Source organism: Macaca thibetana, chromosome 20 (genome assembly GCF_024542745.1).
Source record: "Macaca thibetana thibetana isolate TM-01 chromosome 20, ASM2454274v1, whole genome shotgun sequence".
Lineage (NCBI taxonomy): Eukaryota > Metazoa > Chordata > Mammalia > Primates > Cercopithecidae > Macaca > Macaca thibetana.
This window is the reverse complement of record NC_065597.1, coordinates 33,195,755-33,401,549: the sequence shown is the minus strand read 5'-3', so window position 1 is coordinate 33,401,549 and position 205,795 is coordinate 33,195,755. Positions and strand designations below refer to the sequence as shown.

Genomic DNA, 205,795 nt, shown 5'->3' with positions numbered 1-205,795 from the left:
CAAGTGGGAATGGCTGCAGGACTGCTAGCTAGAAGGTGGCCCTGGGGAAGGGGTGTACAGAAGAGGGCTTGGGTGAGGGGCTATCCTATAAAACTAGGTGTTTCTACCAATATGAAAAGGCTCTTCGGCAGAGTAGTTAAAGGTGTGGGCTTGGAGATCCAGGCTCAAGTCTTTGCTCCACCACTGACCAGCTGTAAGACTGTCAGCAAGTTAAGTCTTAACTTCCTTAAGCCTTGGTTTTCTCATCTGTAAAATGGGGATAATCTAAATTCCTACTTGATGGGATTGTAGTTGCAACTATATAGAACCTTTCAGATGGATTTGCAGTCCATGGTGAGCCTTTGAGGCTTGCTGATGATCGTGCTTGTTCCTATGAAGAATGAGATGGAGGAAGGGCAGGTGTGTGTTCACAAGGGGCACAGTTGATTCTGGATTAAGAGGGCATTGAATGTGGTGAAGGTCACTGAAATCACTTAAGACCTTAGACTCTTGCTGATTCACTACAGGAAAAAAATCATACAACGAGATTTTTTTTTTTTTTTTTTTTTTTTTTTTTTTTTAAGGAGGAGTCTCGCTCTGTCACCCAGGCTGAAGTACAGTGGTGTGATCTCGGCTCACTGCAAGCTCCACCTCCCGGGTTCAGGCCATTCTGCTGCCTCAGCCTCCCAAGTAGCTGGGACTACAGGCGCCTGCCACCATGCCCGGCTAATTTTTTGTATTTTTAGTAGAGATGGGGTTTCACCATGTTAGCCAGAATGGTCTTGACCTCCTGACCTTGTGATCCACACGCCTCGGTCTCCCAAAGTGCTGGGATTACAGGCGTGAGCCACCACACCCGGCCATACAATGAGATTTAAAGCAGACAAAGCCGGCCTCCAGAATCTATTAAGAAAAAATAAAAGGTAGGGGGGTTGCTCCTGGTAAACCAGTTAGCTATTGCTGCAGTACTATTCCCCTCCTCTGCCTCCTATTTACCAGGCACCCACTAGCCCAACCAGGCGCAGGATGCAATGATGAAATGCTGGCACTTGGGGCTTGTGGCTTCCTGGACACTGACCACACTGTTATCTCAGTTGTCTCATCACCCGAACAGCAGACTTTTCAAGTTGTGCTCACTAGTCTAGGGAAGACTTTGATGTAGATCCAGCTTCACTTACCTGTGCCTCCAGGGTGAGGCATCTGCAGAACCAATGTCAATTGACATGGATCCAAGAACAGTTATGGTGATTGGAAATTGATCAAAATACAGAGATCAACAATGCTCAATAGGAGGAAGTGAGAGATGGTGACGTCTGGGAAAGCTCGTTCCTTTAATTCTCAGGGTCTTAGGATGGAGGAGAAGGAGCCTGGAGACAGGACTCTGGAAGTCCAGGACTCTTCCCAGGGGCCCCTGGACAATCCCCAACAGAGCACTTGGTCTCTAGTTTCTCACAGTGGCCACCTGCTTTGGACTCACTCGGGAAACTTATTAAGGACACAGATGCTTTGGTACCCTCGTCCCCAACCAACCAGGGCCCCAGGGTCAGGACTCAGGGGCTTTGTGAGTCACAAGGTCTCCAGATGATTCTGAGACCTTCAACCAGGGGCTTTAAAGTAGGGAGGAGAAACCAAGATGCCTGTCCTTCAGCTTTATGTGCTAACACTTGCCAAATGCCTTCAAATCTGAGGAAAAGGGAGGGAAGTGTTCAATTCAAGAAGGGGAAACTGGCCGGGCGCGGTGGCTCAAGCCTGTAATCCCAGCACTTTGGGAGGCCGAGGCGGGCGGATCACAAGGTCAGGAGATCGAGACCACAGTGGGTCTCTACTAAAAAATACAAAAAAAAATTAGCCGGGCGCGGTGGCGGGCGCCTGTAGTCCCAGCTACTCAGGAGGCTGAGGCAGGAGAATGGCGTGAACCCGGGAGGCGGAGCTTGCGGTGAGCCGAGATCGCGCCACTGCACTCCAGCCTGGGCGACAGAGCGAGACTCCGTCTCAAAAAAAAAAAAAAAAAAGAAGGGGAAACTTTGGCGATGACCTGGGGTTTTCACTTTTATTTTCTAGAATTCCATAATGTTAGCCATGGTTTTAAGCAACTGCTCGACTCAACTATTGCCCATTTTATAGACATGGAAACTGAGGTGAAGATGACCCAACTCCTGCCTAAAACCCAATGAGTCCTGCCTGTGGAACCCTGGGCTACTCGTCTCCTCGTGCTCTTTCTTCCAGGAGTTTGTGATCCAAATGCATGCACCGTCAAAAGCTCATTTTCGGCCGGGCAGTGGCTCACGCCTGTAATCCCAGCACTTTGGGAGGCCGAGACGGGCGGATCACGAGGTCAGGAGATCGAGACCATCCTGGCTAACACGGTGAAACCCCGTCTCTACTAAAAATACATTTAAAAAAATGAGCTGGGCGTGGTGGCGGGCGCCTGTAGTCCCAGCTACACGGGAGGCTGAGGCAGGAGAATGGTGTGACCCGGGAAGCGGAGCTTGCAGTGAGTGGAGATCGCGCCACTGCACTCCAGCCTGGGTGACAAAGCAAGACTCCGTCCCCAAAAAAAAAAAAAAAAAAAAAAAGCTCATTTTCAGTGTTTGCTCTCCCTCAGGCTCTGTGCTCACTGTTTTCTGTGCACTCTCATTTAATCTTCATCATGATTCAATGATGTAGTTAAAGAGAAGGAAAATAATGCTCAGAGAGATTCAGCAATTTGCACAACGTCACACAGCTCCAAAGCTATGGGATCCCACGGTCCTCAGGGGCCCTGCTCCCAACCTTAACTCTAGATCTAAGCACCTCTTCCCACCCCCCTGGGTGACAGAGAAGAAGAAAATGACCCTTGCTGGTTACACTTTCAGTTACAAGACCCAGAAGAGGCAACGCAAATAGGTTCAACCATGAGTGCTTAAACCTCCCTCCCACATACAACACACACACACACACACACACACCCTCCTCTCAAGACACACACCCACATGCACACACACACCATCCACACCCCCTATGCCACCCCTGCACGTGTCAGGGTGAGGGCCTGGCAAGCTTGGAATTCGCCACTACCCTTGCTTTGCTCAGCAAGTCAGGAGCCTGCTGAATACGTCAGCTGGCTTGGCAAAGAGGAAGCTGTGCTCACAAGGTGGTTCTGGTGGGTGGGACAGGGGACAGGCTGTGCCACACACCAGGAGCCTGCAGAGACCCAAAGAGGCAGCGGCTGGAGGGGAGAGCAGAGAGTAGGGCTGGCAGGGGGTTGGGGGGCAGCCATTGATCTTCTCCAGGGGACACTGAGGTCACAGCTCTGGCAGGCAGCATCTGGACGCCTGCAGGAGGTGGGTAATGGCCCATAAATAATGCACCAGGAGAAGACAGGGGCAGCCAGTGGGAGTGGGCGACTCTGGACTTGGAGGCAGGAGACCCCAGAAGGAATCCCACCCTCATCTCGGACAGTAGATGGGTGGGTGTCTCCCTTTCTGGACTCTGTTTCCCAAAATGTGAGCCAAGGGCACTCATGATCATAACCAGCCACTGGGAGGATGACAAGAGAAAACAAGAGAATGTGTCATAAACAGAAAGGCTTGATCCAAATGGGAGGTGGTATTGTAGGGGAGGGAAAAAAGATTCTTTTTCCTTCCATCCTCCTACATTTTCTGGCTGGAGTCCTGTAAACAAGGCTGACAAAAGACAGATTAACAAGAAAAAAAACAAGCAGAAGTTTATTAACATGTGCATCATGCATACACATGGAAATACTCAGGGACGAGTAACTGAAAGGAGTGGCTAGAACTTGGGCTTATGCAGCATCTTGACAAAAGAACAATAAATTATTAGAGAAGTGACAAGACAAAGTGAAAGGATTTAGAGCTCCTAGGGAGGCAAGTTGTGGGAGGGTAAATACACGGAGAAACTAAGGGAAGATAGGGTGGGTGAGTCAGGTTTGTTTTGTAGATTCCTCTGTTGCCCTCTCTGGGCTAAGGGTCCAAAGTTGTCTATGTTGATTAACTTCTGTTCTTCCTGGCAGAGAGTGAAGAAGAGCTACCTTTACACATTTATATCCTGCTTTTAGGCAAATAGGGGGTGGCCAGAGAGTTTTTCTTGTATCTGCTTCTTCTCAGTTGACTTCAGTTCAAAATAACCAATGTGCTAAAATGGTATATTTTGGTACTATAATTATTAAATTGTTATACTATTATACTTTTATATTAATAGATACATAATTATGATGTAATTATTATTCCATCTAGACAGGCAGTAAAGCATAGTAGTTAAGAGACCCACAGCTGAGCCTGGTGGCTCAGGCTGGTAATCTCAGCACTCTTGGAGGCTGAGGTGGGAGGATCGCTTAAGCCCAGAGGTTAAGGCTGCAGTATGATTGCACCGTTGCACTCCAGCCTGGGTGACAGTAGGAGATCCTGTGTCAAAAAAGAAAAAGAACAGAGACCCTGGGCCCACACTGCCTTAGTTCAGACCCAATTACTGGCTATGCGAGTGGGAAAGTAACTTCCTTTCTAGGCCTCAGTTTCCTAATCTGTAAACGGGACAATGATGGGAGTCATCACATGGGGCTGTTATGAGGACTGAATGGGTTAAGGCTGTGCCACTCTTGGAACAGTGTCCGGCACAGTGGAGGAGTACACAAGGGCTGGCTGTTCTTTCCTCTGACAGGCAGGCAGCATCATGTTGCCTACACAATGGGCTATTGGGCTGATGTTACAGGGAGCTTAGGATCCTGTCTGGCAGAGGGTCTAGACTCAACGCATGGTGGCCCTAATGATTATGCAGGGACCCCAGGCCTGAGGCCATAGGTGGTCCCAGGATGCTGACATCTACTCGTCCAGCATCACTGCTCACTCACCGGCCTATGACTCCCTTCCCTCAAAGGCCCCTGGTGTCACTCTCTGTGATCCATCCAGCCCAACCTGCTGAGCTAATGGTTCTGTCTCAGGACCAAATTCTGACCCACCTTGAGACCTCCCAGTTAGACCCCAATATATAAACTTTTTTAAAAGCACTTTGTTTAATGTATCTTTCCTGATAGTAAGGGGGTGCTTATAGCAATACTCCAGTGCAATTCAACCATCATGTCATAAGTGACCACTAAGGGTCAGATGTGATTCTTGGCATCAGGGATAGGGCATTATATTCATTTTTTTATGGTAACTGTCAAAAATCACATTTGTGGGCCGGGTGTGGTGGCTCATGCCTGTAGTCCCAGCACATTGGGAGGTGGAGGTGGGTGGATCACCTGAGGTCAGGAGTTTGAGACCAGCCTGACTAACATGGTGAATCCCCGTCTCTACTAAATACAAAAAAAAAAATTAGCAGAGCATGGTGGTGCATGCCTGAAATCCCAGCTACTTGTGAGGCCAAGGCAGGAGAATCGCTTGATCCTAGGAGGAGGAGGTTGCAGTGAACCAAGATTGTCCCATTGCACTCTAGCCTGGGCAACAGAGCAAAACTCCATAAAAAAAAAAAAAAAAAAAAAAAATCACACACATTTGTGGCTTAAAACAACACAAATATATTTGCCTACAGTTCTGGAGGTCCTCAGTCTGAAATGGGTCTCTCTGTGGGCTGAAATCAAGATGTCAGCAGGGCTGTCCTTCTTTTGGCAGCTGTAGGGAAGAATCCCCTTCTGTCCCTTTTCCAGTTTCTAGAGCCTGCATATGCTTTCCTTGCCTTTGTGGCCCTTTCTCTATCTTCAAATCCAGCAACATTGTCAAGCCACATCCTTTTCACACTGCCATTTCTTTTGTTCCCTCCTGCCTCCCTCTTCCACTTTTGATGACCCCCGTGATTACTTTGGACCCACCTAGATAATCCGGGATCATGTCCCTATTTAAAGTCAGCTGATTGGCAACTTTCATTCCATCTGCAACCTTCCTTTCCCTCTGCCAAGTAACATAACATTTATAGGTTCCAGGGATTAATATTTGGGGTGGTGGGGATTATTCTGCCCATCACAGGTACGAACATTTGTTTATTCCACGGTCCATGGTATCCCAAGCTTGCATTGCCACTTTACAAACATTCATCTACTCATTCATTCATTCATTCATTCATTCATTCATTCATTCAGCAAGGACTGGTGGAGGCCTCCCATCTACTGAGCCCGTACTAGGTATCTGGGGCTAAACGGTGAACAAGCTTCCTTGCTCTCAGGAAGTTCATCGTTCAGGGCACAGATGAAATTGCACACAGACAACCACTGTACAGAGTGAGGGAGGGCGGTTGAGCCACTTGCTTCACTTCTGTGTGTCTGTTTCTTCTTCTGTAAAATCAGAAAAATAAAGCCACAGCTAACTCTCTAACTATTGAGAGAGTCAAAGGAGATAACATATGTAGGTAATGCCTTCTGCATTATCCCTGGTGCAATAAATGGCAGATTATTATTACAACTAAGCATGGGGCTCAAAGGGGGCTCAGAGGCGGGGAGTCAGGGAATGAAGGGGTTAGTTGAGGTCTAAATGGACAATCCAGAGATAAATGGGATTAGCCAGGGGAGGTGTAGAAAATGGAAGGAAGAGGTCTCCGGACAGAGAGAATATACATGCAAAGACCCCACGGTGAACAAGCCCCTCAGTCCTCACAACCCCAAAGCCCCACCAGCTCTCTTCTTGTCATGTGCATGAGTTGTACCCCCTCCCCAGAAGTCTTGAAGCCCCAGAACCCCCCTGACTTCTCAGCACCCAGTTCCAAGGTAGCTGGATGTGTCACAGCACCTACTGCACTCATCACAAGGATTCTGTTTGCCCCCACGCTTTGCACCTGAAACTGCATGATTCATCATCCGCACAGCTTCTAATCAATGGAATCAAACAGGGCACCAGGCCCTGGGCTGTTACCCACTCACTAATTCCCCAAAGCTTTATCATTAGACCCACTTGAGAAACAGGGAGATCTGCAAGGTTAGGTTATTTGCTCAAGGTCATCCAGGTAGTGGATGGTGGAACCCAGGGCTGTCTGTCTCCAAGCCTTGAAGCCTGCATAGACCAGCAACCTAGGCCTTTAATGCTCAGCTCCATGCATGCAGGATATATGGTGAGGAAAGCAGGATGAGTTGGGACCTTAGAAGGATAGCTGTTCTGGCCAGGCGCAGAGGTTCATGCCTATAATCCCAGCACTTTGGGAGGCTGAGGTAGGAGAATCGCTTGAGTCCAAGAGTTTGAGACCAGCCTGAGCAACATGGGGAAACCCTATCTCCACAAAAAATACAAAAACTAGCCAGGCATGGTGACACGCATCTGTAGTCCCAGCAACTCAGGAGGCTGAGGTGGGAAGATCGATTGAACCTAGGAGGTTGAGACTACAGTGAGCTATGATCACACAACTGCACTCCAGCCTGAGCAACGGAACCAGACCCTGTCTCAAAAAGAAAAAAAAAAAAGAATAGCTGTTCTATTCTAGAGTCATAGAGTCAGCCTAGTAGGGACCAGAGCCTGGGGCACGGGGCAGGGCAGAGGCCAGAGTACCTGCTAAAAAAGAAGAGACTCCCTTCTTTGACAGAATAAGTTGTAACAGTAACAAGTTCCAAAAAAAGAAAGGACAAATGGCTTAGATGCTTAAGGGAGGAGGGTGCCACACCATGCCCCCCATTCCCAGCAGGGCCTGGTCCTGCCCAAGAGTAGGGACATCTGACTCAGAGCCAGCACAGGAGCGGAGGCAGGGCTGAGCCTCTCAGCTCATCCCTTCCTTGACTGGAGACAAAGGTGTGCAGACAAACAAGAAAAAAAGCCCATGTCGGGTTCACGGTGTACACTTGTGGCTTCTGGTCCCTTCATTTTCATAGTCAGCAACATCAAGTTAACTGTTTTCTCTTGGAGAGCACAGACCTCCACCCACACTGTCGTGACGTCCAACCTACCTTCTTGGCATTAAATCTTTCTTTTATGAAATCATGGTGCTAACAGATGATTTGTGTGTGTATTAGGTAAAATAAATGATTGACATCTGACCAGTAAAGAGTTAGCTCAGAAGGCTGGTATTGCTCAAACCCTGCACATTCCAAAAAGGAGCTGGTCCTTGACTCCTTCTAGGAGATAAACCTTAGCCCTTGTAGCATCCTGTTTGATAACAATGTTTTTGTATGTCTGAGGCCTTGGGCCACACTGTATCAGTTTGACCAGAGTTTATACTAACAATGTAACTTGTGATGAATGCCTGTTTTTATTTGTCTGAGGCCACTGTATCAGTTTGATCTCTGGGGGCCTGGAGACTGGTGGCTAAGGTTGGTCATATGGGTGATGCATACTTACATGACTGACCTCAATAAAAACCCTGGATACTAAGGCTCAGGTGAGCTTCCCTGGTTGTTAACACCTTGCATGTGTTGTCATACATTGTTGCTGGAAGAATTAGTGTGTTCCCATGTGAATCCACTAGGAAGGGACACTTGTAAGCATGCACCTGATATCCCTGGGACTTTGCTTTTGTACCTTTTCTTTTTACTGATTTTGATGTGTATCCTTCCACCACAATAAATGATAAACACGAATACAATGGGTTTTCTGAGTTCTGTGAGTCCTAGCAAATCATGAAGCCTGAGGATGATCTTGGAGACTCTCAAGCCAGCATTCTAAGTTGGCTCCCCAGTTTCTGTTATGTGGAAACTTGCTTGAAACCTCTGATTCAACCCAACCCTGTCGTCATGGTGCTCAGGACACCGGGGAAACTGCAGCCCTTGAGAACGGAGAGTGCCCCTGGGTGGTGAGTCATAGAACTGAGTCTGCCCCAGGTCTGGGGAGAGGCCCATGCCCAGCTCTGTGGATGGCTTTAGCTCAGGCCCAAGATGAGGCTGGGCCAATGACACCCCAAGAAGGCTGAGCCTGCCAAAAGGGGACCCCTATCCAGCTGACCTTCAGGACAGAGGTTTCTCTGGACACATGGGTTTTCCTAAGGAAAGAGAAGGCTTTGCTCAGCTCCAAAGAGCAAATCTCATCTTTTCATCTGCTTTCTGCCAGATTCCTACCTGTCCTAGAAACTCCCTGGAGCCCACAAGGGAAACCGTGCCTCCCCTTTTCCCCTCCAGGTTCTCCCCTCCTGCAGAGAGCAGGGTAGGTCAGCCCCTCAAGCACACACTTGGGCTGCAGGAGCACTATGATGGCAGAGAGCCTGGATGGTCACCCGCCACTCTCCATGAGGGGTGCTTTTCCCTAGACCAAGTCCCACCCTTCAAGGGAAACTGAGACGAGGAAACCTTAGCTCTGGTGACAAAGTGTAGAGTTTAAAACAGAAGCTTCTGGGCCGGGCGCGGTGGCTCAAGCCTGTAATCCCAGCACTTTGGGAGGCCGAGACGGGCGGATCACGAGGTCAGGAGATCGAGACCATCCTGGCTGACACAGTGAAACCCCGTCTCTACTAAAAAATACAAAAAAACTAGCCGGGCGAGGTGGCGGGCGCCTGTAGTCCCAGCTACTCGGGAGGCTGAGGCAGGAGAATGGCGTGAACCCGGGAGGCGGAGCTTGCAGTGAGCCAAGATCACGCCACTGCACTCCAGCCTGGGCAGCAGAGCGAGACTCTGTCTCAAAAAAAAAAAAAAAAAAGAAGCTTCTGAAACTGAGGTCAAATAGTTCATTCCCAGGCCTACCTCAATTTTTGTTGTTGTTATTTTGAAATGATTGTAGATTTACAGGAAGTTGCAAAAAAAAAATAGTACACAGAGGTCCAGTGTATGCTTCACTCAGTTTCTCCCAATGATAGCATCTTACATAACCATAACAAAGATCAGGCTGGGCACGGTGGCTCATGCCTGTAATCCCAGCACTTTGGGAGGCCAAGGTGGGTGGATTGCTTGAGGTCGGGAGTTTCATGACCAGCCTGGCCAACATGGTGAAACCCTGTATCAACTAAAAATACAAAAATTAGCTGGATGTGGTGGCGTACAACTGTAGTCCTGGCTACTCCGGAGGCTGAGGCAGGAGAATCACTTGAACCTGGGAGGCGGAGGTTGTAGTGAGCCAAAATCAAGCCACTTGTACTCCGGTGTAGGCGACAGAAGGAGACTCCATCTCAAAAAAAAAAAAAAAAAAAAACAACCACCACCACCACCAAAAAAGCAAAAAGAACAAACAATAAAACCACACACACACACACACACACACATCATAATACAAGATCAAAACAAAACCTCAGCCTTTGAAATGAGGCGGAGGTTGTAGTGAGCCGAGATCACGCCACTGCACTCCAGCCTGGGCAACAAGAGTGAAACTCCATCTGAAAAGAAAAAACTAATACAATGTAAATGCTGTGTAAATAGTCGTTATGCTGTATTGTTTTTATTTGCATTATTTCATAGTTATATTATTTTATTGGTTTTTAAAATATTTTTGATTTGTGGTTGGTTGAATCCATGGATGTGGAACCCATAGACACAGAGGGCCACTGTATGTATGTATGTGTGTGTGTGTGTGCGCGCGTATATAAAGTGTTGAAGGTCAAACCCCCAAAATGTTAGCACTGGCTATTGTTAGGCAGTGGAATTATTAGTGATTTTTATTTTCCCCCTGCATAAGGTTTATGCATTGAATATATTTATTACAATTTGTAAAAAAATATTATCAGTTCCACTTCTTGCCTTGACTCAGCACCAACCGGGTTTCCATGAGTCTGCTAAAGTTTCCAGGGCAGGTGGAGGGGCATTTGCAAAGGGCACTAGAGGGGGTTCTACTGTCCTCAGGAACAGAGGAGATAGTGGGGTGTCCAGAGTCACCACATAGCAAAGGGCTGGCCCTGCAGGGAGGAGGGCCCTTACATATCATGGGAGAAAGGGGATTGCAATATAACCAGTGAGTCGTCCACAGTGGCCCAGGAACAGGGAGCAGATAATCTGGTAACTGGTGAAATTCCAGAGCCAGGCTGAGGCCGGGCACTCTCCCCTACCACTTCCTTGTTCCAGCTTCTGCACCATCTGCTCATGCATACCTAGGCTTCTCCACCTCAATTCAGGGGCTCCTGTTGAGGGGCAGGACTGCACTGTGCTTAGCTCTGTGCCTCCCTGAACTCAGCACAGAGCCTGGCTGACCCATTGTAGGAAGGATGGATGGATGGATGGATGGATGGATGGATGGATGGATGGATGAATGAACAGATGGATGAATGGATGTTCTCTCCCTTTCACCCGCCTCCCATCTCCATCTGCTGATATTCCACCTCTAGGGGGCTCAGGTGCCTCTTCCTCCAGGAAACCCTTGCTGAGTCCTCCAGGCCTCCACTGCACTCCATGGTAACATCAATTACTCATCTTAGCCGAGTCTGCCTGGTACTGAGGTTACGGGACTCTGAGCTGGTTTCCATTTGAAGGCAAGGTCAATGTCCTGATCAGCTCTGTTCTCCATTGAACCCCACAACACCAAAGAGACACTCAATCAATAGTAGAAAGGAAAGAAAGGAGCCTCTCTTCTCTCCCTGAGGCCATGTGGCTCAAGATTCTGGAGTAGGGAGTGTTAGTGGGGAGGGGGAGACAGTTTCTGCTTCCCCCACCCCTGCTGACGGATGAAGATTCAATAGCCCCAGGTTCATCATCTGCACCTCTGACTCCATCAGCTGGTTCTTTTTACTTGCTCCCAGTCATGGTCACGAGGGGATGATGACTCAGCCCAATTCATCACCACAATGGAAAAACCCAGTCACCTGTCCTCCTGGCAGCAGGACCGGAGCTGCCTCTATCTGTGGAAGGGCAGCAAGCCATACTGTTTTCAAGGTCCTTTTGTCTTTCATCTGCTGAAAAATCAAAAATTTAAAGAATGGAGGAGTATCACTGGTTTACATTTACAGTGTGGTATGAATCTCAACGACAGGGATCGTTGAGATCCCTGTGTTCCCTCCATGCCAGGCTCCAAGTCAAATGTCCATGTGCATCATCTCACAACAGTTTCACAAGACCATTGTTATCTAAAGTGGTCACTGGTCACTCTTGTCCCCCAGCAGCTGACACACCCTTTCTACAAGGCAGAGCCCACCTCCCACTAGAGAAACTGAAAACATCTTTCCCCAGCTTTGCTTACTGCTTTGCCAAAGTATATGACCTGGGCTCCTCCAATCAGACATTCCATTCTTTTTATTGATTGATTGATTGATTAATTGAGACGGAGTCTCGCTCTGTTGCACAGGTTGAAGTGTAGTGGTGCAATCTTGTCTCACTGCAAACTCCGTCTCCCAGGTTCATGCAAGTCTCCTGCCTCAACCTCCCAAGGAGGTGGGACCACAGCCATGTACCACCATGATTGGCTACTTTTTGTATTTTTTGTAGAGACGGGGTTTCGCCATGTTGCCCAGGTTGGTCTTGAACTCCTGGGCTCGAGCAATCCTCTTGCCTCAGTCTCCCAAAGGTCTGGGATTACAGGTGTGAGTCGCTGCACCTGGGCATGCTCTGTTCTTGGTTAATTAGAAACTAGCCGGGCGCGGTGGCTCACGCCTGTAATCCCAGCACTTTGGGAGGCCGAGGCGGGCGGATCACGAGGTCAGGAGATCGAGACCACGGTGAAACCCCGTCTCTACTAAAAATACAAAAAATTAGCCGGGCGAGGTGGCGGGCGCCTGTAGTCCCAGCTACTCGGGAGGCTGAGGCCGGAGAATGGCGTAAACCCGGGAGGCGGAGCTTGCAGTGAGCCGAGATCGCGCCACTGCACTCCAGCCTGGGCGACAGAGCGAGACTCCGTCTCAAAAAAATAAAAAATAAAAAAAAAAAAAGAAACTAGAGGCTCGAGGAAGCCAAGACCATGCAGAATCCACTGTGGTGAGGACTGGGGAAGCAGCAGCGGAGATCCTGATGTCAGTGCCCAGTGGCCATGTGCAGGGGTGGCACTGGCTGCAGTTTCTGTGCCGGGGGATGGCAGTGGTGGTTTTAACATCAGGGCAACACTGCAGTGTCAGGCCTGGCACCCGACATTCCAAGAGCTGCCCACCCTCCTTTTTGTTTCTTTTTCTTTTTTGAGATGGAGTCTTACTCTTTTGCCCAGGCTGGAGTGCAGTGGCAGGATCTCAGCTCACTGCAACCTCTGCCTCCTTGGTTCAGTCAATTCTCCTGCCTCAGCCTCCCGAGCAGCTGGAATTACGTGTGTGGTGGCGCTTGTCACCACACCTGGCTAATTTTTGTATTTGCAGTGAAGATGGAGCTTCACCATGTTGGCCAGACTGGTCTCGAACTCCTGACCTCAAGAGAGCTGCCCGCCTCAGCCCCCCAGAGTGCTGGGATTACAGGAATAAGCCACCATGCCCAGCCTATCCTCCTTTTAACAAAGTCTTTTTCTGCTTCAATTAGCCAGAGTAGGTCTCTATTTCTTGCAATTAAACACCCTGACTGATATATCAGCCCGAGTTTACAGATGAGAAACTGAAGGCTCATTTGAGATCTTCAGAAAGGTTATCTCAACTCCAACCTGGGTGCAGGCCAGTGATCTTCTGCCCATTTTACAAGGCAGTGTAAAAGGAAGCATGTTTCAAGTAATTAGGAGCAAGGCTGGGGGGACACTTTGTTAGAGGCCTCCTGTTCCAGGCAACAGCTCAGCCTTCTGCACTGTTCTACTTTCCACTGTTAATCCAACCTGCTCCCAAACATCACGCCTCCTCCCCAGGGTGCTGAAGATGAAGAGAGCCTAGCGGCACAGGGGACCCAGAGCTTGCCCTTCTGCTGACTCGGCAGTGACTCCTCTGCCTGGCATGACTGATGTTTCCAGAAGGGTCAGGGCCTCCTCCACCTGCCTATTCCCTAAGCACCTTTGCTTGACACAACAGCCCTGGGAACCCTCACAATTACATTTCTTCATCATCTATTGTCTCCACTTTTTTTTTTTTTTTTTTTTTTTAAACTCTGTCACCCAGGCCGGAGTGCAGTGGCGCAATCTTGGCTCACTGCAACCTCTGCCTCCTGGGTTCAAGTGATTCTCCTGCCTCAGCCTCCCGAGCAGCTGGGATTACAGGTATGTGCCACCACGCCCAGCTAATTTTTGTATTTTTAGTAGAGATGGGGTTTCACCATGTTGGCCAGGCTGGTCTTGAACTCCTGACCTCAGGTGATCCACCTGCCTTGGCCTCCCAAAGTGCTGGGATTACAGGCATGAGCCACCACGCCCGGCCCTATTGTCTCCACTTTTAGGAGTTCAAATCCACAATCTGACTCACTGGAATGCTCACAGGAGTTCATGAACTATCTGAGCTACATGGATAGTCTGCATGAGTTCAAGGTCACTGCAGACACCGTGTCTCATACAGACAGGTGTGTCATAGTGTCAAAGCTCCTGTTAGGAAGCCTGCAGAACAGCCTAGGCCCCGCGAATTACGTCATTAGAACATCAACAATTTTGTCCAATGACAAAGTCTTTAATGACTGAAAAGGGTAGGACTTAGGTAAGCCTGAAAGAATCTCTCATGCGATAATAACAATTTCATCACGAGTAATAATAATGACCATTTATTGAACACTTAAACTTAAGTTATGTGTCTGGCACTATATTAAGCATTTTCTTTATATTCTGTTATTTAATCTTTACAGGAATCCTGAGGTCAGCATCATCCCAATTTCACAGAGTATGACATGAAGTCTCAGAGAGGGTAAGCAGCTTGCCAGACATCCCACAGCCAGGAAGCAATAGGACCAGCCTGTGCTCCTAAGGACTGGCTCCTGGCTGCTATATATAGAACTAAGCCTGGTGGAGGTGTCAGAAATAGAGGTTCACTTCTGTCATCACCGACCTCCCTCCACCCCTTTGCAAAGGAGGAAACTGAGAGGCAGGGATTTCCGCAAAGCAAGGAACCCAAATTGCTGCCTCCTGTGATTTATACACTGCACCCCAAGCTGTAGGGGTAACCCAAGGACAAAGCTGTAACCCAAGCGGGAACATGTGCCCCACCTGGGGCCACCAAAATCTTACCAGCTTTCTCAGCTGGTGGATGGGTTAATTCACGGCCACAGCCCCCTGGAGATGGAGGAAAGAAAAGCCAGGGCCTCTCCGCAAACCAGCCCAGAGAGAGGTCTGCGGAAGGGCCCGGAAGCCTGAAGGCCCCTCTGCACCCTCAACCCCACTGCCATTCAGGACCTCCAAGATGACCTGCATGGAAAAGGCTGGAACCCAGGGAGGAGCAGAGCCCCGCCCAAAGTCACAGGCCGAGCCTGAACAGAACCCGGGTCTCCAGGAGTCCTGTCTTGAGCTGTCTTGCCCAAATAAAATTTTTCAGGCCATCAGATTTCCATACTCCCCAGAGTGGGACTTCATCTGGGACCAAAGGCAGGGTGGTGAGGGGTGTGGCAGGAGGGAGGAGTGCCCCGGGGTCCCGAGCAGGATGAGCCTGAGGAAGACACGGGTCCCCATGTTCCCTTTCCCGCTTAGGTAATGGATGTGAATTGAGGGGAGCAGGGACCTCCCCATCTTCAGGGTGGGACCCTGAGGGCCCGGGACACCTTTGCTAGGGGATGTCCCTCCCCACTCCTGCACAAGTTCCCCAAGGGCACCCTCGGGCTCCGAAAACGGGGGGAGGGGGACGACGCCCCAAGGGCCCCTGAGCCCCTTGTTCTTCCCGACCCCCACGGCTTTTCTCCCTCGGTTCCCAGGCGGCGACGGCGGGTGGCGCGGAGCAGCAGGCGCAGGGGCGGTGGGGTAGGGATGTCTCTGCAGGGCTGAGGTTCCCCTCGGGAGTCTAAACAAAGACTAAGGCAGCGCCGTCCCCTCCCCCGGGAACCCGACGCCGCGCGGCCACAGGGGGCCTGGAGGGGCGGGCAGGGCCTTGCAGCGCACCCAGCACAGTCCGCGCGGCGGAGCGGGTGAGAAGTGGGCAGGGGCGCGGATCGATCAGGGTGTGCCCCCAGGCTCCGCGTCGCGGTCCCCGCCCGCCCACCGGCCCACCGGCCCACCGGCCCACCGGGCGCACTAGCCGCGCAGGAGGCGGAAACCGCGCGCGAGGTACCGTGGTCCGTCCGGGGCCAGCCCCAGGTCGGGCGCCGCCCCGCTGGCCGAGCGCCCACACCCGCCAAACCCACGCCGGCACGCCCCCCACGGCGCACCGCCCCCAGCCCGGCCTCCGCCCCGGCAGCCGCGGGCACGCGGAGGGGCTCCCGGCTGCCCGCACCTGCACCCGCGCGTCGGCGGCGCCGAGGCCCCGCTACCCGCCTGCGCGTCTGTCTCGCCCGCATCTCCACGGTGAGTCGGCGGCGCCCTAGCCCCTGCGCCCAGGTTCCGTTCCTCTCGCCGCCGCGGCTGCTGCGCGCGTCCCCGCCCAACCCAGCACAGTGCCGCGCACGACCCCAGCCCCGCGCACAACCCCAGCCCCGCGAGCCCCGCACCCACTGGCTCCCGCCACATTTCGCCTCCGCAGGGACGGCGCCCCCTCCTGCCCGCGGCCCCCGCTCTCCCTCTTCGCCTTCCCAGCTGCGCTGGGGACACCCAGCCGCCGTCCGCGCGCCCCCAACCGCGACGCCCGGAGGCGGCGGGTCTCTTTGTTCGGGCGCCGGGCTCGGGGGACCCCTCCCGCGGTGTCACCGCACCCACCCCGCGCCCTCCCTCCGCCTCCTGGAGTTCACCCGGACCAGGTGGCGGCGGGTGCCTTTTGGGGGTGCGCGGCCATGCAATTGGTGGATTTTTTTAAACCGTTTTGGAGGGGGGAGCGCGGCGTTGGGGGCGGGAGAGCGCTCCTTGCTGTGAGCTGCTCCTCCCGCTTTGCTCCGCGCTTTCCTGCCGCTCCGCTCCGGGTCTCCCGCGCTCCTCTCCCCGGCTCGGCGGAGCGCGCTGCCCCGACGCCGCCACCCAGAGCCGGGCCGCGCCAGGCGCCGAGATGAAGGTGCTGGGACACCGGCTGGAGCTGCTCACAGGTACCGCCCGCCTGCCCCGCAGCCGCCCGCCACTTTCCGAGTTGGAGCGGGCTCCGGGCGCGGCCGCCGGGGACTGGGGCGGCTCGGGTCCGAGCAGGAAGGGGTGCGGATCCTCACTGATTCCTAGTTTTGTGCTACCTGTTTCTGTGCGGAGCCCGGCCCGGGGAGAGGACTTGAGGCTGTGGCGAGTCCCTTGCGCCGGCGTCCGGGCTGCAGGAGCACCGGTCAGGGGGTGGCCCCTTGGGGTCTCTGACCAGCGGAGCTCGGGTCAGGACCCTGAAAGCTAGCTCAGGGCTCTTGCCCTCCAATCAGTGTCGCTTGTCCTCTAAGAAAGGACCTGTGGGCTCCTGGCAGGACCCGCGCCATGAACCTCTTATTTCTGCCCCCTGTGACAATCTGGGCCGTCTTTCTCTGGGGGGGAGAAGTTTCTTGCTGGGAGCGGAGGCCAAGTGGCCTGGGAAGTGGGAAGCCAGATTGGACCCTACTAACTGGGGACCCTCAGCCTTGGAGTCCCTCTGGAGACGTGATCAGTTGCCCTGCTGGAAACTCACATCCAGGGGGCAGTGGCTGGAGAGCAAGAGAGAACGGTCAGGAAAAGGAGGTGGGAAAGGGACAGGGGAGGATTCGAGGAGTGACTTCTGTGTTCTCCCCGGTGTGGAGAGACCCAGACAGGAGGAAAGGAAAGCAGCCCGGCTTCCTCCAGGCCTGGGACTTGTAGGTGCTCCATCCATGTATGTCAGATGAGCACAGATTCCAGTAAGTGTCCTCCGACACTTGGGGGAGGGGGCTGATCACTGCCTTCGAGGACATTAATGGCCGATGAGGGAGCAGAGCCCAGGAGCCCTGTTACAAGGCTGTGGGTGCACTCAGGAAACAGGGTGGAATCTGAGTCGGGGGCAGCTTTTGAAGATCTCGAAAAACAATTTCTGTTAATGAAGACGGAGGTGGCATTATGGGTTCAGGATCAAGGGACTGGCCCATGCTCTGGGCTGTGAGAGAGGCTTGATCCGGGAGAGGTATGGAGGCTGAATGGCCTGGAATGTGCGTGTGTGTTGGGGGGGAGGGGGCTAAAAGGTGGGGGTGGGGGTGAGGTTTTATTAAATCAGCAGTAGCAGGCCAGGCGCAGTGGCTCATGCCTGTAATCCCAGCACTTTGGGAGACCGAGGTCAGAGGATCGCTTAAGGCCAGGAGTTCAAGACCAGCCTGGGTAGCATAGGGAGACCCCATCTTTACAAAAAAATAAATAAATAAAGCAGCAATAGCTCGTGACAGACTTGTAGAGAAGGGAAGGTGCAGGCTGTTCCTGGGACACGGGAAACGGGCTGGGTGCTCAGAAGTGCCAGCGCTGTGCCCAGTTAGCCACGGGGCTGGCACCCCCTCCAATCCCTTGCCAACTTTTTCTTTGTGGAGCCCACTTAAGGCAGGCCCAGCTCACCCAGCTTGGAAGGGAACAGCACAGGCCGCTGAACTTGTTAACCCCCTAGGAAGGCTTACAGTTCCATGGGTTGTTTGTTTGTTTGTTTTGTTTTGAGGTGGTGTCCCACTCTGTCACCCAGGTTGGAGTGCAGTGGCATAGTCTCGGCTCCCTGCAACCTCCGTCTCCCAGGATCAAGGGATTCTCCTGCCTCAGCTTCCCGAGTAGCTGGGATTACAGGCACGCGACCATGCATGGCTAATTTTTGTGTTCTTGGTAGAGATGAGTTTCACCGTGTTGGCCAGGCTGGTCTCAAACTTCTGATCTCATGTGATTCCTGCTCCCAAAGTGCTGGGATTACAGGCGTGAGCCACCGCACCCGGCCCCCACCATGGGTTTTTAGAGCCCTGCATGGTGAACGGATCTCCTGGTTCCTCTCTCCTCCCCCTCTTCCTGCCCCCAAAGGGCCTGGATGAGAAATGCTCACAGGAGACATGTGTAGGGGGCTCAAGGAGGGGTCTAGGCTTTGGAGACCCCATGCACTGTTCCCTCATCTCCTGGTAGAGGAGTCAGGACCCTTCTTCCCTCACCAGATGGGCTCACCGGATTCTGGTGGACTTTCTAAGTCCCTGGCCAGGGTGGATGAGGCCCCTCTCAGTCACTATCATCAGTCACTGGCTTCCATTGCACCTGCAACCCGGCCCTGGGAGACAGCCCATCCTCTCTGTTGCTGTTTTGTGGTCTTCACAGCCTTTCCTCTCTGTCCTCTTCCTTTTCTCACAGGTCTGGATTCTAAATCCAACCCCATCAGTAGCCAGCTGTGTGATTTCAGACATTTTCCTTAACCTCTCTGACTTCAGCCCTCTCATCTTAAAGATGGAACTGTTGGCCCCTGTCTCTAAGAGATGGTGTGAGGCTTGCTCAGATAGTGTAGGCGACACATGTGGTTGGGACCTAGACCCTGGTGGGCACCTCTTGGGCCCCACCTGTTCTGGCTGGTTGGCCCCTAGAGCATTTGGATCTGTCCCCACCCTCCTTTCTCCCTGCTCTCCTGCATCTATGAGATTTGACCCATCACCCCCATTGGATGACAAGCAGGTCACAGTCTGGGAGGTGGCCACTTTATTGTGGTGGCACACAGCAAATGCTCGAGGGTTGCTGACTGAGGCTAGGCTCACACGGCCCGCTCAGCATCTATGTCTCTAGGATAATTCTGTAGAGGCCTCTAACTCCCTGCCCCAACATCAGCCTTCAGAAATTGTTTTACTGAATTTTAAAAACTCATATTGAAGGCTAGGCGCAGTGGCTCACACCTGTAATCCCAGCACTTTGGGAGGCTGAGGCAGGCAAATCACCTGAGGTCAGGAATTCAAGACCAGCCTGGCCAACATGATGAAACCCCTTCTCTACTAAAAATACAAAATCAGCTGGGCGTGGTGGCGCATGCCTATAGTCCCAGCTACTTGGGAGGCTGGGGCAGGAGAATCACTTGAACCCAGGAGAGGGAGGTTGCAGTGAGCCGAGATTGCACCACTGCACTCCAGCCTGGACAACAGAGCAAGACTGCATCTCAAAAAAAAAAAAAAAAAAAAAACTCATACCGATTTAGTTCTGTGTACTTTTCACATTCTCCTATTTTATTATCTTGCCTGTCTTGCCAGTGAAGTCAGTGACTTCCTCACGTTCCTATTTCTCAGAAGAGGCAGCGCTGGATTCAGAACCGAGCCCTGAACCGGGAGTTGTCCCATGGCATTCTAACTGCCTGGCTTTAGGACAGTCTAATAGCTGTTCCACACTTCACTTGCCTCATCTGTAAAATGGGATCGTCGTGGTGCCCAGCTGGCTGGGGCCTTTGGAGATTAGGTGTGAGTGTGTGCAAGATGCCAAGTGCAGCTTCTGGCAGGCGGACAGTAGATGAGAGTCGCGGAGCTGGCGTCCTCAGGCTGCCTCCCCAGTGCACTCCATCACGGTGCTGGGGGCCCCTTCTCCTCCCGCTGTGCTCCAGTTTCCAGATTCCCTCCCCCCAGGGTGTTCCAGTTCCTTCACTGGGTTCTCACACCAGTCCAGGCCTCTCTGAGATGTGTCTCTGGGGGACCCTACTTAGGTCTCAGGTTCCTGTGAGAGGGGCATGGCCTCGGGGTGGGGCCCTTCCAGCCAGACACCTACAGCTCTGACATCGTGGGGAAGGCCAGGTACCCCCTCACATATGGGACTAGAAGGAGACCGTGGGTTGTCGTGCCCAGACCCAGCATGTCTCTTTGTTCTGGGGAGAAGAGGAGGCTGTTGGGGTCCATCTGGAGGCTTCATAAATCACGAATGCTTATCGAGGCCATTTCCAGGCCCCTCAGAGGGGTCTTGCTGCAACAAGGACAAGGAAGGCAGGGGTTTTGGAATCGGAGGATGTGAATTTCAGGGTCTCCTCTCTGCTTCTCAGCTCCCGGGCAATTCTTACCTTCTTTCAGCCTCAGTCTTATCAGTAAAATGGGAATAATAGCCCTCATTAACAGTGTGAGGCCAAAGCAGTTGGCTCATGCCTGTAATCCCAGCACTTTGGGAGGCCCAGATGGGTGGATCACCTGAGGTCAGGAGTTCTAGACCAGCCTGGTCAACATGGCAAAACCCTTTCTCTACCAAAAATACAAAAATGAACCAGGCTTGGTCGTGTGTGCCTGTAGTCCCAGCTACTGGGGAGGCTGAGGCAGGAGAATTGCTTGAACCTGAGAGGTAGAGGTTGCAGTGAGCTGAGATTGCATCACTGCCCACCAGGCTGGGCAACAGATTGAGTCTCAAAAATATATATATTGTGGGGAGCCCAGGACACGGTCACACCTGCACACGAGCTCATTACAATTCTCAGAGGGCAGATTCCTGGTGCCTTCGGTAGCTGGGTGATTTTTTTGTTTTTTAGTGTGATATGTGAAAGTGGGACACTGGTCTTTTCGCAAGTAGGAAGGCAATTGTTTCTGCACGTCGGCACTCGAGCAGTATGTTTCCAAAATGGTTCAGAGTCAGAGCTCTAAAATGGCAGATCTGGGCTCTGAAATGGTCCCTGGGGAGCCTCAGTAGTGGATCTTGGAAAGTTTTAAAAATATACTTGATGTGTGATTAAGAAACAAAAGTTTTACCTGTTGTTTAGAATTTTGGTTTCATTTGAATCCATGGAATATCTAGCCCCAGTCAATTTTATAGACGATTTTAGTGTTTGTTGGCAGATGTGTTGACCCACATTTTACATATGTGGAAACTGAGGCATGGGTTTGCCCTAGGAGGCTGAAAGCAGGACCCTGAATCCTCATTTCCAGTTCGTCTGCTTCTCTGCTTCACTGGGGTGCTGTGATGTTGATGTGGGGGCACATATATGGTTGAGTAAGGAAATGTGGTCCCTTGGAGGAGAGGGGAGACATGAGGGTCATTGGGTGTGCCCAGGGAGGGTGGGTGTGGGGAGAGGGGCATGCTGTTCCACTGGGTAGAGAATTATAAAGGTCAGGTTGGCAATGATGTATCAATAGCTTAAAAATATGTGTGATCTCTGACTCAGCAGTTGAGTTTTTAGGAGCAAATAAAGATGTGTGCAAAGGTGTTTGTTCAAGGATGGTTATCCCTTCATTGTTTATAGAAGCAAAAAAGAAAAAAACTGGAAACAACCTAAATGCCTAACAGTAGAGCAGCAGTGCATTCATACCAGAGAACCCCAGGTAGCTACGAATTATACTGCCAAAGGTTATCTATCCGTCTGAACAGATGTCCCCTTAAATAGTGTAATACTAATGGTGATGACAGCTCACACGTATATGGCATTTGCTGTGTGCCAGGCACAGTCTTAACCACATGCTGTATGTTAACTCATCATCATAACAACCCTAGGAGGTATGTGCTATCATTTCTTCTTTTTTACAGATAGGTAAAGTGAGGCACAGAGGGGTTAAGTAACTTGCCAAAGAGCACACAGATGGTGAGTGGCTGGCTGGAATTTGAACCAGAATATCTTGACTCCAGAGTCCAACAGATGTTTCGAAACATATTTTCTGTTGGTTTGTATTAGAGACACATTAATAGCGGCTGCTTCTATTAACAGGATTGCATGCGGTTTTTACTTTCTTGTTTTTGGTCTTCTGTTTTTCTCATTTTTCTCAGTGAATGTGTGTTACAAGAAATTCAAATTCCGTTTTTAAAAACGAAAAAATTCTCATCTGGAGGCTAATATTTAAAAAAACTAAAAATTAATGCTAAGCACTAGATGCTGATAAGAACCAATCCCGTGGGAATTCTGAAGACGAGCTGGAGTCCAGTGGACAGAGAGGAAAAGGACAGGAGGAGGAATGGTTCAAGGCAGATGGGAAGTTGGCTTTCCTTAAAGTCTAAGGAGGAGGAACTAGCAAAGTGAAAAACAGAGGCAAAGGTGGAGCCGTGGAACTTTGGAGGGAGGGCGTGCTGGGCTGAATAATAGCCCCCAAAGATATCCTAATCGCTAGAACTTGTAAATGTTACCTGATGTGGCAAAAGAGGCTTTGCAGGCATGATTGAGGATCTTGAGTTGGAGCTGTTTTGCAGAATTATTCAGGCAGGCTCTAAGTGAAACCACATGTGTCTTTATAAGAGAGAAGCAGGGCCAGGTGCGGTGGCTAACGCCTGTAATCCCAGCACTTTGGGAGGCCGAGGTGGGTGGATCACCTGAGGTCAGGAGTTCAAGATTGGCCTGGCCAATCATGGCAAAACCCCATCTCTGCTAAAAATACAAAAATTAGCCAGGCATAGTGGCACGTGCCTGTAATCCCAGCTATTAAGGGGGCTGAGGCAGGAGGATCGCTTGAACCTGGGAGACAGAGGTTGCAGTGAGCCAAGATCATGCCATTGCACTCCAGCCTGGGCAACAGAGCAAGACTCCATCTCAAAAAAAAAAAAAAAAAAAGGGAAGCAAGGGATATTCAAAAACAGAAAAAGAGGAGATATGATTGCTTCAGCAAGAAGCTCTGCTGTTGGACTTGAAGGTGAAGGAAGGGGCTGCCAGCCAAGGAATGCAGCTCTGGAAGCTGGAAAAGGCAGGGGAACAGATTCTCCCCAGAACCTCTGGAGGGAGACAGCTTGCCAACATGTTAATTTCAACCCAGAGAAATTGGTTTTGGACTTCTGACCTCCAGAACTATAAGAGAATGAACGTGTGTTGCTTTTTTTTTTTTTCCTTTGGAGACAGGGTCTTACTCTGTTGCCCAGGCTGGAGGGCAGTGTGGCACGATCTCAGCTTGAATGTGTGCTGCTTTAAGCCACCAATTTTGTGGTGATTTATTATAGCAGCCACAGGAAAGCAGCAGGGGTGTGTGCAGATCAGACTCATGCCTCAGCCTGCACTGGGGGCAGCACCGTGGGTTGGAGTCTGCAAGCCTCATTCTGATCTCTCTGACTGTGTTACCTTGACCTGAGCCTGGCTTTGCCCCCAGGGTAGTCAAGGGATCAGCTGGGAGAGCACCATGACACTGTTATGTAAACTGAAGAGCATCACACAAACCTAAGTGGGATGAGCACTTCCACCCAGCCTAGCATAAACCTGGTCTCCTCACAGAGCCAGGAAAGCTCTCATCATACACCACCCCCTCCCCGCCTCTTAATCGTCAGTGCTTTAGATTCCAAACCACAGGTGGAATGTATCTGCCAGTCAGCGTGATTGGGTGTCTTAATCCCCATAACAAATACCCCTGGGGCCCTAGATGCTGCTTCAGTTCACCTGTTGGCAGGGGTGGCAGGGCAGGTGCTGTGTGTCTGCTGATAGGACCCGTCCTAGGCAGTGAGATGGGGAAGGTAGGGAGCCAGCCTCTTTGGAGGGGACAGAGGGAATATTTCTGGGGTGTCTTCTCCCCAGAGAGAGAGAGAGAGTGTGTGTGTGTGTGTGTGTGAGAGAGAGAGAGATAGCAGGGAGTGGAAGAGTCCCATAACCAAGTCCAGGGTTTGCAATCCCTAGGATCATACTCTGTGCACCCCAAATTGTTTCCTGACAGCTCTAGGGGTGCCAGAAGTGACTTTTAACAATGTTGGCCACGTGGTGTTCTGGAGGATAAATGTGCTGTTGGGGCCTGGGCTCTGGGGTAGGGAGAGGGAAGCCAGCAGGCTCCCCTTCAGGTTTTTGGAAGAGCTCTCGCACCAGCCTTTGCCTCTTCCATAAAGGAAGTGCGCTCAGCCCACTGCGCCCAAAGTCTTTACCAGCTGCAGAGTATTCACACTGTGCTTGGCCCATGCGGACAGAGCAGAGGAGCCATTGTCAGGGATGACCCAGAGGTCCCCTGCAACCCACAACCCAAGGTGAGCACCCAGGAGGATGACCAGGATGGCCTGGGGGTGCTTTTCCCCATCACAGCTTAGTGTAAGTGCCTGGGTTGGGAAAGGCCTGAACTACCCTGGAGTGGAGCATGGTGTTGCCGTTCGAGCGTGGTGGGAAAGGCCTGCCATCAAGCACGTAGGGCCCTCTGACCCTGCACTGGGGCCCGGCTGCCTGTGTGTGATTGCCAAAGGGAGAGGCGGGATGCTGGCTTCACCCGGCCCCCCAGGACCACGCAGGAGAAAATAACTTAGAAGGTACGTGAGGTGTCTTGGGCGCAAGTGACAGAAACCGAACTTAGAGTGATACAAAGAGAGGAACATGGGCTGTCCCCGGCCAGCACAGTGGACACAGGGCCATCGGGCTCTGTCTCTCTCTCCCTCATTCCTATTAGTTTGGTTCTCTGGATTTGTTGAGCTCTAAGTCAGGCCCTTCCTCGCAAGGGCAGTGTGGTTGCTGGCTCACAGACTATCCTCCTGAAAACCCCATTGCTGGGGAACAGCTTCCCCTCTCCAAGGATTCCAGCAAAGGCCTTTGGGATGGGGCCCAGGGCTCGGTCCACTTGGTTTCCAGGCCACTCCACCCCTCGGTGGTGTCTGCTGCCTCGGTGGCTTCTCACTGGCTTTGCTGCTTTCTCCTCATTGCCTTCTGGGGCTCAGTGCTGGGACACCTTCTTCCCTGTCCTCGTTCACTCCCTAGATGACCTCATCTATTCTCTCTATGGTATCTTTGAAGTGGTTCCTCCCAAGGTTCTGAAGTACAAATTGTTTTTTTAAAACTGTATTATGTATTCTCCTTCCCTCCTCTCCCCTCCATTCCTCCTCCTCCTCCTCCTTGCTCCCTTTCTCTTCCCTTCATTTCTTTCTTTAGGAAGACAGGGTCTTTGTTGCCCAGGCTGGCGTGCAGTGGCATGATCACAGCTCACTGCAGCCTCGATCTCCCGAGCTCAAGTGATCCTCACACTTCAGCCCCCACCCCCAAGTAGCTGAGACCACAGGCATGCATCACCACGCCCAGCTAATTTTTAAATTTTTGTAGAGACAGGGTCCCACTATGTTGCCCAGGCTGGTCTTGAACTCCTGGGCTCAAGTAATCCTCCCACTTTGGCCTCCCAAAGTGCTGGGATTACAGGCCTGAGCCACTGTGCCAACCTGAAGCACAAACTCTTACATCCACCTGCCCATGGGCAGCTCCACCTGGCTCAGGTCTAAAACCACACCGCTTATCTTTCCCCCAAACCTCTTCTTCACAAGTTCTTCCCTAAATCATAAACGGTAGCTCTACCTCTCCGTGGCTCCACCAAGTCACCCTAACTCCTCTTCCTCTCCCGCCCATGTCCGATGGATCCATGAGTCCCTCTAGCTTTACCTTCAGAACATACCAGAAGCTGAGGACTTCGGCCACCTCCTGCACTACCGCTGTGTGGCAAGCCAGCAGCGCCTCAATAACTGGTCTCCCCATTTCCGCCCTAACCCCCCAGGTCTATTCTGCACATTGCAGGAGGGGGAGTCCTGCATGATGAAAATTGTATCACATCACCCGTCTGCTCAAAACCCTCCAGTGCATGTTTATACTCTGAGTAAAAGCCAAAGTCTCCCTAACAACCTTCAGGGCTGAACGGGACGAGCACCCTAACCCTTACCACCCCTGTCCTCATCTCCTCGCCTCCTGGCTCGCTCTGCTTCAGCCACCCTGGCTTTGTTACTTTTCTTTTCTTTTTATTTTTTGAGAGAGAGAGAGAGTCTCTGTTACCCAGGCAGGAGTCCAGTGGTGCAATCTCGGCTCACTGCAACCTCTGCCTCCCAGGTTCAAGTGATTCTCCTGCCTCAGCCTCCCAAGTAGCTGGGATTACAGGTGTGCATCACACACCACATTCCCGGCTAACTTTTGTATTTTTAGTAGACACGGGGTTTCACCATGTTGGCCAGGCTGGTCTCGAACTCCTGGCCTCAAGCCATCTGCCTGCCTCAGCCTCCCAAAGTGCTGGGATTACAGGCGTGAGCCACTGTGCCTGGCTGGCTTCCTTTCATTTGCTCAAACATGCAGGCGCCTGCCTCCTGGCATTTGCACTTGCTGTTCCCCCTGCCCTGAGTGCCCTTCCCGACATCCCAGGGCTCACTCCTGGATCTTCTTCAAGTCTTGCTCGCATCCCCTTCTCAGCAGGTGGCTTCTCACTCTTACCACCCTGTTCTACATCCCTCCCTCTCCCCTCCTGTGAAGCTGCTTCCTGCTTTGCTCTTAGGTCGTCTGACATGCCTTGAATTTACCTAGGTTTGTTGATTGTTTGCCTCCCCCCCAGCACCCAGAAAGCTCCCGAAGGTAGATATGTTTGTCTATAATGGTCAGTATTTTATCTCCAGTCCTAGAATGCAGTAGGTGCCAAATCAGTATCTGGTGAATGAATGAATGCCTTAGGCCTGGGCCACTCCTGGGGTATGGTCATTCAGGCCCGAAACACATGTACTGAGCATGGGGAAGGGAGGTTTCCCAAAAGGAAACCCAGGTGCTGTTAGAAGAAAGGACCTCGGTGTCAGGTGGGGACCAATGCAGGTAGCCCCCTCTGCAGACATTGCATTTGAGGCAGGAAAGCTCTGGGAGTTGCTTGGAACAGAGTCCCTCTCTGCCAGATGAATGTCATTCCTCAAATGCTAATAAATTAGGCATTTCAGAGAAGTATGGGGCTTTCCGTGACAAAAATGCCCAGTAAGAAAGATGCCCCTCAGGCTCTCTGTTTACTGGAGACTGTATTGCAGACTCCTGTGCCAAAGAAGATTCATTGCCTCAGTTTACGTGTTTGAATCTTGCACAAAGATCCAGGATACGTGTATCTGGGAAATTTGCCAGATTAGGCGAAGATACACAGCTGAATTGCGTGAGGCACCCGTGTAAAAGAAATGTGAGAATTTGTGACAAAAAGTGCCAATTGCTTTTACCCTTTTAATGTAGGTCATGGTTACCCATGTCAGTACAATTATTGTGAGCTTGTGAGGTGTGGGTTACGAGGGAGGGGCTGCTCGCCGGTTTAAACTGCCGGGAGAGAATGGCATCATGGATTATGCTGCCTGCCGGAGAGAGGAAGTTGCAGGTTCGCTCTAGCATTTCCCTGTTTTTCTTTGGGAAAGCCCCACCCTTTCCTTTTTCCTTGACTTCCTTTAGGACGATAGGGTGGGTCTCCAAGAAAAATATCCCAAGTTCAGATTAGCGTCAACTGTGTGTAACAGTAAACCCATGATAATAATAAGCAAGATAAAAGTATATTTTTCTCTTTCATAACCAGGATCTCAAAATAGAGGATTCCCAAATCATGGCTTCATGATTCTCAGGTAGCTTGACTCTTTATTCTATATCGCTACTTTACCACCTTTAGAATCCTGCCTTTGAGCCTAAAATGGCAGTTCAAGCTCCTGCCATCACATCTGTATTCCAGCCAGGAGGCGGGAAGAGGAGTCAAAGAATGGCGTGTCTGCCCCCCCCGCTTTTTTTTTTAAGATATAGTCTCACTCTGTTGCCTAGGCTGGAGTGCAGTGGCATGATCTTGGCACAGTACAACTTCTGCCTCCCAGGTTCAAGTGATTCTCCTGCCTCAGCCTCCCGAATAGCTGGGATTACAGGTGCCAGCCACCATACCCGGCTCATTTTTGTATTTTTAACAGAGATAGGGTTTCGCCATGTTGGCCAGGCTGGTCGTCTTGAACTCCTGACCTCACGTGATCCACCTGCCTTGGCCTCCCAAAGTGCTGGGATTACAGGCATGAGCCAGCGCGCCTGGCCGTGTCTCCCCCACTTTTTTTTTTTTTTGAGACAGAGTCTTCTGCTACCCAGGCTGGAGTGCAGTGGCATGATCTCAGTTCACTGCACCTCCATCCCCCGGGTTCAAGCAATTCTCCTGCCTCAGCCTCCCGAGTAGCTGGGATTACAGGCACGTGCCACCATGCTTGGCTACTTTTTGTATTTTCAGTAGAGATGGGGTTTCGCCATGTTGCCCAGGCTGGTCTCAAACTCCTGACCTCAGGTGATCTGCCCCCCTCAGCCTCCCAAAGTGCTGGGATTATAAGCATGAGCCACCATGCCCTTTTAAGAACACTGCCTGAAAGTCCCGTGCTTCCATTTATCTCTCACTGGCAGAACACCACGTCATCATAAACTTTCTTCCCATCGTCCACCTACTCATCTAAAATATGGGGATTGTTATTCAGGAAGAAGGGGAGAACAGATATGGGGGGACAATTAGCAGTCTCTGCTGCAGGAGGACTCTTTCACTAGTTCCTTATAGAAGCTGCCCAGATGGAATGTGTTACTGGAATTCTAGTTCCATCTCCCTTGCCCTTGGTCTTAGAATTAGAGGCCTGTTGTGTCTACTGTAATGTCTGTGCGTAACACCTGGAGTCGTGTTGTGTAGAGAAACAGTTTACACGTTGGTGCTATATATCACCTTCTTACTTTATGAAAGAGCTATGTTATGTCCTTTCTAAGATGCACCTTTTTTTTTCGTACTTTAACATCTCTAAGATTGGGATGCATCATACAGTCTCTGTTGGCAAGGGGGGCATCATGCTGTTACTGCCATCACACGAACATCAGAATTTGTGAGTGGATGTCGGCAGCTCAGAAGGAAATCCCAGAGATAGTAGTAGAGCATTCTTGATGCTGGAGAAGCCCAGGCTGTGTGGAATAGCACAGCATTAAAAACTCCAAGATAGAGAGATTAAGAGACATTGGACTCGAAATGTGAAAAGGAATCCCTTAAACAATTTATTTCAGTTATATTTGCCTTTTTAAAAATTTACAAGAGCGATAGATGCCTTTTTAAAATCTGGATCTAATATATTCTAAAAGAGTTCTTTCAGTAACTACAAAAACACCCTGAATGACAGGGAACTCATCATAGAAGGAGCAGTTCTGACACTATTTTGAATGTATCCCAGAAATGAACAAATAAGCAGAAATATTATGGGTGAGAGCCAGGTTTCTCACCACTGGAGAAAAAAAAATTGCAATCAAAGTGGGGAAGCTAGAATGCACTCTGTGGTGTTGAAGTAGAGTTAAAGGTATCAGAATAAATTCCAGATTGCAGATGTATATATATCTGATATATATGGAGAGAGAGATATATATATTTAGAAGTAAATTGTGTGTGTTAGTATCTTGCATACGTTTCATAGCTCTGCCTGCTGAGAGGGCCTAGACCAATGACACCGCAGTAGCAGTGAGCACACCTGGTGTCCAGATCTTGGTTTCTAAACATCATTCTCCAATAAAGGGAACTAGGGCTCCTTGGAGAAATGGTTGATTTCACGGTTGAGGCAGAGAAAGTACAAGATGAGTTTAGAACATGTAATGAGGCTAGAATATTTGAAACTCAAAAAATAATGGGTACATGTTGAAAGCATTCAAGAGCCACCTTGAGGGAACTCCCAGTGGCCAAACCTGGCCCAGTTTGAACAATGAAATAATGATAGCAATGGCTTTTAACCCACAGGGTAAAATAAATATCCATGAATCCATATTGATGTAAATAAGTAATTGAATAAAGGAGGAGAAAGGACAACTCTTTTTTTTTTTTTTTCCTTTTGAGACAGAGTCTCGCTCTGTCACCCAGGCTGGAATGCACTGGCACTATCTTGACTCACTGCAAGCTCCACCTCCTGGGTTCAGGCTATTCTGCCTCAGCCTCCCAAGTAGCTGGGACTACAGGCACCCGCCACAATGCCTGGCTAATTTTTTGTATTTTTTAGTAGAGACAGGGTTTCACTGTGTTAGCCAGGATGGTCTCGATCTCCTGACCTCGTGATCTGTCGGGGGAAACCCCACCCCCGATATTTATCGTGGGTTCTTTTCTATTTCCTAGGTGTCTCGGCTGGTTTGAGAAATAAAGGGAAAGAGCACAAGAGAGAGAAATTTAAAGCTGGGTGTCCGGGGGAGACATCACACGTCAGCAGGTTCTGTGATGCTCCCTGAGCTGTAAAACCAGCAAGTTTTTTTTTTGTTTTTGTTTTTGTTTTTTTTGAGACGGAGTCTTGCTCTGTCGCCCAGGCTGGAGTGCAGTGGCGCGATCTTAGCTCACTGCAAGCTCCGCCTCCCAGGTTCACACCATTCTCCTGCCTCAGCCTCCTACACACCTGGGACCACAGGTGTCTGCCACCACGCCTGGCTAATTTTTTGTATTTTTAGTACAGATGGGGTTTCACCATGCTAGCCAGGATGGTCTCGAACTCCCGACCTCGTGATCCGCCCGCCTCGGCCTCCCAAAGTGCTGGGATTACAGGCGTGAGCCACCGCGCCTGGCCAACCAGCAAGTTTTTATTAGCGATTTTCAAAAGGGGAGGGAGTGCACGAATAGGGTATGGGTCACAGAGATCACATACTTCACAAGGTAATAAAATATCAGAAAGCAAATGGAGGCAGGGCGAGATCACAGGACCACAGAATGGGGCGAAATTAAAATTGCTAATGAAGTTTCGGGCACATATTGTCGTTGATAACGATAACATCTTATCAGGAGACAGGGTTTGAGAGCAGACAACCTGTCTGACCAAAATTTATTAGGCGGGAATTTCCTCGTCCTAATAAGCCTGGGAGCGCTACAGGAGACCGGGGCTTATTTCATCCCTTTGGCTTCGACCGTAAAAGGCAGCTGCCTCAAGGGGGCCGTCTATAGACCTACCCTCAGTGTGCATTCTCTTTCTCAGGATGTTCCTTGCTGAGAAAAAGAATTCAGCGATATTTCTCCTATTTGCTTTTGAAAGAAGAGAAATATGGCTCTGTTCCACCTGGCTCACCAGCAGTCAGAGTCCGAGGCCATCTCCCTTGTTCCCTGAACACTGCTGTTAATCCTGTTCCTTTTTTCAAGGCACCCACATTTCATATTGTTCAAGCACACATGCTCTACAAACAATTTGTGCAGTTAACACAGTCATCACAGGGTCCTTAGGCGACATACATCCTCCTCATCTTACGAAGATGACAGGATTAAGAGATTAAAGTACAGACAGGCATAGGAAATCACAAGGGTATTGATTGGGGAAGTGATAAGTGTCCATGAAATCTTCACAATTTATGTTCAGAGATTGCAGTAAAGACAGGCGTAAGAAATTATAAAAGTATTAATTTGGGGAACTAATAAATGTCCATGAAATCTTCACAATTTATGTTCTTCTGCCGCGGCTTCAGCCAGTCCCTCCTTTCGGGGTCCCTGACTTCCTGCAACAGTGATCCACCCGCCTTGGCCTCCCAAAGTGCTGGGATTACAGGCATGAGCCACCGCGCCTGGTCAGGATGACTCTTTCTTACAGGATAATTCTAATAAGCATAGAAGAGATTATGGAAATAGAAAATTATCTTTTTCCTTTTCCTCAGCAGGAAAAAAAAGAAAATTATCATTAGGCAACCATCCAAGTAATAATTGCTGTAGGCAAGAATCAATAGTTGTTAAAATTAGCAGGGGTAAGGGGGTGGAGGGGGTGAGGAAGTATGATGAGACATAGGATGTTTACATAGTGTCAAAGTATCTTCCCACACTGCTTACAAAGGGAAAAATAGTAACATTTCAGTGGAGAAACCTGGCAGAGAGCTCCTTATCAAGGGATCAAGGTTAACATCCTCTGTAACAAGACGGATTGACATAATGTGCCTGCTGATACAAACCGAGAAGGGCACCTCATTCTGTCATATTCTTGCCAAAAATTTATAACCTCAGTCTAATCATGAGAAAACAACAAACAAACCCAAAGCGAGGACATTCTACTGATTAACTGGCCAATACTTTTCAAAAGTGTCAAGGTCGGCTGGGCTGGTGGCTCACGCCTGTAATCCCAGCACTTTGGGAGGCCAAGGTGGCTGGATCACGAGGTCAGGAGTTTGAGACCAGCCTGGCCAATATGGTGAAACCCTGTTTCTACTAAAAATTCAAAAATTAGCTGGGCGTGGTGGTGGGCACCTGTAATCCCAGCTACTCAGGAGATTGAGGCAGGAGAATCACTTGAATGCAGGAGGGAGAGGTTGCATTGAGCCGAGATCACACCATTGCACTCCAGTACAAGACTCCATCTCAAAAAAAAATAATAATAATAAGTGTTAAGGTTATAAAAGATGGACTGATAAACTATCCAGGGAGACATACCAACTAAATATGATGTGGCATCCTGGGTTGGGTCCTAGACCCAAAAAAGGCATTATTGGGAAAACTGGTAAAATATATGTAAGTTCTGTATATTACCTAACAGTATGTATCAGTGTTTAATTTCCTGGTTTCTCAATTGTATTGTGGTTCTGTATCATGATAACATTGGGGGAAGCTGAGTGAAGGGTATGTGGGAAATTTCTGCATTTCTGTGCTTTTTTGGTTTTGTTTTTTGTTTTGTTGTAATTTTTTTGCAAGCCTAATGTTTTTCAAAATAACTTAAAAGGGGGAAAGTATTATGTCTTAATTTAACCGGCGGTGGGTTTTTTTTTTTTCTTATTGATTCATAAAAATTAGTGTCACTTGTAATCAGTGATATCTTAGATTTGATAAAATCTGGTGCACCGGATTAAAAAAAGAATCTCCCTTTTATACCCTTCCCCATATCCTTCCCCAGAGATAAGCATTGTTACAGTTTACCCTGAGTCTTTTGAGGATTTTTTTTGGAAGTTGCCAATATATATACTTGTTCAATGCATATAATTTTTATATAAATGAGATTATTTGGAGACAGAATCTCACTCTGTTGCCCAGGCTGGAGTACAATGGCGCGATCTCGGCTCACTGCAACCTTCGCCTCCCAGGTTCAAGCAACTCTCCTGCCTTGGCCTCCCAAAGTGCTGGGATTACAGGTGTGAGCCTGCACCCAGCCATAAATGGGATTAGTTTTACACATTATTTGGTGACATGCCTTTTTTTCTTAATTGCATATTTTAGAATGCTTTCCCGCTCTGTTTGAGTGGAACTGCCTTGTTTATTTAATGGCTGCATGGTCCTCCAGTGCGTAGATGTTCCATAATTTATTTCACCATCTTCCTGGTGCTCACTGAGGTGGTTTCCAGATGGCACTGCTCCACTCAGCTGTGCGGTGAGCACCCTTGTGTGCTGCCTCTTAGTGTACACGTGGGTGTTTTTCTTTAGGATAAATACCTAGACACAGAATTGCAGAATTGACAGATATTTGCATTTAACAGACTACCAAGTTGTTCTCCAAATAAAGCTGAACCCACTGCCATCCAGCCAGCAGCATGAGGGTGTGCCCATTTTCCCAGAACCTCACCAACCTTGCATATTATCCATCTTTTAGTAATTTGTGGTCTGTATGAAGAATGGTTCATTCGTTCATTTACTTATTTCATTGAACAGAAATGTTGAGTGTCTGCCCTGTGCCCAGCACTGTCATAGACACAGGGGACATCCCAGTGAACAAAACAGATGTAGTGCTTGTCCTCTAGGAGTGTCTGAGAAGCTGCGGTCTGAGCAGGTCATATTGCTCATTGTTTCACATGCATTTCTCTGACGGCCAGTGAGGCAGGGCAGATGCTTTGCCCTTGTTGTTTCTTCTCTGAATTCCCATCCCAGACCTTTGCCCACTTTTCCATTGAGTGCATAGTATTTTCTTTCTCCTTATTGAGCCCTAGAATGGGAGTGCTTTAAGGGATTTTGGCAAACGCCATGGGGAGACTGGAGACACAGGTAGGATTTGAGAGGAAGGAGAGAGCCCAGACCAACCTGCAGGAGGTGGGGAATGTGCTGAGGCTGCATCTGCCCCTCCAAGTTTTCTTTTGTTTGTTTGTTTGTTTTTGAGATGGAGTCTTGCTCTGTCACCCAGGCTGGAGTACAGTGGCAGGATCTCGGCTCACTGCAACCTCCGCCTCCCAGGTTCAAGTGATTCTCCTGCTTCAGCCTCCTGAGTAGCTGGGATTACAGGTGCCTGCCACCACACCCAGCTAATTCTTGAATTTTTAGTAGAAACAGGGTTTCACTGTGTTGGCCAGGCTGGTCTCAAACTCCTGACCTCAAGTGATCTGCCTGCCTTTGTCTCCCAAAGTGCTGGGATTACAGGCATGAGCTACCGCGCCCAGCCCTGCCCCCTCCAAGTTTTGTGGCCAAACTTACTGCCCTGGAAGCCTCTTGACAGCCAGCCCCATCAAACAGCCTCGTATCAGAGTGGCCTCACCACATTGGTGGTGTGCATTTGAATACTGTTTTATGCCTATAACTGACATTGGAACAGTGACATTTGAGCAACAAAAATGTTTATCCTGTGCTTTCCTATAGCTTTTGTGGGCGGGTCAGCCATGGAGATTTCTGGCCTGTCCTACATCTAATTTCCCAGTTATTAAGCCTGTGTGTGTTTGGACTCTGATGGGGTTGGACAGATGAACAAGATCAGGTCGCTGTCCTCTGGGAGGTGACAGTAGGGAGATTAAACCACTCATCCATGCATCAGTGGGTTAGCAAGACCATAGAGTCCCAGCCTGGCCAACATAGCGAAACCCCATCACTACTAAAAGTACAAAAATTAGCTGGACCTGGTGGCAGAATTCTGTAATCCCAGCTATGTTGGGAGGCTGAGGGATGAGAATTAACTTGGAATCAGAAGGTGGTGGTTGCAATGAGCTGAGATCGCACCACTGCACTCCATCCTAGGCAACAGAGTGAGACTCTATCTTAAAAAAGAAGAAAAAAGAAAGATGATAGAGTCCACACATGAGCATATGAGCTCCAGACCCAGACATCATGGGTTCAAATCCAGGTTCCGTCACTTACCAGTCGTAATACCTTGGGCTGGTGATGTCACCTCTGTATGCCTCACTTCCTCAGCTACAAAAGGAGGACAGTAGTAGTACCTACCTCTATGAGGAGTCAGGAGGAGTAAACGAGCTTATACATGTAAAATGCCTGGAACACGGCGTTCAGGAATATTAAGGACTGTTTTCCATATTGCTCCCCTTGTAGGGATATGGTGGGGAAAGGCATTCCAGGCAGAGGGAAGAGCATGAACAAAGGCATGTGCTTCCCGTGGGGAGGATGCGCCTACTGAGTCAGCCCGGGTCTTTAGCCAGGAGTGCCAGAATCCAAATACGGCTGCCTAAGATGGTGGAATGTGCTGGGGGTGTGTGTGTGTGCGCACGCGCATGTATGCAGGGTGGTGGTGTGGTTGGTGGGGGCATAGGGATTCATAGGCTCAACCCAAGGAAAAAGCAGAACTGGCCAAGTTCAAGTTTGGCGTAAATCAAGGAGCCATACCTAGAGAGAGAAATGGAGCCTGGGCTAGAGAAAGTAATGTCGCCCGCATCCTCCCATCCTGCCACCCAGCCAGGGAGGCAGAATGCATGTAGGCGGGTGGGAGCATGCACTCTGGATCCCCAGCCTGGGTCGGCCACAGGAGAACTTGCATCGGTCAGTCGCTCCTTCCTGTGCCTCTTATTTCTCATCTGTGAACTGGGAATCCCGAGAGAAGATGGAGTCCCTATCCCTGTCCCACCCTCAGTGCTGTCCCAGGCCTAGGAGATCAGGATAAGGACAGGGAGAGTAATAAGAGAGTCCAGCTCCCTGGACAGTTCCAGACCCCCTATATAGTGCAGTTGGAAGGTGATTCCCCAATTTCCGGGGTCCCAGATTTCTGGGGCTTCTTTTCCAACCAGGCACTGGTGTAGCGTCGGGTAGGGATGGTGGCCCGTGTATCACTGAGCACCAACTCTGATCCAAGCAGTAGAGATACACCAGGTCTGCGGTGCCTGGGTGCACAGGCCTGGACATGAGTCACACACTCCCACTCAGCCACATCCGGGGGAGGTACGGACCCCTCCCCCAGGGTGGAGCTGGCCAGACCTGGGTATGGCTCATTTCATTTGCCTGTCATTTCTCATAATAATGAGACCTTTTAACTCAGGAGTGTGGCATACTCAAGGCAGCGTGGACCAGACCTTGCCCCTGACCTGTGGGTCCCCTTCACCCCTGTGGTTGAAAGAACACTAGCCATTCCACAGTTCTACCTCTTCTTATTTGGTCTCTTCCTGTCCCACAGGCCTGGTTCCTCTGTCTGGCTTCTCCTGTATCCTCTAACTTCACTCCATTTATGTCCTACTCTCTTCTCTTTCAGTTCTAGCGTTTCTCACTGTGCAGCTATGGGGGCTGGCGTGGGGAGTGATCCTTCATGTGTAGCACTGTCCCCACATTGCATGACCCTTCTCACCCGTGGTCCCTGGGCACTGAATGTAGGACCCTCAGTCACTGAGACCACCCAAATTCTTCAATGTATTTTCATTTTTTTCTCTTCTCTTCTCTCTTTCCTTTCTCCCTCCCTCCCTCCCTCCCTCCCTCCCTTCTTTCTTTCCTTCCTTCCTTCCTTCATCTTTCTTTCCTTCTTTTCTTTGTTTTCTTTCCTTTCTTTCCTTCCTTCCTTTCTTTTCTTTCTTTTCCCCTCCCTCCCTCCCTCCCTCCCTCCCTTCCTTCCTTCCTTCCTTCCTTCCTTCCTTTCCTTCCTTCCTCCTTCCTTTCCTTCCTTTCCTTCCTTTCCTTCCTTTCCTTCCTTTCCTTCTTTCCTACTTTCTTCCTCAGAGTCTTGCTTTGTCACCCAGGCTGGAGTGCAGTGATGCAATCTCAGCTCACTGCAACCTCCACCTCCTGGGCTTAAGTAATTCTCCTGTCTCAGCCTCCCAAGTAGCTGGGATTACAGGCACCCACCATCACGCCCAGCTAATTTTTGAATTTTTAGTAGAGACAGGGTTTTGCCATGTTGGCTGGGCTGGTCTCGAACTCCTGGCTTCAAGTGATCTGCCTGCCTTGGCCCCCCAAAGTGCCAGGATTACAGGTGTGAGCCACCGCGCCCGGCCCCCCAGTGTATTTTCAAACACCCCCACCATCTCCTAGGACTACTGCACTTGTTCTCCCGATTCAGCAATTGCTTTTTTCTGTAGGATGTGTAACTACTGCTGATCAATTTAAGCATTTATGGGATAGTTCCAGGAATGACCATAGTCATTGCTTCTATTTTTAACCCTAATAAATCAGAGGATTCACCTGGCTGGGGTCTCAGCATGGAATCACAGTTACAGAAGCATAGCGGGAGGGGCCTGCTGGCTGCATGGTGGGAGCCGAGTGCTCCTGTTTGCCTTGAAAAAAGAAGAAGGAAAGGAGAAAAAACACAAATCAGCAACCAGAAGTGATTAAACTGAAATGCAATTCCTCTTAAGGAATCCACCCACACTAACACAGCACAGGAGCCCATTTCCACAGTCCCCGGTGCGCTTTTGCCCTTCAGGGGCCTCTCACATGTCACTGTCCCCCAGCCAAAGGGGCTGTTTCCTCTCCCTCATCCCTTGTACCATCCCTCCCCTGTGTACATCAGCTTCGCCCCTCTGCGTGCAGCTATGAATCTAACAGAAACGAGGAAAAAAACAAAAAACAAAACTCCAAAGTTATCTTAAATCGGCAGGGAAAGGCAAGGAACACCCTGATCATCTATGTGATTTTTGTTCCATTCAAATATGTACAAAAATCTTTCATTTAAAAGGCATTTTAGGCTGGGCATGGTGGCTCACACCAGTAATCCCAGTGCTTTGGGAGGCTGAGGTAGGAGGATTGCTTGAGCCCAGGAATTTGAGACCAGCCTGGCCAACATAGTGAGACCCCATCTCTACAAAAAATGAAAAAAAATAGTGGGGCTCTGGTGGCACACACCTGTGGTCCCAGCTACTTGGGAGGCTGAGGTGGGAGGATCACTTAAGCCCAGGAGTTTGAGGCTGCCGTGAGCGATGATTGTACCACTGTACTCCAGCCTGGAGTTCGCTTAGAGCAGAGCCAGGGTTTGTTTTGACCAAGACCCTCTGAGCAAACAAAAAAAGGTCATTTTTACACTTTAGGAGGCTGAGGCAGATGGATCACCTGAGGTCAAGAGTTCAAGACCAACCTGGCCAACATGGCAAAAACTCATTTCTACTAAAAATACAAAAAAAAAAAAAAGCTGGCGTGGTGGCAGGTGCCTGTAATCCCAACTACTTGGGAGGATGGAGCAGGAGAATCACTTGAACCCAGGAGGCAGAGGCTGCAGTGAGCCGAGATCATGGCACTGCACGCCAGCCTGGGTGACAGAGTAAGAATCCGTCTAAAAAAAAAAAGTTATTTATATATTTATTGTTTCTGTTGCACCTCAGACTTTTCTGAGGTGGGCAACATGATCTCATATTGCAAATAAGTGAGGCTTTGAGTGATTTGCCCAAAATAAAGCTAGCCATTGAATGATAGGGTAGAAATGATGGCCTGGCTTCAGTGGCTCCAGATCTTACCCCTGAGAAGTAGAAGCGCTGGGACTTACCCCAGGCCCATTCGGTGTTTACAGCTTCTGCCTGCCCAGCAGGTCCCTGCACACGCGTCTCCTGGAAGAGCTCTTGTCTTTGCACTGGGGGCTGGACAGGGCGGCTCCCGTCCCTTTAGGGAATAAGAGATCAAGAAGGGGGAAAGCATGACAGAGTGGAAAGAGCCATTGTTGGCCGCTTCATAGACCCTGGCGTCTTCCCACTTCTGTGCTACTTAACTCCTTGGGGACCTTAGCCAGGCTTCATGAGTACGACTCTCATTTTCTTATAACTTATCACATAGCTTCTTAAAAAAAAAAAAAAAAATCGTAACTTTCTTTAAAAGAAACTTCTCTGCCACCCTGCTGTGGAAATGTCTGCTCTGGCCTCTTTGTCCTGGAGCCCCGCAACTCCAGCCAAGCCCTGGACTGTCTGTTTTTCATGGGCTGAGCCATTCCCTGTTCTCTGGATGATGAGGTCTCTCTCTGCCCCCTTCCCCGCCACCACCTCCGTCACAGGCCATCTGTCCCTGCACTGCCCACTCTCAGCCCTTTTAATAGCATGGTCCTTGGGGAGGATGGTGTCCAGGGTGGTTTCATAACAGGCTGGGGGTGCGGGGCCACAGGGACACCCCAGGGCTACCAAGGACTTTAATTGAGATGGGTGTTCAGGAAAGCAGGTGGCTAAGATGTCCTGATGCAGAAGAGTTTTCCAAGGAGGCGACCCTTCTTTCAGCTCTCCCAGCCCCCATGCCCTGGATGGATGGGTGAGCGTGCACACATCAGAAAGGATGGAAATGGGAGCGGGAGAGCCTCAAGGATGCCTTTCTAAAAATACAGCCCATCTGCATTGTGTTAGCTGGTTTCCTCGGAAACCACTGGGAGCCGGGACTCCGGCATGGCACGTGCACAGGGACCCAGGCCTGCTTTTCTATTTATTGTAACAGGAATTTTCTTATTATATTAAATCATCTTTTATTATTGACACACAGTTTATCTTGTACCCTATTGATAGACTTTTTTTTTTTCAATTTTTTTCTCTATTGTAAATGGCACTGTGCTGAGAATTCTTATAGATAAATGATTTGTTGCCATCTCTGGTTTCTTTAGGCGATTTCTCCACGGGAGAGGATTGCTGAGTCTGAGAGTATGAACCTTTTAAATGATTTTAATTCATTTGCAAAACTGCCCTCCAAAAATATATGTCCATTTATATACTTACAAGCCATATAAGAAGTGCCTGTTTTAGTACACCTTTGCTAGCCATGTAAACTTTGCCAATGCCATTGGCAAAAAAAGAAAGAGCTATCCATTCATTCATTCGAGACAGGGTCTTGCTCTGTCACTCAGGCTGGAGTGGAGTGGTGTAATCATAGCTCCCTGTAACCTTGAACTCCTGGTCTCAAGTGATCCTCCCACCTCAGCCTCCTGAGTAGCTGGGACCATAGGCTGTCACCACCACACCCAGCTACTTTAGTTTTTTTCGTAGAGATGGGGTCTTGCTATGTTGTCCAGGTTGGTCCTGAACCTCTGGGGTCAAGTGCTCCTCCAGCCTTAGCTGCCCAAAATGCTGGGATTATAGGCATGAGCCACGGTGCGTGGCCAAAAAAAAAAAAAAAAGTATCTTAATTTAAATTTCTTTGACTTCTAGTGAGCTTGAATATTTTTCCATGTAGGTACTGGCCATTTTTAATTCTTTTATGAATTTCTAGATCATGTTCTTGGCTAGTTTTTCTCTTGGTGCATTCTGACCTCTGCCACCCTGAAATTGAGGGATGATGGTGCCGTTCCTAGAGGAATTATGGGGTCCTGGGACCCTCTGTCTTCCTTCCTCTACCACTGGCTGCTGCACACACACACACACGCACACAGACACACACACACACACACACACACACACACGCACACAGACACACACACACACACGCCTGCGTGTATGACCCATTCTTCTTCTGAGGTTCAGAAACCCTTGGAATTTCCCAGGCCCACCCTCTGGCAGCTGAGCAGCCCCTGTGTGTCACCTCCTCCCTGCTGGTGGCCTGAATTGAGACCTGCACCCCCGCTCTCAACATCCCTCAACCTGTGACACCACCAGAGTCTCTACTCCCACCCCTCCCTGGCCCATCTTCACACAGGCTCGTCTTGCGAGCCCTCCGGGGAGCTCTCAGCTCTGTTCCTCTCCAGTCTCTCTATCCTCCAGAGCCCCACTGTCCCCTTCAGACAGCAGAGGCCCTCGGCAGGGGACTCTGTCTGCGTCTGACCCTGTGTTTGGCCTCCCCGCACGTACCCTTCTGCTTCTCAATAAAGGCAGAATTTTGCTTGTAGTTGTTTTAGGAATCATGACGTTGCTTTTCTCTTTTATTTGGAAACATGTTTTAATTTTTAAGAGCAAATAATAGGCTGGGCGTGGTATCTCACACCTGAAATCTTAACACTTTGGGAGACCGAGGCGGGTGGATCACTTGAGGTCAGGAGTTTGAGACCAGGCTGACCAACATGTTGAAACCCCGTCTCTACTAAAAACACAAAACTTAGCAAGGTGGTGGTGCACACCCATAATCTCAGCTCCTTGGGAAGCTGAGGCGGGAGAATCGCTTGAACCCAGGAGGCGAAGGTTGCAGTGAGCCGAGATTGCGCCACTGCACTCCAGCCTGGGCGACAGAGCGAGACTCAGTGTTAAAAAAAAAAAAAAAAAACAAAAAACGAGAAAACAAATACTATAATGGTATCCCCCAAGCCAGACAGGCCGGGCTTGCAGATGGAGGCCTGGGGGCCCTGAGTGCCTGGGTGGGCAACGCTTGGGGGCCAGGGGGACAATGCGTCTGGTCCCCGCGCTCCTGCCCCAGCCCTGGCTTGCGCTGTCCTTCTCCGCCCGGGCGTCCCCGCCGCAGCAGACCTCAACCTTGCCCTCCCTCCCTAGGCCTCCTGCTCCACGACGTGACCATGGCCGGGCTGCAGGAGCTGCGATTCCCTGAGGAGAAGCCGCTGCTGCGGGGCCAGGACGCCACCGAGCTGGTGAGTTGGAGTCGCGCCTTTGAGGTCTTAGGGCCGAGCGCGCCACCTCGTGGCCAAGAGGGAGACCGCGCGCCTTCCCTGCAGCTGACCCTCCCCAGGGCCGGCCACCCCAAGAAGCCCTGTCCCTGCCTCGGGAGGGGGAGTTCCGGGAGGCCTGAGTGCCACGCAGACCCAGCCAGCCTCAAGGTGGCTTCAGCCATCTTTGAGGCTAAAGGTGCTACAGGAGAGTTATTCCCGCTTTAATGACAAGAAAACTGATGCACAGAGAGGTGAACCCAGTTGGCCAAGGTCACACAGCTAGTGGGGGAATGAGGCCGTATCAACCCCTGTTTGTGGACAGCCCAGGAGCCCCAAGAGGTAACAACCGGGCAGTGCTGGCCCCAGCAGAGCACGCTGCTCCCCCGTCTGTGCGTTCTTTTCCTTATCAGCCTCCCAAGCCTCTGTGGCACCTGGGCAGGTCTAACCAACAGTGCCACCCAGGGCAGTGGGACAGAGGCATCACAGGTTATGATTTTGTCCCAAAGACCCCTCCGTCATGGGACAAGGTGTTAGAGGCCAGAGTGACTTCCATGCCACCCTTTTTTGTTGTGACAACACCCTGTCCACCTTCCCTTTCCCTCCCTCCCAGTGCCATCATACTGGTGACTGTGACAGAAACCACTTTGCAAAAAGTATGGGTTCCCTGCTTGTTGGATTCTGAGGCATCAGGGCTGGGGTCCCTGCAAGTTATGCTGCCTAGACCCCCTCCTTTTACAGATGGGGAGGCCAGGAGCCCAGCCCCTCAAATCTACAGGGTGCTGTCCTCTGCCCTGCCCTGCCTCCCCAGCCTTCCATCACAAGGAGAGGAGCCCAGGAGCTGCTGAGCAGCCAGGATTGGAACTGTGCAGCCGGCCAGGGATCCAGGGATCCAACCACATGAGGTGGCAGTCCTGCCCCCAAGAAGAGTGCAGTGTTATCTTACAGACAGAACCTTGAGTTAACTGATAAGACGTGGCTTATCCGAGAGTAGCCACAGATAAGCTGCCCTGGTGGGGTGGCGACTGCACATTTTTCAAGTCCTTTATTCTAAGTTTACTTGCTCCCTGGTCTAAGCCTCCATCGGCTGTTGCCCCAGGATTCTTGCAGGATCCTCCTTGATAGTCTTTTTGCCTCTGCCTTTGCTCCGTACCCTTTAAAAATAAGCCATGAGCTGGGCATGGTGGCTCACACCTATAATCGCAGCACTTTGGGAGGCCAAGGTGCGCAGATCACATGAGGTCAGGAGTTCGAGACCAGCCTGGCCAACATGGTGAAACCCTGTTTCTACTAAAAATACAAAAATTAGCCGGGTGTGGTGGTGGACACCTGTAATCCCAGCTACTCAGGAGGCTGAATCACTTGAACCCGGGAGGTTCAACCCCAAGACTGCACTGCTGCACTCCAGCCTGGGCAACAGAGTAAGACTCTGTCTCAAAACATAAATAAATAAAAAGCAAGCCGTGTCAATTCTCTGCTTAACAAGCCATCTCAGTCAGAAATGGAACCCAGGATGCAATCTGCACCAGCTCCCCAGCCTGTCTCCCAAGCCCGTCCCCAGCTTGCTTCTCTCTAGCCTCCTTGAACATGCCCATCACATTCCCAGTGTATCTGCCTGGGATACACTAGCCCAGAAATTTGCAGGGCTGGCTCCACTCCTTGTTTTATTCGGGCCTCTGCTCAAATGCTCCCTTCTCAGAGAGTCCCTCTCTAACCCCTGGGTCTAATATTGAAACCCCAACACGCTCTGGCCCTGGCCGTGTCACTTAGCCTGGTTTGTGTGTGCCCCGCCCCACAGGTTCCCAGGACAGAGATCTATTCTGTTTTGCACCCCCAGGTCTCCCCAGTGCCCCACACAGCACACAGTGGGTTCTCAGTAAAAACATGGGCTGGGTGGAGGCCACAGATGGTGATACAGCTCTGAAGGAAGAAGTTTCTCAGAACTTTCTAAAAAGTCCCTCCTGCCCACTCCTGCCTGTGTCTTTCTTTCTGACTTCTCTTTTCCTTCTTTCTTTCTTTTTTTTTTTTTCTTCTGAAACAGGGTCTCACTCGGTCACCCAGGCTGGCGTGCAGTGGTGCCATCATAGCCCACTGCAGCCTCAGCTTCCTGGGCTCAAGTGATCCTCCTGCCTCAGCCTTCCGAGTAGCCAGGATCATAGGCATGTGCCACCACACCTGGCTAATTTTTCCATTTTGTAGAGATGAGTCTTGCTCTGTTGCCCAGACTGGTCTTGAACTTCTGGGTGCAAGTGATCCTCCCACCTCAGCCCTCCTAAGTGCTGCGATGACAGGCCCGAGCCTCTGTGCCTGCCTGCCAGCCTATCTTTTGAGGCATGAAAGCAGAGTTCTGCTGTGAGGGGCCCTCGGGGACCCCTGCATCCCATCACAAGTGCTGAAGTGTGCAGGTTGCGGGACAGCCGCACACAGGTGCTGCCTGCCGGTATGGGGTGTGCCTCTGTGCCCCGGCAGGGCCCCCTAGCACAATGGGGAGAGCTGAGGGCATCTTGGCCTGATAACTTCCATGCCTGTCTCTTCCAGTGCCCACCTCAGCTGGGCACCCTTCTCTGCCTCATTCTGGCCCAGCCCTCGCCGCCCCTCCCTCCCTGACTCAGCAGGCATACTCCTGCCTGTTCGTGCCCACTGAGCAGCCTGGCGCCACTGCAGGTAGTGTCTCTATCCACCCATCACCAGGACCAGAGTTTGCCACCATGACATCCTCACCCCTGCATGAGGGTCTCCGTTTCAGATCCTGTGGAGGCTTCTCCCCTCCTTCATGAGTCAGCACAGGCCCCAAGCTGTGGACCTGGGCACATCTGCTTTTTCCAAAGGCACCCTAAAAGCCCCATTCCTGCCAGACATGTTGGCTCACGCCTGTAATCCCAGCACTTTGGGAGCCCAAGGTGGGCCGGTCACCTGAGATCCGGAGTTCAAGACCAGCCTGGCCAACATGGCGAAACCCCATCTCTACTAAAATTACAAAAACTAGCTGGGCGTGGTGCTGTAATCCCTGCTATTCAGGAGGCTGAGGCAGGAGAATCGCTTGACCCTGGGAGGTGGAGGTTGTAGTGAGCCGAGATTGCACCACTACACTCTAGCCTGGGCGACAGAGCGAGACTGTGTCTCAAAAACAAAACAAAAGCCGACCGGGCATGGTGGCTCATACCTATAATCCCAGCACTTTGGGAGGCTGAGGTGGGTGGATCACTTGAGGTCAGGAGTTCGAGACCAGCCTGACCAACATGGTGAAACCCTGTCTCTACTAAAAATACAAAATTAGCCAGATGTGGTGATGAGCTCCTATAATCCCAGCTACTCAGGAGGCTGAGGCAGGACAATCACTTGAACCCGGGAGGCGGAGGTTGCAGTCAGCCCAGATATCGCCACTGCACTCCAGTCTGGGCGACAGAGTGACTCTGTCTAAAACAAAGCCCCACCCCATGCCCGACACAGTCTCCTGGATGCTGCGACATGGCACCCCATGCAGTCCTACCCCCTCTCTCTGTCTTCAAGAGCTAGTCTGGTGCTCTCAGGCAGGATTCTCTGGCTCTCACAGACAGATTCTCCTTTTTCAGCTGCAGTGCGGAAGCATCCATCCTTTTCGCATTTTTTTTTTTTTTTTTTTTTTTTTTTTTGAGATGGAGTTTCGCTCTTGTTGCCCAGGCTGGAGTGCAATGGCGCGATCTCAGCTCACTGCAACCTCCACCTCCCAGATTCAAGCGATTCTCCTGCCTCAGCCTCCTGAGTAGCTGGGATTACAGGCGTGCGCCACCACACCCAGCTAATTTTGTAGTTTTAGTAGAGATGGAGTTTCTCCATGTTGGTCAGGCTGGCCTCAAACTCCCTACCTCAGGTGATTCACTCACCTTGGCCTCCCAAAGTGCTGGGATTACAGGCGTGATCCACTGTGCCCAGCCCCATCCTTTCCACTTTCTATTTATTTTTTATTTTTGTTTGGAGATAAGTCTGGCTCTGGCACCCAGGCTAGAGTGCAGTGGTGTGACCATAACAGCCTCCTCCTTCTTCAAGGAGGCTAGAGAGGGCTCAAGCGATCCTCCCACTTCAGCCTCCTGAGTAGCTGGAACTACAGGCATGCACCACCATGCCTGGCTCATTTTTCTATTTTGTAGAGACAGGTAATCTTGCTATGTTACCCAGGCTGGTCTCGAACTCCTGGCCCACCTCAGCCTCCCAAGCAGCTGGGATTACAATCGTGAGCCACTTCATCTGGCACCCTGTTCACTTTTTAAACGTTCTGCCGTTTGCCAGGTATAAATTCTCTCAGTCCAGTGGGAAGTGAGGATTCCCACACATTTACTCACAGCCTGCCTGCCCGCCACTGGAGCCTGGCTTTTGCCTTTGGAGACTCCAGTGCCTGGCCTGTCTGTGGATCCCTCTGCGCCTGTGTCCCCATCCCGCCTCCCACACACCACTCCTCTGCCTCCCTCTGCACACCCTGCATTTTCTTGGCCTTTGGGTCCTTCCCCTCCCACACCCTTCATCTCCTGGGGCCCCCAGACCCAGAGAGCATACAGCACACCCTGCCATTATCTGCTCCAACGTGTGTGTGTGTGTGTGTGAGAGAGAGAGAGAGAGACAGACAGACAGACAGTCAGGGTCTCACCCTGTCACCCAGTCTGCAGTGTAGTGTCACAATCCTAGCTTACTGCAGCCTGGACCTCCTAGTCTCAAGTGATCCTCCTGCCTAGGCCTCCCAGAGTGCTGGGATTACAGATGTGAGTGACCACACCCGGCCTTCTTTTTTGTTAGCTTTTGCTTGTAACAAAACTGCCTCCTCTGTCCTTCTCTGAGATAATGGCCCTCTTAAGGTCCCGAGTATAGACATCTCCCCTGTCTTCTCCTCAGCCCCTTTGTGCAAGGTGAGAGGATCCATTCATCATCAGCCCCAGGCCCTTGTCCTCCCCCTCCAGCCCCATCCCTTCCCTCCTCTCCTCCCCTCCTCCCTGCAGAGCCCCCACAGGCCTGGAAGGAATCTGCAGAAGCCTGAGTGGGTGCGGCCATTCTCTATGTGACAGTCACAGGCAGCCCAAAGCCTGGCTTTCCTCTTTGGGTATGGGAACCCCCAGTTCCTTCTGATTTTCTCCACCACCTGGCCTGCTGGAAAGCAGGTGGCTGAACTCTTCCTTGTTTTGGGAAAAATGGCAGAAATACTGGTTTCATTCTTCTCCCTCCCACTCCTGTGATTTGGGGTCATTTTCCTCCTTGTACTTTCCTAGCTGACTGCTTCCCTCTTCCTCCCGTGGCACCCTATTTCTCATGTGACTGTCTCGGTCATCCGTGGTTTGTTTTTTTGTTTGTTTGTTTCTGATTCAGAGTCTCACTGTATCACCCAGGCTGGAGTGCAGTGGCACAGTCTTGGCTCACTGTAACCTCCGCCTCCCAGGTTCAAGTGATTCTCCTGCCTCAGCCTCCCTAGCAGCTGGGATTACAGGCACGTACCACCACACCCGGCTAATTTTTATATTTTTAGTAGAGACAGGGTTTTGACATGTTGGCCAGGCTGATCTCGAACTCCTGACCTCAGGTGATCTGCCTGCCTCAGCTTCCTAAAGTGCTGGGATTATAGGCATGAGCCAGCATGCCTGGCCAATCCTTGTATTTATTTATTCCTTAAAAGAATCTGTAGCAGGCACAGTCCAGCGCTGGGATACAAAGGGCAGAATGATGGGCAACACCAAGCTTCTCCTGTAATCCTCACAACACTGAGGCTTGGAGGCTGAGTGACCTGCCCGTGAGTTCACAGCCTCGCAGAGCAGGGCACAGAGGTTTCTAGGCAGACACAGGGGAAGGCAAGGCAGGACCTGTGAGTTTTCCTTTACCCGGACGTGTGCCGGTTCCTGATTAGTTTCCCTCCCCAGGCCCGAAAGTGGCCCAAGTTTGAGCTGGCCAGCTGCCTTGTCATACAGATAGGGAGACGGACCCAGAGCGGGTGAGTCGCACAGCCACCCTCCCCTTGGCTTCAGGGAGAGCCTGGCAACTCAGATGTGGGGTTCCAGCCCCCGCTCCTCCCCTGGCCATCTGTGCAGCCTCGTAACCTGTGGGCGCATTTTGAGCCTCTCTCCCCTCATTGGTGAAGCCTGATTGTTCATCCAGATCTGTTTGTGTCTGGCGAGCCCCTTCCGTGCCAGCTTCATACTGAGAGCACAGCCAGACGTAGTCCCACCCTCGTGACGCCCGCGGTCCAGTGGGCAGAACAGGCACTAGCCAGACTCAAACGGTTCACTGTGAAGTAAGCTCCAGTGATCTGAGGCGCAAAGCGACCAGGTCTGGAGAGGTGGGAGCAGCTGCCACTGTACCTTTGTGTGGACTGGAAAAGTCCCCTCACTGTGTGGGCCTCAGCTGCCCCATCCCTACACGTGGGCATGTTAGTCACGCCCACCTCTCCCCTTCCCTCCCTTTCTTCCACCCTCGTCCCCTGATGGTCAGAAAAACATCTACGGTAGCAGGAGGGCAGAGTGACCAACAGCAAGGATTTGCAGTGGGAGATTCCAGCACTTTCTAGCCTGTGAGTCAGCCTCTCTGAGCCTCACCCTCGTGGCCTATAAGATGGAATACTCATATCCTTAATGAGGACGCTCACAGGCTCCTCCACCAAGTACTTGGTGGCCAATACCTGGCACCTTGGTGAGCCCTTGGTCAGTTTCATTAACATTGAGACAGACTGGTGGGCTGGGCACAATGTTTCATGTCTGTAATCCCAGCGCTTTAGGAGGCCAAGGCAGGAGGATCATTTGAACCTAGGAGTTTGAGGATGCAGTGAGCTGTGATTGTGCCACTGCACTCCAGCCTGGGTGATAGAGTGAGACCCTGTCTCTTAAAAAAAAAAAAAAGAAAGAAAGAAAGAAAGAAAGAAAAGAAAATACAGATTGGGACAGAAATTGAGTCTGCTAAGGCCCCATGGGCTCCCCAGACCAGCTAGGGCCTAACTTGCCACCCCCTCTGTTTGCCTTCCCCTAGGAGAGCTCTGATGCCTTCCTCTTGGCTGCAGACACAGACTGGAAGGTAGGTCAAGGCTCAGACCCCCGAGATGTGGGACTGACAGCTGGCCAGCCCCTCTCCCCACCTGGCCAGGTCCCAGAGGAGGGTCACAGCCCTTCTGTGTGCCCCCAGCCTGTAGCAGTTGCCAGGACCACCCCCAGAGCTCATAGCGGCCCTGCCTGCCCCCTGCCTAACAGAGAGATGCTGGGGTGGGAGGTGAACTGGCCCTGCTTCTCTGAATAGCAGGGAAGAGACGGGGTCTCTAGGGGGACTGAGGATGGAAAAGAGAGTGAGGGATGTTGTCATCTGAATCAGCATTTTCTTCCAATGAAAGGCAGGTTGACTCTAAAATAGCTCCTGTTTCCATGACAGCTGTTGCCAGGACAACCCTGTCCTCTTTAGTTGATGCCAGGTTCTCGGTGAAAACTGAAACCGCCCTTTGTTTTTATTCCTCCGGGTGATGATGTTGCTCACTCGGCCAGTCATGTCTCTCCTCTGAGTCCCACAGTGGCCGTTGATTTCCGAGTTTGGGAAAATGCCTGACAGCAGACACAAGGGAACCCTGCTGGGTTCCGGGGCCCCGCTGGCCACCCCAACATGCTGAACCAATTACACAAGGGAGCCCTGTTGGGTTCTGGGACCCCACTGGCAATCCCAACATGCCAAACCAATTCAGACCCTTCCTTCTGTAAGGTGGAGCCAGCCCCCGGGTCACTGTCCTTGCCTGGGCCTGACCTGGTTTGGGGTCAGCCTCCAAGCCCCGTGACAGCACCAGCCACATGGTCTGGACGCAGGGCTGACACGGAGGCGGGGCTCCCTGTTGGCTCCTCCCCCAGTGGGAGCTACGTGAGGATCAGTGTGAGAATCTGGGCCTGTGTGCTGGTCCCTCGGTCACGTGCCACTTCAAGGACGAGAGGGGAGACTTCAGGGCAGCCAGTGTACATGTGATCAGATCCCCTGGGAATGCCATCTGCAAGCAGAAAGGGCTCTGGAGCTGGAAGGAGAGGCCGGGGTTCCAGCAGTGGGGAGTGAACGGGAGCCCGGGAGGAGGGATGGGAAGGAAGTGGTCGGGAGCCCGCCCAGGCTGGTGGAAACGGACAACTGGAGATCAGGACAGGCTCACCAGGGGATTTTCTTTGTCCTCCATGCTGCACATGAGGATGGGCCGTGCAGGCAAATGGGCCCTGGAGGAAGGGGTTGGCCAAGTAAAATCCTAGAGCACCCAGCCAGTGCCTCAACACACTGATCCCACAGCGTGGGAGGCTGACAGCAACAGTGCTGATGCCAGCCCCAGCACACAGGCCTACGGTGTGGGGGACAGGCAGAGGGCATTCCTGGAGTTGTGGAGGAGACCTCTGGGTGCCCAACTGCTGCTGTGAAGCTGACTCTGCCCACCGAGCCCTCTGAGCTGCAGCCCTGGAGTTGCGGGGCCCGGGTTATGTGGACCCCGGTTCTCAGGACCTTTGCTCGGTAAAAGGCAGGTTGCGTTAAAAGGCACCTTCCTGTCCCCTCCTGTCACACCACATGGAGGCAGCATTGTTTTCGTTTTTTGTTTTAGAAAAGCAGCCACAAGAATGGATGGTTGTTATCTGGGCCAAAGCCTGGCAAGGATTTTATCTCCTGCTCACCATGGCAGGCGTTGTCACTGTCCCCTGCCTCTGTGGGGGCAGCCAGTGGGGGAAGTAGTGTAGCAGAGGGACTAACATGAGCCAGACAGACCTAGGTTCTGGCCTCGCCACTTCCAAGCATGTGACCTCCAGCCCAAGTCACTCCACTCATCCACCGCATTTTCATGGAGACAGGCAGCACGGACTTCCCGAGTGTATCTAAGGCGATGGTGTCCACGGGCCCCTCATATGGACACTCAGCTGACCGTGACGAATGACCACTAGAGTGTGGAGTTAGCACCAAACTGCCTGGGTGTGGTTCCTGGCTCTGTGCCCACTAGCTGTGTGACGTTAGGCAGATTACCAAACCTCTCTGTCCTTATCTGCCTCATTTGTAAAGAGGGTATTAGGAGATAAAATGAGTGCTTGCCCCAGCAGCACATATACCAAAATTGGAGTGATACAGAGAAGACGAGCATGACCCCTGTACAAGAATGACCCACATATTCGTGAAGCCTTCCATACTTAAAATAAAAAATATCTTCCAAAAAGAGGATACAGGCTGGGTGCGGTGACTCATACCCGTAATCTCAGCACTTTGGGAGCTGAGGCAGGTAGATCACTTGAGGTCAGGAGTTTGAGGCCAGCCTGGCCAATATGATGAAACCCCGTCTCTACTAAAAATACAATAATTAGCCAGGTGTGGTGGCAGGCGCTGGTAGTCCCAGCTACTTGGGAGGCTGAAGCAGGAGAATGGTTTGAACCTGGGAGGCGGAGGTTGCAGTGAGCAGAGATCGCACCATTGCACTCCAGCCTGGGCAACAGAGCAAGACCGTGTCTCAAAAAAAAAAAAAAGAGGGATAGAGATGGGTAAAGTGCTCAAAGAAAGCCTGTCACCTACAGGACGTTTGAACATAGTGTTTACCACTCTTGATTCTGAGACCTCAGGCCCACCCAGAGTGCTGAGGTACTAGTAGCTGCCGCTGCTTACTAGCCAAGTGACAAAATTACCTAATGTCTCCATCTCTCAGTTTCCTCATCCTTTCTCTAGGTCCATGAGGATTATATGTATTATCCTTGCAACTGCCTGTGCAGTAGGCACTGCTGTTTCTCCCATTTACATATGGAGGCTCAGAGAGGTTGACTGACTTCCCCACGGTCACACAGCAAAAAAGTGGCAGAGCTATGAATGGCATCAGGGTTTGGCTGGCAAGACCTGAGGCTACCTTGTCTGGCCACTATAACTGCACAACCACCAGAAAAAAGGGCCAACAATTTGGAGAGGCACACAGACTGCCCCATTTCTCCCTTGCCAGGGCCTGGGCAGGGATGGGGTCAGATCTGGAATGATTTGTGCAGTTTTTTCTGATTCTCACAGCAGGCTGGTGAGAAAGGCACACAGTCCCTGCTTTACAGTTAGAAGCCTGAGGCACAGAGAGGTTAAAAAAAAGTCTTGCCCAAGGTCACCCAGCTAATAGGGGGCCAGGAGGGACTTAAACCCAGGTCTGTGAGTTTGCAGGCAGTGAGCTGAGCAGTCATGGAGGCTGTGGCTTGGAATGGTCAGTGTCGCAGTTCAGCTTGTCACCTGGGTCCAAAGGTGGGGAGAGGCCACTCAGGGATCAGAAGTTGGAGTGGGCATAGGATTGGGTGGGGCTTTGGGGGACATGGGAGGGCTTTGTGGGCAGAGCAGAGGGCAGGGCTGTGCCTGTTTTGCAAGCCTCTTCCTGTGCCACAGTGGCTGCAGGAATGGGGAGCATAGCCAGGAGGTGATGGGCCAGGGGGACTCCCCATTGTACTTCCCTGCTGCCCTGGGGAGCACAGGGCCTATCAGTCTGCCCTAGGTCTCCAGAGTGAGAGGTGAGAGATGGAGTAGGTGCTCCCAGGCAGAGGGCATGGCCAGCAATAGTGTACATAACAGGTATCGACCAGGTCACCAGGTACCCAGAGATGAGGAGATGACCACTTTCTCTAAGGGCAGTCGGCCAGCATGCAGGGCTGTCAGCATGGGCTGGGGTGAGTGGTGTGTTCCTTCTTCAGCAAGACAGGGAGAGGAAGCCGGATAGGAGGCAGCTACTATGCCCACCTCCTGTAGACCCACCCGGCCCTCGTTCCTGGAGGCAACCAGTTTGGGGCTTGACTCTCGGGTCTCTGGGGAGCAGGACACTAGGGCTATCTTAGGCTCTGTGCCCTGATCCCACCCCTGCCCAGGCCCTGGCAGGAGAGAAATGGGGCAGTCTGTGTGCCTCTCCAAATTGTTGGCCCTTTTCTGGCGGTTGTGCAGTTACAGTGGCCAGACAAGGCAGGGTCAGGTCTTGCCAGCCAAACCCTGATGCCACTCACAGGTCTGCCACTTCTTTGCTGTGTGACCTTGGGCAAGTCAGTCAACCTCTCTGAACCTCCATATGTAAATGGAAGAAACAGCAGTGCCTACTGCACAGGGAGTTGCAACGATAGTACATATAATCCTCATGGACTATATTTGGGAGCACGGGCACGCAGCATCCCCCTTCTCTCTGTGGCTCCTGCTCTCCCAGCCTTAGGCCCCCTCCTCTGCTCCTCTCCCTGGCCTATTTCCTCTCCTCCCGTGCACTTCTTGGTCTTTATTCTCCTCTGCTCACTCCACCTGCAGACCTCGGGTGAGCTCACCACCCAGATCCTTGCTTCCCAGGAGGATAGGGCACGGAGCCTGAGATAGCCCTAGTGTTCTGCTCCCCAGAGACCCGAGAGCCAAGCCCCAAACTGGTTGCCTCTGGGAACGAGGGCCTGGTGGGTCTACAGGAGGTGGGCATGTCAATGTCAAGAAGCTGCCTCCTAGCCCCGCTTCATCTCCCTGGTGGCCTGGAGCCCCTGTCAGCAGGGTGAGGGTGGGGAGGACAGAGCTGGTGTGTGCCTGACCATACCCTTGGCCCTGCTATCTGCCCAGGGCCCCTGGCCCCCAAACTCCACTTTCAGTGTGTGGGGAAGCCCCCTGCATCTGCGTGGGCAAGGTGGGAGAAAACCCTGGTGGGTGGAGGAGCAGCTCTCTGAAGCAGGGTGATAACCCAAGTTGCCCCAGAAAGCAGCAGCTCCCCAGGCCTCCTCAAGGTTAAGCGATGCAACCTTCCTGATGGGGAGGCTGGGCCTGGGGATCTGGTCCCCAAGATCCTGTGCTTGGGGCCCTCTCCGGCCCTCTATACTCCCCAAGGTGTGGGTCAAGGGCTGTAGCTGTCTGGGCAGTGCCCATGCACCCTGCCCTGCCCCGCATTGGTGAGCTGTGCATGTCCGTGAGGACCCTGTGTGTACCTGACATGGGTGAGTTGGTACGTGTGACCTCGGCTCCTGTATTTGGAGGATCCTATATGAGCTGCAGCTCTTGGCGTGTGCCTGTGTGCTGGGGGCGGATGCAGGGGCTGGGGACCATCAAGGATGATATGTGGCTGGGGTGGGAGGAGCAGTGACAGGGCTGGGGCAAGGAGGACTTCAGAAGCCAATTGGAGCCAGGCTTGTCTCCCAGCAGCCAATCTGGGAGCCGGGGCTCCGGGCAAGCGAGTGGCTGCTCGGAAACCCTGCGGGGAGGAGGGGCCAGCTAGGCTGGGCCAGGATCCCTGTATAAATGGCCCAGGAGCTGTGCCCCATCACAGAGCCGACCATCTCCCACTCAAGCTGTCCCCGCCCTCTGGACCCGAGTGACTCAGGCCTTTGTTTGTCCTTCCTGGTAGAGGCGGGTTCCCTCCCTCGGCAAGATGCCGGAGTGCTGGGATGGGGTGAGTGAGAGCGCTACGGGCAGCGAGGTGGGCCGGGAGGATGGTGCATCCTTATGACCCACTGTAGGGAGGAAGTGCCCCCCTCAGCCCACATCTGGTGGCAGCCCTGCCTTCAGTAGCCTCATCCTGGGGTCCCTGAGACACGGCCAGAGGGCTCCAGGCTCCCTGATGATCCTGTTTGCAGGAGTGGCTGGGGGCAGCTGCTAGTCAGAGCCCATAGCAGGGGCTGGGGGAGTGGGTGGGTGGGGGGTGGGTGACATATCTGCAGGAAATGGAACACGGAAGGCACAGTCTGATTTGGCTGCATTGCCGTGTGGACCCGGGCGCCAGTGCCTGCACGTCCCACTGACCGTGTGCCCTCTGGTGTGCGCTTGGATGGTGTCTGCCTTGGTGGTGCCTGGGGCCATCAGGCCAGGGGGCGGGGGGGTTTTTGGTCAGCCCCCGAGGCTGTGTACCCAGTGTGCGTGCAGGGTCTGTGCGTGCAGGGGCTGCCGTCCGAGTGGGCGGCCGTCTAGCTTGTTTGGATGGCTGTGCCAGTGTGATGGGAAGGACGGGCAGCCTTTTCCTTAGGAGTTGCCTCACAGTTCCCAGGGCTCTGCTGCGCCAGCCGGGCAGAGGCAAGGAGGTCTGGGCCACACAGGAATGATAGCCTCAGGCAGGGGTCCCTGCTGGAGAGGAACGAGGAGGGGTTGCCTGCGTGCCTTATTTTGTAGGTGGGGGAAGGCAACGCTGGAGCCGTGAAGCTGGCAGGGCTAGGGGACCCCAGGTGGAACCCAGGGCACCTCCTCTCGCCGGGGCATCAGGTACCCCGGCTCCTTTCTTCCTCAGGAGGGAGAGGCAGGGGCAGACTCACCCCCCACCCCCGGGCCCCACACGCCTGCCCTGCCGGTTCCGCAGACCATAGGTCACCCCGCACACCCCGAGGCGACGACGTCAGCACCTGCCCGCCCATGCAGACCCTGTCCCCTGAATTATTGATGCGGCTGACAGGCCGAACCACAGCAGCACCACCACCAACTCCCACACCGGCGGAAAGCCCGGCTCAAAGCACTCCCCCCCCGTCCCCTGCAGTGCTCAAGGTCACAGGCGAGGGGAGACGAACAGGCCGAGAGGAGCCGCCACAGCCCCCTTCCCTGCTGCCGCAGTGCTTCCCGCCTGCGCCCACCTGGAGGCGGGGCCGGCTCTGACGTCACCCAGAGCCAATGGGAGTGCTGGGCCCTGAGGGTTGGGGGCCTCAGAGTGCACCGCACTGTGTCGCCCTTGGGGCGCTGCCCTTGCGCAGTGCTCCAAGGGACGGGGATGCTTGGCTTCGATTGGGCTGAACTGAGTCCTGAGCTCCCCGCAGAGGGTCAGAGAAGGCGTTAGGGAGGTGGGCAGCAGGGTTCAGCGAAGGTCACTGGGCTTTGTAGGACAGGCAGCCCGGCGACGCCCAGGCCCAGCCCCAGCCCCAGTACTTCCCATCCTGGGAGATGAGCCCTAGTAGGGTCTGACCACGTCACCTCAGAGGGATGGGGACGGGGCGGCCACACCAGGGGTGGGAGGAGACAGTCGGAACCTGCTCAGCAGCGGAGGGCAGACACCCCTCGCAGCCCTCACGTTGACCCGCAGGCTGCGGATCTGGGTTTGGAAGACACCGCCCTGGGCTCTTGACGTCTGAACCCGGGAGGATAACTGTCCTTTATGCAGCCGGAGGCGCATTGCAGCTGTTCTGCAGTCCCACCCTCCAGAGCTGAGAGAACTCACAGGGTGCTGTGAAGGGGCTGCCTGGTCAGGAGCTCCCTCGCGTGGAACCTGATCTCCTGTGAACATGCAACCTTCAGTGCACCGCCCTGGCCCCTGAGACTGGCACCTGGCAGGGCCACCCTCCCTACTCTGGGATTGACCTTGGGCAAGTCATTCCTCTTTCCCAGCCTCAATTTCCTCCTCTATGGCTTGGGTCTATGTGGGAAGTAAATGAGAAAAGTGTGGGTCGGTGGTCAGTGACTGGGAAGTGTTCCTGGATTTGATGGGCCCGGAGAAAGGACAGGCTCTGGGATGGGAGGGACTGTGTGGCCTGTCCCCTCTCAGCCCTGGTGTGGCCTCCTCATCCCCTGAGCCACATGGCTCACCCTAAGGCTCATTACCAGGGCCCTCCTGGAGGACAACAGGGAAATAAACAGGGCCTGTAAGCCAAAACGTGGCCCCCAGGGTAGAGCCTTTGGCCACCAGGTTGGTGCCAGCTTGTCACTCCATACTGGAGACATAGGCCTGGACAGTTGTCCTCTGAGACCAGACCCACTAATGCCAGCCCCTGAGCAGCTGTCTCCCGCTGTCTAAATCTCCTTTCCCATTCGGAGGCAGCAACTCAGGTTCTTTCTAAACCAAAGTATCCTCATCTGCAAAACACTAGGGTTCCTGTCTCTTGGGTAACGTGCAGGAAGCCTGGCACACAGTAGGTGCTCAGTCACTTGATGTTTCTTTCATGTCCTTGACCCCAGCCTTATCTCCAACTCACTGGGCCACTCACATGGTTCCCAGGGCTCACGATGATGCAGAGAGGATCTGTTTATTCAGCTCAGACGGCCCCTCTTGAAGGTTGCCCATCCAAGTGTCTAAGAATGCCCAGTTTGCAAAGGGACCAATGAGGAGGGCATCCCCCCAAGGCCCAGGGATGCCCTAGCATAATAGCCCCTTTTCCGGGACTTTCTCCAAGTGCTAAATGCTCCACAGATGTTGGCTTGTCTAGTTCTCACAAAGTGCCTATGAGGTGGTTCTGGATGGAGAGGCTGAGGCACAGCAGAGAAGTAACGTGACATGCTCAGATGCACAAGTAAGGGGTCGAGCCAGGTCTTCCTGAGGAAGTAATGACCTTGAGCAGCAAAACCAAAGTTGTGAACTCAAGAGGATCCCAGAGGAGGCTCTGCAGAAGGCCTCTAGAGGAGATGGGGACGGGGGTCTGACCGGGCCTGCCTGAAGGGAGCCCTTGGGGATGCTGGGCTCACAGAGAAGGGCGTTCAAGGTGGAAGCAACCGCATGTGCAAGAGCCTTAGAGTGGGAGCCAGGGGCAGTGTGGGGGCCGGGGCTAGGCTTGGCTGGCATGGGGTGTTTACTGAGGATTCCAGGCAGGACCACTGAGGCCGTTCCCCTGCAGCAGCAGGAAGCGCCTGAGATTTCTGAGTGAGAGAGGGGCTTGGGCTGGGGAGGCAGAGCTGTCCAGGAGGGGCTGCTGCAAGATGGAGAAAAACAGCCTCCTTGGACCCTCAAGGGCTGAGGACAGTGGCGGCACAAACTGCTGGTTGGTTTGCAGAGAGGTCCAGAACTTCCCCACGCAGACCAGTTCATGTCGTCTCTGTGCTGAACAGGCCTGAGAAGGGGTGTTCCATCCATTCAGTCCTCTCTGGGGGCTTCTTGGGGTGATGAGAACAGGATGCCCCAAGTAGGGGTTCTACCACATGCCTGACAGGCACCAGGCTGCACCACCTCATTCCCCAGAGGAGCCAGGAGCGGGGCTGCCCGGTGTCCAGCGCGGTCTCTCCCCTCCAGGAACATGACATCGAGACGCCCTACGGCCTTCTGCACGTGGTGATCCGGGGCTCCCCCAAGGGGAACCGCCCAGCCATCCTCACCTACCACGATGTGGGCCTCAACCGTAAGTGCAGCCCAGCCTCAGTCAGCCCTCCTCTGCCTCCCATCAGCAGTGAGGCCCGCGCCCTCCCCACAGGGCCCTGTCAATCCCACTCGCACTTAGCTCTGTTGCCTTCGCCCTCTGGGCCTCCATTTCCCCGATGGACCTGAGGCTGACACTTCTGCCTTGTGAGCCCTCTGGGGGCCTGGCCTCCCTTCCAGTCCCCCGGCCCCTCTGCTCAGCCATAGTGGAGGTGTGTCTTTGCAGACAAACTATGCTTCAACACCTTCTTCAACTTCGAGGACATGCAGGAGATCACCAAGCACTTTGTGGTGTGTCACGTGGATGCCCCTGGACAACAGGTGGGGGCGTCGCAGTTTCCTCAGGGGTAGGTACCCGGAGCCCCCTCCGCCTGTCTCCAGCTCTGCACCCCAGGCCACACCTGGGCCCTGACCTCCTGCTCTGCCTGCAGGTACCAGTTCCCCTCCATGGAGCAGCTGGCTGCCATGCTCCCTAGCGTGGTGCAGCATTTCGGGTGAGTGCTAGGGCCCAGGGGTGCCTACCCCGACTGCAGAGCCACCCGGCTTCAGCTGAGGGCTTCAGGCTGTGGGCAGGGCCTGCTCTGGGTGACATGTATGGGAAATGGCACCCCTAGCCCTAGAGTGACCAGCCTGTTCTGCACCAGGTTCAAGTACGTGATTGGCATTGGAGTGGGTGCCGGAGCCTATGTGCTGGCCAAGTTTGCAGTGAGTGTCCCCATGCCCCCATTACCCCAAACACCCGGGCAAGCCAGGGATCTCCCTGTGGTGGGGACCGGGGAACCCTTCAGCCTTGAGGAACTGTCTCTGCTCTTGCTTCTCCTCCTCCCACCTCTTCTTTATGTAGAAAACCTCTTTTTTCTTTTTTCCTCCAGGGAAATTAACTTTTTTTAAAAAGAGGTTCCTTTCCATATGGTTTTCTCAAGAGACTACAAACTATAACTTGCTTAAACTATTATCCAAAGCCAGAATTTCTAGTAGCAACAAACTATACAACTAACTGCTGCTCTAGCCACTAAATAAGGATCGTCCTTCACTAATTGCCATGGTATTTCAACATGAATAATTTTTTCAGCAAAAAATTTTATTGTGGTTGGGAGGTTTAAAGAAGCACATTTCAAAAACATCATTATTGGATAGAAATTCACAAGCTTTTCATCTCTAAAAACAAGCCAAAAAAAAAAAAAAAAAAAAAACTAATTTTTCAGGATCTAAGACATTTCCTACTTCAAAAGAAATGACCAAGAATTTTCAATCCAGTTGCAATGTCAGCACTTAATCATTTTTTTTTTTTTTTTTTTTTTTTGAGACGGAGTCTCGCTGTGTCTCCCAGGCTGGAGTGCAGTGGCGTGATCTCGGCTCACTGCAAGCTCCGCCTCCCGGGTTCACGCCATTCTCATGCCTCAGCCTCCCAAGTAGCTGAGACTACAGGCGCCCGCCACCACGCCCGGCTAGTTTTTTGTATTTTTAGTAGAGACGGGGTTTCACCATGTTAGCTAGGATAGTCTCGATCTCCTGACCTTGTGATCCACCCGCCTCGGCCTCCCAAAGTGCTGGGATTACAGGCTTGAGCCACCGCGCCCGGCCTTAATCATTTTGTTAACTGGAGGCCATTCCCTGCCACCCTAGACAAGCTTGATGTGGCTATGCTGTTTTTCTTTAAACATGGTCTAACAGTTGAAGAGAAAATCCCTCTTTTGCAATGCCTAAGGCAAAATAGGCTTTAAAAGATTGATTTTTTTCTTAATTTATATCATGAAGGCTTCATTTTCTTTCTTTCTTTCTTTTTTTTTTTTTTTTTTTTTTGAGATGGAGTCTCGCTTTGTTGCCCAGGCTGGAGTGCAGTGGCACAATCTCGGCTCACTGCAACCTCCACCTCCCTGGTTCAAGTAATTCTGCCTCAGCCTCCTGAGTAGCTGGGACTACAGGCGCATGCCACCACGCCTGGCTAATTTTTGTATTTTAGTGGAGACAGGGTTTCACCATATTGACCAGGTTGGTCTCGAATGCCTGACCTCAGGTGATCAACCCACCTTCGCCTCCCAAAGTGCCGGGATTACAGGCATGAGCCATGGCGCCTGGCCAGGGCTTCATTTTCTATAAAAGCAAAAAAACAACATGCTTAAGATTTTAAGATGTTTAATACTCAATTTTGCAATAGCACCATCTTCAAAAATATATTAAGAGCTGATTCTGTTGAAAGAGCATGTGTGTGTGTGTATGTGGAGGGGTGGAAACAATGATAGAGATTCTAAATAAATCCAAGAACTGTGAAGGGTTGGGTGAGAGGAGGACAGGCAGGGCATCTGGACATGGGTATGCGCGCACGGACCCAGCTGCAGCCAGGCGGCTGATCAGCGGCACCTTGAAGACTTCACAGAGCATTTCCACCGTCTGCACCCATCCTGGCCTCGCCCAGCCCTGTTTCCCCTCTTACTGCAGCTCATCTTCCCCGACCTGGTGGAGGGGCTGGTGCTGGTGAACATCGACCCCAACGGCAAAGGCTGGATAGACTGGGCTGCCACCAAGGTGTGTGTGGTGACCAGGGATGGGGTGGGTGTACCTAGGGTGGGGTGAGGGGTGGCACTCACGCTGGCGCCCTGCTCCCTGCAGCTCTCCGGCCTAACTAGCACTTTACCTGACACGGTGCTCTCCCACCTCTTCAGCCAGGTAAGGGGGCGGGGCCTTCTGCGGATCTGGGGCACTCTGGGATTTGCCCCTCCCGGCTTGGCAGGAGGCAGGCGGGTGTACTTGGCATCTGACGTGGCTCACTCCAGATTGCATCTCCATGATGCTGAGGCATCTGAAAGACAGACATCCCCTCCCAAGGCCCCACCTCCTACTTGCCCACACTCTCTCTCCCCTGCCTGCTGAGTGGGGCAAGGGCCACTCTGGCAGTGACATCTGCCGGCCCCCTCTGAGCCTGCGTCCCTCTGTCTGTCTGCTCCTCTGCACGCCCCCATCTATCCCCCTGGGCCTAGGAGGAGCTAGTGAACAACACAGAGTTGGTGCAGAGCTACCGGCAGCAGATTGGGAACGTGGTGAACCAGGCCAACCTGCAGCTCTTCTGGAACATGTACAACAGGTGCGGGTGGGGTCAGCAGCCCTGGGACCCAGCACACCCCAGTGGGGGCCCTCGCACACTGCCCCCTGAGGGAGGCAGGCAGGCAACACCCTTGCCCTGGTTTGTAGATGGGCACCATATTGGGCTTCAGAGGAGGTCATTTCCTGCACAAGGTCACACCCTGTGAGGGGCAGAGGGGAACAGGTCTTCAGACTCCGGGCCTTGGGTTCTTCCACTTTTCCTCCTCCCCTGGGGGCTTCCTGCGTGGGAGTGTTGGGGGTGTTGGTGACATCCCTGACTGCAGTAACCCAGCCTTGATATTGACGTCTGCAAAATGGGGACGAGGTCGGATGAGCCTGTGGTTTGCAAGCTATGCTCCTTGGAGCCCCCTTTAGGGGCTGCCCTGCCCTGCAGGGAGGTGGCCAGGCCCCCTCACTCACCTGCCCTCCTTCTCATTCTTCTACAAATAGTAAGCACCTGCTGTGTGCATGGTGCTAGGAAAACAATAGAGAATAAAGAGACCCAGGGCCTGCCATCCCATATGGTCCAGGAGACAGACCAGTAGCAGAACCTCCCACAGCACAGGTGGCGGTACCCCTGGCTCTGAGGGGGATAGCAAAATTTGAGAGCCCACCTGGTATGTGCTGGGGAGTCCAAAAAGCCGTGCATAGGGGGCCTCCAGTTCATTTATGCAGAGCAGGTCCATGCCTCCCTGCTTTACCAGTTGGCAGTGTTGGGCTTGAGATGCCCCTCATCCTGTCCTGGGGTGCCCACCTCTGCCCCTCCCCTCCCCCTCCCCCACAGCCGCAGAGACCTGGACATTAACCGGCCTGGAACAGTGCTCAATGCCAAGACGCTCCGGTGAGTGCCTCCTGGCCCTCTGGCCTGCCCCAGCCTTTGCCCCCGTGACCCAGCCAGACAGCCCTTTTCCTCTGTATCTGCAGCTGCCCGGTGATGCTGGTGGTCGGGGATAATGCACCTGCTGAGGACGGGGTGGTGAGTGAGGGGCTGTGGGCTCACTGGGGGTGTGAGGTAGGGGTGAGGGGCTCATGGCCTCTGTCCAGCAGGGGCAATTCTTGACCCAGCCCAGGGGAGCCTCCAGGGCTGGCAGTGGATGGTGGGCTTCTCGTCCACTTCCCCAGTCTTGCCAAGCCTCACATCTGGCATAGCCCCCATCCTTCTGGCGGGGGAGGCCTGGAAATGGGGAGGGCTGGGGCCAGGGCCGGGCCATCAGAAGGTCCCCTCTTCCCTCCCCAGCAGCACAGCCCCAACTTGGTCCCTACCCACCTCAGGCCCAGGGCCTACGATCTCTCTTTTTTCTGAAATGTGATTGAGTCATTATAAATCATTAATGCATACAGCGGCACAGTCTCCCTTTCCCCATCACCTGCACCTGTTACGTTTGGGGACCACGTGTCACCCCTCCTGCTGGAACTCTGGGAGCAGGTGGCCTGGGGCTGTGAGGCCCCATCAGCACAGAGCTGCTGGGAAGCTGCAGGGTCCGGAAGTGCCCGAGCAGCCCCGTGCGCCGTGGAAATACCAGGCTTTCCCATGCCCACCGGGAGGTCCTGGAAGAGTGCGGTGGTGGGCTGTGCCAGCCCGCTCCACCCGGTCTCTTTCAGACCCTCGGCACCCCTCACCTCACTGCTGAGGGCCCCAGGACTTTTTCCCAGGCCAGTCCCACCACGGCAGCCCAGCCTTTGCCTGACTCCCACTCCTAGCAGTTGTGAGTGGGCTCCAAGGGTCCCAGGACCTTCAGGGGCGCTGCTAAACTGGTCTCCAAGAACGTGGGGAGCCCTGGGAGAAGCAGCCTGTCACAGGTGCTGGGTCTCCCTCTGCCTCCCTGCACCCCCTCTCCTCCCCAGCTTGGGGCATCAAACCTGCCTTAGCCACAGGGGTGGGGAGGGGCCGGGGCTGTTGCTGAAGCTGGCTCCTTGTCCCCAGGTGGAGTGCAACTCCAAACTGGACCCGACCACCACGACCTTCCTGAAGGTGAGGCTTTCTTCCCCAGCCCTAGGCCAGCTTCCCTAGCATGGGCCCAACCTCAGGGAGGGGCTTGCCTGGGGTCCCAGCCAGGTGGGAGCTTGTCCTGGAGTGAGGGCCCTGCTCAAGTCACCCCACTCTCTCCCTTGCAGATGGCAGACTCCGGAGGGCTGCCCCAGGTCACACAGGTGAGACTTTTGGCCCTCCTGCCCTTCCATCTATGGGGTGGGGGAAGCCTCTACCCTCCCCGCTAATCCTAGGCAGCCAATGAAAGCATGTGCTTGTCCTGCCCTCCGCAGCCAGGGAAGCTGACTGAAGCCTTCAAATACTTCCTGCAAGGCATGGGCTACAGTGAGTACATTTCCACCCCACCACACCTAGAGACCAGTGGGCAGTCAGTGCTGGGGTGGGGGGTCCTGTTTGCAGGGCTGGCACGTGGTGTCAGGGGGTACTGGGGAGCCCACAGGCATAGTTTTGTGTGACCTGGGCCCCGGATGCTGGGCCCCACAGATGCCACCTGAGTTGCAAGTTGCGCATCCCAGGCTGTGCCCAGCTCCCCTTTGCCCTTAGGGAGGACTTGGCACACTGTTCTGATGGCAGTGATGGGCATACTGGGGGAAGGGACCCTTCTCTCTGTGCTGAGGGTCCAGGTCCAAGGGCCACATCCTGCCAGGGAAGCCTGTCTGGGGGTGAGGCACACTCCCCTCATCTGCCCCAGGGCTTGGGGTCAGAGTTGGGCCTACGGCACCTGAGAAGGCCTTTTGAAACAACTGGTGGCTGCACCCAGGGCGTCATAGGAGTGGGCTTGGAGCCTGGGGCCAGGGAAGGCAATTGGGGCCGCCTGGGCATTCAGAGAGCTGAAAGCAGCTGAACCTGAGTTGGCAGATCTGAAAATCTGGGTCTGGGGTAGAACCAGGTACATACACACAGACACACACACCCCTTGGGTGTCTCCTCGACTTCCCCTTCCCTCTAAGACATACCTGTTTCCAGCTCCCCACTGCCAGGTGGCAAACTTCCTCTTCTCAGTTTGTTTTTTATTGCCCTCCAGACTTTAGCCTCTGGAGCTGGTATCTCCAGGGCAAACAGGGGGCGGCCTGTGGGAAGGCTGGGGAGGACACCCAGGAATACAGTGCTCTCTGGAGCAGGGCAGAGCCCTGGGGCCCGCAGGGGGGCTCTGCAGGAGCGCAGAGGCTGGGATCAGGGCACAGCAAGCATTTGTGAGGTGAATGGAGGAAGCTTGTCAGGCGCTGAGATGCGTTCTCAGGGTCCTGGGGAGAAACTCCAGCAGGCAGCCCCGAGCTGGGAGAGGCACAGAGGGGCAGGCCTCCCCAGTTCTGTACGCAGGAGACTGAGGCCCAGCAGAATGGTGAGGGGATAAGCACCCCACCGGCTGTCAGGGCTTCCTTGGGTCAGAGATCCTTCTGGGGACCACTGCTGGGTGGGCTTCCAGAGCCTCTGACCCTGCCCCCAGCCTCTCTGTGCCTGTCCTTTGTCCCATCTCTCCGGCTCATCTCAATGCCCTGGCCTCAGTGGACCACGCTGTTCACTGTGTTGTGTCTCCCCCACCCCGCCCCCTGTCTGGCTCTGTCTTCTCTCTTAGTTGCGTACTTGAAGGACCGAAGGCTGAGTGGAGGAGCAGGTAGCCCCACAGCCCTTCCCCTGATGCATGGACACCTAGCCTCCCCCTCCCCCGCTCCTGCTGCAGCCAGGCCGCATCTTGCTGTGGTTTGGAACCTTCTTGTGTCCTGTTCCACTCAGAAAGCCCACAGATTCTTGTGTTTCTGCAGACTTGGCCTCTAGGTTGGCTGGGCTGCAGAGCAGTCTTGCTTCTAGGTTGTCATGAGCTTCGTAGCTTCCAGAGCTCTGGGGATTGGAAACAGACCCTCCTTAGAGGTAGAGCCCAGGTCTGGCCCTGCCTGAGCCAGAGGTGGCCAGGAGCGTTCAGGAGGGTAGAGTTTGCTGCCCGCAAGTCTTGCTTGTGAAACTCCAAACAAGGGCAGAGTCTGAATTGAGGGTGACCACTGCTCCGTGTCCTCCTTTACAGAAGCAGTCCTACTTCTCCACCGGCATCCTCGAGGGAGGCACGGCTGGAAACCCAGCACCTCCCTGCACCAGCTGCTCAGGGCTGCCTGGTCAGCTGCTTGAGAGGGCCCTGCTGGCCACAGCCCCCTAGGCCCACTCACTGTCGCTGGCCCTGCATGCCCCCGGCCCGACAGCTGTCGCCAGCCTCCTGGCTCGGGAGGGGCCCTTTGTGCCTTCGAGAAACGGTTCGCTAGCCGCTTTGCTTGCAGCCTACTTTTCCCACCAGAGGCGCCTGGCCCTGCCCGCCAGTCCTCAGGCCCACCCTGTCTCTGTCCACAGTGCCCTCAGCCAGCATGACCCGCCTGGCACGCTCCCGCACTGCATCCCTCACCAGTGCCAGCTCGGTGGATGGCAGCCGCCCACAGGCCTGCACCCACTCGGAGAGCAGCGAGGGGCTGGGCCAGGTCAACCACACCATGGAGGTGTCCTGTTGAAGCCCTCGATCCCGCTGACGACGCCCACCTGTCCGCCCACGTCGAGGCCCCACCGCCATCCTTGCGCCGGCTCATGTTCCCTTTAGTTTATTTTTGTGAGGGCAAAGGGGAGGAAATGGGGTTCTGTTTGAAAAAAATGAGGGGATCTATCTTAGATCCTTCAGCGGAACAGTCTCCAGGTGTTTTGAGGGGCTCACTCCTCCCCACCCCATCTCACTCTCCGTGGTAACTTGGCCGACTTGACCCCTCTCATCTCACTCCCTGTGGCCCAGGCACAGGAGGGCAGGGCCATAGGGAGGGAGATTCTCTAAGGATCCAGGCCATTCCTGGGTGAGCCCTTGGGCAGGCAGGTTTGCAGATGGGAGAGGCTTCGAGAGGGTGGTTACTGGGCCCACAGGGGTGCAGGGCCAGCTCAGGCACTGGAGTGGGAGCCCTGGGAGACCCCTTCCTCCACTCTCCACCAAGCACACCCGTTTCTGTCTCATAGCACATGTGACAATCATCTGGACAATAGCCACAAGGGGGCGCTCGGACCAGGCAGCCACTTTCCTGGTGCTCTCTGGGCCCAGCTGGTGCTGTAGGGCCAGGCAGGCAGGGGCGTCGGGGTTTCTCTGCCCAAGGAAGACAGAACATGGAGAACCGTGAGGGCAGGAACCCCACAGACCGTCCCTTCCAGCCCACACTCTGCCACCTCCTGGCCCTCTCCCATTTCTGAGCCAAGGCCTCCCCGAGGCAGAAGTTGCCTGGTCGTCTGTCCCCACAGTGACCTGACTGGGGGTGAGGGAGAAGGAAGAGAGAGCCCATGTGTGGCGTGTGTGCCCTGAGAACATCGTGGTGACTGCCTTTGGGAGCCCGCAGGTGGCCAGAGGCAGGGGTAGCTGAGTTCCTGGAGACCCCTTTTTTGCCCCCAGGTTCCCCAGAGGGCAATGCCATCAGTAGCAGTGTGGTGTTTCAGGCAGAGCTCTGGCCAGGCTGTGCCAGCGTGTCCTGGAAGCATCACTAAGGAAGAGAGAGTTTATTCAGTCAACTGGCCCAAGGCAGCGAGACTTCTACAGTCCCATACCCCATAGCCCCCTGGGCTGGGGCTTACTGGGGGCTGATGATTCTGGACACGAACAAGAGCCAGGTAGAGGAGAAAGGCTTCCCCCACACCCCAGCCCCCTGCTGTCCCCTGAAGCCCAGGACTGTGTTGTATGCTTTCCATCCACCCACCTTACCCTATAGCATCTTGCGGCCCAGAAACCAGAGCCATTTGTCTCAGACCCTAAATCAATGGTCACAAACCTCAAAACAGAGAGGGGAGAGAGCAATGAAAACATGAAGGGCTGTGGAGGGGGAGGGTTGTGGCAGGTGTTCTGAGGCTGAGAGGACACCTATATGCGTATTTCCTCTACACACATCACCCCCCTTCTGTAATCTTAAGCCATGACTAGCCTGGTGATGTGTTAGTTTGTGCCGAGTTCTACCCCCTCATGTGCTGCTTCTGAATACTGAATGTGACTGGTTGAAAGCTGGTAGAATTCATCCCTCTTACTGTAGATAGCACTGCAAATCGTGGAATTTTTTGTTTGTTTTTTGCTGTGTTTCCAGATGAAATATCTATAAATATCTATACATTATATATATAGATGTGTGTGTGTGTGTGTGTGTGTGTGTGTGTACATTGGGTCCTCCCATGTGTGGTGGTCCTCCGGAGGCTGTCTCTTTGGTCAAGGTGAACTTTTAATGTTTATTATTTTCTTCTCCGCACAAAGAGCCTAATTCTGTGTATTCTGGTGGCTGCTGTCATGAGATGACAAAATGTAAAACAAAACTCTAGTCAACGTAGAAAGAGTTAACTGTGCTGAAAAACTAATAAAGAACCTAAGAATTCCAGTGTGGTGATGCCATGCCCATCGTGGGAAGCTTTTGGAGTGACAGAATGTTTGGGCAGGGGCTGCTGGTGCTGCTTGGTTTGGGGTGAGGGTGCTAGGAGAGGATGGTCTCCACCCATCTTTCTATTTCCAGTACATGTCACATTATTTTACCAGTGAGAGGAGAGTGTGACAAACATTAAAAGCCTTATGTGCTAATTTCTGCTTAAACCCCTGACTCTGTGACAAAATACAGCTCTCCTCAACCAGGCGCGGTTGCTCAAGCCTGTAATCCCAGCACTTTGGGAGGCTGAGGCAGGCAGATCACTTGAGGCCAGCAGTTAAAGACCAGCCTGGGGAACATGGTGAAACCCTGTCTCTACTAAAAATACAAAAATTAGCCAGGCGTGGTGGCACGTGCCTGTAATCCCAGCTACTCGGGAGGCTGAAGCAGAAGAATCTCTTGAACACGGGAGGCAGAGGTGGTAGTGAGCGGAGATCATGCCACTGCACTCCAGCCTGGGTGACAGAGTGAGACTCTGTCTCAAAATAAAAAACAAAATACAGCTTTCCAGAAAAAAAAAGCCTTAAAAACAAAACACCCCTGCCCTCCAAATCTCTTGCCTGAGTCACTACATTCCTTCAAAGATAAATGACCTGTTCTTTGCCTTCTCCTAAACATACGATCATGTCTGACAGGGTTAATGATTATACTTCTGCAATCTATAACCAGATATACTTATCCCTAAACTTTGATATGATTTTACACATACTAAATCTTCAACTACATATAACCTAAACTAAAATACCCTGTTACAGCAGCCTCACAAGATTACTCCTGGGCTACAGGCCTCAGTCACTATATAGTCCTCAGTAAGGCTTCTAAATAAAACTAATTTTAATTATTTAAAAACTTAATATTTTTTCTTTAGTCAACATACCAGTCCTTACATTAATCCTACAGGGTAGGTATTATCTTAGTTTCACAGGTGAGGAGACTAAGCTTCAGGAAAAAGGATCTGCCTTAATAATAGACCAGGCCGGGCGCGATGGCTGACGCCTGTAATCCTAGCACTTTGGGAAGCCGAGGCGGGCGGATTGCCTGAGCTCAGGAGTTCGAGACCAGCCTGGGCAACGCGGTGAAACCCCGACCCTACTAAAAATAAATACAAAAAATGAGCTGGGCGTGGCAGCCTACGCCTGTAGTCCTGTAGTCCCAGCTACTCGGGAGGCTAAGGCAGAATTGCTTGAACCCGGGAGGTGGAGGTTGCAGTGAGCCGAGACTGCACCACGCACTCCAGCCTGGGCGACAGATCGAGACTCCGTCTCCCCACCTCCCCAAAAAAGAAAAAAAAAAAAAAAACACTGAGTGTTGAGCTCCGGCGTTGCTTGGTTTCAAAACCCATTCCTGTAACCTCGTTTATTTATTCACAGCCTCGTTTTCTTAAATTTAACAGCATGCTACTTCCCCAGGTTTAACCACCATTTGTTTTATTCATTTATTTACCCAATAGGTAGATATTGAGTCCTTACTATGTCAGCTAATAAAACCCACCACGTGCTATGCAGTAGATTAAAAAACGAGGATGTACTGGCAAATAAGGGCAGACAGGATCTATTCTAGATCCAGGAGCCCTCTAGGCCACGCTATTCCGAAACACACACGAAAACTGCTCTGAACGCATACCACCAGTAAAACGATTCCATGGCCATCGGTAACAAGGAGTCGAGATCAGGAGGTCGCTGGCCGCCCAGATGCGTCGCTCACCACCGGCCGGCCGCCAGACCCTCGGCTTCCGATCCAGAAACCGTATTTTGTTCCTACACCCAGACCGCAAGAAGCCTCAGCCCTCGGGGACAGACCAAAGGCCAGGGTTGTACCTGGCTCAGAACCAGGCTCCAAGCGGCACGGGACGCTCCTTCTGCACTCTGACCGCGTGAGTGCAATTGGAGATCCTGGACTCAAGATGTTTTCAGTAGGAACGATTCCAGCCAGCGCTAACACCGGCCGGTCTGCAGCGTGGACGCCAAAACAGGCACCACGTGGTTCTGGCGCCGGGGCGGGGCCAGAGACGCCGGAAGTGGCCGCGCGCTCCACGGGCCCACCGGGCGGCGCGCTTTCAGACCATGGCGACCCAGACGAAGCGCCCACGGGTGAGTGGCGGGTGCGGGGTCCAGCCTTCTCCTTCGCGCCTCACCCCTCCTCCGCCCGCAGGGCCATGCGCCTGCGCCCCCTCCGCTCCCTCCCGCGGGTCCCGCGCCCCTCTCCGCTCGTCCCCACCTCCACCCAAAGCCCGTTCTGCGCGCGCGCGTCGCGGTCTCCTGCCGTTCCCAGCGGGCTCTCTGGGGCCGGGCCTGGTCACTGCGCGCACTTATCTCAGGTGGCGGGGCCTGTGGACGGCGGCGACCCGGATCCTGTGGCCGGTTTCCTGAACTGGTGCCGGCGGGTGGGGCTGGAGCTGAGTCCCAAGGTGAGCGAGCGAGCCGGCGGGCGGAGGACCCGCGGCGGGGCGCGGGCTGCCCTGACCAGCCCTCTTCCGGCTCAGGTGGCGGTCAGCCGGCAGGGCACGGTGGCCGGCTACGGCATGGTGGCCCGGGAGAGCGTGCAGGCCGGAGAGCTGCTGTTCGTGGTACCGCGGGCCGCGCTCCTGTCGCAGCACACCTGCTCCATTGGCGGCCTGCTGGAGCGAGGTGGGCACGGCGGCGGGCTAGGGCTCTGGGGCTGGGCGGGGCGGGCCCGCGAGGCCGCGCCGGGGCGCTCACACCTGTGTCTCCCTCAGAGCGAGGCGCGCTGCAGAGCCAGTCGGGCTGGGTGCCACTGCTGCTGGCGCTCCTCCACGAGCTGCAGGCCCCGGCCTCACGCTGGAGGCCGTACTTTGCGCTCTGGCCCGAGCTGGGCCGCTTGGAGCACCCGATGTTCTGGTGAGAACTTTGGGAGGGGTTGGGGAACGCCTGCACCGTAGCCTGCTGCAGGAAGTTTCCCCGCCACCCGCCCCTGCACCAGTCCTGCCCAGTAAAGTGTGTGAAGGGATGAAGGGAACCTGGGTGTGGGTGTCCCTGCAGGCCAGAGGAGGAGCGCCGGTGCCTGCTGCAGGGCACAGGCGTACCTGAGGCCGTGGAGAAGGATTTGGCCAACATCCGCAGCGAGTACCACTCCATCGTGCTGCCCTTCATGGAAGCCCACCCCGATCTCTTCAGCCTCAGGGTTCGCTCCCTAGAACTCTACCATCAGCTCGTGGCCCTTGTGATGGCCTATAGGTCAGTGGGTGGGGCCTCTGAGGACGGAACCCTTTTCTTTAGAACTGTAGAGAGGGACAAAAGGGGAAAAACAATGAAATCCACCCCCAATCCCTCACCCAAGACAGGACCTTAGCCAGGTTCTGTCAATGGCAGCTTTCAGGAACCACTGGAAGAGGAGGAGGATGAAAAGGAGCCCAACTCCCCAGTGATGGTGCCTGCTGCAGACATACTAAACCACTTAGCCAATCACAATGCCAATTTAGAATATTCTGCGGTGAGTGGAGTTCTTATTGGTGCACTAAGCATGATTCAAGCCATTGTGTCTTAGGCTCCATTCTCTTACTAATGCTACAAAATGAGTAGGTGAAATCAGCTCCTCCTGTATGTACTTTTAGTGTGCTTATTACTGTAGAATCATTTGAATGCAAAACATTTTAAAGTCCTCAAAGTAAGTTGGGGTTAACCCTCTGATAAACTATACTACCATCATTTATTTAGTGCTAGAGATTGGGTGGTCTGCATAGCCATGCTTCATTCCCTGCTGGCTGATCACATCAGTGAGCCCAGACTGTGTGTGGCTCTGTGGATAGCAGCCTGGAACAGTGATAGTCTCCGTGTTTTGTAGGGATGAGGACATTCACAGGCCAGAGGTCTAAGATGATCCTAGAACTGGTATAAAGCTGTGTTTTTACCAGCTCTGTTCTATACGGAAAGTTGCCTGAAAAGATGACACATTTATAGGATCGAAAATTAGTTAAGTATGGTTATTTCTTAATCCTTGCCTCCATTTTCCTTTCCCACTTTGATATGCGAAAGTTTCATTCCCCCGCCCCACCCCGCGCCCAGAAGGAGTCTCGCTGTGTCACCCAGGCTGGAGTGCAGTGGCGTGATCTCAGCTCACTACAACTTCCGCCTCCCGGGTTCAAGCAATTCTCCCTGCTTCAACCTCCCAAGTAGCTGGGATTACAGGCTCCCGCCACCATGCCCGGCTAATTTTTGTATTTTTTAGTAGTGACAGCGTTTCGCCATGTTGGCCAGGCTGGTCTTGGAACTCCTGACCTCAGGTGATCCACCCACCTTGGCCTCCCAAAGTGCTGGGATTACAGGTGTGAGCCACCGCACCCGGCCAAAAATTTCATTTTTAAAGCTAGCAACTTTTTAAGTGCTGAAGAGGACTGTGCAGAAATCCACCCACTTAAACATGAAGCTGGCCTTTGAAAGTTAGCCTAACCCTTTTTTGTTTCACAGTTCAGGGTCTAACAGGAACTAAAGGTAGAACTTTGGTAGCTAACAGCATCAGTCCCATGGCTGAACTACACCTGCTAAAGGCTCTTAAGTGGAAGTAATCTTCATGGGGCTGGCCCGTGAAAGGCATGGCCCCAGCTTCTCCCTTTCACCTCAGAATTGTCTTCGGATGGTAGCCACTCAGCCCATTCCTAAAGGCCATGAGATTTTCAACACTTATGGGCAAATGGCTAACTGGCAACTGATTCATATGTATGGTTTTGTTGAACCATATCCTGACAACACAGATGACACAGCTGACATTCAGATGGTGACAGTTCGTGAGGCAGCATTACAGGGTGAGTGTATTGTTAACTCAATATTTGACACTGATGGTGTGTCTATACCCACACCTCAGGTTAAACAGCTTTGCTAAATAGCAGTTGACTTTGTAGACTGGGTGGCAGACTAAAGAAAAAATGAGCCATTGGGTGTACTGAGCCTTTCACATTGCTATTTCATCTACAGGAACAAAAACTGAAGCTGAAAGGCTCCTAGCGTATGAGCGGTGGGATTTCCTATGCAAACTGGAGATGGTAGGGGAAGAAGGCGCCTTTGTGATAGGGAGGGAGGAGGTGCTAACTGAAGAGGAGCTGATCACCACACTAAAGGTAAAGGGCTGAAAATGGCCATTTAATGCTGATAATCTAAGTATTTAAAGCAAAACAGCTAGAAGATGAAATGTGGGGTTTTTAATAAATGCTAAGATGGGTTTAATCTCCTGAATCATTTTGGAAGTACAAAAGTAGTACATCCTAATTAAAGGGCTCTGTGGTTGTTTCTAGGTACTGTGCATGCCTGCTGAGGAGTTCAGAGAGCTTAAAGACCAGGATGGAGGGGGAGATAATAAAAGGGAAGAGGGCAGCCTGACGATCACAAATATTCCCAAGCTCAAAGCATCGTGGAGACAGCTGCTACGAAACAGTGTTCTATTGACCTTACAGACCTATGCCACAGACTTAAAAACTGACCAAGATTTACTCAGTAATAAGGAAGTCTATGCCCAACTCAGCTGGAGGGAACAGCAAGCCTTACAGGTTCGCTATGGTCAGAAGATGATCTTACATCAGTTGTTGGAACTGACACAAGTTGGCAGTTTCCCTGTTCCCTGAAGGAACAGCAATAAGAACTTTTATTCTAAGCTAGTACTCATTGATGTTTGAAAAAGGGAAAATTTGGATCTTTTTCTTATTAAACACCAAGAGGAAAAGTAGCAAACGTGGTGTGCTAGGATAAACTGAGGTAAGGGTGATGTGTTTTAGGATTGAGAACAGCAGACTTGGGAATCACTGCTAATTGTTAAAGCATGTTACAGCTATTTTGTTCTGTTTTAACCAAAGCCAGTGGAAATACGGTAGTAATAGGTCTTCCAGTTGTGTTTCAGCATTTCATAATAGACTTTGGAGGTAGACCCTGGTTTAAATCTAAGTCTAGTTTGAGGAAATCACTTAACCTTTATTTAAAAGACTGGATTTAATAAGCTGTGTAACTGGCACTCAATGATCAGTTACCCGAAGTTCACTCTAGATGGCACAAACCACCCCTCAGGGAATAAACCCTAAGACATCACTCATGGAGGACTTCAATTATTTAATTTTGAACTATTTTGTCCTCTCTGGCTGTAAAACTTGACAGTCATGAAAGGTAAGGCAAATTTTAAGTGGGTTAAGTTTTAAAATACACATCTACTCATTTTCTTTAAAAAGAAAAAATACCAAAATACCTGGGGGGTGTTAAAACTGGGCATTTTAAATTCTGTTTAACCAGAGAAACCTGCTCCAGCAATTTTCCAGTGTTGAAATAGGAAGAAAAACAGTTTCCTTAAACATGCCAGCTTAGTTAGTGGGAATGACCTATCATTCAGCAAGTAGTTGATGGTCCCCCATGGCCCCAAGGTCTGCAAGGCTGGACTGTCCACTTTTCCTCCTCACCACCAGCACTGGCTGCTGCTACTGAGAAAGGCACAGTGGACTCGTGTGTGTCATGACTTTAATGGTTAGCTACAGTATGCATACACATACAAGAAGTAGGGGAGCTGAAGCCCGGGAAAAGGCTACAAAATACAGCACAGGGACCAATACATTTGCAAAACGTTCAAAACCCTTATAAAAGGGGCTGTATTGGTCCTTTCAACTTTGTCATTATTCAGCTTAGCCTGTATGGCCATTCATTGGGGTAATGGGGAGAACAATTAATGAGATTTGGTTCCCTTTCCTATATTCCCACTGTTTTTAAGTTTCAGAAGAGGGATGTAGGGGTGAGGGTAGGGGGTGGGCTTTAGGCCTGGTCTAGTTTCCCTTTATTATAAAGAGCTGACCCCCATCTCACGCGGCTGAGGTGTGTAATCCCCAAAATAAGTAAGATGGTACAAATGCAGTCAGCTTTGGAATGGGTTTGGGTAGAGAAAAACAGAAACTCATGGGATTCCAATTGTGAGCCCTTCCCATGTTCCCAGACATATCAAATTCTAGCACATCCACATTTTTAATAACTTAGTGATTTTTAAGGTCCCCTGTCCACATTAAAAAAATAAGTTACATAATATTCAAACTGGCATTTGCTATTCTTTGGGACACCAGGAATGTCAGAGGACATGGAGCTATGCCCTCAGACAACTGCATGGCATCAGCTGCCTCTTTATTACAAGGTACCAGTTTATGTACTTGCCTTGGACACAGCTTGCACAAAGCCAAGAAGTTCCAGACAAAGGTTTTCTCTTTCATGTATTTACACAAGTTCAAAATGATATTCACAGCATCTTCTAAATTTTGGCCAAGAGTCAAAAAAATGCATTTAAACTTTGGAACGTGCCCACATAAAACAGGAGGCTGATCCCAACAGTAGTTGGGGCAGATACCCGCAAACCAAAGGGCTGGGAAAGTCAGGAAGAGCTGAAAGGATTCTTCAGTTTGTGAACTCGGTGCAGTGAGACCTCTAGGCTGACACACGTACAACGGAGATGCAGTTTCATCTAACTGGCACCTGTCCCTTCCATTACTTGCTGGGCCTGCTTCTGTCCCATGCAGCACTGTGCGACCGACTGGAATAACCTGAAGGATGAAGACAGTTACAAATCTGTGATTAAAGAGTAGGCCTAACAATACCCTGCATCTCATTCAACTACTAATCACTGACCCAACCTAGAAACAAATAAGGTTTTCAGTCTCCAGTCTCATTCCCAGACAATTAAAAATTACTTTGAACTCACTTTTCAATTTCTGGGGCACAGTGTACAAATTCATGGTTCCAGAACTTAAACGCTGGGTTTTTAATCAGCTCAATGAAGGTAATAAGAAGACCCCAAGGATGTGGCCTATTTACAATCAACCGTTCCAAGAGAACTCTGGGAAAGGGGAGAAAAGAGCTAGTTAATGCAGAGAAGCATACAAATTCATGATGATTCTTCCATTACCCTTTTTTCTAACTTCTCCCTGATTATTAAACCACAGGCAAAAGTTTTCACCTTTAGTAGTAAAGACAGGTGGATTAATCAATATACTCCAAATGGCATGGGATGGAATACCTGGGTTTGAACCTTGCTCTTAGCCCTAGAAGACTAAGTATTAATGTCAAGTGCAGATAATGGTATCTACCTCAGAACTGTTCAGAATAAGGGGTGATGGGGGAGAGGAAGCCACATAAAGCCCAGAGTACATGGCACACGAAGTTAGTACAAAAAGTAATTTCCAGAATAAGCTTCCAGGCCAGGCATAGTGGCTCATGCCTGTAATCCCAGCACTTTGGGAGGCTGAGGCAGGTGGATCATCTGAGGTCAGGAGTTCAAGACCAACCTGGCCAACATAGTGAAACCACGTCTCTGCTACAAATACAAAAATTAGGCATGGTGGCACATGCCTGTAATCCCAGCAGTCGGAGGCTGAGGCAGGAGAATCACTTGAACCTGGTAGGTGGGAAGTTGTGGTGGGCCGAGATCATGCCACTATACTCCAGCCTAGGCGACAAGAGACTCTGTCTCAAATAAATAAGCAAGCAAGCTCACTCTCAATGAAAAGTAAGGAAATAGAAAATAATAATTCTAACACTGCAGGCTGGACGCGGTGGCTCACGCCTGTAATCCCAGTACTCTGGGAGGCTGAGACGGGTGGATCACAAGGTCAGGAATTCAAGACCAGCCTGGCCAAGATGGTGAAACCCCGTCTCTACTAAAAATGCAACAAATTAACCAGGCGTGGTGGCAGGTGCCTATAATCCCAGCTACTCAGGAGGCTGAGGCAGAGAATTGCTTGAACCCAGGAGGAAGAGGTTGTAGAGAGCCGACATTGAGGCACTGCACTCCAGCCTGGGCGACAAAGCGAGACTGTCTCAAAAGAATTCTAACATTGCTAGTGCACGTGTAAATTCGTAAAATTTTTCTGAATGCCAGTATTGGCTTTTATATCCTTTCACATACCAACTGTACATGAAGCATAACAAAGATTACAAGCCCAAGGAGACTTACTGCAGCTTTATATAAACAAAATGGATCATCATCATCTAAGCATCCAATAAGATATTAGATTTTAGTACACAAAGGAATACCATATTTAGCATCATAGGTATTATTAGGCAAATGAGCAAGTTTTAAGAGTCTAGTCCAATTTTTAAAGTGTTTGTGTGTGTGTGTGTGTGTGTGTGTGTGTGTATATATCACAATCTCTCTAATGCTATATATAGTCTAGGCAATCCGGCAACAGATTCCTAACTATTGTTATTTCCTGTTATTGCTACTGCTTTCAACCCAGAGGTAATGAGGAAAAGTCCAAGGTCCTTAACACAGTCTTCCATAGGCATGCATGATTTAGGACTGGTTATCACCACCAACTCAGAGAAACTCCTGACCTTTAATCAAAATGTGCCTTGTGGTGTAAACTACTTTTCATTTAAGCCATGATTACGATTTATAATTCTCTACTTGTGATACATGTTCATCAGAATGAGTATTAGGAGGGCAGCAACCATCCCCATTTTGCTCACAATTGTATCCCACACTTAACACATTATTGGACATGTAAAAGATTTTCACTGAAGGCCAGGTGCAGTGGCTCACACCTGTAATGCCAGCATTTTGGGAGGCTGAGGTGGGCGGATCACTTGAGGTCAGAAGTTCAAGACCAGCCTGGCCAACATGGTGAAACCCCGTCTCTACTAAAATACAAAAATTAGCTGGGCATGGTGGCGGGTGCCTGGAATCCCAGCTACTTGAGAGGCTAAGGCACGAGAAAGGTTGAACCTGGGAGGTGGAGGTTGCATTGAGCCAAGATCGCACCATTGCATTCCAGACTCAGTGACAGAGCAACACTCCATCTCCCAAAAAAACAAAAACAAAAACACCCAAACCAACCAAACAATAGATTTTCACTGAACACTGAAAGCATAGAGAATTTAAAAAAAAAAAAGAATTTAAGATGAAAGGAAGAAAACCCTTTTGAAGCATTTAAAAAATAAGCTGCTTTCTTACCTTGTGATCTGTTCTTGGATGGCTTCCGTATTGGCCTCTGCAAAAAGGTACAGCATGGTGCAACTGAAGTAGTGAGTGTGGCTATTTGGGTACCGGAGCTGATTTGCAATTGCATTCAAAAAGAGATAGCGACCTAGAAATTAAGAAACCTTGACTTAAGACTTAGTCTGAAAGGCCAACATGGGAAAACAGTTCTAACTGGCTAGGGTTTGGGTTTCTGACAGAGGCTTTCAAATTAATCTTTGGTTTAAAGCAGTGGTTCTCGGGACCCCGAAGAGTTCTCATTTCTGTGAGTTTTATTTCAGTATTTTCCACATTAGAAATTAGGTTTTTTTAAATATTCATTTTTAAAAACAGACCCACTATATGCTAATATAAGTAACATGAACTATTTTCTGGTGACACTCATCACTACGTTTTTCTACATTTTGCAGATCTCTAAGTCTTGCTTAATAAAAGACAACTGGATTTTCATTTCTGCTTCTGTGTTCAACTTGTTACAGTATATTTCATGTAACCTCTGAGAATTCAACTGTACACATGACAGAATAGACCCAAAAATGTAAATGTTGTTTTATGATGAAAACAGTTTTGGGCCGGGCGGGGTGGCTCACGCCTGTAATCCCAGCACTTTGGGAGGCTGAGCCAAGTGGATCACTTGAGATGAGGGGCTCAAGAACAGCCTGGCCAACATGGTGAAACCCCATCTCTACTAAAAATACAGAAAATAAGCTGGGCGTGATGGCACGTGCCTGTAATCCCAGCTCCTCGGGGCTGAGGCAGGAGAATCGCTTGAACCCAGGAGGCGGAAGTTGTGGTGAGCCGATATTTAGCCACTGCCTTCCAGCCTGGGTAAGACAGCAAGACTCTATTGCTTTAAAAACAAACAAACAAACAAACAACGGTTTTTGACCTCACAGCCCTCCTAAAAAGGTCTTGACACCCTAAGGGTACCCAGCCCACATTTTGAGAACCATTAATCTAAACTACATCGGAGTAAGTATTATCTTAATTTGGTTTGGTTGTCTGCCTCTGCTTGACATTACTTGTGTTTGTGAGTCTATCACAGTGACACGTTTCTCTAAAGGCTTCCGTCCTTTCATTGCCGAGCTCTGGACGTGATGGTATTCAATTTTGTTATATCTTGAGTGAAGCTGTCTTAAATCCATCCCACATACAGGCATGCAGCATATATGCAACAATAATGTATCTCTCAAGAATCAATAAGCAAAGTTAAAGAGTAGTGTCCCCCTAAAATATATGTATGCAAAAACTGGACAGGACTGCACAACTAGTTAGCACCTAACTGGGGTCTCTATTATATAAGATACACATAGAGGACCAAAAGAAATGTAGCTCAAGCGGAAAAGCTGCAACCTGCAACAGGAGTTATACTGTGAGCTTTTTGCAGAACAGGAGAGTCCTATTTATTAATCTTTATACATGAACATTTAACAAGATACCTGCCAAACAGGCACCAATAAAAATGCTATTATATAAGGCAGCCTAACAAAACAATGTAACAAGAGCCTATGTTTAAAGGGACTTTAAGTTTATTTTCACACTGAAAAACTTCAGTCACATACACCAAAACTGATACTGCATGATTCTGGATAATTCTTTCCTTTATGCTTTTTTGTATTTTCTGCACTGAGCAGATAATGTCCAATTAAAGATAAAATAATCAGCCAGACCTGTAAATAAAAATACTGACAGAACATTCCTTCAACTATTGTGGCTTGAAGCATTTTTACATTTTTGTGATCAGACTGTAGCAAAAAGCACAGAGAACTCTACTCTGAAAACTGGCAGGCTTCACTCACCCTCAGTGTCCAAGTCCACAGCCAAATTCTGGAAGATATCCATGTGTGCTGAGTGAGTGATGGTGCTCATTGAAGGCGTGCTGCCCTTGTTGTGGATGTGTGCAATGGCCTGAGTCCCGACATAGAGCACCAGTGCATTGATAAGCTGGAGGTTGTAGCGATTCCCAGGTTCATTGGATACCTTAAAATGAGCAAAACAGTACTCTTTATGCTTACTCCTGCAGAGGACCAATTCTAGCACCAGTATTTCTAAACCCTTCTTACACCTTCATGGAAAGGCTGAACATTCACGGTGATTCACTTGCTCGAATTTTTGAGATTATTTAACAAATACACAGATGCTCCAAAGGTGGTTGTATCAGTAAGAGAAATGTGATTTCCCTCAGAAAGCCAAAGCTTCTATCACTGTACTCAAGGCACAACTCTAAAGTTTATAAAATCAAAATATGCACTGTGTCAAAGATTTGGAGAGAAAGTTGTAGTTGCATGGCATATACAGATTATAAATATATATCTTTCCAAATACCCTACAGAGAAATGTAAATCAGCATCCACATATTCAGAAAAACCCTGGAAGTACCAACAGCTAATGACTGTCAGTGGTCTACTCTTATAGGGCTGTCTCGTCCAAAGCTGTAGCAAAATATCACTGATGAAATGAACTAGTAAAATACATAAATCCAGTTAACCTCACCCAACTGATGGAAATGACAATAAAAGACTAACTCCCAAATGGACCACACACAGAACCATACATAGAAAGTGCTTTCTATGGAAGACATAGCTGAGTTTTAAGCCAAACCAATTAACCTGTAGGTTGCTGCGCAGATCAGACAGAAAAGTGACTGGTGATCGAGTTTTAAGATAGGAATCCAAATCCTTTTTGAACTGAGGTGGCATTACTCCAGTGAAATTGGTGAGAATCCGGGGAGCAATGTTAATTTCACTCAACATGTCCACCTGCCACAGATAAAATGCAAGAATCACAAGCAGAGTCATTTTTATTAGTAAATTACATCTATGCTAAAAAGTGATGGGACTGTTTTTCTAAAACTAGATACACTATAAATGCCTTGAAGGGCACAGCTGCCACATTTTATTACTTTAATCAGTCTTTCTTTCTTTAGAAGAATCTTGGTACAAAATGATAAAAATTTCTCACTCCATAATGTTTTTCCTTTCCAGAAGCAAGATACCTTTTGGGCAAAGGTCTAATTTGCACAACTGACTGACTTTTCCTGGACTTCGATTTCAAAATAATTATCCAGAATAACATTCCTCACTCACCAAGAGTCTTTGAAAAGAAGCCCCAGCAAGACAAGACATCACACTTACTCCTTTTTAAAAAAAAAAAAAAAAATGAAGCCGGGCGCGGTGGCTTACGCCTGTAATCCCAGCACTTTGGGAGGCTGAGGCGGGTGGATCACCTGAGGTTCAGAGTTCGAGACCACCCTGACCAACATGGAGAAACCCCGTCTCTACTAAAAATACAAAATTAGCTGGGTGTGGTGCCTGTAATCCCAGCTGCTCGGGAGGCTGAGGCAGGAGAATCGCTTGAACCCAGGAGGCAGAGGAGCCGGAGAACGCGCCATTGCACTCCAGCCTGGGCAACGAGCGAAACTCTGTCTCAAAACAAAAACAAACAAACAAATGCATGTGACAGAGTAGAGACTACATTTAAACTATAGCTGGGCTCTTCTAGTGGTGTGCACCTCTAGTCCCAGCTACTCTGGAGGCTGAGGCAGGAGGACAGCTTGAGCATAGGAGCCTGAGGCTGAAGTGCACTATGTTCGCACCTGTGAATAGTCACTGCCCTTCAGTCTGGGCAACACAGTGAGAACCCCCTCTCTTAAACAAACTAACTATAGTAGCCATGTCAGGGTGTTGAGATTTTAAGTGGTCCTCTCTCTCCTTTATTCCAATGACTTAAAAAAATACAGTGGGTTCTCCATACCCTTAGGTTCCATATCCAATTAACCTCAAATAGAAAATATGGAGGATGAAGGTAGAGGCAGATGATGGGGTCAATAAAAAATAATACAACAATAAAGGCCGCGTGTGGTGGCTCATGCCTGTAATCCCAGCACTCTGGGAGGTCAGGGCAGGCAGATCATGAGGGCAGGAGTTTGAGACCAGCCTAGCCAACTAGTGAAACCCCGTACTACTAAAACTACAAAAAAAATTAGCCAGGCATGGTGGCGGGCGCCTATAGTACCAGCTGCTTGGAAGGCTGAGGCAGGAAAATCACTGGACCCAAGGAGGCAGAGGTTGCAGTGAGCCGAGATTGCACCACTGCACTTTAGCCTGGGCAAAAGAGCAAGACTCCGTCTCAAAATAAATAAATAATAAAATAATACAATTAAAAAACACAAATTTTAGTAAGTTACTAATATAGTTTAAAATAGTTATTTCCATAATAGCATTACACTACATTAGGTACCATAAGCAATACAGATGTCATTTAAGGGGATACGCAAAGGTTATATGCCACTTTACATACGAGACTTAAGCTTACTTAAAATTCGATGTCCCAGTAGGTCCTAGAACCAATCCTCCAAGAACAGCAAGGGACCAAGGAACAACTCGCACAAACACACAGATACACAAAACTGTGAAATATGGAGACTATGGCAGGGCGTGGTGGCTCACGCCTGTAATCCCAACATTTTAGGAGGCCAAGGCAGGCAGATCACTTGAGGTCAGGAGCTTGAAACCAACCTGGCTAACAAGGCGAAACCCCCTATCTACTAAACACATACAAAAATTAGCCAGGTGTGGTGGCGCAATCCCAGCTACTTGGGAGGCTGAGGCGGGAGAATAGCTTGAACCAGCGAAGGGGAGGTTGCAGTGAGCCAAGATTGCACCACTGCACTCCAGCCTGGGTCACAGAGTAAGACTGCCTCAAAAACAGAAAAAGATTACAAAGGTCTGTTTGTTCTGCAATTCTTTGCCATGGGGGGCACACCCAGCAAATGACTGCCCAAACACCTAAGCTGGGGTTCTGTAAATAGAGCTAAATTTAATATCAAAAATTTTTTTTTTTTTTTTTTTGAGACGGAGTCTCGCTCTGTCGCCCAGGCTGGAGTGCAGTGGCCGGATCTCAGCTCACTGCAAGCTCCGCCTCCTGGGTTTACGCCATTCTCCTGCCTCAGCCTCCCGAGTAGCTGGGACTACAGGCGCCCGCCACCTCGCCCGGCTAGTTTTTTGTATTTTTTTAGTAGAGACGGGGTTTCACCGTGTTAGCCAGGATGGTCTCGATCTCCTGACCTCGTGATCCGCCCGTCTCGGCCTCCCAAAGTGCTGGGATTACAGGCTTGAGCCACCGCGCCCGGCCGATTAATATCAAAATTAATATGAAAACTAGCAACTAGAAAAAGACTGTGAATCAACATTCACCAGCAACAGCAATAGCAACAATATCATACCCTGTATCAGGCTTAATAACATGATTATTTCCTTTAAAGAGTACCCTTAACAGTATGCATGTTATGTGGGTAGGGAAGTGCGGAACAGTCTACTTATCAGAGAAAGGACTGAAATACTAAGACACAAGTTTTCCTTTAACTAGTTAGAACCTTACCTTTAGATTAGGAGTGAATGGGTCGGGGAGCCTCATGTTTCGTGGAAAGGCACTCAGGATCAAATTTCTTAACTGGATACAATTAGGTGGGATCACATCACAGAACCCATAATGGTAATCACAAAGGAACTCTGGGAAATCATGCAAAAGAACCAGCAGCACTCTTAAAGTGCCCTATTTTTAAAAAACAAGAAAAATATTTCCACACTAAGTAAGGAAAATGGAGTAACATTTTCCTATTATAACGTTAAGCTCCCCCCCCCACAAAAAGAATAAAGTATACTTTAGTAACATTTCTTAAAAAGTTTTAGGCTTTAATTAACATTATCACAGACAATTTATCAAATATTTCCATTTACGTATGACGAAAAACTAGGCATCAGGAGTTTACAGGCTGAAATGAATATGCTAGAAGAGGAGGCTGGACAAAAAACAAAGATAACAATGATGTAATAAGCATCTTCAGAAGCTTCAAAAAAAAAAAAAAAAAAAGAACTAACGAAAATCAAAGCAGAGTAAAAGCGTATAATAAATTTTTTAAAGTACCAAAAGGGAGAAAATCAAAGCCCAAGATAGTTATTAGAAAAAATAAATTGATAAACCCTAACCAAGACTGACAGAGAAAACACAAAAATTAATGTGAGAAGTGACACATTACAGATCCTACAGTCATAAAAAACAGTTTCAGAACATTAAATGATTTTATGCTCATAAATCTGACAATTCAGATAGGTGGAAAATAGAACACCTTAGCATGTTGAGACACGCAAAGATTTCCTACACAAGTCACAAAAAGCAACTTTTAATAAAAGTTTAAAAATCTGCAATTTTGACTACAATAAATTTTAAAGCTTCCGATCCTCAAAAGACACCTCCCCTTTAAGGGAGTAAAAGGGCAAGCTGTGAGAATGGGAGATGTCTGAATATACAGTAACAAAGGGCTTGCATTTAAAACATATAAAGAATTATTTAATAAATAAAAATACAAGAGCCAAGACTGGAAGAGGAACACCACAAAAAGGTGATATCCATGGCTGATCTACACATGAAAACCTCATTAAGAAATCATCAAGGAGGCTGGGTGCAGTGGCTCAGGCCTGTAATCCCAGCACTTCAGGAGGCTGAGGCGGACCGATCACTTAAGGTCAGGAGTTTGAGACGAGCGTAGCCAACGTGATGAGACCCCATGTCTACTAAAAATACAAAAAATTAGCCAAGCATGGTGGCACATGCCTGTAGTCTCCGCTACTAGGGAGGCTGAGGAACAAGAATCACTTGAACCTGGGAGGCGGAGGTTGCAGTAAGCTGAGATCACGCCACTGCACTCCAGCCTGGGTTTCGGAGTAAGACTGTCTCCCCCAAAAAAAAAAAGAGATAAATCACCAAGGAAATTAAATCCACAATGAGATCTCACAATACAACTGCCAAAATGGCTAAAATGAAAAACAGACAATACCAGATATGGCAAGATGTGGGAAAAAGAGTAACTCCTTTGTGCTGTTTAAAAGTGTAAACTGATACAAACACTTTGTAAAACTGTAGTATCTTCTAAAGTTGAACATACAAACACTGTACAATCTGGGTGCTGATTATGCAAGTACACTTGGTTTTTACACTTTTCTGAATGTATGTCTTGCCTTAAAGGCTTAATAAAAATAAGGCCTCAGATTCCTAAAGTGTATTTTTAAGATCTCAGTTATTTTAATTTGTAATAAATACAAGTTAATTACCTTGTAGAGGATTTGCATAGGTTTGGTGAGTTCCACATTTCTAAGGAAAGGCGCTAAATATTTGAATAAATCAATCAGTAGCTGTGCATACATAGGCCACCCCTGAAAGAAAGAAATGTATGAGTCATAATTATACTCAGCTGTTTTTCAGCCACTACAAGTTGCCCAAGCAGCTACACTGACTTAACTTCTTAACATAACAGAGGAAGTATCTCTACTAAAGATCAGCATTAAAGGCCAGGCACAATGGCTCACGCCTGTAATCCCAGCATTCTGGGAGGCTGAGTGCCGCTGGATCACCTGAAGTCAGGAGTTCGCGACCAGCCTGGCCAACATGTTGAAACCCTGTCTCTACTAAAAATACAAAAAATTAGCCAGGCGTGGTGCTGGTCACCTGTAATCCCAGCTACTCCAGAGGCTAAGGCATGAGAATTACTTCAACCTGGGAGGCAGAGGTTGCAGTGAGCCGAGGTCGCGGCACTGCACTCCAGCCTGGACAACAAGAGCAAAACTCCGTCTCAAAAAAAAAAGAAAAGAAAAAAGACTGGCATTAAAAAGATTAAAAAGGACCAAGTTATTACAGAGATAGTGGGAAATAATATTTGAAACAAACTGGCTCCAGAGATTTCAAGACATAATGGTCCCTGTGTACCTGCAGCAAAATTTAAAAATTTAAAGAGGAAACTTCTGATAGAACACAAAACAGTCAACTGCAGAAACTGACAACTAGAAATGTGTTTTCTTAATTCCTTATTAAGTCTCGGCCATTTCTTTTCCCTCTTTCAACTCCTCAACTCTTTGCAAATAACCTTGTTGAGTCCACAACATGAATTCTCTATTTTCAGCCAAAGTCGGCCTGCTCACCCTCCCCCAACTATACCAATTATGTTCAATTAATTCCTGGATAATTGTATTTAATATGTTGTGTTTCTGTCTCCTAGAATACCCTTCTCCACCAAATAAAACCAACTTCATTTAAGAGCTATTTCACCTTCTTTGTCAAGTTCACTCCATTACATAGCAGTCACATTTCTTCTGATCTGAGGGGCCAAAAAATGGTACTTTCTGCAGTACTCATTTGCCAATTTAATTCCAAGATGGGAGGAAAAGAACTTCTCATGTTAACTGTGTTGTATTACCAATTAGATAAAGAACTTTTAAATAGAACTGGATCATAATCCTTCAAAATAACATAGCCCAGTAGTCCTCAACCTTAGTTTGAGAGCCTTCCACATTTAAAGTGAGAGTCTAAAATCAACAAGCTCCAGAGCCCTATTACCCAGAGATTTATTCAGATATTTATGAGGGCACACATGGATTTCAACTTTAAAAACAACACCCCTACCACCCCAAAAAACCCCTTAACTGACAAATATGTAAAATAAATCATTCCTGTGTATAAAGAAGCAAAACATTTTAAAAGAAAGGAAAAAACAATTTTAAAAAACTTGAGAGACTGACACAGGGGGCCCACAACCTTGAAGCAGCAACACCTAATCACTGAAGAATGGCTTTCAGGCAGAGACAGTCAAGTACTTGACTTGAGTGAACACTTAATAGAATTCCCAACTAAGTTTGGAAGAAGTACAATTACTACTAAATGACTAACAGAAATCTATAGGCAATGCTAATAAATAAGCCCAGGTAGTCATAGTCTTCATGTACAGGAGATAAACTGCAGCCACACCTTCTGCTGTGGCGTATGTGCCAGCATTCTTGCAATAAATATCCGATGAGAAATCAGTTCAAGCCAGGCATATACAAAGCCAGGAGCTTTGGTAGGCCTCAAGATGTGGAATGTATTGCTGAAAGAATAAAAAACCTTAGTCAGAAGCACAATCCAACTTAAATACAGTGAACAGCACATGAATGTAGGCTCAAAATGCTCAAGGGTTCTACTCCCCAAATTTTACTACATTAATCCAGCAAACCTTAACACAAAATTTCAAACGCAATTCTCACCAGAAAGCTGTAAGTGTCTGGAAATTAATGGTTTCCAACACATGCTCAGGTGCATTGAGTTCCAAGAGAAGCATGATAAAAATTCGATGGTAGGGAAGCTGCTGAAATTCACTCTGACGAACATCATGATCCTGAAGGAGAACTCCCACTACTATACCAAGGACCTATATAAAACACAAATTAGAGCTTGTAAATCATTCGGATAATTCACTTACCACTTTGATGTCATGCTTTTTAAACTCTGCATTCTTAAACCCAACATTAAAAGAAAGCATATATACAATTTGAATACAAAATTACATGCTGGCAACCGATGGGGCCATAAATTGGTCTGACTCCACCTTCAGTGTTTTGTATGTTTCTTTGAATTTCAACATCCTTGGACCACACCTGAATACTCTCTACAAACGCCCAATGGTTTTTCTTCAGCTCTAGAAATCAGCAAGGCCCCCTTACATTTCACCATGTTAAACACAATATAACAATCTAATTTGTCTGGTCTGACATGAAGTTGACATGTGGCAATGATTTACACTTATCTTGGCATTTAGTAGGCAGGGGCCAGGAAAGCTGTTAGGCTGCAGAGATCTCATTCCACTTGACTTGCCCACTGAACAGTGAGGGGCTTGAAGAACACATCTCTAATTTCCCAAATCCAAAATCAAAATCCATTTTTACACGTATTTTTGCACTGCTTTAATATTCAGATTTCCAAGAACTCCACTGTGTAAATAAGCCAATGGCTAATGTCACTCACGTACCTGAGCTGCCAATCTATCAGCAGGGGGCACTTCTAGCCACCCACTCACAATGATTCTGTGTATGGGGCAAATTCATACTGTAGTCACTACCAAGCATTAACATACTGAAATACATTATGATCTCTTTTTGTGTTTCTATTAAGGCACTATATTCTAAGACAGAGCAGATATGTTTACATATTATCTACAAATTTAATTTCAGGACAGAAAAGAGGAGTTAACAAAATGTTTTGGGGAAGGGTTGGCCTCAATAGGGTTAAGAACCACTGATGTGGCCAGGCATGGTGGCTCATGCCTGTAATCCCAGCACTTTGGGAAGCTGAGGCAGGCAGATCACTTGAGGGACTCAAATAGGGTTAAGAACCACTGATGTGACCCGGCTCGGTGGTTCACGCCTGTAATCCCAGCACTTTGGGAGGCCGAGGCTGGCAGATCACGAGGTCGGGAGATCAAAATCATCCTGGCTAACACGGTGAAACCCTGTCTCTACTAAAAATACAGAAAATTAGCAGGGCGCAGTGGTGGACGCCTGTAATCCCAGCTGCACGGGAGGCTGAGGCAGGAGAATGGTGTGAACCTGGGAGGCAGAGTTTGCAGTGAGCCGAGATTGCGCCACTGCACTGCAACCTGGGTGACAGAATGAGACTCCGTCTCAAAAAACATAAAACAAACAAAACAAAAAATACAAAAAAATTAGCCGGGCGTGGTAGTGAGTGCCTGTAGTCTCAGCTACTCACGAGGCTGAGGCAGGAGAATGGTGTAGAGAGGAGGCAGATACAAATCTAGCAGGCAGAGTTTGCAGTGAGCCAAGATCGCACCACTGCACTCCAGCCTGGGCGACAGAGTGAGACTCCGTCTCAAAAAAAAAAAGAAAAAAAGAAACCACTGATGTGGCCGGGCATGGTGGTTCATGCCCATAATCCTAGCACTCTGGGAAGCCAAGGCAGGTGGATCACTCGAGGCCAAGAGTTTGAGACCCGCTTGGGCAACATGGTGAGACCCTGTCTCTACTAAAAATAGAAAAGCTCCAGGCATCATGGCTCATGCCTGTATTCCCAGCTACTTGGGAGGCACTCCAGCCTGGGTGACAGAGTGAGACTCTTTAAAAAAAAAAAAAAATCCCACTGATGTAGACCAAGACTAAGGCAAGAAAGGGTTTCAGACCTTGTTCAGCAGATTAATCTTTGTGACAGTGTTGGTGGCCTCCCCTGAGTGTTTCACGAGCAGTGCAATGAGTCGAACAAAGGCATCCAGGTTGTGATAGCACTTGGCTCGGATCATGGTGGGATTAGCAGCAGGATTGTGCTGCTGCTCAGCCTGAGCACGGTAACTGATTTCAACACACATTTCAGTACACAGACGAAAGAACCTTGTTATGAGATCATCAGTCTTCAGTATTCCTTGCTGGTGCATCTACCACAGGAACAAAAAATAAAGACACAATGAGATAACACACACAAATAAACTTGATATACCTTTAATTTTCATGCTTAAGAGATATTCTCATTTGTTCCTACTGTCATATTTCTAATTCTTACATTGTAATAAATGTATTATCAGAATTATTTTCCCATTAAGGTGCCATGACACAATTCCTCCAGTTTTAAGTTTAATGTAGAACAGGGAAGATGGAAACTGACAGATTATCATGGCAATTTTGAACAGTATGTCCCCACCAAATAATGTGGAAAATTAACCATGCAAATAAAACCAACTGTTCGTAACTTTAAGTCATATTAAGACATTGTGGACTCCAAAGAGGAGACTAAATTGCATGTATTTTACTTTCTCACAGAATTTAAGGTAATTTACTTCTCAAGGATTTGAAGATAATTTCCTCAAACTGACTTAATAACAAAGCTTTTAAAACTCCAACAAGCTACCCCCAGAAAAATCAATAATTTGTACAATAGGTAAGTACCAAATGGAAATACACACAAATCTGATCTAGGTATTTTAATGTAATAAAATGTTATACTAAGTTAAAATAATGTGGGAAACACAAGTTTATTTAAAAGAAAGGAAAAATTAGAAACTATATGACATATGAACTAGAAGTGAAGCACAGCGGGAATTTATTTGGCTAGTTCCCCTCACTCCTTTAAAACAAACAAACAAAAAAGACAACAGTGAAATATGTATTAAGGCTACAGAGGAAGAACAGGTCAGTACTTACTAAACAGAGAAACCAAGTTCAGAAAAAAAAACTTCAAGGTTACCTTGAAATTTCTGAAACAACTGTCCCTGATAAGCAATAAAGACAACTGAATTGGTTAGACTATGATAATACTGTACCCTACTAGGACAGAATGCCAGCATGGCAAACGGACTTTGTCTACATTGGTATCTGTAAAACTAAAAGTGACTGAGGAATAAGGACAGAGTACTATGGTCAAGTAGGAGCACAAGAAGGAAAGAATTTTCAGAAGGACACAAAACAGCACAGAAAAGTATAATACACTATCGTTTTCAAGAGAAAGATGAAATGAGAGCAAATAAGCCAGCAGGAAGGGCTGAGACAGGTGCCACATCCATACCCATGAAATAGTAATGATCGGAAAGACCAATGGATTCCAATTTTTTCCATTCAAATTACAAATCAGACTATAAACATGCAGTAATAACTTTTCAGTAGGGTATGCTTTGTAATTCCCTGAATTCTTTTAGGGGAGAAGTATACTCAGTATGATTTACTAAGTAACATTCATTTTGAAAAGTAAACCTAATTTCAAATAACTTCTAGAACTGAAGTCAGCTCTTCCACATTCAATTGTCATTAATTTGAAAAGAGACCTAATTTGTAATCTTTCTTTAGCAATATACCTAAAAGTTTTGGGTTCAGTCTGAAGAAATATAATGGTCAATCTGCAGAAATAAGCAGACAACTCACCCTGAAAAAGAATTACAACAGTTCTAATAAAGGAAATTCCAAGGTCAATTCAGGAAAAGTACCACTCTTGCCAAGTTATATTATAATTAGGACACATGAACTTATTGTGTGATTCCCTCACAGTCACTGAAAGCAACCAGTGACGATCAAAAACAGAATGCTAAATGGTACTATGGCTTGGTTCTGACATTTTTCCTGTTCATCCTATTCACAGACATTCCTGCCAAATCTGATTTTCAGCTAGGAGCTTTGTTCCTAACACTTTTAAGTCAAAGTCCAATTTGTATCAAATCTAATGAAAATACTGAAAATTATTTTCCAAAGGAACATGTCACTAATTTAGGTAGATATTTTCCAAAGGAACATGTCTAATTTAGGTAGATATTTAAATTAGAAAATACAATAAAACATTCTACCATTTAAGTAAGCATTTTTGTCATTTTTTTTAATGTGGGCTATTGTGAGAATTTCACATATTTATTAGCCCACAGTCCCATCAGTGCTAGTAAATACACTTTGTAGTTTCATTATTCATTATCTGACCCATTGTACTTTGTAGCTGTGACAACTGAAATGGAATACAGAATCAATGGTGAGAGGGAATGTTGCCTTTATTGCTTAGTGATCAACCATGAGAAAACAGGCTGTAATTTAACCATACAATGATGACTGGGTTTGCATGAGTATGGAGGTAACTGTCTGACCACAGGTACGTAATACTGAGCTTTAATATTGGAGGCATCACACCCTACTTATGTTGAATAAAAAGCACCTTTCTTTCCAAAAGCTCTACCTGTCCAACAAACGCAGAGAAAGCTTTGGTGCTGTCGCGGCCAGCTGCTGCTGAATGGTAGAGATTCACCCATTCCCTCAGAAGATACTCTGCCTTCTCCCTCAGGCCTGGAGGGTCATCATACTCTGAGGCTTGAGAGATCCCAGAATGCATCATAAAGTTTGGGCCTCCGTGAGCACGATCAATCATTGCTTCATAGTTGGATCGCACTACTTCCATCAGCTGGGGCAATCTAGTACAATAAATCCAGGGTGAAAATCAGTCTACCCATAGCTGTGATTTTACAGACATACAGATGTACAGTTTACTTATTTAACAGCAACCACAAGAGTGGTGGTTTACCACTTTGCTTTACCACTTCCACACTGAAACAAAACTATCCTTAGTCTCTTATCCGCTTGCTCATGAGCACGTAACATGCAAACGACTGCCCTCAGTTAAGCTACTTCTTGCCCAAAAAACGTGTTCATTTAAATGAAGCTGATGTTCAGAGTCAGCAAATATTCACTGCTTGCCTAGTATGTACCACGCTTTCCTTACGTTACTTCTCTTGATTTCCAATAGTTCTTTGAGAAATTATTCCCATTTTCTATAAAGAATAGTTTTAAGGAGGGTGAGTCAATTTGCCTAAAATCAGAAATCTTTTAAGTGGCATGACCAGGGCTTAAACACAGGACTCTGACACTAAGTCTGGTACCGTATGTACTGCTCTGTGCCAAGAAGACTTCACAGTCAATTAAGCGTTCATACTTCAAGTGACAATATTAGCCCTTACCAAAGCTACCCACCCATATGTGGTTGGTAAAACAGTTTTAACAAGTAATGTTGGTAAGTCTGCACATTCATCCCTAAAGATATTAGGAGACTACTAAATGCACAGGGATCTCAAAGTGTTTAATCCTCACCCTTCTGGAGCATTGCCTCTGGAATGAGCGTTAATCCTCATGAGGGTTTCAATGGTGTGGAACAGATCTGCCTCAGTAACATGAGCAACACTCCTTTCATCCACCAGCAGGATTTTTACCAATTGCATAGCGAATGCCACAGCCATGTAGTTTAAGCCATTCTCCATTGACTGGCAACACAGAAAACACAACGTAAGAGGGAAAACACTTAAGAGCAAACATACTTCCCTGAGTCCTTTTGTCCTTGCAAGTAAATTCCTTCCATACCTGCGCTAGGTGAAGATCATACTGCTGCATATTAACCAAATGATTACGAATTAGCAGCTCCACAGCCTCCACATTATATTTATATTCATCCCGACATTCAATTAGGCACCTAGAAAAAATTCAGTATCTTTACTCATATAGGCTTAACCATACTGTATGTGCCCATTGTACTCAATGGAAATGTGCTCCAAATTAAGAATGCCTTGAGATTCAACTGTAAATCAGTGTCCAAATTGAAAAACAGCCAGTAATGAAATAGAACAGATAGCCCAGGCTTTGCTTTCAAAACCTAGGATACAGAGGATTCCATTTAAGACATTAAAATACTTATACATGAATACCACTTCTGAGAAATCACTGAAACCTTTTAAAACAATGACCTACAATTTATTGCCCAAAATAAGGTACTAGTTTTCTATATCCAACATGGGGAGAAGGTAGAGACCAGATGGAAAACAACTACTTAACAATTCTCACCTCTCAGAAGTAGGAAGTCCAAGTGTCCCACCTACCTACTAGAAAAAAGGGAAACCCCTGGACATAAACAGTACTATCTATGTCAAAAGGCAGTCGCGATCCAATACTCACTACTTTTCGAAGATGGCTACTGACCTTGTGATCTGTTTGTTGCACCATGGAGACCCATATGCCCGGCCATCCTGCAGAGCTTTTAGTACCAAGAGGTGGCATTCCCTGTAGCGCAGCAGCAGGTCAGCATCAGCACCACTTGTGGCATCTAGTAAGCCCTCTACAGCCTATGGGAGAAAGAAAGTGTTCAGACCCATGGAAAATATGGTGCTTGGCCCAACTATCATAGCCAGAAACCAAATCTCAATGCCAAGTACCAAATACCTTCCAAAGCCTCCCTGTCCTTTCCACTCTCCAAACATCCCCTTCAGTTGCCTATCACACACACTCTAAATTCTATCTGGTTTAAGTTCATTCTGTGCTCTTCATTGTCATAAAAGGCTTTGCTGTAGTTAAAACCCAGGGCTCCCTACCTACCCTGATCCAAATTCTTGGATCAACTTGTCCCTCAAAATCTAAAGGGCAGATGGGCTCAGTGGCTCATGCCTATAATGCCAATGCTTTGGGAGGCTCAGGAGGGAAGGCCACTTGAGCCCAGGAGATTGAGAACAACTTGGGCAACAAAGCAAGACCCGTCTCTACAAAAAAAATTAAAAATTAACTTGGCTTGGCAGTGCACACCTGTAATCCCAGCTACTCGAGAGGGTAAAGTGGGAGGCTCACTTGAGTCCATGATCACGTCACTGCACTCAAGCCTGGGTGACAGAGAGAGACCCTGTCTCTTAAACACACACACACACACACACACACACACACACACAACTGAAGGGCTTTTAAAGTTTCTTCAAATCATATCTCAGGAATATCTTTAAGAAAAAAATAAAGATTTCCAATTTTACCATTCAAAACTTCTATGACTACATTCTACATTGGGAAAAAAAAATCACCTACTTATAGAACTTGATTTATATTATGAAATCTTAAGCTTAACTGTATAAATATGTAGACGGTGGCGCAGGTCAATAAATGTTTACACACCTAGCATTTTCTAAAGTAATAGCTTAAGAACCAACCTTTTGGAGCAATCCAAGAGCAGCTATGGCATCCCGAGAGTTTCGAGATAAAACTACAACCTCCAAGAGACTTCGAAGAGCCTGAGCTTGAGGGTTCATGGCCAAAGTTGGTGGGATGGCATGTAGATGCTGTTCCAGTTCTGTAATACACTTATCATAAATCTGAGCTACATCATCTGTTGCCCAAGCTTGCTGTTTTAGAGAAGGAAACAACCAACAAGAGACAAAAGAATGTTAAGGTTTTTTATTGACACATGTATCAAATAGAGGTCTATTAGTATGTTTACTCCCTTTTTCTTATTTTTACATTCAAACATGGAGGGCCTCTTCTTTTCCTTCTTTCTGAGCTATTCAGAATTAATACTATCAAGTGGGGCGGTACAAGGTGGCACAAAGGAAGAGGTGTTTCATTTGAGAGAGGAAAACCTGGCAGACAGCAGCATAATCTAGTGATTAAAGAGAGCATTAGTAATAATGGGACAGACTGAGGGCAGCACCACTTGCACCATCTACTAAGCCCTCTACATTCTAAGAAAGTGTTTCAAACCATGAAAAGTATAGTACTCAGTCCAGCTGTCAAAGCCTGATAGGACAGAATAAAAATACAGCATTACTTCTGAGCCATTCCTATTTTTTAAAATGCATTATCTGAATCTAGCCATGAGAATACACTGGACAAATAAATCAAGCCATTTAGAAAATAATTAGCCTGGCCGGGCGCGGTGGCTCAAGCCTGTAATCCCAGCACTTTGGGAGGCCGAGATGGGCGGATCACAAGGTCAGGAGATCGAGACCATCCTGGCTAACACGGTGAAACCCCGTCTCTACTAAAAAATGCAAAAAACGGTGGCTCAAGCCTGTAATCCCAGCACTTTGGGAGGCCGAGAAGGGTGGATCACGAGGTCAGGAGATCGAGACCATCCTGGTTAACACGGTGAAACCCCGTCTCTACTAAAAAATACAAACAACTGGCCGGGCGCGGTGGCTCAAGCCTGTAATCCCAGCACTTTGGGAGGCCGAGACGGGCGGATCACAAGGTCAGGAGATCGAGACCATCCTGGCTAACACGGTGAAACCCCGTCTCTACTAAAAATACAAAAAAACTAGCCGGGCGAGGTGGCGGGCACCTGTAGTCCCAGCTACTCGGGAGGCTGAGGCAGGAGAATGACGTAAACCCGGGAGGCGGAGCTTGCAGTGAGCTGAGATCCGGCCACTGCACTCCAGCCTGGGCGACAGAGCGAGACTCCGTCTCAAAAAAAAAAAAAAAAAAAAAAAAAAAAAAAAAACTAGCCAGGTGAGGTGGCGGGCGCCTGTAGTCCCAGCTACTCGGGAGGCTGAGGCAGGAGAATGGCGTGAACCCGGGAGGCGGAGCTTGCAGTGAGCCGATATCCGGCCACTGTACTCCAGCCTGGGCGACAGAGCGAGACTCCGTCTCAAAAAAAAAAAAAAAAAAAAAAAAAGCAAAAAAAACTAGCCAGGCGGGTTGGCGGGCGCCTGTAGTCCCAGCTACTCAGGAGGCTGAGGTAGGAGAATGGCGTAAACCTGGGAGGCGGAGCTTGCAGTGAGCTGAGATCCGGCCACTGCACCCCAGCCTGGGCGACAGAGCAAGACTCCGTCTCAAAAAAAAAAAAAAAGAAAAAAAAGAAAATAATTAGCCTATAATCTTCAGAAGTGTTATGGTCATGAAAGATAAGGAAAAACTGAGTTACCTATACCAGCTAGAACTGAGGGAGACTTTAAAAATATGACAACTGAAGAAATGTGTGATTCTAAAACAGGTCTTTTACTAAACATTATTGGGATACTTGGTGAAACTTGAATGAGGTCTATGAATTACATGGAGTAAGGTATTAGTATTCATTTCTGACCTTAATGGTTGTGCTGTGGTCACACAGGAAAAAGGTTTTATAAGAAATACAAACCAAAGGATTCAGGAGTGATAGGGCTATCAGGTCAGCAACTTACTCTCAACTGGTTCAGCTGGAAAATGTTTTTCCCTATATTTCCAAGTTTTCTGTAAACACCTTTGAAAATTTTAGAAAATTCTTTTATTTAAAAAATGGGAAGTCTGGGCATAATGGCTCAGGCCTGTAATCTTAGCACTTTACGAGGCTGAGATGGGCAATCACTTGAGGTCAGGAATTTGAGTCTAGCCTGTGTAACATGGCAAAACCCCATCTTTATAAAAAATACAAAAATTAGCTCAGCAAGGTGGTGCACGCCTGTAGTCCTAGCTCCTCAAGAGGCTGAGGTGGGAGGATCGCTTGAGCCTGGGAGGTGGAGGTTGCAATGAGCTGAGATTGCGCCACTGCACTCCAGCCTGGGTGACAGAGAAAGACCTTGTCTCAAAAAAATAAATAATAAAATTTAAAAATAAAAACCCAAAAGTTATTATGTTACCATGCAAATTCCTCTAATTAGGCCAAACATTAAAGATAAATCACCCACACCCACGTCAATTTTTTCTTTAATCCCCTGTATGTCATACTTAATTGGACACAAAGAATACCTACAACTCAAAAACTATAGGTTCCCCTGTAAATTTTTCTCCCAGGAAGCAAGTCAAAAACATATATTAAATGTCAAAAACATTTAAATTAATTGGCAAAACACTCAATTTAATCTAAAACACATTTACCTTCATGGGCTGGGCTAAAAATCCTGTGGGCTGACTTAAGTCATTTGTAGGCAAGAAGCCAGGAACATTGCGTGCAAACTCTTCGTAAACAGCCAACTGCTTTGGATCCACACCACCAACCTTGAAAGAAGAAAATCTATTTTGACAGAATTCACTCAATAATCAAAATAAACTGTTTTGAAAGTGGAAAGTCTGCATGTGAGTAAGCTCAGGGACACAAGAGTCATTACAACATGTAACAGTATGATTAAGCATACATGCACACTAACAAATGCAGTTCAGAAGAGGGCTTCTCATTTCCCTGAATCCTGCTAAAAGTCACCTCATTTATAAATTAACTGAAAGTTTCTCTTGGAAAGTGCCTCACATGGGACGATGCCAGTGCAATTCTCCCTTGGAGTTGGTAAGTATTATCAGATTTATCACTGTCTCATTGGGAACAATAAGCAACCATTAATGTGAGAAGCCCAAGGTGGGAAACATGAAAACTAGTTAAGGCACATGAACTCCTTACAGTAGTAGCATTTCAACAACTTTGGAGGAGCAAGGGAATTTGGAGCTATTTCCATACCTGCTCCACAGGCAGCCATTAAGTGAAATGCTAACAAGTTAAGATGTTTTCTCATAAACAACATTTAACCCTGCTGTCCTAGTCCCAGTAAGGAGTTCAATCAACAAGAACATTAAAAATAAAACAAAGACAGAATGGGGAGAGACACGGCCCCAATTCTCACTTTCAGCCTGATTTGCTCTGGCATCCGTTCGGCTTGATATGTTAAAACAACAGGATCACAGTATCTGCGTCCTTCTTGCCTAGCATGTTTTCTCAGCTCAAATTCCTGCAAACAAAAAAAGTCACTGAGGTTCTTGTTATAAGGCACTTCCCTAAATTAAGAAATAAAATCTTAAAAGGCAAATTCTAAACACTTACAGTTGCTAATCTCTTGTCCATCTCAGGGCCTGCTTTTTCTACTGCAGTCTTCTGAATAAAACAGCAAGCCAACTCACAATTGTCCTGAGCTAACTGAGCAGCTGCCTGATCCATCATTTCCCTTTGTTGTGGGGAAGCAGTCTATTAATGGAGGTGGGGGAGTGGGGGGAATAGAAAAAAAAAGACTTGAAAGTTAATGTGGACAGACAGGATAGTAGAAACTGCAGTGCATTTGGCAAATGCATTTTAAGTTCTGACTCTACTTATGAATCAATCAGCTGTGATCTTGAAATAGTCTTAACAGCTTTCTCACTTTTAAGACAAAAATATCCTAGACACCTTATCAGTTTATGGTGAACATGTCTTAAAATCAGTAAAGCAGGCCAGACATGGTGGCTCACACCTGTAATCCCAGTACTTTGGGAGGCCGAGGCAGGTAGACCACTTGAGGCCAGGAGTTCGAGACCAGCCTAGCCAACATGGTGAAAGCACTTCTCTACTAAAAAAATACATAAATTAGCTGGGCGTGGTAGCACATGTCTGTAATCCCAGTTACTTGGGAGGCTGAAGCATGAGAATCAGTTGAACCTCAGAGGTGGAGGATGCAGTGAGCCAAGACTGCACCACTGCATTCTAGCCTAAGCTACAGAGTGAGACCCTGTCTCATGAAACAAACATTAAAAAAAAAAAGGCAGGCCGGGCGCAGTGGCTCAAGCCTGTAATCCCAGCACTTTGGGAGGCCGAGACGGGTGGATCACGAGGTCAGGAGATCGAGACCATCCTGGCGAACACGGTGAAACCCCGTCTCTACTAAAAAATACAAAAAAAAAAAACTAGCTGGGCGAGGTGGCGGACGCCTGTAGTCCCAGCTACTTGGGAGGCTGAGGCAGGAGAATGGCGTAAACCCGGGAGGCGGAGCTTGCAGTGAGCTGAGATCCGGCCACTGCACTCCAGCCCGGGCAACAGAGCGAGACTCCGCCTCAAAAAAAAAAAAAAAAAAAAAAAAAAAAAGGCAAAAACCCCAAAAAAAATCAGTAAGCAGTAAACAAATTACTAATCATGATACCTGAATAACCATGATATCTGAGACTCAAAACTAGTAAGTGAATTATCTGAAAAGTGTGTGCACATGCAACATCACTTTAAGTCATTTTGTATCAGCCTTCTCAAACAGCTTTCATCCTTCCTGATTAACAGAAATGAGTATTGTTAGATTTCACATTTCCTTTTTAAATCTTAATTTATTTAAACCAATAAATATATGGGTATCTACTATCTGTCAAACATTGTGTTGAGGATACAACAGCAAAAAAAGAAAAAAAAAAAGCACAGCCATGATGCTTTGCCTCACAGAATTACAATCTAAAATGATGGAAGTTATCAAACAAATATAGTGATTATTAACAATAAGTGGTAATGCCCAGTGCCATATACAGGCAAAGAAAAAACTTATTACAGACAAGTAGTAATATGTTTTGTACCTATATCAACGAAATAGCCAACTTACACGAAGGGCTGAGGCAAAACTGTTTTTTAGGTTGGTAGATATGCTCATGAGCAAAGGTTCCCTGCATGTAATCATTGCCATTCCAGCTGTCAAGTTACGCATCATGTGATGAGCTGCTATTCGCATTCGAGATTCCTCCGAATCCAGAGCAAAATCCTTCCTGACTATTTGCTCACAAGTAGTCATGGCAATCTTAATTGATCGATCAACCACAGGATGGACCAGCTCCTGGACAGCCCGTTCGATTGCCTGACGCACACACTGCTTCAACTGCGGATGGGCCTGAAACAAGGGAATCTGGGGGGTTGGGGAGGACAAAGTCAACACCTTGTTTAAATAAGACAATCCAATTCCTACTGGCAAACACACTCATGATTTTGTAAATCAAGGTTAACCAAAAACTACCAGTTTCTACTTAAAAGTTAACCAATGGAAAATTTGGGTAACAGAAACTGGGCTCCACACAGGGAAAAGTATTCGGTATACCCTATGATACGCAATAATATATATATGTCTTTTTTTAAAATCCAAGTTTAATGGACAAGCTGTTCATTATAATAATGCATTAACTACTTAAAGACACACTGCTGGCTTATTTAAAATTTGTGGCTCAAGTGCTCTTAAAAGAAAGCAACTTCTCTTTTAGCTTGAAAAATGTAAAAAGAATCAAATTTACAGAAAAAAGACTTCCCACAAAAACTATTAATATTAAAATTAATTCATCAGAATAGTGAGCATTTTACAGTACCCACTGAAATGTTTGGCTTCACTTGAAAGGCTGTTTCTAATCTTTTATTGTAGGCATAAATTATGCCCCAAAACTTACTTGGTCCCTTTAACTTGTTGAATTAAAACAATAAAATAAACTAGCATATAACAGTGTTCAGGCCGGGCGCGGTGGCTCAAGCCTGTAATCCCAGCACTTTGGGAGGCCGAGACGGGCGGATCACGAGGTCAGGAGATCGAGACCATCCTGGCTAACACCGTGAAACCCCGTCTCTACTAAAAATACAAAAAAAACTAGCCGGGCGAGGTGGCGGGCGCCTGTAGTCCCAGCTACTCCGGAGGCTGAGGCAGGAGAATGGCGTAAACCCGGGAGGCGGAGCTTGCAGTGAGCTGAGATCCGGCCACTGCACTCCAGCCCGGCCGACAGAGCAAGACTCCGTCTCAAAAAAAAAAAAAAAAAAAACAAAAAAAACAAAACAAAAAAAAAGTGTTCAGAACACTGAGAGTATTCTAAAGATGAATCATAATTTTGGATCTAGGTGTCTCACTGCCTCTCACTCCACCCCTCTAAAACTAAGTAGCATGTCTATTGGCGGGGGGGTGGACAAAAGGTTAAAATGATTTCTCTGATACCCTTTCAATTCCTTTTAATAAAAAGCTCAATGTATTAATGTTACTCCTGTATTTGTGAACATTTTCAGTTTCTAAAAAGTAAGGACAACGAAAACTCCACTCACCTGATTCTGGATTATATATTCTGTTAAGTAGAATAAAAGACTAAAGATAATAATACAATTTCCCCTTGAATGTACAAAGCAAATACTAAGTATAGGAAAAAGGATTGATGAGCGGTCATCTTACATGACCATATTATATCAGACCTCCTTCCGGAACCCAGGCCACAACAACATAACTCAAAGTACTAAGTCCTACTTCAAGATCTTAGCCTACAAATTTTATACACATGCACGATCAGCTCATTTCCAGCCTTCAGCTGGAAGAAATGGCTTACTGCAGAAGGCTAAAGTGACAAGATAAAGAAAATAAAAAGCTATGGTATACATTAAGCATCTTTTACTCTGTGTAAGGAATTCCTGGAGATTGTGATTTTATTGACAGCTAAATTTTAGTATCATGGGTTTGGATATGAGGAACCAATATAACCAACATCTAGTCACTCTATTTCTTAAGGGAAGAAGAAAAATCCCAACTGAACTACACAGCAGTTCTAGATCTCCATCCTCTCTGACAAACTCTACAACCTAGGAATCCAGAGGGAAGGGCAAAGAGCTGAAGAAAAGGTGACCAAACAAAGTTTACTTTATCACAAACTAGAAGCTGGGAGAATGAAGCAGTGTTTACTTACTGTTGGATTTAGAGTAATGTGTGGTGCCAGGCCCGCAAGGGAATAGACATTGATGTCATGGTAGCTGTACTGTGGCTGTGGTGGAACCGTGGCTGTACAAGTGGTGTTGGTAGCTGGTGTAGTAGAAGTTGCTAAATGTAAAGTAATAAAGAGATTTTAAAAGTACATTTGTTGCCTTTACTATAAAATTAGCTTAATATTAAGTGGTCATTATCTAATTAAACTAATTGGGGGAGGAGGGAAGGATGTAGCAGGTCTTATTTTTCCCACCCTGAAAGGGAAATTCTGTTATAACAGAGATATACACCAAGCACGTTAAAAGTATGTCAGTGGCAGTGCCCCACAGCACAGAAATCAACTGAGCAGCCATGCCACATTCTCAGGCCCAAGTCCTACAAACTCAGTCTATATTAAGATGTCTGTTTTCAACCTAGCCTGTTTCTTAGTTTATCTGGGGATTCTCAGCTGCTGAGGACTGAGAAAGAAAAGCTCAATTTATTCTAACCACAACTCCCAATCATCCAACACTCCTGCACCCTTCTCTCATCTCCTTCATGTAGATAAAACAGTCCAATTCCCTTGGCAGATTGAGCAGGTGTAGCCATACCCAGATTTGAGGGGTTAACAGGCCATCATAGTATGCAGTTATTTCCGGAACTTCACACAAGAGAGATAACCAGCCTAGCTAGGATATGAGAGGCAACTGATTAAATCACATTTAGTTAATAATATGCATGAACTGCCAGGATAGAATCTAAGATGGTAACACAAGGCGTAGTCATTACTTTTGCTTGATAATTAGAAGGCTCACCAAAATGCATACAAAGTTTCACCACTACATTATGTGGGAAATTATAGTTTGCTATAGACGTGGACATGTACCATTTAAGAGAATATCCTGGCTAACAGAAGCCTTCCTTGACTACTTAGCACACTTACTTGTGGTTGTGATGGGAGGGAGTTCTTCTGGCTGCTTGACATCTTTCTTTGGAGCGGAGAGTTGCTCATCTAAATTCTTCAGGCGATCTTTATCCTTTAGGAGGTTTCCAGGTTTTAGCTCATTGATGTCTAATGCAAGGTTCTTGCAGAGAACCTCAATTTCAAACTTCAAGTTTAACTGCATAGTTCCAGAGTTGGATTAGAATTTTTAAAAGAAAATTTTAGTTTTATTCATAATATATGCTACTTTCAGTTACTATAGTACTTTCCCCAAAATACCCTGCCTTCACTGCAAGTTTTAATAATGTGAAGGCAAAGAATGTTCCAGAGGACAAGGAAGCAGTAAATTACCTTTAAGTCATGCTCCTGATGTAGCTCAGCTAATACATTCATAATTGCCATTGTCCAAGGGTTTGGTGGCCTAAAAACCTAAAAAAGAGCTATTATGTTAAGCTGGCCCAAAAGGTGCCCTTTTAATTTGGATTATTTAAAACAATTCAACACACAACATAAGTGGGTGGGGGGGGGGTAAAACAAATAAAAAACAAAAAACAAGGATTAAAAAAAAATAATAATAGCCGGGCGCGGTGGCTCAAGCCTGTAATCCCAGCACTTTGGGAGGCCGAGACGGGCGGATCACGAGGTCAGGAGATCGAGACCATCCTGGTTAACACGGTGAAACCCCGTCTCTACTAAAAAATACAAAAAACTAGCCGGCCGAGGTGGCCGACGCCTGTAGTCCCAGCTACTCGGGAGGCGGAGGCAGGAGAATGGCGTGAACTCGGGAGGCGGAGCTTTCAGTGAGCTGAGATCCGGCCACTGCACTCCAGCCTGGGTGACAGCGCGAGACTCCGTCTCAAAAAAAAAAAAAAAAAAAAAAAAAAAAAAAAAAATAATAATAATAATAATAATAATAATAATAAATAAACACTTATACCTGTGTAGCCATAACAAAACCCCTAGCCTTCTCACCTATATCACATTTCAAAAACAAAACAAAACAAAACAAAACACCAAAAACCAAAGCCAACCATCACAATCTTTCCTCTTTTACCCAGCCTCTCTAATTGGAAATCCAAGTGCCATAAAGGAAAACAGACTTAACTAGCTTTACCTCACAAGAACTAAGAATATAATCTCTTGATCTCATGCTAAAACAAAGCAATGCTTAGGAATTAGCCATAAATAAAATATTAAAATCTACTCACCACACTACGAATGCTAGATTCTAAGACTTTGGCAACAAAGGGCACCACGTAGAGCAATTCTTGTTGTCCTTTAACATAAGCCTCTAGCAGCAATGATTTCACATCCAAGTCCTAGAATAAGAAAAATACTTTCAAAAGCTGGGAATATACCCCCCCAAAATGGTATAACATAACCAAAGAAAAGTATTTTGCCAAGCTTATCCCCAAAACAGGAATCAACATAATGTCTAGTCCTTGTCTTACAAAAAGGGGTTAACATCTCAAAACATGGGCCAAGGTCTTATAAAACCCCAATAATCATCAAATAGCTCCAAACAGCCAATACTTGTAATCATAATGTGCTGAAGATTCTCAATTTTTACACATTTAGCTGAAACTCACAGTGTGTAAGATGGGTTTGTTTTTAGCTAATGTGATCATTCCTAGCCAATGTCCCAAGTTCTTCAGCAAAGAACGATCTGAGAAATTGGCCGCAGCTTTATCTGAGGTCAGGAGCACCTGAAATAGTGTAAGATTAAGAAAGATATGAGAATGAGCTTATGAAAGAAAACTCAACTAAGTATTTGAGAATTCCATTATCCTAAAGACAAGTCATCATTTCTAACAACAGGCCCCAAAGTAGAATTACTCTGTATATCATTATCAATATCATTTTGCTGTGTTCATGATTCAACAGTGCCATTTTTACCTTTAAGAAGTCTTTACATTTTTTTTCAAAATAGGTACAAACACATTGTACAAAATTCAAAAGGAACACAAACTTATGTGTCAGCTATCCTCCCCTAGAAAAGTATTTTCAACTCTGAAAACCTTAGCTAGGTTTAAAGCAGAGACCTAACTACAAAGCTATTTTGAAGTGAATTTAATTTAAAGCTAATTTAAATGAGGATGATAGCCATGCTTAAGTCCTTAAAGGAAGCAAGTATACAAAGGAATATAATCAAATTACCCTCCTATTGCAATCCTCAGTATATCCAGGCATTAACAAATCTCTGCAGTCAACTAAGATAACTTTCTGAGATAGAGTATAATACTGTTTATATACTTCTTTTCAAATTTCTAAAAAACCCAAACCATTTAATTGATTCTCCAGTTACTGTTTTTCTAAGGGGGACAGAATTAACATAGGAGAGTGTTTTGGCTGCAGGTATGCACACATGTATATACCCATCTACTCTGTGGTACCTCTTGATTTAGGGTTATATTTAAACTTCTGTTTAAAAACCAAGGTCTTGAAACTTTGCTGTGGAGTATGTGAAAACTTTTATGTATCCCAACCGCCCTTGCTATCAGATAATAAAAACGAAATAGAGCCATGTTCCTTAACTCCATACAGCAACAGCAGAATGGCACAAGTCAGCTGTGCAACAGAGAGCCAGGAATTCTTTTGCACTACAGCGTAACCAAGAATGGGGAATATTTCCATCCACAGGTTTAAATATAGTGCTGGTTCCTAAACCAATGACCCAAGTTATTGAGCAAAGAATGACCATAGCTGTATGCTTGTATGCTGGTTCTAGAAGTTTTTCCTCCTAAGAAATAAATGATGGTTTAGAAATTAAAATACTTGAATTTTGTTGAATAAGCCTCGGCTCAGTAGAGTTTGATCTTAAACTGCACAGAATCCTAGATAACAGCTATTCCACAAACAGATTTGAGTATAAAGATATCTGGCACTTGAAGACCACAAGATACAAATGAAAACATTCAGGACAGTATTGTTTATAATAGTTGAAGTGATTAACAACACAAATGCCCAGCAGCAATACAAATCCATACAATGGTTTTCCACAAGACTATATTTTCTGTTTTTTAAAAAAGAGGACTGGCCAGACACAGTGGCTCATGCCTGTAATCCCAGCGCTTTGGGAGGCTGAGGAGGGTGGAACACCTGAGGTCAGGAGTTCGGGACCAGCCTGGCCAATATGGTGAAACCCCATCTCTACTAAAAATACAAAAATTAACTGGACGTGGTGGTACACCTGTAATCCCAGCTACTCGGGAGGCTGAGGTAAGAGAATAGCTTGAACCTGGGAGGTGGAGGCTGCAGTGAGCCGAGATCGCACCACTGCACTCCAGCCTAGACAACAGAGTGAGACCACGCCTCAAAAAAATTAAAAAGAAAAAAAAACAAAGGACTACAGCAAAGAGCATTATCACGAATAATATCCAGGGGAGAAAAAAAAGCAAGCGAAAAAAAAGTGAAAAGGATGTACAGAGGGTGACACCATACAGAATATGCTAACCAATACTATGCTGTTTATGCATAACAATGGTAAAGTTCTAAAATCATGTATGGCATGACAAAAACAATTTATAATAGTGGTTACTTTCAAAGAAAATGCACAGGGTATGCCTATAAGTTTAAGTTCTTCATAAAATTTAGTTCCATGTAAGAAACAAAATCTACAGCAATTTCCAGAGGTACATAATATTGACAATATATATCAAAAAATATCAAAAATCCTACCTATATAATCAAATATTTCTAAATTCAAAGCAATAATTAAAGAAAATACAAGAACCAACTCTTACTTTAATGTTTCTGTAGGTCTCATTCAGAACCATCTTGTTAAATTCAGGATTCTTCAGCGTGTCAAGGAAGTTTGAATACAGGCTATGAAAGTTTGGCTCAATACTGACTCTCTTCATAACCAGATACTGTGAAACCCAAGGCATAAATTCTTCTTTCACGGTTTCCTTCAGCTCTTCAACCTAGCCAGTCAATACGACATGGGAAGCACAGAATTACACTATGATAAAATAACATTTGGTTTCTATGAACCATACTATACAGCACTCTCTACAGCACTAACTATAATGGCTCCTTGCAAAACTAACTAGATACTAAAGCATGACTTTCCTTCACACCAGATAGATGCTATGAAGAAGAGTATGCTCAATTCCATAGTCAATCACAACTCAACCCATAGGTGATTGGGACTGAAACATTTATGGTCATTTTCAGCTTTAAAATCATAAAACATGTAGTCCCCTATCTCCACCTGAATTACTAATCTACAAGCTGCCATTAACAGACCCACAGTGTAACCAAGAATGGGGAAAATTCCAGAACCATGTTTTCCTAAATTTCCATCTACAGGAATCTTTAGCTAACTCTGGTGTTTCCAAGTACAGATGACCCTTGAACAAGGATATGAATGACACAGAGTAAAATTAAATGTATATTTTCTTCTATTAATACCTCCACTACCTTGGAGACACCAAGACTTCCTCTTCTCCTCCTCATGAAGATAAAGACCTGTATGATGATCATTTCCACTTAACAGATAGTAAATATATCTTTTCTTCCTTATAATTTTCCTTCATAATATTTTTTTCCAGTTTATTTTATTCTAAGAATACAGTATTATATGCATATAAGATATGTGTTAATCAACTATTTATCACAGTAAGGCTTCTGGTCAACAGTAGGCTGTTAATAGTTAAGCTCTGGGGGAATAAAAAGTTATACCAGGATTTGGCTACATAGAGGATTGGCAACCCTAACCCCCATGTTGCTCAAGGGTCAACTATACTGTCTTACCATGTAATCTGAGGAGGCAAGTGGCATTCTTTATGCTTTTCACAAAGTCGGCCTCAGTTATTAGGTTGTAATAAATACTCTGAATAGTCTCTGGGAGAAAATGAGTTTTGACTAATGACTAGTACAAATGAAACTTTCTATCACCATGAGAACATTCAGCTTATTTCAAAAAGCTGCAAAACAAAATCTTAAAAATTGGTACTATTTAATGTTTACCAAAACCACTAGGTTAAATACACATATTCCCTTTGAGTTTATTACCTCTACCTTTAAAATGAGTATGTAAAAGGGTCAACAATATATCCTTTAGTCCATTAAGGAAAAGAGAAGGAATTTATAAACTATGACAGCATGCTCACCTTTTGTGTCATATTTGACTGTGAGAGATTATTGAAAATAAAAGCAATTTTCTCCTGGATATTTTCCGGGGGCTCCACAATTCTCTCAGTTTGATCTGTGGCTACAAGCAACGTATCTATATTTGTAGTATTAATAGAAGGCTAAAAAAAAATAAATAAAGTACATAAAGCAAATAAGTTGAAGTGCTTCTCTGAAAAAAGTACAATAATGTATACAGACTTAGTGTTAAAAAATACACATGGTATGATTGTATATTAGAAACGTGGGCAAGAATAGTGAACTATTAATAATGTTTGCCTCTGGGAAATATAAGGATGGGAGATACAAAGGAAGAAATGTTGGTCTTTTATATCTTTTTTGGTAGGCATGTTATGATAAAATTCTAATACATGTTCACTAGTGATATAATCATAAATCCTAGAAGAGAAAAAAGACAGATCTACTTACTGGCACATCTTTCTTAAAGCTGACTCCAGTTGGCCTGGTGACTGTAACCGTTTTAGCAACAGTGGTGGTTGTTGAGGTGGTAACCATAGTGCTAACTTGACCAGCAAGAGGAGCTTTTGCTGGAACCTGGGCCTGAGCCTGGGCCTGAGCCAGTGCAATACTTCCAGGGGTTGTGATAGAGCCTTGCATTTTCACAGGAGGATCTCTAGACTGCTGTCCATACTCAATATACTAAAAGGGTAGGGAGAGGAAAAAGAGTTAACCTTAATTGCTAAGTCTGGATTATATGTCCCTCTTTTCTGAGAGGGTAAAAAACATGCATGAATGCTTTTTTGGTTCATCTAGCTCCATACTCTTTGCCCCATACCCTGGCACTAGTACGTAAGTAGATTCCATGAACTCCTTCAGCGATAAAATCTTAGTATTTATGAGAGAACTACAGCAAAACAACTTCTAAAGCAGCAGCCCCAGATACTGCATATAAATGCCTTTAAACTCCTTAAAAAATGCAAACTTTAAAAGTCTTAATAATTCATACAGTAAACTCATCTCTTTTCTAATTAGGCAGCAATGAGAAACCAAAGGTCTTAAAAAACAAAAACCGTGGTAGTATGAGTTATTATCTCAATAAAGCTATTACAAAAAAATACAGAGCCCATCCCCACACAATTTAGAGTGCTGACATAAGGATCCCGAAGCTATTTCAACAGTCCTTACCTAGCAGAACTAAACCTACCAATTATGTATACAACAGTTTTCTTTTTAGAGGGACATTTCTAAAGTAGGAAAGAGAGTCTCAGAAGAAAGTATAGCCCTTTATGCTGACAAAGTACAGAAAGTGATGCTCTCTCTCTCTCCTCTCTCTCTGGCTATCTTGCTACATACAGTGGGTGCTAGGGACTAGTTTTGAGTGATCGCTCTCCTGCTAACTCACTCTTTCTCCAAGTCTTTCAAGCTCCATATTCCTGTCTCTTAATTTGTCTCAGTCCACTCACTTGAATGAATATACTCCACATTCCCAGAGATTAAGTCATTACAATAACCCTGCCCTCCTAATAAATCTAGAAGGATGAGGTAGGGAGCACTGAACTAAATTAAAATACAGAATATCAAGTAGGTTCAAATTCTGATCATCCTGATTTCTTAAAATAAGATCTTATAAAGTTGTCTACTGCATGTTAAAAATAGTCAATTAACCAACTTCCCTGTTCTATGTAAACTGATGTTGACCAAAACCAAGACAAAGGTATAGATAATGCTTACCAATTAACCTAAAATCAGTCACTGCAACAAGCTTCTCAAATTTCAGTAAAAATAACGATCATATAAAATGGTTTTTAAAATGTATATTCCCTAGGTCTATTTTCCCAGGGACTGACTCCTTTTAAATAAGCATCTCAGGCGGGTGCAGTGGTTTACACCTGTAATCCCAGCACTCTGCAGGGCGGAGGTGGGCAGATCACCTGAGGTCAGGAGTTCAAGACCAGCCTGGTCAACAGGGTGAAACTTCGTCTCTACAAAAAGACAAAAATTAGCCGGGCATGATGGCAGGCGCCTGTAATCGCAGCTACTCAGGAAGCTAAGATGGGAGAATCACTTGAACCCGGGAGGAAGATGTTGCAGTGAGCCAAGATTGTCTCACTCCAGCCTGGGCGACAGAGCAAGATTCCATCTCAAAACAAAAACAAAAACAAAACAAAAACCACACCTCAAAGGAATCTAAGGAAGTGTTAAGAAGCCTTTATTTTTAATAAACATGATCTAAGTCTTATGCGTAACAGCTTTGGCTCATATTAACTCATAAAAATTTCACATTTTTACATACAAGATTCCCACTCCAATCCCCTTTTAGAATGAGGCAGGGTGTCTGTACTTTACCTAAGATAAAGATTCTCTTAGTAGAACTGTTTATTCTTCAACTCCATTATCAGGTTAAAAGAATGAGTAAAAAGTTTTTGAAGTAAGCCTGCTACTTAGAAAAGATAATCCAAGAATGATTATTTTTTCATGTTCTCTTGTAAGGCCACAAAATGAACAACCTCAACTAATATGTATACCTATATCATGCCAATTTTATTAAGAAATCTTAATGCCACTACCATCAAGTCTACAAAAAAAGCCAAAATATTAAACCCTCCAAATACTGCACAGCTATTTGGGTTTTAGGTACAGAGGGCACTTACCTCCTGTAAATGATGTGGAAATTGCATAAAGTGACTGATAGAAGCCAAATGCTGACAATACTGGGGATAGTCCTTCAATCTGCCAACAAAATCATTCTGCCATCATTTCGTGTCAGAACAGAAGCAGCACTAACAAAATGTTTTTGTCCAAATGCTAATCTAGGTCATTTTCTCCATCTTACCTATGAATAACTTATTTGAAGAAAATGTCAAAGGGAAGAAAACAAAAGTAGAAGGAGAAAATACTGATGATTTTCACTGGATTTACATCAGAAAAAACACTACCTTTGATTTTTAAAGGCTATATTTTACTTAAAAATAGATTAAAATGAGCCGTTTATCTGGAAACAATTCAAATTTTCACCTACATACGAATGGAAAAATAATTTGTAGTCAACTCATATAGAATACTACACAAAGACTACTGAAACATGTAGTAACATAAATCTCAAAAAAACTACATATTTCTATGACTCCGTGTAAATGACATTCTAGAAAAACTTTAGAGATTATCAGAGATTGCGAGTCAGGGAAGGGGACTAACTACAAAGGGGAACAAGGAAACCTCTTGGGAGATGATGAAAATATTCTGCATCAGCCGGGCATGCTGATTTATGCCTATAATCCCATCAATTTGGGAGGCCGCGGCAGGACAATCACTTGAATTCAGGAGTTCCAAAATATTCTGTATCTTGATTGTGGTGGGAGTTACAGAACTACATAAATTTGCCCAAATTCAAAGAACTATACACCTAAAAGGGAAGACTTCTACTGTACAAAGTATACCTCATAAATATCCAACCAAAAACCTCTGCTCTCATTTTAGTTTTCCTACCATTATTTTTAAAAAGAGAAGCTTTAGCCGGGCCCAGTGGCTCACACCTACAATCCCAGCACTCTGGGAGGCCGAGGCAGATGGATCACCTGACATCAGGAGTTCAAGCCTGGCCAACATGATGGAACCCTGTCTCTACTAAAAATACAAAAATTAGCTGGGTGCAGTGGCACGCGTCTCTAATCCCAGCTACTCGGGAGGTTGAGGCAGGAGAATCGCTTGAACTCCGGAGGTGGAGGTTGCAGTGAGCCCAGATCGCACCACTGCACTCCAGCCTGGGCAACAGAGCAAGACCCCATCTCAAAAAAAAAAAAAAAAAGCTTCAGGCCAGGCACAGTGGCTCACACCATAATCCCAGAACTTTCAGAGACCGAGGCGGGAGTTTAAGACCAGATTGAGTAACATGGTGAAACTCTGTCTGTACAAAAAATACAAAAGGCTGGGCATAGTGGTATGCACCTGTGGTCCCAGCTACTCAGGAGGCTGAAGTGAGAGAATCACTTGAGCCCGCGAGGTCAAGGCTGCAGTGAGCCAAGATCGTGCCACTGCACTCCAGCCTGGGTAAGAGTTAAGACCCTGTCTGTGGGGTCAGGGAAGAGACACTTCATAGGAAACCTATCCACTTACCTGTTTTTAAATCTATCTAGTGCAGCAATCCCGAAATAATACATTTTGGATCCAAAAGGCTTGCGTAAGGCTTCAAGAACATATCGTAGAGCCAGACCTAGTGCCATGTAAGTGACCAGTCCTTTCTCAATTATACCACCAAACAGGCAGGCTGTTATATGTAACTCTTTATCAGGATACTGGGGAAAAAAACGATATTCTTCAAACAAGTTCCTTAGCATACAGTTAAACACTTCTCGTTCCCTCTTTATAGTAGAGTCTTTAAATCTCTGCAGCATTTCTAATACCTGGAAAAGCAAGACAAAAAAAACAACGCACACATAAAGGAAACAATTACTAAGTGCCTTTCTCAAATATCCTTGACAAAAGACTGTTAAGTAGAATATTTACCAAAAGAGCTTGAGACAAATATTAAGGTTTCAAAATACACATTGCTATATCAGAGCACTTTGAGCTGGATTTCTAAAAACACTGAAAAGGACATTTATTTAAGACTGGCTTAAACAATAAATAATCGGATCATCCTAGACACTCACCTCATCAACAGACATGGTTGGATGTGGTGGATGATTATATATTCGCTGAAAATAGCTGTTTGCTTCATCATCTATCTCTTTACTAAAGTGCTGGTTTGCCTCTGGCCACACCTGAGACAAGTCCGCTGTTGGAAACAAAAAAGGCATCAGTGGGTATTTAAGCCCTTCTTCCACTTCCCCATAAAACACAGACAGCCAGAGACTATTGCAGTTCTAACTTTAAGGGAAATATAAAAAAACTGAAAAAGGTATTAAGTGGTCAAGTTTCAGTATTAACGTGTTCTAGGGTAGACATAAAAGATCCTTAACAAAGTGCCTTCCATAATTCTACATTAGTATTATCTTCATCAGGACTCATTACAACACAAAAGTTAACTTGGTTCAAACTCATAATGCACTTACCCTTAATACAACCTCATTAAGTTAACAAATCTTTATCACTTTATAATAAAAATCACATTTAACATATAATTATCATGCATGTGCATGAAAGACTGATGTAAACACAAAGCATGCTACAAAACATAACATTCAGACAAGACTTTCACACTAACGTTATCAAGTCAGTTGGAATACTTTCAAATCTCGTGTCATGACTACACAGTCCCAATGACAAGGACTTCAGTCAATTATACCTATGGATTTATAAAGATGACTTCTATGAATTTAGTTAGGATAAAAAATCACTAAGGAGGTGAAACAAAAATTGGAAACAGAAATCTGAAATTTTCCTTGTCACTCCTGACTTGCTTTAAAAAAAACTCAACACATGTTTAGGTTAAGTACAAGAGTTACATTCATTTATCTACCACATATTAATTTCTCTTTATCTTATCTATTTCTTACTTTTAGGACAAACACCCTCAGGATGCAGCCTCTTACTAACCATGACTTTGTTCTGGGAATCCACAGCAAAAGTGGATTGATATCTCTAACTTTTATTTTAATAATTCAAATTTGTGAATTTATTCCCACTGGTCTAGAAGGCACATCAACATATGGCCCTATTAACACAAATGAGACATACAACTAAACATTTTTATCAGTCACACTTCACAATCACAGACAACACTACCACTTACAAGGTTTCATCTTACTCTGCTGGAATGTAGGCTGATTCAGTCCAGAGGTGCCCAATTTCCTCTGTACAAAAGGGTCGTTATTCACTGCAGGGAGTCCAAGAGCACCAGTTCCTATACCAGTCAGGCTGCCTGTGCCAAGACCACCTACTAGAGAGAATGAAGGCAGCCACAAATCCTATCATTATTCATATTCTTGATTTTATTAACATCTCAGATGTATTAATAAGACTGACTTTTAAAATAGTCATAATAACTCTTACTTTAAAAGTCAGAGCCTTTGTTAATTCCCTTATTACATCTATTCAATTTTACAGAGCCTACAAACTAGGCAGTAACAACAGATAATCCAAATTTCTTCAGCATCTGGAATTATTTATATTCTTGATAATGTGCAAAAAATTAAGTATACATTCTCGAAGCACATACTCCCATACCCAAGGTAGTTAAAATAAGGAGGTGGCTAGCTTTTCTCAATTATTCAAATCAGATAATTTCATGATACCATCTTTTAAAGTTACCATGAGTCTCAAAACTTCTTTATTCCTCTCAACTCTGACAAACGGAATCTTACAGTAATTAGAGCTTTGCTAGGAAGGCCTTAGTAAGTTCAGTAACGTTTATTTAAATGAATTAATCATAAAAGCCAGAAGCACAGAGCAGCAATGTTAACTAGATCAGAGTCAATGATAACACTGAAGTCCTTAGGTTTTAGTGCCCGAACTTACAGTGTCAACATAACAGGTACAGGGGGCTAAGAAGATGTAGGTAACAAACAACCACAACAACCAAAAAAATGTAGCTTTTACTTCAATGTGAAGTTACATGCCACGGTATCTGGGAAAAAAACTGAAAACGTGGCCAGGTGCGGTGGCTCACGTCTGTAATCCCAGCACTTTGGGGGGCCAAGGTGGGTGGATCACCTGAGGTCAGGAATTTGAGGTGAGCCTGGCCAACATGGTGAAACCCGGTCTCTACTAAAAATACAAAAAACTAGCAAGCCATGGTGGCCGGTGCCTGTAATCCCAGCTACTCAGGAGGTGAGGCAGGAGAATCGCTTAAACCTGGGAGGCTGAGGTTGCAGTGAGCCGAAATAGCGCCACTGCACTCCAGCCTGGGCAACAAGAGCGAAACCCCGTCCCCCGCAAAAAAAAAAAAAAAAAAAAAAAAAAAAAACCTTAAAATGTTTTTAGGATGTCCTATCATCTTCAAGGTTGGTGAAATGCAATAAGGCAGGCAGAACATATGCCTGAACCTGATATGTACAATAGTTTCTAACTTTATTATACCAACCTGAATTCATAAAGCTGTTAGTTCTTGATCTAAGCCCTTTAGAAAGTGATTAACATACATGTTACCACTTATATTATCATGTTAACACAAAATCCTTACTAAATAATTCAATTAACTTTACAACTACAAATATCCTAATTCTTTCCTCCAATTAGACTGAATGGAATATAATCTGTTTTTCTTTTCCTAACTTTGGATACTGAAGGAGCTTTCACAATTTCATTTAAACAGCTTTCCTTGTCATAGTGACTCCAAACCCCTTACGAAATAGTAAGGCATAATGAAACTTATGAATAATCCACGCTCTCATTTGCCTCCCCCTTACCTGGAAGCTGTGATGAAAGTCCTCCAATACCACTGAATGCAGTGGTTTGATTGGGGGTTGAAAGGGGTGGAAATGCTTTTGCTGGTGACTGAGGGGTACTGAATGCAGAACCCAAATTTGGAGGAAAACCCTGCATACTCTGGGTGTGAGGGGCAGCTGAACCACCTATACTAAGAGATGTCATTCCAGCAAGAGGGTCAATCTAAAGAAAAACATTATAAAAATGTATTAAACATACTTCGAGGAAAGGCAGACACACATAAAGCAGTCTTTAACAACAGCTCTTCATACTCTTAAAAAGCAAACTATTACACCCACTCAATCACAATGATACTTAAATCCCAGTTATCAAGTCAAGCGTGTCAGTCACTTTTCTTACTGTGTCACATATGGAATAGGTTTAAAGAGTTTGCCTTTGACAAAGTTCAGGTTGAGAATCCCTTATCGAAAATACTTGGGACCAGAAAAGTTTTCAATTTTGGATTATTTGCGCACACATAACCAGGTATCATAACAATCCCATCATGGGGAGGGGACCCATGTCAAAGCATGAAATTCACTTGTTTCACATATACCTATATACACATAACCAGAATGTAATCTTATAAAATATTTTTTTAAGCATTTTGTGCGTGAAACAAAACTATGACTATGTTCTGACTCAACACATAACATCAGATTAGGTATGGAATTTTCTACTTGTGGTGTGTCATGTCAGTGCTCCAAAAGTTTGATTTTGGAGCATTCTAGATTTACAGATTAAGGATGCTCAACCTATAACAGAGCCATAAAAAGGGCTATAAAATCTAATGAACAACACTTAAGATGAACTGCCCTAAACTTTTAGTGGTGACATGGGACAGTTATATTAATAAATCCTCACAAATTCCAATAAGTCACTTTAAAACAATCTCTCAAGCTAAATTTAAGTTTCAACATAAATAGAAATATTAGAAATTAGAAACAAATCTCCCAGTCAAAATAAATTTAGTCAAAATTTGGGGATTTTGGAGGTGGGGGAAGATCAGCTCCAATTTTGAAAACAAAAACAAGGTATGTTATTCACCAAAATATGTATTTTTTAAATATCTAATAACTGCACTTCCAGGCTTAAGTTTGTGGCACTACTTCATACCTTCATGGCTATAGAATGTGACAAGCAAATGCCTTTTATAGGGAAGTAGCCACTGAATCACTAAGTTTTAGCCTCTTTCTTTCCTTAAAACCCAATATGCCATTCAATGCATCTGAAAATAGAAGCGCAATATGTTGCTCCCAGAGAGAAGGGGGTGGTTGATGTCAGGGAGTAACTTAAATGTACCTTGTTTTTAAAAGAGCAGTTCAGTTGAGAGCTGAAGAGCCCCAGTTATAACAAGTCGTTATGCTCTAGCACTGTTGCTTGGCCCGTGAAGCTACAAACAAGACACATCAGGTTCAAAGGCAGTGCTTAGGTCTCAAGAGTCTATGTAATTCATATTTTAAAAAGAAACCCTCTTCATTTACCTAAATAAGTTGTTTGTATATTTCCTCTTAGCGTCACGTTCTATTTGATGATAAAATCTATTCTTAACTACAATGCCTATTTACATATCTCCTTTAAAATAAGTGGATGCTAGACATGCAGTTATCTAAAATGTAACAAATTCAGACAATTTATTAAAGACATAGAAGCTTATTCTATTCCAAATCTATGGCAAACGAAGATGTATCGAATGTAGCACTCATTTACCTGAACAGGAGAAATGGCATCTAAGCTGCTAGCACTAGGAGGACGGCCTTTTGGCATAACTCCAGGTGGTGGTTGTCTGGCCTTATTCATAACATTACTGCAATTGGCTACCATGGTGAGGATAGTTTCCGATAGCTCCTGAGAAACACTCCTAAAATAGAGGGGAAAAAGTAAAAAAAATCAGTTCCTATTCCCCAGAACATGTAAGTAAACCAATCTGATTTTTATTTTTTTTGTTTCTTTTTGAGATGGAGTCTCACTCTGTCACCCAGACTGGAGTGCAGTGGCACGGTATCAGTTCACTGCAACCTCTGCCCTGCAGGGTTCAGGCGATTCTTCTGCCTCAGCCTCCTGAGTACCAATTTGATTTTCTAATAAATAAACTTTGTTGAGGCCGGGCACAGTGGCTCATACCTGTGGTCCCATTGCTTTGAAAGACTGAGGTGGAAGGATTGCTTGAGCCAGGAGTTTGAGGCCAACCTTGGGCAAGACAGCAAGATCCCATGTCTACAAATATTAAATAAGTATTAAAAAGTCGAGGCTGGGCGTAATGGCTCACGCCTGTAATCCCAGCACTTTGGGAGGCCAAGGTGGGCGGTTTGCCTAAGGTCAGGAGTTCAAGACCAGTCTGGCTAACATGGTGAAATCCCATCTCTACTAAAAACACAAAAATTAGCCAGGCATGGTGGTGCACGCCTGTAGTTCCAGCTACTCAGGAGGCTGAGGCAGAAGAATCACTTGAACCTGGGAGGCAGAGACTGCAGTGAACCGAGATCACGCCACTGCACTCCAGCCTGGGTGACAGAGCAAGATTCCGTCTCCAAAACAAAACAAAACAAAAGTGAGCCTGGTCTCGTGGCATGCGCCTGTACTCCCAGCTATTTGGGAGGCTGAGCTGGGAGGATTGATAGAGTGCAGGAGTTCGAGGCTGCAATGAGCTATAATCACACCACAGCATTTCAGCCTGGGTAAGAGATGAGAAGTAAAGGGAAAGGGGAAAGAAAACTTGCTGGAACATGTAGCCAAATTTCTGCCACATCCTATCCCTCTGCACTTGTCACTCATCACTAGAATTTTCTGAGTGCTGGCTTTCTCTTGAAACTAATTTGCACTTCTGAAATGAACTAGTACACAGTACAACCAAAATATTTTAAAATTCTCCAAGAAACATTCCATAGCTTCAACCACTTTGTCAAAAATTATGCCCAAACCCAAACATATCAAAGCAAACAGGCATGCAATTTTTATACTAGTATATCACAGTCTAAGATAATATATGTACTTATAGACAAAAACACCATGCATAGTCATTACCTTTAACAAGCACATGAAGAAGCGACTGACCTCTAAAACAAATGTCAAGTAGGGTAAATGTTTACTTGACAGTTAAACCAATTTTCCTATCTTAGGTTGCTATCACAGGTTGAGCATCCCAAATCCGAAAATCTGAATCCCAAACACTACAAAATCTAAAACTTTTTGAATGCCAATGTTTAAAGGAAATGCTCATTGGAGCATTTTGGAGTTTGGATTTTTGAACTGAAGGTGTATATTAAGCAAGTATAATGCAAATGGTTAAAAAATTTTTTTTAACCCAAAACCCAAAACACTTCTGATCCCAAGCATTTCCAAGAAGGGATACTCAGTCTGTATTGCCTCATACAACCATGGGGTCCTTTGTATTTAGAAGCTCTACTTGGATCATGAGCGGTGGCTCATGCCTATAATCCTAGCACTTTGGGAGGCTAAGGCAGGCGGATCACCTGAGGTCAGAAGCTCGAGACCAGCCTGGCCAACATGGTGAAACTCCACCTCTACTAAAATTACAAAAATCAGCCGGGCGAGTGGCAGGCACCTCTAATCCCAGCTACTCAGGAGACTGAGGCAGGAGAATTGCTTGAACCCGGGAGCCGAGATTGCACTACTGTACTCCAGCCTGGGCAACAGAGTGTGAGACTCCATATCAAAAAAAAAAACAGAAGCTCTACATGATAGCTGGGAGGTGGAGGTGGCTTACACCTATAATCCTAGCACTTTGGGAGGAAGGCGGTGGTGGGAGGATCGCTTGAGGAAGGAGCGTCAAGACCAGCCTGTGAACACAGCAAGAATTCATCTCTACAAAAAATTTTCAAAATTAGCCAGGTGTGTTGGTACATGACGGTAGTCCTAACCACTTGGGAGGCTGAGGTGGGAGGAGTGCTTGAGCCCAGGATTTCAAGGCTGTAGTGAGCTATGATCACATCAATGCACTCCAGTCTTAGAGAAAGAAGACCCTGTCTCTAAAAAAATTAATTAAAAAAAAAAAGGGCAAGGCACGGTGGCTCATGCCTGTAATCCCAGCACTTCGGGAGACAGAGATGGGTGGATCACAAGGTCAGGAGTTTGAGACCAGCCCGGCCAACACAGTGAAATCCCTTCTTTACTAAAAACACAAAAAATTAGCCAGGTGTGGTGGCAGGTGCCTGTAATCCCAGCTACTCGGGAGGCTGAAGCAGGAGAATTGCTTGAACCTGGGAGGCGGAGGTTGCAGTGACCCGAGATCACACCACTGCACTCAAGCCTGGGCGACAGTGAGAGACTCTGTCTTAAACAACAAAAAAAAGCAGTAGCAGCTGTACATGAACTTAGTCTTAAATCTTCCCACCTAAATTCAGAATGTTACTAGTGGCATTAAGAAGTAAAAGTGATCACTCAGAAAAGAAAGTGGTTTCACATTTGGAGGAAAAAAAAAAAAAAGACTAGGGTGCTAACAGTACTGAATAAGCCTGTATTACATTAAATCGATAGAGAAAAATCTATGAAAATTTTTACTTGTGCCAGCAAAATGACAATAGTTTGAACATAGAAACAAATGAAATAAACAAGTTGTTTTATGTCCATTGAAGCCAGGAAGAAAAATACAGTCCCGTACCATATAATGACATTTCAGTCAACAAAATGGTATATGGGATCACATATATAATGGTTGTCCCACAAATTCTAATATCATATTTTGCTGTACCTTTTCTGTTTAAATATACAAATACCACTGTGTTATAATTGCCTTCAAATTATTCAGTATAGTAACATCACTGTACAGGTTGGTAGCTTAGGAGGAATAGGCCATACCACATAGGCAAACTGTATACAGTACATTATACCATCTAGGTTTGTTACCAGTATACTATATAATGCTCACACAAAGACAGAATTGCCTAATGACACATATCTCAGAAATGCATTCCTATTGTTACGCTATGCAGACCACAAAAAAGAAAAGGGAGCCTCACATTCCTAAAGGTATTGGTCTACTTATTTACTTTAGAAACAAGTAGAACATTAGTTTCCACAAAAATGCTCAAAATAATTAAAGGTATTTCAAATTTAAGGAAACAAGAGGCCCTCTGAATCTTCACTTACAAATGTATCTGCATTCCAAATACTCCACAACAATTAAAACTTCATAGAGATACCGTATCTCCATGTTGTCACATATCTCACCATAACAATGGGGACATACTGTATTAGCAAGGCTGTGGGGAAATAGACGCTGTAACACTGCTGGTTTTACAACATAGAAAAATCCCTATGGAGGAAAATTTTGCAATACCTAACACAATCGCACACGAATTTACCTATTATTCTGACACATCCACTTCTAGTAGTCCAATTACACACTGGTAAAAATGATGGGTGCAAAACACTGCTCACTACAACACTATATGTGATACAAAGAGCGAAAACAAAGTGAATTTTCACCAGTAGGAGACTGGTTGACTAAAGTACAGAATACTCATTCAATGGAGTATTATGCAGCAATTAAAAGAAACAAGGAAGCTCTCTAATTGTATGGAGTGAACTCTAGGATATAAGATCAAGAAGCAACTTGTATATTATCTCTTCTACAGTGAAGGATAAATATACAAATGAGTATGTGTTTTTAATATAAGATAATGCAAAATAATTAATGACAGTGGCTAACTACAGGAGAAAAGGAGAACAAGGTAGAGGTATCAGAGTTCAAAGTAAGATTTCTCCAAATGTATCTTGCTTTAGAGTTTTGACTTTAAAACCACATCTATGTTTTACCAATCACGAAAACAAATGCAAGCAAACAAACCATTAAATTTAAAAAAAACTGTTCCAAAAAGACCAATGCCACGGGTCAGAAAAACAGGCTACAAAGCAGTAGATGGTAATTATATTATACTACATTGAATCCAAATGCCTTCAACTGTGTAAGCCACACTAATATTTTATGTCTTATGGAAAAACAAAAAAAGTAATTCCACCAATTATAAGACACATCACCAATAAGACATATCGTTTCAGAAATTAAAGTAGGAAGAAAAATAAAATGGGCACTTTAGAATAAACTATAGTAAATTAAAATATTCACCTTTATTATTTAGGGATAAATTCTTATTTCTGACACAGTTTCAAACTTAGAAGTGGCAAGAACTGGCCAGGCGCAGTGGATCACCTGTGGTCAGGAGTTCGAGACCAGCCTGACCAACATGCTGAAACCCCCTCTCTACTAAAAATGCAAAAAAATTAATTAGCTGGGCATGGTGGCATGCACCTGTAATCCCAACTACTCAGGGGGCTGAGGCAGGAGAATAGCTTGAACCTGGGAGGTGGATGTTGTAGTGAGCCAAGATGGCACCATTGCACCCCAGCTTGGGCAACAAGAGAAAAACTCCGTCTCAAAAAAAATAAATAAATAATAAAAGAAGTGTCGCCGGGCGCAGTGGCTCAAGCCTGTAATCCCAGCACTTTGGGAGGCCGAGACGGGGGGATCACGAGGTCAGGAGATCGAGACCATCCTGGCGAACACAGTGAAACCCCGTCTCTACGAAAAACTACAAAAAAAAAAAAACTAGCTGGGCGAGGTGGCGGACGCCTGTAGTCCCAGCTACTCGGGAGGCTGAGGAAGGAGAATGGCGTGAACCCGGGAGGCGGAGCTTGCAGTGAGCTGAGATGCGGCCACTGCACTCCAGCCTGGGTGACAGAGCGAGACTCCGTCTCAAAAAAAAAAAAAAAAAAAAGGAAGTGGCAAGAAGGCAAGAATATTACAATTAACTCCCACAAATGCTTTTCATGCCAAGGGTATACATTTGCCCTATTAATCTAACCATTCTTTCTATACTTTTTGTCCTGCAGCATTGGTTTGGATATATCATGAATTTATCCCTAAATGCTTCACTACATGTTTTCTTCTTTTTTTGAGACAGGGTCTCACTGTCGCACAGGCAGCAATGCAGTGGTGCAATTACAGTTCACTGTAGCCTCTGCCTCCTGAGTTCAGATGATCCTCCAACCTCAGCCTCCCCAGTTGCTGGGATTCCACACATACAGACCACGCCCAGCTAATTTTTAAATGTTTTTTTCAGAGACGGGGTTTTGCGACGTTGCCCAGGCTGGTCTCAAAATCCTAAGCTCAAGCAATTTGCCCACCTCAGTCTCCTAAAGTGCTGGGGTTACAGGTGTGAGCCACCATTCTCAGCCTTCACTATGTATTTTCTATAAGAAAAACATTTTCCTACATAGCCATGTAAAATCAAACATCAGAAGCTTAACTATGATAAAATAAATAGGCCATGTTCACATTATACCAACTATTCCCACAATGCTCTTCGAAGCTATTTTTCCCTTGGAACAGGATCCATTCCATTGCATTAAGTTGTCACCTCTCTTCAGGTCATTTAATCTGAAAGATTTTCTTAGCCTTTAAGTGTCCTTCTTGACTTTATTCTTTTAAGTACAAGTCAGGATCAAGTGTAATGGTTCACACCTGTCATCCCAGCACTTTCAGAGGCAGAGGCAGGTGGATCACTTCAGGTCAGGAGTTCAAGAGCAGCCTGGCCAACATGGCAAAACCCCATCTCTACCAAAAATACAAAAAATTAGCCAGGTGTGGTGGTGTGCGCCTGTAGTCCCAGCTACTCAGGAGGTTGAGGGAATCGCTTGAACCCAGGAAGCAGGGGTTGCAGTGAGCCAAGTTCGCAACTGCATTCCAGCCTGGACAAGAGAGCAAGACCCTGCCTCAAAAAAAAAGGGGGGGAAAGTATAAGTCAGTTGTTTTGTAGAATGTCCCTTGATTTGTCTGATATTCTAAATTCAAATTAGGTATCACAACCTTACGGCATAAATTACCTTGAATTCTTCTCAGTGCATTCTATAAAACACATGATGTAGGTTTCACATGGTGATCACTTTGATCAACAGATTAACATGGTATCTGACAGGTTTCTCCACTGAAGTTGTTTTCCCCCTTTGTAATTACAATGTAATTTGTGGAGAGATATTTTCAAACTACATAATTATCCTGCTCTTCAAACATATACCCATTACTATTAGCACACATTAACAATTACAACTCCATCATAGTAACTTCTGTATGTATTAGTTGAAATAACTTTCCTTCTCTGGCATTTATTATCATCAGTATAGACTCAGAATACTTTGGATACATTATCTTATTAAATTTTTCAACAAGTACTGCTAAGAGATCAATTAAAGAAATTAATTGAGGCTGGGCGCGGTGGCTCAAGCCTGTAATCCCAGCACTTTGGGAGGCCGAGACAGGCGGATCACGAGGTCAGGAGATCGAGACCATCCTGGCTAACACGGTGAAACCCCGTCTCTACTAAAAAAATACAAAAAACTAGCCGGGCGAGGTGGCAGGCGCCTGTAGTCCCAGCTACTCGGGAGGCTGAGGCAGGAGAATGGCGTGAACCCGGGAGGCGGAGCTTGCAGTGAGCTGAGATCCGGCCACTGCACTCCAGCCTGGGTGACAGAGCAAGACTCCGTCTCAAAAAAAAAAAAAAAAAAAAAAAAAAAGAAATTAATTGAAACCCAAAAGTTAGGTAAACTGCCTTCTTACAATAAAAACATTCTGTGCAATTTTAACAAGCAATTAACTCTGCAGAATATTCCACTGCAGATGGATTAAAATGTATAAATGTAAAAGGCTACACTTTAGAACTTGAAACTGCAGAACATTTAGAGCTTATAGAGCAGAGTGCTTTGGAATGAATAATTATTTCTTGTACAAGGCAGTCTTGTGCAATGTGGAATGTTTGTAGACAGTATCATTGGTTTCTTTTATTATTTTATTTCTGAGACAGAGTTTCACTCTTGTTGCCCAGGCAGGAGTGCAATGGCAAGATCTTGGCTCACCCCAACCTCTGCCTCTGCCGGTTGAAGCGATTCTCCTGCCTCAGCCTCCCGAGTAGCTGGGATTTCAGGCATGCACCACCACGCCCGGCTAATTTTTAGTAAAGACGGGGTTTCTCCATGTTTATCAGGCTGGTCTTGAGCTCCCAACCTCAGGTGACCCACCCTCAGCCTCCCAAAGTGCTGGGATTACAGGTGTGAGCCACTGCACCCAGCCTAGTATCATTGGTTTCTACTACTAGGTGTTAGAGGCATGTTTCTCTCTAATTATGACAAAAAGACCATCAGGCCAAGCATGGTGGCATGCGTCTATAGGACCACCTATTCACAAGGCTCAGGCAGGAAGACTAAGCCAGGAGTTCAAGGTTGCACTGAGCTATGATTGTGCCTGTTGAACTTCAGGCTGTTCAACAACACAGTAAGACCTCAAGGGGGAAAAAAAAAAAAAAGGCTGAGCATAGGTGGCTTATGCCAATAATCCCAGGACTTTAGGATGCAGAGAGGATTGTTTGAGCCTGTGAGTGAGCCATGATCACATCACTACACTCTAGTCTGGGTAACGGAGCGAGACTATTCAAACAACAACAAAAAGAAATAATGCTGGCCGGGTGTGGTGGCTCATACCTGTAATCCCAGCATAGGAAGAGACCATCCTGGGCAACATGGTGAAGCTCCATTAAAAAAAAAAAAAAAAAAAAAGGCGAGGATGGTGGTATTTGCCTGTAATCCCAGCTAATCGGAGGCAACAGAGCAAGACATCGTCTCAAAAAAAAGAAAAAAAAAATACATTCTCACAAGGCAAAACGATAGGGTATGGGCTGACTTCCTCTCCTTCATACAAGCAACTAGAAAAGTATCTGAATCAACTTTTTCAGAACTTTGGAAATTAACCAAAGGCTTATAAACAAGTAGGAAACGTTTATTCAAGAGACTATCAAGCTTTCTAGCATATTAATTTACCCTATTATTCCCATCTCCAGCTACACAGCAAGCTTAGAAGCTGACAGCTCTCAATCACAATGAAAACCAGAAGCCTGAGAAGTGAGTCAAAACAGGGTTAAAACATCAAAGTCTCCTTCTCAGAGAACTGTCATGATTTCACCTGTATAGGGAGTCTGTATGAGAACACCATGACATGGTTGGATTTATTTGATCTAAAAACTGACCCAAACAAAAACCTTTCCTGCATGAGGTGTTTGCAAAAAACATTTGAAAGTAATTGTCTGAAACTGACTGCCTGTCCGAGATGGAAGACTATCACAGTTGGAGCAAACCACAGGCTAACTAAAAATCTGTAAAGAAGGCCAGGCATGGTGGTTCACACCTGTAATCCCACCACTTTGGGAGGTGGGCGAACCATCTGAGGTTGGGAGTTCGAGACCAGCCTGATCAACATAAGAAACCGCCTCTACTAAAAGAAATACAAAATTAGCTGGGTGTAATGGTGCATGCTTGCAATCCTAGCTACTTGGGAGGCTGAGGCAGGAGAACAGCTTGAACCCAGGAGGTGGAGGTTGCAGTGAGCCAACCTCCAGCCTGGGCAACAAGAGCAAAACTTCATCTCGGAAAAAAAAAAAAATCTGTAAAAAACTTTGGGCCGGGTGCGGTGACTCAAGCCTGTAATCCCAGCACTTTGGGAGGCCGAGGCAGGCAGATCACGAGGTCAAGAGATCGAGACCATCCTGGCCAACATGGTGAAACTCTGTCTCTACTAAAAATACAAAAATTAGCCAGGCGTGGTGGTGTGCACCTGTAATCCCAGCTACTCGGGAGGCTGAGGCAGGAGAATCGCTTGAACCCGGGAGGTGGAGGTTGTAGTGAGCTGAGATCGTGCCACTGCTCTCTATCCTGGTCAACAGAGTGAGACTCTGTCTCAATTAAAAAAAAAAAAGAAAAAAGAGAGAGAGAGGAAAAAAAACTTCAGAAGCAAAGACTAAGGTGGCTGTGAACTGCCTGGCTTAGTGCTGAAAGTCAGCCCCAAAGAACATCTAAGACTCTCCCAGAGTAAAAACTAATTATTGATTCCCAAGATTAGGTTTAAGAAAATCTCTGTCAATCTTAGCTGACAACAAGGCTAACCAAGCAGGAACTTCAGTAGCCAACTATTATAAAGAAGAGAATTAGTTTAGGAAAGTCACTAAACAGAAAAAGGGCAATAACGAACAATACGCTCTGCTGAAGAGGGAAGATCTGATTTCAGGAAATGTCATATTATTTAAAGTTGTCTGTTTTCAACAAAAAAATTACAAGACCTGTAAAGAAACAAAAGGGTGTCCCACACGAAGGGCTGGAAAGCTATCAGCAGAAATGATCCTTGAGGAAGCACAGCTGTTGGCCTTACTAGACACGGAATTCAAATCGGTTACCTTAAATAGGTTCAGAGAACACATTTATTTGCATTTTATTTATTTTATTTTTATTTTATTTTATTTATTTTTGAGACAGAGTCTTACTCTGTTGCCCAGGCTGCAGTGCAGTGGCACAAACTTGGCTCACTGCAACCTCCGCCTCCTGGGTTCAACCAATTCTCCTGCCTCAGCCTCCCAAATAGCTGGGACTACAGTTGCCTGTCACTACACCTGGCTAATTTTTGCATTTTTAATGAAGACGGGGTTTTGCCATGTTGGTCAGGCTGGTCTTAAACTCCTGATCTCAGGTGATCCAGCCCTCCCAAAGGGATGCTGGGATTACAGGCTGAAGCCACGACACCCAGCCACTACTGAACACATTTAAAGGAAAGTATATCAAAAGAACTGAAGGAAAGCATAAGAATATTATCTCAAAAAGCATGTCCATAGAAATTAGCCAAAAAAAAAAAAAAGCCAAGAACCAAACAGAAATTTGTTTTTTCCCGTCAGATACTACACTCTACAACGTACCAAACAGAAAAAGTACAGTAACTGTAATAAAGTTTCACTAACCACCATACATTCAAGCAGACAAAAGAGTTCATTTGAAGATGGATCAATTAAAATTATCTAGCCTGAGAAAATGAAAAAAAAAAAAAAAAAAGAAAAAAAAAAAAACGGGGTGGGAGGGGCTGAGAACTCAAGAGACATGTGGAGCACCACTGAGTGTGCCACCACAAACATAAAGGGAGTACAAAGAGAGAAGAAAAAGGTACGGAAAGATTTGTAGAAATAATGACTGAAAACCCTGTAAGTTTTTTAAAAAACATTAATCTAGACATCCAAGAAATTCAATAAATTCTAAGTAGAATAAACTCAAAGAGATTCACACCTAGAACAACATAATCAAGCTGATGAAAGAAAAAAGACAAGGAGAGTATCTTACCAGCAGCAAGACAGAAGCAACTCATCACATACAATACTCAATAAATTAACAGCTGATGTCTCATCAGACACCATGGAGGACAGAAAGCAGTGGGGGAGCATATTCAAAATGTTCAAAGAAAAGGAATGCCAACCAGGAATCCTTCATCTGGCAAAGCTATCCCCAAAGATACAGGAGGAATTAGGATATTCCCTAGATAACAAAAAGAGGTAATTCATTGCTAGCAGTCCTGCTGAAACAAGAAAAATTCAAGAATCCTGGCTGAAATGAAAAGACACTGAACACTGACCTGAATCCGTATGAAAAAATACTGGCAAAGATACACAGGTAAATACGAAGGACAGTATGAATCTTCTAATTAAAGAACAACCGGGTTGGGTGCAGTGGCTCATTGCTGTAATCCAAACACTTTGGGAAGCTAAAATGGGAGATCAGTTTGAGCCCAGAGGTTCGAGACCAGACTGGGCAACATACTGAGACCTCAACTTTACAAAAAATAAAAAAATTTATCAGGTGTGGTGGCACATGTTTGTGGTCCCAGATACCTGGGAGGATTGCTTTGAGTCTGGAGGGCTGAGGCTGCACTGAGCTGTGATCGTGTCCTGTGTGGGCAACAGAATGAAACCCTGCCTCAAAAAAATAACTGCATGAATTATAAACCTTTTGGTGATCATATAATGTATAAAGGTATAATTTGTATGACAATAATGGCAAAAATCAAGGCAAAGGGGACGAAGCCATACTAAAGGAAAATTTTGGATCCTACTGAAACTAAAAGATTGGAATAAGTTAAAATGTTAGTTTTAATACCCAAGGCAGCCACTAAGAAACAAAACAAAAAATAAAGTCAAAGAAACAAAGGAGTTAAGATGGTACGCTACAAAATATTTATTTAACAGTAAGACAGGCAGTAATAGAAGAACAGAGGGACAAAGGTGACAAGAGATAGAAAGATTAACAGCAAAAGAGCCCTACATTGTCAATAAATATATTAAATGCAAGACAGGCAGAATGTAGTAAATACACACACAAATTCACACACTCCAACCATACCTTCTCTAAAAGAGACCTGCTTCAGATTAAGACACATATAGCTTGAGGGAAAAAAAAAAAAAAAAAAACAAAGATATACCAAGCAAACCACTATAGATAACTATAATGGTTATACTAGTATCACACAAAACAAACGTTTAAGAAAAAAACTGTTAATAGAGACAAAGACATTTTACAATAAGGGTCAATCCATCAGAAATATGTAACCATTAAGGCCGGGCATGGTGGCTCATGACTGTAATCCCATCACTTTGGGAGGCCAAGGCGGGTAGATCACCTGAGGTCAGGAGTTCAAGGGCACACTGGGAAACATGGTGAAACTCCATCTCTACTAAAAGTACAAAAAAAAAAATTAGCTGGGCATGGTGGCGCACGCCTGTAGTCCCAGCTACTCCAGAGGCTGAGGCAGGAGAATCAATGAAACATAGGAGGAGGAGGTTGCAGTGAGACAAGACAGTGCTACCACACCGCAGCCAGGGCGACAGAGCGAGACACAAGACTCCATCTCAAAAATAATAATAAAATAAAGAAGTATGTAACAATTACAAAAACATATACTTAAAAACAAAGCCCCAAACACATGAAGGAAAAACTGACAAAACTGAAGGGAGAAAAAGACGGTCAAAAAAATAACAGGAGGCCGGGCACAGTAGCTCACGCCTGTAATCCCAGCACTTTGGGAAGCTGAGGCGAGTGGATCACTTGAAGTCAGGCGTTTGGGACCAGTCAGGCCAATATGTTGAAATCCCATCTCTACTAAAAATTTAAAAATCATCTGGGTGTGGTGGTGAGCACCTGTAATCCCAGCTACTCAGGAGGCTGAGGCACAAGAATCACTTGAACCTAGGAGGCGGAGGTTGCTGTGAACCAAGATCATACCACTGCACTCCAGCCTGGGGGACAGAGCCAGACTCTGTCTCAAAAAAGTAAAAAAATTAAAAAAAAAAAAAATTGGGCCAGGCATGGTGGCTCACACCTGTAATCCCAGCACTTTGGGACGCCAAGGTGGCCGGATCACCTGAGGTCAGGAGTCCGAGACCTGCCTGACCAATATGGAAAAACCCCGTCCCTACTAAATATACAAAATTAGCTGGGCTTGGTGGCGCATGCCTGTAATCCCAGCTACTCAGGAGGCTGAGGCAGGAGAATTGCTTGAACCCAGGAGGTGCAGGTTGCAGTGAGCCGAGATCACGCACTGCACTCCAGCCTGGGCAACAAGAGCAAAACTCCAACTCAAAAAAAAAAAAAAAAAAATTGAATACTTCTATACTCCACTTTCAGTAACAGATAGATCTACAAAGATAGGCCAGGTGCAGAAGGTCATGCCTATAATTAATTGAAGCACTTTTGGAGGCCAAAGTGGTAGGATGCCTTGAGCCCAGGAGTTCAACACTAGCCTGGGCAAGACAGTGAAATCCTGTCTCTACAAAAAATAAAAAATCAGCTGGGCATGGTGGTGCATACCTGTAATGCCAGCTACTCTGAAGTTTGAGCGGGGGAGGTGGAGGCTGCAGTGAGCCATGATCATGCCACTGTACTCCAGCCTGGGGAACATACACACACACAAAAATTAAGTTAATGCTAGGCGTGGTGGCTCACGCCTGTAATCCCAGCACTTTGGGAGGTCAAGGCGGGCAGATCACTAGAGGTCAGGAGATGAGACCAGCCTGGCCAACATGGTGAAACCTGATCTCTACTAAAAATACAAAAATTAGTTGGGAGGGGTGGTGTATCCCTATAGTCCAAGCTATTTGGGAGGCTCAGGCAGGAAAATCACTTAATCCTGCGAGGCAGAAGTTGTAGCGAGCCAAGATCGCACCACTGTACTCCAGCCTGGGCGAGACAGCAAGACTCTGTCTCAAAAAAAAAAAAAAAAATTTAAGTTAAATAAATACTTAAAAAATTTAACAAAATCAGTGCAAGATGTACACTGAAATGAAAAAATATCATTGAAAAAAATTAAAGAGGCCAGGCGTGGTGGCTCACACATGTAATCCCAGCACTTTGGGAAGCTGAGGCAGATCACCTGACGTCAGGAGTTTGAAACCAGCCTGGCCAACATGGCGAAACCCTGTCTCTACTAAAAATACAAGAACTAGATGTGTGTGGTGGTGCACACTTGTAATCCCAGCTACTCGGCAGGCTGAGGCAGGAGAATCACTTGACCCCGGGAGGCGGAGGTTGCAGTGAGCCGAAATCGCACCAATGCACTCCAGCCCGGGCGACAAGAGTGAAACAACATCTCAAAAAGAAAAAAAAAAAAATTAAAAGACCTAAATAAGTAGAAAACCATCCCAGATTCATGGATTAAAAAGACATTATTATTAAGATGGCAGTACTTACGAAAATGAGCTAAAAATTCAACATAATACTCTCAACATTCCCAGTAGGCTGTTTTGCAAATTTTTTGCAAAAATTGACTAGCTGATCTCCCTATTTTTTTTTTTTTTTTTTTTTTGATACGGAGTCTCATTCTGTCGCCCAGGCTGGAGTGCAGCGGTGGGATCTCGGCTCACTGCAAGCTCTGCCTCCCGGGTTCACGCCATTCTCCTGCCTCAGTCTCCCCAGAAGTTGGGACAACAGGTGCCTGCCACCACGCGTGGCTAATTTTTTTGTATTTTTAGTAGAGACGGGGTTTCACTGTGTTAGCCAGGATGGTCTTGATCTCCTGATCTCGTGATTCACCCACCTCGGCCTCCCAAAGTGTTGGGATTACAGGCGTGAGCCACTGCACCCAGGCTTGACTAGCTGATTTTAAAATTTCTAGGAAAATTCAAGGAACCCAGAAGAGCTGCAACAATCTTAAAAAAGAACAAACCTGGGAAATTCATAATCCCCAATTTCAAAACTTACTGAAAATCTCTTGTGATCAAGACTGTGGAACTGGCCTAAGAGACACAGATCAACAGAATTAAGAAACCAAAAACAGCCCGGGTGTGGTGACTCGCACCTGTAATCCCAGCACTTTTGGAGGCTGAGGCAGGAGGATCACTTGAGCCCAGGAGTTTGAGATCAGCTCGGGCAACATACTGAGACCTCATCTCTAAAAAAAAAAAAAAAAAAAAACAGAAGAAGAAGAAGATGATTTAAACAGCTGAGGGGTGGCATGTGCCTGTGGTCCCAGGTACTTGGGAGGCTGAGGTGGGAGGATTGCTTAATACAGGAGTTTGAGGTTGCAGTGAGCTATGATTGCACCACTGTACTCCAGCCTAGTCGACAGCAAGACCTTGCCACTTAAAAGAGAGAGACCACAAACAAACCCATGCACTACAGGCAATTGCTTTGAGATAATTCAAAAGAGAAAGTAGTGGTCTCAACAAATGCTCCTGAAACAACTGGATATTCACATGCAAAAGATGAATTTGGACCTCCATCTCACACCAGATACAAAACCTTAACTCAAATGGATCTAGTATGTATCATAAATAGTATAGGACTTTGGACTTAAAAAACATTGGACCATCTTAAACTGCTGTAACTTTCACTGAACCTCTTCTTCCACAAATCTACAATTATTCATATAATCCAATTCAAAGACAGTCATATTCATCCATGTACTTCTTACCCCGCACAAGCTTGCAGACAGGCCAACATTGTCGCCAGAGTTTCTGGAGGAAGTTGAGCACTTTTGGGCTGGTCTTTTTCTGGGGCAAGTCCACCCAAAATAGAAGGACACCGTCTCTTTAAAAAAGTCATACATGCCTGGATAAAAGGCTCCTGAGGAAGAGAAAAGTCTCTCAGTGTATTTAAAATTTATATTAAATGTTTTTGGATTAAAGATAACTACCAAGCACTATAACTAAAATCCAAAATATATAACATCTGCATTGCCACTGCAAAAAGTTGTTTCTTTTAAATTTTTCTACTTTTAGTTTATTACTGCTGCACAAATTTTGAAACTTGTACTTTAGTCATTTTAGCCACCAAAATTTAAGAGGAAAAATAAATGAACAAATCCTGCTTACCCCATGCTCTCGAATTTTATCTGTGAGCCACTTATCAAGTTTGAGGTATTCACGACGTGAAGCAAGTGCAGCAAGGTCAATAACAAAGGCAAATGGAGTACCATTTAGCAGCATTGACAAGGCCTAAAGGACAAAGCATATTAGAAAATGCAAGTGGAGCAATTAAGAAACTATCTCTGTCCCACATTCTGTTTCTTGCTTTCCACAAAGTTCAAATAAAACACACTGCTAATACTTCCTTGGTCACAATTTAAACAGCTTAGCACTATTCGGTGGTAACATTAGTCATTATTTTCTAAAATAATGATCACATTTTAAAGGTGAATACATGACACTACCTTCCAAACAAACTTTACCGTACTTTTTAAAATAACTAAACCTAGAGCAGAATAAGACTGAAAGCATGAATAATTATCCCTACCCATTTTTCAAAATCTAAACACAGGTTTAAGCACGACTACATCACCAGTACATTAATGCACCTAGTGATTAATAATATAGAGTCCATGCTGTGCATGGTGGCTCACGACTGTAATCCCAGCACTTTGGGAGGCAAGGCGGGTGGATCACCTGAGGTCAGGGGTTCAAGACCAGCCTGGCCAACATGGTGAAACACTGTCTCTACTAAAAATACAAAAATTAGCCAGGCATGGTGGCAGGCGCCTGTAGTCACAGCTACTCGGGAGGCTGAGGCAGAAGAATCACTTGAACCTGGGAGGCAGAGGTTGCAGTGAGCCAAGAGGCGCCACAACACTCCAGTCTGGGTGACTAAGTTTCCATCTCAAAAAAAAAAAAAAAAAAAAAGACACAGAGTAATTCATCAAAAGATCCTGTTGATTCTCAGACAGTTGCTTAAGGGGAAAAACATGCCTAGTTTCTCCAAAAACTGCATCTAATATAACTTATGAGAAAAGCTAATTTTTCACTATAAAACAGCTTTACAATATATGGAAGATCAATCAAAAACACTTTTATCTACCTAAAGTCACTCTCCTTCCTATCCTTTTCAAGAAACCTCTAAATCTCAACTCATTCTAGGAGTTAGTTACATGTGAATTATTCCTAGAGCATCTTTGTTACATAAGCATTTACTTTTTTTCCTTTTTTTCTTCTTTTTTTTGAGATGAAGTCTTGCTCTGTCGCCCAGGCTGGAGTGCAGTGGCGCAATCTTGGCTCACCACAACCTACACCTCCCAGATTCAAGCGATTCTCCTGCCTCAGCCTCCCGAGTAGCTGGGATTACAGGCGTGCACCACCACGCCCGGCTAATTTTTCTGTTTTTAGTAGAGATGATGTTTCACCAAATTTTGGTAAGGCTGGTCTCGAACTCCTGACCTCGTGGATCCGCCCACCTCGGCCTCCCAAAGTGCTGAGATTACAGGATTGAGCTGCCGCGCCCGGCCTTTATTTCTCATTAGTAAATAAATTGGTGTCACTCTGTCCTGCTGAACTCACCTTCAAGTCCTGGGCCACATCAAGTATTCGAGACAATTTGGCCTGATCATACTGCTCCCCTCTCATGTACCATTCTGCCATTGCATGCATGATAAGTTGGCGAATTGAGGGAGACTGTCCCTAAGAAGGGGAAGAAAGATTAAATAGATATACCGCTAAACACTGTGATAGATATTATTACAAATGCCCGGTTAATTTTACTAGAACTTGTATAAAAATCAGGTATACCTGTGCTGACATTACGTTCAGGCCTCAAACTATGCAATTACCATGATATTCTTTATGGCAAAGCCAAGTTACCTCTACATATTCCAAATAAAGCCTGTTCCTAAACTTCGGTCATACAGTCATTCATCAAACTTATCTGTCCTATATTAAGTCTGCCTATCATCTTCAAAAATAAAATGTGAACTAGATTATGTGAACATGAGGTTACATAAAGTTTACATAATTACTTAAAATGCAAATTACTGGTATATGAATAAAAACAAAACAGTTTGAGGTAACTATTTCTCATGTTGCACAGTATAGTGTTGGATGTATCACTACTTCTGGGAATGGCACCTGTACACACATTCTAAATCTTATTTCCACAAACAAGAATCTTTGATTTTTTTTTATTCCATTTCTTTTTTTTTACTGGCAGGTAGACTGGTTTTCAGAAATAACCATGAATGATGCAAATAGCTGGAACTCAGTGAGTATTTATCATAGAAGCAACAGCAAGATCATTACTATTGCTATGTCCAAGTAATATCCCAGTTAATTGTCCTAGAGTGGCAGATGGTCTGCTAGAACAAGTATTCAATCACTAGTGAGGAGATGCAGCTTGTTTACCAGCCCTTTCTACCTCACAGCTTTGGTGAGAAAGGAATGAAGACCATCTGGACTGCAAATGCTTGGTTAAATGTTTATCATGCATTTTGTAAACTGTTAAGTCTACAATGTTAATTGAGTCTCTAGGAAAGGAGGAGAAACTAACTGAATGACCTAGAACTAAGGCTATCATTTTTCACTTACAATAAAGAGCCTTATTTCATTAATTTGTAAAAAGCACTTGTATATAATATAAACTATTACAAGAATGGGTAAAGGATAAAAAGTAACTAAAAAGGACACCTGAGGTAAAGGCAAAGAAAAATTTTTTTTTCTACATGTATCATATAATGTAGGATATTAGCTTGGGAAACTTGGCAAGACTCTGTCTCTACAAAAATCCAAAAAATTAACTGGGTATGGTGGCATGTGCCTGTGGTCCCATCTACTTGGGATGGCTGAGGCAGGATGACTGACTGAGCCCAGGAGGTTGAGGCTGCAGTGAGACATGGTTGCACCACTGCACTCCAGCCTAAGTGACAGGGCAAGATCCTCTCTCCAAAAAAAAAAAAAAAAAAAAGTGGGGGAGAGAAAAAAATCAGTGGACAAAAGAATACTTACTTGCCAAACACATTCTACAAAATTAGAGGTGAAAAGCACAGGGGCTTGAAAGGCATTTCAGCACAAACTGAAATAAAATGTAAATGTTGGATTTAGATAAATTAGAAAAGAATGCTAATTAAATTGATCTGTGATCTTCTTTCATTTCCCGTGAAAATACGACATCAGTACCTTCTGCCTCCATGATAGATGTTTAAGTTCCTTAGTATAAAAAGAAAAGGGATGCCCCAGCAATACAGACCTTTCTTAATACTGAAATTATTAAATATTGGCCGGGTGTGGTGGCTCATGCCTGTAATCCCAGCACTTTGGGAGGCCGAGGTGGATGGATCATTTGAGGTCAGGAGTTCGAGACTATCCTGGCCAACATGGTGAAATCCCGCTTCTACCAAAAATACAAAAATTAGCCAGGCAAGGTGGTGCATGCCTGTAATCCCAGCTCCTCAGGAGGCTGAGGCAGGAGAATCACTTGAACCCAAGAGATGGAGGTTGCAGTGAGCCAGACTGCACTCCCGCCTGGGCGACAGAGCAAGACACCATCTCAAAAAAAAAAAGGGGGGGGGGAAAGAAAATAAAATCATTAAATATTATTTTGCCTCCTTGCTTTTCGGATCTTATATTTTATTCCTCACATGATTCTAACAGATAAAACAAGTTTTATGACAGTATGACTTCTAAAGTCATAATAATTCAGAGATGTAAAAAAAAAAGTTCTCTGCTTGAGCTTCCTCAACACTCTGAAAGTCAATTATTCAGATGAAAAAATGGTAAGCACAAGGTCACATCTTACCTGCCCATGCCATGCATAGTGCAAAATAATAGCTGAGTTAGGATGGTTTCCAAGGAAAATTGGCATCAGAGTGGAGATAAGTTCATGGCGCAAGGTATGCCAAGAGGTGTTAATTTGTAGTAAGGCCAATACCAGCATGTCGGGACAGTGTTTGATAGGGAAGCTGAAGAGCTGTTTGACTTGCTCATACTGCCCAACCTCTGCAAGCCTCAGCAGAGATTCAATCAAATCCAAGCTCTTCCTAACGAGAAAGGAAGAAACATGCTTTATCAATGAACATCCAAGTATACAGATTAATTTTCAAAATAAGTGATAACAGCTTGTAAGCACAAAACCAAGTTGGTGTCATGTTTTAATATTAGAAGTTTGAAGTCCACAGCACTCTCTTAAGAATTATTTTTGCCCCAAGAGGTTGAATCTGGTTGACTTTAACTGAGCCTGAAGATCTAACTCTATCCTCAGCCCATGAAAAACATGGGGATAGAGAATGAAGTAAATACCACAAGAAAACAAGTAAGAAAATAACATGGGGTAGACTAGAGAACAAATGCTAGATTTCTCTATCAAATCAATGGCAAAAAATAAATTTAAAAGAGAGAACAAAGATAGATTTACAGAATAAAAGAAACTATGGACCGTGTCTGGATTCTCAATCACAGAAAGATTAAAAGACATTTTTGAGCCAATTGAAGAACTTAAATGTAAATAACTAGGTATATTAAGGAACTGTTATTTGTTAAAGTGATAATGGTATTTAAGTTTTATAAAAATGGAAAGAGGCCTTTATCTGTTCAAATAAAATGAAGAAGAAATACTACTATATACATCAGACTCATAAGGAAAAAAATAAGCAAGCTTACAAATCTAATGTTGGCTACCACCTAAGAAAAGGACACACCACCACCAAAAAAAGTAAAGACAATTATTTGATCAATAACAGAAACGTGGCCGGGCGCGGTGGCTCAAGCCTGTAATCCCAGCACTCTGGGAGGCCGAGGCGGGCGGATCACGAGGTCAGGAGATCGAGACCATCCCGGCTAACACGGTGAAACCCCGTCTCTACTAAAAAACATACAAAAAACTAGCCGGGCGAGGTGGCGGGCGCCTGTAGTCCCAGCTATTCGGGAGGCTGAGGCAGGAGAATGGCGTAAACCCGGGAGGCAGAGCTTGCAGTGAGCGGAGATCCGGCCACTGCACTCCAGCCCGGGCGACAGAGCGAGACTCCGTCTCAAAAAAATAAAAAATAAAAAAAAAAATAACAGAAACGTGTTCTGGGAGGGTATAGATAGAAAAAAATTGAAGATACATTATGAACTAGATCCCGTTGGGGAAAAATTCAGGCCACGCTCTCTCCCTGTAGCCCTGTGTACTTCAACAATGATGAAAGTACTTGTACCATTCTTTCTTCACACATTCGCAGAGAGGAATGATGGGACAGAGTTCCAAGAGAAACCTGATCTAGACACTGGGCCGGACTAAGATTCTACCTCGAAAATTTGAAACTAGAACTCAGAGAAACTAGATACTTTAGCTGAAAAGTATTAGATTCGGCCAGGTGCAGTAGCTCAAGCCTGCAATCCCAGCACTTTGAGAGACCGAGGCGGATGGATCACTTGACGTCAGGAGTTTAAGACCAGCCTGGCCAACATGGTAAAACTCCATCTCTAATAAAAATATAAAACTAGGCCAGGCGGGGTGGCTCACGCCTATAATCCCAGCACTTTGGGAGGCTAAGGTGGGCGGATCACAAGATCAGATCGTGAGCATCCTGGCTAACACGGTGAAACCCCGTCTCTACTAAAAATACAAAAAAATTAGCCAGGCATGGTGGCGGACGCCTGTAGTCCCAGCTACTCGGAAGGGTGAGGCAGGAGAATGGTGTGAACCTGGGAGACAGAGCTTGCAATGAGCCGAGATTGCGCCACAGCACTCCAGCCTGGGCAACAGAGCGAGACACCATCTCAATAAAAAAATATATATATATATGCCGGGTGTGGTGGCTCATGCCTGTAATCCCAGCACTTTGGGAGGCTGAGGTGGGCGGATCATGAGGTCAGGAGATCGAGACCATCCTGGCTAACACTGTGAAACCCTGTCTCTATTAAAAATACAAAAAATTATCCGGGCGTGGTGGCCGGTGTCTGTAGTCCCAGCTACTCAGGAGGCTGAGGCAGGAGAATGGTGTGAACCTGGGAGGCGGGGCTTGCAGTGAGCCAAGATGGCGCCACTGCACTCCAGCCTGGGCGACAGAGCAAGACTCCGTCTCAAAAAAAAAAAAAATACATATATATATATATACACACACATATATATAAAAATATATATATATATATAAACTTAGCCGAGGACGGTGGTGAGCATCTGTAATCCTAGCTACTCAGGAGGCTGAGGCAGAAGAATCGCTTAAATCCAGGAGGTGGAGGTTGCAGTGAGCTGAGATTGTGCCACTGCACTCCAGCCTGGGCAACAGGGTGAGACTCCATCCCAAAAATATAAAATATATAAGAAAAGAAAAGAAAACTATTATATTTGACAGTTTGGGCACCTTGAGCAACTTACAAATCAAAAAAAAGGCATAAGCTCTACAGAGAAGAAATCTCAACATTAAGGGAGAAAGGAGGAAGTACAAACCTCTTTCCAACATTTGATACTTTCAGATTTGATGCTTTTAAAAGAACACCTAAGGACAGACCCTACAAGATATAACTAACGATAGGGACTGAAAAATAAGTTATCCAACAATCCCCTCTATAAATACTTAAGTAGGGTCACTAAAACTACTGCTTCATTTAAACCTGTTAACTATGTATTTGGCTTACTATTAACTTTATATTTCACAAAAGAAGAAGTAATCCTTTAAATGAAAGCTGAATCAAAGTGTTTACCACGTGGCAATTTCTCGATTGTCATCCTCTGGTGGTGCTTTCAGAATATCAGTGGCAACAGTATGACAGGGATAGTCAGCAAAACAGAAGATCTCTGGATTTATAAGGGAATGTTGAATGAAGGAGAGCTGCAATGAAAGAAAATGCTTACCACCATAAATGACTGTGAATGCTATAAAATCTGAAATGTTTTCATTAGGCTATTGTCAATCTTAAGGTTATTAGCATGGCAATTTCCCTTTTAAAATCTTAATTATGGCCAGGCATGGTGGCTCATGCCTGTAATCCCAGCACTTTGGGAGGCCGAGGCGGGCGGATCACGAGGTCAGGAGATCGAGACCATCCTGGCTAACATGGTAAAACCCTGTCTCTACTAAAAATACAAAAAAAAAAAATAGTCAGGCGTGGTGGCAGGCGCCTGTAGTCCCAGCTACTCAGGAGGCTGAGGCAGGAGAATGGCGTGAACCCGGGAGGCGGAGCTTGCAGTGAGCTTGTAGTGAGATTGCACCACTGCACTCCAGCCTGGGCGACAGAGCGAGACTCCGCCTCAAAAAAAAAAAAAATTCTTAATTACCTGCCCTTTGAAAACCACACACAATTCAGACACATGAAAGGTGCACAATGAAACCCTGTGTGGATTCTTGCCGGGCGCGGTGGCTCAAGCCTGTAATCCCAGCACTTTGGGAGGCCGAGGTGGGCGGATCACAAGGTCAGGAGATCGAGACCACAGTGAAACCCCGTCTCTACTAAAAATACAAAAAAAATTAGCCGGGCGCGGTGGCGGGCGCCTGTAGTCCTAGCTACTCAGGAGGCTGAGGCAGGAGAATGGCGTGAACCCAGGAGGCGGAGCTTGCAGTGAGCCGAGATCGCGCCACTGCACTCCAGCCTGGGCAACAGCCTGAGACTCCGTCTCAAAAAAAAAAAAAAAAAAAAAAAGAAACCCTGTGTGGATTCTCAATCATAACTGTTAAAAGACTTTTTTGAGCCAATTAGGGAAACTTAATGTTGCCTTGGAAACGAACACATCATTAAACTATTGGGAAAACAACTTGACAGTTACAGCTTAAAGGAGTCTGACTAGTACTAAAACTATGATAATATTCCTTCAATACTTATGACAGTCCTTGCTTTTCTGTGCTATGTATAACATATTCTACTTTACAAGAATATTTCAATCAATGGGTAGATGGCACTACATATAGAATAAGTCATGTTTTATCCCCCCTTCTATAGCTAAATACCACTCACTCACTCACCTGGCCTTCAGCATGTTTCCAAGGTCTATATATGAGGTCTACTGGGAACACTTCCATACCCAAACCCCTCTGAATGCCATAAACCACATTATGAAGTCCTTTACTGTCACGAATTTGAAATCCAGGATGGTCCAGTTCATAAGTTACTTCCTTGAAATTCAAACTCGGATTCTAAAAAAGACCAAAGCAGTTTAAAATGTAATGAATATGTGTATATTTTGATACATTGTCCAAAAGGCCATATTAAATCTGAAATTCAATTTAGATGTTCTACTTACAAAATTTTAAATGTGAATTTTAAGAAACCCATTCTTTTTTTTCTTTTTTGAAACAGAGTCTCACTCTGTCACTCAGGTTGGACTGCAGTGGCATGATCTCAGCTCACTGCAACTTCTGCCTCCTGGGTTCGATAGATTCTCGTGCCTCAGCCTCCAAAGTAGCTGGGATTACAGAAGTACACCAACATGCCCAGGTAATTTTTTTTAATTTTAGTAGAGACAAGTTTTCGCCATGCTGGCCAGGATGGTATCAAACTCTTGGCCTCATGTGATCCACCTGCCTCGGCCTCCAAAGTGCTGGGATTACAGGAGTGAGCCACCACACCTGGCTTATTACACACACTACCTCTTAATATCTAAAAGTTCCATTCTAGGGTCACGTGCAGTGGCTTATGCCTATAATCACAGCACTTTGGAAGGAGGGCGGATTGCCTGAGGTCAGGAGTTTGAGACCAGCCTGGCCAACATAATGAAACCCTGTCTCTACTAAAAATACAAAAAAAAAAAAAAAAAAAAAAAAGTAGCCAAGCATGGTGGCACATGCCTATAGACCCAGCTACTTGGGAGGCTGAGGCAAGAGAAATGCTTGAACCCAGGAGGCAGAGGATGCAGTGAGCCATGATAATGCCACTGCACTTCAGCCTGGCCAACAGAGTGAGACTTCATCTAAAAAAGAAAACAAAAACAAAAGTTCCATTCTAGGCCAGGCACAATGGCTCACGCTTGTAATCCCAACCCTTGGCTCCCAAAAGTGGGAGGATCACTAACTAGAGCCCAGGAGTTAAAGTCCAATATGGGCAACATAGCAAAAGCAAAAATAAATACAGTTCAATTCCTTTATGTCTTATTTAAGCCCTTCAGTATTTCAATAGAGGTACTTTGTTTATTTTTCATTCAGTTTACAACCAAAGTAGAAGCGGCAAGATAAATGATTTTTGTTATTCTTATTCACCATAGACAAAGAGTAATTTAGCAGTAGCACCCCAAGTTACAAGGTAACAACCCTAATGAAAAAATTTAAATTTGATTATGTACTGTCTCCAGTACACAATTAACTTGGACACTTTATTACTTTTTGAGTTAACAAAGGTGGAAAATTCTTAAAAATTTGCTTTCTTTGGACTATATCATCCAAATACCACAAATCAAAAACCATCATCACATATACTCACCAGTTCTTTAAGAACATCAATCAAGACTTCTACATTCCACGTGTGTGCCTGTGCTCCATCACTTTTATCTTTCCCATCACTCCAGATCCCACTGCCTGGAGCAGAAATACTCTGTAGAAGTAAAACTTGAATTAAACAAACCCAACTACTCCATATGTTCACTTCTGGTTGACACAGCAATCAATCATATTGTAATTTAATAAAAAAAATAGAGAGGACAGGACATTAACTCACTTGGTAAAATAGCTGAATTCAACACACCTGTAATGGAATGCCATCTGTTAATCCTGAATGAGTTCGAGCCATCATTCCCAAAACCCTTGCAACCTGGGCAGCTGTGACCTCCCGAACACCAAACTGCATGATTATATTGCGACATTCTTCAATACTGAAACAGAAATGTAACTTCAGAAAAATGCTACCAGCCTCAACATCAACATTGAGAAATTCTGGCATTAAATGAACCTTGTTTGAAATCCTTAGTTTTACTAAATAAAACAGGCAGAGCAGTAAGTGTCATTTCTTGTTATATTTATACAGTTAGGAATGTAAAAACCACCTACTTCGGTAAGAAAATGGCAAAAGTCATTATTCTAAGTAACTAGGGAATGGAAAACCAAATATTGTATGTTCTCACTTGTTAGATGGGAGATAAGCTATGAGGATGCAAAGGCGTAAGAATGATATAATGCAGCGGGCTTCTGAATCCCCAGCCATGGACCATTATCAGTCTGTGGCCTGTTAGGAACCATCCACACAGCAGGAAGTGAGCAAGTATTTCCACTTGGGCTCCACCTCTTGTGGAGTACAAGAGTACTGGAGTACAGTGGCACGATCTTGGCTCACTGCAACCTTCACTTCCCAAGTTTAAATCATCCTCCTGCCTCAGCCTCCCAAGTAGCTGGGATTACAAGCACGCACCACCACACCTGGCTAATTTTTGTATTTTTAGTGGAGACGGGGTTTCACCACGTTGGCCAGACTGATCTCAAACTCCTGGCCTCAAGTGATCCACCCGCCTCGGCCTCCCAAAGTGCCCGGATTACAGGCATGAGCCACAATGCCCAGCCTGAAAATTTTTTTAAAAGGCAAACGATTTTTAAAACTCAGTGTAAGAGCCGGATGTGGTGGCTCACGCCTGCAATCCCAGCACTTTGGGAGGCTGAGGCGGGCAGATCACAAGGTCAGACCAAGACCATCCTGGCTAACACAGGGAAACCCCATCTCTACTAAAAATACAAAAAATTATCTGGGCATGGTGGCACGCACCTGTAGTCCCAGCTGCTCGGGAGGCTGAGGCAGGAAAATCACTTGAACCCGGGAGACGGAGGTTGCAGTAAGCTGAGATTGTGCCACTGCACTCCAGCCTGGGCAACAGAGCAAGACTTCATCTCAAAAAAAAAAAAAAAAAATCAGTGGAAGAAAATAAGACTCATGAGTGATGCTCTCTTTCACAATGAAAAAATTATCCTCAATCTTCTTTAAGATTTTAACATCCAAAGTGAGTTTGATTATTCTGATATGTACAAAACCTTGAACATCCATCCTAACTTTTTTTTTTTTTGAGATGAAGTCTCACCCTGTTGCCCAGGCTGGGTGCAGTGGCACGATCTTGGCTCACTGCAATCTCCGCCTCCTGGGTTCAAGCGATTCTCCTGCCTCAGCCTCCTGAGTAGCTCGGATTATAGGCGCGTGCCACCATGCTCAGCTAATTTTTGTATTTTTAGTATAGACAGGGTTTTTACCATGTTGGTCGGGCTGGTCTTGAACCCCGACCTCATGTGATCCGCCCACCTCGGCCTCCCTAAGTGCTGGGACTACAGGCATGAGCCACCGTGCCCGGTCTGCATCCTAACATTTCACTATGCATCTTATTCAGTTTGATTAACAAAAGTTATATGCCAGGCACAAGTACAACACTCACAAATGCACTATTTCAAACCTAAGTGAGAATGTGGTTTGTCTGAGGGTTTTTTTTTTTTTTTTTTTTTTTTGAGACGGAGTCTCGCTCTGTCACCCAGACTGGAGTGCAGTGGCCGGATCTCAGCTCACTGCAAGCTCCGCCTCCCGGGTTTACGCTATTCTCCTGCCTCAGCCTCCCGAGTAGCTGGGACTACAGGCGCCAGCCACCTCGCCCGGCTAGTTTTTTTTTTTTGTATTTTTTAGTAGAGACGGGGTTTCACCGTGTTAGCCAGGATGGTCTCGATCTCCTGACCTCATGATCCGCCTGTCTCGGCCTCCCAAAGTGCTGGGATTACAGGCTTGAGCCACCGCGCCCGGCCAAACTGTCTGAGGGTTTTTAAAACATAAGGATTTTTAAGTCAAAGCAAAGCACATTAACATCCTTAATAATTTGCTTTTAGAAAAATATTAATAATCCAGTATATCACAGTCTTAAGTGCTACTAACAATGCGAAATAATATCCTTTGATGCCCTAAGCAAGTGAGAAAAATACGCAAGAGACAGGGTATAAAAGAGGCAGAAAAGGAAGGAAGCCACAGATGAAGGCAGAATGAAGAAATTAGAGGGGTGGGGGTCAGAGAGGAGAAAATTAGTCACATTAAGTGTAAAGAGATACAAGTTCCATAAATACTAACTTGCTTCAATGCTCTCTCTTCCTTCCAAAAGCTAAAATATGCCTATCGTGGCAACTAGCCTAGAAACCACTGACTCCTAATTTTGAGAAACTGGAGAGGGGAAGGAGATAAACATTTAACACCCAGCATGTTTACAGCTGTCACACATACTAGTTTGTGGAAGATTAAAATTTAGAAGCATGCCTCTTGAGAGGAAAAGATGATTAAGGAATTTAAGAGACTTTTTTTAAACAATTACATCATACATGTTTTGCACAAGAATAATCAGAAACTTAACATGTTTTACTACCAACCTTGCACAAAAGCCATAGCCTACTTCTTGCATGAAATCAGCCAAAGAGCTCTCCATCATGGTTTTAGCTACCCCTCCGGAATCAGGCAGGATCCTGTCCATTAGAATGTCCCGTTTTTCAGGGTATAAAAGTGGTGCGAGCACCACAGGACAGCGTTCTTGGGGAAAATCTGAGGGAAGAAAAAGGTTACAACTGCTATATTAATTAAAAACAAACAATCCTCTTTTGCTCTATCCAAAATCCCCTCAAACCCAATTCTCTCACAAGTTCATATCAAAGGCAAGCTTATTTCATTTTTTCCAGCCTATTAGCCCAAGTTATGACTTTAACATCAATTTCAAAATTTGAATACTTTTATATCACAAAAAATGCTCATCAGTGTACCTTTAACATTTGATATTGTGATTCCATCTATTGACCAACTCATACCCTAAATATTACTTTAAATTTTCTTTTTTTTTTTTTTTTTTTAGACGGAGTCTCGCTCTGTCACCCAGGCTGGAGTGCAGTGGCCGGATCTCAGCTCACTGCAAGCTCCGCCTCCCGGGTTCACGCCATTCTCCTGCCTCAGCCTCCCGAGTAGCTGGGACTACAGGCGCCTGCCACCTCGCCCGGCTAAGTTTTTGTATTTTTAGTAGAGACGGGGTTTCACTGTGTTAGCCAGGATGGTCTCGATCTCCTGACCTCGTGATCCGCCCGTCTCGGCCTCCCAAAGTGCTGGGATTATAGACTTGAGCCACCGCGCCCGGCCTACTTTAAATTTTCACAACAGGGCTATCACTTCCCATGCAGAGAAAGCAAACAACCAGAATATCAGTCTATTTATTTCACTGGCAAGTGGAGTTTCCCACTAGTGAGAATGTTAATGTACATTAAACTATATAAACATTAGGAAGTAAATAAAAATAACCATGAGAATGGATGTTAATCCACTACCAGATTTGTTTTAAAAAGAATTCTTAATCTTTCTCAAACATGAAAGCTCAGAGGCAACAAAATAACTAGAATTTATCTTAACTTTACAATGCCAATATCCAAGGAGGTGAAGTGAGCATATCGAAAGTGACCAATTTTTTTTTTTTTTTTTTTTTTTTTTTTTGAGACGGAGTCTTGCTCTGTCGCCCAGGCTGGGGTGCAGTGGCCGGATCTCAGCTCACTGCAAGCTCCACCTCCCGGGTTTATGCCATTCTCCTGCCTCAGCCTCCTGAGTAGCTGGGACTACAGGCGCCCGCCACCTCGCCCGGCTAGTTTTTTGTATTTTTTAGTAGAGATGGGGTTTCACCGTGTTAGCCAGGATGGTCTCGATCTCCTGACCTCGTGATCCGCCCGTCTCGGCCTCCCAAAGTGCTGGGATTACAGGCTTGAGCCACCGCGCCCGGCCGAAAGTGACCAATTTTTTAAGCTAAAACCAGCATGTAAGGCCGGGCGCGGTGGCTCAAGCCTGTAATCCCAGCACTTTGGGAGGCCAAGGCGGGCGGATCACAAGGTCAGGAGATCGAGACCATCCTGGCTAACACGGTGAAACCCCATCTCTACTAAAAATACAAAAAACTAGCCGGGCAAGGTGGCGGGCGCCTGTAGTCCCAGCTACTCGGGAGGCTGAGGCAGGAGAATGGCATAAACCCAGGAGGCGGAGCTTGCAGTAAGCGAGATCGCGCCACTGCACTCCAGCCTGGGGGACAGAACAAGACTCCGTCTCAAAAAAAAAAAAAAAAAAAACAAAAAACAAAAAACAAAAAAAAAACCAGCATGTAAGGCTAGGCATGGTGTCATGCTCTCCTGAGCTTCCCAAAGTGCTGGGATTACTGGCCTGAGCCACTGTGCCCAGCTGATGTTGTCTCTTTTTTAAAAAGAGAAAGAAAGAGGGGGAGGGGGAGAAGGGAGGGGAAGGGGAGAAGGGAGGGGAAGGGGAGAAGGGAGGGGAAGGGGAGAAGGGAGGGGAAGGGGAGAGGGAGAGGGGAGAAGAGAAAAGAGAGGAGAGAAAAGAGAAGAGAAAAAAATGCTTTTGTGATGTGTCTGTGGTCATCCAAGAAAACCATCCACTGTAGGCTACAAAGACTCCCTTACCTCTGCGCAGCGTCTTAAGAAAAGCGTCTATCTGTTCTTGTCCAACTCCAAAGGCTCCCTTCTGCCCAAAGAGGAGATGGGAGAGGAGGAGGTGTAGGACCTCTATTGCTATATCTTGGAAGCCACCTTCTTGATTTCCACTGACGTCTGCGTCAATGTAAGAACGCAGAAGATCTGGAAGCTTCTGTTTGATAAACTGGGCAGCTAGAAGTCAGGTAAACCAAAAACCACAAGTTATTTTTGCACCACAATGGGTTAAAAAGTCACATACCATCAAAATGCAGATAATCACCCTTCTCATTCACCAGCTCACCCATCTCTCTAATGCTTTCTCTAGCTGACAAGTATAAAGAAAGTAATGGCCAGGGACCGGCTGTGGTGAGGGGAAAATGGGAGAGTTGTTGATAGGCATAGTTCTGTTTGGCAAGATAACGTTCTAGAGATCTGTTACACAACCTAAATACAATTATCATTATGGAAATTTACACTTAATTATGAGGGGGCCGGGTGCGGTGGCTCACACCTGTAATCCCAGCACTTTGGGAGGCCGAGGTGGGCAGATCACAAGGTCAGGAGATCGAGACCACCCTGGCTAACATAGTGAAACCCCGTCTCCACTAAAAAATACCAAAAAATTAGCTGGGCATGGTGGCGGGCGCCTGTAGTCCTAGCTACTCAGGAGACTGAGGCAGAAGAATGGTGTGAACCTAGGAGGCGGAACTTCCAGTGAGCCGAGATCACGCCACTGCACTACAGCCTGGGTGACAGAGAGAACGAGACTCCGTCTCAAAAAAAAAAAAAATTCTGTTATGAGGTAACATTTATATTACATGTTTTTTACCATAGAGAGAAATTAATTTCAGATTATCGTAGTAAGTCTAAACCACAGAGGCTCATGATTAAAAACCCATGTATTTTAAAGTCTCACTTCATGATATTTTTGGAAAAGTAACTCACCGAAACCTCTAAGATCTGAGCTGGAAGAATTCAACAGGGCAAGGCCAAAAATTACCTGAAACAAGAAGGGTTAGATTAACCAAAGAGTCAAATGGCTGTTTCTAATTCTAATTCTGTCTACGTCTCTTTTCTTAACTCACTCACCTCTTGTACTTTGCTTAATTTGAGCACTTTACTCAGCTGGGCAAATAAGTGGGGTGCAGGTTTTAAACTCTGAAACAAACCAAATTTTAGTTTAAAATAAGAACTTGTTTTTTCAAAAAATTTTTAACAACCTATCTGTTTGCTCAAGGATGGCACTACATAGGAGTTGCTTAATTCTGTAGTGTTGCTAGAAACATCACACTATGTCCTAAAACTATGACAAACTTAAGTCTTCACATGATCTGGTTTTATTAAGATTCTATTTATTATTAAATGAACTGTCTTAATTTTGTTACAAAGCTATGAAAGACATCCCAAAATAACCTGAAATTTTTATATTAAGACATCACATTAACAGATCAAGGCTTAGGGCCTTTTTAGAAAGCCTGAGATCACATTCTTAAAGATAATAGTAATACCAACCTTCTGATAGTGCAATGGATTATCAATGGCATAGGACAGCGTCGAGATAAAATTTGGCTTTGTAATCAGCAACGCACACTCCTGAATCAGAAACTGAGTCTTTAAAAATAAAAAATGACTTTCATTAGCACTAAACGTCATCTAAGAACAAACAGAAGCTGAGGTACTCAGAACACTAAACTGTGATCTAACACTATATACTGTTATATCTTATCAAAATCAGCTCTTTAAAAATCTCGCCAGGCGCAGTGGTTGATGCCCATAATCCCAGCGCTTTGAGAAGCTAAAGCAGGTGGATCACCTGAGGCCAGGAATTCAAGACCTGCCTGGCCAACATGGTAAAACCCTGTCTCTACTAAAAATACAAAAATTAGCCAGGAGTGGTGCCAGGCACCTATAATCTCAGCTACTTGGGAGGCTGAGGCAGGAGAATCGCTTGAATCCAGGAGACAGAAGTTGCAGTGAGCCATGATTGTGCCACCACACTCCAGCCTGGGTGACGAGAGACTCTGTCTCAACAACACCCAAGGTAAAAGGAACCAGGAAATAATAAAAAAATAAAAATAAAAATAAGGCCGGGCGCGGTGGCTCAAGCCTGTAATCCCAGCACTTTGGGAGGCCGAGATGGGCGGATCACGAGGTCAGGAGATCAAGACCATCCTGGCTAACACGGTGAAACCCCGTCTCTACTAAAAAAATACAAAAAAACTAGCCGGGCCTAGTCCCAGCTACTCCAGAGGCTGAGGCAGGAGAATGGCGTGAACCGGGGAGGCGGAGCTTGCAGTGAGCTGAGATCCGGCCACTGCACTCCAGCCCGGGCGACAGAGCGAGACTCCGTCTCAAAAAAAAAAAAAAAAAAAAAAAGGTTATAAAAATAGAGGTTTTTTAAAAAACTCATTACACTACTCAAAGTCTATTACCAGCAAAACTTCCAGAAAAGAAGAGCTCATTGATAAGATTACTGTAAGAAACAGTATAATGACAAACTCTTGCTAGATGGGAAATAAAGCTACAGATTCAATCCAGGACATGAGATCCCCCCTGCCTTACTAACTTTTCAGGCAGGGAACCCCCACATTCCTGCTTCCTTCAGGCAAGTCTGATTCGTACCTCTCGAAATCTGAACTAGGTACCTGTTATAGTCTACAGGCAGGCAGAAGAAGGGACGCACAGAAAAAAAAGGAAAAATCTAACACCTTTTCACCCTCCAGCTACAATTACTTCTGGATGCTATTTTGTATGTGTCATATGCTACATACACTATGCCCAAAATTCATTTAACAATTGAATTTAAATGAATTTAAAATTCATTTAAGCTAAGTGGACATGAACTTTGTAAGCCCCAAATACCTGATGGAAATCTTTGCCACTGCTTTTACCATCGCCACTGAAATCCACATGCGAAAATAGGCAGCGTAATAAATGCCTGTCTGCCTCAGGACCGTGCCGATTCACAATCTAAAATGACCAAACATAGTATGTTTAAGAGAGGATTTAAAAAGAAAAAAAAGTTTCAAAAAAGAAAATCAACCTCCAAGGCAAAATTCCAATTTACATTAATTACTCATTTTTGAAGTTAAAGGAATTATTGATGGAAGTGCCCATAAGTTATAATTAATTTTTTTTTTTTTAGAGAGGGTCCGTATTGCCCAGGCTGATATCGAATTCCTGGACTCACAGAATCTCCTTGCCTCACCCTTCTGAGTAGCTAGGATCACAGGCATACACCACTGCTTCCACCTGTAATTCAATATTTTTCAAATGTTTCCTGTGCCGGGCGCAGTGGCTCACGCCTATAATCCCAGCACTTTGGGAGGCCAAGGCAGGTGGGTTACCTGAGGTCAGGCGTTCAAGACCAGCCTGGTCAACATGGGGAAACCCCGTCTCTACTAAATACACAAAAATTAGCCAAGCATGGTGGTGGGTGCCTGTAATCCCAGTTACTTGCAAGGCTGAGGCAGGAGAATCACTTGAACCCGGGAGGCAGAGGTTGCAGCGAGCCGAGATCGTGCCATTGTAGTCTAGCCTGGCCAACAAGAGTGAAACCTCATCTCAAAAAAAAAAAAGTTTCCTATAGTCAGTCACTGGCAGGAAGAAGAGTAGAAAAACTACAGTAATTTTACCATGCAACTCTGTACTTTGCTCAACATCTACACCAAAAACACCAAGTAGCATTGATCAAATGTGTAACAAAGATTTTTTTTTTTTTTTTTTTTGAGACGGAGTCTCGCTCTATCGCCCAGGCTGGAGTGCAGTGGCCGGATCTCAGCTCACTACAAGCTCCGCCTCCCGGGTTTACGCCATTCTCCTGCCTCAGCCTCCCGAGTAGCTGGGACTACAGGTGCCCGCCACCTCGCCCGGCTGGTTTTTTGTACTTTTTAGTAGAGACGGGGTTTCACCGGGTTAGCCAGGATGGTCTCGATCTCCTGACCTCGTGATCCGCCCGTCTCGGCCTCCCAAAGTGCTGGGATTACAGGCTTGAGCCACCGCGCCCGGCCCAAAGATTTTTTTTTAAGACAACAATTTTACATAACACAAATTCTCTCTGCTAACACAACTGTAACGCTACACGGCACAGCCTTAAATGAAGCTGCCACCAGATCAGACTTCAGTGATTTAGATGCTGCCCTAGAGCTCAATTAGTTTCCTGCTCTTCCTCAAATTTACCCATGTTTGTTGGTATTTGTTATTCTCTCTAAATGAAAAACTCCAGATAGCTATCATGGTTTGTTCTTTCACTTCATTTAGGTTTCTACTCTAAAGCCACCTTATCAGTGAGGTCTTATTACCATTCCTAAAATAGCAATATGACCTGCCCCAGCATCACTCCTTATTCTGCTTTACTTTTTCTCCATAGCAATTACTACTACCTGCTAATTTACTGAAATTTTCTGTAGCTGTGTTCACTTCTGCACATCTAGTCTAGAAAAGACTTGAGCACAGTATATGTGCAGAGTAATCATGTTTACTAAGAGCCACATACTACCTACACGTTGGGCTAGATATTGCACTGAGCTTTCCTGGCTTAATCGTCAACAACTGCTAACATTTACCACCCTCTATCCCCACGGATAACGGGTTGACACAGTTAAAACAGACTCCTTGAGCCAAAAATCCAAGACTATGAGCTGAAGAATCTGGATTTATAGTCCAACTTCAAAGGCTATGATCTTCCCACTATATCACGATAACAACATGAAAGCTGGCTAAGTTCTTAGCTTATTTCAGTTTCCCGTCTCCTCATTCAGAAAATATGGAAGTTAAGAAAGACCATCTCTACCAAAAAAAATAGCTAGGCATGGTGATGTACACCTGTAATTTCCATCTACTTGAGAGGCTGAGGTACGAGAATTGCTTGAACCTGGGAGGCAGAGGTTGCAGTAAGCAGAGACTGCGCCACTGCACTCCAGCCTGGATGAGGGAGTGAAACTCTGTCTCCAAAAAATAAAAAAAAGAGAATAGAAGCCGGGCGCAGTGGCTTACACCCGTAATCCAAACACCTTGGGAGGCTGAGGCTGGAGGATCACATGAACCCAGGAGTTCAAGGTTACAGTGAGCTATGATGGTGCCACTGTGCTCCCACCTTGGGGGACAAAGCAGTACCCTGTCTCAATAAAAAATAAAACAAAAGGACAGGCAAGGCGGCTCATACCCGTAATCCCAGCACTTTGGGAGGCCGAGGCGGGCAGATCACAAGGTCAGGAGAACGAGACCATCCTGGGTAACACAGTGAAACCCCGTCTCTACTAAAAAATACAAAAAAATTAGCCAGGTGTGATGGCAGGCACCTGTAGTCCTAGCTACCAGGGAGGTTGAGGTGGGAGAATGGCTTGAACCCAGGAGGCAGAGCTTGCAGTGAGCCCAGATCGTGCCACTGCACTCCAGCCTGGGTAACAGAGCGAAACTCCGTCTCAAAACAAACAAACAAACAAAAAAAAAAAGAAAGAAAGAACAGAATTAACTATGATCCAATTAACCAGATCTCTCACCCTTGAAAAAATACGATAATCTGGTTCAACCTACATTTGTTGAGTATATGCTACACACTATTCTAGCTGTAAACACAGCAGCAGAGGAGACTAATAGGATCCAAATTCTCACTAAGCCAATTTTTGTGGGAGAAGTACAGGCAAAAAATTTCTGACAACATTATCTGTTACAAAAAGAAAATAAAACAGAGCTTGCTAATATTGATGCAGGGGGTTATCTCAGAGACCTTCTAAGGTGAGACCTGTGAGCTGAAACAACCATAGATACGGGTGAAGAAAAAACAATCCAGGGAGAAGCAAAAACCTAGAGTGCAAAAGCACAGAAACAGAAAAGAACTCTGAAGATAAGAAAAAAGTTCAGACGGAATCAGGGGGCCAGATCATGGTTAATGAATACACTGACTTGTCTGAGACTGTGTTATCAACCTAAAAAATAGAAGGCACATTTCATCACACTGTCAATGGCCAAAGAATAAAAAAGTTTCAAGCTTTTGCTTCACTAGGATCAGCAAAGATTTACTAAAATCCCATTATCCTTACATTTGTTTCTTGCTTAATTTTTTTCCCATGTGAATTATACAATAAAAACCTGGAATGAATATTTTTAAGAGGCAGAATACGTTTTCAAAGTTAACTACGCACCGGGCGCAGTGGCTCACGCCTGTACTCCCAGCACTTTGTGGGGCCGAGGTGGGCGGATCACCTGAGGTCAAGAGTTCGAGACCAGCCTGACCAACATGGTGAAACCCCATCTCTACTAAAAATACAAAAATTAGCCGGACGTGGTGGCGTGCTCTCCTAATCCCAGCTACTCAGGAGGCTGCGGTTGGAGAATCGCTTGAACCGAGGAGCCGGAGTTTGCAGTAAGCCGAGATCGCGCCATTGCACTCCAGCTTGGGCAACAAGAGCGAAACCCGTTTCAAAAAAAAAGTTAACTATGGAGATACTCCATTATTTGTGTGGCACATATGTTTGATACACTCTAAGTCTTAATCCTCCCTCATGTGTCTTCTTTAGGTCAAATAGTGTCTACCATTCAATATGATTTTTTTCAACCATTCCATATAATTTTCTAAATCTCTGACATCATAGACTTATTTGCTAATATCCCTCTTAATATGTGGCTCCTAGATCACAATATGTTTTACTACAGTCATAAATCGAAACATTATAGAAATACTGCAAAAAGCCTTTGATATACTTAATTTTTCATATAGCCTAAGATTTTGCTACCAGATTGTAAGGTGTTTAATACAGTTTTTTAATTACTTTACTAGTCTCCCCTTACCAACTGGTAGAATGGTTTCTATTTTAAGCAAAAATGTGTAGGGCTTAATTTCAGAGGAATTAAGGGGACTGAGGCAGGCGGGTCACCTGAGGTTGGGAGTTCAAGACCAGCCTGATCAACACGGAAAAACCCCGTCTCTACTAAAAATACAAAATTAGCTGGGCGTGGTGGCACATGCCTGTAATCTCAGCAACTCTGGAGGCTGAGGCAGGAGAATCGCTTGAACCCAGGAGGCGGAGGTTGCAGTGAGTGGAGATCACGCCATTGCACTCCAGCCTGGGCAACAAGAGTGAAACTCTCATCTCAAACCAAAATCAAAAAAACAAAAAAAGAAACGCAGACACAGAAGGCCACATATAGTACGATTCCATTTATATGAAATGTTCAGAATATGCAAATCCATCAAGGCAGAAATAGAATAGTGGTCACTAAGGGCTAGACGGAGGAGGAAAAGAATAATGAGTGCAAATTAACCCAGGTATTTCTTTCTGAGGTAATGAAAATGTTCTGAAATTAGATAGTGGTTATGGTTGCACAACTTTGTGAATCTAAAAAACTACCAAATTATGTATTTTAAAAGGGTGAATCTGGCCAGGCGTGGTGGCTCATGTCTTTAATCCCAGCGCTTTGGGAGGCCGAGGCAGGTGGATCACATGAGGCCAGAAGTTTGAGACCAACCTGGCCTACACGGTGAAACCCCATCTCTACTACAAACAAAAATAAGCCGATGTGGTGGTGCACACCTGTAATCCCAGCTACTGCGGAGCGAGAGGCTTGGAAATCACTTGAACCCGGGAGGCGGAGATTGCAGTCAGCTGAGATTATATACCACTGCACTCCAGCCTGGGAAACAGACCAATACTGTCTCATTTAAAAAAAAAAAAAAAGAGGCTGGGCATGGTAGCTCATGCCTGTAAGCCCAGCACTCTGGGAGGCCAAGGTGGGTGGATCACCTGAGGTCAGGAGTTTGAGACCAGCCTGGCCAACATGGTGAAACCCCGTCTCTGCTAAAAACACAAAAAAATTTAGCCAGGCATTGTGGTGGATGCCTGTAATTCCAGCTACTCGGGAAGTTGAGGCAGGAGATTGTCTTGAACCCAGGAGGTGAAGGTTGCAGTGAGCCAAGATCGCACCATTGCACTCCAGCCTGGGAAGCAAAGTGAAACTCCATCTCAAAAAAAAAGAAAAGAAAAAGAAAAAGAAAAGAAAGCTGGGCACAGTGGCTCACACCTGTAATCCCAGCATCCCAGCACTTTGGGAGGCTGAGGCAGGTGGATCACAAGGTAAGGAGTTCAAGAGCAGCCTGGCCAAGATGGTGAAAACCCCATCTGTACTAAAAATACAAAAAAATTACTTGGGCATGGTAGTGGGTGCCTGTAAGCTACTCGGGAGGCTGAGGCGGAGAATTGCTTTAACCCGAGAGGTGGAGGTTGCAGTGAGTGGAGATAGCGCCACTGCACTCTAGCCTGGGAGACAGAGCGAGACTCCGTCAAAAACAAAAAAAAAAGGGATTTTTACAACCTGTGGATATTTCAATTTTTTTAAATGTGAAAAATAAAGGAACCAATAAAGAAAAAAAAGAGGAAGCAGACCAAAACAAGTCCGATCACATTTTATAATTTGTTTTAGAGATGCAAGTCACAGCATTTTATTCAAGTTAATCTGTTTCATTCAATAATCTACCATATTGTTCCCTGCACCACTATTACTGTCAGTATTCTTCGGAGATGACCAGGTTTTTAAAAATCTGGCTTGAATTTCCATAATGCCTAACTCTATGATCAAAAAAATTTTGTTTTCCATCTCAAAAAAAAAAAGAAAACTCCATCTCAATTTAAAAAAAAAAAAAAAATCCTTACCAAAAAGCAACCCCTTAATCACAAGATAGAGGGAAAGATTAAAATGTATTTGCAGAAATTTATCTTCCCTAGAAACAATTCATAGTCCACAACCTCTCAGAGTTGTGCTTTACTTGGGGACTTTATTTTGGGGAGGGGGTTCTCATAAATGTTTGCTTAATAAAAATAACCTGCCCCACTGTATCATGGAAGGGAAATGAGGACTAGTCCCCAGAGAACAAGCAGGCCGTCCTCCAGGGAAGGGGTCCTAATGGCTCCTAGGGGTGACAGAGTCAGTGATCCTGCCTCTCCAACCAGTCACCAGTAATAAAGTATAACCAGGTGAACGGGAGAGGCCGTAACTAGCCAGATAACCCACGGGCCAGAATCTCTAAAACAGGAATGCTTTTGTGTTTGAGTAAGAAAGAGGTGGAAAGAGATACTTTTGAAGAAAGTTACGGAGAATAGAAAAGTATGAAAAGCATAAAGGTTTTTCACCACAGAATCCACAGAAAGGTATCAAAGGCAGTCTTGTACTTTTCTTTTGAGATGAAGGTACCCCAAATGGGTTGTGCAATTTTCACATAAAAACTGGAATGATGACCGGGCGCGGTGGCTCAAGCCTGTAATCCCAGCACTTTGGGAGGCCGAGACGGGCGGATCACGAGGTCAGGAGATCGAGACCATCCTGGCTGACACGATGAAACCCCATCTCTACTAAAAAATACGAAAACTTAGCCGGGCGAGGTGGTGGGCGCCTGTAGTCCCAGCTACTCGGGAGGCTGAGGCAGGAGAATGGCGTAATCCCGGGAGGTGGAGCTTGCAGTGAGCTGAGATCCGGCCACTGCACTCCAGCCTGGGCGACAGAGCGAGACTCCGTCTCAAAAAAAAACAAACAAACAAAAAAAAAACTGGAATGATACTGAACAAGTGAAATTGAAATCAGTTTCCCTGCTTTGTTCAATGAACACTGATACAGCACCTGTGTGCAAGGCAGTGGGACAAGTGCTGAAGGGAAAAGTAAAGCTGTCTAAGATGTGGCCCTTAGCTGAAGGAGCAATCTAGCAGTGCCATCAGACCCCTGCACACTACAGAGCATGGTGTCAGGGGCCAAGTGGCGGGAAGGACCACTTCCAGCTGCAGCATCCAGGATGGCACTCTGCAGTCCTTCCCTCTAGGTTCTCAGCATGTGCTCCATGCCTGTGTGACCACTCAGCCTGCCACGTTCTGGGAACTTGCTCATCTTCCTTATCTTTCTCTATAGCATGAGAAATGTAAGTTTGAAAGGATAAAATCCTACCTCACAGGTACCTAATAAAAGTGTATGGAATTGATGTACGGTGGAGGTGTCACTTTATCTTGTTCCAGCAAGGTAGAAAAATAATTGGGAAAAGAGAGGTAAATAGTGGTGGTGAGGGCAAGGAAGGTATTCTCATCAGAAGGTGGGGGCAAAGGTATACATACTAAAAAGTCCATTTACGGCTGGGCGCGGTGGCTCACACCCGTAATTCAGCACTTTGGAAGGCCAAGGCAGGTGGATCACGAGGTCAGATCGAGACCATCCTGGCTAACACGGTGAAACCCCGTCTCTACTAAAAATACAAAAAAATTAGCCGGGTGTGGTGGCAGGCACCTGTAGTCCCAGCTACTTGGGAGGCTGAGGCAGGAGAATGGCATGAACCCAGGAGGCGGAGCTTGAAGTGAGCCAAGATCACACCACTGCACTCCAGCCTGGTCGACAAAGCGAGACTCCGTCCCAAAAAAAAAGAAAGTCAATTTAACATGTGGCTTACCCCAGAGGACACAAGGGTCCTGATAGTCAAGAACCATAAGAAGGTAACTGGAAGTCCTCTTGCCAAATAGGACTGAACAGCTAAAATCTTTTTCTATTTCTTTTTTAACAACTGGTCTATTCAAGCTCAACCAGGGCATTTAAAAAGAAAAAGATAAAAAAAAGGACTAACTAGCTTAAATAGCTTTGAAGGACAATTTCTAGAAAGTACAAAGATTGGCCGGGCACGATGGCTCATGCCTGTAATCACAGCACTTTGGGAGGCCGAGGCGGGCAAATGGCCTGAGGTCAGGAGTTCGAGACCAGTGTGGCCAACATGGTGAAACTCCCTCTCTACTAAAAATACAAAAAATTAGCTGGTTGTGGTGGCGGAAGCCTGTAATCCCAGCTACTCGGGAGGCTGAAATAGGAAGATTGCTCAAACCCAGGAGAACGAGGCTGCAGTGAGCACCACTGTACTCCAGCCTGAGCGACAGAGTAAAACTGTCTCAAAAAAAAAAAAAAAAGAAAGATCACTGGATAAACACTTCACCACCCTCCCCAACACACAAAAAATGTTGAGAATAAATGTAAAAGCGTAAAGAAAACTTTCAGCTATCTTGAGGTTCGTTTTTGGCACTTTGATCTGTAAGCAATCAAACATGGAGAAACGCTATCTCAAAGAGGAAAGTCTGTAGGAACCATACAAGGACTCTCCCACATGACTCAGCCAGGCAAGCCAATACCTACTGCACGGGAGGGTGTAATGTGGCCCACCAAGTACTGAGTGAAGGAGCCCAGGGGCCCAAGGCTCTGATAAAGGATACTCCAAGGCCAAAAGACAACTTATGTGAAGCAGTCCAGCCCCAGGACTGTGATCAGCAAGGGCAAGGGTCTGGCTGGACGGAAGTAGGTGGCAGCTGCACTGCTGGCTTCCGACTTCACTATCATGAAAAACCCAGACATGAAGTTGGTTGGGGACCATCCCCAACCCTGTTTAAGAAAAGCCTGGGAGCCAGGCGCAAGACCTCACGCCTATAATCCCAGCACCTTGGGAGGCCAAGGCGGGCAGATCACCTGAGGTCAGGAGTTTCAGATCAGCCTGGCCAACATGGTGACACCCCGTCTCTACTAAAAATATAAAAATCTGCCGGGCGTGGTGGCTCACACCTGTAATCCTAGCACTTCGGGAGGCCAAGGCAGGCAGATCACCTGAGGTCAGGAGTTCAAGACCAGCCTAGCCAACATGGTGAAACCTCATCTCTACTAAAATACAAAAATTAGCCAGGCATGATGGTGCATGCCTATAATCCCAGCTACTCGGAAGGTTAAGACAGAAGAATCGCTTGAACTTGGGAGATGGTGGTTGCAGTGAGCTAAGATCGCACCACTGCACTCCTGGGAAGCTGAACAAGACTACGTCTCAAAAAAAAAAAAAAAAAAAAAAAAAAATTAGCTGGGTGTGGTGGCGGGCGCCTGTAGTCCCAGCTACTCAGGAGGCTGAGGCATGAGAATCGCTTGAACCCAGGAGGAGGAGGTTGCAGTAAGCCGAGATCACTTCGCTGCACTCCTGCCTGAGCGAAAGAGCTCAGGCTCCTCCGGGAGGCGGAGGTCGTGGTAAGCCGAAATTGCGCCACTGCACACTAGCCTGGGCAACTCTATCTCAAAAAAAAAAAAAGTAAAGAAAGGAAAACCCTAGCTAGCAGGTTTCTCTGGGCCCTGAGCACCAGCCCAAAGACAGGTCAGACCTATTTTATAATTTCCATGGAAAATAAAAAGCTGTGAAAAATCTTTTTTAAAAAAAACATTGGGCTGGGCGTGGTGGCTCATGCCTGTAATCCCAGAATAAGGCCGAGGCGGATCACTTGAGGTTGGGAGTTCGAGACCAGACTGACCAACATGGTGAAACCCTGTCTCTACTAAATACAGCCAGGCGTGGTGGCACATGCCTGTAATCCCAGCTACTCGGGAGGCTGAGGCAGGAGAACTGCTTGAAGCCAGGAGGCAGAGGATGCAGTGAGCCAAGATCATGCCACTGCACTCCAGCTTGGGTGACAGAGTAAGACTGTCTCCAAAAAAAAAAAAAGACTGGGCTAAGAGCTGTTTTACAGATGATGACAGAAATCACTTGAAATAAGGGGCAAAAGTTTGTTACCTTTCATGCAACATGCCCACATAAATGTGTGGTTTTCTTTCCACTGTCTATTCATTCCTTCAATGGCATTTGTTTTCTGGCTAGTTTACTTACATGCTGTATTTCCTGCTGGCTGGCTCGGTAATTTTTCTTGGTTAAATTGTCCACCAGGTAGCTGATTTGAGACAAGGCCAGCGAGAGCGAGTCAAGATTCATTGCTGGTTGGGGCGGAAGCAGGCGGCCGAGCCCGGCGCAAAATCACCATTATTCCCCTTTAGTCACCTCAGAGGCAGGTTAATGCTTTCTTTGTAATTAGGCTATATCTGGTATCTGTATAATATCTTCAGTTCTTCTTTACCAGGAGTCTTACTCTGTTCTGAAACATGGCACCTGTTTAAAAAAAAAAACACACACACAAATCCAGATTTTTAAATTAAAGGAAAAAGGAGGCTGGTCCAAGTGCAGTGATGTTTACAACTAACTGATCACAACTAGTTGCAGATTTCTTTGTTCCTTGCCATTCCCACTGCTTCACTCGACTAGCCATAAAAAAAAAATAATAAATTGGAAGAGAATAGGGTTAAACTACCATCACCTCTGTGTTAGTACCTAAAATGTTACTAAGGACTTTAAAAAGACAATAAAGTAGCTCAACCACTGTTGATAAGAGATGCCAAGTTTCTCAATTAGGCAGGGCAGGTATAAAAATAAAATACGTGGCTGGGTGCGGTGGTTCATGTCTGTAATCCCAGCACTTTGCAAGGCCAAGGCGGACAGATCACAAGGGCAGGAGTTCGAGACTAGCCCGGCCAACATGGTGAAACCCGTCTCTCCTAAAAATACAAAAATTAGCCAGGTATGCTGGCGCATGCCTGTAATCCCAGCTACCCAGGAGGCTGAGGCAGGATTGCTTGAATGTGGGAGGCGGAGGGTGCAGTCAGCTGAGATTGCGCCATTGCACTTCAGCTTTGGGCAAGAGCAAGACTCCATCTGGGGGGAAAAAATATGCCTGTAATCCCAGCACTTTGGCAGGCCAAGGTGTGTGGATTGCCTGAGATCAGGAGTTTGTGACCAGTCTGGCCAACATGGTGAAACCCCATCTCTACTAAGAATACAAAAAAATTTGGCCAGGCATGGTGGTGTGTGCCTGTAATCCCAGCTACTCAAGAGGCTGAGGCAGGGGAATTGCTTGAACCAGGGAGGTGGAGATTGCGGTGAGCCAAGATTATGCCACTGCACTCCAGCCTAGGTGAGAGAGCAGGACTCCGTCTCAAAAAAAGAAAATACTCAACCAAAGAGTTTCACTTTAGTAAGACAACTTGTAACACTTAAAATTTCTATTTTACCTATTTCAAAATAATTTCTACTATACCCTTTGGAAGCAGCAAGTGGAAACTTACTTGAAACTAAGGTTTGTGGAAAGAATATTCACCTCTCATTTTCAGACTCTCTTTCCATGGTATCTGCGACCTATTTATAAGACACTATGGCCGGGCGCGGTGGCTCAAGCCTGTAATCCCAGCACTTTGGGAGGCCAAGACGGGCGGATCACGAGGTCAGGAGATCGAGACCATCCTGGCGAACACGGTGAAACCCCGTCTCTACTAAAAAATACAAAAAACTAGCCGGGCGAGGTGGCGGGCGCCTGTAGTCCCAGCTACTCGGGAGGCTGAGGCAGGAGAATGGCATAAAAACCCGGGGGGCGGAGCTTGCAGTGAGCTGAGATCCGGCCACTGCACTCCAGCCCGGGCAACAGAGCCAGACTCCGTCTCAAAAAAAAAAAAAAAAGACACTATCTATTCACTTTATTCTTTACGTTACTGCTTCAGAATCAGGTAGTTTGGTCTTATACCTTAGATATTTGAATGGCTGTACAAGTAATGACTCCAGAAGCCAAATTGCGTCCTGCATTGTTGAAACTGTTCACTGGGAGAATTCAGAAAGGGAAGCCCAAAGTAGCAGTACAGCTAAAATGACAGGATGATTATCAGTTTAACTCCAGCCATCTACTGAATGACAACTATTCTCTATAAAAAGACAAATGTGGCTGTGCAGTGGCTCACACCAAAGTGTTTTAATCCCAACACTCTGGGAGGTTGAGGTGGGAGGTGGAAGGATTGCTTGAAGCCAGGAGTTTGAGAAAAGCCTGAACACCATAGTGAGAGCGCATCTCTATTTGTTGTTGTTGTTGTTTGAGACAGAGTTTCGCTCTTGTTGCCGAGGGTGGAGTTCAATGGCGCAGTCTCAGCTCACTGCAACCTCGGCCTCCTGGGTTCAACTGATCCTCCTGTCTCAGCCTCCCGAGTAGCTGGAATCACAGGCAACAGCCACCATGCCCAGCTAATTTTGTGTATTTTTAGTAAAGAAGGGGTTTCACCATGTTGGCCAGGCTGGTCTTGAACTCCTGACCTCATGCGATCCATCTGCTTCGGCCTTCCAAAACGCTGGGACTACAGGCATGAGTCATGGAGCCCGCATCCTGGCTAGTTTTTGTATTTTTAGTAGAGACAGGGTTTCGCCATGATGTCCAGGCTGGTCTTTAACTCCTGACCTCATGATCCGCCCTCCTCGGCCTCCCAAAGTGCTGGGATTACAGGTGTGAGCCACCGTGCCCAGCTACAACACCCATTTTTTAAGGAATTCACCAAGAACCACTGAAACACAAAAATCTCTGAAGGAAAGGAGCTGAGCTTATCCACAGCTTTGTGTTCTGAAGTCCACTTGCAGTTTCATTACAATCGAAACTCACCATGTAAGATGCAGTAAACTCAGGAAGATTAAAGCCCCTTTAAGAGGCCATTTAAAACCTTTATCTCTAACAGTTTCTTAATGTATAAAGGTTACATAGTTTTATCAAGACAAAGCAAAGGTAACAGTTTAATGTATAAAGGCTACATAGTTTTATCTAGACAAATCAAAGGTTCTACATATGCTACTGCTCCATACCCACCTAAAACAAACAAACAAACAAACAAAAAGGCTTGTGCACTGTGGCTAACACCTGTAATCCCAGCACTTTGGGAGGCTGAGGCAAGAGGATCACTTGAGCCCAGGAGTTTGAGACCAGCCTGGGCAACATGGCGAGACCCTGTCTATTTAAAAAAAAAAAAAAAAAAAAAGAAGTGAAATACTTTTAACAATAAAAAGATGATGGATACACTTATTTTGTTCCTAATACGGCATTTCACTGGTCTCTCTAGTCTACTCTGATGACTTTTGGCTTCACAATATTGGAGTCCTTGAACTTTTCTTCTCTAGATTAACTTTCTTAGTAATCTACTTCAGTCTTTTTTTTTTTTTTTTTTTTAAAGACCGTTTCGCTCCTGTTGCCCTGGCTGGAGTGAAACGGCACAATCTCAGCTTTCGCTCTTGCCCAGGCTGGAGTGCAATGGCGCAATCTCAGCTCACTGCAACCTCCACCTCCCGGGTTCACACAATTCTCCTGCCTCAGCCTTCTGAGTAGCTGGGATTACTGGCATGCGCCACCACGACTGGCTAATTGTGTTTTTTTTTTTTTTTTTAGTAGAGACGGGGTTTCTCCATGATGGTCAGGCTGGTCTCGAACTCCCGACCTCAGGTGATCCGCCCATCTCGGCCTCCCAAAGTGTTGGGATTATAGGCGTGAGCCACCGCATCCGGCCTATTGCAGTCTTATGGCTTAAAAAATCATCTATAGGCCGGGCGTGGTGGCGCAAGCCTATAATCCCAGCTACTCGGGAGGCTGAGACAGAACTGCCTGAACCTGGGAGGCAGAGGTTGCAGTAAGCCGAGATCATGCCACCGCACTCCAGCCTGGTCAACAGAGCAAGACTCTGTCTCCAAAAAAAAAAAAAAAAAAAAAAAAAAAAAATCTATAAATTAGCCAGATGTGATGGTGCACATCTATAATCCCAGCTACCCAGGAGGTTGAGGCAGGAGAATCACTTAAACCTAGGAGGTGGAGGCTGTAGTGAGCCGAGACTGTGCCACTGCACTCCAGCCTGGGCAACAGAGCGAGACTCTGTCTCAAAAAATAAAATAAAAGAATACATTAAAAAAAATTTTTTAAGAAAAAATCATCTATATCGATAACTCAAAAGTTCTATCTTCAGCCCAAACCTCTCTCATAGTGTCCAAATTTGTATAATATAATCTCTACTTCACATCTCAAACATATCGTGTTCAAAAAAAAGCTCCTTGTCTTCCCCCCACTTAATGATGTCACACCCTGCAAAGCACTCTCCATCTCAGTTGGTGCTAATTTCACCCTTAAACTTACTCAGGTAAAAATCTTAAGAGTCCTCCTACTCCCTATAGCCATCTGACAGGAAATTCTTTTGGCTCTGCCTATAAAATACAACCAGAATCCAACCATTGCTCACAATATCCAAGCTATGATAAAGACCATCAATCTCTCACCTGGATTACTATGACAGCCCTCTAACTTGGTCTCCCTGCTACACTTGCTTCCTATGGTCTACTCTCAACACAATGTCCTGAGAAAAATAATTTTCAAACAAAAAACTCAAAATCGGCCAGGCGCAGTGGCTCACGCTTGTGATCCCAGCACTTTGGAAGGCTGAGGCGGGCAGATCACGAGGTCAGGAGATCAAGACCATCCTGGCTAACACGTTGAAACCCCGTCTCTACTGAAAATACAAAAAATTAGCCGGGCATGGTGGCGGGTACCTGTAGTCCCAGCTACTTGGGAGGTTGAGGCAGAATGGTGTGAACCTGGGAAGTGGAGTTTGCAGTGAGCCAAGAGAGCGCCACTGCACTCCAGCCTGGGCGACAGAGTGAAACTCCGTCCCAAAACAAAAAACAAAAAACAAAAAACTCAAAACCCAGGCATGGTGGCTCACACTTGCAGTCCTAGCTACTTGTGATGCTGAGGCAGGACTGCTTGAACGCAGGAGTTCAACAATGCAGTTAGCTATGATCACATCACGTGCATTCCAGCCTGGGATAACATACCTAGACCCTACCTCTACAATTTAAAAGTGTATGTGTGTGTGTCTAGAACTCAGATGTGTCACCCTGTCCTCAAAACCCTCCACTGACTCAAAGAATGGAAAGAAGCCGAAGTCTTTAAAATGTCCAATGAATAAACAGTGGTTAGGTTAACCACTGTTAATGTTAACCTAACCACTGTTACTCTTCTGGCTTCCTCTTACACTCTTCTTCCCCTACTCAGTTCTGTCTGGCCACAGTGGCCTCCTTGTTGCTTCTCAGGTACACTCTCACCTTAATGCCTCTGCACCAAACTGATACGTCAGTCTGGAATGCCCTTCTTGTGGATAGCAATATGGCTAACTACCTCTCTTTAAGTCTTTACTCAAACATCACCTTCTCAGTGAAGACCACTCTGACTATCCTATGCAAAATTGTAATCCCCACACCCCTGCCCCATGCATTTTTCCACATATCAACTAACATGTATCATATTTATATTTTTCTTGTGTCCTCATATTAGGATATAAGTTACATACAACGATAGTAATTATTTACTCTGTGCCAATTTATTATACATACTTCATGTCCCATAGTAAGAACTCACTAAATATTTGTTCAATGAATAAGATATAAATTGAAGCTTAGGATTTTTTAACCTGTATTTTAACTCTACCAAAAAAACACGAAAATCCACTGAAATACTGCTAGTCATATACAACAATTACATGAGAATAGACAATAAGTGATTTAGCCTTAGTAGCATATACTACTACAAAGGTGTAAACAGCCTTCCAATAAACCTCTAGCATTATGTGTATACAGAGTTAGGTCACATGTCATTATTTATAGGCCATTTTTAAATACTGTAACAAAAAGCTATAGTCACTTTCCAACAAGTTCATCACAAAAATATTTATTTAGAGAGTTAATTATTTTAAGATCATTAAAATTGAGATTCCAAGATATTCATTCACTATAAGGGATTTGTAGTGCAGGATCATTCTATTTGTGTACTATTGGCTCTTTACATGCCAGGGACTCAGATAGTTTTAATGATTAACTTCATATCCAGGCCAAACCTTAAAAAAAACACTCCAAAAGGCCGGGCGTGGCGGCTCATGCCTGTAATCCCAGCACTTTGGAAGGCCAAGGAGGGCGAATGACCTGAGGTCAGGAGTTGGAGGCCAGCCTGACTAACATGGAGAAACCCCATCTCTGCTTAAAAAAAAAAAAACACAAAATTAGCCACGCGTGGTGGCATATGCCTGTAATCCCAGCATCCCAGCTACTTGGGAGGCTGCGGCAGAAGAATCGCTTGAACCCCAGAGGTGGAGGTTGTGGTGGGCCAAGATCGCGCCATTGCACTCCAGCCTGGGCAACAAGAGCGAAACTCCATCTCAAAAAAACACCACCACCACCACCACTCCAAAAATGGCTACCATTTCAACAAATCTCCTAATCTTCATCATTAAAAACACATATTGCTGGCTGTGGTGGCTCACACCTACAATCCCAGCACTTTGGGAGGCTGAGGCAGGTGGATCACCTGAGGTCAGGAGTTCGAGACCAGCCTGGCCAACATGGTGAAACCCCATCTCTACTAAAAATACAAAAATTGGCCGAGTGTGGTGGTGCGCACTTGTAATCCCAGCTACTCAGGAGGCTGAGGCAGGAGAATCCCTTGAACGAACCCGGGAGGCGGAGGCTAAAGTGAGCCGAGATCACGCCACTACTGCACTCCAGCCTAGGCAACAAAGCAAGACTCTGTCTCAAAAAAAATAAAATAAAATAAAAACACATATATACATCCTTCCAAAACTCCAGAGGACTTGTCATTATCATGCCACTGATATTTCAACATGGGAAACAACTATAATTCTAAGGAAAATAAGGTAACAGCAGCAATCGTACAATAAAAATGCTAAATCCTTTCCAAGCAATAAATTATCTATTTTTCTTTTGAGACAGGGTCTCTGTCACCCAGGCTGGAGGGCAGTGGCACAATCACGGCTTACCGCAGCCTCCCTGGCTCAGGTGATCCTCCCACCTCAGCTTCCTGAGTAGGCAGGACTACAAGCGCCTGCCACCACACGGCTAATTTTCATATTTTTTGTAGAGATGGGGTTTTGCCATGTTTCGCAGGCTGGTCTTAAACTCTGGGGCTCAGCGATCCCTCTGCCTAGGCCTCCCAAAGTGCTAGGATTACAGGCATGAGCCACCGCACCCAGTCAAATTACCTTGTTTCCTTAAGTCTTCTCACAGCACTTCTCAATTAAACAATGTACAGTGCAAATAAAAGGTCACTGACATTTGACAATAATATACTACAAGTCAACTGCTACCTGAACAATGATATCAAAAAATTTACCAACTATATGCTTAAGATAATATAAAGTAACCAAGCACGGTGGTTCAACACCTGTAATCCTAGCACTTTGGGAGGCCAAGGCAGGAGGATCACTTGAGCTCAAGAGTTCAAGACATGTCTGAGCAACATAGTGAGACAGTGTCTCTATAATTAAAATATAAGAAATAAAAAGTAAAATAATAGCTGGGTGAGATGGCACACACTGGTACTCCCTGCTACTCAGAAAGCTCAAGCAAAAAGATTGCCTGAGCCCAGGAGTTTGAGGCCAGTCTGGGCAATACAGTGAGACCCCATCCCTTAAAAAACAAAAAATAAGTAAAACAGCAACTGAGGGGAACAAAGATTGTACAAGGCCATTCTCAGTACTTTTCCTAATACTAAAATACTATAAATCACCCAAATATAAATGAGTGTAAAGATTATCTTCAGGCCAGGTGCACTGGCTCATGCCTGTAATCCCACCACTTTGGGAGGCTGAGACGGGAAGATCACCTGAGGTCAGGAGTTCAAGATCAGCCTGGCCAACATGGCAAAACCCTGTCTCTACTAAACACACAAAAATTAGCCAGGCGTGGTGACAGGCACCTGTAATCCCAGCTACCAGAGAGGCTGAGGCAGGGAGAATCGCTTGAACATGGGAGGCGGAGGTTGCAGTGAGCTGAGATCACGCCATTGCACTCTAGCCTGGACAACAGAGCAAGACACAGTCTCAAAAAAAAAAAAAAAAAAAAAAGATTATCTTCATACATGCAATGGGACACCCACCCAATATGCTTAATGTCCAATTTAAATATAGTTTTACCATACATAAACCACTACCTACTGCAGAGCTGGGGGGAAAAAGGATTATAAAATGGCATTCACATTTTCACTAGAGAACACTATACAATATTACTAATTGTCTATTGAACATTCAAGCTAAAAAGAACCAAGAGCAGCTGGGATACATAGTTTGCTAAATGTCAACAAAAAAGTATACTCATGACACTAAGTCGCTAAGTGAAAAGCTGCAGAACTCTTAAATAGCATGATCCCAAATAAGGTCTCGATTAACAGTAGTTACATAGAAGCTTTCACTTAAAATCCCACTAAAAAAAGGTCCAGAAATCTACACACCTCCAAACGTATAACACATGGATGGTATTATTTACTGTAGCAGTATCTGTCAGAGCATGAAAGATGGCTGGCGAGGACTAGGTGACTGGTGAATAAACATCCTGGACAGTGTATATAGTCATGTGTCTTTGTTTAAGCACTTGTATATACACTAACTTTTGTTTGTATACATGCACACATATATATAGTTGCCTTTTTGTGAAAATAATAAACTACAAGCCTATGAAAATGGCTATCTGAGCTGGGCAAGGTGGCTCACGGCTGCAATCCCAGCACTTCAGGAGGCCAAGGCAGGCAATCGCCTAAGGTCAAAAGTTTGAGACCAGCCTGGCCAACATGCAGAAACCCCATCACTACTAAAAATACAAAATTAGCTGGGCGTGGTGGCACATGCCTGTAATCCCAGCTACTTAGGAGACTGAGGCAGGAGAATCGCTTGAACCCAGGGGGTGGAGGTTGCAGTGAGTGGAGATCATGCCATTGTACTCCAGCCTGGAGAACAAGAGCGAAACTCCGTCTCAAAGAGGAAAAAGGAAAGAAGAAAGAGGAAGGGAAAGGAAAGGAAAGGAGAAAGGAAAGGAAAGCAAAGCAAAGGGGCTATCTAAAAGGGAATGGGTGAGAAAAAAGGAGAAGAGACAGAAGTCAGAACAAAAATTCACTGATTATATCTTTTATTTTTGGTTTTATTTCTGAGCCATGTAAATATATTGCATGATTGAAAATTTTAAGAAAAGGCCAGGCGCGGTGGCTCACGCCTATAATCCCAGCACTTTGGGAGGGTGAGGTTGGAGGATTACCTGAGGCCAGGAGTTCAAGACCAACCTGGCCAACATGGTGAAACCCTGTCTCTACTAAAAAATACAAAAAAATTAGCCAGGTGTGGTAGCAGGCGCCTGTAGTCCCAGCTACTCGGGAGGCTAAGGCATGAGAATCCCTTGAACCCGGGCCATGGAGGTTGCAATGAGCCGAGATTATGCCATTTCACTCCAGCCAGGGTGACAGAGAGACTGTCTCAATTTAAAAAAGAAAAAGAAAATTTAAAGAAAAATAAACTAAAACAAATAAACCTGAGTATCCAATCTGTATTACAAAACACAGTGAACCAGGCACGGTGGCTCACAATGTAATCCCAGTACCATGGGAGACCAAAGCAGGCAGATAACTTGAGGTCATGAATTCAAGACCACCCTGGCCAACATGGTGAAACCCTGTCTCTACTAAAAATACAAAAAATTAGCCAGGCACAGTGGTAGGCACCTGTAGTCCCAGCTACTCGGGAGGCTGAGGCAGGAGAAATGCATGAACCTGGGAGGTGGAGCTTGCAGTTAGCCGAGATCACACCACCATACTCTAGCCTGGGTGACAGAGGAGCCTCCATCTCGGGGGGAAAAAAAAAAAAGAAACATTTAAGAAAAGGATACTGTAGTTTGATGCAATCTCTTCTTTGGGGACAAGGAATGCCCCTCACACCTCCTTTTTCTCCCCTTAACTCCCTCCAACTGAACCAAAGACATCTATTTGTTTGTTTTTTCCTTTAACAGAGGTGGTCTTGCTCTGTTATCCAGGCTGGAGTCTAGTGGTGTGACCACACCTCACTGCCAACCTCAAACTTCTAGACTCAAGTGATCCTCCCACCTGAACCTCCCAAGTAGCCGGACCTACAAGAACATGCCACCATGCCACGCTGCAAAGACATCGATCTAAAGGCAGTTTGGTTTCCCACAGCACTGATGCCAGCAATGTTCTACTACCTACCTTGCTCTACATTTAAATATCAGGCACTTTAAAAAGACAAGTAGGCAAGACCCAAGGCTGCCAACTTCCAATACTAATAAAAAATACAGAATACTTACACCAACTAAGTTTGACCTTGAAAATTCGTGACTTCCAAAGAAGCATTCTGACCTAAAATAGGTCAATCTGAGCCTTGTCTTTTTTTCACTCTCCTTCTGCAATTATGAAAATGTTCTACATCGGACAGGCGCGGTAGCTCACGCCTGTAATCCCAGCACCTTGGGAAGCCAAGGAGGATGAATCACCTGAGGTCACGAGTTCAAGACCAGCCTGGCCAATATGGCGAAACCCCATCTCTACTAAAAGTACAAAAATTGGCCAGGCGTGGTGGCACGCACCTGTAATCCCAGCTACTCAGGATGCTAAGGCAGGAGAATAGCTTGAACCCAGGAGGTGGAGGTTGCAGTGAGCGCGAGATCGTGCCACTGCACTCCAGACCAGGCGACAAGAGCAAAACTTCTATGGAAGGCTGATTATACACTTACTGATATTAACTACTTCTCCAAGAGGCAAAGATTCTAGATTTATGAGGCAGTTCCAAAAGGTTGGTTCACTTATTAAAATCTTAGTTATAACTACTGTGTACATAATAGGATAACTTATACAAGTATAATAAATACTAAGTAGAATTGGTCTAAGCACTTTACGTGTTTATTTAATCCTCACAACTCAAGGGTGATATTACCCAAACTTTACAGATGAAGAATAGTTTAACTATCAGATAATAAGTAGTATAATTTTGAAGATATTGAGCAGTAGAGGTTAAGTTTTTTGTTTGTTTTTGTTTTTGTTTTTGAGACTTGCTGTGTCGCCCAGGCTGGAGTGCAGTGGCATGATCTTGGCTCACTGCAACCTCCCCCTCCCAGGTTCCCACGATTCTCCTGCCTCAGCCTCCTAAGTAACTGGGATTACAGGCGCGCACCAACAGGCCCGGCTAATTTTTTTTTTATTTTCAGTAGAGATGGGGTTTCACCATGTTGGCCACGCTGGTCTTGAACTCCTGACCTCATGATCTGCCCACCTCAGGCTCCCAAAGTGCTGGGACTGCAGGCTTGAGCCACCACATCTGGCCTAGAGCTAAGTTTAAAAAAAAAAAAAAAAAAAAAGGCCGGGCGCGGTGGCTCAAGCCTGTAATCCTAGCACTTTGGGAGGCCAAGACGGGCGGATCACGAGGTCAGGAGATCGAGACCATCCTGGCTAACCCGGTGAAACCCCGTCTCTACTAAAAAATACAAAAAACTAGCCGGGCGAGGTGGCGGGCGCCTGTAGTCCCAGCTACTCGGGAGGCTGAGGCAGGAGAATGGCGTAAACCCGGGAGGCGGAGCTTGCAGTGAGCTGAGATCCGGCCACTGCACTCCAGCCCGGGCGGCAGAGCGAGACTCCGTCTCAAAAAAAAAATAAATAAATAAAAATAAAAATAAAAAATAAAAATAAAAAATAAAAAAAAACAACAGCAAAAATCCTCGTATTATAGTTTCAAAATCAATTTGTACAAGTCTAAATAATTGTTTTAATACCAATTCCTGCTATCAGTAAGCATCTCCACCCTCACAGAAGAGCTTTCAGCCCCTAAACCATCTGTATTATACTTCTGCACTGAATACTTAGGAGTCACCTTTTAATTCATTACTTTTTCTCCAGGCAATGACCAACTCTTTAAAAACTATCAACTGAAAGCCTAAATATACATCAAAAGGGCGCTGATTAAGTAAATCATAAAATGGCATACTATGTAATAACTAAAAAAGGGACCCAGCCGGGCACGGTGGCTCACGCCTGTAATCCCAGCACTTTGGGAGGCCGAGGTGGGTGGATCACGAGGTCAGGCGATCGAGACCATCCTGGCTAACGCGGTGAAACCCCATCTCTACTAAAAATACAAAAAAAATTAGCCAGGCCTGGTGGCAGGCGCCTATAGTCCCAGCTACTCAGGAGGCTGAGGCAGAACAATGGCCCGAACCCAGGAGGCAGAGCTTGTAGTGAGCCCAGATTGCAGCACTGCACTCCAGCCTGGGCGAAAAAGCGAGACTCTGTATCAAAAAAAAAAAAAAAAAAAAAAGAGAGACCCATAAATAATAGAAATTATCTATTGAGGGGGGAAAAAAACGGTCACATAACAGTGGTCTATTTAGATTATGTTCTTATATACACAAAGTATCTAATAAGAATAACTTTTGAAAAGTTACATAAAATAGTTGAGAAAGGAATTGAATTTTTTTTTCCAAAGTAGAAAATTAACTCTCAAAACCAAAAAATATTACACCAGAAGCTTTACATATTCCAAGACTCTCTATGCAAAATCCCAACCTATGGAAGCCATTCACCTCACTCACTGTAGAAAAGAGGTAACACAGATGGCCTGAGCCTGCTGTCCTTAGAAAGGCTTGCATAGTTGGCCCTTGACTGGTCTCTGATAACTTTCAGAAGAGTTCCCAGTGGCCTGAGCTGGGCTCACTGTGGCCTCTACCTGCCAGGCTCAAGTGATCTCCTGCCTCAGCTTCCAGAGTAGCTGGGACCACAGGCGTTAGCCACTACATCTGACTAATTTTTTGTATTTTTACTAGAGACAGGGTTTCACCATGTTGGCCTGGCTGGCCTTGAACGCCTGGCCTCAAATGATCTGCCTGCCACAGTCTCCTAAAGTGCTGGTCAGCCACAGCAGCGGGCCTGTATCCTTTGCTATTAAAAAAAAAAAAAATCATGGCCCTGGGCTGTCTGTCCTCCTAGTGAATTACCAAACCTGCAGGTGGACTTGGGGACTGCTCCCAACACTCTCGCCCAGCTAGTGGCAGAGATGAAATATCTTCTGGAGGTAAATGGGACCCAAATTGTGGATTTCCTGTCTAGCACATGGAGAATCCATTTAAGAATTTTGAATCTTATCACGAAAATGATCTGGGAAGCTATTTCTATTGGTTTGGGTCTGTTTTAGTTAACAGGGTGATGCAGAGATGGACTAGATGCTCACCAAACTGTTTCCTCTTCCTGGCTAAAAAATTAGAATACATTTCTCAGCTTCTCTTGTATTGGTTTGGCTGCAAGACTTAGTTCCTAACCCACAAAGTATACACCAAATACGGTATGTGGCACTTTCAGACCTAGCTCATAAAACCTCACTCATGATTCTCTCATTTTTCACTATCTGCTCGATGAATAAGCCCCAAGACCTAGAGGAGGAGGATGTCATGATATGACAGATGAAGGCAGAGTTCTTGAGTTATTGCACAGGATCCTCAATGAAACATCCTCAATGAAATTTGCACAAACATCCTCAATGAAAATTATTTGAGGAAGAAATACATTTTTACTCTGTTAAGCCGCCGTTATCTTGGATATGTTTTAGGCCTGTTTTGCCTAATAACAGACAAAATGGTCAAATGAACATTTTTTAGAAGTTACTCTTGATGATGAGAAATACCAAGAAAGGAAAGATAAGGTCACAGGAAAGCCATAAACATGGAAGGAAAAGAGAAGCTAATGTACTCAAGAAACAGCAGGCCAGACACAGTAGCTCACATCTCTAATCCCAGCGCTTTGGGAGGCCAAGAAGGGAGGACGGCTTGGGGCCAGGAGTTCAAGACCAGCCTAGGCAACATAGAATAACCCCATCTCTACTTTTTTTTTTTTTTTTAATTAGCAGGGTGCAGTGGCAAATGCCTGTAGCCCTAGCTACTAAAGAGGCTAAAGGGGGAGGACTGTTTGAGCCCAAGTGTCCGAGCTTGCAGTGAGCTATGATCAGGCCACTGTCCTCCAGCCTGGATGACAGAGCAAGACACTGACTACCAAAAAAATAAAAAATAAGAAATTGCAAGGACTCTTGTTTTTTTTGTTTGTTTTTTTTAGAGTCTCGCTCTGTTGCCCAGGCTGGAGTGCAGTGGCATGATGTCAGCTCACTGCAACCTCGCCTCCTGTGTTCAAGCAATTCTCTGCCTCAGCCTCCCAAGTAACTGGGATTATAGGCACCTGCCACCACTCCCGGCTAATTTTTATATTTTTAGTGGAGACAGGGTTTCAACATCTTGGCCAGGTTGGTCTTGAACTCCTGACCTAGTGATCCACCCGCCTCAGCCTCCCAAAGTACTGGGATTACAGGCGTGACCAACCGCGCCTAGCCGAGTTTTGCATTTTCATAGTGAGGCAATGAAAAATTCAAATCTTGTTTCCAGTCCTCCAAAAAATTGCTGGGGAAAAAACCTTATTTGCTTTGGTCACAACTAAGAAAACTCTATCCAAATAAAAGGTTGGGGGTAAAGATCGATCTCCCTAATCAATTCAAGGAATTTCCAAGATGTAAATAGTTAACTCTGTACAGACTACTAGAGTTAGTCATGATATTCTAAAATCCAATGCACAAATGAAACTAAAATCCTGACCTACATAATGAACCACCAATGATAGATCTATCTTTTCCTCTCAAATGTTACTTGCTCATTCAAGCAGTACGAAAAAAAGAAAAACCAAAGAGTATTGATTTCCAAGAATGCTATATTCTATCAATTTACCCACTGTAATAAATGAAGCACTATTCAATTACAGTTCAACTGTATGTATGCACTGGGGAAAGGGAGACTCCTTACTCACTATGAGACAGAAAACTTAAAAAGGCAGTGTAGGGTGCACATAGTGAAACTGGACAAGGATGGCAAAAAATCAATTTTGCTTAAGGAAATTAGGGACTTATAGATAGTACATCTGAGTTTGGACTAGAATGATAAAGTTTTGGTAGAGATGACATTCCAGATGTAAAAAGACAAAGACGCTGGGTGCGGTGGCTCACACCTGTAATCCCAACACTTTGGGAGGCCGAGGTAGGCAGATGACCTGAGGTCAGGGGTTCAGGACCAGCCTGGTCAAGATGATGAAACCAAAAATTAGCCAGGTGTGGCATGGCAGGCGCCTGTTATCCCAGCTACTCGGCAGGGGATAAGGCAGAAGAATCATTTGAACCCGGAAGGAGGTGGTTGTATGGCAGTGAACCAAGATCACAACACTACATTCCAGCCTGGGTGACGCAGCAAAGACTTCGTCTCATTTAAAGAAAAAAAAAAAAGGACAAAGATTTTTTGGGGACCACTGCTTAACAGTCTTTTCGCTATAACACAACACAGTAGTACCACAGGGAAGGAGGAATCAACACTTATAACTTCAGATGAAGGTATTAGAATGACTTCTGAACAAAGAAAGGATATTTTCTTTTTTTTTTTTTTTTTTTTTTTTTTTTTGAGACGGAGTCTTGCTCTGTGCCCCAGGCTGGAGTGCAGTGGCGCGATCTCGGCTCACTGCAAGCTCCGCCCCCCGGGGTTCACGCCATTCTCCTGCCTCAGCCTCCCGAGTAGCTGGGACTACAGGCGCCTGCCACCTCGCCCGGCTAATTTTCTTGTATTTTTAGTAGAGACGGGGTTTCACCGTGTTAGCCAGGATGGTCTCGATCTCCTGACCTCGTGATCCGCCCGTCTCGGCCTCCCAAAGTGCTAGGATTACAGGCTTGAGCCACCGCGCCCGGCCGAAAGGATATTTTCAAAGTAATAATTTAGGTGGAATCTTGGCAGAAATATAAAAAATTAACTGCATTCCTAGAATCTTTTACAATCAGACTATCCACATATTATTTTTGAAATAAACCCAAAAACCAATGATAAAGAAACTACAACGGAGGTTAGAAAGTTATTTCAAAAAAGACAAAAGAGCCTGAAACTAGACAAAAGGATAACTTTTTTTTTTTGAGACAGAGTCTGTCACCCAGGCTGGAGTGCAATAATAACGGCCCACTGCAGCCTCGACCCCCCCAGGCTCAGGTGATCCTCCCACCTCAGGTTTTGTATTTTTAGGAGATGGGGTTTCCCATCTCTAGGGTGGTTTGTCCAGGGTGGTCTGAAACTCCTGGGCTTAAGTGATTTGTACACCTCTGCCTCCCAAAAGTGTTAGTATTGCAGGTGTGAGCCACTGCGCTGGCCCAGCTAACTATTCTTTGTTTTTGTTTTTGTTTTTTTTTTAAGACAGAGTTTCGCTCTTGTTGCCCTAGCTGGAGTGCAATGGCGCAATCTCAGCTCACTGCAACCTCCATCTCCCGAGTTCAAGCAATTCTCCTGCCTCAGCCTCCCAAGTAGCTGGGACAACAGGCACGCACCACCATGCCCGGCTAATTTTTTGTATTTAGTAGAGATGGGGTTTCACCATGTTGGTCAGGCTCATCTCGAACTCCTGACCTCAGGTGATCCACCCGTCTTGGCCTCCCAAAGTGCTGGGATTACAGGCGTGAGCCACTGCGCCCAGCCTGTTTTTTTTGTTTTGTTTTGTTTTTTGAGACAGAGTTTTGCTGTTGTTGCCTAGGCTGGAGTGCAATGGCTCGATCTCGGCTCATCACAACCTCTACCTCCCAGGGTCAAGCGATTCTCCTGCCTCAGCCTCCTGAGTAGCTGGGATTACAGGCATGCGCCACCACGCCCAGCTAATTTTGTATTTTTAGTAGAGACGGGGTTTCTCCATGTTGGTCAGGCTGGTCTCAAAATACTGACCTCAGGTGATCTGCCCGCCTCAGCCTCCCAAAGTGTTAGGATTACAGGTGTGAGCCACCACGCCTGGCAACTATTCGTTAGCAAAACCAGGCCCTATATTTTGTCCAAATCCAGCCTATACAACACCAAGAGTGAATTCCAATGTAAACTAGAGACTTTGGATGATAATGATGTATCAGTGTAGGTTCATCAATTATAAGAAATGTATCACTCTAGTGGGGGGGGGGTGTTGATAATGGGGAAGGCAAAGCATGTATTGGGGCAGGAGATAATATGGGAAACCTCCGTACTTTCTGATCATTTTTACTGTGAACCCAAAACTGCTCTATAAAATAAAATAATCCAATTAAGAAAAAAAACCCAAAACCTAGAAGCTATAAATCTAAGAGAGCAAATGTTTAATTATCTGACTGGGAAACCGCCGAGTTCTGAACATAAAGCTTAAGAATATTAGAGGCTGGGCGCGGTGGCTCACGCCTGTAATCCCAGCACTTTGGGAGGCCAAGGCAGGCGGATCATCTAAGGTCAGGAGTTCGAGACCAGGCTGACCAATATGGCGAAACCATGTCTCTACCAAAAACACAAAAATTAGCTGGGTGTAGTGGTGGGCACCCATAATCCCACCTACTCAGAAGGCTGAGGCAAAAGAATCGCTTGAACCTGGGAGCAGGAGGTTGCAGTGAGCCGAGATCGTGCCACTGCACTCCAGCCTGGGGAATACAGCAAGACTCTGCCTCCAAAAAAAGAAAAGAAAAGAAAAGAAAATACTTTAATCTCACTTTTATATTTCAAATAATTAGTTCAACATTACTGTAATATTGTGAGATATACATTTGGTCTTCATCCCATTTCCTGGCATACAACTTCTAAGATCCTTAGAATGGTAAATTTCTTTTTGTATGCTGAGTTGACTGATAGCTTGGCAACTTCTAGGTAGTTTTTGCATGGGTGCTGGTCACCTGAAAGACCAAGGCAAGATTAGAGGGTTAGGACTTTTAGCCCCACCTCCTCCAAACTCCAGGGAGGGGAAACGTGCTAAAGATTAAGGTGACCACCAAAGGCCAATGATTTAATCAATTGTGCCTATGTAATGAAGCCTCCATAAAAGTCCATAAATGACTGGGTTCAGAGAGCTTCCAGATAGTTGAGGCATAGTGTAGCCAGGGGAGGGCATGGAAGCTCCACAGCTCTTACTTCTATGCACCTCCTCATCCATATCCTTTATAATAAACCCAAACCTACGTGTTGGCCAGGTACAGTGCTGGCTCACGTCTGTAATCCTAGCACTTTGGGAGGCTGAGGTGGATCAATCACTTGAGGTCAAGAATTCGAGACCAGCCTGGCAAACATGATGAAACCCCGTCTCTATCAAAAATATAAAAAATTAGCCAGGTGTGGTGGCGCATGCCCATAATCCCAGCTACTTGGGAGGCCGAGGCAGGAGAATTGCTTGAACCAGAGTGGCAGAGGTTGCAGTGAGCCTAGATCGTGCCATTGCACTCCAGCCTGGGTGACAGAGCCAAGACTCCGGCTCAAAAAAAAAAAAAAAAACAAAAAAACAAAAAACCTAAGTATTTCCCAGAGTTCTAAATTATATAAGCCACTCTAGCAAGTTAATTGAACAAAAGAAGGAGTACTTAGGAACTCAATTTACAGTCAGTTGGTCAGAAACACAGGTAAAACAACCTGGGGCTTGAGATTAGCATTGGAAGTGGGGGGCTGTCTATGGGACTTGAGCCTTCAACCTGTGGGATCTGATGCTCTCTTCAGGTACACCATGTCAGAATCATACTGAATTAGAGGATACCCATGTGGTGTCCATTGCTGAATAGCTTGTTTGATGTGCAGGGGAAAACCCCACACATCTGGTGTTGTGAGAATATATTGGAAGAAAAAGTTTATATCTATATTCTCAGAATCAACAAAAAATTATCCTACACGGTTGAACATCGTATTCAACATTTTAGGAATTTCTCTGTAACAACTGTAACACAATTAAGCAACAGGTATCCTGGAGGTTAATGCTGTGTTTTCCAGAATTAAAGACATAAATGCATTTCTTAAATATATGCACTACATTCCTTTAAATCACTGCCAGGTGTGGTGGCTAATGCCTGTAATCCCAGCACTTTGGGAGGCCGAGGTGAGTGGATCACAATGTCAGGAGTTTGAGACCAGCCTGACCAACGTGGTGAACCACATCTCTACCAAAAATACAAAAATTACCGGGCCATGGCAAGGCACAGTGGCTCAAGCCTGTAATCCCAGCACTTTGGGAGGCCGAGACAGGCGGATCATGAGGTCAGGAGATCGAGACCATCCTGGCTAACACAGTGAAACCCCGTCTCTACTAAAAAATGCAAAAAACTAGCTGGGCGAGGTGGCGGGCGCCTGTAGTCCCAGCTACTCGGGAGGCTGAGGCAGGAGAATGGCGCAAACCCGGGAGGCGGAGCTTGCAGTGAGCTGAGATCCAGCCACTGCACTCCAGCCTGGGCGACAGAGCAAGACTCCGTCTCAAAAAAAAAAAAAAAAAAAAAAAATTACCTGGCCGTGATGGCACACGCCTATAATCCCAGCTACTCAGGAGGCTGAGGGAGGAGAATCACTTGAACCCGGGAGGCAGAGGTTGCAGTGAGCCAAGATCACACCACTGCAGTCCAGCCTGGGCAACAGACCAAGACTCCACATTAACACACAAACAAACAAAAAACTCAACAAAGGGCTTCATATTAAGTCTACACCTCTAATTACTGCCTTCTCAAACTATGCTTTCCAGTGAACAATGCTTTATTTGGTTTGCTACATTCTTGCAAATTTGAGTGAAAAGTACACTTTAAAAAAAAAAAGTATCATAGGCCAGCATGGTGGCTCACATCTGTAATCACAGCACTCTGGGAGGTCTTGGTGGACATATCGCTTGAGGCCAGGAGTTTCAGACTCGCCTGGAAAACACGGTGAAACCTCATCTCTAACAAAAAAAATACAAAAATTAGGCCAGGCGCGGTGGCTCACACCTGTAATCCCAGAATTTTGGGAAGCTGAGGCAAGTAGGTCACTTGAGGTCAGGAGTTCAAGACCAGACCAGCCAACATGGTAAAACCCCATCTCTACTAAAACTACAGGCCAGTGCAGTGGCTCATGCCTGTAATCCCAGCACTTTGGGAGGCTGAGGCAGGTGGATCATCTGAGGTCAGGAGTTTGAGACCACCCTGACTAACATGGTGAAACCCTGTCTCTACTAAATACAAAAAATTAGCCGGGCACGGTGGCGTGCGCCTGTAATCCCAGCTACTCGGGAGGCTGAGGCAGGAGAATTGCTTGAATCCAGGAGCCAGAGGTTGCATTGAGCAGAAATCACACCACTGAACTCCAGCCTGGGCAACAAGAGCAAAACCCTGTTTTAAAAAAACATATATATATAATTAGCCAGGCATGATGGCGCGCACCTGTAATCCCAGCTACTTGGGAAGCTGAGGCAGGAGAATCACTTGAACCCGAGAGGCAGAAGTTGCAGCAAGCCAAGACCGCACCACTGCACTCCAGCCTGGGGGAGAAGAGCAAAACACTATCTCAAAAAGAAAGAAAAAAATTTTTGACACGTGTAGTAGCATGCACCTGTAGTCCCAGCTACTCAGGGGCTGAGGTGGGAGAATCACCTGAGACCAGAATACCAAGGCTGCAGTGGGCAGTGATTGTGCCGCTGCACTCCAGCCTAGGCATTGAAGTGAAATCCTGTCTCAGAAAAAAAAAAAAAAACTATTGTATACACTGGGGGGCAGGTTTTGAGCCCCTTTTAACTTTCAAAGATTCATCTTTAAAATTGTGAGCAAACAGAAAAGGAATTGCTAGATTCTTCTATATATAGAGTCACTCAATGGGATGCCATTTTGAAACTTCACAGCAGGAAGTTTAGTTTGGTCAGAGGGTCATTAAAGAAATGTCTCAGTTAATATATACGGCTTGAAAGTCTTTTTTTTAATAAAAGTATATACCAAGTTCATGCTGGGCGCTATGGCTCACGCCTGTAATCCCAGCATTTTGGGGGACCAAGGCAGGTGGATCCCCTGAGGTCAGGAGTTCGAGATCAGCCTGGCCAACACGTTGAAACCTCTTCTCTACTAAAAATACAAAAACTAGCTGGCCGTGGTGATGGGTGCCTGTAATCCAGCTACTCAGGAGGCCAAAACAGGAGAATTGCTTGAACCTGGGAGGTGAGGGTTGCAATGAACAAAGATCCCACATTGCACTCCAGCCTGGACAACAGAGCGAGACTGCGTCTCCAAAAAAAAAAAAGATATACCAAGTTCATAAAATACAGCATTTCAAAATGGCAGACTACTCTTTTTGTTAATCTGGGACAAAATATTCATAATAAATATTTTGCAAAAACTTAATTTTTTAAAATTTAATTTTTTTTTGTAAAGAAAGGGTCTCACTATATTGCCCAGGCTGGTCTCTAACTCCTAGTCTCAAGCATCCTCCTCCCTCATCCTCCCAAAAAGCTAGGATACAGGCTTGAGCCACTTGCCTGGGCCAAAAAAATTAGTCTCAAAATATGACAGCATTCAATAATCAGAATTATTGTGGACAAATTCCACTCTCTGGCATTGGGTATCGAAGACCTGTTACTTCATAGAAAGAAATAATTAAGTTCATAAATTTAAACTGGTTAAAAAGAAAGCTTCTTGGTTGGGCGCAGTGGCTCGTATCTGTAATCCCAGCACTTTGGGAGGGTGAGGCGGGCGGTTCACGAGGTTAAGAGTTCGAGACCATCCTGGCCAACATGGTGAAACCCCATCTCTATTAAAATACAAAAATCAGCTGGGCATGGTGGCAGGCGCCAGTAGTCCCAGCTACTCAGGGGGCCAAGTCAGGAGAATTGCTTGAACCCTGGAGGCAGAGGTTGCAGTGAACCGAGATTGCGCACCACTGCACTCCAGCCTAGCGACAGAGCGAGGCTCCATCTTAAAAAAAAAGTTTATCATAAACAGATCAGAATCTATCCAAAAACATACTCAGAAAAAGTAAAATGCAACATAATTTGAAATCAGACTTTAAAGCATGTTTTGAAAAGATGGCAAGCATTTCCATTTGTTTTCATAGTTTTTTTTAATGACTTGACTCCAAATAAGGATGTCTTATTACTTAGCTTGACAACATTTATTTATTTATTTATTTATTATTTTTTTTTTTTTTTTGAGACAGAGTCTCGCTCTGTCGCCCGGGCTGGAGTGCAGTGGCCAGATCTCAGCTCACTGCAAGCTCCGCCTCCCGGGTTCCCGCCATTCTCCTGCCTCAGCCTCCCGAGTAGCTGGGACCACAGGCGCCGCCACCTCACCCGGCTAATTTTTTGTGTTTTTAGTAGAGACGGGGTTTCACCGTGTTAGCGATGGTCTCGATCTCCTGACCTTGTGATCCGCCCGTCTCGGCCTCCCAAAGTGCTGGGATTACAGGCTTGAGCCACCGCGCCCGGCCGACAACATTTATATTAAAGAGACTAGGATCTAAACCCCCAGGAGAAATTTAGAAACCAGAAAAAAAGAAAATGAACCCAGGGTGGTAAGCTGGGAACCAAAAAGAACGTATTTCAATTCTTTTCCACCATAATGCCACAAAACTGTACCTTAAAACTTCTAAGATTACAATCTTAGGTAAGAAAAGGAAATATTTTCAGTTACAAATAGACATGTCTTTGTGCCTTGATTCTAGACGTTGTTTTTTTTTTTTTTGAGACAAAGTCTCCCTGTCCCCCAGGCTGGAGTGCAGTGGCTCTGTCTCGGCTCACTGCAACCTCCACCTCCCGGGTTCAAGCGATTCTCCCGCCTCAGCCTCCCAAGTAGCTGGGATTACAGGCACCTGCCACCACACCCGACTAATTTTTGTATTTCTAGTAGAGACGAGGTTTCACCATGTTGGCCAGGCTGGTCTCGAACTCCTGACCTCTGGTGATTCACCCACCTCGGCATCCATAAGTACTGGGACTACAGGCGTGAACCATCGCACCCAGTCGATTCTAGACTTGTTTCCACTATGACTTGGGGGACTCACACTTGTTGAAAAGGGATCAACTGCCCAAACTAGTTTTATCAACATGCTACCATTTCACTGAAAACACAGCTAGTCACCTAAAACCATGTATCATCAATGCACGTTCTCCTTAGACAAGGTAACAATTTGCAGTGTCCTAAGACATAATTATTTAAACTGTTACCACATGTCTTCTTAATAGCTAAAATACTCTGCTGCCAATCTCTAAAAGGGCCAACCTGGACCACAGACCACTTAAGTATTAAACCCACGTACCCATACAAAAAAATTGTTCTTAATCTGTTTCATCTTCTTCCTAATATTTTACTTGCCCTCCCTCTTTGTTTTAATACATATATTCCCTATTCCTATCAAGGAGGCTGTCATAAGGAAAACTTTCGGCATTTTTTCAAACAGTATAATTATATTCACTCAACTATTGACTTTAAAAAAAACCCAAGTAGTCACAGGCGATCGAATTGTAGAGAAATCGGCAGGGTAGGTTAAGCATTGTTGCTCAGTTTTCAGGAAGAAAACAGACCTTAATTGATTAGAGTCCTAAGAAATGGGACATTTGATTGAAGTAACTTCATGGGAAAAGTTTGTCATAAAGTTTATTTTAAATACAACATTTTCAAACACACAGATGTCAAGCATTCTTTTTTAATCTACAAAGCTTACTCCTCGTGGAGTTAGTATCGGTGAGCCCTCTTGGGTAAATTCTGCAGAGGAGGTGGTACTGAAAAAGTATTATTTGTGTTTGGCCTTAAGTACCTCTACAAGATCTGCAGTGGATCTCATCAGCCTTGAGGCCTACAAGTGTTCAGCTCACTAGCAGGACACTTGTCCTGGGTGAGCAGGGCCGCCACTACTGCAGACACCGGACCGAGTAGGTGGGGGCCGACTTCAAAGAAAGTGTGAGCGCCCAGGCGCGCGAGTGGAACAAAACCTGTAGCAAGTAATAAGGAAGTGCTCGCTCCCGCCCGCCCTTCCCATCCGGGGACACCCGAAACCTGGGGGGCTTTGACAACGTGCTGGGGGCGTCAGAGGGGGAGAGTGGCAGCTCCGAGTACACGGAGAAGAACTGGAAACGTGCAAAAACTCCAAACACGGTGCCCCTCGCCCGAAGCGCTAGGCCTCGGGAGCCGATGCCCACTGCAACCATCCGGGAGCAGAGACAGACAGAGGAGTTGAGGAGCTCGTGGAGGTCTCAGGAGGGTGCAACCCGCGCGAAGCCAGGCCCAGCGACACGAACTGCCGCCACTGCCGCCCCCTGAGCCTCCAGGCCCGGGACAGAGACCACCCCGGGTCTCACCCCGAGCTCTGCTCTCCGCTCCCTGGAGCCTTCTGGCTGGCCTCTAATTTTCAGAGCGCGAAGCCTCCGAGAGCCGTGCGGAGAAGAGTCCGCCCTCTCCCGCCTCGTCCCAATTCCCCGTCCCGGCTGCCTCACTCCCTGGAGCTCCGGGAAACGCTTCCAGTGGCCCCAGGTCCACCCCTATTCCTCTTCCCACCGAAACTCGCGTTCCCAAGCTGTCACCGCCACCCTACCGTAGCCCCTGACGCCAGCCCGCCTCACCTCAGGCGGCTCCGGCAGCGCTGGACACAGGAAACTCCTGGGTCCCCGACTCCGGCTCTCCTCGACCCCCTCTTCGGTTAACTCCGCTTGTTTCTCTACAAAATGGCGCCGGAGGTCGCGCGCTCACGTCGCGGCCTTTCCCCTCCCCGTTCCCATTTCATCATTCGCTGCCCGCCCGAGGAGGGATGGCCCCAGTGCCAGCCAATGGCCGCGCCCCGCCTGTGGCTCCTAGCCAATCACCGACAGGTGCCCGCGGATTTAAACCAATCACACTCTATCACTTGCAGAAGTCGAGGGAGAAACCAGGCTCCTGCTAGCAACTACCAATCCGGACTCTTACTTCGCGGACTTTGGCCAATTGCCGCTCACCAGGCCCAGGGCACCAGAGTCAGAGCCCTCGCGCCTGCGCTCGAGGCGAGGGCCAATAAGGAGACGCTGGTAACTTCGATTTGGGGCTTCACGTACTTCCCACCTGCCCTCGAGGGCTGCAACCAGTGGGACTTGGCATTGCCTTTGAGGAACAATAAATTATGGAAGGGGTCCATAACTCCTCGCCACCCTGCGCGGGAACTACTTTGAATTACAGTGAAACAGCCTTCCTCCACTTTCCTTCCTCTTTCGAAATGTCACGATCCAGCAGACTTCGGGGATTCCCAACCGAAACATTCCCCTCCCCTAGTGTCCCTTTGGCGGGGAACGCCAGCCAGAAAGCAAGCCAGGTTGCAACTAGAGTTGGGGCGCTTTGCATCCTGGGATGTGTAGTCGCGCTCCCCTACCCCGTTCCCATCTCAGAAGTAATGCGACTTCTTCCGTCACTGGCTGCGACCTAGAAGGAGCAGTGCATGCTGGGGGATGTAGTCACCCAGGTGGCCACCTTGTCCTCGCTTGCTTCGCGTTGGTCAAGGGAACTTTGTTTTAGTTCTGCCTATTGAAGAAAGGACACCTTCCAGAGACGCCTTCCAGAGACGTAGGAGACGCAAGTTCTCTTACTGGCTTAAGTCCTAGAAGCCTTCTAAGAAAGGATACCCATGTCCTTCGCTCTCAAGAGAAAAAGCATAGAGACATATTTTGCTTTGGTTTGTTTCTTATCTATGATAGTTGGTAAGATTTTATACTCACCTGTACCCCAAAGAGAAAGGATTGGGAAGGAAGTGTTGACTGGTTAGCTGTATTACCTTTTGAAATTAAGTCCGGGCACGGTGGCTCACGCTTGTAATCCCAGCACTTTGGGAGGCTGAAGCGGGTGGATCACGAGGTCAGGAGATCGAGACCATCCTGGCTAACAACGGTGAAACCCCATCTCTACTAAAATGCAAAAAAAAAAATAGCCGGGCGTGGTGGCTCAGGCCTGTAATCCCAGCTACTTAGGAGGCGAGGCAGGAGAATCGCTTGAACCCGGGAGGCGTGGCTTGCAATGAGCAGAGATCGCGCCACTGCACTCCAGCCTGAGCAACAGAACGAGACTCTATCTCAAAAAAAAAAAAAAAAAAAAAAAAAAAAAAAAAAAAAAAAAAGGCCAAGCGCGGTGGCTCGCGCCTGTAATCCCAGCACTTTGGGAGGCCGAGACGGGCGGAACATGAGGTCAGGAGATCGATACCATCCCGGCTAACACGGTGAAACCCCGTCTCTACTAAAAATACAGAAAAATTAGCCGGGCGTAGTGGCGGGCGCCTGTAGTCCCAGCTACTCGGGAGGCTGAGGCAGGAGGATGGTGTGAACCCTGGAGGGGGAGGTTGCAGTGAGCCGAGATTGTGCCACTGCACTTCAGCCTGGGCGACTGAGCGAGACTCCATCTCCAGAAAAAAAAAAAGAAAGAAAGAAAAAGAAATTCAGACCTATCCCTCTGCTCACCCCTGTCCTCAGGCTAGGCTCAGTAGGTGGTCTCCTGGCCATCTGTCTCATATTACCTCTGGTGCCCAAAAAAAGACTTCAAAAAAATTATGGTAAGAAACACATGGCCGGGCGCGGTGGCTCAAGCCTGTAATCCCAGCACTTTGGGAGGCCGAGACGGGTGGATCACGAGGTCAGAAGATCGAGACTATCCTGGCTAACATGGTGAAACCCCGTCTCTACTAAAAATACAAAAAACTAGCCGGGCGTGGTGGCGGGCGCCTGTAGTCTCAGCTACTTGGGAGGCTGAGGCGGGAGAATGGCGTGAACCCGGGAGGCGGAGCTTGCAGTGAGCCGAGATCACGCCACTGCACTCCAGCCTGGGAGACACAGCGAGACTCCGTCTCAAAAAAAAAAAAAAAAAAAAAAAAAAAAAAAAGAAACACATGAAATTTACCATCTTAATCATTTTTAAGTGTAGAATACGGTAGTATTAACTATATGCATATTGTTGTACAACAGATCTCTAGAACTTTTTCATCTTGCAGAACTGAAACTGTATCTGTTGTTTAACACCTTCCATTTCCCCCTCCCCCTAGTCCCTGGCAATCACCATTCTTCTTTATGTTTCTGAGTTTGATTACTTTAGATACCTCATATAAGTGAAATCATGCAGTATTTGTTTTTTTGTGACTGGCCTATTTAACTGAACATAATGTCCTAAAAATAGATCTTTTCTTTTTTTTTTTTTTTTTTTTTTTTTTGAGATGGAGTTTTGCTCTTGTTGCCCAGGCTGGAGTGCATGGTGCAATCTCAGCTCACTGCAACCTCCGCCTCCCTGGTTCAAGTGAGACTCTGCCTTAGCCTCCCAAGTAGCTGAGATTGCAGGCACGTGCCACCACACCCAGCTAGTTTTTGTACTTTTAGTAGAGACGGGGTTTCACCATCTTGGTCAGGCTGGTCTTGAACTCCTGACCTCAGGTAATCCACCTCAGCCTCCCAAAGTGCTGGGATTACAGGCATGAGCCACCAAGCCCAGCCTAAAAATACTTTTCGACATGTACCTTTCCTTAGTTGGAGGCCAGGTCTTTCAGCATACATTTACTGAGTCCCTCGTGTTTTCAAGCAACCGTGCAAGAGCCAGAACTGTGCAAGAGCCAGGGACCCCACCTATAGTAAGAAAAAGGATCGCTTCAGTCTTGTTCATAGCTGTATTCTCAGCACCTAGCATTGTGCCTGGCACATGGTAGGCATATGTGCAAATAAGCCTTGCAGGGTACTAAAGGGAGAAATCGACTTACAACATTGTATTCTTAGAAGTAAAAGGTCCCCTAAACAGAACAAGGACGAGGAATAAGGCCCTTCCCTGCCCTGTTGCTAGTAAAAGTTGCCAAAACCCCTATGTATAGCAGCATTTTGGCCGAGTTTATCAAAAGTGAAAACGCCAACCCCACTGACCCAATAATTCCATGTCTAAGAATTTACTCCACAGATGAACATTGCAAATGTGTGTAGAATGCATACACATACACATGGAAGCATTGTTTATGGGGACCCAAAAGATTGGAAACAATAATAAACTGATTACTAAAATGTATGGTACTTTGGGCCAGACCCCGTCTCTACTAAAAATACAAAAATTAGCCAGGTGTGGTGGCAGGCACCCGTAATCCCAGCTAGTCGGGAGCTGTGGCAAGAGAACCGCTTGAACCCGAGAGACAGAAGCTGCAATGAGCCGAGATCGCACCACTACACTCAAGTCTGGGTGACAGAGTGAGACTGTGACTCAAAAATAAATAAAATAAATAAATAAATATCGTACTTTTTTATGGAATATTATGATTTTTTTTTTTTTTTTTTTGAGACGGAGTCTCGCTCTGCCGCCCAGGCTGGAGTGCAGTGGCCGGATCTCAGCTCACTGCAAGCTCCGCCTCCCAGGTTCACGCCATTCTCCTGCCTCAGCCTCCCAAGTAGCTGGGACTACAGGCGCCCGCCACCTCGCCCGGCTAGTTTTTTGTATTTTTTAGTAGAGACGGGGTTTCACTGTGTTAGCCAGGATGGTCTCGATCTCCTGACCTCGTGATCCGCCCGTCTCGGCCTCCCAAAGTGCTGGGATTACAGGCTTGAGCCACCGCGCCCGGCCGAATTTTTTTTTTTTTAACTGAGTCTCTGTCACTCAGGCTGGAGTACAGTGGCGCCATCTTGGCTCACTGCAAGCTCCGCCTCCCAGGTTCACGCGGTTCTCCTGCCTCAGCCTCCCGAGTACCTGGGACTACAGGCGCCTGCCACCATGCCCGGCTAATTTTTGTATTTTTAGTAGAGACGGGGTTTCACCTTGTTAGCCAGAGTGGTATCGATCTCCTGACCTCGTGATCCACCCACCTCAGCCTCCCAAAGTGCTGGGATTACAGGCATGAGCCATCGCACCCGGCTTTTTTGTTTTTGTTTTTGTTTAAATGAGGTAAGTCGGCTGGGCACTGTGGCTCACACTTGTAATCCCAGCACTTTGGGATACCGAAGCGGGTGGATCGCCTGAGGTCCGGAGTTTGAGATCAGCCTGGCCAGCATGGTGAAACCACATCTCTAATAAAAATACAAAAAGTAGCCAGGCGTGGTGGCGGGCACCTATAATCCCAGCTACTCAGGAAGCTGAGGCAGGAGAATCACTTGAACCTGGGAGGCGGAGGTTGCAGTGAGCCAAGATTGTGCCATTGCACTCCAGCCTAGGCAACAGAGCAAGATTCAAAAAAATAATAATTAAAAAATGAGGTAAGTCTGTATTTGCTTATATGGAATGGTTCTAAGATTTATTGCTAAATTAGAAAGTTAGATGCAGGAAAGAAAAAACATATAATCATTATGTTATCATTTGTGTGGAAGAAAATAACTGTCTATATTTCTATATAACTAAATGCATCAAAACATTTGAAAAGATATACTCCTCCCCCCACACCAACTAACACTAATGGTTGTCTGTAGGGAGAGAAGTGGGAATGAGGAACGGTAAAAGGAAACTGTGCTTTTTATTCTATAGATGACTGTACTTTTTTTTTTTCTTTTTTTGCCTAGGCTGGAGTGCAATGGCATGGTCTTGACTCACTGCAACCTCTGCCTCCCAGGTACAAGGGATTCTCCTGCTTCAGCCTCCCAATCAGCTGGGATTACAGGCACCTGCCACCATGCCCAGCTAATTTTTTGTATTTTTAGTAGAGACAGGGTTTCAGCATGTTGGCCAGGCTGGTCTCGAATGCCTGACCTTAGGTGATCCACCCACCTCAGACTCCCAAAGTGCTGGGATTACAGGCGTGAGCCACTGCACCTGGCCACTATTTGAACTTTTTACAAAGAGTATGTATTTATGTTTTATTTGTATAATTTTAAATACTTTTTTAAATGAATTAAAAACTTTTTTTTGTAGAGATGGGATCTCACTCAGTCTGGTCTCCAACTCCTGGCCTCAAGTGATTCCCCACACGTAGGCCTCCCAAAGGGCTGGGGTTGCAGGTTTGAACCACCACACCCCACTTTAAGTTTTTTTTTTTTTTTTTTTTTTTGAGAGGGAGTCTCACTCTGTCACCCAGGCTGGAGTGCAGTGGCGCAATCTCAGCTCACTGCAAGCTCTGCCTGACAGGTTCACACCATTCTCCTGCCTCAGCCTCCTGAGTAGCTGGGACTACAGGCGCCCGCCACCACACCTCGCTAATTTTTTGTATTTTTAGTAGAGACGGGGTTTCACCATGTTAGCCAGCATGGTCTCGATCTCCTGACCTCATGATCCACCCGCCTCAGCCTCCCAAAGTGCTGGGATTACAGGCATGCGCCACTGTGCCCAGCCAAAATTTTTTTTTTTTTTTTTTTGAGACGGAGTCTCGCTCTGTCGCCCAGGCTGGAGTGCAGTGGCCGGATCTCAGCTCACTGCAAGCTCCGCCTCCCGGGTTCACGCCATTCTCCTGCCTCAGCCTCCGAAGTAGCTGGGACTACAGGCGCCCGCCACCGCACCCGGCTAGTTTTTTGTATTTTTTAGTAGAGACGGGGTTTCACCGTGTTAGCCAGGATGGTCTCGATCTCCTGACCTCGTGATCCGCCCGTCTCGGCCTCCCAAAGTGCTGGGATTACAGGCTTGAGCCACCGCGCCCGGCCAAAATTTTTTTTTTTTAAGAGACAGAAGGTGAGGCCGGGCGCGGTGGCTCAAGCCTGTAATCCCAGCACTTTGGGAGGCCGAGACGGGCGGATCACGAGGTCAGGAGATCGAGACCATCCTGGCTAACACGGTGAAACCCCGTCTCTACTAAAAAATACAAAAAACTAGCCGGGTGCGGTGGCGGGCGCCTGTAGTCCCAGCTACTTCAGAGGCTGAGGCAGGAGAATGGCGTGAACCCGGGAGGCGGAGCTTGCAATGAGCTGAGATCCGGCCACTGCACTCCAGGCTGGGCAGCAGAGCGAGACTCCGTCTCAAAAAAAAAAAAAAAAAAACAAACAAACAAAAAAGAGACAGAAGGTGATACCCATAGAGGTCAGCTACCTAAGGTCAACTCTGTAATTCTACAGCTAGTTCTGGTCTCAAACATAGATCTCCAAAAATAAAGATAAGGTAAAATACAGGTGAAATGCCTTTTTCTACTTCAGCCTGTCTTTGCCAGGAAAATGGTTTGCTGCTTTCAACTGAGACTGCACCAGCAGACCCTTGTGCTCACTGCCAACCCCTCCCCTGGAGTTACAACACCACTTCTAGGATTTGACTGGTCATGGAGCCTGAGCTAAGTACCTGCAAGATTTGCACAATGGCCTAGAGATCAAAGTCCTTCAACCGTCTGTCAGAATCCTAGGTGGCTTACATCCTTACTAAATAGCTGAAAGACTCACAGGAAATTTACAAACTGGAAGCGGTACTGTAGATCACGTGATATACCTTTGCATTTTTATCAAAAGACATAACTGGAAATCAAGCCCAGACCAACTTTTTTTTTTTTTTTTTTTTTTTTTTTTTGAGGCAGAGTCTCGCTCTGTAGCCCAGGCTGAAGTGCAGCGGCCGGGTCTCGGCTCACTGCAAGCTCCGCCTCCCGAGTTCAGGCCATTCTCCTGCCTCAGCCTCCCGAGTAGCTGGGGCTACAGGCGCCCGCCGCCACACTCGGTTAATTTTTTTGTATTTTTAGTAGAGACGGGGTTTCACCGTGTTAGCCAGGATGGTCTCGATCTCCTGACCTTGTGATCCGCCCGCCTCAGCCTCCCAAAGTGCTAGGATTACAGGCGTGACCCACCGCTCCCGGTCCAGACCAACCATTTTACTAGACACCTTCACAAAGGATTAACTGAATCACCTTATAACTCAGCAACACACTGTATTTAGAAACAGGATATTTTAGGGCCGGGCGCGGTGGCTCACGCCTGTAATCCCAGCACTTTGGGAGGCCGAGGAGGGAGGATCACAAGGTCAGGAGATCAAGACCATCCTGGCTAACACGGTGAAACCCCGTCTCTACTAAATACAAAAAAAAAAAAAACTAGCCGGACGAGGTGGCGGGCGCCTGTAGTCCCAGCTACTCGGGAGGCTGAGGCAGGAGAATGGCGTGAACCCGGGAGGCGGAGCTTGCAGTGAGCTGAGATCCGGCCACTGCACTCCAGCCTGGGCGACAGAGCGAGACTCCGTATCAAAAAAAAAAAAAAAGAAATAAACAGGATATTTTAGCTAGCCGTTAATTACTTTCCTGGCCTCTTTCCTTCATCTTCTTCCAGTCTTTCACTTCTCCCCAAGTAACTGCATCCCAGGCTCTGGAAGAATTTACAAAACTCTCGCCGGGTGTGGTGGTTCATGCCTATAATCCCAGCACTTTGAGAGGCCGGGGTGGGCCGATCATGAGGTCAAGAGATCGAGACCATCCTGGTCAACATGGTGAAACCCCGTCTCCACTAAAATACAAAAACTTAGCCGGACATGGTGGCGCATGCCTGTGGTCCCAGCTACTCGGGAGGCTGAGGCGGGGGGGAGTTGCTTGAACCCAGAAGGCAGAGTTGCAGTGAGCCAAGATCACGCCACTGCACTCCAGCCTGGCTAGAGAGGAGACTCTGGTTTTAGGAAACTTTTCATTGTTTCCCAAAATAGCCCAGAGAGAGAAATGTAAATGCTGAAAACAAAAGTCTTGTTTAATTACGTTAGGGAGGGGAACAAAAAATACTTAGAAGACAAAGAATTTTGAGGCTTTGAGATCTGTGCAAATTATATTATAGTATGTTTCAAAGTGCTTGGAAGAAAGGTGAATGGAAATACAAGGCCTTTGGGCATAGTGGCTTACGCCTGTAATCCCAGCACTTTGGGAGGCCAAGGTGGGAGGACTACTTGAGCCCAGGAGTTAAAGACCAGCCTGGGAAACACAGCAAGACCCTGATTCTACAAAAAAGAAAAAGAAAAATTCGCCAGGCATGGTGCTGCATACCTGTAGTTGCAGCTACTTAGGAGGCTGAGGTGGGAGGATCCCCTGAGGCCAGAAGGTCAAGGCTGCAGTGAGCCATGATTGTACCAGTACACTCCAGTCTCGGCAACAGACTGATACCTTCTCTCAAAAAATAAAGAAATACATAAAAAAGAATGCAAGAAATACAAGGCCTTATTATTTCATGTTCCTGTTTTTCAGTCTCATTTTTCAGGTTAGTCAGTAACTTCAATTTACAGTAGTTTTAACTACCTTAGGATTCTCTCTCTTATCCAGAGCTACCCATTGACAGCCTAACTCTAAATCCAGCCCATTACCACTGCCTTGCCTCAATCCCTCTGATTCCCTGGGCGCTGAAGCTTTAGTAGGACATTTGTAGCTCTACCCTGGGAGGATGTCCAGGGAGGCACACTGCAAAAAGCCCACTGAGAAATTCAGAAACCTGCAGCCATAAAAAGGAAATGAGACCATGTCCTTTGCAGGGACATGGGTGAAACTGGAAGCCATCATCCTCAGCAAACTAACACAGGAACAGAAAACTGAACACCATATGTTCTCACTCATAAGCAGGAGTTGAACAATGAGAACACATGGGCACAGGGAGGGGAACATGACACATGGGGGCCAGTCAGAGGGTGAGGGGCAAGGAGAAGGAGAGCATTAGGACAAATAGCTAATATAAGCAGGGCTTAAAACCGAGATGATGGGTTGATAGGTGCAGCAAACCACCATGGCACATATATACCTGTGTAACAAACCTACACATTTTGCACTTGTATCCCAGAACTTAAAGTACAATAAAAAATATAATATATATATTTTTTAGGCCGGGCGCGGTGGCTCAAGCCTGTAATCCCAGCACTTTGGGAGGCCGAGACGGGTGGATCACGAGGTCAGGAGATCGAGACCATCCTGGCTAACACAGTGAAACCCCGTCTCTACTAAAAATACAAAAAACTAGCCGGGCGAGGTGGTGGGTGCCTGTAGTCCCAGCTACTCAGGAGGCTGAGGCAGGAGAATGGCTTAAACCCGGGAGGCAGAGTTTGCAGTGAGCTGAGATCCGGCCACTGCACTCCAGCCTGGGCGACAGAGCGAGACTCCGTCTCAAAAAAAAAAAAAAAAAAAAAAAAAAAATATAATATATATATTTTTTAAAAAGTAAAAGCCTGGCTGGGCATGGAGTAGGAGTTACAGAGGAAGAGTGGAGGGGAGGGTTACATTCTAGCAAAGAGCTAGGCCTTCCAGAGATGATACAGCATCTTTGGGCATCTGTAAGGAGCTAAAAGACCAGGAAGGTTGGAACCCAGAGTGGTAGCCAGAAGCCCATCTAGGGCTGCTGTGGTCAGCCCTTTATCCTAAGAGCTCTGGGAAGCCTTTGAAGGGTTGGGTGGAGCAGCGGACAGGCTTATATTTGCATTTTTTTTAAGGTCACATTGGCTGTGAAGTGGAGGAAGGGCTGGGAAACTAACCAGGAAGCTGATCTTAGAGTCCAGGGGAGGTAGTGCAGTGGGAATGGGGAGAACTGGGACCACAACAGATATGGGAAGTGAAATTGTCGGACTTTGGTAATTGATAGAGTGTGAAAGGTAAGAGAAAATAAATGAAGGGGCTGGGCGCGGTGGCTCATGCCTGTAATCCCAGCATTTTGGGAGGCTAAGGTGGGCAGATCAGCTGAGGTCAGGAGTTTGAGACTAGCCTGGCCAACATGATGAAACCCTAACTCTACAAAAATACAAAAATTAAGCAGGCGTGGTGGCGCGTACCTGTAGTCCCAGCTACTAGAGAGGCTGAGGCGGGAGGATCGCTTGAATCTGGGAGGTGGAGGTTGCAGTGACCCGAGATCGCGCCCCTGCACACTACACTCCAGCGTGGGCGACAGAGCAAGACTGTCTCAAAAAAAAAAAAAAAATTGTCTGCTACTAGGTGCCTTTCTCCCTATGAGACTAGGAGACTGGGGAAGTTTGGGAGAAGAGATGGTGAGTTTAGTGCAGGTGTTGAAGGTAGTTATGATTCAACCCAAGTGGAGATGTCCTGTGACCTCCAAGGAGCTAACACTCGGGAAGACTCTGGAAACAGAGCATGCAGTTACTGACAGGCCCAGGCTGGTAGAGCTGCCGCCCAGTGGGAGCTTGCAGAGAGCAGAAGCCAGGACCTGAAAAGAATCCTGCTGGAGCTCAAGGTTAAGTGTGGAAGAGCCTCCCGCAAAGAAGGCGTGAAAGAGCAGCCCAGCCCAAGAGGCCTGAGGGCTACTGGAGGCCAAGAGAACTGAGAGGCTCAGTGTTTTTGAGCAGTCAAGCAAGGAGGGAATTGACAAGGTCCTTGGGCTGTGTGACAGCTCAGCTTGGCCATGGTGACCTTAGCGAGAGTCCTTTCTGTGGAATGAGGGGAGACCAAAGCCAGATGGAAGTGGCCTGTGAGTCTGGGAAAGGGGAGGAGAGCTATAGCTGGAGGAGAGGGTTCTATTTTTGTTTTTTAGATGATGAGATTGGCACACATTTAAATGCTAATGAAGCTCTTTTGGAAAGTTATCTCTTGTCTGTGATCTGGGTGGAGCCCAGCTTTAGATAGTTGAAAGGACAAGATCTCCTTTTGGATACCAATGAAAAGGAAGAAATGCTTGAACTTTGATCATCTTCCCAGCTCTCCTCCACTTGATTCTTCCCTGAGGCAGAAGGCTTCCAGGATGGCTGCCTTTTGGAGCAGCACTAGGACTCTTCCCCAGGCTGCCGACTTCTGGAAGAATGAAGGACTACTCCACCTCCACCCCCAATCCCCACCAAACCCCCCCAACTAGAATCCACTCTTCCCCTCCCCTGGGGCAGAGGGTCTCCACAAACCTCTCCCCAGTCAGATGACTTTGCGTTTGTCACATGGGGCACGGAGGTTGTGCTGCAGCAGCTTCCGGTAGAAAGGGGACATGTCCGCATAGTACTGCAGGGAGAGGCAGCTGAGGATGGCTGTGTCTACTCTGGGTCTCAGGGAAACTGAGAACTGGGATTCCCGGGGGCCCTGGTCAACCCCGCCTCCCAACCAGCACAAAGTTGCTGCTAGACATGGGCACACTCACACTCCTCCCAGGATCACAACTCTCACCCACACCCTCTTCCTGGACCCTGGGACTCCCCCGACCTTCACCCCTGAATCCTCTCCAACTGCCACATAGCACTCTCCCTTCTTAACCCAAAACTATCTGAGACAGGTCTCAATCAGTTTAGAAAGTTTATTTTGCCAAGGTTAACCCATGACACAGCCTCAGGAGATCCTGACAACACGTGTCCAAGGTGGCTGGGGCGCAGCTTGGTTTCATACATTTTAGGGAGACATAAGGCATCAATCAGTATGTGTAAGATGTACTTTGGTTCCATCTGGAAAGGTTGCGACAGCTCAAAGTGGGGGCTTCTGCATCAGGGTCATCTGTAGGTAAGAGACAAAAGGTTGCATTTCTTTGAGTCTCAGATTAGCATTTTACTAAACATACAATTTACATGTGAGAGGGGGGTAGAGGAATGGTCACTTATGCCTTAGTCCAGCTCAGTGAATCTGCATTTTTACATAAACAATAGGGGAGAGGGGGCAATCAGATATGGATTTGTCTCAGGTGAGCAGAGGGATGACTTTGAATTCTGTCCTTTGTCCCTCACCTGTGAAGATAAGCTATCAATTTACATTGCCAGGGTGAAATTCAACAGGGTAAGGACCTTGAGGCCCACAAGGAATTTTTGTGTTGGTGCACATCTGTAGTCCCAGCTACTCAGGAGGCTGAGGTGGGAGGATGACTTGAGCCTAGGCAGTCGAGGCTGCAGTGGACATATCTTTGTAGCTATCTTATTGAGGAATAGAATGGAAGGCAGGTTTGCCTGACACAGTTCCCAGCTTGACTTTTCCCTTTGGCTTAGTGATTTGAGGATTTTGAGATTTTATTTTCCTTTCACACCCTCACTTATTTCTTCTTTCAACAAATAACTGAGTGCTTACGTGTCCTAGCTCTCCCTCAAGAAAGCCCCTTAATCCTTTGAGGCCACAGCCCAGCTGTCATGCCTCTACCATTGGCTGACCAGATCTTAGACTCAACTGCATGGTTTCCAGGCAGGGAGGGAGTCAGGAAAACAGAGAGCATTTCAGCCACATCCCTGACATCCATATGGCAGTGGTATTAATGCATTCGGGTACCCCAGGGATGGGACCATTAGGAGACTGGAGGAAGAGAGTGCAGTAGGGGTTTATAGAATTCAAAGCCAGAGACACATTATCCCTCCATCCCATTGTTCCATGACCAGGCCCCCCAGACTTGGTGAATCCCATGAAGATGCTCTTTTGGAATCCTGCAAACGTTTTCCAAGTTCTATACCCCTGCTCTGTTTCTGTACTTTTGAAATTGCCTTTGCAAAGATTGTGACAGTGAGAAAAGTCTCACATGGCTGACTCCATCTTGCTTCTAGCCTCACAGGCTGGCTCTCTTCCATTCATTCCTGGGCATAGGCCAAGCTAATCATGGGAGGAATTTAGTTGATAGTTTAATTAAAAAAAAAAATGGAGATGGGGTCTCAGCTGGGTGTGGTGGTTCACGCCTATAATCCCAGCACTTTGGGAGGCTGAGGTGGGCGGGTCACCTGAGGTCAAGAGTTTGAGAACAGCCTATCCAACATGGTGAAACCCTGGCTCTACTAAAAATACAAAAATTAGCTGGGTGTAAGTGGCACATGTCTGTAATCCCAGATACTCGGGAGACTGAGGCAAGAGGATCACTTGAACCAGGGAGGCAGAGGCTGCAGTGAGCCAAGATTGCGCCACTGCACTCCAGCCTGGGCAATGGAGCAAGACTCTGACTCAAAATAAATAAATAAATAAATAAATAAATAAATAAATAAAATAAATAGAAATAAAGAGATGAGGTCTCACTATGTTGACTAGGCTGGTCTCGAACTCCTGGCCTCAAGCGATCCTCCCATCTTGGCCTCGCAAAATGTTAGGATTACAGGCATGAGCCACCATGCCCTGATATTAATAGTTTAATTTGAAAGCAAGGATGATAATAGTCCTCCTTTAAAACTAACCCCCTCTAGGCTGGGCATGGTGGCTCACACCTGTAATCCCAGCACTTTGGGAGGCGGAGGCAGGTGGATCACCTGAGGTCAGGAGTGCGAGACCAGCTTGGCCAACATGGTGAAACCCCGTCTCTACTAAAAATACAAAAATGAGCTGGGCATGACGGTAGATGCCTGTAATCTAAGCTACTTGGGAGCCAGGGGTTGCAGTGAGCAGAGATCACGCAACTGCACTCCAACCTGGGTGACAGAGTGAAACTCCATCTCAAAAAAAAAAGAAAGAAAAGAAAGAAACTTTTTAAATAAAAAATTAGCAATATGTGGTGGTGCACACCTGTAGTCCCAGCTACTTGGGAGGCTGAGGTAGGAAGATGGTTTGAGGCAGTGAGCTGTGATTATGCCATTGCACTTCAGCCTAGACGACAGAGCAGAACTTTGTCTCAAAAAAAACAAAAAACAAAAAACACACACAAAAAAACACAAAAAGCAAAAAAGGACTAATGAAAGTCCACAAGATTAGGAGTATGGGACGGGCCCGAGTTCTGCTAAATGTAGGCATAGTTTCTATAATCCCTTATGCTCAGCAGTCATGTGGCCAGAGGCCACAGGATTTGTGACTTCCTCTTGCTCCTATAGATAACATTACTTGTGAAATTTAAGATTTGTCTTTTGAGATTTCTTTTTTCTTGAGACGGAGTCTCCCTCTGTCGCCCAGGCTAGAGTGCAGTGGTGCGATCTTGGCTCACTGCAACCTCCACCTCCCAGGTTCAAGAGATTCTCCTGCCTCAGCCTCCTGAGTAGCTGGGATTACAAGAGTGTGCCACCATGCCCGGCTAGTTTTTGTATTTTTAGTAGAGACAGGGTTTCACCATGTTGGTCAGGCTGGTCTCAAACTCCTGACCTCGTGATCCGACCACCTCAGCCTCCCAAAGTGCTGGGATTACAGGCATGAGACATCGTTCTTGGCCCAGATTTTTTTTTCCCCAGATTTTTTGGCAACTGGCTGATCCTGCCCCAACCTATGACTCATGCCTCAACCAGTCCTGTGGCCCCACCTGGAGGCAGACTCAGTACAGGAGGCCCATTTTCTACACTTCTGTGCTATCTCCAACTGATTCCCTGCCCCCTGCCCACCAACTTGTTCATAAAAAGCCCAGCCTCTGACTTCTCAGAGACACTGATTTGAGTAATAACTCCAACTACTGCACGACCAGCCTTGAGTTAATAAAACTCTCTCCTGCAATATCACAGTCTCAGTGAACTGATTTTGTTTGTGCAACAGGCAGGAAGAACCCATGATGAAGCAATTACACCTTTGCTCATGCCATTCCCATATAGACCAAGTCTTTCTTCCTCTCTAAGTCTCAGAATCTTTCTGTAAAACAGAGGAATTGGCTAGGATGATCTCTAAGTCATTTCCACTTGGAACTGTTCTGAGTCACAGTAGCCCCTGGTCCACACTGTACTCCAAATGAGGGTTCTCAGAGAGAGTAACCCAGGAAAAGTGAGGTGGAAAGAGGAGAGGCAGTAAGGCCCTCTGCATGCCTTCCTTTCTGCCTCCATTGCCATCCAATATTCCTAAGAGGTAGGGCCCAGGGTGTACCTGCCTTGGATAGGGGACCCTGGGGAAGTGCTGCCTGTCCCTCATTTCCACCACCTGAGCATCCCACCACCTTGATCCCTTTCAGGTTCAAGACTGTGCTGTCTCCAGTCCAAGACTGCCTCAGCACGGAAAACTGGCCCCAAGGATGCTTCCAGGGAGGCCAGAATGAGGTACCTTGAGTACTACAGTCTGGGCTCAGGAGTCAGACTTCTAATTAGCTGAGCATAGTAGTGTATGCCTGTAGTCCCAGCTACTCGGTAGGCTGGGGCAGAAGGATCCTTTGAGCCCACGAGTTTTAAGGCTGCAGTGAACTATGATGGCACCACTGCAGTCCAACCTGGGCAACAGAGTGAGATCCTGTCTCTAAAAAAAAGTAAAAATAAAAAAAAAGAGGCTGGGTGCAGCATGCAGTGGGTCATGCCTGTGATCCCAGCACCCAGCATTTTTGGAGGCTGAGGCAGGAAGATTGCTTGAGCTCAGGAATTCCAGACCAGCCTGGGCACCAGAGCGATACTTCGTCTCAAAACAATGACAGCAACAAAATCTTCCTCTACACTAGACATTGGGTATTTTACATACTTTATCTCATTTAACCCTCATGAAGATCCTCTACCCTATGGCTATGTACTGCTGTCATCCCATTTCACAGATGAAGGCACTGAAGCTCAGAGAGGCGGTGTCGTAGTGCATGGTTACCTAGGGTAAAGCTGGAATATGAACCTCAGGAGTCTGACTCCTTTATTATTTATTAATTTATTTTGAATTTTGCTTTTTTAAAGTTGGGGTCTTGCTATGGACCAGGCTGGTCTGGAATTCCTGAGCTTAAGCAATCTTCCTGCCTCAGCCTCCAAAAATGCTGGGTGCTGGGCCAAGATCGTGCCACTGCACTCCAGCCTGGGAGACACAGTGAGACTATGTCTGAAAAAAATAAATAAATAAAATAATAAATAAACAAATAAATAAATAAATAAAGGCTGCTGCAAGAGGAAAAAGACTATAGGAGAACAAGGATGGAATCAGGAATCTCCAAATTAGAGGTAGATTGTAATGGTCCAGGCAAGAGACGATGGTGGACCGGACTAGTTGTAAAGGTAGAGAGAAGCATTATCTATAATAATTATCTCCAGATTATAGGATGCAGCCTCCACCATCCCACATCCCACCTCACCAACCACTTACCCAGGTGACCACATTGAACTGGTATCTTCGGAACAGGTTGCTCATGACAGTGGTGTAATGCCCCTGATGCCTTCCACCAGGGTGAGTAGAGGTGGTAAATGTTGAGGCCAATGCCCTGAATCATGCCATAAGCTTCTAGGACCTGCAGAGAAGAATCAGTCCAAAGTCTTTCTGGGGTTGAGGGTGAAATACAACTTGCTATACTTCCTGGCCAACACCAATTGACATCAAGGTCCTAATCCCTCTGACATCCCACATGATAGAAGCTACCAGCAGAGCATATGGGACCTGAGCTTGTGCCCTGTGGCTTCCTAGAGGGAAGGGCAGTCTTGGAGCTGACTCCAGGAGACACACCCATGCCATACCACAGGGAGCTGGGAGAAGCTGCAGCCCTTTCCCACCCAGGAGAGAGCTACTAAGTATCAACTAGCATCACCAAGGCAGTGGGCTGGATTACGCTGTAGGGGCCAGGGCTCACAATTTTTCTTTTTCTTCTTTTTTTAGAGACAGGGTCTCACTCTGTTGCCCAGGCTGCAGTACAGTTGCACAGTCATAGCTTACTGCCACCTCAAACTCCTGGGCTCAATCGATCCTCCTGCCTCAGCCTCCCAAGCAGCTAGGACTACAGACATGGGCCAACTTGCCCAGCCAATTAAAAAAAATTTTTTTAGAGATAGGATCTTGCTATGTTGCCCAGGCTGGTCTCAAATCCTGGGTTCAAGCGATCTTCCTGCCTCAGCCTCCCAAAGTGCTGGGATTATAGGAACAGGCCAATGTGCCTGGCCCCATGATTTTATTTAATTGGCCTATTTAGGTAGAGCCAAAGACTCTATGGTCCTATCATCTCCCCCATTGTCAGTCTTAATAGGGGTAAAACTATCTCCACTTGGGCATACACAGCAGAAAGTTTGCAAGGCTGCATGGCAACCAAACTTCTTGGCAGAAATCTGACTGTGCCCAGTAAACACTCCTCAAATGCTAATTCTATTTGAAAACCAAATTTTGGTGGCCTGTAATAACTCCCCATGCACAATAATCCTTTGTCAAGGGTCAAATGGAAATCGAAGGCACTTGGAATATTCAGATTCCAGCAATGGATAATCAGAACTTGAGGGCCCAGCAGCAGGCAGGGAGCACAGATGAAATCACTGCTCTAGGGCAGTCTTCTCTAAATTGTCACCATTCCTTGTGAGACCTCCTGCTGCTTTATATTTTTTAATTTTTGTTTTTGTTTTTGTTTTTGAGACAGTCTTGCTCTGTTGCCCAGGCTGGAGTGCAATGGCACAATCTTGGCTCACTGCAACCTCTGCCTCTGGGGTTCAAGCAATTTTCTTGCCTTAGCCTTCGAAGTAGCTGGGATTACAGGCGCATACCACCAAGTCCGGCTAATTTTTGTATTTTCAGTAGAGACGGAGTTTCGCCATGTTGACCAGGCTGGTCTTGAATTCCTGGCCTCAGGTGATCCACCTGCCTCAGCCTCCCAAAGTGCTGGAATTACAGGCATGAGCCACTGTGCCAGCCTATTTATTTTTAAATTTACTATTTTTTTTTTTTTTGAGACAGAGTCTGGCTCTGTTGCCCAGTCTGGAGTGCAGTGGCGTGATCTCTGCTCACTGCAACCTCTGCCTCCCAGGTCCCGGTTCAAGCAATTTTCCTGTAGTCTCCAGAGTAGCTGGGATTACAGGCACGTGCCACCACGCCCAGCTAATTTTTTTTTTTTTTTTTTTTTGTGTTTTTAGTAGAGACAGGGTTTCACCATGTTGGCCAGGCTGGTCTTGAACTCCTGACCTCATTATCTGCCCGCCTTGGCCTCCCACAGTGCTGGGATTACAGGTGTGAGCCACTGCGTCCGGCCTATATTTAATTTTTTTATAGAGACAGAGCCTCACTATGTTGACCAGGTAGTCTGGTCCCACCTCAGCTTCCCAAAGTGTTGGGATTACAGGCATGAGCCACCACGCCTGGCCAGTAAAACAATATTTTATTTTATTTTATTTTATTTTATTTACGGATTTTTGCTCTTGTTGCCCAGGCTGGAGTGCAATGGCGTGATCTCGGCTCACTGTAACGTCTGCCTCCTTGGTTCAAGCAATTATTCTGCCTTAGCCTCCTGAGTAGCTGGGATTACAGGCACATGCCACCACGCCCAACTAATTTTTGTATTATTAGTAGAGACGGGGTTGCAACATGTTGACCAGGCTGGTCTTGAACTCCTGACCTCAGGTGATCCACCCGCCTTGGCCTCTCAAAGTGCTGGTATTACAGGCATGAGCCACCATGCCCAGCCCAGGAATATTTTTTTTTTTTTTCTTTTGAGATGGAGTTTCACTCTTGTTGTCCAGGCTGGAGTGCAATGGTGCAATCTTGGCTCACCACAACCTCCGCCTCCTGGGTTCAAGCAATTCTCCTGCCTCAGCCTCCCGAGTAGCTGGGATTACAGGTGTGTGCCACCACACAAGGCTAATTTTGTATTTTTAGTAGAGACAGGGTTTTACCATGTTGTCCAGGCTGGTTTTGAACTCCTGACCTCAGGTGATCCGCCCGCCTTGGCCTCACAAAGTGCTGGAATTACAGGCGTGAGTCACTGGGCCTGGCCTAGGAGCACAATTTTTTGTTGTTGTTCTTGTTTTTTTTTTTTTTTTTTTTTTTGAGACAGAGTCTCGCTCTGTCACCCAGGCTGGAGTGCAGGGGTACAATCTCGGCTCACTGCAAGCTCCGCCTCCCGGGTTCCCGCTATTCTCCTGCCTCAGCCTCCCGAGTAGCTGGGACTACAGGCATCCGCCACCATGCCCGGCTAATTTTTTTTGTATTTTTAGTAGAGACGGGGTTTCACCCTGTTAGCCAGGATGGTCTCGATCTCCTGACCTTGTGATCTGCCTGCCTCTGTCTTCCAAAGTGCTGGGATTACAGGCGTGAGCCACGGCACCTGGCCGGAACACGATTTTTTAAAACAACACTGTGGGCCCAACCAATCTGCCTGCTTCACAGGGTTGCTGTATGGTGCAAAGGAGGAAATGTCATGCTTTGTAAACTGTGAATTGGAAGAGTGTGTGTGTGTTTGTGTGTGTGTGTTTGTGCATGCGTGTGTGCGCGTGTGTGTACAGCACTAGGCACTGGGGTTCTAAGCTCCTCTTTTTGCTCTTCTGACACCTGAGCAGGAAAGAGACATCCTGGCCAGGTACAATAGCTCATGCCTGTAGTTCCAGCACTTTGGGAGGCCAAAGTGGGAGGATTGCTTGAGCCCAGCAGTTCCAGACCAGCCTGGGCAGCATAGCAGAGAGACCCTGTCTCAGTTTAATTTTTTTTTTTTTTTTTTTTTTTTTTTTTTTTTTGAGATGGAGTTTCGCTCTTGTTGCCCAGGCTAGAGTGCAATGATGCGATCTTGGCTTACCGCAACCTCCGCCTCACAGGTTCAAGGAATTCTCCCGCCTCAGCCTCCCCAGAAGCTGGGATTACAGGCATGTGCCTCCATACCTGGCTAATTTTGTATTTTTAGTAGAGATGGGGTTTCTCCATGTTGGCTAGGCTGGTCTTGAACTCCCGACCTCAGGTAACCCACCCACCTCAGTCCCCCAAAGTGCTGAGATTACAGGCGTGAGCCACTGCTCCCGGCCGAGACACCCTCATTCTAACCTTCCTCTGATTCTGAGGAGAGGAGGTGACTCACTGCTTTCAGGCAGTGGTTCTCTGTGTTGCTGAAGTTGCAGGTGCCCTCAGAGCAGCAGTAGATGTGAGGAATGGCCAGAGGCTGTGGACAGAGGTCTGGAAAGTCGGACAGTGACAGCAGGGGGCCACTGGACCCACCTCCATTCCCATGGAAGTCACCCCATTTCCTGCCATTTCTAAATTGGTCTGCATGGTGGCATCACCTGTCTCTGACTTAAGGATGGCAGAGAGCCACCTGCCTCACAGGTAGGTGTACCACAAGGTGCCAAAGATAAGGACTGGAAGGAGACAAAACTTACTCTTTGCCAATGAGGCCATTGTAACCAAATTCCGTCAGTGTAATTGGCCTAAAACCAGGAGGGACAAGTAAATGCCTCTACTTGATCATGACAGTGATAATGACACACCTTGACTGAGCACTCGCTGTCTGCCAGACCCTGCCTTGAGTCCTTCATTTTAATTGTCTTTTTTATTTACCATAACCCTGTGAAGCAGGTACTACTCTGTGCATTCCCATATTTTTTTTTTTTGAGACAGAGTCTCACTCCACTGCCTAAGCTGGAGTGCAGTGGCACGATCTCGGTTCACTGCAACCTCAGCCTCCCAGGTTTAAGCGATTCTCCTGTCTCAGCGTCCCAAGTAGCTGGGATTACAGACATGGGTCACCACGACTGGCTAAGTTTTGTATTTTTACTAGAGACAGGGTTTCACCGTGTTGGCAGGCTGGTCTCGAGCTCCCGGCCTCAGGTGATCCACTCGCCTTGGCCTCCCAAAGTGCTGGGATTACATGCATGAACCACCGTGCCCGGCCTGTGCATTCCCATTTTGCAGACAAGGAAATTGAGGCAAAGGGACGGTAAAGAGCTTGCTCAAGGCCACAGTCAGTCAGAGGCAGTGCCAGGATTCAAACCCAGATTGGTGTGATGTCCAGATCTACACTTGTAGCCACTTGGCTACATTGCCTCCTGCAGGGTTAACACAGAGCCACACTCAGAACCTCAGAGCAGCTGACACCTTTCAGATTGCAGTAGAGGGGGATGAGGATCAAGGTCAGAGATCAGTCACTATCCTCTGAATATATCCCCACTCTTCCCATTGATCTCTATCTCCCATGTTCTCATTCTAGTCCATGTGTCGCTGTCATCTCTGCCTGGACCACAGCACGCCCTGAGTGGTCTCCATCTTTGTACTCTGCCCTGCTCCTCCATAAACTATCCTTCTGCTAAAATCCTTCTAATAGCTCCCTATATAATCTTTACATGGCTTACAAGGCCCCCACCTACCACAAGAGCCTCTTTCTTACTGTCCATCCCCAACACTGAGGTGGGTCTCATTCGGTCACCTAGGCTGGAGGGCAATGGTGCGATCACTCAGCCTTGACCTCCTCAGGCTCAGGTAATCCTCCCCTTCAGCCTCCCGAGTAGCTTGGACTACAAGTGTGCACCACCACACCTGGCTAATTTTTAAAATTTTTTTTATTTTTTGAGATGGAGTCTCACTCTATCACCAAACTGGAGTGCAGTGGCGGGATCTTGGCTCAGTGCAACCTCCGACTCCCTGGTTCAAGCAATTCTGCTGCCTCATCCTCCCGAGTAGCTGATATTACAGCCACGTGCCACCACGCCCAGCTAATTTTTGTATTTTTAGTAGAGATGGGCTTTCACCATGTTGGCCAGGATGATCTCCATCTCCCGACCTCATGATCCACCTTGACCTCCCAAAGTGCTGGGATTACAGGCGTGAGCCACCGCGCTCAGCCAATTTGTTTGTTTGTTTGTTTGTTTGTTTTTGTTTTTTGTTTTTCTTGACAGAGTTTTGCTCTGTCGCCCAGGCTGGAGTGCAGTGTTGTGATCTTGGCTCACTGCAACCTCCACCCGCCCCGGGTTCAAGTGATTCTCCTGCCTCACCCTGTTTAGTAACTGGGATTATAGGTGCCCGCCACCACGCCTGGCTAATTTTTAGTAAAGATGGGATTTCACCATGTTGGTGAGGCTGGTCTCAAACTCCTGACCTCAGGTGATTCACCTGCCTCGGCCTCCCAAAGTGGTAGGATTACAGGCATGAGCCACCACGCCCGGCTAACTTTTTGTATTTTAGTAGAGACGGACTCTCACTTTGTTGCCCAGTCTGGTCTCTAACTCCTGGGCTCAAGCAATCTGCCCGCCGTGGCCTCCCAAAGTACTGGGATTACAGGCATGAGCCACCATGCCCAGACACACTCCTTTTCTCTCCTCCTGGACCAATCTTCTCTAGCTGTTCCTCATCCTTCAACTCACCTGTTTCCTTCTCAGGAAGGCTTCCAAGGATGCTAAGGAGGCCCTTCACTGCAGTTAGTGTTCTAAACGACCTTTTTGTATGTGTGTGTTTGTGTTCACTGCCTATTTCCTCCCACCTAGAAGGCAGAGATTGTGTCTGTCTTGGTCACTGCCACATTCCCAGTGCCACATCAGTTCCTGGCACGGATGGGGTGCTCAATACATATTTATAGGATCGAGGAAGCCTTGAAGCAAAGGATAAGGAACTCAAGGTTTTGCTGGTGTTAATTCCTGCTCAGCTGAGGCTTGAGGCTTACTTTGAAATTGATGGAAAACAGACCCTTGACAATTTGCACACTCAGGGAGAGCACATACACACCCCTGTCACATTTTCCAAAAACAGCAGTCATGGCTGGCAAAAGTGGAGAACTTTCCAAAGAAGCTCGCCAGTGCCTGGTAGTTGTCGGCAGCCACCTGAACAGAAAGGAAGCAGACTCCCAGCAGCTGGTCACGATGGGAAAGATTCTCAAACAGGCTTCCCTGCTCCAGGCAAGGGATGAGACAGGTCATCTACTCATCTGCATATTTCACTGGTCTCAGTAGAGTTGATCATGACAGCCTGGGCTTCATACCCTTCAAAAGCTTCCTATTATCTTTAACCCTGCTGGGGCTTGAACGACCCTCCATAATTGGACCCTACAGAGCTCCTCAGTTCCTGCCTCTTAAACATCATGCCCCAGCCTTTGCTGTATCAACTTCTTTTTTTTTTTTTTTTTTTGAGACAGAGTCTCGCTCTGTCACCCAGGCTGGAGTGCAGTGGCACAATCTTGGCTCACTGCAACCTCTGCCTCCCAGGTTCAAGCAATTCTCCTGCCTTAGCCTCCCGAGTAGCTGGGACTACAGGTGCCTGCCACCAGCCTGGGCAACAAGAGCGAAACTCCGTCTCAAAAAAAAGAAAATCAGGCCGGGCGCGGTGGCTCAAGCCTGTAATCCCAGCACTTTGGGAGGCCGAGGCGGGCGGATCACAAGGTCAGGAGATCGAGACCACAGTGAAACCCCGTCTCTACTAAAAATACAAAAAAAAATTAGCCGGGCGGGTGGCGGGCACCTGTAGTCCTAGCTACTCAGGAGGCTGAGGCAGGAGAATGGCGTGAGCCCAGGAGGCGGAGCTTGCAGTGAGCCGAGATCACGCCACTGCACTCCAGCCTGGGCAACAGCGTGAGACTCCGTCTCAAAAAAAAAAAAAAAAAAAAAAAAAAAAAGAAAATCAACAACCCAAACCTGACTACCCAGCAGAGCACCCTGGCAGGATGCATTTGATAGAGTGGTGTATTCCGTGTTCTGGTGGCCACACCTGCAGTGCACACGCCCTGGGCCAGCCCAGATGCTGAGGACGTTCCAGCACTGAGCTCACTTAATTCACCCGAGAAACCTGTCTGATGTTTATTTTTGTTTTCAC

The 205,795-nt window shown here is 46.5% G+C and overlaps 3 protein-coding genes and 3 non-coding genes across 22 annotated transcripts; 3 read left to right on the top strand and 3 right to left on the bottom strand.

Moving 5' to 3' along the window:
* The first annotated feature begins 16,392 nt into the window (after positions 1-16,392).
* Positions 16,393-67,204, top strand: NDRG4 (NDRG family member 4). 11 transcript variants are annotated; one of them, XM_050773023.1, is made up of 18 exons: positions 16,549-16,768; positions 41,671-41,765; positions 48,756-48,800; positions 54,840-54,929; positions 57,649-57,754; positions 57,998-58,118; positions 58,203-58,265; positions 58,416-58,476; positions 60,211-60,297; positions 60,382-60,438; positions 60,750-60,853; positions 61,637-61,693; positions 61,777-61,828; positions 62,777-62,824; positions 62,968-63,003; positions 63,115-63,166; positions 64,419-64,457; positions 65,180-67,204. In XM_050773023.1, exons 1-18 carry the CDS (start codon positions 16,732-16,734, stop codon positions 65,332-65,334), a joined length of 1,305 nt encoding a protein of 434 aa, XP_050628980.1. In that variant the 5' UTR covers positions 16,549-16,731; the 3' UTR covers positions 65,335-67,204. The 11 variants fall into 11 exon arrangements, with proteins under 11 accessions (XP_050628972.1, XP_050628980.1, XP_050628974.1 ...); XM_050773015.1 differs by lacking the exon at positions 54,840-54,929 and having other exon boundaries at positions 16,393-16,768; XM_050773013.1 differs by lacking the exon at positions 54,840-54,929 and having other exon boundaries at positions 16,550-16,768; positions 57,598-57,754.
* On the top strand, positions 16,998-80,332 carry SETD6 (SET domain containing 6, protein lysine methyltransferase). Of its 2 annotated transcripts, XM_050773004.1 has the most exons (10): positions 16,998-17,001; positions 69,286-69,341; positions 69,569-69,658; positions 69,734-69,878; positions 69,968-70,109; positions 70,251-70,445; positions 70,581-70,701; positions 71,830-72,010; positions 72,180-72,322; positions 72,497-74,261. In XM_050773004.1, the coding sequence occupies exons 2-10, from the start codon at positions 69,315-69,317 to the stop codon at positions 72,821-72,823; spliced, it is 1,371 nt and encodes a 456-aa protein (XP_050628961.1). In that variant the 5' UTR covers positions 16,998-17,001; positions 69,286-69,314; the 3' UTR covers positions 72,824-74,261. The 2 variants fall into 2 exon arrangements, with proteins under 2 accessions (XP_050628961.1, XP_050628960.1); XM_050773003.1 differs by lacking the exon at positions 16,998-17,001 and adding an exon at positions 80,178-80,332 and having other exon boundaries at positions 69,289-69,341; positions 69,569-69,878; positions 72,497-72,748.
* Positions 50,806-50,912, top strand: LOC126945181 (U6 spliceosomal RNA). The gene has a single exon (XR_007722346.1). It is a non-coding gene; the product is annotated as a U6 spliceosomal RNA (small nuclear RNA).
* Positions 74,422-182,489, bottom strand: CNOT1 (CCR4-NOT transcription complex subunit 1). 6 transcript variants are annotated; one of them, XM_050772858.1, is made up of 49 exons: positions 182,331-182,489; positions 158,117-158,392; positions 148,333-148,440; positions 146,983-147,081; positions 146,560-146,628; positions 146,416-146,470; positions 145,459-145,662; positions 143,392-143,560; positions 140,762-140,888; positions 140,501-140,611; positions 139,051-139,221; positions 137,795-137,922; positions 134,910-135,150; positions 132,683-132,802; positions 131,228-131,350; positions 130,828-130,979; positions 115,758-115,908; positions 114,029-114,230; positions 112,414-112,560; positions 111,332-111,456; positions 110,796-111,082; positions 109,334-109,412; positions 107,151-107,381; positions 106,703-106,843; positions 105,332-105,511; positions 103,178-103,294; positions 102,797-102,907; positions 101,940-102,017; positions 101,589-101,766; positions 100,650-100,780; positions 98,558-98,854; positions 97,051-97,191; positions 96,854-96,958; positions 96,120-96,239; positions 93,482-93,673; positions 92,493-92,635; positions 91,881-91,989; positions 91,614-91,783; positions 90,688-90,940; positions 88,190-88,438; positions 86,265-86,428; positions 85,990-86,107; positions 84,303-84,404; positions 82,573-82,746; positions 79,803-79,952; positions 78,993-79,173; positions 77,170-77,302; positions 74,920-75,054; positions 74,422-74,761 (listed from the first exon to the last, which is right to left on the bottom strand). In XM_050772858.1, exons 2-49 carry the CDS (start codon positions 158,216-158,218, stop codon positions 74,683-74,685), a joined length of 7,152 nt encoding a protein of 2,383 aa, XP_050628815.1. In that variant the 5' UTR covers positions 158,219-158,392; positions 182,331-182,489; the 3' UTR covers positions 74,422-74,682. The 6 variants fall into 6 exon arrangements, with proteins under 6 accessions (XP_050628815.1, XP_050628818.1, XP_050628817.1 ...); XM_050772861.1 differs by having other exon boundaries at positions 90,709-90,940; positions 182,331-182,442; XM_050772860.1 differs by having other exon boundaries at positions 112,429-112,560; positions 182,331-182,440.
* LOC126945130 (small nucleolar RNA SNORA46) lies at positions 104,110-104,244 on the bottom strand. The gene has a single exon (XR_007722307.1). It is a non-coding gene; the product is annotated as a small nucleolar RNA SNORA46 (small nucleolar RNA).
* LOC126945132 (small nucleolar RNA SNORA50) lies at positions 115,342-115,477 on the bottom strand. The gene has a single exon (XR_007722309.1). It is a non-coding gene; the product is annotated as a small nucleolar RNA SNORA50 (small nucleolar RNA).
* Positions 182,490-205,795: the final 23,306 nt, after the last annotated feature.

What these genes read in the sequence shown, in the direction of transcription:
- NDRG4 (XM_050773023.1), top strand. Translation starts at nt 16,732, where the DNA reads ATGAAGGTGCTGGGACACCGGCTGGAGCTGCTCACAG. An exon ending in TAGACTGGGCTGCCACCAAG is followed by an intron (nt 60,298 to 60,381) that starts GTGTGTGTGGTG and finishes TGCTCCCTGCAG; the next exon opens with CTCTCCGGCCTAACTAGCAC. An exon ending in CACCTGCTGAGGACGGGGTG is followed by an intron (nt 61,829 to 62,776) that starts GTGAGTGAGGGG and finishes CCTTGTCCCCAG; the next exon opens with GTGGAGTGCAACTCCAAACT.
- SETD6 (XM_050773003.1), top strand. Translation starts at nt 69,315, where the DNA reads ATGGCGACCCAGACGAAGCGCCCACGG. An exon ending in TGGCGGCCTGCTGGAGCGAG is followed by an intron (nt 69,879 to 69,967) that starts GTGGGCACGGCG and finishes TGTCTCCCTCAG; the next exon opens with AGCGAGGCGCGCTGCAGAGC. An exon ending in TCGTGAGGCAGCATTACAGG is followed by an intron (nt 72,011 to 72,179) that starts GTGAGTGTATTG and finishes TTTCATCTACAG; the next exon opens with GAACAAAAACTGAAGCTGAA.
- CNOT1 (XM_050772858.1), bottom strand. Translation starts at nt 158,218, where the DNA reads ATGAATCTTGACTCGCTCTCGCTGGCCTTGTCTCAAATCAGCTACCTG. An exon ending in CTCAGATCTTAGAGGTTTCG is followed by an intron (nt 145,663 to 146,415) that starts GTGAGTTACTTT and finishes CCTGACTTCTAG; the next exon opens with CTGCCCAGTTTATCAAACAG. An exon ending in CATTCACTCCTAATCTAAAG is followed by an intron (nt 79,953 to 82,572) that starts GTAAGGTTCTAA and finishes TATCTGTGGCAG; the next exon opens with GTGGACATGTTGAGTGAAAT.